The following is a 288,358-nucleotide window of genomic DNA, read 5'->3' on the forward strand; positions in this document are numbered from 1 at the left end:
GTGAGTGACAAAAATAAATCAGAACTACAGGGGGGGTTTAGGTAGAGGAGGCTCCGGGGACACTGCCAACTTGTGACGCCATTCCAAGGTAGGCCGGCCCATACTCCATTTCGAGCATACATCCTACAGTTTATAAATAACATTCACCAACAATATCGATGCCACTATTTGATGGGTCATAATCTACGCTTGCAGCAGGTGATTTTAATCCACAAATGATCCACTCATCCCTTTACTCCTGGATCCTGTTTAACTACAACGGTTATGTGGCAGTTCAAATGGACCTCCAACCCATCCCACAAACCTGTGTAATTGAGAGGTGTCCTGGATGAAAGTGATGCCTTGGACTCCCCATCTAACCCGTACCTGTATCTGTAGCTACCCACTTTGGGGTCTATATGATTAGTATGTGCCCAAAATTTTTAATCAACAGTGCTACATAACATATACCAGTACAACTACTTCATGAATGATGCATTATGTAAACATACCGATCTGCGGCGAGTCCGGTGCCTGGCACGCCTCCTCCCCCTCGGAACTTGATGTGTCCGGGGCAACCGTGGCCTCCTCAGCCCCCTCCTCCGCCATCTCCTCGACCACAACAACCTCCTCCTCCAACTCCTCCTCCACCTCCTCCTCCAACTCCTCCACCTCCTCCTCCAACTCCTCCACCTCCTCCTCCAACTCCTCCTCCACCTCCTCCTCCACCACCACCAGCACCTCCTCCTCCACCTCCTCCTCCGCCACCAACACCTCCTCCTCCGCCACAAACTCCTCTTCCACCTCCTCCTCCTCCACCTCCTCACGCACCACCTCCTCCTCCACCATTTGCTCCTCCTCCACTTCCTCCTCTTCCACCCTTGCCGCCACCTCCTCCTGGGGGTCTTGGGCCTCGTCCTGGGCCAGGCCTGCCTCCGCCTGTTCACGGGCCTGTCGGGCTCGGGCTCGTGCTGTGTGGTAGAAAAAAACATCATGGTCAATGTCGGCTCATTGGGGCACATTTATTCATCCATAACAAGACATACATGGAAGGGTGATAATGATGGCAAACGATGCAGGAAAGTAGCTCCTTACTGTTAATGGACTCCAAATTGTGACATTTAAATTATTATGTGATTGTTAGTCATTTGTTCACACATTACAACCCAGGCATTTATCAATGTGTAACACATATTAGATTGGGCACATTGTATGCATCAGAATCCTCAATGCTATGGCATGACATATAAAAGGCACATGACTGCATGTTAACCAGGAAGAAGCACACATAAGAGTCTATGGACTTTTAAACCCATGGACACCCACTTATCATGAGACACATTTTATTGCTTATATATGCTATGTTGTAAGTGCGAAATTTCATAGCTAAAATACTCACATTCAGCAATTTCGCCCCTTATTTGTGTGAGCAGCTGGGGCTGGCGCCTGCGGAGGTCCGACCACCGCCTCTCCAGCTGCCCGAGGGACCTCTGCACCCGAGTGCGGGCGTAAATTCGGCGCCCTGCCGCTCTGTACGCCCTCCGCTTATGGCGGTTTGTTATGAAGGGCCCCGCACGGCCCAGCCTTGTCTCCATGACGGAGACAAGAACCTTGAGCTCCTCATGCGTGAAGGGTTCTGCCCTTCGTGTCTCCGCCATGTTGACAATGGCATCTATCAACCAATCAGGTGGTGGCATTGGTTGATCACAGTTATTTGTGATAATAACTTTATTGTTCATTTTTACATTAACAGCGTCTCTGCGCCAACACAAATGGTGAAAAATTCGCATGCCTTCAAAACCGTAGTGTTGATGTATGCCAATGAACAAATCTGATATATATAAAACACAGTGTGTATGCCCTTAGCAAATCCAATAAGGCCGCGCTCCGCCAAGCAACGCGTGCTATAGCTTAGCAAGGCATAGCTGTAGTTAGCATTACTTACTCTATGCATATATGTGTATGCGTACATTTATGTGTAAAAGACACATACACACACTTGCAGGTATCCTGAAACCAGCATTATACACCAGCCCTGCCTGCCTGCCTGCCTGCCTGCCTGCATGCTCCTTGAAATGTTGAAACATGTGAATAAATTCCAACATCATATATAGATATATATCTATATATGCAAACAAATCATACATCAACACAGGAAATAATCACCAACACATGATAGAATAAATCAATGTACTCACCAGTCATCAGGGATAGTATCAACTACAATAATGAAGATATAACAAACACATAAGATCCCTTGTCCAAGGTATAATAATTAGCACCTATATTGAACTTCCCCCCAAACTAAGCACATATGATAAATATCTCCTATTTCTTTGCCATTAGGAGGGCAGGCTGGCTAATTTTCGTGTTGTAACACTGACAACTAACACACTGTACTTATTTGAAGGGGTGATTTGTACAATAATTGGTGTGTTGTGTCAACTCAATAACATGTACCTGAAGTATCTTTGCGCCACAGAGTCCCGCAGCTGGTATCCCCTCCGGCATTCAGGGGCGCGGGATGGGCGCATGGGCGGATCTTGCGGCTCAGATGGTACCTCCCACTCATCAAAGGGTATCTCACGCCGCACAGCAATGTTGTGGAAAAATATACACAGGCCCACGATCCTCGACACCATTTCAGGCGCATATTGTAAGTCACCACCAGTGCGGTGGAGCACTCTAAATCGACCTTTTAAAAGGCCAATTGAGCGCTCCACCACTTGCCTGGTGGCAACATGCGCCCGATTGAATGCCTCCTGTGGGCCCGGTGCTGGGTAGCTGTACGGCGTAAGTAGCCAGGGCGTACATGGGTAACCGGAGTCACCCAGAACCCACGCATCACGGCCTTCCAGCTCTTGGAGTCTATGCCATATCCCGGTTTGTCGGATGACATGAGAGTCATGGGCACTTCCGGGAAACTTCGAGTTGAAGGCGAGAATCTCCATGGATGGGCCACATACCACCATCACGTTCAGTGAGTGGAACAATTTGCGGTTCCTATATATCTTCTCACTTCGAGATGGAGGCACAAATGGTACATGGGTGCCATCCACAGCCCCTATCACATTAGGGAAGCCAGCAATTTGATGGAAGGCCTGCTGGCTTCTGCGCAGGGTCTCGGTGGCAAATGTCATGGCCATGAAGTGCCCCTTGCGCCTGAACATGGCCGACGTCACACGCCTCAGGATTCGGCAGAAGGCCGGCTGAGATATTCCAGCAAGTACTGCCACTACTTGTTGGAATGATCCTGAGGCGCAGAAATGCAACACCGCCAGCAGCTGTGTGTGAGGCGGAATTGCTGTCGTGATCCCGTGTAGAGGTTCCAGATCGCTCTGAATTAAGGTGAGCAGATCCAGAATGACATGTGGCGGTAACCGGTACCTAGTAAGTACCTCATCATCGGGCATAGCAAACAGAGTCACCCGTGTGCGATAGATTCTAGCACGTCCTGGCCTCCTTGGCCGACGAGTGGGGAGAGCCGCAAGTGCCCTTAGCCTCCTCTCCATGTAGCGCATAATAGCTTCTGCAACCTATAAAGAAATGAACATAAATACTGATGCACCTATGCACATAATGGCCATATCCCACTACAAATAGATTTGTAGCCTTCAATACGTACAATAGATGGCCGCCCCATGAAATCCCGCAGATCCATTTGACTCTCTAATGATGACACAATAATATGAACTCAATACACACCGTCCAAAACACACAGATAAAGGTGTCAGCATTTTTTGCCGACATCATGTACTATGACACATTTCATCTATTGCTGGGACATGTTGTCCTGCAATAGATGAACCCACACAGGTTTAAGCCCTGTGAGTGAAATAGTGAACATGTGACATGTTGCAATAATAATACACCACTTTGCTGGCCCAACAATCTGTAGTCAGTGAGGCAATAGTGCATACATTCATACACTTACATTGTTAATGGATATCATATCTACAAGGAGCATGGAAGAGCTTACCTTAGACCCTGACAAGTCCAGATCTGAAGACAAATGATTCTAGCAGGAAGACATTATTTATAGGGCTCTCACATGTGTGGTCTATAACAGTAGAGATGAGTATTGCATGACTTGTGGCCTGGATTCTCTAAGGGAATGGGCTACTTTTAGCTTGCACTAAAACGCCACAATACCACAGTAGTCATGAATGAATTGTCATGTCATGCTAGCAAATAGCATGTGTATTGAGCAATAGTCACAGGTGTATCAGAAGATTCTATGCAATGTTAGCATTGGTGACCAGTATTTCATGTCGAACTTTCGCCAGGTTTTACACAATGGAATTTCCGCCACCGTATGCGGCGCGAAAAACCAGCGACGTACGCTCACGCACGGAACGCAGCTGCCGCTGATGTCCGCCAAACAGATTACACAAACAGTATATAAAGGGGTATTAGAAGGTGACAATGTTGTTGCTAACATGGCTGGATCCCAACCAGAGGTGGACCCAGTGCTGCAGCAACTATTTGACCAGATGGACTCCAGCACCACCTATGTGCCACTGCACATGCGGGCAGTGGGTAATGAGGAGGCTGCTGGCCCTTCTCCAGCAGGGGAACCTGCACCTGACCATTCTACAGCAGGCCAACCTACACCTGGCCCTTCTGCAGCAGGCCAACCTGCAGCTGGCTCATATCCACCATCAGCAGAATTGTTTGGAACACAACAGGGGACTTCACAAGGTAGTACCATGGCCAGCACTTCAAGTGCAGCGACTGGTGCCAGGGGGCGTGGCCAGGGACGTGGCAAGGGGCGAGCCAGGGCAACAGCGGAACCACCCAAAAAAAATAAGGCATATGAAGCACAGGAGCTGGCCATCCTGGTTCCCCGAGCACGTGATTGGATAGAGTGTCCATCCGAGAGGCTGACACACACACGCAGATGGAAGATTTGGGAACAGATAACGGCAGAGATTAATGAAGTAGCGCCACAAGTTCGTGAGACGGACCATGTGAAGAAGAGGCAAGTTGTTTTGTGATACATGTGGCCAGTAATAGCCAAGTAATGATTGAATTGATGCTTAGATGCATTTAGCAAATGGCCCGTGAGGTTGTTACGATACACATACATTATTGCCATGTAATTTCATTGTGAGTTAGAGTACGGTGATTGTGAATGTGTATTGTAACGGTTGATATCATAGTTGCATGTAATATTATATATGGGACAATAATCACATGTTGTAATATGTAGCACAGAGCAATGGCTGCAACAGCTAACATTGGGAGTGACATGTATTAATATGTCAACTTACATTGCAGGTGGCAGGACTTCAAAACCAACCTGAAGAGGAAGCTGACCAAGCGGTGGGACCACAGCCAGACATCTGGGGCCGGCCCCATGCCATCAGGGCTAGAGCTCACCCCCCTGGAGGTGATGGCCGAGAGCTGCATATCAGTTGAGGAGATCCGGGGGGTGAGCACTATGGATAGCGAGGCCCCAGCTGAAGTGTTTGCGTCTTTTCTGGAAGGTAAATATTGGTCATGCCATAAACTTGTGCAAGTAATTATCGTAGAATGTCTCCTAATTGTGTTTATCTTTGCCCACAGACACCCCACCGCTTGGTGACGACTCTGTTCAGGAGGTGGAGGAGTCCGTGCCACCTGGCCCCAGAGGTAGGCCTGTGCAGCAGCAGGCATCGGGCCAAGCCGATTTGGCCGCCTTGGCCGAGGTGCTTGGGGACATCAACCAGCAGGGAGACTTGGCATCAGAACGGGTGCGTAGGACCGAGGAGATCCTGGCGAGCTTGGTCAGCACCCAGCAGTCCATGGCTGCGAGCATGCAGGCCATGGCTGCAAGTGCTCAGGTGCTGGCCGAGCAAGCCACCCGCCAAAATGATCTCCTCCTCCACCATAATGAGCTTATGGTGGAGCTGGTTACCAGCAACAGGGTCCTAATGGCATCCGTTTCTGGTGCATTACCAGCGGCAACACTCCCTGCTGGCAGGAGGGGTAGACCAGCCAACCCCTCCACATCATCTGCTCCACCTGCCCCAGCATCTGGCCGTCCCCGAAGAGCTGCTGCACAGGCCAAGGAGCCTACCAAGGCCAAACGTGGTCGGAAATGAACTTGTGGCTGCATTAATCTCTGCCGTTATGTGTTCCCAAATCTTCCATTGTGCTGTGTGTGTCAGCTTCTTGTGTCCAATCACGTGCTGAGGGGAACCAGCTGAGGCCTTGCTTCATATGTCCTTTGTGGTTCCCCTGTTGCCCTCTTTTGCCTGGCATTACTGTCAGCTGTACTTGAAGTGATGGCCATGGTACTATCTTGTGAAGTCCCCGGTTGTGTTCCAAATGATTCTGCTGATGGTGCATATGAGCCAGCTGCAGGTTGGCCTGCTGCAGAAGGGCCAGGTGTAGGGTGCCCTGCTGTTGAATGGTCAGGTGCAGCTTGCCCTGCTGTAGAAGGGCCAGCAGCCTCATCATTTCCCACTGGCTGCATGTGCAGTGGCACATAGGAGGTGCTGGAGTCCATCTGTGTGCAATTATATTTGTTTTGTATTATTATTTATTTTGCGGCATTCCTGCCATGTTGTTTATTGTTTGTATGTATTATTTTATGGTCATTGCATCACACTGCCATTGACTGTGACATGAATATAAATAAATGTGTTTACTTTACCCAAAATGTGTGGTTTCATGAGTACATGTCAAATACACATGTGTATTGCTAGTATTAATATTCTGTCATGTCCATTGTTAGCAGTTTGAAAGTGTCTGACAAGTACAGCATATGTGGGTGTTTAGTACGGGTTCCTTGAAGCAGCAATGGTTTCAATTAAAGCACTGACAAGCGGCCTATTAGTGAGTAATGAGTAAAGGAGTAGATTCTATTGGGTTCAGGTGTTAATGGTTGTAGTCATTAGGCGTACGTTCGCCTACCGCATGAACGAGTGGTGTCCGCAAAGCAATAGTACACTTGTGGACACCGCACATTTCTGCCCTTTTTTCATCGCGTGCATTCGGAGTGGTTTCCGAATGTACGCCCCCCAACATAAGTGTACTCCCCCGTGTCCGCCCATGTTTCCGCCCCGTTTTGCCCACTTTGAAACTACGCCCATGTGTCATTCCGCATGACGCCCATAATACGCCCCTATTTCCCGACTGATAGCGGCGAACAGTTTTGGACGGGATTTGGCCGAACTGGTACGGAGTCAATGCGTGGCACATGCGCGTAGCGTTCTCCACGCATGCGCAGACGTCATAAAGACGCGATCCGTAAGTACGCGGTAAAGTCCGCATCAATCAGAATAAGGGCCCAAGTTCCTGAACACCATGTGATGTGAATTCCACAAATCTTTTCATTACATATTCTAAAAGCAATAAGTGTATCTGCAAGTAAAAGCTCCAATTAATTAACAAAACCACAAACCTTCCATTTCTTTCCTTTTAGGTTAAGCTTTTCTCAAGGGAAAAGAAAATGAATGAATGTTAATCATAGAACCTTTAATTTATCTGTCAGTGAACAATATTCCACTATACTGTATAAGACACGCATGTACTAACAATATAGGGTACTTGTTTAGTTTCACGGCGCCCGATATATCGGATGCGATATCAGCCGATATATCGATGCGATCGGAATGCGATTTTTAACCTGTTCATAACCCCACTATCCACTACGCATGGAGTTCATTTTATATAGTGTGGCGAGCGCAGCAAGCCACCGTGCCCGAAGCGTGGTGAGCGGACGCGGATTACTGCGCTCGCCACACTATATAAAATCAACTCCATGCGTAGTGGATAGTGGGGTTATGAACAGGTAAAAAAATCGCATTGGATCGCATCGATATATCGGCCGATATCGGATCCGATACATTGGCCGATATCACATCCGATATATCGGGTGCTGTGAAACTAAATAAGTACCAAATATTGGGATGGGGCTAGCAGGTCACTATGATTGTGATGATGTAGACAGGAGAAAGCCATTGCCAGGGTCCTGACAAAGTTGCAATGATACTTTTATCTGTGTGGGAATATTAACTGTAACTGTTGGCATGTACTTAACTGGTCAAAGGCTATAAGCTGTCTTTTAACTGAGTGTTGTTGTGTGTGTGACTCATCAGCCACAATAACATCACATTTCTGAATCACCAAACTTAAGGGTTAGTCTGTTTAGACTACAGGTGCATGTTGTTTTTTTAGATCTATAAAAGGGTCTGAATATGCTCAAGACTGTCATTGTGTTGTTAGAACATCACAGTGCTGTATGGCTCTACAGTAGCCCATGAGACCTTATCATATGTACTCCTGTTTATCTTTGATCTTCGAGTCACTCTCAGATTTCAATTTATGCTCCCACTATATTTATTTATTTACAGTTTCTTATATAGCGCAGCAGATTCCGTTGCACTTTACAATAGTAGACAGTGATAAAACAAACTGGGTAACAACAGACAGACTTGGAGGTTAGAGGGCCCTGCTGCAAGCTTACTATCTATAGGGACACAAGGACAGGCATCAGTAATAGGATAGCAGTCCCACCAAGTTACAAGTCCAGAAGGGAAGCTATATAATACATAAGTGCCTCACAGGGTTATGAATGTGGAATTTAAATATGATAGGCTTGCCTGAAGAGGTGAGTTTTCAGGGGAATGCTTGAACATTTGTAGGTTAGTGTAGAGTCTTATTGTGCACAGAAGGGCATTCCATAGGGTGAGAGCAGCCCGATGAAAGTCCTGTAATAGTGAAAGTCCTGTAATATGCTAGTGATCCATGAAGAAGAGAGATGTAGATCTTGAGCAGAGCGGAGTGGTCGAGTTTGGAGATATTTGAGATAAGTAAAGCAGCGTGGTCCGCAGTAGGAATACGCGAGTCCCCCCTGCACAAAACCATGTGAAGGATTGCCCTCGCTGGCCATATGCAAGGTGATTGCCAGTGCCCCATAAAATGCAGGTGTTGCCTAGCCGCCAGGAGAGAGGGTCGCTGACATCATCAGTGTCCTCCTTCTCCCCACGGCCTTCATAGCAGTGAGCAGGCAATTGCTGGTGGGACTGCATTCCCTGCTCACTGAGGTCTGAACCGAGCATTATTTCTCTCTGAAATGCTTGACTTTTAATTTCTATTTTGGAGAAGGTCATACAGCTTCAACTGGGATTTGATGTAGAGTTTATCTAATAAAAGTCAGACTCCATTGCTTCTGTTTCTTACTTTTTTACTATTCCAAAAGTTTACGCAGTTGAAAATGGCATCAGTATTCCAGTTTCCAGGCTGCATGTATGCAGTAAGTGTCAAGCAAGCCGCTTCCATTTGTTACTTTCATATTCACAGTGACTTATTTTCCTAACTTTTGGAAAGGTGAGTTTAATCTAAGGGGGTGGGGGGGGTGGGGGGGTGGGGGGTGCAGGGTTACCAGGTGGTGGTGGTGGTGCATGAATCAACACATTGAGAAAATGCAGTGAGCTCTGTTACTGCACGTGACACATCCGTGCAGTGTATATATGCACTATATCGCTGAATGAGACCTCACTAGCCGGTTCCATGCTGTGGATTTCAGTATGGCCGCCGCAGATGCTCTGCTATTGCTGACAGTGGCAAGCGTGTATGCAATTGCTGATTCTCCTGCCGGGTTCTGTTGCCCGCAATGCCATGCTGGGTATGCAACTTTAATATAATTAATCATCTGCTAGTAAATGTGTGTGCTATAGCTCCTGAAACAGAACACTGATCGATTTTATTACATTTTAAATAAATAAAATCAACTCTTAGGGCAGTATTCAATGACCATAATCGCGATGTGCAGCGAATCCTGTTTAGGATTCGCTGCACAGTCGCCGTGTTCCGGAGGGCTGGAGCCTTCGCTGCCAGCCCTCGCTTACACACTATTCAACGCCGCAGGGGCTTGCTGTCCCTGACGGCGAATCTTAACCCCTGCGGCAAACGCCGCAGGGAGCTGGGGGATGGCGGCAGGCAGGGAGATGGAAGTCTCCCTGCCTGCCCCAGAATGTATGTGGGGGGTAGGAGAGCTCCCCGGGACCCAGGCAGCACAAGCTGCCCCCCGGGAGAGCTAGCAGGGGACCTGGTAGGAGCCGCTATCACTGCTCCCGATCGTGCATATGTAATGATCGGGAGCAGTGAATATATGAATATGTAATGAGCGGCTCTCGGCTCCCGGCCCCCTGCTGGCTGTTATGTGTAAAAAAATATATATATTTTTTAAATTAAATATATATTCATGTGCTGTAGGCGTAACTATATATTCAACCCACACAATAGCAAACACAATTAATTACTCACCTGTCTGGCAGCGGGCACACAGACATCTCAGCTCCGGGATCCAGATCACACTACCCAGCACTTCCTGCGTCTAGCAGGAAACTGCAAGTGGAACACACACTGCGCTCCAACTGCTCACTTCCGCATCCCGCTGTCAGTCCGGCGGCGTGTCAGGACTACCCCGCTGAGCTGGCTGTCATAGCGTCTTCCCTGGTCTGCGTACTCCATACCTTTCGAGGTTTGAGATTCCAGAGCGCAAGCCAGCGTCTGTGGTTTCCCGAGATTCGGCATCTGTGGAGTGTAAATTGGAGCAGTGTGCCCCGGGTATTGTTCTTGTCATGTGGTAACCAGCCCACAGTGTATGTTTTTATTGGTACGAGCAATTGCTCAAAATGGCTACAGTGCACATAGCTATCACATTAATGTTTGATTCAAGGCATGCTATCGGGTCTAAAGCTCACAGCAAACTATGCTTTTAAAGGTGAGCAGTTACACACCTGTCACTAATCATCTAGGGCAGGGGTGTCCAACCTTTTTGCGACGAGGGCCAGATTTGGTGAGGTGAAAATGTGTGGGGGCCGGCCATTCAGCCTGACATTCTTTAAATCATTAATCACATCAGAATGGTCCCCCACTCTGCCCCATTCACTTTATGTCCCCCAGCGTGCCCCCATTCACTGTATGTCCCCCAGCCTGCCCCTTCACTGTCTATTCCCCTGCCTGCCCCCATTCGCTGTATGTCCTCCACTATATACCATTATATACCACTGCCTGACCATCCTTCTCTGTATGTCCCCCAGCCTGCCCCTCCTTCACTATACAGAAAACAAAATGACAGGTGATACGTGGCGCACTGCAGCCTAAAATCACAATCCCTGAAGATACACCCTTACTTCAAAATACAAAATGGAAGAGAAATGGGATATAGACAAAAGGCACAATGGTATACTTCAAGTTAAATACTTTCAGACTTCTCCTTTATCGAAGTGAGGTCGTTTCAGAACTCACGTTGGTTAAGGTAGTGTCCCTCGCATCAAGGTTTCTTTGGTACAGTCTCAGGGAACCCCACTCTTCATTAATCAGTGAATGATTCTTTGTATATATTGGATCCGGAATATTTTCAAACGTGGTTTTAATAAAGGTGAAAAACACATATAGAGGTTTCTTTAAGGAAGGGCGTACCCCTACTCACGATGTGATCTGGGATTTTCAAACCTATAAAGGTTTCTTTATGCCTACTTGTAAATTCAACTAGATTGGAGAACTTTGAAAACTGGTATGTACTACTACTGGCCCAATACCTCCAGTATTCCAGTGTGCATAAAACGTAAAAGAAAACTCAATATAATAAGGTGCGACAAGTTATACACTTAATCAAATGGTTCAAGTACCATATAAACTTTTGCGCACCTTACTCACCCCTTTTAATAGGGGGCAAACGCCCGTAGCGGTTTCTTTATCCAAAAGGGGCTCAAGTGTGTGATGTTATCAGAATGGACCAAGACGCCAGGTTGGTAAATGGATGCCATCTTGATAAAGGTCATTCCGACCGAAACGCGTAGATGAATTTGTTGGAGGAGAGTGAACAGCCACACACTTTTTAAACAAACTTCCGGATGTATGTATTACTTTTTAACTTTTTTAAAAAATTGTATTGATGTTTTGGGAATTTTTGTATCTTGTGGCTTTACCCCACATGATTTGCCTTTGGGACCTGTAAAAAATTTTTGGTACTCTTTACTTAGATGGGCGCCAGCGATTGAAATCGCGGTCATCGCGGGTAAATCGGGATGCCCGCGATGCCCGCGATGCCCGCGATGACCGCGATTTTCCCATAGGGAACAATGTTAAAAAGGCTGATTGACCGCGATTTTACTGTTAAATGCCTCAATGGACCCGATTTGGCCATAGGAATCAATGTTAAATGGGCCACAGAGCCCATTAACCCTTAAATGTCCCCCCCAATTTTTAACGCCACCCCACGATCCACGCCAACCCGAAGCGTGGCGAGCGCAGCGAGCCCGCGAGGGGCGGCGGTACGCGTCCTCCGACCTTTTCATGCCCTACTATCCACTAGGGCGTGGAGTGAGAATAGAATAGTGTGGCGAGCGCAGCGAGCCACCGAGCCCGAAGCGTGGCGAGCGCAGCGAGCCCCGCGAGGGGACGCGGATACCTTCACAGGTAGACGCGTCCCCTCGCGGGCTTCACAGGTGTCGGCATGGCCACGGACACCTGTGAAGCCCGCGAGGGGACGCGTATAACTGTGAAGGTATCCGCGTCCCCTCGCGGGGCTCGCTGCGCTCGCCACGCTTCGGGCTCGGTGGCTCGCTGCGCTCGCCACACTATTATATTCTCACTCCACGCCCTAGTGGATAGTAGGGCATGAAAAGGTCGGAAGACGCGTACCGCCGCCCCTCGCGGGCTCGCTGCGCTCGCCACGCTTCGGGTTGGCGTGGATCGTGGGGTGGCGTTAAAAATTGGGGGGGACATTTAAGGGTTAATGGGCTCTGTGGCCCATTTAACATTGATTCCTATGGCCAAATCGGGTCCATTGAGCCATTTAACAGTAAAATCGGGTCCATCGCGCCTTTTAACATTGATTCCTATGGTAAATCGGGAGCATCGCGTCGCGGGCATCGCGGGTACATTTATGGCCGGCCGCGACGCGACCGACACGATTTCCATGTTTAACATGGGTTTCAATGGGAAATCGCGGGCATCGCGTCGGTCGCGTCGCGGCCATACATAAATGTACCCGCGATGCCCGCGACGGGCGCCCATCTAAGTAAAGAGTACCAAATTTTTTTCTTTGGATTAAAAACTTTGGGGATATACCTTTTTTACCAACCTTGGTGTCTTGGTCCATTCTGATAACATCACACACTTGAGCCCCTTTTGGATAAAGAAACCGCTACGGGCGTTTGCCCCCTATTAAAAGGGGTGAGTAAGGTGCGCAAAAGTTTATATGGTACTTGAACCATTTGATAAAGTGTATAACTTGTCGCACCTTATTATATTGAGTTTTCTTTTACGTTTTATGCACACTGGAATACTGGAGGTATCGGGCCAGTAGTGGTACATACCAGTTTTCAAAATTCTCCAATCTAGTTGAATTTACAAGGAGGAGACATAAAGAAACCTTTATAGGTTTGAAAATCCCAGATCACATCGTGAGTAGGGGTACGCCCTTCCTTAAAGAAACCTCTATATGTGTTTTTCACCTTTATTAAAACCACGTTTGAAAATATTCCGGATCCAATATATACAAAGAATCATTCACTGATTAATGAAGAGTGGGGTTCCCTGAGACTGTACCAAAGAAACCTTGATGCGAGGGACACTACCTTAACCAACGTGAGTTCTGAAACGACCTCACTTCGATAAAGGAGAAGTCTGAAAGTATTTAACTTGAAGTATACCATTGCGCCTTTTGTCTATATCCCATTTCTCTTCCATTTTGCCCCTCCTTCACTGTATGCCCCCCATTCACTCTGTCCCGCAGCTTGCCACATTCTCTGAATGTTCAGGTGTTGGGTGATGCACACTCACCCGAAACCCGCCAAACACATCTCACTGTGGCGGCCTGCACCTCCTCACTGCTGCAGACAGCAAGGTAAAGGCGCACTCAACGGGACCCCACCTTTAGTGTGCTGTGCATCCTGCATCTGATGCTCTGCCCGCTTCTGGCTGGAGGCTGCGGGCCACTTGAAATGATGGCACGGGCCGCAACTGGCCCCCCGGGCCGGACTTTGGACATGCCTGATCTAGGGAAATGGTCAACATAAGCTATAGCCCCACACACACGGGGGGATATATCGCTGAGAGATATATCGCTCACGATGAGCGATATATCGCTCAGTGTCCCGTTTGCATCAGCGACTTTTCTGCAGGTCCTAACACTATCGCTCAAAATGGCTGCAATACACATAGCTATTACATTAATACTGAACTAAATCTCCACTATTTATTAATATCAGTTAATTTAGTGAGTGCAGAGCCCCTACAATTTCTGTTTAAACAATGTGGTCAGAAGCCATAGGGCACCCCAAAACTAGGAAAGGTGAGTGCCGATGTATAGTGTTTATATGTTATATGTTTATATATATATATATACATACACACACACAGTACATATATACACACTGTGGTCAAAGTGGGAATTTGGAGGTGGGGGTATGGAAAATGTAAAGGGATTTAGGGCCTGATTCTTTTTTCAATAGCAAAAGCAAATTCTTTCTCTAACGGACAAAGGGCGAGATGTATCAAATGGAAAATGCGGTAAAACCCTGGTTTTACCGCATTTTCCAATGTATCAAAAATGATACCGCATTGAAGGGTACCTTTGGGTGGCGATACCCTATAGAAGCCTATGGGCTTCTTTTCGCCGCCGCGTCGCCGCAACCCCGCCGCCTCGCCGACCCCCCCTCTCCCCTTCCCTTGGGCTTACCTTCTTGCAGGTGCTCCTGGACCCCGGAAGGTAAGCCCTTCCTCCCCCTATCAACGTCCTTCCGGCTGCAGGGGGGAGGAGGAAGCGCCGGGGACAGCCCGCTTTGCCGTCCCCGGCGTGAAAGCAGCAGAAGCCGGCTGGGAGGTGACGGAGACCCCCCGCAGACCACAGTACAGGTATCGCGGGGGGCCTCCGTCACCGCATCGCGATGCCAGCAGCATATGTTAGTACATATGCGGCGGCATCGCGGCGGGGGGGGGCGCGAAGGGCGGCGATGTATTTTAATACATCCCGCCCATTACCATGTGCACTGAAGGTGGGGCATTTGTAACGTGCAGAGAGTTAGAGTTTGTTTCTGTGCAGGGTAAATACAGCATTGATGGTGTAATGGTTACCATTATTCCTCACAGCAATGGGTTTGATTCCCACCATGGCCCCAACTGTGTGGAGTTGGTATATTTTCCCTGTGCTTGCGTGGGTTTCCTCCCACAATCCAAAAATATACTGGTATGTTAATTGGCTCCCAACAAAATTAACCCTAGAATGTCTGTGTGTGCATGTACATGTGGTAGGTAATATAGATTGTAAGCTCCACTGATGCAGGGACTGATGAATGTTCAAATATTCTCTGTAAAGCGCTGCAGAATATTGGGCCTTATTCTGATCGGTGCGGCCGGATCCGAATATGCGGCCAGGACCGTGCGTGCGAAACCCCGCCTTCCATACGGATCGCCAACTCCGTCCGTACGCGGTAAGAAGCTGGCCGAACGGACCGCACGTGTATTTTTCATGGAATACGCCTCCTCCATCTCAGGGAACCTCCCCCATCATTCGATGGTTGCAGACCATCGAATGCAGGACCGAGTGCTCCACCAGCTCCCGCAACCTCAGACCACACGGACATTTTTCCGTGCAAAAGCAGGGATCTGGGCGGGCAGCTGACATCCGGCGATGTCATATGTCCGCCCCCTACATGTGCGTCACGGCCGCATTACCATACGTACGCCCAGCGTTTGCATGGGAACGCCCATGAAACGCGGGGCGTATGCATATAGTAATGAGCCCAAATAGCCCTTGACGCCCCTCTCCACCCCCTGTTCGGAGTTTTCACATTTCATGCGGGATTTTGCCGTACGCCCCGTTCGCACATGCGCAGACACAAAACATCGGCGGCACGAACGCACGCGTATATTACCGCACCAACCAGAATAAGGGCCATTATGTGTGCGCTATACAGTACATACCTCACAACATGACCCTCTCCAGGAGGGACATAATGCTCTGCTTCTGGACTTTTCTCTTAATTTAGGATTGCCATCACCTGTGGTGAAGCACCTTTCTTATTAGTTAACCTGTTCAAAAACAGGTGATGGCAATCATACATTAAGAGGAAAGTCCAGAAGCAGAGCATTTTGTCCCTCCTGGCATGGGTCATGTTGGGAGGTATGTAGTATAAGAATTTTTTTATAAATAATCTGTTAATAATAAATACTGGCTGCTTTATTTTTACACGGCAATATAGATATATAAGTACAAACCCCACCCAAATGTAACTCTCTCTGCACATTTTACATCTGCCCCACCTGCAGTGCACATGGTTTTGTCCATTAGAGAGAGAATATGCTTTTGTGAATTAACCAGATTCAGGCCCTTAGTGTTAACTTCAGGATGCGCTCATTTGGCATGTGCCAGAAAAGGGTGTGTGGCTACTCAAAATTGGGTGTGTCCTTAAGAGGGCAGGGGTTATTAAACTAGATCATTAAAAAACTAGTTTTGGGGACAATTTAGCAGGGAGAGGACGGTTAGTGTTAGATTGTGGGGTGGATGGGGGGGGGCAGACTTTTAGGGCTTGGTCTGCTGGTGGTGGGTTGCTAGAGTTAGTCTGTGGTATTGGTTAGGGTTAGGATGCAGGGGGAAGAGGACATGGTTAGCATTAGGCTGCAGATGTGGAGGGTTACGGTTATGCTACAGGGATGGGAGTGGTTAGTGTTAGGCTGAGGGAGGAGGAGGGTTAAGGTAAGGCAAGGTCCTTTAGCCTACTTCAATTTAGATCCTACTTGAATGCAGATTAAACCATTGTTAAAGCATAGCCCTCCTTTTCTTTCATCTTACTTCTTTTGTTCATCCTTTCTTCATGCCTGATGGCTGTACTACCTCCTATGTTCCCTGTCTCCTTGGAAAAGCTGCGGCAGGCAGGATCTGTAAGCGAGGCCAAAGACCAGTAGGAATCACCAGGAAGTGCTGGCATGGAGACATCTGCAGATTAAATTGACAGTGGCTGGAGATAGTGCCCTTACACCCACCAGATGGGGAAAGCCTTGGACTGCCATAGTGATCAGGACTCAGGAGAAAGAGTTGCCTCCTGTTTCCATTGCTGTAGTTGACATGTTGGGGGCTACAGTAGGCAATGTGCCATGGACACTTACCCCATCATAAAAGCCCCATCACTGCACATCCTTCACCACATCCCCCTCACTGTGCACCCCCTCACCACATCCCCCTCACTGTGCACCCCCTCACCACATCCCCCTCACTGTGCACCCCCTCACTACATCCCCCTCACTGTGATCCCCCTCAGTGTGCACCCCCTTACCACATCCCCCTCACTGTGCACCCCCTTACCACATCCCCCTCACTGTGCACCCCTCACCATATTCACATCACTGCACACCCCTCCATCACATTCCAATCACTGCGCACCCCCCTCATCAGATCCCCATCAAGGTGCACCCCTCATCACATCCCCATCACTGCTCACCCCCTCATTACATGCTCATCACTGCACAACTCCTCAGCACATTCCCATGATTCCACACTCCCTCACCACATCTCAATCACTGTACACACCCTCATCACATCCCCATTATCCCCATCGATGGCACCCCCTCATCACATCCCCATCAATGGCAATAGTGCAACTGGCCATCGATAGTTTTAAATTCTGCAATGGATGGCCATCGATATTTTTACCTATAGATGGTCATCCATTGTGTTCCACTGATTAACCTGTGGGCCAATCAAAACATGGAAGTGGGGCTTTATGCGTGTCAGAGCTATGCTCCATGTCCCGGCACTTTGCAAAAAAATAGCAAAACATTGGTTTTGCTGTGTCATCGATGGAGGGAAACCATCAATGGCAAAAGTATTCGACATCAGCCATAAACCATTGATGATTTAGAATCATCGATGGTTGAAGGCCATCCCTAGTTACAGGCAGCCAGTGGAGCATCGACATGGGTAACTGCAGTAGTGGCAGGTGCCGCTCACTGCAGAAATGGTTAGCATTAGCGGTTACCAGCAGACCTCGCATGCCCCTGCTCGTTTGTGCCCCCTTGATCTCGAACACCCGGAGGCTAATGACTCCATTGCCTCCGTGAGTTACGCCACTGCATATGCCTGTATTTTTGCCACCACTCCACTGTAACCACCCCCAAAAGGTCCCTGACTGCTAATCACTTTGCCTGTACAACCTCACTGCGAACAACATCATCTATGTACCTTGGCATATGGGCAGTGCAACTGTGACATACTGTAGGTACAGTCAGCCATTAATTGTTCATTTGAGTAAACAGCATTGAGTATATCTCTGAAACAAGCCAATTATTACTTACCATGGAGCTGTGTGAACAGCTATGAGGAGCAGACCTTTTACCCATCAATCACTTGTTACTAGAGCTGGGAGGTTAGAGATTGGTTTGAGCAGTGAACTTTAGAACCAGCTCTGGTCCATGATCTTGCATTCTCTTAGGTTTAGGATCCTCTAGAGCTGCAACTGCTTTGGACTGAAGGGGGAGGCTAAGACTTGTAGCTGTTGGTCCATAGTTTGATTACTTTTTTTATATCTTTAATAAAATAATTAGGCATAGCATATCTGTAAAAGTAATACATTTGTTCAATATAAAGTATCAATAATGCTCTCAGCTATCAATCCATAGATTAGGAACAAAAGTTCAGCCAAAATGTTTTACTTTTTTTCCTCAATTCCCTCTAGAATAAAAAGCTTGATTTTATTTCTCAGAAATGCAAAAGAAAAAAAGAAAAATCAAATTCCTCCGAGAAACTGGTAAGCAGGTTTCTTTTCTGTAAAAACAAATCATTCCTGTAACTGCCAATTGTGTTTTCATGTTTCCGCTACTCAGCACAAATTGAGGAATTTGGCAATGTGAATCCCAGCTATGTTACAGGCATTGTTTCTTTGTTTTTCACAAAGGATGGTGGTGATTTATTTAGCAATTGTCAACAATTCAAATATTTCAATAAAATGGTGTGAATGTTTTCCCCAAAAAGTATGGTTTAATAATTTGCTTTTCCTGTTAAAGGCTTTTCATGTAATGTAATCAAGGTAAAAGAAGTGCATGAATATTGTCACGGTCCGTGTGTGTCGCTTACCAGTCCGGGTGGTGCGGCGGGATTTGGTCCAGGTGCGTGGTCTCGGGCGTCTGAGCAGAACGCCAGGAGGACGCGGGCAGTCACCATTATGCGTGGGTGACGCTGCCTGCTCTGACTGGTTGTCTTGCGCTGGCGCGGAGTGCCCTGTCCCAGTTTCCGAAGCTGTCCCCTCACTCTGGATGCGGGCACCGGCGGAGCAGCAGCTGCAGTACTTCCCGCCGCCTGTGGGGACTTCACTGACGCAAGGCATACTACCTCTGCCGCAGCGTCTGCACAGCAGGCCCCATCTTGGTGAAGCCAGCCAATACAATCCAGGCTGAAGTCAGCAGCCTATCAGCGAATCCCAAGGGGGATAAAAGACTCATCTTTAAACCAAGCTGGCGCCAGTTCTTCGCTTGTCAATCCTTAGGAAACACCAGCGTCCTGAGCTCTCCTGACTACCTGTGCACTTTCAGCGTCTTGCTCCAAGTGCAATCAGTCTGGGTCATCTGTGCACTTCCTGCGTCTTGCTCCAAGTGCAATCAGTCCGGATCACCTGTGCACTTCCAGCGTCTGGCTCTATGTGCAATCAGCCTCTGATCATCTGTGCACCTCCAGCATACTGCTTCAAGGTGCAATCAAGCCTGCTTACCTGTGTACCTTCTGCCTGGGTGCAATCTGCAAGCCACCTCCTGTGCACCTTCCGTTTTGGTACAACCCCTGCTATCACCTGTGTACCTTCTGCCTGGGTGCAATCTGCAAGCAACCTCCTGTGCACCTTCCATTCAGGTACAATCCCTGCTATCACCTGTGTACCTCCTGCCTGGGTGCAATCTGCAAGCAACCTCCTGTGCACCTTCCGTTCAGGTACAACCCCTGCTATCACCTGTGTACCTCCTGTCTGGGTGCAATCTGCAAGCAACCTCCTGTGCACCTTCTGTTTGGGTACAACCTCTGCTATCACCTGTGTATCTTCAGTCCGGGTGCATTCTGCAAACAACCTCCTGTGCACCTTCCGTTTGGATACAATCACCACCAGTCTCCAGTGTACCTTCCGTCTGGCTGCAGCCTGTCACAGTCTCCTGCGCACCCCCTACTTGGGTGCTACCCACTGCAGTCACCTGTGTATCCTGGTCTTGCTATGACTGGCCCTGATTCCTGTTCATCATCTGGTCCTTCATCATCTACCCCGTTTTTAGTATGTTAACTCTTATGAGTAGGGTCCTCCTGCCTCACATACTCACCCTACCTCTTTACCTCACCTGTCCTCCTGTCCTGTTCTTCCCTTCCTCTACTTCATCTTCAGTCTCCTCGACAATTTTGACACCTACTTCTGAACTGATGCTGATTTTATTTCTACCAGCTATACCCCTATTTATACTGTATTTTTCAACACACCCTGTACTTTACCTTGTCATTTGTTTTTTGTTTGCTATGTACGGCGCTGCGGACACTTTGCGGCGCCTTATAAATAAACGTACTACTACTACCCCGTGTCTAACTTCTACACGTCAGTGTCCAGCAGCCCCGGGCTCCTCCCCGGTCCCATATGAGAAGGACTTATATCCATCCCGCTATCCTGTAAACTACCCCGGTACCTGGTCGTCTCCCAGGTCCACAGAATTCCCAGGTACTAACAAATATTATTGCAGGGATTCTCATGTTATACGTAAATCAGTTTGCCTACAGAGCCATTCATTTGTAAATGTGCCTAAGGGCCTTATTCTGATTAATTCGCTGTATTCTGTCTGTGCATGCACATTTATGCGGTCCTGTTCACACCTAACAGTGCGGGGGGGGGGGGGGCGGTGTTGAGGGGTTGCACCCATGGGAACACCAGTGAGATATTCTGTTTATTCAGTTTTAGGTGGCGACATGACATCCAAGATTAAATGGGAGAAAAAACATTCAGTTACATGGCCCAATACAGATGGTGACAGGTCTGAAGAGGATAGAATATTTGATTATCATCTGCATACAAATGATACTGAAATCCAAAAGAGCTGATTAGTTTGCCAAGAGATGTGGTATAGATTGAGAAATACAGAGGATCTAAGGCTGACTGAAGTGGATCCAATAAACTTGTGCAAATCTAAAAAAAATGCGTGAGGTGAGTGTAGGTAAGAGTCTCAAGACTTTCAGAATAGGAGTAACCACTACATGTTTGAACAATAAAGGAAAGATGCCAATAGAGAGAGAGAGATTACAGATTTAAGGTTTGAATGAGCACAGGAGACATCTTTACTTATTTGTGAGGGTATAGGATCAAGAGGAGAGGTAGCAGAGTAGGAGGGACAGAAAAGTTTAGAAACTTCATTTTCATTAGTGGGATCAAATGAAGAGAATATGCCAGAAGGTTCAGGTCACTACCTGAGGAGGAGCAATACTGTTTCATCTAAGCAGGGGCTGGCTGGCAAAGTTTAGCCTGGGGGGCATGCACAAAGGACAGGCCCATGAGTGGCCGTCCATCGTCCACCTCGCATCTACATATATACATGCACCGCTTCTCACATACATACAGCACCCCTATCATACATACATATACCGGCACTCTCATACATACAACATCACTTTCATACAAACAATCTCCGGCACTCTCATACATACATACGTACGTACGTACATACTCTGGCACTCTCATACATACATACTCTGGCACTCTCATACATACACCATCACTTTCATACATACATACATACTCCGGCATTCTCATACATACATACATACATACTCCGGCACTCTCATACATACATACATACATACTCCGGCACTCTCATACATACATACATACATACTCCGGCACTCTCATACATACATACATACATACATACTCCGGCACTCTCATACATACATACATACTCCGGCACTCTCATACATACATACATACATACTCCGGCACTCTCATACATACATACATACTCCGGCACTCTCATACATACATACTCCGGCACTCACATACATACATACATACATACTCCGGCACTCTCATACATACATACATACTCCGGCACTCTCATACATACATACATACATACATACATACATACTCTGGCACTCTCATACATACATACATACTCCGGCACTCTCATACATACATACATACTCCGGCACTCTCATACATACATACATACATATGTACGTACTCCGGCACTCACATACATACTTACTCCAGCATTCTCATACATACATACATACATACATACATACATACATACATAACATACATACTCCAGCACTCTCATACATACATACATACATACTCTGGCACTCTCATACATACATACATACATGCATACATACTCCGGCACTCTCATGCATACATACATACATACATACATACATAGATACATACTCCGGCACTCTCATGCATACATGCATACATACATACATACTCCGGCACTCTCATACATACATACATACTTACATACATACATACATACTCTGACACTCTCATACATACATACATACATACATACATACATACATACTCTGGCACTCTCATACATACTGTACATACTCTGGCACTCTCATACATACTGTACATACATACAATGCTGCTCTTATACATACATACATACATACATACACTGCTGCTCTCATACATACATACATACATACATACATACATACATACATACATATACTGCCTCTCATATCAATCCAATCATATATACATAAACACACCTCATTCAAATCCATACATATATATAACACCATCCCCCCTCCCCAATAATACAACAAAACGGCTCCATAAACAATTACAAACACCAACTACTCCCAATACAACATTAGTGCGGCTCCATACAAACGTATATACAAACACCCCCTTCCCTGCCCTCCGCAGTCTCACACACTCACTGACACCACCTTCCCATTCAGCCACTACTCCAGTGTGCAAGAAAGGGCTGAGTTACCGCTGGCGCTGGGCTGGCTGTCTGCTACCATCCGATATTCATGGTGCAATTTTACGTCCATGCATGCACTGTAATGCTGTATAAGTGACCCGGGCGGGCCGTGCACGCTCTGTAGCAGCCTCCTGCACTAGGCATGTCCTCAGTGCAGGAGGACGGCGGCCATGTTTCTGGAGACCAGAAACCAGACTGGTCAGCCGTGGCTGCAGCAGCAGCCTCAGAGCAAGCAAGGCGGCCCGCACACAAATCAATTGAGCGGCCCGGGGGGCACATGGCACCCTGCCCCCCGGCCCAGCCCGCCCCTGCATCTAAGATATTATTCATCTTGTCCTTGAGTAGGATGAAGTAAGATCATGTTCACCAATAGTGGCTGGTGGCTTAGGTAAGGGAGGGTTGAGAAGTGATTTAAATGGATTAAGAAGACATTTGGGGTTAGAAAATTGAGCACAGATGAAAGTTTATAAATATGTTTGATGGCAGTGTCTGTGATATTATGATAGGATTTTTAGAAAATCTTATATGTGAGGAAGTTTAATGAGTATGAGATTTACGCTATTTTTGTTCAACTTTTCGTGATAGTTTTGTTGGTGTCTTGTTAATTTAGAGTGCCATGGTTGGCATCTAGGCCTTTGATAGGTAGCTGGAGCCACTTCTTCAATGGCTATTTTAAGAGTTTGGTTCAGGTGTGATACAGCTATCTCAGAAGTAGTGAATGCAGAAATAGGTGAAAGCCGTTGTTGCAGAGAGAAGGAAAGGTCTTGAAAATTAAAATCATTAATATTTCTGTGGTTTTTAAAATTAATTAGGAACCTCGGTGACATTGAGTTTGAAGTAATGCAGGTGATAAGGGAAAGAAGTGTTAGTGAATTCAGAAACTTAGATTTGTCAATAAAAGATCAGAGCAGTGGCACACCTGATTAGCAGAGGAGTCTTTCCATTGGGAGAGGCTGAGAGAGAAGACTAGCGAGAGTAGTTTGGAGGCATGATTTCTGAAGCATTCGATAATCCAAGTCACTCCCTGGTTACTTAGATAAGCGGCGTCCTGCTCCGAGAACAGGGCAGGCACCTGACATCTGGTGATGTCAGCTGCCTGCCTCTGGAAGGCAGGAAGCCGCCCCTGTTCGCATGGGTATGCCCAGCATTTTCCTGGGTGCACCCAGCATTACTACATCTTCCGCATTGGTCCCCATTGACAATTCGCAACAGGGCGAACTGATTTGAATGATGGCCATTATGTCCACTGATACCACTTCTCCCTAGTTATGAATTGAATGACAAGAGGGCTATGCTGAACACTCTGACACCTACAACTATCGATTGCGACAGATGTAGGGTGTTGATGAGACAGCACAGTCCCTGGCTGTGGCGACCACATACTCTGGGCTGTGCAGGAGATCTTGCTTAAGTAGCAAGATCTTGTGCATGCCCAGTACAGCAGGATTTGGGTGAGTAATTTTATTTCTGTGCATGGTAAATACTGGCTGCTTTTCTTTTACACTGCAATTTAGATTTCAGTTTGAACCCACACCACCCAAATCAAGAAATCTCATTGTCAACTTCTTGTGCTACATTAGTAATTTTTTGCTCTGCTGAGTTACTGAATTCATATTCCATGGAATTTATAGTATATTAAGAGAGCTTGGATGATGCTCAATTAATTGTACTGTGTGGTTTTCTGGGGTAGAGCTGGGAACACTTAAGACCAAATTCCATCAGTGAAACATGCAAACTTTTGTGGTCAAATAAGGAAAGAGATGAATATTTCACATAACGGTTTTAAAGTTTTAGTCATCTCAAGAGTCAGCAAATTCATAAGTACATAATAATAATAATAATAATAATAATAATAATAATTGTCGGACTGGGGCCTTAAGGGCCCAGAGGGGAAATGCATCTGCCGGGGCCCACTGAAGGGCATGACCACCTAATTGGGCAACTGTGGTTCTAATCAGGAGAGGGGTGAACATAACACAAAGGCTAAAAGACCGAAAATCAAGCATATAACAAAATAACCACCACTTTTACCCAGGGCAGCCGAGAGGAATGCCGGGCCCCGGTAAAATGTTGGGGGCGTGGCCTAAGTGTGTGTGTTGTGGGAACCTCCCACACTTAGGCCACGCCCCCGAAATGTTTAGAATAGGGTGAAAGAAAACTCTAAAAACTGTAATCTCAGAAGCAGCACACACCTACAGCATGTGCTGTGCTGACAGCAGGCTCAGCATGACCTCTCACGCTGTCAGTGAGATGCTCATGCTGAGCCTGCTGTCAGCACAGCACATGCTGTAGAAGTGTGTGCTACTGTTGCTACCCGGGAGGGATGGAGGGTGAATGGAGGGGCCAGACCAGGGCCCCAGCGGGGCCCCTTCAGCAAGCGTGGGCCCGGGTAATTAGTACCCGCTCCCCCCCTCTCTCGGCTCCCCTGCTTTTACTCTAGTACATTTCATTTTTGCCACCTTTAGGCTAATGTTAATAATAATCAGTGGAAGCATTGGTAGAATGAATATTTATTATATCTGTCATTTATGTTTAATAAATATAATCCGTGCTCTTTTAGACTAATAATAATAGCTTGTGTCCACTTTAATCTAGTGATTAAACTTTACTTCTGTGCCCCTCAGTCACTGACTCACAGGTGGAGGCAGTGGTGAGCAATCGGTCAATGTTTTATGTCTGAATTTCAGTGGGTCTGGAAGTAACAAAGGGATGGCTTGACGCAAGCGTGTCACAGGCATGTTGCAAGGCAGCGGAGCTAACACAGGATGTTACAGGTATGTTCAGATTGGGAAACTTCACCTGCCATATAGCGGATTCAAGTTTGAATGTTGCGACAGATGGTGTATCAATGCCTGTGTGCTGGATGCTAATGCAGCATTGTCTTTGTTTTTCCACAGCAAACGTGACGTTTTGATGATGCCACAGATGATTAGTAAAGGATGCCCATTCAATGTGGCACTAAAATGTAGCTATGCAGTAGCACATTGGTTGCACCATTAAACAATGTTCCAGCCTCATATAAGCACAGAATGCACCTAGTATGATCATGGCCACAAAATCAGTGCAGCTTCAGAAAAAGGCACAGTCACTGGCTGCACTGTGCTCACGTCTGTCTATACATGCCCCTGTTACCTAACAGGAATACCTACTGAATGCATCCAGATTTCACCAGCGGTAACCATCAAGATGCATGCACAGTGTCATGCATATGCATCAGCGCCTTGCATCGACACTGCATCCACCTCTGTATCAAGCCCAGTATCTACTACTTCTGCCACCAGAAGTCTGCCAATGCACATTGACTGCTACTTCTGCAACTACCCAGTCTCTTCTACCACTGCCATTGGCTATGAGAGGCCTGTCTCTTAGCCAATGACATGCCAACCTACTAATTGGCTAATAGGCAGACCTCTCACAGCCAGTCAATGACCTGTTCCTATCGTAGCAAATGCTGATTTGCTGCAGGGATTGATGTGAAGGAACACATGTGGGTTCCTTCACTTTCAGGAGCATCACTCTATGTACAGTATGTACTTATAGCACTGTAATGTTTGGTGGGTCAGTATACAATTTTTACATTTCACCTTCTTGGGATGATACTGGAGAAGAGGACCGAATACTGCCAGGGATACCCACAAGGAGACCGACTGGTGCCAGGGATAAGTTGAGTATATACAGTGTATATATGTAATAAAGGTCTAAAACAATCGGATTGTGTGTACTGTGTTTATTTTAATATTGTCCTTTACAGAAGTACTATTGGTAGGCCCTTATTACCATTCATGTTGGCCAGATGTGTGGCAGGCTTGCAGGGACCTGTAGTTCAACTGTAAAGGACAGTTTTACTCTAAATCTACTCTTGACTGTTATCAACCTCGTACTCCCCCCCCCATGCACCCAACCCATACATAATAGACAGATAGGGGGTGTGGCTTAATATAAGGAGCATGTCCTAGTTATAAGGGGTGTGGTCTAGAAGCAAAACATTTACCTTACACCTCACTTTTGCAACATGCATGACCAGACATTGGTTACCACAGGAATGGTCATTGTCCTCCCACGCTTAAGTTGGTTGGCTGAAGGCTTAAACATAAAGGCCCACACAGTGACCTAGTATGCCTAGGTAATAATGCTAATATAACTTTTACACATCCCCTAGTATTGGACGCATGAAGGATACAATAGGTACTTGTTTCTGTCACAACTGAAGGGCTGGATGAAGTCGTGTGGTGTGTAGCAACCGGAGGCAGACCAGAGAAAGAAGGATTAAATCGTGCGGGTTTAATAATAGATTTCATAAATGGAAAACAATACACACTCGAATACGTTCTTTAAGTGGCAGTTAGTGGTAAATAATATTTGGGCCAGCACGGCACTTTGGAAGAAGAAAGTCAGTTTTGGGATAATGTCAGTTCAATGGGGCTGAGGACGGCAGGCTGGGGTTGAAGAATAAGAGGATCCGGAAAGAGAATGCATTTGATGGTAGATGAACTGGATCCTTGAAGACAGGAATATGATGAATGATAAATGATGAATGATGAATGGCTGGAAGAAGAAGACTTGTGAAGGGCAATGCCAGGAAGCTCAGGGATACAGGCAGAGGCCAGAATGCAGGCAGGACTGGCAGCAATGGGGTCCAGCAGTAACCAGCAGACCAGCAACAGGGCACAGAGAGCAAGGCACCAATGGAAACATTATACCGCACACCGTAATGCCATTGCACATTTAAGTGAACTTTGTAATACCCATTACACATAAAGCCAAATGCCGTAATGCCAATTACACATAAGGCCACACATGATGCCCATTACATACTATATAAAAAACCGTAATGCCCATTACATATTTGATACACTTACCTACATGATCATTGCCAGGGGCTTCATGCTCGATGCCAAGGGGGAAGGAAATTGCTCGTTGCCAAGGGGGAAGGAAATTGCTCATTGCCAAGGGGGACTAAAATATCTTGTTGCCATGGGGGACTGAAATTGATTGTTGCCATAGGGTACTGAAATTGCTCATTGACAAGGGGAGGGTGAAATCCTGCTTTGCCCCACTCCTACAGCCAGGCAGAGAGAGTGGTGTGCTGTCTGCCGCTATTTTATAGTCTCCCGCTGGATCCCGAGCCAACAGGAGCTCACACTCTAGCAGTCATTAATGCTGCTTCTGATTGGCTGCTGTGTCCTGACTCCTGCGACGTCCAGCCGTGGCTCATACAGCTGATATTGTGAGCCAATGCCGGGTAGCGCAGGAGTCAGGACACAGGAGACAGTGGGCGGGCGGCAGAGTTTGCAGTGCATGGCTCAGGCGCCCTGTGAACTTTTGGTGCCTTTAGCTCATGCTCCACTGGCTCCACCCTCGCTACGCCACTGACTGCTTCATACATCTATCCCCTGAGTGCTACACTCAGGTCGCTGAGTAGCCAGGGGGGCACAGAAGGCATTGTGACACACTTTGTGTGCGCCCCCCATTGTTCTGTCACACAAAGTCACCCCTCCTGTGTTCTGTCACACTGTCACTCGCCCCCATGTTCTGTCACACTGTCCCCCCGTGTTCTGTCACACTGTCACCCCCCACCCCATGTTCTGTCACACTGTCACCCACCCGGGTTCTTTCACTCCATTCACTCTGTGTTCTGACTGTCACTCTATTATACCTCACCCGTGTTCTGTCACTATTAAACCCTCTCCGTGTCCTGTCCCCCCATGTTCTTTCACTCTCACACCCTTCTCTGTGTTTTGTCACCCCCTCTGTGTTCTGTCAACCCCCCCATGTTCTGTCAACCCCCCTTGTAATCAATCACTCTATCACACACCTATCTGTGTTCTGTCAAAAAAAAAATATTCTGTCACCCCCCTCCCTCTGTGTTCTGTCAATCTCACACCCTTCTCTGTGTTCTGTCACAACCCCTCTCCACATCGCTGGAGTCAGATTGTAAACTTGCGAGCAGGACCCTCTTATATTTTGACTGTCTGTAAATACCCTGTTTGTTGTATCACTGTCTCCTTTGTAAAGCACAATGGAATATGCTGCGCTATATAAGAAACTGTTAATAAATAAAATAAATAAATCACTCAGAATGCTCAGTGGGTCACTATGGCCCTTATTCTGATTGATGCGGATATTCCCGCATTCTTACGGAGCGGTCCGCACGCCACGGTGTTCTGCCGCGTGCGGCCATCGTCCGTAGAAACGCCCACGGGTCCTCCGCATTCGGACGGACTCACTCTTTAAGAACAGGGCGTGTTTACGGACGACATACAAACCATGCGTGTGCGGGAGAATCACTCCGATTCTGCACGGTATTACAGAGTATTACAGAGTATGCACGGGAATACCGCATCCGAACGGGAGGCAAGCGGTGCTTCCGCACGTAAGCGGTGTATTTACGCCAAACAACCCACTATTATGTCTATTCTGCAATACATCACATGACCCACTTATTCAATTACCTATCCTCATACAAAAATGCCTGTTTGGAATTGGAATCAATTAGATGCCAATATATCCTTACAAGCATGCCTAACACATGCATTGCACACATTAACCCTTACAGCAATTGAAGTGCAATGGTTTCAATTAAAGCACTGACAAGCGTCCTATTAGTGAGTAATGAGTAAAGGAGTCGATTCTATTGGGTTCAGGTGTTAATGCTTGTAGTCATTAGGCGGTCCGTTCGCCTCCCGCAGGAACGAGTGGTGTCCGCAAAGCAATAGTGGCCTTTTGGACACCGCACATTTCTTCCCTTTTTGTTCGCGTGCATTCGGAGTGCTATCCGAATGTACGCCCCCCAACATAAGTGTACTCCCCCGTGTCCGCCCATGTTTCCGCCCCGTTTTGCCCACTTTGAAACTACGCCCATGTGTCATTCCGCATGACGCCCATAATACGCCCATATTTCCCGAATGATTGCGGGGACCAGTTTTGTACGGGATTTGCCCGAACAGGTACGGAGTCAAGGCGTGGCACATGCGCGTAGCGTTCTCCACGCATGCGCAGACGCCGTAAAGACGCGATCCGAAAGTATGCGGAAAAGTACGCATCAATCAGAATAAGGGCCAATGTGTGTAGAGCCCATTAGCCTCCTACTGGAACTCTAGCATCTGTCAGGGGAGCAGTGTACAGCGCTACCAGGAAGTGCTGGATTCCAGGACTGCTTATGTGCTGTGAGTCTGCAACTCCCTGGCAATGAGCATGCAACCCAATGGCAATAACCATAGAAACATCTGGCAATGAGCATGTAATCCCCTGGAAACAAGCAAAGAAACCACAGAAACTTTTTTGTACAGGGGGCGCAAAATTTCTAGTTACACCACTGGAGGCTTGATACTGTACTGTACCTACATACTTGCTGTTGGTAGGTGACTTGTCTATTATTCAGTAATGGAAAGTTTGCAGTTCATTCCTGAAAACGTGGATTTAATAGGCTTTTAACACCTGATTATTATATGCATGAGTAGAAGGTCTGACAGCTTTGGAAGGATTCTGTGAAATACTTACAGGGACAGAAATTAGAGCCCAATTAACAGTTGATCACTATTGTGCGAATTTGCAATCCGTTCAATTATTGAATGGCTGTGCACTGAGCCAAAATAGCGTACGTAATAGCCTAAATATCTCATTGTAATCACCTTGCAATTCTACAGACAGAAAGTTGGTGTTTGGGGGCAGACACCTGCTGTGTCAGAAAACCGCAGGCGTACCCAAGCATAAGAAGGGTGTGTGATGTCAGAGCCAGCCTCAACGTCCCACCCCCGACCTCTGTCACAGAGTTATGGAAGGGTCAGACTTAAGGGCCCCATACATCAGCAATTAATTGTGACAATTTTCAGATATGGAGATGATTGCCACAATTAATTTTAGATGTGTGGGCTTCCCTTTTGGCAATCACAATCAAAATCGCCAATCGATTGCTTAATCAGGTTTTTAAACATGTTTAATAATCTGGTATTATCTGCAGATCTTTTTTATATGTGTAGGCGTTCCCAATTCGTCTTCTTCATCTATTTACATTATGAACAGCTGAAATGACAATCGATTGGGCAATTTCCAGATATGAAGATGCAATCTTTAGATGGAAAAATCTGCGGATCACTGAAATAAATCTGTAATGTGTGGGCAAAGTCAGATAGATTGTAAAATCCATTTATCTGGCCAAAAAATCCCTGTATCTGGAAATCCATAAATTGTGATTGCTGATGTATGGGGCCCATTACATTTGGACAGACTGGGAAAATCATTGGATGGTGAGTGAACTGTGTATGGATGTGCGACAGGATACCGGATAGCGATATTTTCGCAAATCACTCACAGATTTAGACAGGGTGGATTTTCATTCTGCACCTGGAAATCCGTATCAGGTCAGTGCGGGCTCACTCCCTGCTCAATCCATCGGCGGCCCGCCGTTCACGGCTGACCGTCTTAGCGTGTTGTAGTTTGAGCCGCACGGAAGAACTAACATCTCCTGGCGACCGCAGGCGTATGAGAGGCAATCCATCTTTAACTACAGAGGTAGTATGAGCAAAAATTCTTTTGAGGGTCCCTCAGTATACTAAATACCTGAATAACCCTATGTCATTGGACACCTAGTGGCACGTTAATCTTTGTCATTCTACTACAAATGAACTAACACCTATTTGAAAGAACTCATTTAACGGGATAACACCCCATAGAGCTTTGTCTCTTCAGTGAATCAGACATTTGTTTGGAGCGGAGTCTGACCTACCGATGATAAATCTTGATCATTCCCCTATTTTATAAGGAGCTGAATTTATTACATTGTTGTCATTGTTTTTATGTGTATTTGATTTTTATATCTAGTAAAATATTTTCTATTAACTAAAAAATTTCTCAGGTGTGTGGCGCTCTCTATTTTTTCACCTGTATATACATATACATGAATATAGTTTTATCTCATTCATTTAATTATTGTGAAATATTCTCTCTCCTGGATTTTCATTCTGCCTGCTGGCGGTGGCTAACCAATCGCAGTAATCTGCAAATTTGCAGCTGAATCTGACCCAAAGTCTTGTTTCTGCATCATGGCTTCAGAAAGGTTAAATTATGATTACAATGTTACAAACTTTTCATTTTATGTAACTTATGATTAATCTCAGCCCTTTCTGTGTGTAAGCACACTTCCCATATCTGTCTAATGAGTGCAGGTCTATCAGAATCCACTGTTCACCGCATGACAATGTATTTGTTCGTCGGGAGGCTTGCCACCTAGCAACAGCTGGTGGGTTAGGGTGGCAAGCCTCCCGAATGCGCAGAAAGGTGAAGTGAAAAAATTTTTTCACTTACCTTTCCCCTGCTCTAGGGAGCGGGTCCGGGTGCCGGGCGCGTGCACGCGCCGGGCGCGCGCGCGCACGCTGGTCACGTGCACGCTCGCGCTCTCCTGAGCCCAGGATCCCGCCCCCTAGCTTTAGTTTTTTCTTCAGCGCGACAGAGATGGAGGACTCTGTGTCTGTCTCAGCAACAGACACACTGTACAAGTCCCCATCTGTCAGCAAGTGGGCAAAAATGCCCAGAAAGAGGAGGCAACAACTGTCTGAGGACAGTTCCTCCTCAGAAGATAATATTATTATTAAGAGAAAAAAGTGCACAGTCCCTGTCAGCTCTGAAGGGAGCAGGGACAGCTCCCAGTCTGAGAGGGAGACACCTGGTGGTCAGCAACAGTCTCCCTCAGTGTTTCCTCAGAAAAAGGTGAGGAAACACAACACAAAAAAGAAACATACAGACAATGTTTCTCACAGAGACGCCCGTACGGGGGAATACGTCTCTTTCCCGGGTATTGCCCGTAGCCGGAATACCCAAATGGTGCGTGACATACCACCATCTTCTGCCCACGGCCGGCAAAAACACACTGCCTCTGAACGGCAGCAATTGCTAACCCAGTCCCATAAGGGTTCTAGCAAGCAGCATGCGCTGCCTAAACCTCACGACTATAGTGAGACAGTAACCCCTCAGGTAGACTGGGAGTCAGAGGAGGTTACTAGAACGTCCGCATCCACTAAAAGGGGCGAGTACAGCGACCTGCAGATGGCCAGGGTACAATTGGCAGGCAGAACGCCACCCAATAAATTATACGCCTCTCATTGGGCACTTAATGAACGCTCAGAGGTTTATAATTTTGCCCAGTTAGCATTCAGAACTGCTCTGGTAAAAGAGGACGAAATGGTTCTAAGAAGCCATACGGGCATTCCAGATATACCAGCCCTATTTGCTCCCGAAATCGACCCGGCACTCAGCTCACTAATAGGGGAAAAAACCCAAAGTGACGCTAATGATAAGCTATTAAGGAAAATACAGCTGAAAGTGGCAGATGCAGCTGGTCCCCTCCTCTTTGTCCTCGATAAGGCAGAAAAAGAGGGAGAATGTGGGGGTTCTCTAGATTCCCTAATAGCATCTAAGAACGCCCTCCTTAAGGCCATTAGCAGAGCCACTTTAATGATTGGCCAAACTTTTGATTATATATCAAATACCCGCAGAGTACGCTGGCTCACAAAGGCGGGTTTAACTAACCTCGCACCTAAGCCCGTGGAGGTACCCAACCTGGCAGATGGAGACCTGTTCGGTCCAGACTTCATTAATGAGGTTAAGATAAGATACAAAGCCCGTAGATCCTTCTCAGATCTCAAAGGCCCCCAATCCTCCAGAAGACCCTTTTCCCAAGAGGGTCGAGCTGCGTCAGCCAGTGGTTCGGCCCGAGACTACAGTGGCGCCACCAGAGGATCGAGAGGAGGCTCCTACAGGACAAGACCCACGAGAGGTGGAACGTCCTACAACAGGAACCCCTCAAGGAGAGATACAGGTTATGGTAAGTCCCGTACACATAACCCCCCACCTTGGCCTCTCACAAGCTGTAACAGTTTGGAAAACAATATCCACAGACAAGTGGATTTTGAAAATTATAGAGAAAGGGCTATCCCTACCTCTTATCCATTTTCCGCGCCAAGCATTTCCCTGTACAAGGAACTGCAGCCCACTGCTAGACGAAGTGTTGTACATAGCACTTTCCCAGGGCAAGATAGAATTAGCAGACATAACCAAAAAAGGTTGGATCAGCCACCTTTTCCCTATAAGAAAAACAGATGGCACTTACAGACCCGTCCTGAATGTAAAAAACCTAAATCGCTTCATAAGAAGACGCACATTCAGGATGGAGGGCTTACCAGAAGTCCCATTCCTACTTTCCCAAAACGACTACTGTATCAAGGTAGACCTCAAAGAGGCCTTCCATTCGATACGGGTCTGCAAAAACCACAGAAGATTCCTAAGATTCTTCTGGAAGGACACACTATATCAATGGACGGTGATGGTCTTCGGGCTGTCGAACGCACCGTACACTTTTACTCGTCTGATGAAGGCGGTAGTGTCTCACCTCCGTCAGAAGGGCATCCGTTGCCTAATATATCTGGACGATCTACTTGTAGTTCACCCAGACAGAGAGACTCTCCTCTCACAACGGGATCTAACCACGACCCTTCTCCTAGATTTGGGCTTCGCCATAAACTACCCCAAATCAATCCTGGTCCCATGTCAGTCAATAATATTCCTGGGATTCCTAATAGACTCCACTTCCTTCTCGATATCAGTCCCACCAGAGAAATGGACGGAAGTACAGACAGTAATTTCTCGTACCCTCCATCGCCAGCTGTCGATGAGGGACTTAGCCAAACTCATAGGAAAAATGAGAGCTCTGGGTCCCGGATTTCTGCAAGTCCCTCTCCTATGCAGATTTTCCCAATTCCTCCTAGGGAACCTACTCAGGAAGGGTTTTTCCTGGAGAGAGAAAATCCAATTAACCCCCCCAGTTCGAACAGAAATAGAGAACTGGACAATTCTTCCCTTACCAACACCCAGACCTCTATTGGACCCAATACCAAACATAATAATTTCCTCAGACGCTTCCCTGACGGGTTGGGGGGCATGCACACAGAACAAAGCAATAAGGGGAGTTTGGTCCACCCAGGAAACCAGGTTCCACATAAATCTATTAGAGCTGAGGGCGGCCAAACTAGCACTACACTCCCTCATTCCTCCCCAATCTCAAGGGATTTCGGTACAGATCTGCTTAGACAACAGGACGGCAGTTTCGTACCTGAACAGGATGGGAGGCACCAAATCTCTCCATCTCTGTCTAGAAGCAGTAGAGATTTGGAATTGGGCAGTCCAGAGGAACATTCTCCTCACAGCCGTTTATATACCGGGGGAATTAAACGAACTGGCAGACTCTTTATCCAGGGACCATCTTTCTTTAGACAGAGTAACCCTCAGACCACAGGTTTTCCAGAACATTATCAAAACGTTCGGAATCCCGGGGATAGACCTGTTTGCGACCCCATCCAATGCACAAGTTCCTACCTTTGTCTCCAGGGTATGGACGAAGGGAGCATCACACATGGATGCTATGTCCTTCCCATGGACAGACCTTTCCCTTCCATATGCATTTCCCCCTCCAGCCTTACTGCTAAAAGTCCTACACAAGATCAGGATAGACAGAGTACCCCACATAATCCTGGTCTACCCAGTCTGGCCCTCCAGGATCTGGTTCCCTTTAGTCAATCAGTTGCGCAAGGGACCCAAGATCCCCCTAGGTCTCCCCAGAGAATGTTTTCAGGGGACCCCAGACCTCCTCCAGAAACTGCCACAATCCATGTGGATAGCGACATTACTCGGCTATTAGCAAACGCCAACTTATCTTCGGCATCAGTAACACTAATCAATGCCTCTCTGAGACCCAGAACTAGGGCCAGATACCGAGCTATCATTAACGAATACAGTACATGGGTAGCTACTCGGTCTCAAGCCCTCTCTTCCAATACCCTCAACTTAGCCTTAGACTTCTTAGCAGCTAAGTTCGAAGCTGGCTTGGCATCTACTACCATACGCTCTTACGGCTCGGCCTTAGCATTATTGGTCCCCGGTCTTACAGAGAACAAGCTCTACCTACGTCTTCTGAAGGGAGCTTTCCTCTCCAGACCATGTGGTCCCCGCTACTCTAGCACATGGGACACCAAACCATTTTTACAATTCCTAGCCTCCATAGGCCTTACATCGGATATGGGTATGTTATCCAGAAAGCTAGCATCCCTACTAGCCTTAGCCTTTGCTGCGAGAGGCGCTGAACTCAGCCTCATACACATGTCAGACCCATGGCTGACACAAACCCCATTAGGCTTTCACATAATCCTAAAGGGTCACACAAAAACCAGCTCTCTAAGCAACCCGCTGGTAGAGTTTGACATACTGAAAGACCATTCAGATGAGGACCTGTGTCTAGTTACATGCTTGACACATTACCTCCAAATGACATCCCCGATTCGAGGCGTCCATTCCCAGTTATTCATTACATGCCGGAAACCCTTCCGTCCTGCTAGACCATCTACTATCCGTGGATGGATAGTAGCCGCAATGAACCTGGCCGGAATAGACACATCAACCTTCAAATGTCATTCAATTAGGGGTGCAGCCGTAACTTCCGCTGCAGCCAAGGGCTTACCTCTGCAATCGATAATGCAAGCTGCCCGTTGGTCATCCAGCCATACGTTTGTAAAACACTACTGGAGACCCACTGATCCTCAAAGGATCGAGTTCATTAGAGCAACCACCAGGTATGTGGTAGTCTACCCACCAGCTGTTGCTAGGTGGCAAGCCTCCCGACGAACAAACAGTAGTTTGCAGGAATCTATGACCTGCAAACTTCCTTTGTTCTAGGGAATAGGATTGCCACCTAGCAACAGCTCCCACCCAACCCACCCTAGACCTTGCTAGGTCCGTTGGTTACTCTAACTCAATTCTATAATCCTGTAATTCTCTTCTGCCCTTCCAGGCGCACCAAAAGGCCAGAAGAAGCCGCAGGCACAACCAGCTAAGGAGAACAAGTAGATCCGTCTGGCTCATCCGCCCACAGTTTCAAGTCGACCACTTGGTCCTTCTCATTGGACTCTACCTTCTATAGACCATATTGCTGGTCCTAGTTAGTCCTTACTAGTTCTTGTTTCACTTACGTGATTATGTTCAGTAAAATCCTTCGTTGCACCTAATTCTCTTTGTCATTATTCCCTAATAGTTTGACTAAGGTGTTCCATCCAGATGTTCTAATTGGGATTGCCATCGGCGACCTTCCGAAAAAACTAAAGCTAGGGGGCGGGATCCTGGGCTCAGGAGAGCGCGAGCGTGCACGTGACCAGCGTGCGCGCGCGCGCCCGGCGCGTGCACGCGCCCGGCACCCGGACCCGCTCCCTAGAGCAGGGGAAAGGTAAGTGAAAAAATTTTTTCACTTCACCTTTCTGCGCATTCGGGAGGCTTGCCACCCTAACCCACCAGCTGTTGCTAGGTGGCAATCCTATTCCCTAGAACAAAGGAAGTTTGCAGGTCATAGATTCCTGCAAACTACTGTTGTGCAATGTGGCATGCTGCTGTATTGGCTGCTAGCACAGCTGTCTGGCTCAGTGACTGTAAAACCAGGTCAGCCAGTGTTGCGAGGAGATTGTCAGCAGGCGGTGCCATATTATAGAGCAATTTATGGCTCCTTTCTTGTGTGTTGTAAACAAAGCGACACACGCAGGGGAGGAGTCGGAGAACAGCACATCATCCCTATCCCGCTGCCTGCACTTCGCCTGCTGCTGCTGCTACTGGGATCTGTTCTGAAAGTGACTATTATTATTATTATTATAATAATTATATAGCTACCGGACCTGCTGCAGCCTTCAGACCACAGTACATACACTAATTGGGGTCCTTATAGGAAGCAGCAATAGAAGTGGGTGGAGGAAGGTATATTTACACTTTGCAGGTATAACAATTACTCCTAGCCATTTGCAAAGTAGCATTTGCACAGTAACAATGAGATGCATGGAGGCTGCAGGCAGACTTGTAAGGAGAGACAATTGTATTGGTGGGAATGTGTTAGGGGGAGCAGCAGGCGGCTGCTGAGGGACAGGTCAGGCACAGAGCTAGGTGTGTCTGCTCTACATGCATGCAAACTTTTATCAGAGGACTGGGAGGGGATGAGCCGCTGCCTCCCCGCTGTGGCTGCTGCTAATGCTCTTCTATCACAGACAGGAGCTGTTGCTGCTGCCGCCGCCGCTAAGTGCGATCCTTGTGTCTGAGGAAGGAAAGAGCTGTGTGGCCGGGCTCCTGCACGCAACATGCCGACTGCTTCCAGCCTGACAGCCGCGCTTCTGCTCATTCTGCTGGCAGCAGAGCCCTCGCCTGGCAGTGAGTATCGGGGCTACTGGAGGGCACACTCCGGGAATTGCATGAGTCCCACAGGCTAGGCATTGGCCATAAGCACCATTGATCACCGTAGCAGAGAGATAAAGTCCGTGCTGGCAGCAGAGGCACATCCTGATCCTAAGCATGTGCCTTGTCATGTATATGTTTGGGAAGGTGCAGTGTCAGCAGGCTCCATGATTGCTGCACCCACCCTGCCTTTCTGTCTCCGCACACTTGGGAAACAAGGACGTGCAGCCAGCAAGGAGTAGCTGTTATGTCCTCAGAAACAATATTGCAAAACAGCAATTTAGGGGCTTTTAGAGGTCATTGACTTGCTATGCTTTAACTTGCTTCCTCTGTTGCCACCCAAACATGTGACTTGATAACCCAGTGGGACAGAAACCAAGGTACATCTCATTTACCAATAGTTGGAGTTTTATTGCATGCAGGATGAAAGGAGAAGGTTTAATTACTTAGTTGTTGGTGATATGCTTAAAAAATGATATTTAAATGGGAATGACAACAATAGCAAACACCTATAGCAACTCTGTATTGCCGAACATTAGGGTCAGTCCATAACTGGAATGCTCAGTTCAGCACTGAAATCCCAAACTCTGACCTCTACCTAATGGTTGTGCCCCCTCCACCTCTGCTGCATCCTTATTTGGATTGGACAAAGGTCATTCTGGTTATCAAACATGAATTTGCAACGGTGAGCAATGTTTTGCAACTGTGCATAAACATTTATGTGCAGCCGCTTGGTGCGAACGACTACGGAGAATTGGTTATTCGCCAGCTGCTCACACACAGAACTGCAAGTGGAGGACATGGGGTGGTGGGCAGTCGTTGTGCCTATGGGAACGGACAGAGTTTCATGGGCGTTCCCATGAAAATGCTGGGCTTCCCATGGTAATTTGCCGATGGTGCGGGGGTGGGCATCTGACGTCACCAGATCTCAGCTGCCAGCCCTCTTCCCATACAGGGAGCCCCATAGATCCAAGACACCTGAGAGTGTCTTAGATCTGTGTGTACCGTAGAAATCATTCAATAGTCGGTGACCATTGAATGATTTCCTCCCCGCACACAAGCTGCAAACGCATGTTTATGCAAAACATCCATTCACATGCGTATGGGACATTCGCAGTGCAGGCAGCGTTTAAAGGACATGCAAATCTTTGTGTGTCAACCAGAATGACCTCCATAGTGAATAATAGTTACCTTTAACATTTTCAATCCCACATTTTTCCTTTTTAAGTAGCATGTTGAGTACCATTTTAAGTATGTATCATATTTTTTAGCTGTCTTCTTAAAAAATGTTATTGCCTTTCCAAAATCTCTCTGGAGAGCAGCCAAATGTGGTTTCCAGTCACACACTCAATGGTCTGCTTACAAAAGCTTCAACAGACAAGTGGAGATCTTGCCCATAGCTACCAGTCAGAGGTCATACTTTTCTAGGCTGTAATAGAGAAATGATGGCTAGAATCCAATGTGTGGCTATGGCCAACAACTCCACTTTCATTATTAAAAGTTTTAGGGAGCAATTTATCAAAGCTTGGAGTGAGAGAGAGGGATAGTGTAATTAAAAAAAAAAAAACACAATCTGTAAAATGGCAGGATTGGTTAATACCTTATCTCCTTCCAAGCTTTTATAAATCTCCCCAATAGAATTACATCCTGTATGTTTCAAAGCCTCTGCTTTCTCATCTTGCGTGACATGACTGTGGTTGCCATGGTAGTTACATAACATCATGGAATTCTAAATTTATAGCAGCCTAATGAAACATACCAACGAAAAATGGTAATTTCCAAGTTATATCATACAGCCTGCCAGATTTATGTTAGACACACTCGTTTTAAATGATTGATTTTTTTTTTTTTTTAAATGTGTTCATTGGCCAATAATATTGGTTATGTTTAATATTGGTTAATCTTTGTTTTTGGCTCCATTAGTCCTGTTGCCAGCCAAGGAAGCTGCACAGTTTCTGCGTAACAGACAAAAGAGGGAAAATAGTTTTTTTGAAGAGACGAAACAGGGACACCTAGAGAGGGAATGTGTGGAAGAAAAGTGCAGCAACGAGGAAGCTCGGGAAGTCTTTGAGAATAATCCGGAAACAGTAAGTACAGTATGGTTCATTATAATAATTGCATTAAGTGAATGCAGCATGGGTACTCTTTACCTAGAACGGCGCCCACGATTGAAATCGCGGGCATCGCGGGTAAAATCGCGGTAATCGCGGGCATCGCGGGTAAATCGCGGGTAAATCGCGGGTACATCAAAATCGGGTACCCGCGATTACCGCGATTTTCCCATAGAGAACAATGTTAAAAAGCCTGATTGACCGCGATTTTAGCGTTAAATGCCTCAATGCCCGCGATTTTCCCATAGGAATCAATGTTAAATGGGCTACAGAGCCCAAATAGCCCCAATTAACCCTTAAATGTCCCCCCAATTTTTGTACGCCACCCCACGATCCACGCCAACCCGAAGCGTGGCGAGCGCAGCGAGCCCGCGAGGGGCGGCGGTACGCGTCCTACGACCTTTTCATGCCCTACTATCCACGTCGGCGTGGAGTTGAGAATAGAATAGTGTGGCGAGCGCAGCGAGCCACCGAGCCCGAAGCGTGGCGAGCGGACGCGGATACCTTCACAGTTATACGCGTCCCCTCGCGGGCTTCACAGGTGTCCGCGTGGCCACGGACACCTGTGAAGCCCGCGAGGGGACGCGCTTACCTGTGAAGGTATCCGCGGGGCTCGCTGCGCTCGCCACGCTTCGGGCTCGGTGGCTCGCTGCGCTCGCCACACTATTCTATTCTCAACTCCACGCCGACGTGGATAGTAGGGCATGAAAAGGTCGTAGGACGCGTACCGCCGCCCCTCGCGGGCTCGCTGCGCTCGCCACGCTTCGGGTTGGCGTGGATCGTGGGGTGGCGTACAAAAATTGGGGGGACATTTAAGGGTTAATGGGCTCTGTGGCCCATTTAACATTGATTTCTATGGCCAAATCGGGTGGATTGAGGCATTTAACACTAAAATCGGGTCCATCGCGGCTTTTAACATTGCTTCCTATGGGAAATCGGGAGCATCGCGTCGCGGGCATCGCGGGTACATTTATGGCCGGCCGCGACGCGACCGACGCGATTTTTCAGGTTTAACATGGTTTTCAATGGGAAAATCGCGGGCATCGCGTCGGTCGCGTCGCGGGCAGGCATAAATGTACCCGCGATGCCCGCGACGGGCGCCGTTCTAGGTAAAGAGTACCGCAGCATGTTTACATGTGTACTGTTATATGTATTCTAATCACTGTGTCATTTACACTACTGGATTTCAAGTAGTATAAATAATACTTTGTTAAAAGGCAACAAAAATGTCATTCAAAAAGTGTCACCAACATTGTAACATGTAACTAGTGGTAGCAAATTATTTTATTCCTATCGGCAGATGTTGAAGGTTTCATAATATTTGCATTGACATACTTTGTGTTGTGACAGCACAGGCAGTGTAATGGTTAGCATTCCTGCCTCACAGCACTTAGGCCATGGGTTCTATTCCCACCACAGTCCTAAAGGTCTGTATATACTGTAATTTGAGGCTGCTGATATTGGCAGTCATGGGTGCGTGAGCTGCCGACATCGGCCTGTGAGTGGCGAATGACATTGTGTATGGGTGGAAGGGGGCATGCTGAATTGTGCAGCATGGCCCTCGCTACGATACAGTAGAAATAGACTGTTCTGAATAGTCTATTTGCATTGGAATCGCAAACCCCTTAACACTGTGCGATTTTGGCTAATACCCCATTCACACCAGAAATGCAGGGACAAACCCGGGAATTCAGTTCCCGGGACAAGCAGGGACATTCCCGGGTTTGGACCCATTCACACCAGAAATGTCCCTGCATTTTCTGGTGTGAGAAGGAGGCCGGCAGGAGGTGGGGAGGAGGTGGGCAGTCGGCGGGATGGCGGCGGAGGTGGGGAGGATACTCACCCCGGTTGCTGGTCCTCCGTGCAGGCCAGGGATCCACACAGGTGGCGGCGCAAATGACGGGACAGGCAGCGGCTGAAGATGACGCAGCTCTCCAGCGTCCTCACTGCCGCCGGAGAGCTGCGTCATCATCATCCACCGGCTGTCCCATCATTTGCGCCTGCCGCCTGATTTAATTGCCGTCGACAGGACACGGAGGACACGGCAACCCGGGTAAGTATACCCTGTACCTTTCACACCAGCCAGGTCCCCGGGTTGAACCCGGGAACAACCCTGGTACCTAGCCGGGTTGAAATTTGCCCGGGATTTTGTCCCAGTAACCTTTCACACCAGCGCTAGTACCGGGTTGTTCCCGGACTCAACCCGGGAATTTAGGCTGGTGTGAATGGGGTATAAGTTGCTGTAACTTAAAATCGCACTGTGTGTACACACCTAACTGTGTGGGGTTTGTATATTCTCAACCATGCTTCGGTTTCTCCCTCTGTGTGCTCTGGTTTCCTCCCACAATTAGTGGTAGCTTAATCCCAACAAAATTAACCAATAAATTACCAAATATTCTCTGTAAAGTTTTTTGGAAGATGTGTGCGGTATATAACTGCTAATAAATAATAATGCATAAGTAGTATTGATGCCATACATGCAGTACAACACATTACTACTCCAACTACCTTGTAAATGAATTACTACATGTATTAGCAATGAAGGTTAAATTAATAAGATGTCATGCTTCTGAATTAGTCCATTATGTTTTTAGTAGTGAAGCAGTTTTGCTATACTTTCTGTTATTGTTACTCAAAGTTATTAGTAGTGCTTAGCACTCGCTGTCATATAATTTACTGACTGGCTACATGTAGTCAAACAATTGTGTTTTGTTCCTATACTTAAAAATGGCCCCACCAGAGCACAATGCCAGAGGCTGTCTATACTAAGGTTACTTCTGACCTTTTCAATTAAAGCCACAGATGCGGCCTCTTCCCAGGGTAGAGGTGGAGAGTGGGGTCATCGCCATTAGATTTATTGATTTCTATAATTGTGTGTCCTTTTCAAATTGTTCATAAAGCAGTTATCTCAATGTATTCAAACACTTAGAACATTGGCAGCAAAATAAATAATATATGTAGTTAAATGGATTTCGGTTTTTAGCTTGTCTTTATTTTTTTCTTTTCTATGGCAATGTTAATGATTGTGGCCAAAGTTTTCAGAGTTTCTCACAAATGTAATTTATTGGTCTGTACATGCTATGACTCCTACTAAATATGTAGTCCAAAATGTAAAATTCTACAAAACCTCTTGAAAATGCTTAATTATTATTATTTTTTTTTTTAAGGGAGTCTTTCAGGTGACTGCCGAGGTCTAAAATTAAGGCCTAATTTACCCCATGATGGTTAGCTATCACCCATCCTGGTGTACTGTGGGGGGTAGAGTTAATATATATATATACTTTATGTACATTGTGCAACATCGCCAGCTGGGCAACCTAAAGCTAGTCTCTTTCACATGCCACAAGCATGATATCATACGTGCCAGTTGTATAACCCTTATTACATGCATATGGGCAGTATGAGTGGCGAGTCCCTTAGCGCCCAAACATGTATATTTCGCAGCATTACAAGGGGAGCAATATGTGTATTAGTCTAGGGCACCTTGAACCTCTAATCAGGGCCTCCTGGGATTTTTTTTGGCCTGGATTTTAATCCCTGGATTGGAGTCTCGAATCCCAGGATTAAAATGCTCATTTCAATCCCTTACCGTCAGGCAGCGCTCGGCTCAGGTGGTGCCCGGAAGAGATGCTGTGCGTCTGCGCAGTATGATGTTAGAGATCACGCTGCGCAGGCAATAACCAGCCATGTCTGTCAGTCCCCGCATGGAGTGTCTCTAGCCGCATGTCCCTTTCTTCTTCCACCTGTCTGCTGCTCGTCCGCCCTGCCCGCTGCATATGCCCACCTGGCAACCGGTAAGCCGCAAGGACGGCTTCTAAGCAGTCCTAGGGAGGCCAATCCCAGCCCATTTTCTTTTCAATCCCGGGATTGACAGTTTTTCAATCCCAAATCCCGGGATTGAAAAGAAAATGGGCTGGGATTGGCCTCCCTAGTTGACATTTTTATCACTGTAATTTTGTGCTCAGTTTGAAAAGGGGTCGGACTGCACCTGGCAAAATGACCCGGCACTCGAAATGCCGGGAAGTAAGTGAACATAAAGTCCTACACAGTCTACACTTCCATCTGAAGAGGTGGAATTGTGCATTCTCACAGAGGCAACTGTGGCCAGTACAAGCATTCATTTCTCAGGGGTCTTGTCATCACAACTCTGGAACTTGAATTCACACACTTTACTCTAATGTGGTAATTGCAAATGCAAATTTGTATTTTTGGTATTTGCAAGTCAGACACCTTAATTAACACATCATAAGCTACACAGCATCCTTCATTAATCCCTCCACATTTATAAAATGCTAAATGCATAAAGGGGAAGCAAGTAGCAAGAGTACTCGTCCTCCGACCTTTTCATACCCCCACTATCCACGTCGGCGTTGAGTTGATTTTATATAGTGTGACGAGCGCAGCGAGCCACCGAGTCTGAAGCCTGGCGAGCGGCCACGCATTACTTCACATGTATTCCACGTCCCCTCGCGGAGCTCGCTGCGCTCGCCACGCTTTGGGCTCGGTGGCTCGCTGCGCTCGCCGCACTATATAAAGTCGACTCCACGCCAACGTGGATAGTGAGGGTATGAAGAGGTCGGAGGACGCGTACTGCTGCGCTCGCCACGCTTTGGGTTGGCGTTGATAGTGGGGGTGGCGTGGGGGTGCGTTTAACATTGTAAGCACCTATTATGGTGCTTATACAATTATTTATCTTATAGGGGGCACATTTAACATTGAAAACACCCGTTTGGGTGCTTATACAATTTAAAATCTTATACCATTGTATATGCCATACAATTCGATGGTATACAATTTATAATTGTATAAAATCTGCTAACATTGTATCGCATAGCATCGCATACCATCATATGCCTTATGGTATGCGATGCGATGGGCGCCGTGCTAGTACACAAGTACTGAAAATAGCCATAAATAATCAAAAAGATATCGAGAAAGTACGCCAAGATACATTATTCAAGAAAATCCTCAGACTTTGTCATCCCTCAAATCACTCCACACTTAAAAAATATTTTTATAAGCTGAATAATTGCGGGCATCCTCATATACTATACACACCTAAAGCACATCTAGTCACTCTTGCACAACTTCTCAAAATAATTTTTTTAAATTCTCTTGAAGTTTTTGTGATTCGTATATACTTATTGAGATTTAAGTTTTACAATATATTGTATATACCACCTCTAAACACATTCACATATGTAGTAGTGTTCATTCTAGCACCCGCCATATTTGAAAACCCATGCAGTTCCTCTTCCCTGCCTGGGGTGTCGCTGTCTGCTGTGGTGTTTCTAGCACAGGTCTGGTTTGCATATCAGTGCTGATATACAGACCACACTGTGCTAGAACCTCTACAGCAGACAGCGACACCCCAGGCAGGGAAGAGGAACTGCATGGGTTTTCAAATATAGCGGGTGCTAGAATGAACACTAATGTACTAAAACTTAGAGAGAGATAAAGTACCAACAAGCCAGTTCCAAACTTTGGGGTTGATCCTATTAGATTCATTGAATTCGCAGGTGTGAATCAAGGAGTCAGTGTCCCTACTTTACATTATCCGAAATTCACAGAAAAGTGCTCCTTGCCCCATAGGGCGGCCAGCACTTTCGGGCTAAACCAGCCTGCAAAGGGTGCCATATCGGGTGCTGTTTCCTTTGTTTAAACGCCGTGGAAGCAAAACCTCTTGCACATCTTAATAGAATCAACTTCAGTGACTATAACAGGCAGAGAAGAGCTGATAGGTACATTCTCTTTCCACTTTGTCACTCTCCAAGGCATTTGTGATTTTTGTTGTAAGATAATGTGGAATGAGACCACCATATAAAGCCGCTGATTGCAGTGAGGTCAGATTGTTTGTGGTTACTTCTTTTTTTTTTTTTTTTACACTACTGCAATGGTCATATTTGTAATTTATGTATTTTTATGCTGGGAGAAAGAAGTGAGCCTACATTTTGGTTTTGGTCCTGTGTAGTCTGATTTCTAAATTCGGTACTTATGTAGTATCTGGGCGTCCGATTTAGAAATCGCATCGCATCGCATGCGACCAAATCGTATGCGATGCGATGGTCAAGATTTTTCCATAGGATTCAATGTTAAAATGGTCTGAGTCCATTTTAACATAGAATTCAATGGGAAAAAGGGGTCCTTTTCCTTTCCCCACTATCCAAGTGGGCATGGAGTTGGATATAAACCTGTAGTGAGCCACCGAGCCCGAAGCGTGGCGAGCGTAGTGAGCCCCGCGAGGGGACACAGAATACTTTTTAAGAAATATGCGTCCCCTCGCGGGGCTCGGTGGCTTGCTGCACTCGCCACACTATATAAAATCAACTCTATGCCCACTTGGATAGTGGGGAAATGAACAGGACCTTCTTAACATTGAATCCTATGCAAAATCGCATCGCATCTGATTGTATGCCTTAAGGTAAGGCATACAATCACAAAATCGGCAGCCCAGATACTACATAAGTACCCTAAATTCTAATTTAGAAGAATTGGCCATTGCTAGTGGTATGGAGTGTCTATTTCACATACAGGCGCTGATGTATTAAGCCTTAACAAGAGATAAATGCAAGGTTGATAACAAGAGATAAACATCCAGCCAATCAGCTCCTTAATGACTTTTTTCAAACACAGCCTGTAACATGGCAGTTAGCAGGTGATTGGCTGGGCATTTATCTCTCTTTATCACCCTTGCATTTATCTCTTGTTAAGGTCCCATGTAACTAGACTCGTGGCACTTTGGAGGTGGTGGGTCTTTGCTGTATTTCAGTTCAGCCATCTCCAGCATATGTTTAATACCCCATAGATGGGGTGACGGGTGCAGTGTGCTGAGCAAACCCGTTAAGCACCGATGTGTGCTAAGCAGTCTGTCATGGCCAGTGTTCTCAACTGAGAGAACACTGGCGATGACTAGATTTTTGTTGCATGTAGTATAAATCTAGCTAGACGATAGTGACACGCGGGACTGTGCATCGTTGTCGTCTGTACACACCGAACGATCTGTGCTTCATTTCTAAGCTATGAAAACAGTTTGCTTAGAAATGGGGCTGAAAATTTCCCCATGTATATGGATTATAAGAAAGATTGAAGTGAATGGCACAAGCCCAAAATTACGCTAGTCCGGTATCTAAATGATTACAGCAGACAGATGAAGGCTGTTTTTAAAAGCACTGCTACTTCAGCTTGTCTTTTCTTAGGGCCAGGTGTATCAAGCTTCAGAAGTGATAAAACGGAGAGTGATAAACAGCCAGCCAAACATCTGCTAACTGCCATGCTGCAGGCTGGGTTTGAAAGATGACAGGTAGGAGCTGATTGGCTGGTTGTTTATCACTCTCCACTTTATCACTTTTTGAAGCTTGATATATCTGGTCCTGTTTATGTGGCAACACTTCATAGGAAATTTTATTTTTTTTCTATTTGCACAGTTAGGAAATTATTTGAGTACTTCATGTTTATATCATTTTGGACTAATTTTGTTTCTGTCCACTCATAGGGGGGTATTTTTCCAAATCAAAATAAACACTAACCAATGAGCTCCTGGCTCACTTCTCCCTTCTCACTGCTTCAGACATCTACCCCACAGCCTGTAAAATTAGATTTATAGGCTGATTGGTTAATGCTCTACATGAAAAGGGGGGGGGGGGGGGGAGGATTGATTACCCGTGGTAAAGAGCAAATGTTTTTTATTTTCCACTTTATCTTCATGCTTTGATAAATGCTCATCGTAGCGGTGGAAATTTGCAGGGCAATATGCAACTCCGCTTCTTTTTTTCTCTACTGATCATGCTCATTATGGTCGGGTTTTGTTTTTTGAGTGAATTTTTGCAGATTTCAGCTTGCTACTCCCCAGGGCAAAATGATGGTATCCCCCTAACTGAGCTACATTTGGGCGCCCTCTAGTGATTGGCGGTCAAAAATATTTGTCTGGAGCAGTCCTCGAGAGCTACCAACAGTTAACATTTTCCAGGTCTCCTCACAGAATCACAAGTGAAGTATTTATCTCCGTACAGAAGTTGGGGAAGTTTACACTGCGCTCGGAGGAATGTGAACCCTTAGCAGCCTGCACTCATGTGGGGAACAGTCCAGGTCCCCCTAATAAGTAGTTTAAGTAGGGTGGTTGGGGGTAGAGTGCTGGCGCTCTGGGGTCTATGGTGGTTAGTTCAGTAATGTCTATGCTGAAGGTGAAACGGAAAGGCTGATAATGAAAAACTGGTAGCGATAACCGTTGGCTGGGTGTTCTGATGGGCACTGGGAGCGATAACAGTTGGCTGGGTGTTGTGGGTGGTGGTCAACGATCAGATGATTTGTAGATGATCAGTTATAGAGTATATAGTAACCTCTCCCACGATGTAGCTGGGTTGGGGGTTCACGGCATGGGTCCCTCACGTCAGGATACATTGACCACTATTGGAGGTACATGCATCCGGTCCTGACCCAGACGTGAGGGACCCATGCCGTGAACCTCCAACCCAGCTACATCGTGGGACAGGTTACTATATACTCTATAACTTATCATCTACAACTCATCTGATCGTTGACCACCACCCACAACACCCAGCCAACGGTTATCGCTCCCAGTGCTCATCAGAACACCCAGCCAACGGTTATCGCTCCCAGTGCTCATCAGAACACCCAGCCAACGGTCATTGCTACCAGTTTTTCATTATCAGCCTTTCCGTTTCACCTTCAGTATAGACATTACCGAACTAACCGGCATAGACCCCAGCGCCAGCACTCTACCCCCAACCACCCTACTGAAGTAATTAGCTCCACCTGTGGATCTTTTGAAATGTGTCAGTCAGTAATGAGTGCACCTGTGTACCTGCGATGTGAGCTGAAAAACGTGAATTGTTGGTAGCTCTTGAGGACTGGAGTTGACTACCCCTGGTCTGGACCATAGTGAGAGCGATTCCACATTAAGGGCCTCATTCAGATTCAGTCATTCGCCGGGCGGGGTTTGGTGGACTCGTAAGGCTGCGAATTTGCAGCCTTGTGAATCAACCAGAATAACCCCCTAAGATTGTAAAAATTGGGAAGGTGATTGGTTATCTAGTTTAAAAAAATAAAAATAAAATAAATTGTAAGCTGTGAGTAGATGTTTTTGTAGATTCTTTTCTTTTCTTTTTAGTGTATTATCGTACATATTTTGTCACAGAAATGACTTAGGGAATTGTCCATAAATTTATTTGCCAAAGGTGCAGTATTGCTTTTTATTTTAAATCTAGTCTCTGGATATGTTGCAAGTCATTCTGATATCTGCCGGTGGTAATGTTAAATGGCATTTAGGCATATATTATTTAGTCAAATTGATCAGGTGCAGCACTTTGCTGGTTTATGAGAGCTCATTTCCTGATCTGAGCAGGTCAGAATGACACTGATTTCATCTTGTGTCTGGGGACAACTGGGGCAGACTATAATCTTTCATCTCAAAAGAACAGTGACATGGCTAGCTTTGTCTTTCCCACAAAGGTTATAAAGCTATAATCCACTCACATGTAGTCTTTGCATGACCTATTTTGTGATGTGTGTGTGCATCTATCTATCTATCTATCTATCTATCTATCTATCTATCTATCTATCTATCTATCTATCTATCCATCTACACACACACATATGATCATTTCCTGTATGTGTCAGCTGATCTCCTTTCTGTCTTGTGCTGCTGTTTATACACCCTGTACATTTCGGAGCCTGTACAATGCTATTGATTTATTGTAGCTAATTAATGTTGTGCATAAGATAATTACTATTTTCTGCATTGGAATTGCTGGTCAATGCTGCTTCTGCTGACCTACTGTAGGATTTACATTACACAAGGTCTAACTATTTTATTTAGAATGTTATGCAGTAGCAGGCCTAGCAATCACTTATGCATTGTGCAGGATAATAATAATATTAGAGATTTTCACTCCAGTATAATTATATGTTGGACTATTTCTTCGTGCTGACACAATCTTTCTACTTATTTATTTTCAAATCCACTATGCGTTGCATGCATTTCTCATTAACAACTGCACGGAATGTAGTCTTTCTAAGCTGCTCCTTGCACACTCCTCATTTCTGTTCACACACACAATGTATCAGTCATGACTTCTGTACAGGGCCTGTCATTCACTTATTGGTCTTGGACAGCTCCGTTATTGGCTGTTACTTGCTCGGGGCACTAATCGGGCCTTTGAGATCTTGATACTAACCGCTCGGTTTACGTCCCGCAGATGTTTTCACTGCGGCTCAGCAGCTCTCAATTATATTGATCAAGGTTGGGATAAGGCTACAAATTAAATAGAAGGCGAGAAAAGATCTGTGCTGTCAGTCGGGATAGCCGCTGCGCAAGCTCCAACTTCCACTTATTCATTTGCATCTATTGTAAAGGAAATCTGACAAAGGGCAGCTTATGCGAGTACTGGAGGAACAGAAGGGGCCAGTACAATCATGACTTTCATCACAGCCATCGTTTAGGACAATAGCTGCACACAAGCTCTTAGTACCATGCTTAAACGTGAAATTTAAGTTGACATTATTCTTGACGGATTTACACTGTGCCAAGATTGTGCATAAGCCAGTGGTTCCCAAACTGTGTGCCTAGGCTCCCTGGGGTGCCTTGGGACACTTGCAGGGGTGCCTCGGGTTTGTCATCCAGGACCAATTCAAATTATTTATGATCAATTATTTCTGGCCAAAACCAGTGCTGGTGGCTGCTAATCATAAAATGTGTACAACCAGAACCAAATCCTGCCTTTTACCACATAACTCAACCTAAGAAGCACATATAAACACAATCTACTTAATTTGATATATATTTTTTTGGGCCTAGGGGTGCCGTGGAAAAATTCTGATACTCTAGGGTGCCATGATTAGAAAAAGATTGGGAACCCCTGGCATAAGCCATAAATATGTGACTACAGGTTGCTGCATTTTTTTTTGATAATTGATTATCGGAAGTAATAATTAACTTGGTGAGAACAATTGTGTATGTGTATAGCTAGCTGCCTTTATCAGACTGCAAATTACCCCATTGTTCCATTTAACACTGTTATTGTTTATTGTCAAGTATAATCTATGTATATTATGATGCGAAGCAGGTTTGATGGCAATGAGAAGTAGTGTCTGTACAGTATGTTAGGGGTGGCACATTGTAGTCTTGCAGGTATGGAGCCCAGATTCAGTTGTGACCCATGGTGCTATCTGGAAGGCATTTATTTGTTCACTTGGGGATTCTGTGCATGATTCATTCTTAATCCATAACCAAAGAAGAACTTTTAGGGTATTTGCTTTTTGACTAAACTGACTTCAGTTTTATGTCCATGTTTGTGTTCCTGTGATTATATTATAAACTCCACTAGGACAGAGCTGATGCTTAAAACGGTACAATTCTGCAGAATAGTTTGGTACCATATAGTTGTCAAAATAGGTGTAAAAACTGCCTAGCAAACCTTTTCATTCATCATAATGACCTGTAGGGGGAAATTTACTAACGGAAATTTGTAAAAAATAGGTGTATTTGTATCCAGAAATACACTTATTTTTGACATTTACTGTCCCGAAAATACGGCAATTCGTATTGATAGCACATCAATACGGATTGCCGTATTTTCGGGATAGTAAATGTCAAAAATAAGTGTTTTTCTGGATACAAATACACCTATTTTTTTTTACAAATTTCCTTTAGTAAATTTCACCCCGTAATGTTTACCTTTTATATAGGAAATATCTTTTTTATTTTTATATACATGTTTTTTTATTTGAATAATACGAAATTACAGCTATGATCTGTAACCAAATTTTGCTTTAAGAAGATTTCAACACCCTAAATCTTGTTCTTAATCCTCATCATCCTCCTCACCCTCTTGTTACTCCCAATTATTCAGCTGTATAGATATCTTAATGTTTTTCTCTGTGCTGTATCTTTGAATATATTGTTTTGTGTCCTACACTGTTTTACTTAAACAGCTTCATGGATACTTTAATACCGCTTTCACACTGCCAAAACATTTAAAAAAACTGTATTTTTAAATGGTATTTAAACCGGGTCTGAGCCTTCACATTGCAGTAGATTACCGTTTTAAATACCATTTAAGTACCATTCACATCAGTCAACCCGTTTAATCCCGTGAACACATTTCAAGGCAGAATGCAGGGGACAGCCTATCACAGGTCTGTAATCTGTTTTTTTTTTTTTTCTAAATACCGTTTCAGAGCCATTCTCACTGCATAAAAAACGGCTCTGAAACATGTAGGACTCTTTACACGTTTTGAAATACCAGTTATCTTTAACCGGTAAATCAACTCTAGCACTTTCCCACTGCAGCCCTAAACGTTTTGAAATGGGAAAAAAACGTCAATATACCATTTAACAAGTGCGGTGTGAAAGGGGTATTATAGCTGCATATAAATGAACAATAATAACATTCCTTCTGTGTGCATTACCGTACAATCTGCAATTTAAAAACCTGCATTATACTGCTAATCTAACTTTAAAATTGTGTCCAAAATGTACGTTTCAGACTTAAGCCGGGTACACACTAGGCGATATTTACTTAGCAATATAGATGATATCAATATTGTTAACGATATCGCAAACATATCTCTCCTCTTCAAGGGGCCAGATGTATCAAAAGTGATAAACAGCCAGCCAATTAGCTCCTACATGTCATTTTTCAAACCCAGCCTGTAACTTGATAGGAGTTGATTGGCTGGCTATTATCATTCTCCATTTTATCACTTTATTGAAAGTCCTTGTGTTTATTCTGGATTATAGGTCATATAACTGCACATACTGTATTAATATATACCCTGTAGAAATTGTACCAATATCTAACTCCTGTTGGAGAAAGTGCACTATATAAATTAAACTTACTTACTAAACAACTGCTTTGTTTTTTTTCCCATGTAGGACTATTTCTACCCCAGGTATTTAGGTAAGTGTCTTCTATGTTGGACATGTTTTTACCTATAAAAGTGATGTTCCATCTTAACCTGTGAATTCCTCCACTAGAAAGTCAAACCTAAAAATGTATTGTAATTCATTATGGTCTTATGCCTGGTACACACCAGGACGACTAGGGCCCGATCCCCTCAATCTAGATCCAATTCCGACCAATTGGATGTAGATTGTGTGCTGATTGGGCCCTTTTCTGTCCTGGTGTGGACCGATACCGATCAGATGCGCGGTCCCGCGGGTCGGTCGATCGTTATTCAGATCCTACCTGCTGCAGGTAGGATCTGAATAACGACCATACAGCCGGGTGCGGGTCGCCATCGGATCGGACCCGCTCACGGTGCACATCGTGAGCGGGTCGTGCCCCCCCACATCATCGTGAGCGGGTCTGCAGAAACACTGACGACCCGCTCACAATGTGCATCGTGAGCGGGTCGTCGTGGTGTGTACCCCACATTAGACCATACAGGAGTGGTGGGAAAATGGCTGTGCCCCATGAAACATGATGGCTGTTTATTTTACATAAGAATATGTGACTCTGGGGATTCCAATTCACCTGGTGTGTTCTATTTTTGTTTCACTAAACATGTGGGATTTGGAGATACTCCATAGGACCAGGATGAGCTTATTGATCTCTATGAATAAAAGGATAGTGTGTGCACAGGTCTTAGGGTAAGAAGGAACATAGGTGCAAAATTAAAAATAAATATGCCTGGGATGGGTCTGAATGGGTGAGGCGTTTAGCCATACTTCAGTTCTATACGCTGAGTAGCAGCATCTCTGTGAGGTAATGGCTGTGGTGCAGTGTCTGTGGAACAAGAGGTTGTTGTCAGGAATGGAGGAAGAATAGGAGGGTGTCTGGGAGGAGGTCAGAAGTGTGCTATGTCCTCTCATGGGGAAGAGGCTTATGAATGAGATTTCCAGCATAATGATTACTTGCTGGTGTTTTTGTTGTTAGGGAAAGCAGAGGGATTACAGTATACATAATTGTAATACTTTATCATGTGGGATGTTAATACTCTAGTGACAGGAGACAATTGAGGTGACCGTCATGAGAGGGAGAGAGTGCTGCTTGTGTGCCAGCAATAAGTTGCTTTTTTTCCCCTTTATTTTTCAAAGGGCTGCATAATTGTCTGGAAGATCCTGTCTTAGTTAATAATAATTAAATACACTTGTCTTCTATATCTAAAGTTACATGGTAAAACAGAACAAGTCACTGGATAACTAAGCAATAGATGCTTAGGGACCCATTTATCAATCAATCATATTGGCAGTGTGTTGTGAGCGTGATATTAGCATTTAAATAGCATTGAAATATGTGAAGTATACTGTTGAAATGTATGAATGAAAACACACAGGGGCAGTCCCTGCAATGTGCTTCACTCATGTGTCGGGATTAATGAGCATATACAATCCACCACTGCTGGGGAAGGTCCCTAGAGGAGCCATCTAAGGCAGGGCTGGGCAATTGCGGCCCTCCAGATGTTGATGAACTACACATCCCAGCATGCCTTGCATCAGTTTCAGCATGGCCACATAGCAAAACTAATGCAAAGCATCCTGGGATGTGTAGTTCATCAACATCTGGAGGGCCGCAATTGCCCAGCCCTGATCTAAGGTATAGCCCAAAGGCTACAAAGGGCATAGGCAGAACTCCGGTATACTAAGTATTAGAGCTTGGTAAATCTGGTAGCATTTCCTTCCTCATAGAAACCTTTAGTGGCTGCAGCTGATGTTGGAAATTGAGAAATTGCAGCAGATATCAAAGATATTCCAACTGTCAGAAAACAGAATTCTTATTGTCAAATTTACGATATTCTGACCTGTCAGAAACCAGAATAAAAACACCCCTAACACCGATATGAGGCGCTATCTAATGGTTGTGAGGGAGGAGCAGTGGTCATAGGGCGGGATGTACTAAACTGAAAATGTGGTACAAACACAGTTATTGGGGTTTTTACCTCATTTTGATATGCAGTAAAGCTTTGCCGCGTGGCTTAACCCCATAGAAGCTTATTGGCTTCCTTTCACATCCCCTGCCGCCATGCTCGACTTCCGCCGATCTGCACCACCACCCCCCCTCCTCCCTCTCCTCTGTCCAAGGAGCATTCTGCGGACCAGTGACCTCCTCCTCCCTGCACATCTTCTGGATGCAGGGAGGAGGAGGCGCCCTTTGCGATACTAATCGCATATGTTAATACATATGCGATTAGTATGATTGCGAAGTGTGGCGGGATGTACCGCAAGTGCTTGGTACATCCCACCCTAAATATTTGTAGCTACCCCCTGGGGGAAACCTCTGCTGCCTTGAAATGAAGGGAGTTTTCCATATGCTGCAATGGAATTCTTAAGCATCTTCAGATGCTTAAGAATTTTTTCACTTGAAAACCTACACCTGTAAAGTGACCAGTCCACTTTAACCCCCTGCCGCACACTGTAAAGTTATTGGCCGTGCAGTCTATTAAGGCATGGCAGTACTTTCCAACATTGTGGCAGGGCCCTGTTTGTCTCTGAGTGGTGGATTGGGCATCATAAGGAAACCTTGATCATGGAGAAAAGTTTCTATGCTTTTCATTCCATTTATTTTGACAATACTATTTCATAAATTACCTTTTAAGTATAGAATTTGTTTAGGAATGCTTCTACAGGAAGAAGAAACGTAAAAAGACACTAAGATTTGTACACTAGGTCCTGCAGAGTTCTAGCAATTGATATTTTTTTCTTTGATTTATTTCAAATATGATGAGAAATTTAAAAGATGTTTCAAGTGATATACCATATTTTTTGACCAGCGCCGAACTGGCCATCTGGCACTTCTGGCAAATGCCAGAGGGGCCGATTTTGGTAATCCAGGTAGGAAGCACCGCCTCCCGACCGGCGCACAGAGAGGATTCGCAGCTAGTCTGGCAGCTTTCTCTGTGCACCAATTGGGTCCAGGAGAGAGGGCAGAATCACATACAGCTATTCCCCATACTCCTGCACGCCGGGATCAGCAGCACACTCATCCCGGCCTGTATGTGCGCATGCCCGGCGTGTGTACGCGCATGTGCACAAATGGAAGGACCAATATGGCAGCCCTTTCCTATCTTTGACTACATGTCCCTATCCCATCAGTGCCCTCTTCCTATCATGAATCACTACACATGGCATGCAAGTTCAGATAAGACTGTAACAAAAAAGATCTTGTGGCCATACATGTACTGCGTAGGTAAATGCCCTTATTGTTAAATCCTAAATTTGTCTCGGTAGTATTGTGAGGAACATATACAAATACTACCTCTATGCAGGGGTAAATTTAGGGGTCAGGCCTCCCCTAGCACAACATTTTTTGCCGCCCCCCCCCCCCATTTTAACATATTCATTTTATATATATATATATATATATATATATATATATATATATATATATATATATATATATTCTCTAATATACAGCAGCAGAAGGAGAGCAGGTATCCTGGAGCAGGCCACATTATCTCCTTAGCCGGGCAGCAGCTTTCCACAAATTCAGGGGGGGCCCTGGGTCTGACTCTCACCCACATTTGAGTGCAGCGTTGAGCGGGGGGGTAGGGGGGCAACAACTTTGTCCGCGGGCAAGAGAGGAGTGGGGGGGAAGACTGTATCCTGAGGATGGAGTTTCAGGAGCAGAAGCGCCCTGTGTCTGGCCCCCCTGCACACCCAATGAAACAGCTGTGCATACTGTATTTCTATGGGCACCGGGCAGGGCGGCAGTGGCTCAGACCAGGCTCTGAGCCAGTGAACCGAGCGGAGCATCAGGACGCAGCCGTGGCAGGACCGCAGTCATTCATCTGCAGCGTGGGCGAATCCAAGCGGCCAGCGGTGAGTGACAAGCAGCACTGCCGCTGACATCGGCCCCGCTCATCACTCGATGCTGCCCTCTCCACTCAGCTGTGCTGCTGCCAACTCAGTAGTCACTCTGAAAAATGTGCTGCCCCTAGGCCTGTGCCTCACGGGCCTAGTGGCAAATCCAGGCCTGCCTCTATGACTCCAAAGTGACTGCAGATATAATCTGTACCTTACACCACGGGGTGAAGGGTTTCTTGTAGTACTTGTTTTGAAACCATGAACCATGAAAGTACAAACTTTCTATGTGAGTTTTATGCATTTCAAAAGTGAATAGTTCTACAGGTGACTGCCATTACTTTCACAGCAGGGAATGATGCTGTCCTGTTGCTTTATGTAGCCTCATTATAGACCTATGCTAACTGTTAAGTGTTGTATTGCAACTGCAAAAACAATGAAGCGTTGCCATAGCCATTTCAGCAAGAGCAATTAATGCTCCCTCTGCCTCCTAAGAACGGAGTCTTCTGGTATAGGTTAATAAGCTGACACTTTAGTTATACGAACTATTGTGGCACCAATGACCCTACTCTTGTGTATGCATCCCACATTTCTCCTAATAAATTCTCCATGTGGTCTGTCTCTCCTCATTTATATGCCGCCAGCCTCCCCTCCTAACATCGTCCCTTTGCTGCTGGGAGTAATCTCTTATTTCCTGTATATTATTTAGATTGGAAGTACATACTGTAGGTGTAAGGTGTGTACACACGGTGTTATAGGGCCTATGGCCACTTTTAGCTATGCGATGTCCCTTTAAAGTGCATGGAGCCTATTTTGACTACATGTGTTTTTGATTTTGACTTCTGTGCACAAGAAATTTTGACTATGCTGATTTGGTCTATGGCCCAATGCACTGCAGATGACATAGTCAAAATAGAATTGCCTGCACATTCTATTTTGCTGGCCGATACCGACTCCGTGGGCCCGCACATCATAATTGGCTATTCATCCTCCTCATACTTTTCAGAACACAAATGAAAGGCAGCAATGAGGAGAAACAGGGGAAGAAATTGAGGAATTACCAGGATGGAGCAACCGTAACAAAATACTTTTAGTGATTTTATTTATATTGTCCTTTCTTTCATAGAGAATCCTCTCCATCTATTGGCTAGGAGTTAGGTAGCAAGGGAATTTGCCTATCTGTAGTGGAACAGACTTGTGGTCAGTTGAGATTTTCAGGTCTGAATATTTTAATTGTGTATGGGGTGTGAGCTACATAGAATGGTTTTGACTTCCGGGGGCTGGGATCTGCATTTTCTTTATGAATTGCTGGACTGTAACTGAGTGTTTAATGTCTAGTAACAGAAGATCTATTTGATTATTCTGAAACCTACTGAGCAGATACATGCATTGTATTTTAGATCTTGAAATGACCACATAGAATTGAAGGCATAATGTAAAACCTCTCTTCTCCAGAATGCATACGGAGGTACCAGTTTCCAGAAAGGAGGGACCCCGGTTTCCCTACATGTGTGCACAGTAAGTCACTTTTTCTTGAAATACTACTACTGGTCTGCAATCATGTCTTCTGTTTGTAACCTGTTTATATAGTATCCTACAAAGCTTTCCCTAAGGTTATTTTTCGTCTCTGCTCCTTCCCTATAAAACAGTCATGTTACTATGGTGAACATTTTGTAACTGTGAAACAGAAAGTGATCCAATGGGTACAGTGTTTTGATAAGTAGACCTCTGACATCAGATATTGTTTATATTGGAATCCATTCAATATTGCAGTAGTAAAATCTAATTCAGCAAATATCTCACATTCCATACGGACCGCCAGTTCCTTCCTCCTTTTCCCGAAACTTGTTGCACAGCTGCAAGATAAGGCCTTCTGATTAGCACTTGTTGATTTGCAGATGACTGCATATGAGAAGAACCCCTGTTTTCTATATATTTTAGATACATTAAGTTATAAAGTGTATTGCACATTTTATTAACCCATTGACATCAGTCTATGCAATTGACATTGACAATTTTGGTTTTAGTAGTAAGGGGCATGTTAACACCTTGACCCCATAATCTAAATAAGGCATTATAGGCATAATTCAGGTTGGTTCGCTGCTTAGCGAGCACCTTAAGGCCAAACGATCGCACGGGATGTGTTCGCTAACATATCCCCTCGCATGCGGACGCTTGCAGGAGAAATCATTCAACGCCATTCAGTCACCAACCATCTAATGATTTCTCCTGCTTTCGGGAATAAGACCGTCTAAACCAGGCATGTCCAACGCTGGCCCTCCAGATGTTGTGAAACTACACATCCCAGCATGCTTTGCCACAGTTTTGCTATTAGAGAATACTAAAACTATTGCAAAGCATGCTGGGATGTGTAGTTTCACAACATCTGGAGGGCCAAAGTTGGACATGCCTGGTCTAAACTGACTTTTATTTCCACCGCAGAAGATGTGGCGGGCACTGACGTCATGTGAAGTCAGCTACCCGCCCTGAGCAGGCATCGGCCTGCCTGCATTCCCAGGGGTTCCCAGCGTTTTCATGGGGACATCTATCTTTAATATTTTTTTGGGTACTTGTTTCCTAGCACGGCCACCACGATTTCTATCGTGGTGGTCGTGTCGGAAAAAATCATGTCGGTCGCGTCGGGTGCATACCAAAACGCACACGACGCAATGTACCCGATTTCTCCATAGGCTTCAATGTTAAAATAATTTAACATTGAAGCCTATGGAGAAATCGGGTACATCGTGTCCAAAGGCTTCAATGTTAAATTTTTTTAACATTGAAACTGAGTCCATTTAACATAGTAAAAAATGGTAAAAGGGCCAATATGGGCCATTTCTCATTGGGTATGGCCCCGTCCTGTGTGTAAAAAATAATGGCCCCCCATTGTGGCCGCCACCCCCACGATTGACGCGAACCCGAAGCGTGTCGAGCGCAGCGAGCCCGCAAGGGGCGGCGGTGCGCGTCCTCCGACCTTTTCATTCCCCTACTATCCACGTCGGCGTGGAGTTGAGAATAGATTAGTGTGGCGAGCGCAGCAAGCCACCGAGCCCGAAGCATGGCGAGCGGACGCTGATACCTTCACAGATCCCAGCGTCCCCTCGCGGGGCTCGCCACGCTGCGCTCGCCACGCTTTGGGCTCGGTGGCTCGCTGCGCTCGCCACACTAATCTATTCTCAACTCCACGCCGACGTGGATAGTAGCTGCGCTCGCCTATGGGGAAATCGTGGGCGTCGCATCGTGTGCCTTAAAGTTAAGGCACACGACAAATCGGGTCCATCGCATAGGCTTCAATGTTAAATATTTTAACATTGCAACCTATGGGGAAATCGTGGGCATCGCGTCGCATCGTGTGCCTTAAAGTTAAGGCACACGATGCCCGCGATTGTGGCCGTGATAAGAAACAAGTACCTTTTTTTGTGCCAAAGACCAGACATAATTATCGCTAGCTTTCCATTGGTCTTTGAATGAACAGCTAGACATCCACAAACACTACTATGTTAAGTAGAATAGAGTGTGTTACATTTAAATCGGATTAAAGTCAGAAGCCTTTAATATGTATGTTGTCATTACATGGTGGATTGCTATGGTGCATTTGGGTTGGTTATATTGTCTTGCTCTCTCTCCTTTCCTTCTGTGTGTGTCTGACGCCATGTTCCAATATCAATATATAGGGGCTGATTCTGACTTTTGAAGAACCTGAGTACTACTATGCTGCACTGCAGGTGGGGCAGAATTCAAATTTGCTGAGTGATTTAGGGGCCAATATAATAGTTGGATGCGTCGGCTGTCACTAAATGGTGTCCAAGATAGCAATACTATTGTTGCTCCGTTGAGGCGTGCATGCAGGATGCATAAGATATCCCAGCAGTGGGATTGTCGGCGATCAAAAAGACTGGCACCGGCATCTAGATACAGAGAATCCCGACAAGGGCTCCATTAGGAACCTACCCTATTCCTCCCCCCTGTTGAAGCAGCCTAACCATAAGCTTCCTGACCCTAACCCCTGTATGCCGCATTCTAACCCGAAGTCATCCCACCAATGGCTAAACCTGATCCCTTCCCTGGCCGTACGCTAGCCTGCTCCGCATACTCAACGATTGTGATGTCGGCGGTTGATATTCTGGCATCAGCATGACAGAATATCATCCGCCAAGGGCATAGCTGCACTGTCTATTTTGGTATTTGATATTGCTTATATAAGCAAAATCGAAATTAAATCGACTGCTTTCGATTCGATCCTGATGCGCTGCCCAGTAAAAAAATATATTGTGCGAGCAAGACTATATAGTACAGATCAGTACTATACAGGCTAAATTAAATGTGTACACTGTGCCGTGCGATTCGATCGGGATGGAATACAAAGTACATTGCACCGCATGCACACCCCTTATGTTGTCCTATTTCAGGCATGCCAAAAGATTTTGTGCCAGACTTAACCCCTTGAGTGGTGGGTATTCCTGGAGCAGAACAAACCTACATTGGCAGGTTTGTCCTTGCCCCAGGAAAGCCCACCACTCAAGCTGCAGCCACTACCTTCTACAGGTAGTGCTCTGCAGCTAGAAGCAGCAGCACCAGCGGGCAGTCTGAAAAGTTCGGGCGGCGGGGAGTGCGTTCGGGGGCTCGTGTGTTCAGGTGTCCGTACACGCGAACGCCCGAGTGTTCCCACCAGCCGATTGATCTTGGGTTCCTGCCAGTTGGCCAACATACTGTATCATGGTATGCCCGAAAATTTTCCGGCATACCACCGAAGCATTTAAGAATGAAAAATTGCTGCAAGATTTGCATTTTCAGTGATAATGGGATTTCAGTACAAAGCTAGACTTTTATATTACTGTACTACTGAGCACTATTGTTTTAACATAGTTATTTTACGTATTTTCAGATTCATGATCCATATAAAGATTTAAATAAAATGCAACATACTGTATGACTAACATGTATCTGAGTGTTATGTGTATTGCAGTTGAATAACATTCTACTTTTAAGTGATTCTGCAAAACACTTCGGTATGACCACACTCTTATTCTTGGCTGCAGTGCAAACGGTTCATTGTTTCCCAGCAATGAAAACATTTCTGGTCCTCTGCCCAGTCAATTGTTCCTGGAGTACAATAAAAATAAGGTGGTCAGTTTATTCACAGCATGGTATTTAGCAGCGCTTGCAAGGACCATTGCATATGAGTTTATCAAAGCGTGTGGAGAGAGATAAAGTACTGGCCAATATTCTTCTGTTCTATTACACTCTTTGTTTGAAAAATGACAGAAGCTGAATGGTTGACAATTTGGTGTTGATTTACTAAGTCTTGGAGAGAGAGAGAAAGTTAGCGGAGATAAAATACCAGCCAATCAACCTTAATGCCATGTTACAGGATGGGTTTGAAAATTGACAGTGATAAGCTGGTTGGTTGGAACTTTCTTCATCAACTTTTGGTCTTTCCAAGGCCAGTTATCTCTAGCATTGGCTAGCAAACTTTTTGTCTTAAATTTTGTAGATAATTCGATCAACTACACTTGTATAAAACAGTTTTGTTTTAACTTTAAGAAAAAAGTCGTTTTTAAAAATAATTAAATCTTGCCCTCGGGAAATTGAACAAGTACAGAGCATTTTTATTATCCTTTTTTTTTTTTTTTTGGTTCTAACATGCTGGTATCTGTAGAATTCTTGGTTTTTGTTTATATTTCTCTGGCACGATAACGATTATATTTTTGTTGTCTGGCCTGAAGTCCACATGACCTAAACATAGATCTGATATTCACACAAAGGGCAGTATTTAATGCTCTCGATTCACCATTTTTTTTCCAGCAAATTGGGCTGTTTTCTCTCTCTGCGTTGAATCTTTTCACTGAAAATCTGATTCACTCTATTCAATGTTCAGTGAATGCCGGTCAGTTCTCCGTTTCATGCTCGCTGCAATTCGCTGGTGTATTTCAATGGGGTTTTCAGTGTGATTCGCCAAGAGTGTACCCAATGCTAGGATGGAAAACTGCTTTCAGCTTGATTTTCGCACTGATTCACCATTTTGCATTCAACATCTTTTTAAGGTGAACTGGAAAGTGTTCTTTTAAAATTGAGGGGCAGATTTATTAAGCTTGGAGAAGAGATAAACTGGAGATAAAGCGGAGAAAAGGTAAAAGGAGATAAAGCACCAGCCAATCAGCTGTGTTTGAAAAAGACAGTTGGGAGATGATTGGCTGGTGCTTTATCTCCTTTTACCTTTTCTCCGCTTTATCTCCAGTTTATTTCTTCTCCAAGGTTAATAAATCTGCCCCTAAGGATTTTTTTTTTTTTTTTTTGGTGTAAAAAAATCAGTAATTTTATTATGTGCAGGGGCATGCTATTTGGATTCATGTGCTAATATATATTATTTTTTTTTGTCACAGGGGCGGGGAGATGCTCATAAGATATTCAATGAGCCCAGTCCCGCTCATTACATATGCACGAGCAGGACAAGCGCAGCGCTGCATCCCCGGCCAGCTCTCCCAGGGCGGCAGCTGCTGCTGCCTGTGTCCCCCCCCAGCCCTCCTCCCCCACACATTCCAGCACAGGAAGGGAGGCTTCCATCTCCCTGCCTTCTGCCATCCCTGCGGCATTCGCCGGGGGGTTAAAATTTGCTGTCTGGGGCAGCGTGCACCTGACGCGTTGAATAGGGGGAGAAGGAGGGCTGGCAGCAAATTCTCCAGCCCTCCGGAACCCTGTGAATCCTAAACAGGATTCGCTGCACATAGAGCGAGAGAAGCATTGAAACCTAGCCTATGAGGTAAATTTGCTATCATTTGAGTTGAGCCGTTGCTGCATTCTCGGACGGAAAATGCATCTCGGTCATTTACAAAACATGGCAGAGTTTGCGCAAATAGACCTGAATATCACGGTAAAACACACATGTATGAATCAATGCACCATTGGCCAAACTTGACAAGACTTTCCATACACACCACTACAACACACCACTACAACACACCACTACAACACAAGATTGTACCAAGATTTGTTTCTGCAAACACTGTCAGAAATCAACTGCACATGCCTTTTAAAATAGAACAGCTTTTAGCCAGCATGTTTGGAGAAGCATGCTCTGATCAGTCTGATCCATGTGCTGCTTCTGTGCAAAAGTGAAAGAAAGGGTTAAATAAATATATATGGTACTTGTGTATTAGCAGGGCGCCCATTACGTAGTTTACATAGTGGTGTATTCAGAATACCAATACAGCACTATGCTGGCTACGTAAACTATGTAAGTGGCTCTGGAGCCCTAAAAATACACAATGCTTAATATCACCACAATCCACGTCATACCCCCAGTATCCACGTTGGCGTGGAGTTGATTTTATAAAGTGTGGCGAGCGCAGGGAGGGGATGCGGATAGGCGTCCCCTCGCAGGTCATGCTTCGGGCTTGGTGGCTCGCTGCGCCCGGCACACTTTAGAAAGTCAACTCCACGCTGATGTGGATAATGGGGGTATGACGTGGATAGTGGGGGTAAAATGTCCCACCAGTAAAATAAACAGACAGACCGATATTACAATAAATTCAAAACACAAATCATAAAAGTATTTTTTCAGTTTTCATTATTATACACTTGCAGCTTCCTCCTCTTTGATCAGAATCTCTAGGCCACCCCTATCTCCTCTATAGTAGGTTTCTAAAGTCTAGTTATGGCTATGAGCATTTCATTCAAATACATGATGCAGGACATCATTTATCATATATATTGTGGGTGTGTTTGTGTCTTTTTGTTGATTTTGTTTCATTCTTTTTTTTTCTCCCACAATTCTTCATTGCAGTGGGTTCGAAACTGTTTGGTTCACAGCATTCTAGAGCATTAGAATTTATTTCGGGGCACAACTAGGCCATGAGTTTCTAATGAGAAAGTCACAACAAAAATATTAAATTAGGTAAAATATGTTTGCCCGTTATGGATGGAATTCACTTCTGTTGTCCACATATTTTATTATTGGAAGCCACAAGCACTGGTTTTGCCCAGTTACAGTATAGTGGATTGAACTAATAGTCGACACCTGAAAATTGTCTACACACCAAAGGTCAACATTGCCAGAAGGTCGACACAAGCGTAAGGTCAACATGGTTGACGCTTAAAATGTCGACACAAGATGTTCTAGGTTTATGTGTTTGTCGACATAGGCACCATGTAAGTGTACCGCGTCCCCTCACTTGTCAATGCCGATCTATGGTATGATGACCATTTCCAGGTGTCGACCTAGTCACTGTCGACCCAGGGACCACATTTCTTTTGAGCATAAATAATTTAAAAAGGGTCCTAAACAAGCAGCCCTGGGTACACCTGAAAGTGCCCTGTGCCACACCAGATTGCCACTGCATGCATCTTTTATACACTTAAATGAGGGACCTGTACTAATCAGAGGGAATAATGCTATTGTGTGCAGCCACTATTGTGGCACATAGGCCTGAAGAACCTTGTCTGATGTTAGCATTTCCAACTAGCACTATTAAGCCACAACTCTACAGGATCGTAGGTGTACCTTTTATCTGTTTATAACCTTGACTTATACTTACCATAAATATTACAGTTTGGAAGCTGGATGTACTGTATTTTGAGTAATGTATGACTAAACCTATTTTTGGAAGTGTGCTTATTGTATGTATTTCTTTTATTTGTATGTCTTTTTCCTGCATATGTTTAGAACACAGGTTCTCAAAGTCAGTCCTCAGGATCCCCCACACAGTGCATGTTTTGCAGGTCTCCTCACAGAATCATGTGAAATAATTAGCTCCACCTGTGGATCATTTAAAATGTGTCAGTAAATAATGAGTACACCTGTGCACCTGCCGGGTGACCTGGAAAACGTGAACTGTGTGGGGTCCCGAGGACCAAGTTTGAGAACCACTGGCTTAGAATATAAATGCATCCAGTGTTAAACAGACCCTTCTCCACCAATGATTTCTTTAAAATGCCATCTATATCAGTTAACATTCATTTTTTTTTCTTTTAAATCTAGTCTTAATACATCCATTGTAGAAATGTATTGCTAGTAATTGCAGATTAGTTGTGATGTTGAACGTGGGTGTTCTTAATCCAAATAAAAACTTAATGATAAAAGGATTCTTTTAAATTTTTGATAGTAAAATCATCAAGGGCAGGCACTTAAACGAACATGAACAACCCCTTAATTTTCATGTAATTAAAACATGCTTATGATTGCATGCTTTGTCTCCAGACATCTGGATAATCTTCCTGAATCTTTGGACTAGCCTCTACATGCCCAGATTTACCTTGTTTATAAAATAAAATAATATTTACTTTTTCTTTTTTTTCCTTCTTTCTGTTAAACATTACATTGTAGCAATCTTGAAATTCCAGTCCTTTCAGCTGTAATACATCTTCATATGAGGTTATAGCTGCAAAGATAAAACAGGTCTTGCACTGGGAGGTCTGTACAGGATCGTTTCTGAAAGGCAACTTTTTCAAGGACATATATGTCCAGTCTGTATGGTTATAGTTATAGAACAATATTACTTTTATAAGGGGTCTACATATATGAGTATATAAGTGAATAGTGATACTTTAAAAAGGAAACCAAATACATATTTGGAGAGATTTTTTTTTCTTTTTAAATTGAATGTCAGAATGGCTTTGAATGGTTCCCCAATGCACGCTGCCACATTTCTTAGGAAGTCTGTTCCATGTTCAAAAAGATTTGCAGACTTCTATACAGTACGCTGTCCACTATTATCAAATGTTAAGATGTGGCTCCATATCTACAATTAAATATTGTATAATTAATTGAAAACTGCAAGATCATTATGGTTGTCATAAAAGTATGCAGTTGTCAAAAGCATTGTGGTTTAGATATATTTGCATGGTCTACATTTCATTTGACTCATTGTTCATAATGAAAGTCATTTGTTTATAATGTAGGTGAAAGTCATTAGGTATTTCTGATAATTGCACTGTTTTTATTTATTGTGTATTTTATTCTCTGGACACTGTGTCGGTGCACCGCATCCCCTCGCTTCGGGCATTATTATATCCTCCCTCCACGCCCTAGTGGATGGCAGGACATGACATACTGCCTGTCAGGTCAAAACAAGTTTAAACCCCATGTTGACCATTTCAATGTCAACCTAGTGACCGTATTCCTGTTTTTAGTACATTAAATGACCAGTTTACCATTGAAGAAACCGTTTTTTCTTCTATACAGATTTACGCGATCAATGTTCTTCTAAACCGTGTCACAGAGCAGGTTCCGTAAACTGTATAGACCTGCAGGGAGATTTCCGTTGTGACTGCAAGAAAGGATGGGAAGGGAAAACATGCAGCCTTGGTATGTAGATCATTATTGGTGACTTTTTTTTTAATGTTGATTTTTGTAAGATACTGGGCCAGATTCTCTAAGCTTCAAAAGTGATAAAATAGAGAGTGATAAACAGCCAGCCAATCAGCTCCTACCTGACATTTTTCAAACACAGCCTGTGACATGGCAGGTAGGAGCTGATTGGCTGGCTGATTATCACTCTCCATTTTATCACTTTTGAAGCTTAGAGAATCTGGCCCACTGGAGTTTGACATTCAGGCAGTAGTAAAGTATCTGTCTTCCTAGATTATGGTGTGCTTTGTCCAAGAAATACCACTAAGGATTTCATAACGTACTAGTAGAGGAGAGCAAAATAAAAGAAGTGCACAAATGAACAATCAAGTATATATACATTTTACTGCTCACGTACAGTACAAGACAAATGGTGTACAGCTAGTAGAATAGGGATGCGGTTAATTTCCCGGCGGTCGGGATCCCGGCGGTCGGAATCCCGACACTGGAATCCCGACCGCCGAAATCCCGAAACTTTCTCCCTCCGTGGGTGTCCACGACACCCATAGAGGGAGAATAAAATAGCGTGCCGAGCGTAGCGAGGCACCGGGCCCGCTGCGTGGCGAGCGCAGCGAGCCCGCAAGGGGGGGCGATCCATGTCCCCCCTTGTCGGGATTTCGGCGGTCGGGATTCCAGTGTCGGGATTCCGACCGCCGGGATCCCGACCGCCGGGAAATCATATCGGATCCAGTAGAATATATCCCAGTCAGGTCAAACAGCGGCTTAGTCAAGGTCATTCTGCAGGGACTTTGACCCTCTGACGAAGTCAAACTCAGTGACGAAACACGTTGAGGGTGGCTTATTCATGGAGACATCATTATCCGATCTTCTAGTGGTCCATAAATACACTGTGCCGAGTGCTGCACCCTGCAGACGGGCCCTGACTGAGGGCCGCTGACTGGGATATATGCTATTTAGCTAGCTAGCTGTACATTATTTATCTTGATGTATGCAAGCAGTTTTTATTAAGAAAAACTTACTTTAAGTAAAAAATACTTTATTGCTCATTTATTTACTTCTCTACTTTATCTCTCCTCGACATACAGATTTACACACAATACACTTGGGGGTGTGTTCAATGCCGCTGGCGAGTGGCGACAGCGAGCAGGGCTTCCTGCTTGCTGTCACCACTCACCCTGTCAGTATTCAACTCACCCCCCTCATACGCTAATTCCCCCTCGCTCCATTTTTTGAGCGAGGGGGGAATTAGCATATGCGGCTGCAGAAGCAGCAAGACTCGTGGCTAAATACAGTGGGATCGCTGCATTAGCCAAGGCTCTCGCTGTTTGGGGGAATCCTCGCCGTCCTGTGATGGTGAGGATTCTCCCTGAATGTTGAATAGGGCGAGAGGCTCGTGAGGGGGTTAAACAGCGAGGATCGCTGGTTTTCTGCGATCCTCACTGTTTAACCCCCTCGCCGGCTGCATTGAATACTACACTAAGTATTTGAAATCCGATGAGTACTGCCTCTTCCTTTGTTGGGTTAACCTGCCAAAGTAACCTGCACCTGCATCATCATTCGGAAGGCATTTCCCCCATCCCCCACAGCCTATTGTATGTACCTCCAGGATCCATTATTTATTTTTATATATATATATATATATATATATGTGTGTATGTATATATATGTATGTGTATGTGTATATGTGTGTATATGTGTATATATATATATATATATATATATATATATATATATATATAAAAACAATGTAGGAACGTGTGTATCTCAGACATTAGTAGATGGTGATGTGAAAAGTGATTGTACTTATGAAAACATTTGAAGATCATAATATTGTACTAAATAAATTCAAAATGGCTGTCCTCTCGTTGCATGTATGAAACACCCAGCACAGTGAGCTTTGTATTTTCTCTACCCTTCTGCAGACATTAATGAGTGTGCTTATCTGAATGGAGGCTGTTCCCACATCTGTGTTAACAAACCTGGGACATATTACTGTGATTGTCAGAGTGGCCACCGTCTCCTGGAAGACAACAGAACTTGTGGAGGTGAGAATTAACAGTATTCAAAGCTGATAAATTCTAGACCAGTTGTGCTGAAGTCAAATAAAATGTTGACATTTCTTACTAGCTGCTTATTACTATACAAAAACATACAGACATGTCCGCATACATCTATCCTTCGTGCACTACAAGTTGTGTTACGCAAAACGCTTGAGTGCTGTGTGACTCTGTAGTTCCCAGCATATATTTGTGCTACGTTTTCCGGTACTTGTGTATTATCACGGCGCCCGTTACGTAGTTAGCATAGTGTCCATGTCAGAATCAGCGCAGTGTTCCCGCTGCCAGCGTAGTCAGCATCCCTGGCAGTATCAGCATTGTGTTCCCGCAGCCAGCATAGTCAGCATCCCTGTCAGTATCAGCATCGTCAGTACATTCGCAGCTAGCCGGAGCTTACGTAGTTAGCGTACATAGGCGAATCTAGAATTATGGTAATGGGTGGTCCCAGATCAAGACATAATAGCAGGGGGACCTTTGCGCGGCGCAGCCGCGCGCCAAAAAGGGGCCATGGCCTCATGGGAAGGAGGCGTGGCATCACAAAAAGGGGTGTGGTATTACACTTTAGACCATACACAGTAATGCCCATTACACATTTTAGCAAACTCCGTAATACCCATTACACATAAAGCCACACGCCGTAATGCCAATTACACATAAGGCCACACACCATAATGCCCATTACACATTGTGCCACACATCATGATGCCCATTACATACTATATAACAAACCGTAATGCCATTACATATTTGCCACATAAGTGCTGCTTACCTACGTGCTCATTGCTAGTGGGTTCTTGCTTGATGCCACCATAGTACCCATTACACATGATGCCGTACACTATAGTACCCATTACACATGATGCCGCACACCATAGTAGCCATTACGCATGATGCCGTACACCGTAGTACCTATTACACATGATGCCGCGCACCATAGTACCCATTACACATGATGCTGCACACATAATGCCGCTTACACATGATGCTGCACACCGTAATGCCCCTTACACATTAAGCCACACATTATGCGTAATGCCCCCACATACCACCACTTGTAGCGTCCCTTAAGCAATGTCCCCAAAAGTGCCACTTACTGTAACTTTTTATATGAGCCTTCGCTGCTGCTGCAGGGAGAGATGGAGAGCGGTGCAGCTGCTTCTATGGGGAGAGGAGCAGAGCGCATAGCAGAGCACGCTCCCACTCCCCTCCTGGTGTCCCCTCTAGCCGAGTGGACATTTGAAATATTGTGCGCGCTGTTGTTGTGCGTGACGTCGGGGGAGCACGCCGGGCGCCGGCACCACATGATTAAAGGGGGGCGGGCTGAGGTGAAAGCGGGGAGAAGAATTGGAGCGGAAGCTGCAGGGGTGACAGTCATTGACAGCTGGGCAGAGAGCAGGAGGCTGCCCGGCTGTATTCAGAGCACTGCAGGTCACGGCTGTTTTGAAATAATATCCCTTTCACAACAGAAAATGCAGGGATTTACCCAAGAATATGGTCCCAGGATCATGCAGGGACATTCCCAGGCTGACCCCTTATACACCAGCCTAGTCCCTGCATTTTCTGGTGTGAGGGGGAGAGACAACCACTCCGCTCTCCCTACCCCCCCTTTAACCAACCAGCTATATCTTCGGAACCAACTGACCCATTTACATGAGTCCAGTATCATATTGAAGAACTTTTGAGTTGGCTTCGAATGATTTTGGTCCCGTGAAACTGGGCTGTTTGGTTTTAGAGAAATCTGCCCTCAAAGAACATAAACAGTCATGAAATTACATTTAAGAAATGAAAAAAAAAAAAAACGGTTTAACCTCAATATCCCTGGAACCAATTAACGCATATGGATCCAGCCTGGTATCAGATTGAAGGCCCAGCGATTTGGGTTCGACTGAGATCAACCTAGAGCTTCAGTGATGCCGAAGGGGGAACTGGCAGCCTTTGAACTGGGTGGGGGTCGGAATTAGCGGGTCCCATGTTATTCTATAGGGAAAACGTTCCAGCTTTGCCTGGCAGTATCTACGGTTCCCAGGGGGCTAGAGACACAGGGCTGGGCTCGTTGGAAAGCTCCATCCCTCAGCTACAAAATGGGTGTAATGGGTGGTCCTGTGCACCCCCGGACCACCCCCTAGATTCGCCTATGTTAGCGTAGTCAGTCAGCATTACGCAGTTAGTGTAGTCAGTCAGCGCTTATTACATTGTGTGGGAACCATTGACCATTTTAACCTGCCTGACATGACAGGTGTAAATGTGTTCCTGAACACCCCCACTATCCACGTCTGCCCAACGCGTGGCGAGCGGACGCGGTACGTGTCCTCCCAACCTGTTCATACCCCCACTATCCACGTCAGCATGGAGTTGATTTCATAAAGTCCGGGCGAGCGGACACGGATTACTTTGCAGGGCTCGCTACGCTCGCCACACTTTATAAGATCAACTTCACGCCAATGTGGATAGTAGGGTATGAACAGGTCAGAGGAGGATGCGTACCGCATTCCCTCGCGGGCTCTCTGCGCTCGCCACGCTTTGGGCTGATGTGGATAGTGGGGGTTTGAAATGGAGGCATTTGCCTGTATGCAATATGGAGCACTGGCCAATGCGTTCTTTACGAAATGCTGAGACGCTCCTCTCTGCCAGCACCCGCATGATCGCCTCTCCGCCGGCGTCCGTCAGCGCAGGGGAGAGGCGCTCACTAGGCTTGGCAGTGTTCCGGCGTCTGCCAGCGCACCCGACCCTGTGGACACTGGCAGCTTTACTCGTTACTTTACACTATGCTTGCTACGCTGCCTTACTACAACTACGCTGACTACGTAGCTCTGACTACGCCAACTACGTTGTGCGTGGCGGTGCTGAGATAATACACAAGTACCCTTTTTCCATTAAAATGTATCCTTTTAGTGAAGCGATTTGAATAGAATGGACAAGCAGGCTATGCTGATTAAAATGATCTGCGACATGCCTATACTGTGTGTCACCTGTATATAGGGGCCAGATGCACTAAGCTTCAAAAGTGATAAAATGGAGAGTGATAAACAACCAGCCAATCAGCTCCTACCTGCCATGTCACATGCTGTGTTTGAAAAATGTTAGGCAGGTGCTGATTGTTTGGTTGTTTATCACTCTCCATTTTATCACTTTTCCAGGCTTAGTACATCTCGCCCTATGAGAGTACTATAGCATAGCATTCCATATACAGGTACATCCATGGCTATTGATGTAGAATTCTATTGTTCTCACTGTTGCGGAGCAGAATTCTTTGCTTTATATGCGCTTCCCATTTACTGTGTTTTAATTGGGACATGTACATAAACCCTTTCTGGGTAAATGTGTTTGGCTAGAACAATCTACCACGACTACTTCATCCTAATATCTAATCGGGTCAGTCTTTTGCCTTTCTAGTTACGGTGCTGTATTACTGTTATATCGTGTCTTGCCATTTGTATATACAGGTACTACAGGATGGACGTCCACATTTCCATATTATTTCTCCTTTTGAGCAGCCAGTAAGTTGCTGCAATGAACAATCCTATTTGCAGTAACGAAAAGAGCTTTACTTAGCTTCCTTATTGCATTAATGTTTCTATGTCTTAGCCATTGGTGCCGCATATGGATGGGTAGTTGCTAAATCCAAGTGGGCTAAACGACCTTTCACACCCAGGGGGAGGAGCAGGGCCTTGCAATTTCACTAGCCATGCCACCACTGTTTGCCTTTAGCATCAAGGTGGCGAGTCACCGTTCCCGAAGCGTGGCAAGCGTCCGTTTGGGCCCCTTCTCCCCCTGTCCTGCCCTTCCCTGTCAAGTGACCGGTCCTTTAGCCCACTTGAAAACAGCCATAACCCATATGTGGATGTGGTTCAAATCATGTCTTCTTCTTGGTACTGTTCAGCATTTATTTGCATGTTCTGCTGTTACAATCTATCGATGATTTTTTTACTACTGCAATTTTGTGAATATGGTTATTGCTTTTGAGTTTTTTTTACTACTGCAATATTGTGAATATGGTTATTGCTTTTGAGTTTTCCCTGAGAACAGTTGTTTTAAATAATTGGAATAAACAATATATATTTTACTTCTATCTGTTTGGTGAAGGTAAATGAGACTTGGTTATGGCAATACCATCCTCCAGTCTCCAGGGTTTTTCAACTGCGGTGCTGCTGCATACTCCACATGTGTGCCATCTTCAGGACCCTCCCATCACTTTCTGAGGGAGCTAGGTATATCAGAAAGTCTCCCTACCATTACGATGCAGCGGCAGTGAGCAGTGACGCTCTGATCAGTCTCCTCCGTATAATCTCCCAAGACTAAAAGCTTTCCTGCTCACCGCACTGATGTACTCGCCCGCTATGCTGTAATGACAGGCAGTTTGTTTGATTCATTGTTAGGCTGGTTGTCACATTTGCCACTGGTGCCGATCCCTGGTGAGTATGCAGCCCTCTATCTGCGTGCCTGTGCTAAGGGGACCCTTCCTTTTTAGCTTATACTGGGCCCCACAAATTCTGATGGCAGCCTTGTAAAAACCTGGAGACTAATATTCACATATATTTGATTAAAAATTTGATAATACACCAACTAACCTCCGGCACTCCAGTGACCCACGTGGGGATGGCTGACTCTGGTGCCCTCCTCTGCACCAGATGACACTGTATATCATACACAACCAGATGAGGCGGCACTCTGGAGCCTTACTTGTGAATCAAAACGTGTTTAATAACAACAACTTTGTCAGGATAAACCGTGCAAAAAATCTAAATCTAAATAGTGTCTTACCCAATGCTGCAGGTTGGCACCATTGATAGATACCTATCGATAGTCACTGCTATTGTAAATGTTTGATCTATGATTACAAACTAAACTGTATCAACAACTTGCTGAAATTGCAAAACACATACTGTGAAGTAATTGGCAAACAATATGACTATATGCAACATGTGGTGCCTAAGCACCCACAGCCCATTGCCCCTTTCCTAAAGATACCCTTGAATTGCCATGGTGAGTGAGCCCTACCTTATAACTTCTAACAAGTTGGGACAAATATGCAGACAGGCAACAAAATGGGACTTTCCCATCTAAATCTGGAAAGTTGTGAAGTAGCGGATAAGTACAATAGCCTCCCATCAGAGGTGATAGAGGCTAAGACAATAGATCAAATTAAACATGCTTGGGAAAGGCATATGAATGTCCCTGAAAAGAACTAAGGTTCAAAACAGGTTAAGATTACATCGAAGGATAAAAAATTGAAGACTAGATGGTCCAAGTGGTTCTTATCTGCCGTCAAATTCTATGATTTTTATGTTATATTTAAAAAAAAAAATCAAAAACGTATTTTAGTGTACCATTATAACTAAGGGGTAAATGTACTAAAGGTACCCATACAATGGTGCTGTGTGATGTGATGTGCACTCCCATGGGCATCCCATCACACAGCACATAAAGTCTCTGCAGCCCGTGCTTTTTCAACTAGGTCCCAATCGCATCACATCGCATGGAAATTGCTTGCAATTTGATCGCATGCGATGCGATCTAGTTAAAAATGCACAAGAATGTTGTACCATGTATGGGCACCTTTAAGATGGAAGCTCTATTGAAAATGGGATGTTGCCCATAACCAATCAGATTCTATCTATTATCTTCTAGAATGTGCTAAATAAATAGACTCTGATTACTTGGTATGGGCAAAATCCCGTCTTTAATAGAACTCGCATGTTAAATTTACCCCTAAAAGTGCATTTTAAGTAGAAGGACATGCTTGACCATTCACCCATACACAAACGTTTTTGTTTTTTTCCAAATAATATTAAGTACTAAAGCTGCCCATACACACTGCTATGCGTGCTGTCCCGATGTGTGCTTTGAGGTGCGCGCTCCCGCGGCACCTCATCGCACAGTACAAAAAGTATGTGCTTGCACATACTTTTTGTACTTAGGTTTCATCGCATTGCATGCACAACGCCTGCACAGGCAATGCAATGCAATGTGATCCGTGCTAGTACAGCACGGAAAGCACGCCCTCATAGCAGCGTGTATGGGCTGCTTAAGGGCAGTATTCAATGAGAAAAATTCGCCTTGTTTTATGGCGAGTTTGTGCTATTTTCGCCTTGGACGGAGCATTTTGCTCTCCAAAAGCGAGCAACCCTATTCAATGTGAAATATTCGCCGTCTTTCTAAGTGATTTTCGCCGTCTCTCTCCGTGTAGCAATTCTCCATCTTTTCATGGAGAGCTGGAATGTGAACTTTTAAACTAAAAGGTTTTTTTTCTTAATTTTGGTGTAAAAAAATCAGGATTTTTTTTCTGTGAAGGGGCATGTTATTTTTATTCATGTGCTTATAGCACATGAATATATATTTAATTTAAAAAATATATGTTTTTTTAATTATTTTTTTTACACAGAGCAGCCAGCAGGGGGCCGGAGCTCTCGAGCCGCTCATTAGATATTCATATATTCACTGCATCCGATCATTACATATGCACGATCGGGTGCAGTGAATACTGGGTCCCCCGCTGGCTATAGGGGGGGGGGGGCAGCTTGTGCTGCCTGGGTCCCGGGGAGCCCACCTTCCCTCCACATATGTTCTGGGGCAGCCAGGGAGACTTTAATCTCCCTGGCTGCCACCGTCCCACGGCTCCCTGCCGCGGACGCTCGTCCGCTGCAGGGGTTAAGACTCGCCGCGAGTGGCGGCGAGTCTTAACCACATTGAATAGAGGGAGCAGGAGTGGCAGCGAGCCCTCCGGAACAGGGGGAGTGCATGGCGAGAGAAAAAATCTCTCGCCATGCACTGCAAATTTTTTTCATTGAATACTGCCCTAAGAAGGCTTTGTTCAATTGATTTTAAATGAAAATAGTTTTTTTTATATTGGGGTTAAATGTGCACTGTGGGACACCTTTTAAGCAAAGTCATTGGAATGCGTTAAATGCCTGCCTTCTTTATACAAAGGCATGTATTCAATGCCGCAGCGAGCGGCCGGCGAGGGGGTTAAACAGCGAGGATTGCTGAAAACCAGCGATTCTCGCTGTTTAACCCCCGCGCCGGCCGCTTGCTCTATTCAACGTTCTGGGGAAATCCTCGCCGTCACAGGACGGCGAGAATTCCCTAAAACAGTGAGACCCAGTGAGACCCGTTTTTAGCCGCGGGTCTCGCTGCTTCTGAAGCCACATCTGCCAATTCCCCCTCGCTCAAAAAACGGAGCGAGGGGGAATTGGCGGATGCGGAGGCTGCGTTGAATGCTGTCAGGGTGAGTGGTGACAGCGAGCAGGAAGCCCTGCTCGCTGTCACCACTCGCAAACAGCATTGAATACATACCAAAGAGTGATGGTGTGTACACTCGGTGAGATTCGCACTTTGATTCAATTTTAACGTATATTCAATTGATGTTGAAACAGCAGCCTTGCTGAACAGACTACAGTTTTCGACATTAATAGGTCATAAGGGTTTGCAACCTATTTAGTGCTATCTTTTCAGATGGATTGGTGGAATAGCCGCAAATCCACCTGCTTTTGATGGAAACACAGCCAAAATCGAAAGGTTTTGGCCATATTTCTGGCAATCTCAATACAACATGAAAAGATGTCGGATTGAGGCAGGGAGGACAGTGCCAGGTGAGCAGCAGCAGCTTACACGGCGCCGTCCTCCTGTCTGCTGCCTCCCGCTCCCTCTTGCCGCCTCCCATACCCACCCGCTGTGCTTACCTGTCCTGCTGCTGGGCCAGGTGAGAGCAGCTCTTCCGGCCCCGTCCTGCCTCCCGCCATCTCACGGGCGATCCTCCCACCACTGCACTCACACGGTCCCCGACATCCGGATTCTGCCGCTGCATTGAATAATGGATGCTGGATCCATTGGTCAAAAGAATTTCGGAATGGATCAGATATCCATTGAATATACCCACTGTCAAAATCGCATATCGGCACTAGAACCCGATGCGCGGCCTATTTCTACTACCTCAAATGGCTTCCCCTGCCGCAGCCTCCCTCCCAGCCGATGCCAGTACCCCGCCGGCCGCCAATATCGAATAGATTTCGGCAGCTGCCACATCGATCTGTGTCATACTTGCCTACCCTCCTGCATTTAGCGGGAGTCTCCCGCTTTGTCAATCATTCTCCCGGCCCCCCGCAAATCTCTTGGTTTCTCCCGGTTTTTCGGCCCCTTTACCCAAAAAACGAGATTGTGCATGCGCAAACGTGTCATTGCGGGGGCGGGGCCTAAATGCGCGACGCAGTGTCCGGGAACTGGACACACAAAAGAGTATGTCCCTGTTTCGCTGGTGAGAGAGCTGCCATCCGCCCAGGTTCCCTTCCCTGCTATACAGCGCGCAGCGTCAGCGGAGGGAGAACAGGACTTGAAAAAAAAAAAAAAAGTCCATACAAATGAATGGAAAGCCATTCATTGGCTAAGACCTCTCTCAATCAATCCGCGATTGGCTGAGACCTCTCTCAGTCAATCAGTGGCTGCCCATTCACTATGGGCTTTCCTTTTTTGAAGTCCTGTGTTCTCCCGCCGCTGGTGCTGCAGCGCACCCGGCAGGGTCTTCTCTCTTCTTCTGCCCGGATAAGTGGCGCACGCAGAGGCAGGTTGTTTCATGTCCTGCTGCGCAGCGGCGGGACCTGGCAGTGGCAGCAGCCACTCTGCACCATCGGGGGAGAAAGGCATTCTTCCTCCGTGTTGCAGTGCAGGAGGGGGTCAGCTGGCAGCTATGGGAGCCAAGGTGTAGAACTCCAGCAGCAGGTGGTACTCCCCAGCAGCCAGGAACAGTCAGCAGCAGAGGTGGGTGAGTGCAGATGTTAAAATGTGTATGTACTGAATGTATATGGGAGGAAGACCAGGGTCAGTGTTATATTCTTAGCAAAGTAACAGCATCAATAGTCACTGTTACTGTCATTAAACTTGTGTTTCTCTGTGATTAGCACCAGTCTTGGGGATAGATGTGTGTGTGTGTGTGTGTGTGTGTGTGTGTGTATATGTATATATATATATGTATGTATATATATATATACTCCTTGTATCCGGCGGCACTCAGGGACTGAACAACTTGTATTACCAAGTGAACATTTTACTTGGTATTAATGGTAATACAAGTTGTTCAGTCCCTGAGTGCCGCCGGATACAAGGAGCATATACAGTGACGACGATGCCGCAGAGGCATTGAAACGTTGCAAATAAAGTTTCCTTCCTGCATAAGAAATCGCTGGTGTGCTGCTCCCTGCTTTATCTACTGTACGTCTACCACTGAGCGGGCACCCAGTGTGGCAATCTTTATAGTGGCTGTGCCGGACCTCTGGATCTCATATGCTGTACACCGTGATGCCCATTATACATATGCCGTACACCGTGATGCCCATTATACATATGCCGCACACCGTGATGCCCATTATACATATGCCACATACCATGATGCCCAATATACAGTACATATGTGGCTGTCTCTGTGTCCCTGCTGTCAATTTCTCTGTGTTCCCACTCTCCCTGTCCCTTTGTCCTTGAATTTTGGCTCATACTGTGTGGCACAAGGTGTAAGGGCACTAGTACTAGATAGAATAAGGAGTCCTACTAGTCTGGTGTATAAGTGGTATGTTGTGTGGTACACTTCACTTAAAGACATGCCCCCTTTTCCAGTGGCCTTCGGCGAGCACAAAACTAAATCCTCTATTTTTCTCCATACCTCCACTTTAAAATTTCCACTTTGAGCACTGATATATTTAAGTGCCGAGGGGTCTGAATGGCTGCTTTCTGTAGGTGGTAGGGATTCATCAGTGAGGGTGGCACCACACATTTGTAATAAAGAGGTGCCTGATGGCAGTCCCTCTACGAGGGAGTAGCACTCAAGTGGCTGATTTAGGTCTCCAAATAGGAAAAGATACATTAACCAAGACCCGTCATGGGGGAGACAGAGTGAGGCCACAGTTGAATAGGCACAGCACCATGATAAATATCCTATTAACAGCATAGATACGTCCATATGTGTCACTAGACACGCCCTTTGAAACATGACACACCCCTTCAATGGTGCGCGACGCTGCTCTCGGTGCATTTAGCTAGCATCTAAAATCTCCCTCATTTTGCTTTTCAAAAGTAGGCAAGTATGATCTCTGTGGACACACCATAGGAGTGTGTTACACAATTTATGAAATGTAGTTTGGTCAATTTCTCATTATTAAAGAAATGAATGCATGGAATTGTACAGTAATCGTATATCCTAGTTAAATTCAGGCTTTTTTGATTAGTGGGCCAATGCAAGCAAATCTCAAAAATATTTTTTTAAAACCTTGCCCCCTCTCAAGACACGTTCACTTTTCCTTAAACTGTATTTTAATTATTTTATAAAAGCAAAAACTGTTTCACTACCTTGTCATTTATGTGTAGTATAAGATTCATAAATGGAAAGCAAATAAAATAAATAAATAATAAAACATCAATATGTGTGTTTTTTTGGGCAACAGTGCTGCTCGTTTTATATGTCAGTATAGTTAAACAAATGGATTTGCTGCTTTAAAATCTTCCAGTTGAATTGGCTGCATAATATTATTTGTCATTGGGGAGCAGGCTTGTGTATGGGAGAGAGGATTGAAGTCTGCATTGGTATAGGACTATGGTGGTGTTCTAAGCCAGCGTCTCTGTGATTTCTACACACAGCATTCCTACACTGTGCTGCTGCAAAGAAAAACAAGACTGGACATGTATCTATTCAACTTCTACATCCACAGCCCCGGCGTGATTCCCAGGAATTAGACCTTCGTTTTAAAACATCCCAGCTGCTTAGCGAGAAGATTAATTACATTCTGTTCTAGTGGTTTTCCAAAGTAATGTCTGCAATCTGCACATTTGTACTTGAAAACCTTATCCATCAGTTTACAGTCCTATCACTGAGCTGTATTTGAAAAGCATATTGTGGTTTTTAGTATTTACTGTTTTTATTTTATTTTTAACTTACATTAACTATAGTTTCTGATGTTGTAGAGGTAGAAACACATTTCTTATAATACTCCCCCCCCCCCCCCCCCCCCCAAAAAAAAAAAATTGAACCGGATTATTACGTGTAAAGCTGTGTTTTTTTTATCTCCTGGTTGCGAACTCTCCCAGAATATCCCAGAAACTTGTGAAATAGTGGGTGATCTCCTGGTTTCCATAGAGTGTCTGACAACCTCCCTGATGTCTGGCCAAAATGAGATCTGGTGGCCATAATGCAAATTGACAAAAGGTTCCGGCCATCATGTTGTGTGCCACCATGGGTTATGAAGTCCTGCTTGACCAGATTTTATGAAATTCCCCTCCGTATCTCCTGGAGAGGAATTTAGAAAAATTGTTTCATAAAATTTCAAATACATTTAAAAAAAAAAAAATCTTCTGTACAGTTTTCCTCAGATTTTGTGAAGCTACTTGGTTACTACAATACATTATTTCTTTTGCAGATATTGATGAATGTGCAGAATCACCAGACATCTGTGGAACCGCAAAATGCAAGAATATGCCAAGTACTTACACTTGCTTTTGTGAAGAGGGCTTTAGTTATGATGAATTAACGAAAAGTTGTGAAGGTATGTTTAAAACTGGTAAAAGGATGTGTCTATATTCAGAAACTTGGATATACGATTAACAATTTAGATAGAAAATCATACAGTGTGCAAGGTGTGAAAGTGAAGGGTCCTCTACATGAGGGAGATGGTGTCCCCCCCCCCCCCCCCCCCCCACACACACACACAATTGCGATTGAAGGAATATGTGCATTCTGGGAAATCTCAAGCCCAGGCTTTGATGTTCATCTTTATAGAGCTTTCTCACTTTGTAGTGTCTGTTAATAGTAAATATTTACACTGTAACCAGACTAATTTCTCCAAGAAACACCAGGTTAGGATATAGTAATGCGGGAAAAAGGTGGGTATTCTCGAGATTGTATGGCTCTGAGTAGAACGGGCGCCTAGTGAGGTGTTGTGTCAAGCTTCTCCCACTCAAGGGGGTGTCAGCCCCTTACAATAGGTATAGGAAAAAAAAGGGAAAAGTAATGTGGAGCGCTCAGGTAGATCAATTGGATAGTACAATATAACAATTTATTAAAATTTAAATATACATAAACAATATCAAAATAAAATAATAAAATCAATACATGTGTATTAATAATGAATAAAGACACAGGAGGTGTTTATAGGATGGTGATAGAGTTCTGCTGCTAATTGGTACTCCTATAAGCAACTTTGTGTTTGCTGTTTCCACTGGGTTTGGAGCCAAATAATAATGGCGTCAAATACCATGCCGGATAGTTGGATAACGCTGGAGGATGATCTGGTTCTCAAATTGGGAGATGTCCTCATGATTGTGCGATAAAATCACATACCATGCCGGATAGTTGGATACCGCTGGAGGAAGATCTGGTTCTCAAATGGGAGATGTCCTCACGATAGTGCGATCATTTTGGTAATTCACAAGGGGCTGATGTAAAAGTCCCAATTGTTGGTGGGAAATCCGGGTGGCTTCCAACAGTGTGTTCCCAGGGTGAACAGGGGAGGTTTGGAGTATTGAGCAGCAGAGTGTCCAGTTGCCTTCTGTGTCTAGTGGTTTAAATAAAGCAAGTGCTGCCTGACCTGTTTCGTCGTAGCCTTATGACTTTCTCAAAGGATATAGTAATGCACCTTCATGATACCATATTTATTTTATAAAATACATCAGTCTAATAAAACTAGTTTGTTTGCCAGGAAACTTTCTACAGCCCATTTGGGACCAGTTATGTATCAGCTACAGAACAGTAAACAGTAGATGACCTGCAATCCTTTGGAATGAATAGCATCACTCAGATTTTTACGGTCAGCTAATTATAAATTGTCATAAACTTTATATGTTGGGAGAATTGTTCCGGTGTTAACATGTCAGAAACTCTGGAACTGATAGCCACTAATACCACTTTCACACTTACAATTTTATCCCGGATTTTGCACATGAATGCGCATCGACCCGGGATTTAGCTCAGTATGAAAGGGTCTTGAAAGAATATCCTGGGATGAGCAATCCGGGATTTCTACCCAGGTCCTGACCTGGGTAGATTCCGGAATCAACCCGGGATGCGATCAGTGTGAATGGTCCTGTACCCGGGATCGGGTACACAGGACTTTAAAAAAGCTGCTGATATGAGCTTTCTTGGGCTCACAAATGTTGATCTTTTAGAGCCCTGGAATCCATTTCTAATGACATGCAAATGTATTTGCAGGGATTAGTGTGAATGGGGCTGTCCCGGGTCGATCCCAGGTCTTAGTGCAGTGTGAAAGGGTACATTCCCGGGTATGACCCGGCTCTGTAAGTGTGAAAGGGGTATAATAGAAACCTTCTTTCCCATTTATGGCTACATTTTATGACTTGGGGGTATTCAATTTGCCTGCAGTGCACCTGCAATTCCACAGCGATAACTTTTTCACTTAAAAACATTAAAAAGTGATGATTTTTTTTTTTTTATAACATATAACAATTTATAACACTTTGTAAATGTTTGAACGGATGACCAGGTGGCTTTCTTGTATAACTGCTGCATCATGCCATGCTTACCCATGTCCCTTTAGAATGAGCCACCGTGCACTGCAGAACTGTTCTTTAAAATGTTCTTCTGATGTATGGCTGATGTAAACTGTCCTGCTGCAGACATCTTGGATGCAGGACAAACTTTTGTGTGCACCTCAAACAACACGTTTTTCCACAAGGGAGCTGAGTGATAGACCTGACAACATATCCCGAGACAAGGAAGGAATAAGAATTCCCTCATTTAAATAAATATAGTTCCCAGAGCAACCCTATCTTGAGGGAGAAGCTGCCAAATCAGACACTACTTGCAGTAGACATGGCCCATTGTGAAGCCACTTTAAACTCTACAGAAAAAAGAAGCACAGAATGAAAATTTTTTGCAATGCCACCAATACCAAATTAAGATCCCAAGGTTCCTTTGGTGGTGTGAACATACCCGTAAACCCCTTAGCCCAGAGAATCATGGCTTCCACAGCGATGCTTTTGAAGCCAAATAAGCTAAGGGCTTATATGTTACAGGTGTTTCCTAATACATCTAGCCTCAATATATCACTCAGTGGGAGATGCCTCGCGTTTCATGTGCAGATAGAGCAGCCATGGCCACACCTAATATAGGCATGCCACATATCATTTTGCTAATGAGGCTCATTTAAATGGAAGAAAGGCACATAAAAAGATACTTGAACCATGGCATGGAATGACTGGAAGGGCTGTTTAACATGCAGGAAAGCTAGATGTACTGTAAGTGGACACGTATGTGTACACACAAACATACCGTATGTCTGTCCGGGCTAGTAGTGAGAACCATGGGACAGGTTGTGATGCAGGTTCACCATGTTATACAGCATTTGTTGAGGTTGAAGATTTATGTGTATGAAACATTATTCTGTGATACAAGGGAGCTGCGCAGTAAAGGTTTTAATGGGAGTGACAATTTCAACAAGAGAAGACTGGGAGTGTTCTACAGTGCTCACGATGGTGATGCTGCAGTAGCTGTGCTCGAATAGAAGACTTATGTAAGCCTTTCCAGCTCATCCTTCACATATGCCCCCATCTCTTCTTAATGCTCCGTCACCTACTTCCATCAGTAATATATTTTAATATTTCCCTCATGGCCTTCCAAGTGTCTCTCTGCCTCCTACCTCATTATGTATCATCTCGCTTTCCTATATGTACCACTGCCTCTTGCAGTCAAGAGGCAGTGGTACATGTGTCTAACCCCCTTCTCAGTGAGTGCTTTTGAGTGCTTTTGTCGCCTACCTTCCTATGTGCACATATAATCACGCCATCATATATGTACCTCTTCCCCTACCTCCAAATGTGTACCTCTTACTCCTGCCTGACCAAGTGTGTCCCTCCTCCCCCTCCACATGAGTGCCTTTGGCCTCCCTTCCCACTAGTGCCTTTGCCATCTACCATGTGCACCTATCATCTCCACTCCCTATCACTCTGCCCCATCACCAAGAATGCCCCTGTCCACTCAATTGTGCCTCTGACCCCACTCCCCATGAGTGCCTCAGCCTCCTACCTCCTCATGTGCACCTATCATTTCCAATCCCTATATGTACCACTGCCTCCTGGCTTTCCAGGCAAGCCTCAGCCCTTCTCTTTGCATGAGTGCCTATGCTCCGCCTCCCCACACGTGTCTCTGCCATCTACCTCCCTATATCGCCTATCCTCTCCACTTCCCATATGTACCTTTTGCCCCCTGTACTCATGAATGCCCCTGATCACTGCCTCTAAATGCGTATGTTTGTGGCGCCAACATGTCTCTTAAACAGTGTGTAACCATTATGCCAAGACGGAAAGCAAATATATGTTGTAGTCAGGGGTTAAAGTGAGGGGAAAGGGGAGGAACTGAGTTCCACCACCTCTAATGGTGAGGTGGAACATTTTAACCTCCACATTGGCCCAGAACAGTAATTCTAACAGAAAAGCATTCTAGTTTGCAGGGGAAAGCCTAAAACCCTACCACTGGCCCTAATGGGGGTAGGGGAGGGGGTTTAATCAGGTGGTATAGAGAAATTAGTTCCCCCACCTTAGCATGACCACTTTAAGCCCTGGTTGTAGTACGTGTAATTCAAAATCGTTCCTGTGCAAGGCTAGTATCTACTACTTATCTGTATTAATACCTTCTCTTCACTAAACAGATATTGATGAATGTAAAGAGAAGCGTTGTGAACAGACTTGCGTCAATTCTTATGGTAGCTATTCATGCCACTGTGACGGACGAGGAGGGGTGAAATTATCCAATGATATGAGCACCTGTGAGGTATAGCACATATGCCTAGTGCACTATATGGTACTGCATTAATATATGCATGAGATCAGTTTTTATATTACATATATTTTTATTTTTTTTGCCTGTAGGATATAATGCCATGTGTTCCTTTTGCAACAGAGAAAAGCATAAAATCTTTGTACCTTGGCAGGATGTTCAGCGGTATACCTGTGCTCATGCTACGTTTTAAGAGGAAGCAGCCCAGCAGGTGAGACGGTCACAGACTTGTCACATTTAGGGCCAGATGCATCAAGCTTCAAATAGTAATAAAATGGAGCGTGATAAACCACCAGCCAATCATCTCCTAGCTGTCATTTTTTCAAACCCAGCCTGTAACATGGCAGTTAGGAGCTGATTGGTTGTTTGTTCATCACTCTCCATTTTATCACTATTTGAAGCTTGATACATCTAGCTCCTAGTGAAAGGGGACTATTTCAATGTGGGGTATTCAATGCCACAGCGAGCGGCCGGCGAGGGGGTTAAACAGCGAGGATTGCTGAAAACCAGCGATCCTCGCTGTTTAACCCCCGCGCCGGCCGCTCGCACTTTTCAACGTACTGGGGAAATCCTCGCCGTCACAGGACGGCGAGAATTCCCCAAAACAGCGAGACCCGCGGCTGCTGCAGAAAACTCGCAGTTTTTAGCCGCGGGTCTCGCTGATTCTGGAGCCGCATCCGCCAATTCCCCCTCGCTCAAAAAACGGAGCGAGGGGGAATTGGCGGATGCGGAGCCTGTGTTGAATGCTGTCAGGGTGAGTGGTGACAGCGAGCAGGAAGCCCTGCTCGCTGTCACCACTCGCAAACAGCATTGAATACCTGCCAATGATTTAACCAACCCATTACCCTTTCTTCCTCATCTAGTGACATATACAAGGGTGATAATAACCATAACCTATATAATAGTCTATACATTTCTATCAAATGGTCATTGATAGAATGGAGAAAGCAAGGTTAAGATCAGGGAATCAAGGTTAATCCTTGAAAAACTATGCAGCTGGCTGTCTTTTAGTGGACAGTTGGTCATTTAAATGCTTTTAAAGTGAATCTAACAGTACATGCCTAATTTTCACAGCATTTTTAATACCTTGGGATTATCAGTCATGTTTCACTTATAGGGTGCAAGTAAAATGTAGCGAAGATACTGGTTGCCAAGTGATTTTGCCCAAAATATTTGGATGTAAAGTACAGAACCGTGTGGTCTAAGTGCGGATTTGAATATCCCCATAAAGTACAAATAACAGTTGCATGTTCTCTTGTTTAAGTTGGATTTGAGTTACACTGAATGAGATAACTGACATAGAAGAATATTGTGCACAGAAGGTTTTGCCAGAGAGCTTTTGGTCTACCATTTGGTCTATTCGAATTGTAACATATTAATTTAGTCTAAAAACTGCATCATGGTTAATACATCTCTCTATCCCCTTGGCTTCTGCTCACCTGGCCACTAGCCTTGTCTGGATTTTCTTTCTGAAAACACTGCTTGACATTTTCAGCTTTCTCCATTAGGGTGAGGGGAAATTTTGGCACAAATTTCTCCTTACTTTAAACTGGCCTTAAATTTGGCTTTAGAATTTCTTTTTTTGGCTCAGGTCCTGGAAACAATCCTGATGTCGTTCTCTGAAGAATTTCCCAACACACAGTATAATGACTTTAGTGGTTTTTATGATTTCTCACTCCTCATTGGCGCATGGCTTGTACGTACATCGCTCCTGGGCCTCTTACATTCTTAGCTTGACCTTTTTACAGTGCTTGGCAGACTTGCTTGTATAAACCTAGCTAATGTCATTTTGTTTATTAAGCCCACAACAAAGTAGTTGTTGTGTGTGAACATTAGCCATATAAAGTGCTACAATTATCTAGGTGCTAAACATTGTAGTTTTATTATTCCGTGTTTTTATCATTCCTTTTTTGTTTCATTTGTTTTAGAAAGCCAGCAGTATATGTGTTTCTGAAAACCAAACTAGAACACTTTAAAGTGGATAAGAATTTATCATTGCCCACACACTCACTCAATGCATTTTGAAGGTTTTCCATTATATATAGATGAATTTATATATGAACTGGCTGCAGAGTGCCGTTTTTACACACAAAATATAGGCATATTGCATATTATTTTAATCAGCAGAAGCTGCTTGTGAGTCCGTTTCACATTTGTGCAATAGACACATTTTAACGGAAAAAGTCACAAACAAGGATGCTCAGCACTACAGAGTCACATGGTGCTCACATTTTGTGTAACATGGCTTGTAGCGCATGAAGGTTAGATGTATATTAACACATATATAAATTGTGACCAGGGAGGCTTAAGGTGCCTGCAGCTCCCTGAAAACAATTCCTTGAAAGTCTGGTGTACTTTGGTTTTGACATTCTAAGGCAGGGGTGAGGAACCTTTTTTGTGCCAAGGGCCGTTTGTATGGGGAAAAAATCCTTCAGGGGCCATATGTAAAAATTTCTCTTACAAATTGTCCTGCTGCAGCCATTTGACGCTCTGGCGGCTGCCACTGAATAGGACTGACAGTCTCCAGCTGCTGTTAATTAAGAGAAATCTCGCAAGAACTACCTACTTCTTGTGATAATTCCCCTGTACTTGACTCCTGGCAACGGGTGGGAGGGCCACTCACACCGGCTACGGGGGCCGCATACGGCCCCAGGGCCTGAGGTTCCCCACCCCTGTTCTAAGGAATAGATGATTTCATGATGGGGTTGAGTTTGTAGCAAAACAAAAATAGCAAATAACTGAATCAGGAAAACCAGGTTGCGTGCAGGGGTTGGTAATACAGGTTGAGTATCCCGTATCCGAATTATTCCGAAAACCATACATTCCAGAAAGTGAACAAAATTATTATTATTTTTTGCTAAAAACTTACTGGGGACATTTGTAACAGCACTACTGAGGACATGATATGTAACTGCCATTATATATGTGCAAGACTATGATTGCTTGGCATTTAAATTTAGTGCCTGAGATTGCACACAAACTTTGTTTCATGGTTTGAAACCTTGTTTTGTGCACAAATAAAATATATTTGTGTTTATTTCATGTGTTTGATGTATATGTACAACATAAATGCAAGATACATCATTGAAATATTAAAATATTCCGTAATACAGAATTATCCGTTATCCAAAATTCTCCTGGTCCCGAGTATTTTGGATAAGGGATACTCAACCTGTACTTGTATTTTTTACATACTGGGTACTACTGGCTGATTTGACATGTAGCTCACAAATGGACAACTATTTTTACAGTTAATTTTAATATTTGAGTTAAGGCCTTGCCCCTTTCACAGCTACTGTAAATCTCTCTGCACTTTACATCTGTGCCACATGCAGTGCAGCATGGTGTTACAAGGGGATGTGGTTAACTTGCCAGCGGATGGGATGCCAGCAGTCACAATATAGACGCCAGCATCGCAACTTGCAGTAACGAGACTGGCGATGGCATCCCAAACTTAGGTATGCACACGGGTTAGGGTTAGGCCTGGGGAATTAGGAGAACGCTCCAGGGGTGCGGGGCAGGAAGGTTAGGCACTGGTGAGGAAGGTAAGTGTTAGGCTGCAGGGGGGCGGGGTTAGGGTGTGGGGAGGATTGGGTAGAAAGTAATTAGAAATACAGCCATCCGTATGCATTCAGTTATAAAGGTGCCCCTATATTTCTATGTTTAACAAGTTAAATATATTTCAACTTTGCAATTGGACTTAAAATTATATAGTTTAGATGTATATTTATGAGGATTATATTATTCATAGCACAATTCCACCAGAATGCTAGTGGAAAAAGGGGTTGGTAGGAGCGCGCCTCTAATTGGCATCTGGTACTGGGGTTGTCAGCCCCCATACAAAGTATTACTATAGGAAAAGAGCAGGTGTACCAGCGCCGGCTGTTAGTAGTGAATAAGTAAACTCAATATAAAATGAATAGACACACACATGTCACTGGCCATACACCTAAAGATCTATTGTCTAATCTGGCTAGTTGAAACAAAACATCTGGTAACATATGAGCAAATAACAATTTACCATTTGCTTCGACATGCCGGAAAAGTGACAGCCCATACACACTAGTGACTAGAAGATGTGTTCAGTGAAACATATTGTTAAACAATTTCCCTAGAACTTTCCAGTGTCCTGGACACTGGTATATTGCTCAGTCTGAATGCAAAGTATCATAACGATCACGGAAGCGCGCATTGTTTGTCGTTTGTTGCATACACACTGGCCAATATTTTGAACAACATAGCTCCATGTGTACGCACTTTCATTCAGACAAATTGGGTAGATCTAATGGATTTAACCAATTTGTTTGACCATTTTTTTTTCTGTGTTTCGAGGATTGGTAGCAAATTATCAATTGTCATTTACTCCCATGTATTATATTTATTCCCATATGTTACCAGATTCTCGCTCCAACCAGCAGATTAGTCAATAAAGCTTTTAAACTTTCTGCTCATTTTCCCACCGGCAGTGCAACATGGTAAAGCCAATGAGCATAATTTCTTGCTCCTTAGGAGCAAGAAAGCAATTAGGCCATGCATTTAATACTCTGAGGTACAATTGAGATGTAGGGGGATTATCCATACTAAAAACCATTGTTCAGACCGATATTGAAAGCTGCTGTTGAAACCAGAAACATATCCCTTAAAAAGTGACCATTATCAAAATACGTATTACTTACTTACACTTCAAGGCTAAAATGTAATGGTACAATAGTAGGTTTCAGGAAGGATACAAATGAATGGGCCTTTTTCAGAGTTGCACTGTCAGTGTGAGTGGCTGTGTTCCCAGATGCACAGGCATAGGCAGGGCCGCCAAGAGAAATCCTGGGCCCCGGTACAACAACTTCCTGGGGCCCCCACGGACGGAGATCCCCGCACAGTCTGCGGACCCGGTGTTACGCCACTGCTTCCAAGGTGGATACACATACAACAATTGACACTGTAATGTCTATTAGACATGTCACACACCCATTACATATTATACCACATGCCATAATGCTCATTACACTTTATGCCACACACCGTAATGCTCATTGCATATTAAGAAGTTAACATGCTCTGCCAGGGGTTAACATGCCTGCCCTGATTTACATGCTCTGCCAGGGGTTAACATGCTCTGCCAGGCGTTATATGCTCTTTGCAAAGGATTTACACATACCCTCCAACATGGCCCATTTCATTAGGTACAAAATGCTCTGTTCCTGGACTTCCCTGCCAGTGGCAATTACAGATGTGAGCCTGCAGCACAGTCCAATATTCAAAAGGGGGGGTCACATATACTGCCACCCCAAGCATCACTGTCCTGGACTCACTGGCAGTTGATGTGACTGCCCCTCTTTGAATTTTGGACTGTGCAGGAGTCCAACCTCTGTAACTGCCACTGGCAGGGAAGTCCAGGAACAGAGCATTTTGTACCTAATGGAATGGGTCATGTTGGGGGTACTTGCCACCAAATAAAAAAAAAACCTGTGTGTCCAGACCAGGGCCCCCCTGACAGGCCCGGGTAAATTGTACCTGCTCCCCCCCTCTCTCGGCACCCCTGGGCATAGGAGTCAGATGGAGACTCTACACCTGCCATAGGGCTGGTGCAAGATTTGACTGTGCGACCGATTGTGCTGTATAAGGACATACTAATTGGTATTACAGCGTGCGTGTGCACTACATGTGAGTGTCTTGTAGCTGCAGATGGGCACTGCTAACAGATGCCACTGTGTGCTTGTTAGCATGCCATTTAGAGGGGTGTGGATAATTACATAGACAGTGTCTAGATAAAGTCAATAGGTTGATATACAATAGGTCAACAGGGTCAAAAGGTTGATGTGAAAGATGTCGACATGAGTATTTCACTTTTTTTTTTGTGTCTATGCCAACAACTATTCACGTGAACCCTCAATTAGTGTGACACTTACCCTCGCATGGCCAGCATCTCTCGCCATGCTTCAGGCTTGAAGCTGTTATATTCTCCCTCTATGCCGACATGAATGGTGAAGTCGAACAAGCCAGTTAAAAAAACAAAAAAAACATGAAAAACTCCTATCTACCTTTGGGGTTAGACCTATTGACTGTGTCTAGAAACTGGGTCTATCAACCGGAGCCACGCTCAGTTATGGGGCCTACACATGGAATGATTTCGGGGCATTTTGTAAGTGATCTAGCATAATGTAACTAGATCGCTTGCGAAATGCCCCTACATTGCTCCGTGTGCAGGGGCAATAGCAATACGCGACCCCACGCTTCACTATCGCCCAGCGATGGATAAATCTTGTTACATCGCCGGTCAGGGCCTGTGCTCTCACCAGAGAACACTGCATCTAGCATCACTCAGATCGCTGAGCAAACTCTCCCCGTGTGGAGGCCCCATTATACACTACTGTTTTCTGTGCAGAATGATTTGTGGCTATGATTTTACTTACTTTCACAGCATTTCAAAAGACCACTGATTCCAATCCCTAAGCCCTATTATTTCCTTATATTTAAGTAATTTAGTTTACAGTAAAATATGTATAATAACAGACAAGCCCCCAGGCTGCAAGCTGTTCTAATCTACAGCCCAGGGCAGCGCATTCGCTTAGTCCATGGAGATCATGCCAAATCTCTTTTTAAAATCTGCTTAGATTATTTTATACATGGATAATTATTACAAAAACTATGATGTGACACTTTGTCATTTATTTCTCCTACAATTACTGATCTTGTTGGCAGCTGTAAAGCTAAGAACTCGCATTTGTTAGTGGAATTTACTCGTTTTGGGTAGTGAATAATTTTGCCCATCAAAGCCTTACTTAATGGTTTATTTCTTGGCATGTTGTAGACTTGTGGCAGAGTTTGAATTTCGAACTTTTGATCATGAAGGCGTCCTATTCTTTGCTGGAGGCCACCAAGGCAGTACATGGATTGTCCTAGCCCTGCGAAACGGAAAGCTTGAGCTACAGCTAAAGTACAATGGAATAGGGCGAGTGACGAGCAGTGGACCAACCATAAACCATGGGATTTGGCAGAACGTGAGTACTCCCCATTCATGCCCATTACATGTGCACCAGCCAGTGTTCAATGACAAACTATTTTATATTGGGACTGGTTTTCCTGTTTATGTAATCTCCTAATATTACAAAACGTCTTGTGTATCTCTCAGCCATGTTGTTTGTTCATATAACAATTGTATGTGATATAGACATATAATACATACAAAATAACACTAACAACTTAATTTAGGTAAACAGTTGCGGGTTTTATTAAAGTGCCCTGTACGATCGCTCTGCACACCACAGTGCACTCGTGATGCTGTGTGCTGAGCAGTTGTGCTGAGCTGATACACACATTTATATATAGCACACTATCGATAATCCGGTAGCCTCCGTTCCAGCAGCGTGCTAGATTATCCGGTGTTATTGGTGATATAAGCTGCAATGCGATTGCCCCCAGCACCTGGTCCTCCTCCTCACCCCCACCATCTCACTCTCCGCAGCCATCTCACACCCAGAAGCCATGTGTGGCACGAGTTCAAATTTGTGTATCTTTTGTGTATTTCTGTTTGCATTTATTATATGTATGTAAGATATATATTATTTCATGTTCTTTTTACCCAGAATATTTCTGTACAGTTATTGCAGCAGGACACAGCAGGGATAAAATACTCTTTAATTTTAATGTAAACATAGGAGGATTAGGCTAATGTTTACAGGGCATGGAGTCATGTCTAGTCTTCTGTTTGCCTACCACTCTGCATACATATACTCTGAATTGCACATTTTCAGCCAACCTGAATGAAGTAAGTTTTTAGTGAATGTTTCCACACCCCCATGGAGTCAAAGAGCAGTACCGGCTTTCCTGGAGTTAGGGAAAAATGCAAAATGTCTCCTTGATACTCCGTTTTCAGTGGCAATAAAAAGCATTTGATTATTTTTGTTACGTTAAAGTTCTATACTTAGAAACATATTAAGAAAAAAAGTTGCTTTCTAATATCTACATGATTTTGTTTATTATGTCTCTAATATCTACATGATTTTGAATTATTTTGACAATCTGAAGAATTCAATTCCACAAACTACAGAAAACATGTTGGCGAGCCTTCTAATAATTTCTCCTTCTGAGGGATGTAAAATACCAATGTTACTCCCCTAGTTATCGCAGAACATGTTGTATTATCCTTGACTCGAACAGGGTCTTCATTGCAGATGTCTGGTTGCTCTGGGATGCTGCACATAAGTGATGATGATTATTATTATTATTATTTATATGCCTCCACAAGGGTTCCCCATCGCCTAACAATACATAATTGAGCAAAAAGCAAATACAGGTTGAGTATCCCTTATCCAAATATCTGTTTTCCAAATCATTCCGAAAACCATACATTCCAGAAAGTGAAATATTTTTTTTTCTTGCTAAAAGCACTACTGGGGACATCTGTAACTGACGCAACTGGGGACATCTGTAACTGACGCAACTGGGGACATCTGTAACTGACGCTACTGGGGAAATCATATGCAAATGGCACTAATGGGGACATGATATGTCACTGGCACTACTGGGGACATGATATGTCACTGGCACTGCTGGGGACATCTGTAACTGGCACTACTGGGGACATGATCTGTAACTGGCACTACTGGGGACATGATCTGTAACTGGCACTACTGGGGACATGATCTGTAACTGGCACTACTGGGGACATGATCTGTAACTGGCACTGCTGGGGACATCTGTAACTGGCACTACTGGGGACATGACATGTAACTGGCACTGCTGGGTACATCTGTAACTGGCACTACTAAGAACATGATATGTAATTGGCACCAAATATGTACAGAATGATTGCTTGGCATTCACACTCATTACCTGAGATAGTACACAAGCTTTGTTTTTATGTTTTAAAACCTTGTTTTATGCACAAATTAAATATTTGTGTCTTTCATGTGTTTTTAATACATAAATGCAAGATACATCATTGTAATATAAACATATTCTGAAATACAGAACAATCCGTTATCCATGGTTCCTGTTGTTCAGTATGTTGGTCTTACTTCAAATGACTACATTATTACATTTTATTTTTCTTCCTTCCTCTGCAGATTTCTGTTGAGGAATTATATCGTAATTTGGTAATTAAAGTTAATAAAGATGCCGTCATGAAAATAGCAGTGTCCGGAGATCTGTTTACACTTGACAAAGGATTATACAAACTAAATTTGACAGTTGGCGGAATTCCCTTTAAAGGCAGTGAGCTCGTACAGCCAGTAAGTGCCGTCACAGATAGGCTGCTGTGTGTAGAAGTATGCTGCTGTCCCAAGTGCATGGCCAATGACATATTCACCTATTCCTCTCAGATCAACCCTCGTCTGGATGGCTGTATGAGAGGCTGGAACTGGCTAAACGGAGATGACACCTCGATACAAGAGACAGTGCGGGTGACAGAAAAGATGCAGTGTTTCGCCATTGCAGGCAGAGGCTCCTATTATCCAGGAAGAGGGTTTGCACTTTTCCACATTGATTATAGTAAGTGAGGATAAAGAAACTAACAACAGAATGGAGTTGGGAAAACATTTTTGTTGATATATGTGTGTTTTGTTCCTTTTACAATTGCCATGAAATGACTTACTGTACCATCTATACTCTTCTTACTTAAAGAACAAAAAGGTTCAAAGGCTGGCAATGAATCTTTCCTCTAAAAAGAAATGGTAGCCTTTTGCACTCTGGGTAGTCCTCCTATGATTGCCCATAGTGCATTTTTGGTGTGCTGCATTCTAATAATCTCCCCTCATTACAACAAGTGCTACTTTTTCTGGAAAAGTAGGGTTCTGAATGTTTTATTGTAATGTATTATCAAGAAGGGTTCTACTTGTCTAGCCAATGTATTAAAATGTCATTTTGGAAAAACGTGAGCCAACTTTGAGTTATCTGAGACTATGTATTAGCTAAAGCTTATGCAGTATGGCAAGAAGACGCCCTGTACTGAACACAGCTAAGCTGTCATATTCATATATTCATGGGACCTTTTTTTCTTTTTGTGTAGCGCATTTATCTAGTAAGGAGGCCTATGAGCCAAGCTGGACAGTAGATGTCCGTGCAGAGATAAATCCAGCAACAGATACCGGGGTGCTCTTTGCTCTGGTGTCAGAAGACAAGGTCCTCTTATCACTAGCTCTTGTTGATTATCATTCTACCACAAAAGTGAAACAGCAGGTAAGAACCCTTGCTCCTTCATCCAAGCTTCATGCACCACGTTAGTCTCAATTACTCCACACTCTTCATTTTTATTTTCTTGTTTGAGTGGTATAGATATTAATATATCATGCACAGATCAGAGATGAATAACACGCCCTGACAACTTATCAGTCTTGCTGATATTGGGGGTTATTCTGGTTCACTCGCAAAGGCAAATTCCTTCTCAAATGGACAAAACCGTGGGGCAGATGTAACTTGTGCAGAGAGAATTAGATTTGGGTGGGGCTTTACTTCAAAGTGAGATCTATATTGCAGTGTAAAAATAAAGCAGTCAGTATTTTCCCTGCACATAAACAAAATAACTCACCCAAATCTAATTCTCTCTGCACATGTTACATCTGCCCCACCTGCAGTGCACATGGTTTTGTCAATTTGAGAAGGAATGTGCCTTTGCGAGCAAACCAGAATAAGGTCCATTGTCAGGGCTTGTGCTTACCCATCGCAACCAATTAGCTTGTATCTCATTTTATAGCTCACAAGCTAGATAGGAATTTTGTACTGTATGATATTTTTTTTACGCAACTATGTTACGTGTACAGCTGAATGGTGTTATCTGTACCATTAAAGTATAACACACATTTTTCTAATAGGCACTTATGATAGATGTGGTTAGTATTGTATAGTCTGGCATCCAGAACATAAAAGCAGTCCACTCTAGCCTCATATTTAGCATTTTGAGACAGACAAAGTCCCATCATATTTTGAAGTGTAGATCAACAATCCTATTATTAGCGATTACAGACTTACACCACAATGTCAGCATGTTTCATCATGTCGACGGGTACCATGTCAACATCCTCACAATGTACATATCTGATATGAAACTAAATTATTATATCAAAAGCTGGACTGTAAACTTGTCTTTAGTGACCTGAGATCCCAGACCAGCCCACGTGGAGACTCACATCAGTCTTTCTGGCAAACGCCCCAGCTGACGATTTTCCATTTTCAATCCTGTTGTCACTTGTAAACTATGACTAGATGTCAACCTGTCTCTTTACTGTGAATTGCAGTGTAGTTCTCTGCATGCTAGCACTATAGCTACAGATGTTACATGCTGTTCTATAGATTTTACAAGATACTGTACGTGTACATTGCACATTACTCAGCAGTATTTATTGAATGGCGGCTCCCTAAAGTATTAGAATTGCTTTCACGGCACCCGTAGCCAGATGCTTCCTATTGAGAAATTTAGAAAAACAAATGAAGTAGGTTGTGTTAAAATGTCATAATTTTACAGTAAGTTTAATTACATAATGGGGGAAGATTCACATCTGTTTTTACACATAGGCAAAATCAGTGCTGGTGGGTGCCAATCAAAGACTATTTTGTTGACCATAAAAACATTTTACATCAGTCCTGGACCACCAACCTGAGACAGCCCTGCAAGTTCCCCAGGGTGCCACAGCACACAGAAACAAACACTGTAGGGCAGTGATTCCCAATGTTTCCCAAGGTCCCTGTACCACACCATACCTTCATTCATTCATCAATGTACTGTTATTCTTGGTGTCAGTTATTGTCTGATCTCTTGCTACACCCTGGTATTATTTATAGACTATTTACAACATTCATCTTTCCTAAGAATCCAAAATAATCTTGTGTAAGTAGCGAAATATTATTTGCCTTTCAAGTATCCATTTATTTCATAGAAAGAAGGAGGTTTGAAGAATAGCATAGCACACTTAGATTCTAAAATCCATTTTGTTCACGCAGTGAAAATGTGTTAATTGGATAAAACTGATTCATGAAATCTAGGTATGGATGAGGCTCTTCCGAAATAACCAATACACATATCCTGCCTAGTGTGTATTCTTTTCTGTCTGTTGCTGCTGTGTATATAGAGCAAGTTAGCTAAGGATACAGTGCTTCTTCATAGTGAGAGCTGACATGTCAAATGAATTCTCATCTGCAGTTCATCATCCTGTCTGTAGAAAGCACTGTAGTTTGCCGATTAGAAGTAAATGTCTGTGATAAAGAACATGTTGTGGAGATCTCTGTAAACAAAGACCAAATACTCCTTTCCTTTGATGGAACACTCCGACAATCAGAGTTGCAGGAATCGGAATTACAGACCATTTTTTCCACCTTAAATGACCACTTGCCACATGGAGTAAAGACCTATATAGGAGGATTACCAGGTACGTTTTTCTAGGGTATTAACTATTAGGATGAAGATAAAGCTGCCCATACACGTACCAATTACCCGGTACTTTTTGTGCTAAAATAGCATCGTTGTGCATATGTTGTGCATGGGATGCGATGCTATTTTAGCACAAAAAGTACCGGATAATTGGTACGTGTATGGGCAGCTTAAGTCCTTAACTGATCTTATTTCCCCTGCAATTTTAGTGGGTATATTGTAGAGTTGTGTCTACAAGGGGTTACATTTACCACTAAGGGGTGTGTTCAATCCAGCGTCACAACTGTTGACAGCCATGACCTGGTCCCATTCTCAGCTGGCTCGATGTCAGCGCTGAAAAGGGGGCGTAGCTGCGAGATGCGGCCGGGAGCTCGACAATTCCTGGCCATTCTCAGCAGAATGTGACCGACTGCTTGAAAAGTCAGGTACGTTCCACCGAGATCCCCGTTCAATGCTGTCGGGGAAGACAGCATTGAAGAGGGCCCCGCTGCTTTTTCCCCATTACGAATAGCGGCGGGAGATTTGAATACCGCCCTATGACCAGGTTTTGGTAGATTTTCATGTAAAATTATCCTTTCTTTAGTATATTGTAAGCTCAAAATGACTTTAATGGTAGATATTCTATAAGTTAAAATCATTTGGATCATTAATAAACATGGTGGGAAATGTGGTGTTAAAATGAAATTTAAATCAGAAGTCTGGTTGTTCAGCCCAGATTTGAAGAAATTTGTCACCTGTGTGTGTGACCCAACTGGACTCCTCCTCAGTCTGGATCCCAGTAGGCATAGTACTGAGTCAAAGAGCCTCAAAACATGGACTGTTGAGAGGACACATTTTAAGACTATCCATTGTTAAGTACAGGTGACTTTGAGGCAGATGTATTAAGCCTGGAGAAGAGATAAACTGGAGATAAAGTGGAGATAACTTGGAAGAGTTAACGCACCAGCCAATCAGCTGTGTTTGAAATATGACAGTTGGGATCTAATTGGCTGGTGCGTTATCTCCTTCCAATTTATCTCCAGTTTATCTCTTCACCAGGCTTAATACATCTGCCCCAGTATGAGTAACTCACTCAATTTGATTATACCATTGGTGAACTACACTCCAAAGAAAAACAAGATACTGCAGCATGCTGGTTTTCAGGTGTTCTGGGGAAAAAAGAACACCTGAAAACCAGCTTGCCGTTCTCCAGGCCAATTACAGTACTCACACTGAGCTTTAGGGTTCCATTTTACCCTAACAGTTTATATATTATTTTTCTATGTGTAAAGTGCTGTGAAATATATGTGTGTGCGCTATATAAAGAGGTTCACATTTCACAGCACTTTACAAATCGGAAAATAATATATAAACTCTGAAATTGTATTTTCCAGTTCAGATTAAAAAAAATCAGCCATATTGTTTAGCATTACTGCATGACAACACTGAGGTTTTGGGTTCCATATGGCCCTAATAGTGCATGTGTGTGTATATGTGTGTACCTGTTCTCTTTATATAGTGCGCACACACATTTCACAGCAGTCGGCTGAGAAAAATTGGATGTGTTTGACATCCCCCAAGGGTCCGATGTGCAGTTTGATCTCCCGGCTGCAGGGAAAAGGGTCACATGCGATGCATTGCATGTGAAAGGACCACATGCGATCCTGATGCCCAGGAAGGTCAGGGGGGGTCGGATGGCCATATACTGCTGCAATCCATCACAGTAGTGTATGGCCACCTTAAGATTATCAGTTTTCAGCCATGTGTTAGACCGTACTTTATCGTTGTGTTCATGATGTTGGTTTTCTTCACTGTATAGATGTGGGCATCACTCGCACCCCAGTGACAGCATTCTATCAGGGCTGCATGACCATCACTGTACAACAAAAGACCTTGGACTTGGATGAGGCTAAATCGAAGCACAGTGACATCACCTCCCACTCATGTCCTCCTGTTAGGTCAGGAAAATAGCCCCAGAAGACTTTTTTTTTTTTTAAACCCAAGTATTCTATTTTTTATATATATGTATAAATTATTTTGACTTTGCAGTATTGTGTGTGTATAGTTTCGTAAAACACTGAAATTACGTAAAACCTACTGATTTTTACATTGTGTCAAACAGTTTATGACCATAATACCCTGCCTTATTGGTTAAGGATTGTAATATATTGTAAATATTTAAAAACAAACAAAATGTTAATTACAAAAAAACGCGTGCGGCAAGTTTGTTTTCTAAATACAACTGAGTACTGTGGTAATATTCATGTTGTGGCAAAGATATGCAAAAACTGGAAAATGTGTTATATTTTTAATAACATACACTGCTTTTTTTAATTAACAATTTCAATAAATAAAAATTTCCAAAAAATATTCTAACAATATTTTATATATAATTGAAGCTGCTGTTCACTCACTCTAATACAGGAATGTGTCCATCAACTTTGCTGGAAATAGGATGATGACATGTAATTGGCACAGAGAACCTGTGTGATGAAAAAAAATACTAATAATAATTCCTTAAATACACTTAAATTCAGTGTTGCTGAAAAGAATGTGTTATATTTAGTGTCTTTAACATATGAAGCTGATGTAACCATTCCCTAATGCAGTTACACAGCCAGGGCTGCATGCCCAGGCTGAAATCTGCTGCCAGTCCAATGATTTACCAATGTTTAAACCGGCTCATCTCTTTACTGTACGCCGATGAATTCCGTGGAAAAATAGTTGTCATAGCTTTTCAATTTTAGCATTCATTTCTAATGACAATCTTGTATTGTTTTTGACATTGTATTATTTGAGCTCGGTGGCAGGGCATGGGCACATACTGTAAGGAATTTCTGTATTAGAAGAAACCTTTACCCTCGTCTTTTGTAAAGTGCCTAAGGACGTAGTTCCACATCACCTGCCATCACCTGCATGAGCATGTTAATAATATCTAGTTTTGTTAGTTCAGAAAAAGTACTCGTTCCTTAGTGCGCTGCCTGGAAGGTGTATATCAGGTGAAACCGACATGAGCATACCTGAAGATTGTGATCACTATGAGGAACCGCAGGATCGGTACTCCTGATGGCGTGCTACATGTGAAATATGTACATTATCTATGACCGTGTGTTCATCTCTGTACTCTTTGATAATCACCTCTGATTACAGTACTTCAGACATTTTGAAGGACAACAAATACATACACTGCAGAACACATACATATGTTTGTATAGAATTTAATTGCATAATGAACAAGCAGTCCCTTTAAGCTGTATTCCATTGCTGCAACTTCTACAGAAGGGCAGTTATATATCTGTCTGTCGTGCGTTCATTGCACGACCCTGCCTTCTAGTGATTATATGCTGCATCTAAATGGAAGAAATCCCAGCAATATGTACATTGTATTTACCTTTCCATGAAACCTCTTCTATAAAGGCAGTATTACTGAAGCAGCAAAGATAAGATACACTTGTGCATTGCTATGTTATTCTCTGCATTTACTGGAAAGATAAAGGGGCTTGCACGTGTGGCAATATTGCAGAGTGATCTGAGCAATGCTAGATCGCTCAGCAAGATTGCTAAGCGCACAGCTCTGCACAGTGATGTGTGCTGAGCGATCTGTCAGGGCTCTGGTGAGAACACTGGCGATCTGGCTAGATTTACCATGCATGCATGATCTGCATCACCCGGCGATAGCGACGCGTGGGGGCTGCATATCACTATGGCTATGGCCCCTACACACGGAGTTAATTATGTAGGGGCATTTTCTAATCAATCTAGTCCGATCGCTTACAAAATGACACAAAATTGCTTAGTGTATAGGCCCCATATAGTTTAAGGACTCCAAAATAGTAATGTACTGGGCACTATGATAGATGTTTTGTCTATTATGTCTGGATTTATCCTTAATCCATCACTACTTAATTTGCACATGATTCCATAAGCAGTTATTTAAGAAATGCATAGTAAAACACAAAGTAAGTAAGTTTAATTTATATAGCGCACTTTCTGCAACAGGACTCAAGGTGAGTATGTCCTAACCTTACACTTTGTATGATATATTTGTTTAAGTTAGGAAGGACAATGTATATTGGAAGGAATGCTAGTGTTTCCCTACTTCTCCAGAAAGCCCTTATTTCTAGTTTTCCTGCAGGTGTACATGCCAGTGGTCCTCACATCAAGGAGCATATGGGGGTGGCTTTTCTCCTGGTAAGAGGATGGTGGATACATGCTGTGAATTCGGATTAGAAGGGAGTCCATTCATTGAGTGGGATGGATTATGGACGTCATCAGTTAAGGAAATATCTGCAGAGGAAGTAGCTGGGTAGGAACCTGATGGCTGTAAAATAATAATTCTATATTAGTATGAACAGAAGTATATACTGTATGAACACCGCATAGTGTGAAGTAACACATGTCACGTCTCATAAGAACATACAGCTGCATACAAAATATAGGCTAATTGTGGTTGATGACACAAAATACATGTCCGTACCATACATCATGTCGTTCGTGCAAATGGACAAAGGCAAATTGGTGTTTGGTCAGCAAGATAGCAGCCAATATCCAATTCTGGCAAACCAGAAGTTAAACATTTGGTTCCTAGAAATGTCTACTTTTAGATGTGCTTTTTCCCTCCAAACGTTCAAATCTGTCATCTCCTCCCAATACTCCAACACCCATGGACTTGTCACCAACTTCAATACCATCCTCTGCTCCCACCCTTTCCTGTAGTCCCCGACAGGCCTTGATTTTGTCACTAACTTTTCTCCCATAACTCATCTAATAGTACAGATGTATCCAATTACTTTCAGCCTCCCTGCACATTAAACACACCTTCTAGTTATGCCGTGCCTTGGACTGACTCGGTATTGCTGAACATTTTTTTGTGTAGTAGTTTGTTTGGTACTTGTTTCCTAGCACGGCACCCCCGATGTCCATCTTACGGCATCTGATCGCATCGCATGCCATATAGCCGCATATGATGCATGCGATGCGATGCGTTTTTTAAATTGTACAAGCACCCTGATGGGTGCTTACAATGTTAAATGCACCCCCATGCCACCCCCACTATCGACGCAAAGGCGAAGAGCAAGTCAGAAGCATGGCGGTATGCGTCCTCCGACCTTTTCATACCCCTACTATCCCCGTTGGTGTGGAGTTGATTTTTGATAGTGTGGCGAGCCACCGAGCCCAAAGGGTGGCGAGCGGAGGCGTATTACTTTTACATGTATTCCGTGTCCGCTCGCCACAATTCGGGCTCGCCACACTATCTTAAATCAAGTCCACGCCGATGTGCATAGTGGGGGTATGAAAAGGTCGGAGGACGCGTGCCGTCACCCCTCGCTGCGCTCGCCACGCTTCGGGTTGCCGTTGATCCTGGGGGTGGCGTTGACTATGGGGGGGGGCTATATAACATTGTAAGGACCAATTGTGCTTGTACAATCAAAAATCATATACAATCACATCGTATGCCATTGTATGGCATACGATGCGATACGATATTTTATTGTACAACATCGCATCGCATCACATACCATCGTATACCTTATTTAGTATAATGGTATACGATGCGATGGGTGCCATGCTAGGAATCAAGTACCGTTTGTTTATAAGGCACAACAAAGTGTCCGCAGTGCCGTACATCGCAAACATAAAAACAAATTACAAGGTAACGTTCAGGGTGTGATGATAAAATACAGCATAAATAGGGGTATAGCTGGTAGAACTAAAATCAACATCAATTCTGAAGTAGGTGTAGAAATTGTTGAGGAGACTGAAGATGAAGTAGAGGAAGGGAAAAACAGGGCAGGAGCGCTGGTGAGGTAAAGAGGTATGGTGAGTACGTAAGGAAGGCTGACCCTACTCATAAGAGTTAACAGACTAAAGGGAGGTGGGGGAGCGAAGAACGGATGGAGGGGTATGGTAGGCAGGATAGGAGGAGTGAAAGAAGTTAGGAGGAGGGGGGATAGGCTAGTCAGAAGAAGTGGGTTTTGAGGGAGCACTTAAAGGAGATAAGGGAATCAGAAAGCCTGATGGGTGGCGGGAGGATGTTCCAGTGCAGTGGGGCAGCGTGAGAGAAGTCTTGGACACGGGAGTGGGAGGAGGTGATTAGGTGAGAGGTCAGGAGGCGGAGTGAAGAGGACGGGAGGGAGTGTGGATAGAGATTAGTAAAGAGAGGTAAGGAACGGTGGAGGAGGAGAGAGCCTTGTAGGTGGTGGTGAGGAGTTTAAAGAGAACTTGGAAAGGAATGGGGAGCCAGTGAAGAGATAGACAGAGGGGGAAGGCAGAGGTAGTGCGGCGAGAGAGGAAGATGAGCCTAGCAGCTGCGTTAAGAATGGATTGGAGAGGGGCGAGAGGTAGCCCGGAGAGAAGGTTTTTGCAGTAGTCAATGCGGGAGATGACAAGAGAGTGAATGAGAATTTTGGTCGCATCAGTGGAGAGGAAGGGTCTGATGCGCGAGATGAAAGCGGCAAGACTGTGAGCACGAATGTGGGGGGTGAAAGAGAGGGAGGAGTCAATGATGACACAGAGGCAACGCGTTTGGTCGGTGGAGGTGATCTCGGTTTCACCAATGCTGATGGAGATAGTGGGAGAAGAGGTGATGTTCGGGGGATGGAAGATTAGAAGTTCAGTTTTAGCCATGTTTCGTTTCAGGAAGCGTTGGGTCATCCAGGCTGAGATGGCCGTGAGGCATTCGGGGACCTTGGACAGGAGTGATGGGGATAGGTCAGGGGAGGAGAGATAGATTAGGGTATCATCAGCATATAGGTAGTAATGGAAGCCATAGGAGCTGATGAGGGTGCCCAGAAAGGTGGTGTAGAGGGAGAAGACCTCTCCAGCTGCATGGAGGCATCAGCGGGCTTGGTGACACTCTATATAACACCCCCTGTGCCAGAGGTGCAACCAGCTGCAAAGGGTGTGGTGCCGGCTCTTCCTCTGTGACAGGAGCTAGGTGCTGCAGGAGAATATCACACTGCAGCACCCGTGGGTGACACCAGGGACTTGCAGTGAGGTAAATGGTGGCGGATGCTCTGGTTAGTACCAAAGTCAAATTTTCACACAATGTATAAGCCAAAGGGTTCAGGTAGGCAATATATACAGGTGCAGAAGTATATACTGCTGGCAATTTAGTGCAGAGTTTTGACTATAAAAATGATTAGAATAATATAAAAAGGATGTTATTAATATATTCTTTGTATTTGTCATATGCTTTAGTCATAGCTTATACAAGAGTAGGACAGGAAAAGCTCTGCCTCGCCAGACCTCACTGCACATCAATGGCTGACACCTGCGTGTGGGCTGCCCTAGCCTTATAATGCCACTGCTGCTGCGTGTAGTACAGAGCAAGATGTGCAGTACAAGGACACATCTGTAGCTGGGATGCAATGCTTATGGTCACTATTATCTGAATGTCTGCAGCTCCATGCTGGTGTGGAATGATAAATCTCTGGGACATGTGCACATACAAATACTAACCTGTCATGTTCATATCCAGAGAGCTACAGGCTTTCTGCCTTTGTTATTCTATCCCCTATAACACCACTTCACTTACATAATATATGTGCAGCCTTTGGCTCCGCATGACATGTTGAACTACAAGTCCTAGCATGTGGGAAGTTAGAACATTTAGTACTACAATACCTGGAGATATACAAGCTGCCTATCTTTCTTTTGTAATAAGCAAGTGGTGTCATTGATGTACGAGGAGCAGAATGCACCACTTGGTTACTTTTGATTCCCTTTGTTGCACTGTAAATACTGATCTAGAATTTAGAATATCTACCATCCTCTTCTCTCTGTGGAAATCTATGGCAACAGACGTAGAAAAACCTGCTCACTTTCACTTATGTCTTTGCGCTTTCTTGTGAACAGGAACCACATGGGGTTATGTTGTAGGGAAATATTATTTTATAAACACTCAAAAGTGATACACTGACCTGCAGAGGAAGAGGGTACGATGCATAGGAAGGGAGGGAAGATGTCGGAGAGCAGAACCCAGTGTAGGTTAGGATTTGCTGTGCTGGATTGTATAGAATCTGCGGGGGAGGCAAATTAAAGTTGAGTTGTGAAATCGGTGCCTGAAAAATAAAATATTTACGTTAATTTCATGGCTTTAAAGGGGCAAAAACCTGTAAATGAAGATAAGTAGAGGCTGGATAAGAACTCTGATTAGCATTGGAAAGCTGGGTTAGAACACTTAAATGCCACGGCTATCTATCACTGAGAAATAGGCAATAACTCGGGGACTGATTCAGAGGTGGCTGGATGTAGAACATCATGTTTTACATCTACGCACCTGTCCCCATAGAGAGCCATGCACTTCTGACAGGAATTCCTGTAATGGGGAGTTGCAGGTGTTGGGGGCATGCAGATGCCAAGCTTTGCATTAAAAGACAGTTCCTCTGACATAGCGGTCAAATTCTGTTGAACAGTCTAAGAATCCATAGAGTCCAATGGTGTTGCAGATGCCCCACTGAAGGCCCAACTTTGTACATAGCCAGTGGGTGTAGAGGAATACAGCCTACCAGCTGCAGCATGAGCATAAGTTCACAGTAGCTGCATACATCTACAAGGCAATTCTCAAGTACAAGTTATGGCATTTCAGCTGGGAACTTCTTCAGTTAGTCCTGTTTGACACACTTTCTGTTGATCCATAGCTAATGAACAATCATTAAACATCTAGTCTATATTACTTTAGTACAGAATATAGGATATTTGGGTGGGGTGTGTTGAAACTGAAATTTAAATTGCAGTGTAAAAATAATGCAGCCATTATTTACCCTGCACAGAAACAAAATAACTCACAGAAATCTAACTGTGTGTGCAGAGCGAAGCGAGCCATGTGAGGGTACGCGTTAAGGTGCCCATACACGGTACAAATATTGTATACAATTTGGACTAGATCGCATAGGGTTTGCAATGTACTGAGATGGGATCTAGTACAAAAAGTATGTGCAGCACATACTTTTTGAGCTCTGCGATGAGATGTGCATCTTATCACACCCAACAATTGTACCGTGTATGGGCACCTTCACACTAATTGGGAGTCCATGTCAACAGGTGTCAATATTGACAAAAAATTGCGAAAAACTCATGTTCACCTTTTTAGGTGTTTTCCTTTTTTTTCATGTTGACCTTTTGACCCCATTGATCTATTGACTATGTAGACATTTTCTATCTAATAATCCACACCCTCACTCATTATCTGTTATCTATTTAAAAAAAATGCAAACTGAAAGACCTACTATGTCCTTAAAGGCTCCAAGAACAGCAGCGGTGACAATGCCAAGAAAGAGCCCAATGATATTAAGGACGGTACATGTCCACAGCAGCCGGTACAAATGAAGCACGTCTTGGCAGCTGCTTACACCTGCAAACTCATAATAACTGGTAGCATGGTCTGAGCTGCAAAAATAAAGCAAAATGCCTGTGTTACACATATCCTCCTTTTGGTAAATGTATGCAGCATTATACAGAGGGTGTCTGCCAGTGGTGTAAGTTCATCCCAGTTGCCCGGAGGCAAGGTTAGTATTGGTGCCCCCCAAATAGCTCATTCAGTAAGTTGTCTCTCCAGTAAGGTCATGGGATCTATTACAGGGTGTGACACTTGCAAACATTATGCTAGAAGGGGGAGTAAGCCACATTAGCAAATATCAACTGCTTTCAATTAACTGATTCAAACTCGAAGGGGAGTAGAAGTGCCCCCTTGGGAGCAGGAGCCCGGCGGCAGATGACTTCATTGCCTCCCAGAGTTCTGCCTCTGGTGTCTGCCTCTGCCCCAATTTACCTGCTGTAGGACACACTAAGGCCAGCTAGTAGTATTTTTCACTTTTATTTTATAAAAAAATTCCCTCTCTTCCCTAAATAAGTACCATAACTCATTGAGTATTTTATTGTGCTTGGTATACATTCATATGTAACACAACTGCTCACTGGCAGCTGCTGCAGTATTTCTTCTTTCTCTTACAAATTACGGTATGGCCTCTTTGATGAATACATCATCACTAAGTGCATCTTTCTAAAATATGGGGGGAAAAACAGTTGGACACTAGTCGGTATGTAATGCATCATATACACCACAACTATCCAATGCAGCAACAAGTGGTGAGTATCGTGGGCAAACAGTCACATTCAATGTTTGCATTATACCTGCTACACAACATTTTGAGATGTGTACTTCTTTTTAATAGCCCATGCACACTGGGTGATTTTAAGCTGAATGCAGCTCACTTTTTCCGTTTAACCTGCTGTCAGTGTGTACACGGTGATGAGCGCTGATGCGTGCTCCCGCATCTTTGCCGAACACTGCCGCTCATTGACTGGTTTTACCAGCTGATGAGCAGCGGGATGGATGGCTTTCCATAGCGTTCATCGTTGGGATAGGCGAAAATAGCTCAGTGTGTATGTACTGAGCGATTTTCAGCCCAGCAATTATCAGCATCATACACACTGGTCAAAAACATCCAGTGTGTATGCACCCATAGATCATATGATGGTGCTAAAAAGTTTGGTGACTGAGCACACCAAACACTGAAAGTTCCATTGTTTGCCTTCTGTTCTCCAAGATCCTTTATTATATCCTCTCATAAACAACCTAAAGAATAACAAAAAGCAGGAAAAGAGGATGCATACAGAACACACATATGCTAATAGCCTTTTCAGATAAATAGTATAAGCTTATATATATACTGTACCATATGTATTACCTGCTGTGCACAGTGATAGAAAAAATGGTTCGAAGTTAAAGCCACTTTAATATTGTTTGTATTTAATAAATAGTAATAACTGTTGGTACTTATGTAGTATCTGGGCGTCCGATTTTGTGATTGTATGCCTTACCTTAAGGCATACAATCAGATGCGATGCGATTCAATGCGATTTTGCATAGGATTCAATGTTAAGAAGGTCCTGTTCATTTCCCCACTATCCAAGTGGGCATAGAGTTGATTTTATATAGCGTGGCGAGCGCAGCGAGCCACCGAGCCCGAAGCATGGCGAACGAAATGAGCCCCGCGAGGGGACGCATATTTCTTAAAAAGTATTCTGTGTCCCCTCGCGGGGCAAGCTACGCTCGCCACGCTTCGGGCTCGGTGGCTCGCTACGCTCGCCACAGGTTTATATCCAACTCCATGCCCACTTGGATAGTGGGGAAAGGAAAAGGACTCCTTTTTCCCATTGAATTCTATGTTAAAATGGACTCAGACCATTTTAACATTGAATCCTATGGAAAAATCTTGACCATCGCATACGATTTGGTCGCATGAGATGCGATGCGATCCAATCCGATTTCTAAATCGGACGCCCAGATACTACATAAGTACCTAACTGTTTTATAGGTTTTTTTTCAGTGGGAAAAAAATAGCCTCAAAAACAAAAATGTGAATGCGCATTACAGCATAGAATCAACAAAAATATTGGCATCATACCTTTCGCAGTCGTAAAGGTCACAGCAATAACACGTGTGAGTCTTAACCCTCAGCTGACAGTGACTGTTTGCAGTAGAACAGGTTACCTGCAGAGCACAGACATACAAGACAATTTATTACAATATTTTACCTGAACATACTTTGGGCAGTCCTTAAATACATGGTTTCATTTCATACTTTAATTACATCTAATTATTGTCTTGACAGTTGGCAGAAATCACTTCAAGCATCTCTTAGAACCTCATCACCAGTTTACAAATTAGTCTGCAGCGCCATACATATGGCACACATTAGAACAATGGGTGCCTGACGGGATCCCGACAGTTATGATCCCGACAGTCAAAACACCGACACACGGGGGCCCGACGGCCACCGGCTATTCTCCCTCGTGGGGGTCCACGACCTCCATAGAGGGAGACTAGAATAGGTGGCAAGCGTAATGTAGCCACTCAGAAAGGGCTGGAAAGAGCAGAAGAGTGTGAACATTCAATATCATTAATTATGCGTGATCCCACGCATTTGTAACAACCCCCTCCCTTGTCCTGCATCATCAATGATGGCTGCATAATGGCCGTTGCTCCCTTCCAAGCAGGCATTGGCACTTGTTTGCAGGGGGCTTTACTGAGAAGCTAAAACAGAGCACAGGTAACAGTTAGCAGCACAATACACAATACAGCTGAGATGTAAGGAAGCAAAGGAGTTGTCTGCGTACTACCAGGGTCAGGCTGCCATTGGAAGAGATGAACGGTTATGAGTGAGAAGAGTTGCAGGTATAGACTGTCACTGAGTAGGAGAGAGCTGTAATTGCAACAGAAGAGAACCCTGCTCCAAAGAGCTCACAAACTAAATGGAGGGGGAGACAGACAGGTGTCATGAGGTACAAGCAAGTTAGCCTGAAGCCAGGAAGTGAGCATGGCTGGGATGGCCAAGACATGAGGCGGCAGGTACAGAGAGCAGCCATGGTTCCAGGCTATGAGGAAGGGTACGCTTTGATGAACATGCGTGTAACAAAGCAATTTGTCATTATGCAAATAGAGATGGATAAATAGTCCTAGACCAATGGGGCTGGAACCTTTCTACAATGTTTTATAATGGACATAAAACTCAGCCCCCTTACGATCCATTGTTGCCCACAGGAAAGTACTGTCACTGATGATGTGCTATTCATATGAGCCTTAATTTATTTATTTATTTATTAACAATTTCTTATATAGCGCACACAGATTCCGCAGCGCTTTACAAAGCATAATTAGGAGCAAAAACACATAACAAATTACAGTACAAGACAGTTTAGAACAAGTACATGGTTAATATGGATAGTCAGGGCCGGCGCCACCACTAGGCAAATCTAGGCATTTGCCTAGGGCGCCGGCCACTCGAGGGCGGCATTTTGTGCCGCCCGGGTACCTGTCCAACGACGCTGTGTATTTAAATCTGGCGGCGGAGGCAGCGGGGGTCCCTGCAGTCCATTAGAAATCACGAGCGCTATCCGCCGGGCTATGCGGAAGCGCTTCTAGTGTGAAAACTCTGGCAGCACGGCGCACGCTGATCTCAGCCAATCAGCGTGCTGCCAGTGTTTTCACACTAGAAGCGCTTCCGCATAGCCTGGCGGATAGCGCTCGTGATTTCTAATGGACTGCAGGGACCCCCGCTGCCTCCGCCGCCAGATTTAAATACACAGCACCGCAGGACAGGTACCCCCCCCCCCCCCCGGCACCGGGTGCCCGACCCCGACTCGCCTGGGGCGCTCCGGTGGATAGTTGCACCAGGGGACAGGACACTGAAGCAATTATCAGGGTGGCAGTGGTTTATATATTCTAAGAAAGGCACATGAGGAGAGAGGGCCCTTAATGAAAATAAGCTGTTGCTGTGTACACATCCCATCACACAGCACATAAAGTCTGTGCAGCCCATAAGCAGCCCATACACGCTGCGATGCGGGCTGTGCGTTCTGTGCTTTGAGGTGCGTGCTCCCGCGGCACCTCATCGCTTGCACATACTTTTTGTACTTGGTTTTCATCACATTGCATGCACAACACATGCACAGGCAATGCAATGCAATGTGATCCGTGCTTGTTAAGCACGGAACGCACGCCCGTATCGGGGCGTGTATGGGCAGCAATACTGTTAGTACTAAATCGCATTGTATCTAGTACAGAACGCACGGGGCTGTAGCACATTGTATGCTTGTTGTACTAGATGATGCAATGCAATCTAGTACTAAAAGCATTCATCGTTCCAAGTATGGGCACCTTTATACCTTGCTAATATTGTACCAATGGAACCATTGTGTGTTGGTTAACTTACTTCTGTCTGTTGTGTGTCATACGCAAGGCCGGATCCACTTTCATAAAACTTACACCTGCCAGTGTGCAGAGGTCTTGGTTCCTGAAAAAAAAGGCCTTATTATATTAGATCATATGGGCTATAAAGACCAGAAGGGTATGGGTCATCGGGTCGACACAACGAAGGTTGACATACATTAGGTCAACCACTAAAGGTCGACAGGGTTGGAAGGTCCACACAAGCATTAGGTCGAGAGTGGGAAGATCGAAAGTCAAAAGGCCGACATAAGTTTATTTTCCCAGAATTTCGATGTAACCGACATGGACACCATATCAGGGTCCCGCTGTGCTTGCCATTCTTCGGATACATTATTTTATATTCTCCCTCCATGCCCTAGTGGATGGTAGTGTATGAAATACCACTCATTGTCACATGTTGGCTCCAAAAATATGGGGGTAAAATACAAAGCCTTGGAGAGTGATAAAGTGGAGCAAGATAGACTAACAAAACAATCTGCTCCTGTCATTTTTCTATAACATGAAAGGAGCTGATTGGCTGGTGATTTATCGCTCCCCACTGTATCACTCTCTAAGGCTTTATTCACACCCCCCCATAGAAATTACCAGCCAATCAGCTCCTAACTGCCATGTTACAGGTTGTGTACCAAAGTAAAAGAAGAAAATTCCTGCGCAACGGACCTTTACCATTCAATACCAGTCGGACATCATACACTAACCACTTCTATATTTTAAAAGGTTTATTTTCCAAAATACATTTAGTTAATGACAATAATGCATTTTTAATAATGGGGTGTAGCCTAATACCGGTATACACATACATACAGACATACACAAATATAACATGTAAAAATCCTGTTTGGATAAATTAAAGAGAGCAATTCTCTAAAGTTCCAATTTCCTTAAGATCAGAGTTCACAAACCAGAGATAGGTTACCAAGGTTGTAAGATTATTTGCTATGTCCTGTAATGTGTTCCTAGCTTTAGTGCTTATAGTATGCACCTCCATCTTTATGCTTACAGGATGAGCTAAGCGCAGGTGTTGCACACAATATACAGTATTACAGGAAGATGTACTCTGCTTAGAGGAACAATGCAATCATTGGCTCATTTACAATATTCATGAAGAGGGAAAAGGGAACTGGGAAATCTGCACAGGTTGGTGCTATATCACCTGTATAGGCCCCAAATCAGACAATATCACAAATCAAATTAATATTTTCTAAGGGGGTGCAGCCAGAGACAGTAGATTATGCAATCAGAGAATATAGAAGATTGTCTTCTTGTTGGAGCACAGAGGTAAGTAGATTTTTTTAAAGTTTATTATATCTTTAAAACTGTCTAATATGTGAAATATTCTCGTGTTAGATCCAAAATAAACAAAAAGATGTTTAAAAAGACGGTGTGATTTATCGACCCTAATTAACTATGTCTGGTCCATAGCTGCAATGGAAAGGATCACCTATTACCTCCAGGATCGTCCCCATAAATTTGTTATTTTCTGGGGTCCTTGGCTCCTACATATGGTTCCCGTATCATCTCCTCTTGCTACATGTGTCCGTTCTTAGTGCGTTTCTATAGCTAGAATGGTTATTTCTGCTCTATCAGGCCACCCCTGCAGGCATGTACAAAGTCAGGCCCGGGGGCCAATTGTGGCCCGTGCTGTCATTTCAAGTGGCCCGCAGCCTCCAGCTGGAAGCGGACGGAGCATTAGATGTGGGAAGCACAGCACAGGACACTAAAGGTGTGGCCCCGCGAGCGCGCCTTTACCTTGCTGTCTGCTGCAGTGAGGAGGTGCCGGCCGCCACAATCAGATGTGTTTGGCGTCCTACCCCTGCTACTGCAATCGTATATCACCCTACTCCACAATCACAGTGACAGCAGTGTTTGGGGAGGGGGGAAGCAAGGGGGAAGCTTGCTCCCGTAACATGCAGGGCGGAGGAGGGCAGCAGTGGGAGCCCAAGCATCTCCTGTCCTTGCAGTGCCTGCTTTGCCTCTCCTTCCTCTGGCTCACACAAGGGGCTGGGAAACATACAGAGAAGGGAAGGGGCAGAGTGGGGGACATACAGTGAAGCAGGGTCAGGCTGGGGGACATACAGTGAATGGGGGAAGGCTGGGGGAAATACATTGAAGGGGCAGGCTGGGGGGCATAGAGTGAATGGGGGCAGAGTGGGGGACCATTCTGATGTGATTAATGATTCAAAGAATGTCAGGCTGAAAGGTCTCCCCCCCCACATTTACACTTCACCAAATCTGGCCCTCATCGCAAAAAGTTTGGACACCCCTGCCCTAGGGGTTTCATCTCTTTCTCACAGTGAGTTTTCCTTTATTATGTTTGTATTTTCAAATACCTGAAAATTGTATTTATCTATAGCCCATTATATATGCAAGGAACCTTGATATATTTGTAACTGTTCCTGTCCCTCTTCTCCCCTCTCTCTCCTCTTTCCCCCTTCATTCCTCTCATCCCTCCCTCCTCCTATCTGCCCCCTACCCCCCCCCCCGCTACCTTTTTAATTGTTGTAGCTTTAATATGAAAAAAAAAAAAGAGAATGGTATTTTTCTTGTACTTAATGTGACCATACTATGTACTGATTCTCTTGGAAAATAAAGAGTTAAAAAAAAAAAAAAAGACGGTGTGATTGTGTCTCATTTGTTACAAATTGAATGTGTTTCAGATATTGTTGTTTATCCACCAAATACTTAATACTTATGTATAACTTCAATAGATTTGCACATATAGTCAAACAATTTCTTCTTATTTAGGGGTTAGAGTAATCTCAAAATTACAAGTGTTATTTGTTTCATAACACGTGTATGTCCCATATCAGGTATAACCTTTCAAACATATTTATCTATATATCTTTCTATAGTGTGTAGGTTTAGAATCAGTTGTTACATATACAGTATTCATGCAATATCCACATAGTTTGTTACTATTGTGACAAATTGTCCTGTTTATTTTGAAACTTTTTATTTTCTGGGCACATAGGGTTCTAGTTCACTCTTAGAGGCAAATTCCTTCTCAGATTGACAAAACCATGTGCATTGCAGGGCGGCAGATGTAACAGGGGCAGATAGAATTAGATTTGGGTGAGTTATTTTGTTTCTGTGCAGGGAAAATACTGACTGCTTTATTTTTACACTGCAATATAGATCTCACTTTGAAGAAAATCCCCACCCAAATCTAATTCTCTCTGCACCTGTCACATCTGCCCCCTGCAGTGCACAGGGTTTTGTCCATTTGAGAAGGAATTTGCCTCTAAGAGTGAACTAGAATAAGGCCCATAGCCAGGTTTAGACCCTTCAAGTTTGAGTTTAGATAGGACATATAAAAGTACTAGTAAGCTAGCAGTAGCGCACGCAGGGGGGGGGGGGGGGGGTTTCTGAGTACCCAGAACCCCCCCCCCCCCAGGAATCTGAGGGTCCTAGTCTGAAAGCTGAGGGTCCCCTCTTTCCAATTTCCAAGGGTACAAGTATATTCCAAAAGCTGGGACTTTCTACCTTTGAGGGATACTAGCAGCTTGTCTCCACTGTTCCCAGAACCAGAGATATCAGCCTTCCAGCAGCTGGTTACTGCTCCAGCTCCACACACCTGGTATGTAGTTTTATATACTCGTTGGCAGATTGCTCTGCCTACTGAACTCTGATCCCCTAGTCCCTAATACCATTTGGTAGGTGGCATTCTCTGGTTTTTAATTCCATTAAAAGCTAAAAAATCTAGTTCCGGGAACTGGAGATATCTGCAGTCAAGCAAGCTGTCCTCACACCAGAAAATTATGAATAATAAGCCCACTCCATTATACACCCCTCCTCTGCATATTAAACATCCTCTACCACCCTGGAAGTTATGTATCAGGACCCCTTCATTCAGCCCAATGCCCCCTTCTCCCACCTCATCTCCCACCATCTGTACAGTAAAGGGGTAATAAGTGAAAATTACTGAGCCCTACATGCTGAACGGTTGATATAATATCCCCTACTACCCCCGGGACATCAAAGCTTCCACTCATAGCACCCCCCACCCCTACCACTGGAGAATAGGTAGGGGCCCCAATACATTGCTATGCCCAGGGGTCTACACTGCTGTTATGTATAAATAATATATATATATATATATAATTTATATACATTTGGTCTATCTATAATACTTTAACTGACGCGGCATATACTGGGTCACCTAAGTGTCCATCTCTGTGCTTTGCTCCACCCCTCTGGAAACCCCCTTCTGAAAATCCTGCGTTTGCCCCTGGCCAGCTAGAAGCAAAAACTTCGAAAGCTAGTCTGCTACCTTCTGTGTTTGTACATGTGTGAGAAAGAGATGTAGTTTCATTCTCTGCCAGCAGATGGGAGTGTTTTGGAGTCTCGCGGACACTAGACATATATATATATATATATATATATATATATATATATATATATATATAGCCAACAATGTCCCTGCACCCGCTCTCCACAATAGCTGCCGCGGTGCCGGTATAAGGAAAAATATAGAAGTTCAATAGATACCGCACCCGACGGACTTCTCACTTGAAAGAATTTCACGCTACAACTGCTATAGTCAGCAATGTTTCGGGACTTTTTATTTGTCCCGTCCTCAGGCTGTGCAATACATACAAATGAAATAGACATACATTACCTGTTAAGTACCTTCACATCTCGCGCCAAACGTTCGGCGTCCGCCTCCTACCTCCGTCAGCAGCTTCCTGGATGGGATCTCTCCACCCCTCCCGTCAGCGTGGCGGTGACGTCAGCGGGCGCCGGCGTCTGTTGCGAGGTGCGTTACAGTGTTTCTATGGGAACATATACACAAACAAATACAATGGTTAAAAAACATTCAAAGTGCGTACTGTGCAATTTAGTGGGCTACAGATGCTGTATTTATATAACTGTTGCCTCTGCAATAATAATTCGCTTATTGATATCCACATTATACAGAATCAATATATAGACTAAAGGTGCGATTTGTTATAATTATAAAAAGATATTGAGATTGAGCTGGTCATTTAATCCTTTTGGTTTAACAGTATCCAATGTGAAAATCCATTTGGATTCACATTTAAGCAACTTTAAATGTCTATCCCCTCCTCTGCCATCATCAGGAATATGGTCAATTGCCATATATCTGAAACTTGCCATAGGTCTGCCATAAGAGCTGCCATTAATGGCAAAGGAGGAGACCAGCCACTTGCTAAGCACTTTGCTGAGGCAAAGCATAGCTTGGCAAGTTTCAGATATATGGCAATTGACCATATTCCTGATGATGGCAGAGGAGGGGATAGACATTTAAAGTTGCTTAAATGTGAATCCAAATGGATTTTCACATTGGATACTGTTAAACCAAAAGGATTAAATGACCAGCTCAATCTCAATATCTTTTTATAATTATAACAAATCGCACCTTTAGTCTATATATTGATTCTGTATAATGTGGATATCAATAAGCGAATTATTATTGCAGAGGTAATAGTTATATAAATACAGCATCTGTAGTCCACTAAATTGCACAGTACGCACTTTGAATGTTTTTTAACCATTGTATTTGTTTGTGTATATGTTCCCATAGAAACACTGTAACGCACCTCGCAACAGACGCCGGCGCCCGCTGACGTCACCGCCACGCTGACGGGAGGGGTGGAGAGATCCCATCCAGGAAGCTGCTGACGGAGGTAGGAGGCGGACGCCGAACGTTTGGCGCGAGATGTGAAGGTACTTAACAGGTAATGTATGTCTATTTCATTTGTATGTATTGCACAGCCTGAGGACGGGACAAATAAAAAGTCCCGAAACGTTGCTGACTATGACAGTTGTAGCGTGAAATTCTTTCAAGTGAGAAGTCCGTCGGGTGCGGTATCTATTGAACTTCTATATATATATATATATATATATATATATATATATATATATATACAATCCAAAATAATGGCACTCCAGAGGCAATCCATCCGTTGCCATCCATCCATGGACACAGGATGGAACGCAAGCGTCGCCTGTTGCCTAGCAACGGCGCTGTAGTTGAGACCTGGTCTGATGACATCATTGGAACCCGACTTCCGGTTGGAGGTGCGTGCGCCCGGGCAATGGACGGCGGAGGGAGGAGAGACCTTCGGTCAGGTATTTATGTATGTTGTGTGTTGTGTGTCTCTTGTGTAGTTTCACGGCACCAGCAAGTAACGTAACTCCATGCCAACATGGATAGTTCATACCCCCACTATCCATGTTGGCATGGAGTTGATTTTAGATTGTGGCGAGCGTAGCAAGCCACCGAGCCCGCAGCGTGGGCGAGCGAAGCAAGCCCTGCAAGGGGACTCAGCCATGCTGGCGCCGTGAAACTACATAAGTACCATATATTATATATATATATATATATATATATATATATATATATATACAGTATATAGATGATAATACTCACGATCTCAAGATATTTTTCCAAATTATACTGTTTTTCATGTCAACAGTAACTCAACTTATAAAGGAAATGTTGTTGGATCAAGCTGAATTACTTTCTACACACATTACACAGCAGATATCTATAGTGCAGGGGTTCCCAAACTTTTTTGAATCACGGCACCATAGAGTATCAGAATTTTTTTCGTGGCACCCCATAAAAATATTAAATTAAGTGAACTGTGTTTATATGTCATCCTTAGGGTTAGTTATGTGGTAACAAACAGGATTCACTTCAGCTTGTCCACATATTTTGTTATGGGAAGCTACAAGCTGTGGTTTTGTCTACAATACTGATCAATATGAATTTGCAAGTGTCCCAAGACACCCCTGGGTGCCATGGCACACAGTTTGGGAATCACTGCTATAGTGTGTTAGGTTTCAAATTTTATATTCAATACTTATAACCCCTTATAATGAACTACTGCTATCAATATTTATTTGACTGATACTCCAAAATGGTTTATTGGGTGATTAATCAATCTATAATTATTTGTATAGCCATCAGGGGGGTACCCTGGGGACAAGTATCCCGGGCCCTGCTGGTCTTAAAGGAGGATAGTGCCCGGTCATGGCCCGCTGAATCACTCGTTGTTTGTCTGAATTCACACAGAGCCTGTGACCTGAGCACATCTACTGAAGGGTGCTTCATTGTGCCAAGGATCCACTTACCATCCCATTAAGGATTGTTTCCTCTTATGAAAGTAGCCTTTAGAAATTCTTGTGATCCGTAAACCCCTGATGAAGTCCCATTAAGGGACGAAATGCGTTGATTATTCTTCTGCTGTTATCAAGTATTCTGAAATGTCTCAATAATAACCATAAAGATCTGGATCAATTGTCATCATTGTGTGGAAAAAGAGACTTTTTAATAAACATTAGAAATTACATGGACTTTTTACTGTATGCTAAAGTGTATTAGCCTAAGGCTTAATTGATCTAATTGTGAAGATCAACACTAGTTGCGCCAACCCACAATTGTATTCTATATTTCCCCTTATCCCCCATCCAATAGGGGATCTTGTGAGTAAGGCAGCCCCCACATAATTACTTCAATTCCCATGTGCGATAGAAGAGTCAGAAATAAGTGTTTATATATTAATTAAACACTAAGAAACTTAAGCAATTTAACACTGATCTTGTAACGTTGAAGTGCACTTATTTTGTAATGAACAGAGAACGATATAAATCCTTATAATCCAACAAAGCAATCACAGCAAATGCCCAGCTAGATAAGAACGCAGACAGGTAGATTAATACTATCCATTTATCACACAACTTGCTTTGACCTTCTCCTCAGCCAAGGAAACCAAGGGGATGATACAATATGCTGCTGGAACTAAATGGAAATATCTGGAATCAAATTCATCTTTATGAATGTTTCGCTTTTTTGTGTGCAGACATGCAGGTTTACCTCTAGATATTGTTGTTATAACAGGTTTTCTTTTTACTAAAGCCAAATACACAGTACCAGATTAAAGGGGTATCCAATTACCAAGGATAAAACTTTGGGAGCAAAAAACTTACATTTTTTATTATTTTTCCTGATGTTTCGCTAATATCAGACTAGCAATCAGATTGCCCAATAAAAAGCATCTTTACTCCAGAAAACGCAGTTTCAGTGAAACTTGTGTGTTTTTGTATGCCACCATTTTCACTCGAAAATGGGTCTGCTTTTGGGGATTTTGCTTCACCTGTCGGAGGTAAGGACCGGATTAGTGGGCTACTCCTGTTATAAGTGGTTGTGTGTAATTGGGTATTGAGCAAAGTTTGCTTATCTAATAAATACTCCAATCCCAGAGAGAGATTATAGGATTGGTGTACACCCATAAACACGCACCCATGTGATCATGTGTGTAATATATGTGCTGGATGGATCCCCCGGGGATTGGCATAAGCCTTCACACACTCTGTAGAAAGTGTATGTGAAGGGGATGCAGTTTAAATCCCGGTGGTCGGGATCCCGGCGTTCAGAATCCTGACCGCCGAAATCCCGACAGTTTCTCCCTCCGTGGGTGTCCACGACACCCCTGGAGGGAGAATAAATTAGCGTGCCGAGCCTTGCGAGGCACCGGGCCCGCTGCGTGGCGAGCGCAGCGAGCCCGCAAGGGGGGGCGATCCACGTCCCCCCCTTGTCGGGATTTCGGCGGTCGGGATTCCGGCGTCGGGATTTTGAACGCCGGGATCCCGACCGCCGGGATTTCATACTGAATCCATGTGAAGACGTATGCTTATGTGCACTGCACACTGTCGATACTCAAGGCATTCATCCATCCATATATTATATACATGATAAAATGTTATGTGTTTAGTGAACCTCTCCCTGCACTAAGTGATCGGGGCTGCATCTGCCGCTGGTTGGGATATATTGGGCAGATGTATTAAGCCTTAACAAGAGATAAATGCAAGTGTGATAAGGAGAGATAAACATCCAGCCAATCACATCCTAACTGCCATGTTACAGACTGTGTTTGAAAAAAGTCAGTAAGGAGCTGATTGGCTGGACGTTTATCTCTCCTTATCACCCTTGCATTTATCTCTTGTTAAGGCTTAATACATCTGCCCCAATGTTATTGAACAGTCTCCAGCAAAACCTCCCACACGTAGATCTATTTTCTACATCAGTTGCATGAGAAAAATTGTTTAAAAGGAATTGCTAATGTCTACTTCCATAACGGCAGGGCAATGCATTACACTGCCAATTTTATGCTCAGTCACCTCCCATATATGGATTTTTCCACTATGAGAGTCTTAGAGGTAAATTTACTAAGGGGGTTATTCAGACCTGATTGCTGGGCCGCGAATTCAGAGGCTGGCCTATTATCAAACAACTGTGCATGCATACAGATCGTAGCACATGGCATCCAGCAACAAAATCCAATGTCTATTCTATTCTCAAGCCGTTCGTAAGTTGGCTGACAGGAAGCCAGCATTTGGGGGTAGTAACCCACCATTTTCTGGGAGTGTTAGGAAAAAAGCAAGCATGTCCAAGCGTTTTCAGGGAGGGTGTGCGACGTCAGCTCCGGCCTCGATCAGCCTGATTCTATAGCACGGACCAAGTAGGTCCTGGGTTACGCAAAGGCTGCGCACACTGGTGAAAGCATTAGATGTGAGGGAGTTGCAAATGGATGCGCAGTTAATCGCCGATCTGCAATATTTTCTCAAGCCGTTCACAGCCTTGCACAGGGCAGGATTTCACTCTGGCAGGATGGTTTCTATCTGATTGCTGCGCTCTGAATAACCCCTCAAAATGGGAGTTCTATTGAAGATGGAATGTTGCTCATAGCAACCAATGAGATATTATCTACCTTGTGAGGAAACCGCTATACGATATATATATAATTTACCCTTTACAGCCTGTAACATATCCCTGGACCTTTTACTTATTAATCTTAGAACTTTCTATATTCAGAGCAAATTGCTAAACCGCTTATTAATATGAAGCCTATGTGATCCGTTCCCCAAATGCCATACTGACTGTGGAATATTTTTACAGTGGCAATGCTTCTGGAGCCATATCCTAATGATCTAATGGCACCACTGAGTCATCTAACCCTACAGTATTGTTACGATACAAGAGGGATGAATTATATGAGAACCTTATGTCATAGCTGGCGAGGTCTTTGACTAATAACAGTCACCCATTGTTCCCTTAGAGCTAGACAGCTCACCGACGCTTAGGTGACTGCCTGGTAATCCTATACAGTATTTTCAAGAGTAATGGTCTAGACGTCTAGATGTGGATGGCAAGGCGACAGCCAAATACAGGCGATAATTGGGACCAGTACAATAGAAAACAATAGTTGATGATGCCAACCAGGATGATAGGAAGTCCCTGGTAGATGACGCTGATCAGGACAAAAGGATTCACTGGTAGGATGCCGCTAACCAGGATAAGATTAACTGGTAAGATGATGATGACCAGGACAACAGGATTCGCTGTTAGAATGACGCTGACCAGGACAACAGGTTTTACTGGTAGGATGATGATAACTAGGACATCAGTATTCACTGGTAAGGTGATGCTGACCAGGACAAGAGGATTCACCATAAAGACAGGATACTAGGGCTGGATCAAGAGCAGGAACACTCTGCCAAACAGAAGCTATAATGGGCAAGGCATGGCTGGGCTGACTGCTAGATAAAGGGGCATGAAGCTAATGAAAAGGATACCCTCAGCCAAGCCTCCAAGAATAACTACTTAGCCTCAGCTGGGGTGCAGCACATCTGCCCTGCTGAGGTATAGCTTCTGGGGGCAGGCCGCTGTTCACTTAGCAATGGTCGGGACCAGCGGTGCATATGTGCTGCTCTGTGAGCTGCTGCCCATGCCTGAGTCCCTCTTTCCCGTGAATAGATGCTGTGTACATGTGCACTGAATCTAAGCAGAGCAGTAAGTGACTCTGCTAAAGCAGTAGAGGACAAAGCAGTGACATGCAGTGGAGGACAAAAAGAGAGTAATATGGAGAGGGAGAAGCAGTGAGTACTAGAGAGAGGCAGAGCGTGACATAGAGTGGGGGTGGGTGAGAAGTAGAGGGTGATGGAGTAAACAGTTGGTTACATTAAGAAAGATAGGGTGATGTGGAGTGGCAGAGTATGATAGGAAGAAGCTGACAAGCAGAGGGTGACAGAGAGAGGCAGAAAAGGAAGTGAGAGGCAGTAATGCCCCTTTTTTAGACCGCACAAATTAAACGATATATTGCCGTTTCTTTACCTTTCAAAATGGTAATATGTGCGGTCTGAAAGGTCCAGAGTGAATTTACCGTTTTAAAATAAGCGGTATTTTAAAACAGTAAAAAAGCAGGGTCCTACACGTTTCAGACCCTTTTTTATTTTGCGGTCTGAACGGGTCTGAAACTGTACCCACTTAGCAGTGAGCACTATTGGTCCCCAGTGCCTGCATATTTAATGAGCTGTCAGCTAATTACATATGCGCATATGTAATTAGCAGCTAATTACATATCGCTGCCCCATAGGAAAGACTGTTTGGAAAAAACTGTCTTTGGTATGGGGGCAGCCATTTTCTGAAAGTCACTTTTTTATAAGCAGCAGGAGTCTGCACAGCCGGGATCCGCAAGGCATGAGATACCGTCTGCATGGTGGCTTCTAAAACACATTGGGGGGGGTGTGTTAACTGTAACACACTGCCGTGTTACAGGAAGGGGGGTTGCTGAAGACCGCATTGGCTTTGATCCTGTATTTGGAAAGTTACCAAAAACGGGTCAGCCCGTGTCAAAAAACAGCACTTAAACGGTAGGAGTGGAAAGTGGCAATACGAATGGAGCGGAGGGCCGAGCCTCTTACAGATTTTTAACAAAATATGAGCAAACAAGTTGGATGTGAGGAAAAGGGGAGGGCACTTCTGTATAAGCAAAGGGCGGCTGGAACCCTTAATCAGGCCATGCACCTGATTGGTATCACTTAACTGATTGAGCATCTGCCAGTATGTATTTCTGATGGAAGCAGTACACAGCAGCTGCTCCTACAGACACAGCTGCTGTGTGTACATATGCCAATGCTGCAGGAGGCATCTTGTGTAAATAGACGGCTCCTGCATGCTTATGTGATCTGCCCAAGGTTGCAGCATCGGATCATCTGCCAATACATTGCCCATCTGAGTACCCTAAGGTTACGCAGGAATGTCTGGTATTTTCATTCAGAAAGGGAAATCTGCGATGGAAGACGCAGACCTTGGCCTCGGCACTCCCAGAAAATAGGCAAGGTATCCACCTCTGATTTTGGAGAATACTACCGACAAATGTCAGCGGCTGCTTCTGAACTGTCAGCTATATGCCACAGGCAGAAATAGCCTATTGAGATGTAAAGAAACACTTAAGTTTGAAGCTGCCTAACATATGGGAGCATATACCCTGCACACACCTATGCCAGAAGGGATAACCTTGCTATATCAAACCCTATATTTAAAGGAGACAGACTGTGGTTGTTTGCGAAGCATTTTCTATAGGCACATCTTATATCAGTGGACAGAGGCACTTATTGAGTAAGAGGCAGTAATAACACAGTAATAACACAGATTTTCTATCATTGCCTTTGCCAGCAATAGAAAATTAGTTACCACTAAAAATATCACCAGAGCAGCTCTGTACTACCAAGAGCATGTTCTCTTACCACAACCAACCAGTCCTGGGGGTATGTGGTCAAGATCTTGCCAACAGTCAGAATACGGGCAGTGGAATCCCAATGGACAGAATCCGGACATCCTGCCAGTAAATACAGGGGTTGGGGCTAGGGTTAGGCTGTGGGGGTGGGTAAGATTAAGGCTAGGAATGGGGGTGGGATGGGTGGCGGGGGTTAGGATGTGGGAGAGGACGGTTAACTTAAGTTAGCAGGAAGGGGAGGTTAGGGTTAGACTGTGGGAAGAGGAGGTTAGGGTTAGACTGTGGGAGGGGGACGTTAAGGTTAGACTGCAGGAGGGGGAGGTTAGGGTTAGACTGTGGGAGGGGGGTTAGGGTTAGACTGTGGGAGGGGGAGATTAATGTTAGACTGTGGGAGGGGGAGGTTGAGGTTAGACTGTGGGAGGGGTGGGTTAGGGATAGGGTTATGGTTAAAATACATACTGGGATCCATCCTCATTCTGTCCATGGGGATTCCACTGCTTTTCTTTTGATTGTGGGAATGCAGACAACCTGAATTTGGACACAACCTGTGTTCAGCCCATCTCCACTTGTGTGAGACAGAATGCGTGTGTACTGGAAGTAGAACCTCAGAATAAGCTTTCATCCCCACCCCTTTCTCCCTTGTTAACTACTGTATACCCCTTTCCTTTATATTTAATATTGTATCCCTAGAACTACATTGGGTTTATATGATTATAACTGTTGAAACTCTGTAACTTTAACACATCTATACAATGGGAGTATAGTATAGTCTGATAACCCAACGTGAATTATTATGTTTTTGATATGAACCATCACTCTGTACTACTTCTGTTTAATGCTCAAATGTATGTAAATTTGTTTCCTTACCTAATAAATTCCGATTGCAAAAAAAAAAAAAAGAATAAAGCTCTCATTAAAATAAAGATATGAATATGTTTAAAAATATATACAGCAGGAAAATGAATAAAACCTGGCCACCCCAATATGAAGAAGAAAGGCCTAATTTATGCATTATCTCCTGCTATAAGAAGGACTCATGGGAGAGTTGTAAAGGATAAAAACAAGAGCAGTTTATCATACCCAGGGTTAAGCTTAAGTGGGAGAGTGGCTTGATATATAGGAAAAAATCCTTATTTTAGGATAAACTCTAAAATAAAATAGCCCAGTGTGAGAAAGATATTTTGGGCTAGTATATCTTTTCCTGTTACCACACAGCCTGGTTTTCAGATTCTGGGCCAGATGTCCTAAGGTTAAAAAAGTGATAAAATGGAGAGTGATAAACCACCAGCCAATCAGCTCTTACCTGCCATGTCACAGGCTGTGTTTAAAAAATGACCAGTAGGAGATTATTGGTTGGTGTTTTATCACTCTCCATGTTATCACTTTTCAAGGCTTATTACATCTCGTCCTCTGACTGGCAACTCTGGGTTAAAAGCTCTTTAATTAATATTGTGTAACACATTTTCATCAGAATACACTGCAGACTATAAACTCTTCATTCACCTCTAGGTTTTATCATTTCTTCTATTAACTGAGAACTGCAAATTTCCTTTGCTTTGGATTGTGCACAACAGAATCTTGGCTCTGAGTCTGGAACTATTAAATGTAACAGCCAGTCCCCTTTATGGCCTATGTTACCATTTGTAAAGACTTTCCAACTAGATACCTCCATCCTGTGGGACAAACCTGCTGTTAGCATTATATTAAGATAAATAAAGCTATGTTAAGCGACATCTGCTCCGTGTTTACTAAATTAGTTCACCATGTACCTAATAAACCATCCACTTAGTACATATTGTTTCTATTTTCTGTTACTCTGTACTTACTGCAATCAGAAACTGACGTTACAGTCTCAGTCTAGAAAACCTGGCTCCCAGGGCCGGATTTCCCATTAGGCCCGTGAGGCACAGGCCTCTGGGTGGCAACTGTTGGCGGCATGAAGGCATTCCCCTACCCTTGCGGGTCTTCCTCCTGCTATCTGTCCTACACGAACTGTGAGTAACCAGTCTGCCTGGCTCCTCCCGCTCATTGAGGGGCAGATGTATTTAGCCTGGAGAAAAGATAAACTGGAGATAAAGTGAAAGGAGATAAAGCACCAGCCAATCAACTCTCAATTGTCATTTTCAAACACAGTTTATTGGCTGGTGCTTTATTTCCTTTCACTTTATCTCCAGTTTATCTCTTTTACAGGCTTAATACATCTACCCCTGACAGCGGAACTCTTGATGCCCTACCATCAAGCGGTAGCAGCATCGCAGCGATACTGTTTGCCGTGCTTGGACCTAACTCAGCCAAAAATGTGCCATGGGGCAGTCTGACCCCTAAATTCGCCACTGAGTAGACACAGAGGCATCACCTCTGTGTCTGACACAGTCAAGGCCTAATGAAAAAGTTGTGTGGCCTTGTGGGACACCGTTTCCATCACTCCAGGGGTATGTCCATTTGATGGGTAACTCTGGAGATGTCTTCAGTTAAGTTACTTTGGTACTACCCCTATTGAAGGTGACACCTGGGTGCAAACACTCCTCCTACATTTGGGTAGTGATCCCACTGAGTAGGAAGCACCTTTGTTTTTTACGGCATTCCCATGCTTGTTGATATGTCTGCACAGGGATGGTATTGGGATCCCAGCTCTTGGGATGCCAGCAGTCAGAAGACCAACAGTGGCATCCCGATGATCAGGATCCTGATCCTTGTAGGTACTATGCTCCCCCCAAACCCTCCCTATTTCGCCTAACCCACAATCCCTGCAGCCTTACACTAATCACCTACCACAGACTAACCCCAACCCCCCTCCCCTGCAGCCTTATAAAGCTATTTTTTAAATATAAAGATATATGGGACATTTCTGAAACGCAAATGTAACTTTGGAGCTACAGGTGCACTTAAATATTTAGGTAACAAAGATTCTTTGTTTGGACAAGTTTGCTGAATTTGTTAATTTGCATAACCTCCTGGATGTAGGAGACTCATGATTTTTCGGGTAGTCCCCAGCAGCCTCAGTAGGGTAGATGGATCTCCTGCATCCCGTCCTATGGAAGCAGGCAGAATGAGGGTAAAATCAATGCAAATGTGGGGACCCTGCAAAGGCTAAGAGAGACATTGCTTCCTTTAGTCTGGAGAGGAAGATGAGCTGGGTAGCAACATGGAGGATTGGAGTGAAGAGGTGGCAGTCATGAAGGAAAGATAGGAGATTACTCCAATCTGAAGATGACCAGTCAGTGGATGAGGGTCTCAGTAGCATTCAGAGTAAAAAAAAGTCTGATCCTGGAAATTTGAATTTGAGATGGAAATGTCAGCTCTGTGAAAGATACTGAATGTATGATTTGATTTGAAGTAGAGGGAAGAGTCAAGGATAACTCCAAGACAGACTTGGGTTCTAAAGGAGATGGTTATGCCATCATTAGGCAATGAAATTTTGGTATGTGAGGTTATGTGGTGTGGGGGGGGGGTAAGATTTTTTTACACATGTTTAGTACAAGAGTCTGGTTTGATATCTAGGTAAAAACAGCAGAGACAATTGGATATACAAGTAAGGAGAGAGTGGGTGATGTCAAGGGGTGGAGAGGTATTATCATTGTAGATATAATATTGGAGGCCAAGAGCAGAGCCGGCCTTAGCCATAGGCAAACTAGGCAATTGCCTAGGGCATTTGGAATGCCTAGGGGCATCAGAAGCTTCTGCTGATTAAAATGATATGCAGCATGCCTATATTCTGTGTGTGAGTGAGGCTGTATCTGCATATGAAATAGTGTATTCATGGAAATCACTGTAACATAGCATTCCGTATGCAGGTACAGCCACAGTCGCACACAGAATATAGGCATGCCACATATCATTTTAATCATCGGAAGCTCCTTGTGTGTGCTGGTCATAACAATGCAAATAAGACGAATTTTCAGCAAAAAAGGCACCCAACGTTAGTAGAACTGGCCAGGAGCTGCATGGCCTATTGAGTCAAGATGTACATCTGTATCCAAGCAGAGGCAGAGGTCACAGTGTTAGCGGCTGTGCGAGTGCTGTCTATGGGTGGGTTGGTTGTGCAATAATGTTCAACATATGTGTAACAGGCATTATGTGTGTCATGTGTATGAAGTTGGCATAATGTGTAAGGGGCATTATGGTTATAAGGACATTAATAATGTGTGTCATGTGTAAGGGGCATTACTGTGTGGTATTATCAGGGGTGCCAAGAGAAAGGGGTAGGGGGTACAAATTACCCAGGCCAAAGTCTGATGGAAGGGCCCAGTGGGGGCCCCGGGCCCCCTCCCCTTAAGTGACAGCAGCAGCTGCAGCTCTTCTCCTCTGCCCAGCACACACTGCTTTGTGCTGAGTTGCAGTGTGGCCATGGAGGTGCTTAAAATACAATATTTTCTCAGTATTTTTTTCTAGAGGTATAATGTAAATAATGTGAGTAATGTACATGAGGTAAAGTGGTACTACTGTGTGATGTAACGTGAATAAGGGACACCATCGCATGATATAATGTGAATAAAGTTGCACTACTGTGTGGCATAATTTGAATTGGGGGTACTATTGTGTGACCATGCCCCTTCCCAGCAAGAACACACCGCTGCTTGGGCTGCACACCGAATGTGTGCACTGTTTCTATTTAAAATATTGCAGGTAGGAGCACCAAAATGATGACTGCTATGATGAGGATTGATGGTGCTGGGAAAGGGGAGCAGGGTCAGAGGCGGAACTAGTGGCAGTGCTTGGGGGCACCAGCCAAAAGCTTGCCTAGGGCCTCATTTAGGCTAGGGCCGGCTCTGGCCAAGAGTTGATAAGCTGACCTAAAGAGGGAAAATATAAGAGGTCCCAGAGAGAACCTCTGGGGACCCCAACTGTTGGTGGAAGGAGGGGAGGTGGTGTTATAAGAGGAGACAGAGAAGTAACAGTCAGAAAGGTAGGAGCACAGCCAGAGGAGGGGAAGTACCATGTAGACCAAATGATGCAGGAGGAGAGGGTGTCGAGATAGGAGAGTGAACAGAGAATGAACAGAGAATAGTGGACCTTGGATTTTAGTGCAGAGGAGAGGATGGAAACCATAATGAAATGTGCAATGCAGGGAGTGTGAGGAAAGAATGGCAGTAAGGTAGTTGTAGACAATATGCCACCTCTGAATGAGGCCCGCAGTTCACGTCTGCACTCTGTATCTGACCTCTCTAACCAAAATAGCACCCTGCCATTTAAAGACAAGGGAAGAGTCTAGTGTCTCTCACAGCACCATAAGCGCAGCATGGCTCTGATTTTGCCTATCAGACCCCTGAACAGGATTGTGCCAAGTGGCATCAGGTGGGGACCCTGTAAAAATTGATCCTGGGGCAGGGCCGCATCTTCCACAGAACACAGCCTACTTTCACTATGTTCATTTAGATTTACACTTCATCTCTGCTTCTCAGAGAAAATTAACACAATTGATGCTACAGATGAATGTCTTTAGATTCGAATATTAATGACATCAGTGGAATAATAGGAGGTGTGGAACAAGGTTGGGAGGATATGGATATAAAAACCTGCTGTCGGGAAGAAACAGATCATGGCTTGTGCTTTTTGCCAGCTATTGTTTCTATTATCTTTCTTTAACAGCAGTTGAAATTAATACAGAGAAAAGGCTTTTATTCAGAACGAATATTGGAGTCTAAACTAAAGTATTATTTAAGCTGAGTGATCCAGCAATTGTGCTAAAAATGTAACTTAAGAAAAATCAACTCTCTATGGGTGCAATGAACAACAGCACCTCTTGCTGGGGGAGTTCTATACTGCACACAGCTTAGGGCAGGCATGTCCAAAGTCCGGCCCAGGGGCCAATTGCGGCCCGTGCTGTCATTTCAAGTGGCCTGCAGGCTCCAGCCAGAAGTAGGTGGAGCATCAGATGCGGGACACACAGCACTAAAGGTGGGGCCCCGGCGAGGGTACTTTTACCTTGCTGTCTGCAGCAGTGAGGAGGTGCCGGCCACCACAGCGAGATGTTTGGTGTCTTTCAGGTGCGTATACATGCATCCAACCCCTGCAGCTACAATTGTATATCACCCTCCTCCGCAATCACAGCGACAGCAGTGTGTGGGGAGGGGGTGCAGCAAGGGGGAAGCTTGCTCCTGTAACATGCAGAGTGGAGGAGGGCGGCAGCGGGAGCCCAAGCATCTCCTGTCCTTGCAGTGCCTGCTTTGCCTCTCTGTCCTCAGGCTCACACAAGGGGCTGGGAAACATACATACATGCATACTGTATATGTTGTTCCCTACCACTAGGCGTAGGCTTTAGGGGAAAACAACAAAGCTCTTCCTGCAAGTTTCGATGGTGCCTCTGTTGGTGTTGCACTAAATGGTATTACATCATGTAAAGATTCTCAAAGTGGAATCTCAATCCTTGTACATTCACACACATGTTTGTACACCAAGGCAAGGGATGATACTAGAATTAGCATATAGTTGAAGACGGGACTACTGCCAGATGCGCTAAAGCAGTTGCAGCAGCTTGCAACCCTGACTCAGCCCCATAAAGAGGTTAAACTCGTCTAGAACAAAAATGATTATGCGTGGAACATTTAAGGCAACATTTTGTTGAAGGCAAATATTCCATGTAACTAATATGATTAATATGTAGATATTTTGGAAGATGAATAGCTGAAAACCGTTCCTACTGTGCAGGGACAGGCCTAGGTAAGAAAGACTTACCTTTCAAATAATTCTTTTTTTTTTTTTTACATCTTTGCTATAAAATTACCCTTTTTCTATTTAATTTATTATATGTTTATTCTGTGTGGTTTAATGTGAATTATAATCATTGCGTAAAACAGACAGGGCAAGCAGGGCATGTGCCCTGGGCACCAGTACATCGTCGGCACAGAGTTGGAGCTGTGAGCAGAGGAGCCCGGCATCCGACCACTAGCAGGGCAGGAGCTAGGACCCAGAGAAAGCTGCTGGCCTCACACACACCGGAGGCGAGAGAGAGCAAGCCAGGGGAAGTGGAGAACTGAAGGCTGTAGCTTGTCATCCTCATTGCCCATTACAATGTATGAGGGGTCCCCACGCTGTTTTTTTTTTTATTTTTTTTTATTTTAGCTCTCTTTCCTCTAACTTTTACTTACAGAAGCACTGCACAGATCTGACTAATTCTGTAAATTCGGGTACCAAAAGGTGGTCTATATACCATTCATATTTTGAGTTGAATTATCGTCCGATACAAAATGATAGTAAATTTCCATGTTGTCCACTGGTGCTTATGAAAAGTCCTGCCCAGTTTGGCCTATGGTCTATTGATTCATACAGATGGAGCACACGTCAGCCAGCCTGCCTGATCTCCAGATCTCCCTAGCTGGCGGACGACGGACAGGGATGCGCGAGTGGCTCACTCACTCGCGCGCATCCCCGTCTGCAAGGTGGCTGGGAGCGGGGACCAGGTGCTTCACTGCCCATCTCCGCTTCAGGAAGATCGTCAGGGAGTGGGGGCAGAGTGGGGAGAAGGGCAGGGAGCTGGTGACGGCTGCAGGGCTTCCGGGAGAATGGGGCGCACATGCGTCTCATGCCCGCATGCCTCATTCTGTGGGCTGGCGGGGGACGGCAATTGGCGATAGAATCCATCTGAATTTATGAGTTCTACCGTGAATTTCATTTGTAACTGAGCAAAAATTGGCCCATTTTGTAAATGTCTGATGTGGGATTCTTGCCTGAGAATGGGAGATTCCTAAACATTCGATCTTAGTAAATTTCCCCCTTTTCCTCCTTATTGCCAATTTGTTCTTCTAGTGTGTGTGCAACATTACAGTACAGGTCATAGATTATCACATGGTGCGCTAAACTGGAAACATACATTATCTAAAGATGAGCTATGCTTTATGACTCATTTATACTGCCGGTTTCCTTAGTTTGTGTTTGTTTTTTTTAGTTTTTTTTGCTCTTATGTAGGAGTTTGGCATTGTCTTTTTAGTGGACAGTGGAACATTTTCATTAGATATCAAAGAATGACTAATATTTTTCAGTGTGGGTAATATTTATTGTGTCTGAATAATGGGATTATTGTTAGTATCTGTGTGTGTGTGTGTGTGTGTGTGAGTGAGTGTGTGAACTGTTCTGTTTTGAGTTCCTTTTTATTTAAATGCAAACATGAATATCTGCAATCACAATGTACCTTCCACATGAGTTGTATTTGTTAACCCCTTCCTGACACAGCCAGTTTTTGCGTTCCTGACAGAGCCATTTTTTTCAAATCTGACATGTATCACTTAAGTGGGTATAACTTTTTTTTGCTTTTACTTATCCCAGTGATTTTGAGATTGTTTTCTCGTGACACATTGTACTTCAAATTAGTGGTAAATTTGGGTCGATACAGTCTGTGTTTTTTTGTGAAAAATACCAAAATGTCGTAAAAAATTGGAAAATTTAGCAATTTGCAAAATGTTAAATTTTCTGCTTGTGAGACAAATAATCATACCACTCAAAATAGTTAATAACTAACATAGACCATATGTCTACTTTATGTTTCCATCATTATTTCAACTTCCTTTTAATTTTTTTGGACACTAGGAGGCTTACAATATGAATAGCAAATTTTCAAATTTTCAAGAAAATTTCAAACACTGATTTTTTTAGGGACCAGTTCAGTTCTGATGTGACTTTGAGGGACTTGTATGTGAGACACCCCCATAAATGATGCCATTTCAAAAACTGCACCCCTCACAGTATTCAAAACAGCATTTTGGAAGTTTGTTAACCCTTTAGGTGTTTCACAGGAATTAAAACAAAGTGTAGGTGAAATTTCAAAATTTCATTTTTTTTGCGGTTTGCAATTTTAATACATTTTTCTAAGGAACACAGTAGATTTTGCTAGAGAAATGTGACTAAAAATTGATTCCCCCAATTCTTTTGTTTTCAAAAATATCCTATATGTGGCCCTAGTGTGCACGTTGACCAAACCACAGGCTTCATAATAGAAGGAGCACCTACTTGATTTTGGAGCCTCCTTTTTATGAGATTATTTTTTAGGCACCATGTAGGTTTCTAGGCACCATAAGATGCTAAAATTTAGGAACCCCCCCACAAGTGACCCCATTTTGCAAACTACACCCTTCAGGGAATTCATTTAGGGGTATAGTGTACATTTCAAACCCCCAGGGGTTTCACCAATTTTGATACAACTGGGCTGTGAAAATGAAAAAATTTAATTTTTCATTTTCACAGCTCAGTTGTATCAAAATTGGTAAAACCCCTGGGGGTTTGAAATGTACACTATACCCCCTGATGAATTCCCTGAAGGGTGTAGTTTGCAAAATGGGGTCACTTGTGGGGGGGTTCCACTGTATGGGTGCTTCAGGGGTCATTCAACCAGAATCTGTGCTGCAAAATCCAAATATCACTCCTTCCCTTCTGAGTCCTGCCATGCACCCAACTGGTATTTTTTGGTCACATGTGAGGCATTGCCATACTCGGGAGAAATTGGGGCACAGATTTTGGGGTGCTTTGTCTCCTTCATTCCTTGCGAAAATGAAAAATTTTGAGCCAGATCTGCATTTTTGTGTAAAAAAATGTAATTTTTTACACAAAAATGCAGTTCTGGCTCAAAATTTTTCATTTTCGCAAGGAATGAAGGAGACAAAGCACCCCAAAATCTGTGCCCCAATTTCTCCCGAGTACGGCAATGCCTCATATGTGACCAAAAAATACCATTTGGGTGCATGGCAGGACTCAGAAGGGAAGGAGTGATATTTGGTGGTGGAATGAATGGTGGGTGCTATGTCGCATTAGCAAGACCCCCGAAGCACCAATACAGTGGAACCCCCCCACATGTGACCCCATTTTGCTCACCAGCTTTGGGAGGGGGGCTGGCGCTGCGGCTGGTGGGGGGGTGGGAGGGGTGCTGGCGCTGCGGCAGCCGGGTGGGTGGGAGGGGGGGCTGCCGGGTGGGAGGGGGGGGGGGGGGGGCTGGCGATCGGTGGTGATCGGTGCTGTACTTAACAGCACCAATCACTGTATATATATATATATATATATGTGTGTGTGTATATATATATATGTGTATATATATATATATACACACATATATATGTATATATATATATATGTGTATATATATATATATATATATATACACATATATACACATATATATATATATATATAGTTCATCCCATTTCACTTATAATTCATATTTATGCTGCTGTGCTGCGGCTGGCGGGGGGGTGGGAGGGGGGCTGGCGCTGCGGCTGCTGGCTGGGTGGGAGGGAGGCTGCCGGGTGGGTGGGAGGGAGGCTGCCGGGTGGGTGGGAGGGTGGGCTGGTGATCGGTGCTGTACTTAACAGCACCGATCACCACCGATCTCTGTGTTACCGAGCGGCTTAGCCGCCGGTAACACAGAAAACGCTGCAATTGGCTGTTCACTTTTGAACAGCCAATCGCAGCGATCGCCGACCGGGGGGGCACCCCTGCCCCCCCTGGGCGGCGAGGGGGGATGTCTGCTGTCAGGGACAGCAGACATCTCCAAACTGTCACCGCGTCTATAGACGCGGTGACAGTTAGAAGTCATGACGTACATTTATGCCATGTGTCGGGAAGTACATCCCGACCATGACGTAAATGTACGTCAAATGTCGGGAAGGGGTTAATATCTAAAGGTGCCCACACACTAGAATGATTTTTGGGCCGATTGGCCGATTTTCGATAAATCGGCAAGATATATCATCCGATGTTTACCAATAATCGGTCGAAAATTGGCAGATTTTGGTCCGATGCGCGCTCCCGTGGATCTTTAGCTGAATCTGAAGATTTAACAAAAGATCCATAGGAATGCACACGGGATCTTAAGAAAAATCTTTGGTAAAGATGCGCGCTTGCCTGAAATCTTTTGTCCAGGATGGAAAAAAGGTTTTTAAGGCTAATTTATGCACACATCTTACAATCGCAGATCTTTCTAGTGTGTGGGCACCTTAAGGTATAAATTGAATAAAGCTTCTAAACTTCTAAAGCTCACTAAGGGCGGGATGCTCTAAACCAAAAATGCACTAAAAACCCCATTATCAGGGTTTTTAACCGTAATTTTGTAAGCAGTAAATCCCCTCCATCAGGACACCGCTGCAGAGGGAATTGGCAACAAAAGCCAAAGAGCTTCTCTCCGCAGCTCTGTGTAGGGGCATAGGCGAATCTAGGGGGTGGTCTGGGGGGTGCACCGGACCACCCATTAGCATTTTTTCCTCCTGGGAACCGGAGATACTGCCAGGCAAAGCTGGAACGTTTTCCCTATAGGATAACATGGGACCCGCTAATTCCGACCCCCACCCAGTTCAACTGCTGCCAGTTCCCCCTTCGGCATCACTGAATCTTGAGGTTGATCTCAGTCACACCCAAATCGCTGGGCATTCAATCTGATACCAGGCTGGATCCATATGGGTTAATTGGTTCCAGGGATATTGAGGTTAAACCGTTTTTTTTTTTTTTTTTTCATTTCTTAAATGTAATTTCATGACTGTTTATGTTCTTTGAGGGCAGATTTCTCTGGAACCAAACAGCCCAGTTTCACTGGACCAAAATCATTCGAACCCAACTCAAAAGTTCTTCAATATGATACTGGTCTCATGTAATTGGGTCAGTTGGTTCCGAAGATATAGCTGGTTGGTTAAAGGGGGGTAGAGAGAGGGGAGTGGTTGTCTCTCCCCCTCACACCAGAAAATGCAGGGACTAGGTTGGTGTATAAGGGGTCAGCCTGGGAATGTCCCTGCATGATCCTGGGACCATATTGTGAAAGGGGTATTATATCAAACAGCCGTGACCTGCAGTGCTCTTAATACAGTCGGGCAGCCCCCTGCTCTCTGCCCAGCTGTCAATGACTGTCACCCCTGCAGCTTCCGCTCCATTTCTTCTCCCCGCTTTCACCTCAGCCCGCCCTCACTTTAATCATGTGGTGCCGGCGCCCGGCGTGCTCCCCCGACGTCATGCACAACAACAGCGCGCACAATATTTCAAATGTCCACTCCCCTAGAGGGGACACCAGGAGGGGAGTGGGAGCGGGCTCTGTGCTGCGCTCTGCTCCTCTCCCCATAGTAGCAGCTGCACCTCTCTCCATCTCTCCCTGCAGCAGCAGCGAAGGCTCATATAAAAATGTACAGTAAGTGGCACTTTTGGGGACATTGCTTAAGGGACGCTACAAGTGGCGGTATGTGGGGGCATTACGCATAATGTGTGGCTTAATGTGTAAGGGGCATTACGGTGTGCAGCATCATGTGTAAGGGGCATTATGTGTGCAGCATCATGTGTAAGGGACATTATGTGTGCAGCATCATGTGTAATGGGTACTATGGTGCGCGGCATCATGTGTAATGGGTACTATGGTTTGGGGCATCATGTGTAATGGGTACTATGGTGTGCGGCATCGTGTGTAATGGGTACTATGGTGCCATCAAGCAAGAACCCCCTAGCAATGAGCACGTAGGTAAGCAGCACTTATGTGGCAAATATGTAATGGGCATTACGGTTTGTTATATAGTATGTAATGGGCATCGTGGGCATTATGGTGTGTGGCCTTATGTGTAATTGGCATTACGGCGTGTGGCTTTATGTGTAATGGGTATTACGGAATTTGCTAAAATGTGTAATGGGCATTACTGTGTATGGTCTAAAGTGTAATTCCACACCCCTTTTTGTGATGCCACGTCTCCTTCCCATGAGGCCACGCCCCCTTTTTGCCGCGCAAAGGTCCCCCTACTGTTAAGTCTAGATCTTAAACCACCCATTACCATAATTCTAGATTCTCCTATGTGTAGGGAATCTGTCACAAATCCCTCCCAGCATGCCCCGCCTACATCCTAAAAAGTGATAGACAGAATCTGATTTGTTGCTTTGTTGCTATGTGTTTTTTCATTTTTAGAAGCTTTAGTAAGTGTACCCCCAGTATTTACCTTCTTATCATAAAATAGATAATAGCCTGAGGTTCTCTGTGTAAGATTCAATACATATTTTAATGAGATTTGAGTCAAAGTGTTCTCAGGTTTAAAATAATTTGTTCAACACAAAACACTACATTGGTCATATGAGCTGTTACACATACATAACAATTGTGTTCAGTAATATGCTATTATGACCATTTATTTCCAATTACATGCTGCACAAACATACAGTTATACATTTGAAAAAGCACTTTTGTGGTTTGAGGTCAAACACGCAGCCCTCCGAGGCAAAATGAAAACTGTTCCAATTCATGAGAAGCAGTGCAGACAAGCAGTACTTTGGTTTTTGTACCTTTGCTGTTCTGTCCACAAAGAACAATGGGGGAATTGTACTTTACATGGGATGTTGCTATGGGCAACCCATAAAAATCTACTTCTTATTAATATTTAGCACCCTCTAGAATAGTGTTTTTCAACCACTGTGCAGTGGCACACTAATGTGCATTGAGCTGCTCTCAAGTGTGCCCCCAGATCTAGAAATGCCCAAACCAGTTGTAAGGATTCTGGGAGTATCCCCGGTACCCTAACTCCGTTGCCTCTGACTGGAATCGACGGACGTGTGCGGTGCTAGGCTTCACCTGGGCCCGTCTCGGCTGAAGGGCGAATTAGGTCCGCCCCACTCCGCTACAGGCAGGTCTTAGGAGATGACAACACGTCCGCCGAGGCCAGGAGAGAGCAAGGGGAACAAGCTAGCTAAATCCCTATGCCGGGGAACTCCCAGAAGCCCAAAGAAGTAATAAGGCTGAGCAGGTGACACTGACTGGCAACAGTGCACGTGAGATATAATACCATGAAATGGCAACAATGCTAATGAGATGTTATATAATGAAATGGCAACAATGCTAATGAGATGTTATATAATGAAATGGCAACAATGCTAATGAGATGTTATATAATGAAAATGGCAACAATGCTAATGAGATGTTATATAAAGAAATGGCAACAATGCCCAGAAGAAGATAACGTAAAATGGCAACAATGCTAATGAGATGTAATATAATGAAATGGCAATAATGCCCAGTGACACCGTGTGTCAAAACTGCATAAGGAGAAAGACAGGGTAACCCCTGACTTATCTGAGAAGATGACGGAGTCCCAGACAAGCACTTGCAGATCTCTTTGGCTGATGAGTGTACAGCGGGGCAGACAAGCTGAATCCCAGGCACAGCAGGACCAAACCAGGCAGGGCAGGACAGGCGTGGAACAACAGGAGGGCTTCCGACAGGAACCAGGACCAGGAACACAATCTGACATAGGCTGACAGAACGCTATAACCGGCGTCTGTCTGAGAGAGATGCCAGCTTATATTTTGAATTTGCCGCCCCCTGCGTGATGTCACATCCGGTCCGTCCTGCAGAGTCTTCCCCCTGCAGAGACGGCCGCGGCGGAAGTTCGGGGCGTTGCCTAGCAAGAAGATGGCCACTGCTGACGGATTAGGACGGCGGCGGTGCCTGGGACGGCGCCTAACACCAGTTTACAGCCACCACCAGTTCAACTGTTATTTACTGGTCTCTTCTTTTCATGTAAAGGGCCAATGTATTTGATTTTTGTTACCTGTGGGGACCAGTGTGATTGTTTTTTATATGGGGGCCAATATGTCTGTTTTTTCTCTGTGGGGGGCAATGTGTTTTGCCCTGTGGGAATCTCATGGTGAGCCTGGGCAATTTTAAAATCGTATTTAGTGTGCCCCAAGGTAAAAGGGTTGAAAATCATTGCTCTAGAAGATAGTAGACATGATCTGATTGGTTGTCCATAGTAACATCCCATGTGAAGTAGCATTCACATCTTAGTAAATTCCCCCCCAATGGTGCAAAGGTGAGAAATGCAATCAGCTTGCTAGGTAAGTAATCAGTGATATCACTTAGGTGCTTAATGACCAAATATTCCTTATACACTGTTCCTGAGTCAGATAGGCAGCCATGTATTAAACACCTCTTAAAATAGCCGCCTGTATTGTTTGCTAGTGGCAGGTGCACTTTAAAAGGTCTTTAACACCCTCACACACACACACACGCGCTCACACACACACACACACACACACACACACACACACCATCACTCACACACACACACACCCACACACACACACACACACCCTCACACACAAAAAAAAATCTTATTTAAAAACTTCAGAATACTCTAGACAAATTTTGTTTGAGGCATATTCTTATTTTCTAGTTAAGGAAAATTATATATATATGTATGAAGACAGCTATTACAAAGAACCAAATATCCGGGTCTGATCCGGGGAATTCTACACCTGTTCACACCACAGGCTGGACCCAGGTTATGCTGGGGTTTCCCTCTGCCCGCGCTTGTACATGACATTACTGTATCTCCAGGTGCTGGTGATCTAGCGCTCCATATTTATTTATGATCCAGGTGGTTACACCTTTCATACCGCTGGCTAATCTGGCAGCTACCGGGGTCAGATTTCTGGTTAACGTGACCGGGTAAACCCTTTCACATCAAATTTGTCAATAACACAGGTTATACATTTGTATCTAGTGCTATTTACTAACTATTTCATAATGATAGAGAATATTACCAACCATTTAATGCAGGCAAGCTTATTAACATTTTAGCTTTTAGAATTACACTGGATAGGAAAAAGTACAAATACTCACAATGTGACGAGCTGCAAACATGCCATCAACTATAGCGCTGCAGAACGCTGCTACCACTCCAAAACTGATAAACACGATGGAGGCTACTAGCTAGGGGAAGAGAAACATGTCATTGGTCAGAGGCGGCACTTATACACAGTCACAGTTACAGTTACTGAGATTATTTAGGGCCATATATATCAAGCTTCAAAATGATAACATGGAGAGTGATAAACAGCCAGCCAATCAGCTCCTACCTGCCATGTCACAGGCTGGGTTTGAAAAATAACAGGTAGGAGCTGATTGGCTGAATGTTTATCACTCTCCATGTTATCACTTTTGAAGCTTGATACATCTGGCCCTTAGCAACATATCTGCTAATAATTAAGTATTCCTTTTCAGATCTTCATTTTAGTGCTTTTCTTCCTGCTCCTCAGGGTATGTTTTCCACATCAGGAGGGCTGGTGTGACTAATTAAAAAGATTCAAAGTTTAGATGTGGGTATTTTCACAGTGCGCGGGTGCACCTAGGATAGGTTCTCTGGGGTGTTTCTCGGCACCCCAAAATGTATCTGTCCTAATTAAAAAGATTGATCGCATAGCACAAATGATGTAATGGTTAGCATTACTGCCTCACAGCGCTGAGGTCATGAGTTTGATTCCCACCATGGCCCCAACTGTGTGGAGTTTGTATATTCTCACCGTGCTTGCGTGGGTTTCCTCCAGGTACTCCGGTTTCCTCCCACAATCCAAAAATATACTGGTAGTTAATTGGCTGCCAACAAAATTAACCCTAGAATGTCTGTGTGTGTGTACATGTGGTAGGGAATATAGATTGTAAGCTCCACTGGAGCAGGGACTGATGTGATAAATATTCTCTGTAAAGCGCTGCATACATAATATATATATGTATATATATTATATATATAAAAGAAAGGAAATCAGCGTACCATTGAGTAGACTGTATAAAATAATTAGACTAAATAAATCAGCTAACATACATCAAGGAAAGGATAAAACGGCTTGACAACATGAAGTCACAGCATCATAAAGTATCACAGTGCGGGCATGCACGCAATGGCCGATGTTCACACAGCAGGGTGATTATGATCAGACTAGGCATGAGCTGCAGTTGTAATGCGCCAGGGTGATGCTGTGATCTTGATGAGGATCACAAAGAAATTAGGGAAAGTGACCATTTGGGAGGTGTTTAATAGGGAGTTTACGGGGAGTGGTTGGGAAAACACATGTGTGTGTCATGGCTACTTTCAGGGCATGTATCTAATGTCAGCTGTGTAAGCTTGTACACGGTGCCAGCACTGCTATTTCCCCGATGTGTCTCATTGTTGCAAATGTCGTGAATGAGTTGCGATGGCTCCAGTTGGCAGCTCTTTTCATCACTGGGTGGCAGCATCACGTGCTTACATTATCAGTTCTCTAGCGGATAAATTTGCAATTGCATTTGTGTATAAACATGAATTAGGCCCAAGGGGCGAGATTTATTGTGTTGACCGTTTTTCCGAAAATGCGATTTTTGCTCAAATCGCCCTGTATCGCCGTTTTTTAAAATCGCATTTTTTTCCAAAAATCGCATTTTTAATGAGGTGTGTATTCCGGCATGAAAAGTGCGAGAAAGTGCGATGTAGGGCGATTTTCGGGATGAAAAGTGCGATTTTTGTAGTCATGAAAAGGTGCGATTTTGTTAAAATGTGCGATTTTGTGTAAAAAAAAAATTGGCGTGAGGTCCCCCCTCCTGTACATAACCAGCCCCGGGCTCATTGAGCCGGACCTGGTTCCAAAAATACGGGGGACAAAAAGCGTAGGGGTCCCCCGTATTTCTGAAACCAGCCCCGGACTCTTGCACCGGTCCTGGTTCCAAAAATACGGGGGACAAAAAATCTGGGGGTCCCCCGTATTTTGAAACCAGCACCGGGCTCCAACAGCCCCCAGTGTCATGCCACAGCCGGGGGACACTTTTTACACAAGGTCCTCCGGCCGCACCATGAGCACCGTGGCTGGTCAGCCTTGGACGGGGTACCTGGAGGAGTGGGGACCCCCCCAATAAAGGGGTCCCCCCCAGGCTTCACCCGTCCAGGGCTGAAGCCCGGGGCTGTCACCGGCGTCCCTGGCCATTGGACGCCGGCCTGATATGGTTAAATTCTCATTCCTAACATTGCTTAATACAGGAGAACTGCAAGTGCCAGCAGACCTCCCCCGCAGGCTGGGACTTGGAGAACCACAAGTCCCAGCATGAGGGACATTAATGGGCCCGCTGGGACTAGTAGTCCACCTGTAAAAAGAATGTTAAAAGAAAACACACACACAGAAAAGTAAAACTTTATTACACACACATCCACACACACCTCACTTTTACACCGCTATACATTCCGATCCAGGATCCAGCGCTGGTCTCTCTGCAGCAGAGCCGGACAGCCCGCACTGACAGCGGGCTGAACCGGCTTTCTCCGATGCAGCTAACGGCTGGGACAGCGCGACAGAAGCTGTTAGGGACGCCGGTGACAGCCCCGGGCTTCAGCCCTGGACGAGTGAAGCCTGGGGGGGGACCCCTTTATTGGGGGGGGGGGTCCCACTCCTCCAGGTACCCCGTCCAAGGCTGACCAGCCACGGTGCTCATGGTGCGGCCGGGGGACCTTGTGTAAAAAGTGTCCCCCGGCTGTGGCATGACACTGGGGGCTGTTGGAGCCCGGTGCTGGTTTCAAAATACGGGGGACCCCCAGATTTTTTGTCCCCCGTATTTTTGGAACCAGAACCGGTGCAAGAGTCCGGGGCTGGTTTCAGAAATACGGGGGACCCCTACGCTTTTTGTCCCCCGTATTTTTGGAACCAGGTCCGGCTCAATGAGCCCGGGGCTGGTTATGTACTGGAGGGGGGACCTCACACCAATTTTTTTTTTTACTTTTACACATATTTTAACAAAGAACCATACACAGATCACAATGATCTGTGCATGGTTCTGACCAAATCGCCATGTTTCTGACCAAATCGCCAGTCAGGATCAGGTCTATTTTTTTTTGGAACTTTAGACCATTTTTTTTGGCGATTTCAAAATTCGCATCTCATTAAAAATGCGAATTGTATCTTTTTCAATGGGGAAAACATCTGGATGCGAATTCCGGAGTTAAAAAAAATCGCACTTTCAGAAAGTGCGATTTCGCGGCAAAAAGTGCGATTTATGCCGCAAATCGCCACCCAGTAAATAGTCGATTTGGGAAAAAAACGGCCGTTTTTGCGATATAAATCGCCAAAAACCCAACAACGATCTCTAATAAATGTCACCCATAGTGTCTACTGTGGTGGTGGAACTACTGTCACTGTATGGTAGGGTTACCAACTCATCCCTTTAATCAGGGACACATATTAATTACACAGGTTCTGTGGCAGTTTAAAACCAGGTGAAATGGAGTCTTGAGGTGTGGCAGTTTAAAACCAGGTGAAAGACAGCCACAGAACCTGTGTAATTAGTATGTGTCCCGGATTAAAGGGATGAGTTGGTCACCCTACTGTATGGGCAAGGTCCTAATGAATCAAGAAATTGGCTTATACTTAATATCCATTGCTTGTAATTCAGGGCCCAACAAAACCCGGGGGCTAGTCACCATGGCGACCAAATCTAGTCACCAGGAAGCAAAATCTGGTCACCATGGTGACTAGCACCCGAGTCTTGACCAGATTCTGCTTCCTGGCGACCAGATTGGCTAGGAAGCATATTGCGCCAGAGTGGTGGCACGCCTGGAAGAGCGGTGAACAACCCACCCAGTTCCGACTGTATCTGATATCTGAGCAGGTCCGTGCGCACCTATTTCAAACTCAAGCCATCTCAGGAGCCAATTGGAGCTTACAGATTGGCAGCCATTCAGGAGTGGCCTCGAGTTTTGAATTAGCCTTGCCACGGACCATACAGCCGGGCAAGTTGTCCACTGCTCTGCTGGCTGTTACTGTTACCATGCATGGTAACGCTGGGGAAAGAGAGGGAGGCAAGCAGAGGAGGGGTAATCCCCTGTGGCAACAAGCATGTACATGTAACCCCTGGCAAAGCATGCAACAACTTGCCAAGAGCATGCAACCCCTGCCAAAGGGCATGTTATTCCTAGCAGAGTATGCAACCCCTGGCAAATAGCATATTACCCCTGGCAGAGCAGGCAACCCTTGGAAAAGAGCATGCAACCCCTGGCATCAAGCAAAAAACCCTGGCATCAAGTAGGAAACTTATAGCAATGAGCAATTAGGTAAGTGGCACTTACATGGCATAATATGTAATAGGCATTGCGGTGTGTGGTATTATATGTAATGGGCATTACAGTGTGTGGCATAATGTGTGAATTGGTATTACAGTGTTTGGTATAACGTGTAATGGGCATTATGGCTCATGGTATTTGTAATGGGCATTATGGCTTGTGGTAAATGTAATGGGCATTATGGCATGTGGTATAATATATAATGTGATATAATATATAATATTATAGGTATTATGGCGTGTGGCATAATGTGTAATGGGCATTGTGGCATAATATGTAATGTGTGTGACGTGTAATAGGCATTACGGTGTAAATTTTTGGGGCGTGCCTTCAGTGCGCACTGTCCCTATTTTTAGTTTGTCTGGCTACTACACTGTAAGCCTGGCTCCTAGATTTTCCAAAAATTTGTCGAGCCCTGTTCTAATTTCAAGACAGATTAAAAATAGATATACAGTAGTAAGTATCTGACTGGTTACTGTCATTTAGTAAAAACATAGCAACCACAATTTTTATAGGGATCTGGGATCTGATTGGAATTTAACCCCTTATTATCAATGTCCTTGCTTTTACAGTGCTGTGGGTATACCTGGAAATATGCCTGGTACTGTATATAGGGCTGGATAGTCCCAAAAATATGGGACTGTCCCACGAAAATTGGGACAGTTGAGAGGTATGATCATGTGTATCATCTGCATAGCCATAGATCAACCCTAGGAGTCTCAGTTCCTCATCATTGCGTCGGTTCTGCGTATGAGATGTCTCTCCTGAGCAGTAGCTTCACTTCAGTAACCTAGAAATATGCAGATGGTTAAGCATTTGCCTACAAACATAAGTTAGTCCCTTTGTGAGAATAGTGCATGTGAAAACTGCACACACATGATACTTGATAATAATAGATTTTTTCATTAATACATTTTTTCAGTTTTAATTAAGTGCTTGTTCTTACTCTGGTATCAATTAAATTGTTTGCATAATAATGAAAATAATATGAACTCTTTTGCCTTGATTTATTTAGCAGCAAAATAAATAGTGCATGTTTTGTGCAGCTTGTTATCTTGTCTACCACCTTTTTGTCGCTCCTTATACATATAAGGTCGTAGTCTTGGACATGTCTCGGTGTAATTACAAAACAAAAAAAGACATTCCACTCTGCAAACATAACCATAAATGATTATTTGTGTGTAAGCTCAGTTTGTTCTTCTTTCTGTATTATTATTACATAATCTCAGTGTCGCAAGTAGAAATGATTTCTAAGTGGTACGCGCCAAAAGTGGGCATGGACATGTGTCATAAGGGGGCATGGTCATATGAAAGTAGACGAGTGGTTACATGACAACAGGGGCATGGCCACATTATGTCACGCACCATAATGGGTCTTACACATTATACCAGACTCTGTAATGCCCATTACACATTATGCCCCACACTGTAATGCCCATTACACGTGATGCCACACACCATGATACCCATTACATATAATGCCACATAAATATCACTTACCAATATACCATAGCTAGGAGTTTATTTCTCAATGCCAGGGGCTTCATGCTCGATGCCAAGGGGGTTTCATACTCATTGCCATGGGGATAACATGCTTGTTGCCAAGGGGGTTTCATGCTTATTGCCACAGGGGATTACATGCTCTGCCAAAGGCAGTTCATGCTCGTTGCCATGGGTGAGTGAGGCTCACGGTGACAGCCACTAGCCCGGCAGAATGGAAGTGATGTGACAGCGGTGGGTTGCCCGGCTGTCTTCTAAGCTATTCCACGCCAATAGGAGCCACTCCTGTCCTTGTGCTTCCCTCTTATATCCCTATAGATTGTAAGCTTGCAACAGGGCCCTTGTGCCTCCAAGTCTGTCTGTTGTTACCCAGTTTGTTCTATCACTGTCTACTATTGTAAAGCTGCACTATATAAGAAACTGTAAGTAAATAAATAAATAATAAATATATTAGCTACTGGGCCATGAGCTTCTATTGGCTGGTGATCCGGCACGATATTACAAATAGCCGTGGACCTGCTCAGAAGACAGCTGGGCAGCCGGATGCCGGACGCGGTCCCGACAGTCATTTACCCAACATCGGGATCCCAACTGTCAAAACTCCGACAGACGGTTGCCCGACGGCCACCGGCTATTCTCCCTTGTGGGGGTCCACGACCCCCATAGAGGGAGAATAGAATAGGTGTTCAGTGTAGCGAGCCACCGTGCCCGCAAGGGGCTTTGTTGCACTCGCCATGCTGTCTGTGTCCGGGCAGTCGGGATCCCGACGTTGGGCTAATGACTGTCAGGATCCCGACTGTCGGTATCCTATAACACACCCGGGCAGCCCACCGCTCTCTGCCTGGCTGTCACATCGCTTCCATTCGGTCAGGTGAGCCGGTGTGCAAAAGCAATGGCTGCGGTCGGGGGGAATTGGTACAGCGTACCTGCAATATATTTCATACAGGTACACCGTACCGCGCAGTACCCCCTTACTTGCACAACTACATGATCTGTTAAATGTACAGTGTCCAAAACAGGATCATATCAAGGTTTACAGACCGTCAGGGGGAAATTTACTAAGATGGGAATTCTATTTCACATGGGATGTTGCTATGGGCAACCAATCAGATACTTTCTATTATCTTCTAGAACAGGGCTGGGCAACACCGGCCCTCCAGATGTTAGTGAACTACACTCCCAGGATGCTTTGCATTAGTTTTGCTATTTGGCCATGCTAAAACTGATGCAAGGCATGCTGGGATGTGTAGTTCATCAACATCTGGAGGGCCGGTGTTGCCCAGCCCTGTTCTAAAAGGTGCTAAATAAAGTAGATTCTTATTGGTAGCCAAGAGCAACATCTCATTTGAAATAGAACTCCCATCTTGATCTTTGATACAGGAAGAAATAGTTGCCTGCTGTATTATACCCCTTTTATACCAAAACGGTGCGACCCGGCGTTTGGTCCCCCCTCCGGCACAGGTGGTTCCTGAGCCGCCGCTTTGAGGTGACATCATCTCCAAACGCCGATCGCCGGCGCCGGGACCCGGACTGCTGCGCTGGGGGCAAGCAAAGCACTTAAGTAATCTGCTGGGCTGCCCCCAGCCCCCGTGTACCCCCCCAGCCCTTGTCCGGGAGGTGAAGGGATGCCGCACACAGGCATCCATTCATCTCCTCCACTACCGCCGCTGCTGTCTGCAGAATATAGCAGATAGCAGCGCAGGCTGTCTGTGCCCCCCCCCCCCCCCCCGTCCAACCTGTGGACGCTGCGGTCCGCAGGTTGTACGTCCCCCATTGATGTAAATGGGATCTGGTTCGGATGACCCGGCGTACCCATTTGCACCGCCCTCTACCCAGGTCCTAGTCGTGTTCTACCCAGGTCAGGACCTGGGTAGAAGTCCCGTGTAAAGGGACAAGGCGTATCCCATTTACACCGTTGCTGACCCAGGTCTCACCCGCCGAAGACCCGGGGTTTTGCAGCGGTGTAAAAGGGGTATTACTGTGAGCCACCAGATACTGTAGCTCTTGACTATGCTGTAAATTACCTACTTTTTTGTCGGTGTCTATGAGTTCTTCTGAGTGGACGCTGTATAAACTGATAGTCCTGCCTCTATAAACTGCAATAATGTTTCTGTAATGTTAAACAATGTATTTCGCATTTTTTACCATATATTGTGTGCATTACAGATGTAAAACAATTGTGATCATATATTATCAATTTGCTTTTTTATTAGCCTGAGTTCAAGCAGCTAATAATATTCATATTTTTCAGGATTTTTTTTTAAAGCTGAACATAAAAATGTTGTTATCTGATGAGGGCAGCCCAAGGGATCCATTTCAGGTCAAGATATCCATTAAAAATGCAGACGCCACTTCCAGAATATCAGTATTGGAGTAATGTGACCTGTAATGCTTCCATTTACTGGTGCTATTCCGTGTTCACAAGCACATATTGTATTACTGCTGGCAATAAATGTTTATTTTAGCTTTTTTATTTGTTTTATTAGATTGTATCCTATTTGATGTTATGTTTACCTGTAATTGAGAAAGTATGTTTAAAAGTACAAAATAAATTAAATAAATTTAGATGATAAACACAACAAATAAATACAATACTGTATCTTTCTGTAATGTTGTTTCTAAAAACTATCCATCTTAAGGTGCGTACACACGTAAAGATTTTTCTGTATGATCTATCTGGTGGGAACAAAGGCCTGGAAATGTATGGGAGCAAATGACAATCAAAATTTGTTCCCAAACGCTTGAAAAATTTATCAAAGCATATATTTTTTTCTGCATATTTTTCCTGCATTTGGGTGGAAATTGTTGATTGTCCTATGTTCCCACACATTTCCAGGTTCCCACCTGAGAGATCGGACAGATAAATCTGTAGTTTAACTTTCTAAAACAAATAATTCTCTTGTTCTGTTTTGAAATCTTAGGACACCTGAAAACATGGGCCCTAACATATCACTTCTTCATTCCAATTTCTACAACCCAGAGCCTACTCTGGTGTCAAATATAAAATGCACAATAAATCTGATGGCCAGCGTAGAAATAGATCAACCTGCTGGCCAGTGTGTGGCAGACCTCCAACCTGGTGGCCATTGTCTTGCAGACCACCATCCTGGTGGCCATTGTCTTGCAAACCACCAACCTGGTGGCTTTTGTGTTGCAGACCACCAACCTGGTGGCCTGTGAGTGGCAGAGCAAGAAACGTTTGACCAGTGTGTGGCAGGCCTCCAACCTGGTGATTAGCTGTGTAGCAAACCTCCAACCTAATGGCTAATGTGTAGCAGACCTCCACTTTGGTGCCCAGAATAAAGTAGACCTCAATTTTATTTGACAGTGCATAGCATATTTCTCAGTTGGCCAGTGTATAGCAGACATCCAATTAAAAAAATATTATATAATTTTGTGGGCAATGTATAGCAAGGCTACATTTTGCAGGTCAGTGTATAGAAGATTTTCATTTAGAATCAATTAATAAACACAGATCTCTAGTCAGGTTTTAGACTAGTATATGAAACAGAACTTATAACTAGTCAACTAATAGTGACTAGCGTTTAAATCCCTTGTCCACCATCACTTGTCCATCAGTTATGACATAATCACTTGTCCACCATCACTTGTCCACCAGTTATGACATAATCACTTGTCCACCATCACTTGTCCACCAGTTATGACATAAGTGTGAGCCCCACTTCTACCACTTGCTAATAGTATGGAAAATAATTGGAGGCTCCAAGCTGCACGCTGTAAGAGTGTGGATCTGACAGTATACTCCATGTGGAATCCTGCCACACACGATTATCACACTAGTCTTTTCTTCCGTACACCGCCCAAAATGTGAGTTCTGTCAGATTTGAAATGCTTGTTGGATCTTGACATTCCAGATTGTTGTAATTTCCTAGTCACTAGTCACTAGCGCTTCTCAACTTTTGTTTTAATTTTGTTATGACACCTCTCCAATGTGACAATTTTTTCATGGTGCAATGAATAAAACCGTGCCATAACTAAAACCATACAAATGTTGGGCCTAATTCAGACACGGCAGTGAAGCGGGTAAACTAGCAGGTAAACGCTGCCCCGACGAATGCCCCCCCCCCCCCCCCACACGCACACACATCACCTCGGTAACATGCGAGGGGTTGTGTAAGTGAACACATTCCCTTGCATGCCGCCGTCCGTATGAACAATCGCTTTGGTCGCTTTGTTTTTCCTGCCGTTCGAAGGTGAAAGTCAGTCTGAACTGAATTATATCTTGGCTGCTGATCGCCAAATTGGGGTCGGGTGCTGATGTCATGTGACATCAGCCGCCCACCTTGAGCAGGCAACGCCACACCAACGGCCAGCATTTTTATGGGGATGCCCATAAAATGCTGGGCGTTCCCATGATGCCGCCCCCTGCCAGTGCGAACGCCTCAGTGAGTGTGATACTCACCGAAGGCATTTACGCGCATGTGCAGACCACCCACCATTGAAAACTGGGTCAAATTCGGTCTGAATCTGCCCCTTTGTATGTACATTTAAAACCAATGCAATGTTTCAATTTCTTAATGGTGGTGCTGGAAGAAAAACCCACCAACGCAAACCACAAACACCGTCAGCGCTATGTTATTACACTGTTTCAAGAACGTGTGCCCTGTAATTCAAGTCCCGACACTACCGCACTGCATACATAGTACAAGTTATAAATGAAGATAAATGAAGTGCTACAATTTTTACAAAATAGGTCACCAAGCATTTGAGTGTAAGCAAAGTATGAATCCTATACAGAGCAACACATGCAATGGCAGAGATGAGTTAGCCCTGAGCGTTCTATATAGCCACAGAAGAGATTTCTGGTATAACAACTGGGGTGCACCCAAGCATTTCAGCGCCAATGAAGAGGTGGCTCACCACATTAACCAAAAAGGACAGGCAATCTAGTCCTTACAGTTGAAGCAATTAAAGCCCTCTTGAAAGATGAAACATAATTGAAGTCACAGAAATTGCAGATTTCCTTTTTATACCAAAGTTTGGAACTAATCTGATAGCACAGAAAGGCCACAGAGTATACTGTACTTCATTAAAATAAAGCAAAATAGTGACTTCCAGTTGAACACAATACAGGTACAGAATACATAAATATAGCTGCATCAGCAGAGGACACTGGAATAAGCATGATAAGTAAAACCACATGATTTGGTTCCATCAAAGATGGTTTAAGTAAGAGAAGGAAACGCACATGAGGGAAGAGGGCCTTGCTCGTGAGAGCTTACATTTTAAAGAGGCGGGCAAAGTGTCTAATTTGGGAAATCACTCAACGAGAAGACAAATGACAATTATATCCAATAGCTACTCAGAGTTTTAGTCCCAGATATTTCTTAAGGTGCCCATACACGTTGCAATAAACAACGTGCAAAATGCGATGCGATCCGCCCGATGACACGTCGAATTACACGCTGTTATCATAAGGTGTATGGGCACCTTAAGGCATATATAAATATCAACACAGCAAGCACAATAACAAGATCCTTAACCTTTTGTTCCCCAAACAGTTGTTATCACAATACATAATTTTTGTTCTATAAAGGACCAAAATACTGTAGTGTCTACATTGATGAGGAGCTACCGATGGCTGGATGAGTACAAATTATTTTTTTGTGTGTTTTCTGACCTTTCCCAGCAAGAATGGACTAACAAAAAGAATTTGCAACAGTACCACCATCACTTTACAAACAATGTAATTTATGTGCATAGGAATTTCTAGTCCCCTTGGCTATTTATAACTATGATTATGGCAGTCAACATGTGACCCAAATAGCCAAATATTAGATAGAGTATACTTTTCACACGTACCCTAATGGAACCTCTCATCTCATGCCTCTGGACCCATACAGGACACATGAGCAGCTTCACCTTCCTTGGGATTTCACTAAAATGTTTTGTGCTGCAATTATAGTTTTACCGTGATTAAATATGTATCTGTATTGTGGATTATTTCCACCATCTCTGAATGTATTTTTGGGCATGACTGTGCTCAATGTGTTTCATAGAATCTGCAACCACAAACCCTTCAGGTGTAGAAGTCCTTAATATTCTAATGAAGCATATCCTACAGGTACCTGAAAGATCTCATAGTAGGACCAATTACACTGGGATTCTTTATTTTATTTCTTACTGTGAATACATAATAGTTGCCTGGTAAACTTGGTATACAAATGCTTCTTTAATTCCAATTGGATTGGTCATTCAGCTGTAAAAGGTTGGTTACAAAAGTAGCCCAATTACAAACAAATTGTGACCACTTACATTTAGTATAGTCTAAATATGAATCTGTCATGGGTCAATTTAATCTATTATATAATATTCTTCTAATAGCATATTAGGAAGGGAATATCAAACCTTTTAAAGTGAATGTGTGGAGGTGTGGCCTATAGATTTAAGCTATCATGTACTTATAACATTACTATAATATGATTGGTTGCTACAAGCTACACCTCCACTCCTCTTTAGAAGGTTTAACACATTTCCAGTCTACATTTAGAGGAACTACAGTAACTGGCGAAAATATATTTTACTTACCATTTGTTTTCTGTTCTCTACCAGATGTATTCCAATTATACCTAAGAAGGATCCAAAGCCCAGCTGGAGCCAGAAAATAAAATAAAATAACATGATATAGTATATATGATATAAACTATATACAGTACATAGCTTACACATAAAGAAGCAGCTCAGTTTAGATTACCTTTATATTAACTCAATTAATAATACAACTTTTACTATGTAATTATTTCTTTTGATATTTGCAAAAGGCCAGTGGTGGAAGTGGGCCGGTATGTGATGGCATGGCATACCGGCACTTCATTACCAGTTATCTGGAAGTGCCTTCTTTTACTTTTCTGAGGCAGGCCTATGCAGCAGGAGGTGGCGAGAGTGTCCATGCTCTCCCTGCATTGGCGCCACTTTCCTCCTCTCCCCACAGGGAGAGGAGGAAAGCGGGATCGGGTGGCTACTGCCCACAGCTGGATCCCTGCCAGGTAGGCCAGCCTTCCTCTTGCCACTGCTGTGGGCCCCGCCGGGCACCCATGTGTCCCTCTTTGGCCCTGCTGTCACTCTGTCTCGCTGCAACTCCAATGTTGTCCTTATCCTTGCCTCTCCCTGGCCCCACTCCCTGCCCTTTCCATTATTCTCGCTGCCCCTGACATCCCTGTCCATATGTCCCTACTGTCACTCTCCCTGCCATTCCTCCTCCATGCCATCCCTATCCCTGCTGTCACTCTCCCCATCTCTGCCATCCCTACCCCTGCCTTCCCTGTCCCTATGTCCCTGCTGTCACTCTCCATGCCATTCCTCTCCCTGCCATCCGTGTCCCTCCTGTCACTCTCCCCATCTCTGCCATCCCTACCCATGCGTCCCTGTCCTTATGTCCCTGCTGTCACTTTCCCCATCCCTCTTCCTTCCCCTTCGGTCCCTGTCCCTGCCGTCCCTCTCTCTGTCCCTGACATCCCTCTCTCGGTCCCCGCCGACCCTCTCTCGTTCCCTCTCCTGGTCCCCGTTGTCCCTCTCCATGTCCCCATTGTCACTCTGTGGGTCCCCACTGTCCCTCTGCTGGCCCCTGCTGTACCTCTCCCTGTGTCCATGTCATCCCTCTTCCTGCAATCCCACTCCTTGCCCTTCCTCTCACTGTTACTATGTACCTGCTTTCACTGACCCTGCTGTCACTTGCTCTGTCCCAACCACAGCTTCCTCCCCACTGCCGCAGAGCACAGCCTCCTTGGCACCACTGCCTATGGCCAAAGCCTCCTCTACACCGCTGCAACTGACAACAGCCTCCTCTCGACCACCGTTGCCACTGACCACATTCTTGTTGTCTGCCTATCACAGCCTACTCTTTCCCACTTGTATGCCTGTGTCATCACTCTCTCTGTCATCACTCTCTTTGTCCCTGCTTTTACTCTGCCTACCATCCATCCCTCTGTGTTTACCGTCCCTCCGTCTCTTTGTCACTCTCCTTGTCTCTCTGTCCCTGTTGTCACTCTTCCTGTTGTCCCTCCCTCTGTCTTTGCCGTCCCTCCCTCTGTTTCTGCCGCCACTCTCCCTGTCTTTCTATCCCTGCTGTCACTCCCTGTCCCTGCCGTCTCTGTCGTCCCTCTCCCACCCTGTCCTTGCCATCCCTCCCTGTCCCTGCCATCCCTCTCTCCGTGTCACTGCTGTCCCTCTCTATCCCTGTCCCTGCCATCTCTCCTTATCCTTGCCGTCTCTCACTCCCCCTGTCCTTGCCTTCTCTCACTCTCATTGTTCCAGCTGTCCCTCACTCTCCCTGTCTCTGCTGTCCCTCACTCTCCCTGTCCCTGCTGTCCCTCACTCTCCCTGTCTCTGCTGTCCCTCACTCTCCCTGTCTCTGCTGTCCCTCACTCTCCCTGTCTCTGCTATCCCTCACTCTCCTTTAAACTCTGTGTCTTCATGTCCCTGCCATCCCCTCACTGTCCCTGCTGTCCCCTTACTGTCCCTGCCATCCCCTCACTGTCCCTGCCATCCACTCACTGTCCCTGTTGTCCCCTCACTGTCTCTCTCTCCTGGCAACCACTCACTGTTTCCATGTCCCTACCATCCCCTCCCAGTCCCTGCTGTTCCCTCACTGTCTTTCTCTCCCTGCTTTCCCCTCACTGTCTCTCTCTCCCTGCCGTCCCATCACTGTCTCTCCCTACCATCCCCTAACTGTCTCTCTCCCTGCCATCCCCTCACTGCCCCTGCTGTCCCCTCATGCTCCCTGCCTTCCCCTCTTGGTTGCTGCTCTCCCCTAACTCTAAAGGTCTTTCTCTCCCTGATGTCCCATAACTCTCCCTGTCATCCCCTCACTCTCCCTGTCCCTGCCATCCCTCCCTCTCCCCGTCTCTCTGTTACTCTCCCCGTCTCTGCCCCTGCCGTCACTCTCCCCCATCTCTGTCCCTCTATATGTCCCAGCTGGCATTCTCTGTCCCTGGATTTGGCTCATACTGGGTGGCATAATGTAAATTTTGGCTAATTCCGTGGGAATTATGTATTATTCCTTATTACACTGAAGGACACGCCCCCATTTGCATGACCATGCCCCTTTCACATGGCCATGTCCCACTTCTTGGAGCATGCGTGCCAAAGGTGCCTGCGATAACTCATTTATTTTCTCCATGACCCCACTTCAAAATTTCCACTGCATAAGGAGATTTCAATCTCACGGCCTTGTATATCTTGTGTAATTAGGAACATATTGAATAGGGATCATTTCCCCTAATAAATGAATGCCAATAACCACAAAAGAGATTTCTCCAGTGCTTGCAGCCAAGAAAAATATTGCAGCCGTGTGATTAGCTGCAAATTCATTAGCAACTCACTCATCATCTAATGATTTTTCCAATGTGTGTAGTCTGTGCGTATCCCAGGATTTACTCGGCAGTGCGGTAGGAACAGGCTTGTTGGGTTTTACTGACAATGCCAGAAATGGGCCGGGTGACACTCGCAAACACTGGCTACCTGTCAACCAACCTGTGTAATAGTGGGTACACACAGTGCGACTTTGCTTGCGATTCGATCGCCATTGGGATCGAATCGAATGGTACACAAAATGCATTCAATGTGACTGTGTAATACAGATCTGTACTATATAGTCTTGCCTGCCAAGACTATTTTTCTTTTCGATTTACACTGCACTGGAGCGCGCATTGGGATCGAATCTGCACGAATATAGAAAAACCGTTCTATGCCTATTCGAAAATAGTGCATATCTCACTGTGTGTGCCCTCTATAAGGCTAGCAAATAGAAAGAGGCTGGATTTTTATACCAAGAGGGCCTCATGCATGCGTACTGCGAGCTTTATACATTCACAGTGATTTGATTATCGCCAGCCTGCGAATTCGCAGCCATACTATCAGGTCTGAATAGCCCCCTATTACAGCATCTAGCGGGATGAATACTTTCTGCACTTGCCTCTTTTTTTCTATTTCATTCAGCAATACAATACTTTTTAATCAAAGCCTGGCTATGGTGGCTTAGGTATCCTGATATCACCCTACCCCAAGGGCGTAACTACCATAGGTGCATGGGGTGCAGCTGCTATGGGGCCATGAGCTGAAGGGGGACCATCTTGAATATGTTTTACATACATTTATCACCATCAGTTGCTAAACAGGGGGCCTGTACAGAGTTTTGCTATGGGGCCTATGAATATCAAGTAACGCCCCTGCCCTACCCCGTATCTTTGCACCTTAACCTTCACAAACTACCCCTTTCAATGCTCTCTCCATCTCAGGCCATTAGATTGAGACTGACAATGTTATGCTTTCCGTGCCCCCTCTTTTCCTGCTCATACATTTCCATCTGTACAGTATATCCATATGTATTTCCCTTATCCCTGATTTATTTAACCAGCAAGAATTAATGGGCAAATGCCAAATTCACCCTTTTTTGAATTGGATAAATGGGCATGTCCATTTAATACCCATGGAAAAAAATATGCAATTGAATTCCCACCATAGACAAGTGATTATTTCCCTGCATCATGTTCATTTTTATTATTAAGAGGTTTTGGTTGGAAAAAAATATCACCTGCATTTTCTATTGTACTGAAAATAACTTTCTGTTTTTTTTTTTTTTAGAAAATGCAAGATAAATACAGATTACTACACGCAGTGCAAACAATTAAAAGGATTTCATTGTACATTTTACCATTAATATATATAGAGTAAATACTGCTAGTGCAACTATAATGCACTAGATTAATAATGGCAATTCACTGTAGAAATAACACCATAGTCTCAAGTCAAGGTGGGCCCCCAAGCAGTAGGGCCCACCAGGGGTTTCCTCTGTACCACTGTGAGCCAGTCCAACCATGATGACTACTCCTTAAGCACTGCTTTGCTTGTGCAGGAAACAAAGTTGTAATAATTTTAGTACATGGTAATGGTCAGCGGCACCATCATAAGTTCTGTGGCCTTTAAAAGCACTAGGCACAGGCGCAAATGGCAAGTCTATACGTACAATGCACAAGCAGATGCAAATGCGCTACATAAGAAACTGTCAATAAATAAATGTATGCTATTTTAAATGGCTTTTTAGGTCTAGATTTGTACTGACAGTAAGCAGAGATTGTGAATTGATCGTAATAATAATAATAATAATAATATTAATAAACACACTTAAGTACATATAGCAGCATACTTACAATTATCCCTGGGTAGTAACCTCCAACTGTTATGTTATCTGTCCTTGTGGTAGCAGATAGACCGATGGTCAGTATAAATACAGATACAACAAGCAAAGAGATAGTGAACCACAGAGACGTTCTTTTCCTCTTGGCAAAGTGATCTAAAATGATTGGAGTATTACATTATCACAGGCAAAATACACACAGCATATGCAGGAGAGATGTGTGTACATTTCTATATAGGAAATACCCACATTACATGTCCGCACTGAGAAAATTGTGTTCAGGAAGCACTTTGGGATCTGTACTGTATATACTTTATTACATTTAGTATACATCTAAATCTAAATCATACTTGCCTACCCTGCCAGAATGGCCGCAAGGCTCCACAAAATCGCCCCCCCCCCAGGCCCCCTGGGAAGGTGGACAATTCTCCCGTATGTTTCACAAAGCCCTTGAACTCCCTGGAGATGCTGAAACAAAGTCTGTAATTTGTGGGGATGGGACTAAAATACCACAAATCCCATAATTTCATGTAATTTTTGGCCTGCCCCCTGACGTGCAGCATTTGGTCTCCTCTCCGGGCTTCTCCCGGAGAGACAACTTTAAAAGTCGGTAAGTATGATCTAAAATAGTTGTCTCCAATATTGCTTATTATGACCATTTAATGGAGACAGAGGAGCATCAACAATTTTGTATTGAGTTTTTCTGTTTTACTATTACAAAAAAAAAAATCAAGAAAAAGATCTTACAGTAGATAACAAGATAAATCATTTGTAAGAGTAAAATGCATACAAAGGCCCATATGTATTTGGGTGTGAGAAAATGAGAGAGCTTGAGAGAGTTTTCCCATTTTTTAAAGCGGCGATCAATTACACCAGTGGTTCTCAACTTCTATCCTCAAGGGCCCCCAACAGTGCATGTTTTCCAGGTCACCCGACAGGTGCACTCATTATTAACTGGCACATTTTAAAAGATCACAGGTGGAGCTAATTATTTTACCTGTGATTCTGTGTGGAGAACTGGAAAACATGCACTGTTGGGGGTCCTTGAGGACCAAGGTTGAGAACCACTGATTTACACTGAAAAAACTGTTTGATTTTGCCATGTAACTTTTAAAAAATGTAAAAACTCTCCTAAAATCTCTCACTTTCTGATTTTCACACCCTATTTTATTTGGCCCAAAATTTCTTATTCCATTATGTTACATACAGCACTGAAATATTATGTCAAAATTTAGACTTTGCTTTAAAGGTAAGCACCTGATATAAAACATTTTCCTTTTACACCCTCATCTTCTAACTAGTGGGGAGCCGCCATCATGGGGGTATAGTGAATACTGGCGTGTAGGGAGCCAGCGCATGCAGGCTGAGGGAGTGCCTCAGTGTGATAGAATGCAGGTCGCAGGGCAAGAGAGCACGTCACGGTGATAGAACGCAGGGCGCAGGAGTTCATCAGTGTGATATAGCGCAGAGTAAGGGAGCATGTTGGTGTTACAGTATAGTGCGCAGGCTGCGGGGTAAAGGAGTGCGCCATTGGGAAAGAACGCAGTTTATGTTCCAACACAGGGGGGTTGATAGTGTTTGAGGCAGGGCCGGTGCAAGGCTTCTCAGCACCCTAGGCAAAACTTCAACCTACTCCCCCCCCACCCCCCCACCCCTGGGAAGGTGGCCAAGTCCCCTGCTTTTCCTGGAGGTCCTCTGCACCCACAACAGAGTACAAGGAGGAGGAGGCATGAATGTAGGAAGTATGACTCAAGGGAAAGTATAGAGGTGAGGTCTTAGAAGTTCCACAGTCACCGCCTGCATTAAATACTACAAGGATCCTCATAGATATCCTTGATTTTTTTATTTGCAGACTTGGTGGCGCCCCCTAAATCCCGGCGCCCTAGGCAGATGCCTAAAGCTGCCTAGTGGTAGAGCCGGCCCTGGTTTGAGGAGTGGGGGGGGCCCCCAGAGATATCAGTGTATTGGGCCACAAAAATTCTGTTGCTGGCCCTGGTTATATGTTCTTAAAAGCTGTATTACACCATGATATCCCCTTTCGGTTATACTGCATGAACCTTAACCTGTGAGCCAGAAGAAATAAATGAGGTTTGGTACCACAAGGATCCCATTCTGGAGAGCACTAGATACAGGTTTCTTCTAAAAAAATGTGTGAAAAGAGTTGGTAGATCTGGACTTTGAGACTTTGAGAGTTGGTAGCGAACTAGCTGATACACTTGGCTAAAAATAATTTTCATGGGACATAATAACACCTTTATGCAATAAAATTTTCTGCTCTATATAAGACACTGTTAATAAATAAATCCTATTACATTGGTCGAGCACATTTTGACAATTTGGATTCTCGCTACATAGTACATAACTTACTTTATTGCACATCCGCAGAGAAATTGATGTGCAATATAATACAATATAAATGAAATGTAAAAGCAGCATCAGGTCATCATTGCAACACTCAGCATAAGCCAAAGCTTACTCAGATTGGCATTGGAAACTGGTCACATGGGCCCAGGAATCCACTGCATCCACTGATGAAGACCGTGGGGTGAAACAGCTACAAGACAGAGACCCGCCCATATTTATAAAAAACCGACCCTGTCCCTCCCTGCTCGACCCCCCACATGCCGTAGTATGTCAATCATTTTGTGGATAAGGGGGTCTACGAACAATATTGTAGGGACTGTTCTGCACATGCACAAAATGGGACTTTGGCAAGTGCAGAACTTCAACAATCAGATTTGTACGTAAACCATCAGTTTTGTGCACAGATCTGTATTAGGCCCTCACGATACTATCAGCGATAAAGATGCACACCTTGGTTAAAAGTACATAAATGCAGGAATAGCTACCTGTAGTGTGTAAGTTGTGCCAGGCATTTTGTGCCATATGGTACAAAAAGTATGAGTTTATGAGGGCACATCTGTATTTGCATATATACATTATTTTTTTTTAAACACAACCAGTAAATTTGTTTCGCAGGAGGGTGGATAATGTTCATCCATGTTCCTGCTCTACCAGATAACCCTCTAATAGAGTTGCATAACAATGTATAATGCAACTGCACAGTCTGGAACCAGACATTATAGAATCGGTTGGGGTCAACTGGCACTGGAGGCCACTGGGAATTTCGCCTCTACCCCTATTGGCCAGTCCAACCATGATCCTAATGTCATCATTGATACATTGATAGTCTCAATTATAAGCTCAATTTCCTTACAGAAAAAACTCCCGTTTCCTACACTGCTAAATACAACACATATGAATAACCACATATAATCAGATACTATCTATTATCTTCTAAACGTTGCTAAATAAATAAGTACATTCTGATTGGTTGCCCATGTAAAATACAACACCCATTTAGTAAATAGCCCCCCCATGGTCTCAACCCGAGCATTCTGGTCACTGGTTGTGCAGAAGGCTCAAGTCAGTTATACCTACAAGAAGAGCTGTGGTCTACATAGAAGAAACAGTGTTTCTGGGAGTGCCAATATTGTATACAGTTCAAATTATGGGGATTCAGATTGCGCTCGCCACGCTTTGGGCTCGGTGGCTCGCTGTGCTCGCCACACTATATAAAATCAACTCCACGCCGACGTGGATAGTGGGCGTATGAAAAGGTCGGAGGACGCGTACCGCTGTGCTCGCAACGCTTCGGGTTGGCGTTGATGGTGGGGTGGCATTAACAATGAGGGGGCATTTGGCCTAATACACCTAATGGGGGGGCCTTGGGGGGCATTTAACATTGCCCCTAAAGGGAAATCGGGTCTCGGGGACCATTTAACATTGATTCCTATGGAAAAATCGCATTGATCGCATCGCATGAGATGCGATCTACGCGATTTTACCGCATAAATCGCGTCGGTCGCATTGCATTGCATGCCTTAAGTTAAGGCATGCAATTAACCATATCAGGGCGCCTGGAAAATACACAAGTACCCTAATTTTTCCCCTAATACTAGTAGTAAACAAGGGCAATATATAACGCACAGCTCTGAGATTTGGCCAATATATACATTTATGTAAACACTTCTTTTGATCACTGTAATATACATCTACATGTGTGGTAACTGTGCACCAGGACCTAAAACTGTAACTAGCAGGATTCAATTTATGTATAGTATCACAATAAATGTTAATGGCTGGATTTGTTGCTTCAAGTGATAATCTATGATCTGTAATACAGTATTAGGCTTAACATTCTGCGCAAAAGTATATTATAAAACAGATTTTCCCATATCAGATTATTAAAGCATACAGTATGTAACATGTGTGATTAGGGTTTTGGGTTTAACGCAGATTATTGGTAAGTGATACTTTGCAGTAACACTATAGTAGAGAAGTCTGTCTGCCATTGTGTGATCATTAAATAATTCAGGAGGTTTTAGGTGCCTGTATTCTCTTCTTGGGCAAGCAGAATGTTTTTTATTATTTAGCATTCCCTGCCGACCAAATAGGAAGTTATACACATAAACGCTTCTGCCTGCTTTCAACTGATGACTTACGTTAGAAAACTATTGTATCCTAAATCTGCTTTTACCGAGCGTTTGAATAAATAAGCAGCTCTTCTAAGACCTTAATAAGTCTGGAAAAAGTAGTAATATATACTGTACATAACATATTTATGTTTTAATTAAGCATAGTTATACCATATATCTCACCGCAATTTGTTGAAATAAAAACTATTTATAATACAAGTTCACAGTTTTAGAAGTTAATTAGAACCACGTTTTAAAATAACAATGCTGATATGTCACTGTGGTTACGAGACGTATTCTGAAGTGTTAACAAGATGAATTCTAAGTAGTTTTTTTTACTTGCATGAATGCAATAATTGTATTGCGTGTGGAGCTGTTTGAGGAGATCTACTATTTATTTAATGTTTGGGATTAAATAGATTAAAAGTTTATTTAATAAATATAATTACTACAAAAGTAATGTTGGGCTTGTCTATTGTATAGAAATGTATTTAATGTTGAGGCCTGTAGCAGTGAGTTAAGCCTACGAAGTTAAGGTGCTCACACACGGATAGATATTGGGGCAGATGTATTAAGCTTTAACAAGAGATAAATGCAAGTGTGATAAGGAGAGATAAACGTCCAGCCAATCACATCCTAACTGCCTTTTTTCAAACACAGCCTGTAACATGGCAGTTAGCAGGTGATTGGCTGGACGTTTATCTCCTTATCACACTTGCAGTTATCTCTTGTTAAGGCTTAATACATCTGCCCCTTTGTGTCCAATCCAATGTCTATTCAATTTACCTTAAAATCCAGAACACCCCCATCATGCCCACACACAGAACACTTGAATACACAATCAAAGGGTTAGATGGGTTGTTTAACGAACCATCTAGCCCTGCAAATCATATACCACATCATTGCCACATCGTTCATCACACATATACATGGAACAATGTGGCCAAATCCTGTACGACGGGTCCTTCATCTTTCCACCTGCTGCAGACTCGATGAACGATCCGCAGGCACCCACATTGTATCGTGATCATGCACACACAGTGAGATTCTACTCATTCCGATTGGTCAGAAATATAGTTTAAAAAAACCTTACCGTGTGTGGTATCTTTAGTGTGGATGCTTTATTGCAATGCTGTATAGGTTGAGGGAAGCAAGGCCTAGACTGTTCCCTCATTAATAGACTTTCCATATTTAATGTACCTATACTTTCTTTCATAAAATGCTCCAACTTTCCATGCCAAGAGTAACTAAGCATAGGACACAAGCAGCATCAGATGTGAGAGCAGCAAGAATAGGTATGAAAGAGCCAGGCTGTTTGCCAATGATCCTCCTGTTTGTAGGGCAGTCCCAATTTTGGGGCACCGCCCCACTCATTAGGGCTTTGTACCGAATGAAAGGACAGTTTGGAAGTAATAGTAGGTACACATGGTACACGATTTTGCTTGCGGTTCAATCCCGATTCGATTGGGATTGAATCGCGACCGAATACAGCGGCAAGCAAAACGCATTTGATTTGGACTACTGTATATAGTACAGATCTGTAATATATAGTCTTGCCTTACACTACACGGAAACATGCATCGAAATCGGATCTGCATCAAATTCTGCTAATTAAATCTCACCGTGTATACGCACTATAGGTCTTGCTTCACACTGATCTGCTCATGAAAGAGATGTTAATCACACGTAATATTAGTGTACACAGCAGTGTCTGTTTGTTGGAGATGGGAACAGGGCCGGCTCTACCACTAGGCAGCTGCCTAGGGCGCCGGGTTCTGGGGGGCGCCACCAAGTCTGCAAATCAAAAAATCAAGGACGTCTATGAGGATCCTTGTTGTACTTAATGCAGGTGGCGGCTGTGGAACTTCTAAGACCTCACCTCTATACTTTCTCTTGAGTCATACCTCCTATATTGCTGCCCCCTCCTCCTTGTACTCTGTTGTGGGGGGGTTGAAGTTTTGCCTAGGGTGCTGAGATACCTTGCACCGGCTCTGGATGGGAAGAGTTGGAATCCTGCATAAGCTGCTGCTGTTTATTGTATAGCAGTCTCTAGAATTTATTCTGTAATGTACAATGGGCACGTTGTTGGACATTATAATTTGTTCCATTGCCTTTTTGTTATGGTTTAACTTGTGCTACAACTTCTTCTCCTTATTATTATTATTACATTTTATGGTACTCTTTACCTAGAAGGGCGCCCGCGATTGGAATCGCGGGCGTCGGGAGTAAAAAATCGCGGTCATCGCGGGCATCGCGGGTAAATCGCGGGTACATAAAAAACGGGTGCCCGCGATGACCGCGATTTTCCCATAGGGAGCAATGTTAAAAAAGAAGATTGACCGCGATTTCACTGTAAAATGCCTCAATGCCCGCGATTTTCCCATAGGAATCAATGTTAAATGGGCTACAGAGCCCAAATAGGCACAATTAACCCTTAAATGTCCCCCCAAATTTTTAACGCCACCCCACGATCCACGCCAACCCGAAGCGTGGCGAGCGCAGCGAGCCCGTGAGGGGCGGCGGTACGCGTCCTCCGACCTTTTCATGCCCTACTATCCACGTCGGCGTGGAGTTGAGAATAGAATAGTGTGGCGAGCGCAGCGAGCCACCGAGGCCCGAAGCGTGGCGAGCGCAGCGAGCCCCGCGAGGGGACGCGGATACCTTCACAGGTAAACGCGTCCCTTCGCGGACTTCACAGGTGTCCGCGTCGCCACGGACACCTGTGAAGCCCGCGAGGGGACGCGTATAACTGTGAAGGTATCCGCGTCCGCTCGCCACGCTTCGGGCCTCGGTGGCTTGCTGCGCTCGCCACACTATTCTATTCTCAACTCCACGCCGACGTGGATAGTAGGGCATGAAAGGGTCGGAGGACGCGTACCGCCGCCCCTCGCGGGCTCGCTGCGCTCGCCACGCTTCGGGTTGGCGTGGATCGTGGGGTGGCGTTAAAAATTTGGGGGGACATTTAAGGGTTAATTGTGGCTATTTGGGCTCTGTAGCCCATTTAACATTGATTCCTATGGCCAAATCGCGGCCATTGAAGCATTGAATGTAAAATCGCGGTCAGCACTAAATTTAACATTGAACCCTATGGGAAATCGCGGTGATCGCGGGCATCGCGTCGCGGCCGTTAATGTACTGCCCGTGATGCCCGCGATCACCGCGATGGGCGCCCTTCTAGGTAAAGAGTACCCATTTTATTTATAAGGTGCCACAAGTGGTTCGCAGCACTTACAGGGTACACAGAACTAAACATAACTAAAGAACAAAAGCAGATCACAGGTAACAATGAGCAGCACAATTCTCAGTACACAACATAGATGGGATGTAGGGAAGCAGAGGAGCAGTGACATGTTGTCAGTGGTAGAAATGAATGAACACAAGTGAGAAGAGATGCAGGAATAGATGGTAAGTGAGCAAGAGAGCTGTAATTGAAATGCAAGAAGAAGGCTGTGAGAACAGGAGGGAGGAGGACCCTGTTCCAAGGAGCTTACAGTCTAGTATCTGCAGTATGTTAAGAAAGTTGAAAATAAACTCAATAAACCAGTTTTAAGGCCACTGTTTGCAAAAATCGAAATTGTTTATATAAGATATATAGAAATTAAACATCTATTATCTACCCCATATTTTCTGCATGTTTTTTTTTTTCTAAAAAAGATTACCATTCCTACAGTGTGCGGTGGGGAGAGGCAGGTGAGGCACAGCCTTTTCTGTCATACTAGTGCATATGCCAGCGCTTTGAATTGATAAAGTATTTCAAAAATACAAATAATTTATAAAAAAAAAATCTTATTTTTATTATTCTAATCCTTTTTATAGTCAAAACGATGAAGCAAAAAGTCTATGGCAGGTGAGGCAGTGCCTCACCTGGCTACCTTTTCTGCACATCTCTTATCAAAACTCAGTGAATCTCCAACAGTGTATACTGCTGCACATGTGTATAATGCTGGTATGTACCCCATGGCTCATATATTGTGTGCATACTGTATCTGGCTCTGGTACTTGCCAAATCCATTTACCTCACCGCAAGAACAGTAAAAATTGACAGGATCATGACCTACCTACCTATTGTACATACCTACTGTATGCACAACTGTGGTGTTTCTGTCACAGCTCCAGAGTTCCAACAATAGATACTTTGGTAACACTGAGCAAAGCAACTTTCGACCTGGACAACTGGTGCATAATGAGCTATCATTTCTATATTAACATGCTCATTACCATCAAATTCACTTTGCAATGAGCTAAAACCTACAAAGATATATTATAGGCGTAAAGGAGACATGTCCTGAGCAGACAATGACAAAGTAATAAAAATACAGAAGAATTACTACTGAAACCAATGAAAGAGGAGAATAAATAACAGAGTATGGATTAAACTTACCTGTGGCTTCAGCTGATGCTGTGGGAGCAGATGCTGGCTGCATCCTGCAATAGATGATGACTGATCACATAAACAGTAGCCTTCTCTGTCTCTGTGTTACAAGATATACTTTCTAGACTACAAACCAACAGTGGTGCTCAGCGCAAAGTCACTGCCTGCCACTGAGTGCTGCCTGTGTGCCTATCTCAATGTGACCTCCTGGGGAGACAGGTGTGATATGTGACTGCTGAGCCTGATGATTGCTTCTCCTATAACCTCTCTTACTGCTCTCACAGTTTTCTCTACGTTATTTTACATTTCTTGTTATTCTTTAGGTTTCATTTTTACAAATTACATTTTGTATCTTTCAAGTGCTTTTTAGAAGCTGTGCTGACACAGATATCTGATCAATTATGCTGGGCCTATTCTAGCCAGGGTATTAGCATCTATGGTCTCTGTAGATATTACTGCTATGCTATTTGACAGTATTTTCTTTATTACTGTAATCCCTACTTGCCAATAGACTGTCGCATCATACACAGTCATATGGTCGGCCACTAATGGTCGAGAGGATCACAAGGTCAACAGGGTCTAATGTAGGGTACACACCAGGACGACCCGCTCACGATGCACATCGTGAGCGGGTCGTCAGTGTCTCGTCCGACCCGCTCACGGTGACGCGGGGGGGCACGACCCGCTCACGATGTGCACCGTGAGCGGGTCCGATCCGATGGCGACCCTCACCCGGCTGTATGGTCGTCATTGAGATCCTACCTGCAGCAGGTAGGATCTCAATAACGTCCGACCGACCCGCGGGACCGCGCATCGGATCGGTATCGGTCCACACCAGGTCAGAAAAGGGCCCAATCAGCACACAATCTACATCCAATTGATCGGAATTGGATCTAGATTGTGGGGATCGGGCCCTAGTCGTCCTGGTGTGTACCCAGCATAAAGGTTGATAGGTAAAAAGTTGACATGGTTATATGGTCGACGTGCAAAAGGTCGACATGGTTATATGGTCAACATGGTCAAAAGGTCAACAGGTAAAAGGTCGACATGTAAAAGGTCGACATGGTCTAAAGGTCAACATGGTAAAAGGTCAACATGAGTTTTTACTGTTTTTAGGGTGTCTATGTTGACACTATTTTTCGGTCGCCATGCTTCAGACACTATTTTATTCTTCATCCATGCCCTACACATGCCAGGATGCTTCGCATTAGTTTTGCTATCTGGCCATGCTGAAACAGATGCAAGGCATGCTGGGATGTGTAGTTCATTAACATCTGGAGGGCCGGTGTTGTCCAGCCCTGCCCTAGTGGATGGTAGGGCATGAAATACCGCCTGTCCACACATGTTGGCTGAAAATTTAGTAAAAAAGGCATGTCAACCTTTTTCATGTCGACCTTTTGTCCATGTCAACCTATTGCCTGTCGACCTTTAAACCCTGTCAACCTTTTCTGTATCGATCTTTAGACCCTGTTGACCTATTGTGTGGTGTCCTTTAAACCCTGTCGACCTTTTGACCCTGTCGACCTTTTGACTGACGCCCATATGACCATATCATGAGTCAGTCTATGATCAGTCCGTATACCTTTTAGCTTTGCCCCTTTTCGAAACACCGCAATCATCAGCATTCATTTCTGCAGCCGAGCGTGATAAAGGGGATCTGGGGTGCATGCGGCACTCGCTCACCTTTCCAAGGAGTGCCACATGATTTTTTGGAGCCTCCCGATCATTCCAGGCTGGTAGCCAAGTATGCTGTAGTCATAGCATGTTTTGGTGACCAACTGCGCCAGTCTTCCCCACCTGGTCAGTCCGACTCTATCACATTGCTATTGCATGAATGTTAAACATAAAACATGCTTCCAAGGGCAGTATTCAATGAGGCCAATTCGCCATGTTTCACGGCGAATTTGTGCTATTTTCACGTCGGAAGGTGATTTTTTGTGTCAGAGAGTGAATCACCCTATTCAACGTCCACTTTTAGTCGTCTGCGAACAGTGAATGACGGACAATTCGCTGTCTGATAGTCTCCACAATTCGCTGTGGTTTTTCAATGTGATTCGCCGTGAGTGTATTCAATGAGAAGATGGCGAATTGCTTTCTAAGTGATTTTCACTGTGTGTCACCGTGTAGCAATAGCCATCTTTTGGTGAACTGGAATGTGAACTTTTAAAATAAAGGGTTTTTTTTTTTTATTTGGTGTAAAAAAATCAGGAATTTTATTATGTGAAGGGGCATGCTATTTTTATTCATGTGCTTACAGCAGATGAATATATATTTAATTTAAAACAATTTTTTTTTACACATAACAGCCAGCAGGGGGCCAGGAGCCGAGAGCCGCTCATTACATATTCATATATTCACTGCTCCTGATCATTACATATGCACGATCGGGAGCAGTGCTAGCGGCTCCCTACGCGGTCCCCTGCTAGCTCTCCCGGGGGGCAACTTGTGCTGCCTGTGACCCGGGGAGCCCTCCTCCCCCTCCACATACATTCTGGGGCAGGCAGGGAGACTTCCATCTCCCTGCTTGCCATCGTCCCCCGGCTTCCTGCGGCAACCGCCGCAGGGGTTAAGAATCGCCGTCAGGGGCAGCGAGCCCCTGCGGCATTGAACACTGGGACAGCGAGGGCTGGCAACGAATGCTCCAGCCCTCCGGAACAAGGCGACAGTGCAGCTAATCCTAAACAGGATTCGCTGCACATGCCGATAAATGTCATTAAATACTGCCCCAAGATTAAAGATCACATGCACTCTGGGTTTTAAGCTGTTTGTTAAGCTGACCAACTACACCAAAGCCTTCCCAATCTGGTCAGTACAGTAGGACTGACCACATGAGGATGACTTTGGTGTAGTTGTTTATATGATATATTTTGAGTGCAGAGCTTCTGTGTTTTCTTTTTTAAACATTGTGGCCACATAACACTTGCACCCCACATATAGCAGTGTGGAGTGCAGTGGATCAGTACAATATTTTTATACAAAGACTAGTTACCAGCCCACCAAAATGACAGAACAACATAATAGTAATGTCAGAGCAAGTAGCTGTGTGCGCTCACTTGGAGCAATACTTACTAACGACTGTCAGTGTGCAAAACCCTTGTATCCCTCAATAGAGGTGAGAAGCAATTTTAGTCATTTATTATTTAGGATAAATTTACACACACATTTACACACTTTGTTCTTCGGGAGGCTTGACACCTAGCAACAGCAGGTGGGTTAGGCAGCAAGCCTCCCGAAAATGCTGAGGGAGAGAAAGTGAAAAATGTTTCACTTACCTCTCCCTATACAGCTACAGCGCCGCTGGGGGCGTGCGCAGCGTCACGTCCAAGCGCTGGTCAAATTTTTTCTGTCAGCAGACATGGAGGACTGACCACTGGCGTAATTTGCGCAAGGCAGCCCCCGCCACTGCTTGGGGGAGCGGGGGCTGCGTGGGCGCCGGGCCGCAGGCTCCTGCCCGGCGCTCTGAGCTGCCTGCTGTGCGAAGTGCGGTGCAGCGCTGCTGTCGCGCCGACACAGCACGGGCGCCGCCATAACAGTCTGACAGAATCACAGTCAGACTGTCACGTGACGCGGCTGTCCAATGGGGAGGGTAGGCGGGCGGGCTGCGTTGAAATGAGAGGGCGGGGGGCGTGGCCTGGCACGGAGAGTGACAGGCAATGACTGCTGGGTACCCCCTGCCTCAGCTTTTCTATGCGTGTGACGTGATGACGTCACACGCTGGAGAGGCCACGCTGGAGAGGAGCCGGGAAGCTGAGCAGAGGCAGTGAGGCACGCAGCACGCTTCCAAGTCTCACTCTCAGCTTATAACAAGCGGATTTGTGCTTGTTATCTTCGTGTCGGTGCTCCTGTAACCTGCTGCTGCTGCCGCCCTGATTCTGTCCCCAAACACTCACCACACTGCTAGCTCCCTGCACCTCCAAGGAATGGGCAAGCCAGGTGAGTGTTGTATAGTGGGGGAGTGAGGGGGCTGTGTTTTATCTACTGTAATGTTGTACTTTCATTACTGTGGTGCTGTGTGTGTACTGGGGGAGTGGGGTCTGTAATATGATGTGAATCTGTACTTTAGTGTGTGTGGGGGCTGTTTATCATGTGGAATGGGCTGTGTATAATGTAATATGGGGGGGGCTGTGTATAATGTAATATAGGGTGGGCTGTGTATAATGTAATATGGGGTGGGCTGTGTATAATGTAATATAGGGTGGGCTGTGTATAATGCAATATAGGGTGGGCTGTGTATAATGTAATATGGGGTGGGCTGTGTATAATGTAATATGGGGTGGGCTGTGTATAATGTAATATGGGGTGGGCTGTGTATAATGTAATATGGGGTGGGCTGTGTATAATGTAATATGGGGTGGGCTGTGTATAATGTAATATGGGGTGGGCTGTGTATAATGTAATATGGGGGGGCTGTGTATAATGTAATACGGGGTGGCCTGTGTATAATGTAATACGGGGTGGGCTGTGTATAATGTAATACGGGATGGCCTGTGTATAATGTAATACGGGGTGGCCTGTGTATAATGTAATACGGGGTGGGCTGTGTATAATGTAATACGGGGTGGGCTGTGTATAATGTAATACGGGGTGGGCTGTGTATAATGTAATACGGGGTGGGCTGTGTATAATGTAATACGGGGTGGGCTGTGTATAATGTAATACGGGGTGGGCTGTGTATAATGTAATACGGGGTGGGCTGTGTATAATGTAATACGGGGTGGGCTGTGTATAATGTAATACGGGGTGGGCTGTGTATAATGTAATATGGGGTGGGCTGTGTATAATGTAATACGGGGTGGCCTGTGTATTATGTAATACGGGGAGGGCTGTGTATAATGTAATATAGGGGGGCTGTGGGGCGGGAAGCTTCTGGCCCGGCCCCACAGGAAGCTTCCGGCCCGGCCAGTCTTTTTCAAGGGACATGGGTAGCCACAGAGAGGTAATGTGTATGGGGCATTATGGGGGGGGGGGGGAGGGGGCGCCTAAAAATATTTTGGCTTGGGGGAGCATGATTTATAGTTACGCCACTGGGACTGACTCTGACTCTGAATGAGTCTCCTCAGGAGGGAGAAGGGTCACCCTACACCTCAGGGAGCCCCATTCCACACAGGAAAAGTCTCAAGAAGACAGATAAACGTAAGTCTTCTGATAAGGGGACCTGTTCAGGTGATAAACCCCTCTTTCCTGGCATTGCCCGTAGCAGGCAACCTGATAGTGCTCGGAGCAAGCACACCACTCCTGTCCGTAGCAGGCAGCCTGAAGGTACCCGTTCTCAGTATAAAGGGTCACCTGTAAAACAGTCACATCACTCCCATAAAGGGTCACCTGTGAAACAGTCACATCACTCCCATAAAGGGTCACCTGTGAAACAGTCACATCACTCCCATAGGGAGCGTAACTCCCCTCCCTCAGTAGACTGGGAGTCAGAAGAAGTAACCAGAACATCAGCTTCTTCAAAACGGGGGGAATATAGTGACATTCAAATGGCTAGAGTGGCTCTTGCAGCTAAGACCCCTCCACCTAAGCTATATGCTACCCACTGGGCGCTAAAACAGAATTCTGAGGTACAGAAGTTTGCTCAGCTAGCATTCAGAGCAGCACTGATTAAAGAAGATGAGTTAGTGTTGCGCTCTCATATAGGGTTACCAGATGTACCCGCACTATTTGCGCCTGGTATAGACCCAGCACTAATGTCCATAGTGGGTGAAAAAAGACAGAATGACACCACTGACCGTACCTTAAAAAAGATACAATATAAAATTGCAGACGCAGATGGGCCGCTGCTATATGTGCTAGATAAGGCAGAGAGGGAAGGAGAATCTAGCGTCTCCCTAGATGCACTGGTAGCATCTAAAATGGCTCTTCTGAAAGCTATTAGCAGAGCAACACTGATTATAGGCCAGACCTTTAACCATATTACCAATACCCGCAGATCAAGATGGCTCACTACAGCAGGTCTGGCAGACTTGGCCCCTAAGTCACTAGAATTCCCCAATCTAGATAACGCTGACCTTTTCGGGCCCCAATTTATAGAAGAGGTAAAAATACGCCATAAGGCAAGGAAATCCTTTTCTGACCTCAAAAAAGGGAGTGAACACTTCAAGAGGCCCTTTCCCCAAGGGGGTCGGACTTCGAGACCCGCAGGTCCGTCCCGAGAATTTTAGGGCACGAGAAGAACCCACACTGGAGGTTTCAGTAACAGATCCGGTGATAACCCCAGAACATCGACAGGAAATAATTGGAACAGCTCCAAAAAAGGCCAAAATTACGGTAAGTGTAACCACACACCCCACATTTCACAAAACTCTGGGCCAGTCCTATGCGGAATGAGAAAACATTTCCTCAGACAAATGGTTGTTAAAAAACAATTCGACTTGGCCTGAACCTCCCTCTAATTTGGTTCCCATACCAGTTTCGTCGCATTCCTTGTTCAAGGAATTGCAGCCCTCGACTAAACGAGGTTTTGACACTAGCCCTGAGCCAGGGGAAAATAGAACCAGCAAACCCAGCAATTTCAGGCTGGACAAGCCACTTGTTCCCTATAGCAAAACAAGACAGCTCTGTAAGACCTGTTTTAAATGTCAAAGGCCTAAACAGATACCTAAAAACCAAAAGGTTTCGTATGGAAGGCATATCAGACATTCCATATATCCTGACAAGGGACTGCTTCTGCATAAAGATAGACCTGAAGGAGGCTTTCCATTCTATATCGGTCCATCCCAACCACAGGCGATTTCTCAGATTCGTCTGGAAGGACAGTATGGGGGAAATTTACCAATATGAAAAACCTAGTTTTTCGTATTGGTATTTTCCCTACGACTGCATACGACTGTTTAAGTCGTATGCAAAGTCGTGTTCCGGAGGGGGATTTACAAAGCAGTCATATACGACTGCTTTGTAACCCACCGATGTCGTAGGAATTCGTATTAGCGGCCGTATATACGGCCGCTAATACGAATTATTTCTAGTAGTCTGCACGGATCAGTCAGATCCGTGCAGGCTGCAATGTGTAAAAAAAAAATAGAAAAATAAATAAATAAAAAAAAAAACGGTGTGGGGTCCCCCCCACAGCCGAAACCAGCACCAGGCTGACAGAGCCTGGAGCCGGTAATTAAAAATCAGGGAACCCGACAAATAGGGGTTCCCCGATTTTTAACAACCAGCCCCAGGCTCCTGCTCTGGGGCTGGTTCCCAAAATACGGGGGACAAAATGACTAGGGGTCCCCCGTATTTTAAGAACCAGCCCCAGGCAAAACCAGCCAGCAGGCTAATGCCACAGCCGGGGGGAGACTTTTTATGCAAGTCCCCCCGGCCAAAGCATTAACACTACCGACCAGTCAGCCTGGCCAGGGGCCCTGGGGGAGTGGGGACCCCCCCAATAAAGGGGTCCCCCCCCTCCAGGACTTACCTGACCAGGCTGAAGCCTGGTGCTGTCCTCGATGCCCCTGGGCGGTGGGCATCGAGCTGATGGTATGGTGTAAAAAATAGAATAAAAACCATTGTCTTTTACTGGTGAACTATGAGTCCCAGCAAGCCTCCCCCGCAAGCTGGGACTTGGAGAACCACAAGTCCCAGCCTGCGGGGCATTAAAGGGCCCGCTGGGTCTTGTAGTGCCACAGTAAAAGAAAGAGTTAAATAAACACACTGACACACGTGAAAAATAAAAGTTTAATACATACATAACACATACATACTGATACTTACCTTTCTTGATCCCGTAGGTAGCCCTGGTCCTGATGTCCTGTGTCGTCCATGTCGGCTGTCTGCGTCGTCCTCCAGGTCCATGTCGACGGTCCGTGTCGTCCTCCAGGTCCATGGCGGGGTCCGGGTCCGAAGAAATCCATGTTGGAGCTGTGGAAGGAAATCCTACTCACCTGTTCCTGCGCTGAAGAAGTCTTCTCTTGATCCGACGTAATCCAGGTAATCTTCAAAGCTGTCGCCGGTCCCCGCTGTCTGCGCTGTCTCTGCATCGCGCTGAGGAGAGATGCTGAAGTTTCATATTCGGCGCCTCTCCTCAGACTGAATTCTATTGGCCGCCTAGCGGGCCAATCAGGAGCCGAGAAAGTCGGCTCCTGATTGGCCCGCTAGGCGGCCAATAGAATTCAGTCTGAGGAGAGGCGCCGAATATGAAACTTCAGCATCTCTCCTCAGCGCGATGCAGAGACAGCGCAGACAGCGGGGACCGGCGACAGCTTTGAAGATTACCTGGATTACGTCGGATCAAGAGAAGACTTCTTCAGCGCAGGAACAGGTGAGTAGGATTTCCTTCCACAGCTCCAACATGGATTTCTTCGGACCCGGACCCCGCCATGGACCTGGAGGACGACACGGACCGTCGACATGGACCTGGAGGACGACGCAGACAGCCGACATGGACGACACAGGACATCAGGACCAGGGCTACCTACGGGATCAAGAAAGGTAAGTATCAGTATGTATGTGTTATGTATGTATTAAACTTTTATTTTTCACGTGTGTCAGTGTGTTTATTTAACTCTTTCTTTTACTGTGGCACTACAAGACCCAGCGGGCCCTTTAATGCCCCGCAGGCTGGGACTTGTGGTTCTCCAAGTCCCAGCTTGCGGGGGAGGCTTGCTGGGACTCATAGTTCACCAGTAAAAGACAATGGTTTTTATTCTATTTTTTACACCATACCATCAGCTCGATGCCCACCGCCCAGGGGCATCGAGGACAGCACCAGGCTTCAGCCTGGTCAGGTAAGTCCTGGAGGGGGGGGACCCCTTTATTGGGGGGGTCCCCACTCCCCCAGGGCCCCTGGCCAGGCTGACTGGTCGGTAGTGTTAATGCTTTGGCCGGGGGGACTTGCATAAAAAGTCTCCCCCCGGCTGTGGCATTAGCCTGCTGGCTGGTTTTGCCTGGGGCTGGTTCTTAAAATACGGGGGACCCCTAGTCATTTTGTCCCCCGTATTTTGGGAACCAGCCCCAGAGCAGGAGCCTGGGGCTGGTTGTTAAAAATCAGGGAACCCCTATTTGTCGGGTTCCCTGATTTTTAATTACCGGCTCCAGGCTCTGTCAGCCTGGTGCTGGTTTCGGCTGTGGGGGGGACCCCACGCTGTTTTTTTTTTTATTTATTTAATTTTTCTATTTTTTTACACTGTAAAACGAATTTTAGTGACCCTAAAGCCACTCCGTAGCGCTGGTCGTACTATATCTACAGTACCCAAAAGTAATTTTTATGTGTGTTTTTCCTCCAAGGATGGAAATATTCTCACCATACACAATGCATATACATATAAAGAAAGTGTAACTGTTTCTTAGAACAGAAGTAGTAGTCAATCAATTATCAATTTATTAATTTATTTATTTAACTGGGCAGATTAATTGCAGCTTCTTCGTACAGGGAGTGTCAATCCCTTAGATAGTGCAAGAATGTAAAAAATAAGTGGCAGACACACAAGCAGTGTCTGTCACTTTAAGAAGCGCAAATCTGCTCAGTAATTAAATGACAAACCAATGATGGTAAAGATTAAACAATATTTTTTATTATTTTTAAAATAACATAAAAAACAATAATAATAATAATTCATAATATATCATAATCCCCCCCTTCACAGTACATGTGCACAAAAGACAGCAGACAAACAAAACAAACAACAAGAAACATATAATATAGGCTAAAATAGCTGAGAATGCCGTTTGTTGAAGTCACTTATATTGTGGCAATGGGAGGCAAATAATTGAGGATTTTTGTGCAAATTAGCAAGAGGCTTATATGGTGCTTGATATAGTTACCAGTCCTGTGTAGTCGATATGCGCTGTTTTAATACAGTTGTAGAACTCAGGTCAGTCTCTCCAGTTTACCAGAGATATACTCCGGAAATAGCAGCGTTGGGGGACCTCTCCTGCTGGAACCAGCCAGCGGGGTGGGTATTTGTAATCCAAATGGAGTAGCGCTTCTGCAAAGTAACATAAGGACCAGTAGATGATGTTGTGGGCTCAAAAACGCGTTTCTCCGCCTGTCACTGGAATCGGCGGCTTCCTCAGTCTGAGCCCAAAACTTCCACACGTGTATTTTTATAGTAGCGCTGTTCGCGCCTTTCATTATACCCGTACTTCCGGGTTTGCACTCCAAGCCTCACTTTCATTCACATGTATTTATAGGCTCCCGCGGCCATTTTGTCTCTTGCGTTCCAAGCCTCATTTGTGCTCCGGGATCCAGCTTATTATTTGCCTACAAATACGTGCCTCATTTAAATATATCCTGAACGAATTTCATATTTTAAATTTTAGCCACAGTCAAAATCCATAGCGCCCATCAAGAGTCCACCATGCCTCAATCTTATACTGATTTTTTCGTGTATGTATTTGCCTCATTATTTATTTCGTTTAATAATGCCACAGCAATTATCATATCCATTCGGCATCCTTAAAGGGACATACTCACATAAAACACATAACATCAGTAGATCCCCCCAAAAAAAACCTATTACATAAATAAATAAATTATAATAATATTAAAGTAATATTAAATAATATATTACAATCAAAAATTCCTAATAATCATTGAAAATTAAAAATTAAAAAACACCTGCATATATATATAGTGGTCATAGAAAAAATTCTCATAAAGAAATAGTGATAGAGTGACTATTTAAGGTATACTTAGGTTTATGTACCAATATTTGCATATTAGTAACTATTTTAGGTACATTTGGGTTTATGTATCAATATTTGCATATTAGAACAGCGATGTGTCCATCAGAAGGAGTGTATTTTTCCTTTTTTCATTTTTCATAGGACAATATACATACAATCGACTTATAAGCTAAGGGACTAAATAAGAGAGACCTGTATACACGTAGAAATACATATATGTGTGTATACACAATCCAAACAATAAGTACATTGATAGCATCAATAATATTAAATAATAAAAAATAAAAATAATAATAGTAATTATAATAAACCATAATACTATTAACAATAATAATAAAAGTGATTAATGAACCCCCATATATATATACACACACACCCACATTTATTTAAACTCATTTATCCATATATTTCATTTTGATCAATTCTTCATTCGATCGTCTAATGGTGTGTCCTATAGTCGGTTTTATTTTAATTAAATTAATATATACCCCTTCCTTCCCCATACCCCTACCCCACCAATAATTGCCTCAAAATATGTGCATAAGTAATGACAATGCTATAATGAGGAGTACATTGACCTCCCACCCCTGAATCCTATTTATATATCGCCGTCATCTATACTATTGTTTTGCCCTTTGCTAAATAATACCAACTCGACCTTATACCAACTCAGTGAATAAAATTAAAATTGAGTATACTTCAAAATATAAGTGTATACTATTATAATTCATGGGAAAACCTCATATATAGGGACCAGCATGTATTTCCAATATGTATCCATGAGTCATGAAACGCATATTCACATAACCCATGACACATAGTTAAATTGACCCACCCACCCTAACCACAACAGACCCTTCAACCAATAACTTTCTTCCGACGGCATAAGGCCCACATTGTGGATCTAAATGCCGTTCAGCTCTATTGTATCGTTTAATCCCGTTGGATTCAGGGTTTTCAAACAAAAGATCCAATATGCCTCCCTCCTGCATAGGTGAACATATCTATCCCCTCCTCTGGGTGTACTTTTGATATGTTCAATCCCTATCATGTGGACCCCCTTCATGGTTCCTTTTTGGCAGCCGGCCATATGCCTATATAGGCTATTGGTCCTGCTCATTTTCATAATATTCCTTTTGTGTTCCATGAATCTGATGTGAAGGTTTCTGATGGTGCGGCCAACGTACTGCAGGCCGCACCCACAAGTTAAAAGGTAAATTATATATTTTGTCTTACAATTAACAAAAGTTTTTATGGGGAAAATTTCACCAGAGACAAATGATGAAAAACTGGTATATTTTTTCTCTAGATTTATGCAGGAACTGCATGTCCCACCCACCCCCCCCTCCCCACATCTGTGGTAACCCTCCGGTTTTGGTGGGAGCCAGGTTGTTCCTACCTTATCCTGTTTTTCTTTCTTCTTTTTAAAAAAACTAGGGGCCAGTTTCTCTTTTAAATTGCGTGCTCTCCTAAATACCACTGTATTTTCAAAATCAATTTCTTTATTCAGAATTTCATCTGATTTTAGCAAAAAAAGGTTCTTTTTAAGTATCTTTTTTATCTCGAGTGCTTTGATATTATATTGCGTAACAAATACCGCCTTCTTCTCCCTAGTGTTCTTTTGTTTCCCTTCTCTGATCTCACATGTATCCACATCAGGGCCCAGTAATTTAGCTCTTTCCATCTTGTCTACTGACTCCATGGACTCCTGCAGTAGTTTGGGGGGGTAGCCCTGCTCAAGGAAAGACTGACGGATATTCTCACTTTGTCTTTTGAATGCCCCAGTTGTTGAGCAATTTCGCTTTATCCGCATGAATTGACTCTTTGGTATATTTGTTTTCCACTTTTTATAGTGGTTACTCTGAAAATTGAGGTACCTATTTTGGTCTACACTTTTAATATAGGTCTCCGTTTGTACCTTATCGTCCTCTATCGTAAGGGCGATATCCAGGAAATTCACACTACTGGGATGAAAATTGCTAGTAAACTTTATTCCGTAACCGTTATTATTAAGACTATTAGTGAACTGTGTAACTGAATCTAAATCCCCATCCCAAACAAAAAACAAATCATCTATGTATCTGCCATAAAGGACCAAATTCGCCCCAAGCTCCGCCCCCCACACATGATGTTCCTCAAACTGTCCCATAAACAGATTTGCGAAGCTTGGGGCGAATCTGGTCCCCATAGCTGTGCCCATTAACTGTAAATAATAATGTGAATCAAAAATAAAATAATTGTGAGTCAAAATAAACCTAATGGAGTGTGTAATAAAATCCACCAGGTCGTCCGAGACCGCGGGGTCTTTTGACAGATAGTATTCAACGGCTTTAATGCCCAACTCATGATCAATATTTGAGTATAGCGCCTCCACGTCGCTAGTTATAAAGTAATAACTATCTTTCCATTGTAGATTTTTAATCATTTTCAAAAAATGTGTAGTATCTTTAATATACGATTGCAATTCTTGAACATATTTTTGTAGATAGCTATCCACAAAAAAAGAAAGATTATTTGTCATAGAACCTATTCCTGCGATAATCGGACGACCTGGTGGATTCACCAGTGTTTTATGGATTTTAGGGAGAAAATAAAAAGTGGGTGTGATGGGGTATGGTGCAGAAAGAAAACCATATGTTTCCCTGGATATCGCCCCCACTGACAGACCATCGTCAAGAAGATGGCTCAATTCATGTAGATAAAGATTCGTTGGATTATCATAGAGTTTGGCATAGTATTTAACATCAGTTAATTGCCTATAAGCCTCCTTTAGATACTCGTCAGTCTCCATAAGCACGACTCCCCCCCCCTTGTCTGCCTGTTTTATAGTGACACTAGGGTCTTCAATTATTAATTTTAGGGCTAATCTCTCTTTTTTTGTTAAATTGTCTTTCAATGGAGTTTTGTCAGATTTAGCACAAAGTACCCTAAATTGCTCCATAGTGACTTTATAAAAACTCTCAACATAAGGGCCTCGAAACTGCAAGGGATAAAAATCTGATTTTTTCTTGAAAATCTTTTTATCAGGAAATTTTTCTGTTATATCAAAGATTGGAATAGTGGAGTTACCCTTTTCATTCTCTGACAATAAAGAGTCCAGGATATTGACCATTGCTTGGTCTTCCTGTTCCAATTGTACAACATTCGTACTCTCACATGGTCCTTTTTGATTATTTTTTAACGCAAAATACCTTTTTTGACTTAAATTTCTCACAAAACGATTCAAATCTACAAAAAGTTCGAATAAATTGGGCTTGTTGGCTGGAGCGAAGTTAAGTCCCCTCTCTAATAACCTGATTTCCTCATCATTTAAGATTTTTTTAGAGAGGTTGAAGATCCCCTTCCCTTTTACCTTCTTTTTAAGGAGCTTTCTTGATAATTTACATCCTCCCCGTTTGCCCCTAGTTCTTCCTCTCTTGATCTTTTTATTGACCTGGGGTTCTCTTGTTGGTATCTCGGGTGATTGGTCCTGGGGGGCTCTCCTAAAAAAACCCTCTCTCCATAATTAGGGGAATTTATTTGGCTACTCCCTATTCTCTCATTTCTATAGCCTGATCCTTCCCTATTCACATAAGGTTTTCTGTTTTGTCTATACCCCTGTCTAGGGCCCTCTGGTGTCCCATATCCCTCGAGTGGTGAAAATCGGTTGTGGGTGTCTATTTGATACCTCTCCTCTTTTTGTTGTTGTTCTCTACGTTGAGGCCGAGGATAAACAAATTGTCTCCCCCTTTGTTCTAAACTATTCCCATATGGGCGATAGTTGGTATTATCTCTTTGATGATACTTTTTATCATAACCGGTCTCCCAATTTCTTCCTCCTCTGTTCCTGTTATAAGTATGGACTGTCCCTGTTGCATAGTCAGACCTATCCCTATCTAGTTTAGTGTTTTTTCTTTGTATAAGGGATTTTTCAAACTCCTCTACATTTTTATTTACCTGTTGGTCCCTTTTTGGAAAATCCAAATCGACTGCATGCACTTTTAGTTTTTCATGAACTTTCTCGATTTCTTGTTGAATTTCCTTTACTTTGTCCTCTCTATATCTAACAAGTAATCTCATTAGATTTTTTGAACAGTTGTCCAAAATCCCCTCCCACTCCTCTGAGAACTTTTTATCTTCTTTGAAGGTTGAGGTTTTTAGAATCCTCAACCCCCTTGGGATCAGGTTCTGGTCCAGATACTTTTGTAGCAGAACCTGGTCCCACCAATGCCTAGTCTCGTCCATGCAAAGATTCTCTAGTTTATTAAATAGACCATGCATACCATCAATACTTTCAACTGGCTGTATTTGTTGAATTTTTGTTGGATCTTTTAAGTACATGGTTCTTCTTTCCAACCTCTCACTTATACATTTTAAATTAGACATAATTGGGGCTATAGATATAACTTGACTATGCTGCTACTTAGACACAAAAATGTACCAAGACTACCAAACGAATTTTAGTGACCCTAAAGCCACTCCGTAGCGCTGGTCGTACTATATCTACAGTACCCAAAAGTAATTTTTATGTGTGTTTTTCCTCCAAGGATGGAAATATTCTCACCATACACAATGCATATACATATAAAGAAAGTGTAACTGTTTCTTAGAACAGAAGTAGTAGTCAATCAATTATCAATTTATTAATTTATTTATTTAACTGGGCAGATTAATTGCAGCTTCTTCGTACAGGGAGTGTCAATCCCTTAGATAGTGCAAGAATGTAAAAAATAAGTGGCAGACACACAAGCAGTGTCTGTCACTTTAAGAAGCGCAAATCTGCTCAGTAATTAAATGACAAACCAATGATGGTAAAGATTAAACAATATTTTTTATTATTTTTAAAATAACATAAAAAACAATAATAATAATAATTCATAATATATCATAATCCCCCCCTTCACAGTACATGTGCACAAAAGACAGCAGACAAACAAAACAAACAACAAGAAACATATAATATAGGCTAAAATAGCTGAGAATGCCGTTTGTTGAAGTCACTTATATTGTGGCAATGGGAGGCAAATAATTGAGGATTTTTGTGCAAATTAGCAAGAGGCTTATATGGTGCTTGATATAGTTACCAGTCCTGTGTAGTCGATATGCGCTGTTTTAATACAGTTGTAGAACTCAGGTCAGTCTCTCCAGTTTACCAGAGATATACTCCGGAAATAGCAGCGTTGGGGGACCTCTCCTGCTGGAACCAGCCAGCGGGGTGGGTATTTGTAATCCAAATGGAGTAGCGCTTCTGCAAAGTAACATAAGGACCAGTAGATGATGTTGTGGGCTCAAAAACGCGTTTCTCCGCCTGTCACTGGAATCGGCGGCTTCCTCAGTCTGAGCCCAAAACTTCCACACGTGTATTTTTATAGTAGCGCTGTTCGCGCCTTTCATTATACCCGTACTTCCGGGTTTGCACTCCAAGCCTCACTTTCATTCACATGTATTTATAGGCTCCCGCGGCCATTTTGTCTCTTGCGTTCCAAGCCTCATTTGTGCTCCGGGATCCAGCTTATTATTTGCCTACAAATACGTGCCTCATTTAAATATATCCTGAACGAATTTCATATTTTAAATTTTAGCCACAGTCAAAATCCATAGCGCCCATCAAGAGTCCACCATGCCTCAATCTTATACTGATTTTTTCGTGTATGTATTTGCCTCATTATTTATTTCGTTTAATAATGCCACAGCAATTATCATATCCATTCGGCATCCTTAAAGGGACATACTCACATAAAACACATAACATCAGTAGATCCCCCCAAAAAAAACCTATTACATAAATAAATAAATTATAATAATATTAAAGTAATATTAAATAATATATTACAATCAAAAATTCCTAATAATCATTGAAAATTAAAAATTAAAAAACACCTGCATATATATATAGTGGTCATAGAAAAAATTCTCATAAAGAAATAGTGATAGAGTGACTATTTAAGGTATACTTAGGTTTATGTACCAATATTTGCATATTAGTAACTATTTTAGGTACATTTGGGTTTATGTATCAATATTTGCATATTAGAACAGCGATGTGTCCATCAGAAGGAGTGTATTTTTCCTTTTTTCATTTTTCATAGGACAATATACATACAATCGACTTATAAGCTAAGGGACTAAATAAGAGAGACCTGTATACACGTAGAAATACATATATGTGTGTATACACAATCCAAACAATAAGTACATTGATAGCATCAATAATATTAAATAATAAAAAATAAAAATAATAATAGTAATTATAATAAACCATAATACTATTAACAATAATAATAAAAGTGATTAATGAACCCCCATATATATATACACACACACCCACATTTATTTAAACTCATTTATCCATATATTTCATTTTGATCAATTCTTCATTCGATCGTCTAATGGTGTGTCCTATAGTCGGTTTTATTTTAATTAAATTAATATATACCCCTTCCTTCCCCATACCCCTACCCCACCAATAATTGCCTCAAAATATGTGCATAAGTAATGACAATGCTATAATGAGGAGTACATTGACCTCCCACCCCTGAATCCTATTTATATATCGCCGTCATCTATACTATTGTTTTGCCCTTTGCTAAATAATACCAACTCGACCTTATACCAACTCAGTGAATAAAATTAAAATTGAGTATACTTCAAAATATAAGTGTATACTATTATAATTCATGGGAAAACCTCATATATAGGGACCAGCATGTATTTCCAATATGTATCCATGAGTCATGAAACGCATATTCACATAACCCATGACACATAGTTAAATTGACCCACCCACCCTAACCACAACAGACCCTATAAAACAGGCAGACAAGGGGGGGGGAGTCGTGCTTATGGAGACTGACGAGTATCTAAAGGAGGCTTATAGGCAATTAACTGATGTTAAATACTATGCCAAACTCTATGATAATCCAACGAATCTTTATCTACATGAATTGAGCCATCTTCTTGACGATGGTCTGTCAGTGGGGGCGATATCCAGGGAAACATATGGTTTTCTTTCTGCACCATACCCCATCACACCCACTTTTTATTTTCTCCCTAAAATCCATAAAACACTGGTGAATCCACCAGGTCGTCCGATTATCGCAGGAATAGGTTCTATGACAAATAATCTTTCTTTTTTTGTGGATAGCTATCTACAAAAATATGTTCAAGAATTGCAATCGTATATTAAAGATACTACACATTTTTTGAAAATGATTAAAAATCTACAATGGAAAGATAGTTATTACTTTATAACTAGCGACGTGGAGGCGCTATACTCAAATATTGATCATGAGTTGGGCATTAAAGCCGTTGAATACTATCTGTCAAAAGACCCCGCGGTCTCGGACGACCTGGTGGATTTTATTACACACTCCATTAGGTTTATTTTGACTCACAATTATTTTATTTTTGATTCACATTATTATTTACAGTTAATGGGCACAGCTATGGGGACCAGATTCGCCCCAAGCTTCGCAAATCTGTTTATGGGACAGTTTGAGGAACATCATGTGTGGGGGGCGGAGCTTGGGGCGAATTTGGTCCTTTATGGCAGATACATAGATGATTTGTTTTTTGTTTGGGATGGGGATTTAGATTCAGTTACACAGTTCACTAATAGTCTTAATAATAACGGTTACGGAATAAAGTTTACTAGCAATTTTCATCCCAGTAGTGTGAATTTCCTGGATATCGCCCTTACGATAGAGGACGATAAGGTACAAACGGAGACCTATATTAAAAGTGTAGACCAAAATAGGTACCTCAATTTTCAGAGTAACCACTATAAAAAGTGGAAAACAAATATACCAAAGAGTCAATTCATGCGGATAAAGCGAAATTGCTCAACAACTGGGGCATTCAAAAGACAAAGTGAGAATATCCGTCAGTCTTTCCTTGAGCAGGGCTACCCCCCCAAACTACTGCAGGAGTCCATGGAGTCAGTAGACAAGATGGAAAGAGCTAAATTACTGGGCCCTGATGTGGATACATGTGAGATCAGAGAAGGGAAACAGAAGAACACTAGGGAGAAGAAGGCGGTATTTGTTACGCAATATAATATCAAAGCACTCGAGATAAAAAAGATACTTAAAAAGAACCTTTTTTTGCTAAAATCAGATGAAATTCTGAATAAAGAAATTGATTTTGAAAATACAGTGGTATTTAGGAGAGCACGCAATTTAAAAGAGAAACTGGCCCCTGGTTTTTTTAAAAAGAAGAAAGAAAAACAGGATAAGGTAGGAACAACCTGGCTCCCACCAAAACCGGAGGGTTACCACAGATGTGGGGAGGGGGGGGTGGGTGGGACATGCAGTTCCTGCATAAATCTAGAGAAAAAATATACCAGTTTTTCATCATTTGTCTCTGGTGAAATTTTCCCCATAAAAACTTTTGTTAATTGTAAGACAAAATATATAATTTACCTTTTAACTTGTGGGTGCGGCCTGCAGTACGTTGGCCGCACCATCAGAAACCTTCACATCAGATTCATGGAACACAAAAGGAATATTATGAAAATGAGCAGGACCAATAGCCTATATAGGCATATGGCCGGCTGCCAAAAAGGAACCATGAAGGGGGTCCACATGATAGGGATTGAACATATCAAAAGTACACCCAGAGGAGGGGATAGATATGTTCACCTATGCAGGAGGGAGGCATATTGGATCTTTTGTTTGAAAACCCTGAATCCAACGGGATTAAACGATACAATAGAGCTGAACGGCATTTAGATCCACAATGTGGGCCTTATGCCGTCGGAAGAAAGTTATTGGTTGAAGGGTCTGTTGTGGTTAGGGTGGGTGGGTCAATTTAACTATGTGTCATGGGTTATGTGAATATGCGTTTCATGACTCATGGATACATATTGGAAATACATGCTGGTCCCTATATATGAGGTTTTCCCATGAATTATAATAGTATACACTTATATTTTGAAGTATACTCAATTTTAATTTTATTCACTGAGTTGGTATAAGGTCGAGTTGGTATTATTTAGCAAAGGGCAAAACAATAGTATAGATGACGGCGATATATAAATAGGATTCAGGGGTGGGAGGTCAATGTACTCCTCATTATAGCATTGTCATTACTTATGCACATATTTTGAGGCAATTATTGGTGGGGTAGGGGTATGGGGAAGGAAGGGGTATATATTAATTTAATTAAAATAAAACCGACTATAGGACACACCATTAGACGATCGAATGAAGAATTGATCAAAATGAAATATATGGATAAATGAGTTTAAATAAATGTGGGTGTGTGTGTATATATATATGGGGGTTCATTAATCACTTTTATTATTATTGTTAATAGTATTATGGTTTATTATAATTACTATTATTATTTTTATTTTTTATTATTTAATATTATTGATGCTATCAATGTACTTATTGTTTGGATTGTGTATACACACATATATGTATTTCTACGTGTATACAGGTCTCTCTTATTTAGTCCCTTAGCTTATAAGTCGATTGTATGTATATTGTCCTATGAAAAATGAAAAAAGGAAAAATACACTCCTTCTGATGGACACATCGCTGTTCTAATATGCAAATATTGATACATAAACCCAAATGTACCTAAAATAGTTACTAATATGCAAATATTGGTACATAAACCTAAGTATACCTTAAATAGTCACTCTATCACTATTTCTTTATGAGAATTTTTTCTATGACCACTATATATATATGCAGGTGTTTTTTAATTTTTAATTTTCAATGATTATTAGGAATTTTTGATTGTAATATATTATTTAATATTACTTTAATATTATTATAATTTATTTATTTATGTAATAGGTTTTTTTGGGGGGGATCTACTGATGTTATGTGTTTTATGTGAGTATGTCCCTTTAAGGATGCCGAATGGATATGATAATTGCTGTGGCATTATTAAACGAAATAAATAATGAGGCAAATACATACACGAAAAAATCAGTATAAGATTGAGGCATGGTGGACTCTTGATGGGCGCTATGGATTTTGACTGTGGCTAAAATTTAAAATATGAAATTCGTTCAGGATATATTTAAATGAGGCACGTATTTGTAGGCAAATAATAAGCTGGATCCCGGAGCACAAATGAGGCTTGGAACGCAAGAGACAAAATGGCCGCGGGAGCCTATAAATACATGTGAATGAAAGTGAGGCTTGGAGTGCAAACCCGGAAGTACGGGTATAATGAAAGGCGCGAACAGCGCTACTATAAAAATACACGTGTGGAAGTTTTGGGCTCAGACTGAGGAAGCCGCCGATTCCAGTGACAGGCGGAGAAACGCGTTTTTGAGCCCACAACATCATCTACTGGTCCTTATGTTACTTTGCAGAAGCGCTACTCCATTTGGATTACAAATACCCACCCCGCTGGCTGGTTCCAGCAGGAGAGGTCCCCCAACGCTGCTATTTCCGGAGTATATCTCTGGTAAACTGGAGAGACTGACCTGAGTTCTACAACTGTATTAAAACAGCGCATATCGACTACACAGGACTGGTAACTATATCAAGCACCATATAAGCCTCTTGCTAATTTGCACAAAAATCCTCAATTATTTGCCTCCCATTGCCACAATATAAGTGACTTCAACAAACGGCATTCTCAGCTATTTTAGCCTATATTATATGTTTCTTGTTGTTTGTTTTGTTTGTCTGCTGTCTTTTGTGCACATGTACTGTGAAGGGGGGGATTATGATATATTATGAATTATTATTATTATTGTTTTTTATGTTATTTTAAAAATAATAAAAAATATTGTTTAATCTTTACCATCATTGGTTTGTCATTTAATTACTGAGCAGATTTGCGCTTCTTAAAGTGACAGACACTGCTTGTGTGTCTGCCACTTATTTTTTACATTTTTACACTGTAGCCTGCACGGATCTGACTGATCCGTGCAGGCTAAAACGCAAATACGACATGAAAATGGTGTTCTATTTTCCTGTCGTATTTGCGTGGGTGTTTTACACCACTAAGCAGCCGTATTATCAGTACGGCTGCTTAGTAAATCAGAAACCACCATTCTTTGAATGGTGATTTCTGTCGTATTCTATCGATGGTGTAGACATTCGTATTTGTAACTACAAATACGAATGTTCCATCTTTAGGACTACGAATTGTTGTATTTTTGGGATTGTAAATCCCGAAAATACAAATTCGTAAAAAAAAGGTGTATTTCTCCCTACGAATACACCTTTTTTCTACGAATCCATTTTGGTAAATGTCCCCCTATATATCAGTGGACTGTCATGGTATTTGGCCTCTCATGTGCACCCTACACATTTACACGGGTCATGAAGGCTGTTATATCCCACCTAATGCCCAGCATTCTGTGCATTGTCTACCTAGACGACATATTACTGATGCACCAGGACATCAATACCTTGATAAATCACAGGGACATAACTTTATCTCTCCTGTCCACCTTGGGCTTCACTATAAACACCCAGAAGTCCATCCTCAATCCCACCAAAACGATAACTTTTTTGGGGTTCAACCTGGATACCCATTCTTTCTCCCTGGCAGTCTCACCAGAGAAACGTCAGAGACACAGACTTATATCCACAATACATTAAAGAAACGCAGACTATCCCTACGAAATTTAGCTGCAATCATTGGGAAGATAATCGCCATGTCCCCGGGGTTTCGCCATGTTCCCCTGATGTGCAGAGAGATGCAGGGTCTCCTCAGGTCCCTATTACAGGCACATTATACATGGACAGATACGATATTCCTGTCCAGGAAAGCAAAGACAGAGCTGTCCCACTGGAACACTCTTCCTATCCCTCCTCCTCGTCCTCTGATAGATCCCCCACCGTCTATGACAATTACTACAGACGCATCCCTAACGGGTTGGGGAGGCTTCTCACAAGACAAAGCAGTCCGGGGAGTCTGGTCAGCAGAAGAAGACCAGATGTTTATAAACATCCTGGAGCTTCGGGCAGTGAAACTGGCCATGAAAGCTCTAGTTCCCAATCACATGACGAACACCTGCATACAGCTGTGCCTAGACAATACGACAGCGGTGTCGTACATAAACAGAATGGGCGGCACAAAAAGGGAGTCTGGAGGATGGATGCGATGTCCTTTCCATGGACAGACCTTCCTCACCCTTACGCCTTCCCACCTCCAGCCCTACTCCTGAAAGTCCTTCAGAAGATCAGGGAAGACTGGGTACCCCATATAGTCTTGGTATATCCTGTTTGGCCATCCAGAGTGTGGTTTCCCCTAGTCAGCCAACTACGAATAGGCCCCAAGATTCCCCTGGGGCTATCCAAGAAATGCTTCTAGGGAACTACAGACATACTGGAGACCCTTCCCCAATGCATGTGGATGGCAATATTACTGGGTTGCTAACCGACCTAGCCCTAGCATCACCCACAAGGGCACTAATTAATGCATCCTTAAGACCACGCACTAGATCCAGATACTGTGCAATTATTAAAGAATTTGATCTCTGGAGAGGCCAACGTACCTTAATAACTCGGGGCTCACCCCTCCACTTAGCCCTAGATTTCTTGGCATCTAAATACCAGTCAGGGCTAGCCTCAGCCACCATAAGGTCATATGGCTCAGCTTTGGCCATTTTGGTTCCTAACCTAACAAGTAACAAACTTTACCTCTGACTACTAAGAGGTATCCACCTTTCCAGACCACTCACACCAAAATATTCTAATACCTGGGACATTGAGCCATTCTTAACTTTCTGGTCTTCCCAGGATACAACTGACGACATCAGCTTACTCTCCCGTAAATTAGCATCCCTACTAGCCCTGGCTATAGCAGCAAGAGGGGCCGAGCTTACCCTCATACACATCGAAGATCCATGGTTGTCATGAACTCCAACAGGATTCCATATCATCCTGAAGGGGCATACAAAAACCTCTTCCTTTAATACCCCAATAGTGGAATTTGACGTCATCAAAGATTCCACCGACCCCAATATTTGTGTATCATCATGTCTAGAATCGTAACTTGCCTTAACGGCACCCGTTAGAGAAAACATCTCTCAGCTATTCATCACCTGTAGGAAACCCTTCCATCCCGCTAGACCAGGGGTGGGCAACTATTTTGGCTGGGGGGCCGCTTATCAAAACCAGAAACTATTTGAGGGCCGCACACATAATATCTTGTATATACAATATAAAAAAAAAAATATATATATATATACATACATACATACACACATATATATACATACATACATACATACACACACACACACCCACTGTGTGGGTGTGTGTGTGTATGTACATACATACACACACACACACACACACACACAAACACTGTTTGTGTGTGTGTGTGTGTGTATATATATATATATATATATATATATATATAAACACTAATACACATAAAATAATTGCCTGTTCCTCATAGATGTGCGTGGCAAAAATCATACTGCGCCCGCCCTGCACAGATTCAGGGAGCCTGGCAGATTCAGGGAGCCTGGACGCGGAGAAACCTTACTACTGCTTGGCGTCTGGGAGGGTACGCGGCCGGTGACACTCTGTCTGTTACAGCTGAGCTGCCGCCGTTAATGTCCTTCTGTGCCTGCCGCGCACAGCATTTCTGGGAGCGTGGGAGGGGACGCGGTGACGCGGCCGCGTCACCCAATGGCCAATGGCCGGGGGGGCGGCTGCAGCGTCATCACGTCCCCTACCACGTTCCCAGTAATACTAAGCGCGACAGGCACAGAAGGACATTAACGCGGCATCGATGGCATTAAAAAGTAAATGACAAGCGGCTATAGTCGGGCCGCTTGTCATATTAATATGTGTCAGAGTGGCGGGCCAGACCTAAGCGGCTCGCGGGCCGCATCCGGCCCGCGGGCCGCCTGTTGCCCACCACTGCGCTAGACCCTCTACCATCAGAGGGTGGATAGTAGCTTCTATGAGACAAGCGGGTATAGATACTGACCAATTCAAAAGCCATTCCCTGCGGGGAGCCGCTGCCACTAGAGCAGCTGCTAAAGGCATTCCTCTGCAATCGATCATGCGAGCAGCAAAATGGTCCTCTGCCCGTACCTTTGCAAAGAACTATTGGAGACCAACCGATCTTCAAAAGATCGAATTTCTCAGAGCAACCACCAGGTATGTGGTAGTCTGCCCACCTGCTGTTGCTAGGTGGCAAGCCTCCCGAAGAACAAAACACTGGTTTTCAGGAATCTATGACCTGCAAACCGGATTTGTTCTAAGGAACAGGATTGCCACCTAGCAACAGCTCCCACTCGCCCACCCTTGGTTTGCACCAAATGTCACTAGGTCTGGCGCTTCCTCTTATAAATTAGTTGGATATTAAAATGTTCCCTTCTTTCTTCCCATAAGGAGCACCGAGGGACCAAAAGAAGCCTCAAGCAGCAGTCGGCAGTTAATCTTCACGCTTCACCAGTTTCTTACCTGTTTCAAGTTCAGTCTTAAGGAATTCAATCCTCCTGGAAGAAGGATCTAGTTAGCCCGGTTACTCAGAAGGGCTTCCGTTTTTCAGTTTAATAAACCTTTTTCTGGTTTCAAGGCATTACTCGTTTGTGTCGTTCCTTACCTAGGTATTTGCCAAGAATAGACCAATTGGAAGGTCATAATACCTTCTCGTATTCTTGGAAGACAGGTTGCCACCAATAAGCTTCCGAAAAAATCTGACCAGCGCTTGGCTGTATAGGGAGAGGTAAGTGAAAAAATTTTCACTTTCTCTCCCTCAGCATTTTCGGGAGGCTTGCTGCCTAACCCACCTGCTGTTGCTAGGTGGCAATCCTGTTCACTAGAACAAATCCGGTTTGCAGGTCATAGATTCCTGCAAACCAGTGTTAACATATAGATAGATAGACAGACAGACAGACAGATAGATAGATAACCTTTTTATAAAAAATACCATTTTGTTTTGATAAGGGCGTTGGATTAGGTCAGTAATCTTTTAATAGGACTATTTTCCCCCATGATAGTAACCATAAAGGTTCACTTACAATTTTTTTTTGCTCTAGTATAGAAATATCTAGAATGTGAGACGTAAGATGCGAATAATAGTATTTTGTCTATTTATTTAATACGTCCTAATTTACAGAAACTACAGTATAAAAATGTTCAAATATACAGGTATTATACTTTCTGCGTAGCTTCTGGTTCTAGGCACAAGGCAAAAGCAACATTAACAGAAACAAGAGCATAAGCCAGTGATAGGGAATGCCGTGCCACTTCTTTTCAAAGAAATTGAATGTAGTATATTATCAATATTAACGCCCCACTTCCTCCAAATGATTTCCTCCTCATTGCACTTGAACTTGTTTCCTGTAATCTTTTAGTAATGTGTATGGATGGCTGGGCTGCAAAAGGTGAACAAGGCTCCAATGTCACACTCTAGTATCTGGACTAAAGCAGTGTGCTGGAACTAAAAGGGGCCCAGTGATGGGAAGCCAATATATTGGGCAGAACACTCGACCAGGAGAAGATTGGGCTTCATACAACACTTTCATGTTTTAATATGTTGAATTTGCACATTCCCAATGTCACTTTTCTCAGTGTAAATCAGAATCAATTGCAGGAAAGTGCAACCTGTAATACATCATTTCATTTATATAATGTCTCCTTATATTCACAATCAATGTTAACTCTCAGGGGTAAATTAACTAAGATGGGAGTTCTATTGACGATGGGATGTTACTCATAGCAACCAATCAGATTCTACTTCTTATATATTTAGTACCTTCTATAAAATTATAGAATCTGATTGGTTGCTATGGACAACATCTCATCTTCAATAGAACTCCCATCTTAGAAAAGTTACCCCTAACTGAGGCAAGGGCCAGATTCATAATAGGCTGTTGAGACTGTAGCTCCATGCACCCAGAGCCGGCGCCACCATTGGGCAGCTTTAGCCAATTGACTATGGGTGCTGGCCACTGGAGGGCGGCATTCGACACTGACAATGTATATGCTGAATTGAATTGAACTCTGCCTCTTTAAAAGGTGAGGAGAATGCATGATGCAGCCATCAGGCACCCACGTGTGAGCAGCCCAGCCACTGGCACTCAGGGACAGACACCAATTGAAGTAAGTAAGCAGCACTGCAAGTGAAACCCCTCGCCTCCTCCACGGTCGCACACAGCAGAACTGTGCTAAATAACCGCATCCCACCTCCCCCCTCCCACAGGGGTTGTTTTGACTTTCCAGAACATTACATACAACCCCCCCCCCCCCCCCCTCCTCCCGCAACTCCTAGACTTCCTGGACATAACAACCCCCCCACCCCCCCAAAAAAAGAGAGAGAGAGGATTTGTGTGAGCTGCTGCCACCACCAGTTTCACTGCTGCTTCTTTCCTTGCAGCTGGGTGCTAGGATCCGCATAGTAATGGCAGCCAAAAGCACTGTTTTGTGCAGCTAACTCAGTCTCATGTTACTGACCAGTGGTGGTCTAGGCAGGGGGACAGCAATAAAGCCGTCCAGAGGCAGAACTACCATTGGTGCAGCAGGTGCATTGCACCAGGGCGCCTGAGGATTAAGGGGCCCGCTGCTGCCGCCCACTGGTGCGCGGCATATTGTGAACTAGGGTTGGAATGGAGGAGGGGGCCCAAATTGAATTTTGCCCCTGGGCCAACCACTCACAAGTTCCGCCACTGAAGCCGTCTATGAGCTGAGTGTGATCATACAGTACTTGACAGCTGGGAAGGGTCTTGTGTCTGGCTCTATGCTGTTAGCATCAGGATACTGCACAGTGCACAATGCTGTGTCCTGTTCATCAGACAGCATTCGCACGAGGCCACCACATACAGTTGTGCTCATAAGTTTACATACCCTATCAGTATTTGTGATTTTCTGGCCATTTCTCAGATAATATTAATGATAGCTCCCAAACTTTTCTGTCACTCATGATTAGTGGTTGGATGAAGCCATTTATTGTCAAACAACTGTGTTTACTCTTTTTAAATCATTATGACAACAGAAATTACCCAAATGACCCTGATTAAAAGTTTACATACCCTGGAGATTTTGGCCTGATAACATGCACACAAGTTGACACAATTGGGTTTGAATGGCTACTAAAGGTAACCAACCTCACCTGTGATCTGTTTGCTTGTAATCAGTGTGTGTGTATAAAAGGCCAGTGATATCCGCACCTGTACACATTCTATATCTACAATATATGCACGCATACGACCCAAGCTCTATCCTGACACAGATCTCTCAGGACTCCACAAATGGGCTTCACAAACTTCGACTTTAGACCCCGAGACTATTTTATCTACTTCCTGCTACACCTTAAGCTGATCCCCGCTAGTTCATATTAGGAAATGTCCTATAAAATCCTTCATAGCGCATACATCTCCCCTAAACATTGTCACTTGATGGGAACAGCTACCACCTCTGCCTGCCCAAAATGTCACTCTTGTGACGCTTATTTATACCATTGTTTTTGGACTTGCCCCCATATCCAAACTTTTTGGAGCTCCCTACATACATATGCCACCTCCTCTAAATTGAAACTTTCCTTTCAACTTACTAATTCTTGGGCACTATTTGGATATGTTGCAGATCAATCTTCTGTCCCCAAATATGATAAAAAAAACTTCTTGTGATTCTCTCAGCAGTCAGTAGGAAAGCCATCCTACAGCAGTGGATACACCCTTCGGCCCCTCCCTAGAAATGGCGACCTCTAGATTACTTTTCTTATTCACCATGGACTGGCTGGAGGCATTGCTTCATAAAGAATCTATGTCCTCAGTCCTGTTTAAATGTTGGGACAGATATATTCACACCTTGCCCCTTAGGACTAAAATGGCGATTCGAGCATGCTTCCACTCTACCTTATGGTATAATCTACAACCTCTCCAAGATAAGACTCCTATCATACTCTGACTATTCATTTACATACCACCCTCTCCTTTCTATCTTTTTCCTTATATTATTTTTCTTTTTCTCCCTCTCTCTTTTCTCTTTCCTCTTCTCTCATCTCTTGCTGGATGGCTGGATTGGTCCATGGATGGGTTGATGGTTTGGGCTTAGGAACGGGCTTTATTTATACTGTACTTTATTTCATTTATTCATTTTTTTAAGTATAAATAGCTCTTTTTCTTTTCGTTATATTCTGATGCCTCCTTTAGGGTTGTTCCGTGGCACCCCCTTGTTTTTGTGTAGGTGACATCATCAATCCTGTGCTAGTAACTCCAACATTACTATTTAGATACTGAGGCTACTTTGCCATGTATATCTTGTTGCTGTTTGTTTGGAAAATTTGAAAATTGTGGATTGCTCCTCACTTAATTCAGATGTTTTATATCTTTTTCACTTGTACACATTGTGATATATGAAGATCAATAAAACATATTTATAAAAAAAATAAAAAAAAAAGTCAGTGAATTTCTGGTCTCCTGAAAGACACTTGCATCTTTCATCCAGTGCTACATTGACATGTCTGGATTCTGAGTCATAGGGAAAGCAAAACAATTGTCAAAGGATCTGCAGGAAAAGGTAATTGAACTATATAAAACAGGAAAGGTATACAAAAAGATATCCAAGCAATTGAGAATGCCAATCGGCAGTGTTCAAACTCTAATTAAGAAGTGGAAAATGATGGATTCTGTGGAAATCAAATCATGTTCAGGTAGACCAACAAAAATTTCAGCCACAACTGAAAACAGGAAAATAGTTTGGGATGCAAAGAAAAATCCACAAATAACTTCAGCTGAAATACAGGACTCTCTGAAAACAAGTGGTGTAGTTGTTTCTAGATTCACAATAAGGAGGCATTTGAAGAAAAATGGGCTGCATGGCGACAATGATCCAAAACATAAGGCCAAGTCGACCTGTCAGTGGCTACAGCAGAATAAAGTGAAGGTTCTGGAGTGGCCATCTCAGTCTTCTGACCCCAATATCATTGAGACACTCTGGGGAGATCTCAAACGTGTAGTTCATGCAAGACAGCCCAAGAATTTATAGGAACTGGAGGCTTTTTGCCAATAAGCTTTACCACCAGCCGGAAATACGTAATGGGTGGAAGTGAGATGCGTTCCACTTACCGGAAACTGGCGCATAGCCTCCTATCTTAGAATTATGAATGTCTATTTTTAAACACACACGTTCTATGATCAATTGGATAATTGACCAATAATGCAAATGTGTATTTCCTGTTTGTGGGTATATAAACCCAGACCCACTTACCAAGTGCCATACCTTTGAGAAAGTCGTAAGGCTACGACAAAACATGTTAGGCAGTGAACTGATCATTACAGAAAGCCTTTCTAAAAGCGAGCCTTAACAGCATATGCAGCTGTAGTTAGAAATGGACACTACTACTACAACTACTACTACCCTGATCATCTCAACCAGTTTCAGGGAAATCCTTCTAGAAAAACAGAAAATAAGTAATTGTTAAGGGGCCCATACACGGTCCGTTAAATGGATCCGTTTGGGTCTTAATTAGCACGCTTCGCATCGGATCGCATGCCTAGTGCATGCGGTGTGCATGCAATGCGATCCGATGCGAAGTTTAGCTAGTACAAAAAGTATGTGCAGCACATACTTTTTTGTACCGTACTATGTGATGTGCGGGAGCGCGCATCGCATAGTACAAAATGGGCGGTCTGGGAACAGACCGTCTATGGGCACCTTAAGACCTTATTCTTACTAGAGGAATGTCAATATGTATGAGCTGCAGCTTTATTAGAGGTGAATAACATTTTATGTGAATCACATGTCAGTAGAACAGTTTGTTTCGCATATGAGAGAATTATTTACACTGTAGAATGAGTTTGTTTGAGGTAGGGTTTTTAAAACTAAAGGGAAAATTCTGATGATTTTCTAGTAATATGAGAAAACCATTGCATCCAATTGTAAAAGTGAATTGTTTTCTTAACAGTTTTGAAAATGTCACTTATCTGTACTACTGTGATGTCCCTGCTTTGTCTTACCATTTGTTTATCACAAAGGACACAGACCACATTATATGGCTCAGACTAAGGGTCTCGTTAGTCTCTTTTACATCCTGTATATATCAAAATGGTTGTTTTCAAACATTCTGCCATAGCTGTCACTGAAAATTGCTTGAATTCAATTCGGAAGCTTTTGTGGCTGTAATTCAATTATATGGCTCAGTGCTGAGTATCATTCCTGAATACACTTTAGGCTGGAAAAGATTCAGATCAATAACATGTGCCTTTATCTCTGGTCCTGACTGGAAATATATATCATCTAGGTTACTAAATCCATATATTTATAGATCTTGCTAGGCCTTTGTTAATGGTGGTCTATAACTGCTGTCATTTCCTAATAGAAGATATTGTGATCTTTTTTTTTGTGAGACCTCTATACTGTGGGACAATACACTAGCAGAGACACTAATCTAGACACTATTAAATTGAGACACAGGCACAATTTACTGTCTGGCTTGCTCTCTCATTTAAAACCCTAATCTTTAAAATGGGTATTAATTTGTCCCGTTATGATGTGGTTCTAAACCTTTCTTGACGTGTTAACATTGAAAGAATGTGCTGCTAGTGAACTCTACAGTACATGTCCATATTTTTAAGTATTATTCAGTTTGGTTAGGGCGGTGCAAAGTTTCTCGGCACCCTAGGCAAAACATCAGCTTACTGCTCCTACCACCCATACACCAGTACAGACTTTCTAAAACGTGTGGTGTAAACATTTGCATTATGTTCAGCAAGGATGCCTCTCTCAGAGTCATCCTTCAGTTTTGATGTACCCCCACATTCTAGAGTCCCTAGGCAGATGACTAAAGTTGTCTAATGGTTGAGATGGCCCTAAGTGTGGTTACTTGTAATTGGCTGGATAGTTAAAAGGAGTTGACTGGGTCCATAGGTCTGATATGTTTGTCAGTTCAATGTTGAGTTTTGTCAGTGTTTATGTTTACCATTTGATTGATTGAGAAAGGACACTATTTTATTTTCACATTTGGTCAATGACAGATCAAGAAGAACAACATATTTTGTCATGTTAAAATGGTGAATAAGGGCAGGGGTGAATTGGGGTCTAAAAGTGGCCCTGCAAAAATTTCCTGATGTGGCCTTAAGTAGGCGGCACCAAATCAAATGTAGGCGGAGCCAACTCCACATTTTGCAGTATTACTAAAGCCTTATACCTGGAGCCATCTGTGCACTGCAGCCCTGTTATGCAGTAAACAGGGTAATTTGTTAGCTATGGAATTCGTTCCCACCGGATCCTATGCAGGTGTCACTCTGTGCAGGAGCTCTCCTTCTTCACAGCATACAGAGGGCGATCCCCTTGTTTTATATACTCTGGTCGTCCATATGGGCATCTATAGTCAGTCCCAACTAACAATGACATCACCATTCCTTCTTCAATGTTACATAGGGCCTTATTCTAGTTCACTCTTTCTGACAAAATCCTTCTTAGATGGACAAAACCATGTGCACTGCAGGGGGGCAGATGTAACTTGTGCAGAGAGAATTAGATTTGGTTGAGTTATATTGTTTCTGTGCAGGGTAAATACTGACTGCTTTATTTCTACACTACAATATAGATCTCACTTTGGAGTAAAACCCCACCCAAATCCTAATTATATCTGCACAAGTAACATCTGCCCCACCTGCAGCGCACATGGTTTTGTCCATCTAAGAAGGATTTTGTCAGAAAGAGTGAACTAGAATAAGGCCCATAGTTACAGGCTGAATAAAGACTTACATCCATCAAGTTCAACCTTTGGTTAGAGGGTATGGTCTATTTGTTATAGCACTACATATAAATTGTGTATTCTCATTTAATTTTGAACAATTACTGATTATTGGTTGTACCCCTGGATGTGTTTAACCAATAGATGTTTGTCCAACCTTATATTAAATGTACTTATTGTGTCTACTGACACCACCTCTCCATGAAAAGAGTTCCATAGTTTAACTGCCCTGGCCGTCAAAAAGGTTTTCTGTCTAAGGGTACAAAATCTTCTTTCCTCTAATCCAGTGGTTCCCAACCTTTTTTCTCCCCTGTACCCCTTGATTAGGCTTTTCATTGATGAGTACCCCCTCCTCTCAATTTAAAATATAGACAGTACTTATGAGTGGAGTGGAAGTGAGCGGTATGCGTATCCTTATGCATGTCCTTATATGAAGGAGTAGCGGACAGGAATCGTGCCCTTCCATATCTGGCCGCTGGTTGTGTATTGTCTCCAGGGTTCCCACTTACACCTGTAGGATTAATGCCGTTGCTTCTTCCACCCGTGTCAGTGCAGGGCAGATGATCGCTGATGTCTGAGGGCAGCATGGGTAGCTCCCATTGGATTGCTGGTCAGGCAAAAGCACAATGAGATGCTGATGACGCTTAAGACAGAATCATAAGTGCCCCAACATGGTTCTTCTCCATAGCAATGGGACTTCTTCTTCTGCCATCAACATACTTTTTTTCATCTTCCGCCATTACCAATATTATTTTCAAGTACCCCTAACTGGTCTTCAGAGTACCCCCAGGGGTACTAGTACCCCAGGTTGGAAACCACTGCTCTAATCTAAACGCATGCCCATTCCTAAAGTCCTTCCTCAAAACAAACCCCCCCTGCCTGCTTACATCCTGCTTTCAAGCCACCTCCCACTTGCTTGCACCTCATGTAATCTGTCTGTCGCCCCTTCCTACTAGATTGTAAGCTTCTCAGAGCAGGGCCCTCTTCCCAGAGGCGCAGCTAGGGCAGAGCTGGTGGAGCATGGGCTCTGGGCGCCGAAATGTCACCGGGTGCCGGAGCCCTTCACTTTGCCGCCGGCTCCCCGCCCTGCTCGTCCGTTCCCCCAGCAGTGGCATATCTATGCTGCCTGCAGGGTGGTAAACCTAAAGTGGTGTGATAATCCTTTTAGTCATTTGTCTATCTGTCTCAATTGTTTTTTAGTTGGTGTTTTAATTCTAAACAAATATATTAAGATATCGCCAGTCCATTTAACTATTACATAGCCTATATTGAGCACTGCATACTGGTTAAAATGGGTGAAAACATAGTTGCTGATACACCTAATCTGATGTGCTGAATGGACTGGCGATATCTTAATATATTTGTTTAGAATTAAAACACCAACTAAAAAACAATTGAGACAGATAGACAAATGACTAAAAGGATTAACACAACACTTTAGGTTTACCACCAGTTGAGGCAAAGCTCGAGGTGGACAGGATTACTACATCCCATTTGGCCCAAGTGGGTGGAGTTTATGCACAGACCTTCGAGGTCACGGTAGGTGAATTGAATACCATCCACCCTCCTATAATTAATCCGGTCCCAGAATCAATCCGGAATTATAGTAATTTATTGAATAATCCCACTTCTCCTTAGACCACTTTAATCTAGAAAAGACCTGTCATTTAAGGAAGCCCCCTGAAGGGATAATAATAATTCCAGGAATCAAAAAACCTCTGAAGGGATAACAATCTATCCAGGAATCAAAAAACCTGAGGTGAGACACCCTATGAAGAGTTCTATTATGCACATTAGTGTATACTCTCCATCGTTCTTTCCTTTCGCTTGCTCACATTCTGATCCCAAATATTGTTTTTATTGATAGACTTTAGACAGTGCGAAGACACTCTCCTTATATCAATCTTGTAAAGATTTTTATAAAAACTTTTTTGGTATGTATACCCCATACCCACTTTTAAATATGTTAGCTTGGTGTTTTTGTATAAACACTTACATTGTATTTTGTTTTATTTGTACCACTTGTAGCTATACCCCTGACGAAGTCCTGTGCAACGAAACGCGTTGGTTTTATGAATAAAGGAACACTTATCCTAATAGGAGTCTCCTTCTTATTTTGGGAAACAGATGAAAGAACTACTTAATTTCTGATAAGATTACCAGTGAAATGGATTGATTGTGATTTGGCTAGGTGGTACTCATTATAGCGCACTCCAATAACCCCCTTTTGTATCTTTGTACACCCCTGGTTCTCACTAATAGGAGAACCTTATCGGAGGAGCTGCTGTTTCTATTAAGATTAGCGCACTACAGAGGTTAACCCATTGAACGTACAGGGTGTGTTGATAAAATACAGCATAAATAGGGGTATAGCTGGTAGAATTAAAATCAGCATCAGTTCTGAAGTAGGTGTCGAAATTGTCGAGGAGACTGAAGATGAAGTAGAGGAAGGGAAGAACGGGACAGGAGCACAGGTGAGGTAAAGAGGTAGGGTGAGTACGTGAGGAAGGAGGGCCCTACTCATAAGAGTTAACAGACTAAAAGGAGGTGGACGAACGAAAAACAATAGGATAAGTAGGAACAGATGGAGGGGTAGGGTAGGCAGGAGGGTAGGAGGAGTGAAAGAGGTTAGGAGGAGGAGGGATAGGCTAGTCGGAAGAAGTGGGTTTTGAGGGAGCGCTTGAAGGAGGTAAGGGAATCAGAAAGCCTGATGGGTGGCGGGAGGTTGTTCCAGTGGAGGGGGGCAGCGCGAGAGAAGTCTTGGACACGGGAGTGGGAGGAGGTGATTAGGTGAGAGGTCAGGCGGCAGAGCGAAGAGGACGGGAGGGAGTGTGGATATAGATCAGTGAAGAGAGACCAGGCAAGAGATGCGTGACCAGGCACTTTTGTGTCGGGCCTTTGATGTCAGCACTGATCACTTTCAGCCTGTCTGTCACAACTGAAGGGCTGGATGAAGTCGTGTGGTGTGTAGCAACCGGAGGCGGACCAGAGGAGGAAGGATTAAATCGTGCAGGTTTAATAATAGAATTCATCAATGGAAACAATACACACTTGAATACTTTCTTTAAGTGGCAGTTAGTGGTAAATAATACTTGAGCCAGCAAGGCACTTTTAGAAGAAGAAAGTTCATTTGAATAATGACAGTTCAATAGCATAGGACGACAGGCAGGGGTCTTGACGAATAAGAGGATCCGGAAAGAGAATGTACTTGATGGTAAATTAAGGATCCTTGAAGACTGGAAGAAGATGAATGATGAAATGAAGATTGCAGAATTGCTTGGAAGCAGGAGACTTGAAGAGCTAGGCCAGGAAGCTCAGGGATACAGGCAGAGGCCAGACTGTGGAGAGAACTGGCAGCGATGGGGTTAAGCAGTAACCTAGACCAGCACAGAGCACGAGCAAGGCACCAAGGTCAGGAGAGGTGAGTCAGAGAGCCGGAGTCAGCTGGGAGCTGTGAACGCCTCGGGAGACTCTTTGTACTGACACTGAACAGCCCTAGGCAGATCCCCTATATCCCAAGAGGGCGGCTGCCATTGGCTGTCAGGTCAGTATGGGCGGAAACCTCAGACCTGGGCCAATCTGCTATTTGCCCTTAACCAAGATGGCGGCGCCGGCCTCCCGGCGCCATTACAGCACACACTGCTACACCTGCGCTGCCTGCTGCCCACCAGACTGCCGCTGCCCGCTGCCGCTGACCCGGAGACCACTACACGCTAGCCGACGGCGGGCGCGAACGGGTGAGTAATATGCCCGCCGCGCACCGCCGCAGCTGCGTGTGACACTGTCTCAATCAAAGATTAGTGAGAGCCTCAGAATTATTTAGAATTGCACAGATACCAAGAACTCTTTTATGGTTCAGAAATTGCGTATGGATCCATTTGCCATTCCCTGGCAATTAAGCAAGGGGTGTCTTCTTTTACTGCTTGGGTAGCGCATTTTTCCTCACAGTCCACTGCAAATTCTCAGTCAAGAGGGAGGGGGGGGGGCACTAAAAAAAAAAAAAAATCACGATAGATTATATATAAGAGAGAGAGAGAGAGAAAGAACACATACATATTTCAGAACTCAGCTATAGAAGGGTCATCAACTGCGTTCAATTGACTGATTCAAAGCAGGGGAGGAAAGGTGCCTCCCAGAGTTTCGGAACTGCCTTGGGGCCAGATGCAGCAAGCTTCAAAAAGTGATAAAATGGAGAGTGATAAACAACCAGCCAATCAGCTCTTAACTGCCAAGTTACAGATTGTGTTTGAAAAATGTCAGAAAGTAGCTGGTTGGCTGGTTGTTTATCACTCTCCATTGTATCACTTTTTGAAGCTTAGTGCATCTGGCCCTTAGTCTGTACTGCTCTAGTACATCCAGGACTAGTCCAAAGCAGTGGCGTAACTATAAAATTTATGGTGCCCCCCCCCCCCCCCCCAAAAAAAAAGAAAATGTCCAGGTACCATACACTCCAAAACACACTCCCTCCACCCCACACACATTATAAGCAGCTAGGTGGGGGGTCAGAGAAGCAACACAGAAAATGGCATGCAGGAGGGGACATAGGAGCCTTGTAACAATGATGGGGTCACTATCACTGATGCTGAGCCATGCAAGGTGGATTGGGGCCACAGATGCCAGGCTGTGAGGGGGTGAGGGCACAGATGTCGGGTGGAGTGCTGGAGCAGCCAGACATTGGTGGGAATGTGGGAGCACAAGGGGGGGTGGATGCCACAAATGCCGGCTGCATGGGTTGGAAAGCGGGAGGGGGAGACACTTGTTGATGGGGCAGACAGGCTTTATAGTGCTTCTCACCTGTCTCCTTCATCCCTCCATACACTGTTGCGCTGATGCCGGGATCCCGCCTCCTTCTGATCCATAACCTGCTTGCCCAGCCATTCACTGTGCTGCAGGGCAGGCTGCTGTGTGATAGATGATTGGACAGCTGTCCTGTTTTTCTATACAGTCTGCGTGTGTCAATCCCGGCAGCAGGGAAGTGGGGGTGGAGCGGTCACTGCACTGACTGCACTGTGACCCGCCCTGCACAGTAGACAGCAACTTGGCGGCGCTCCCGCAGACCCCGGCGGTGCTGGATCCCTAAAGCCACGAGGGGTATGCGGCAGTACTGATCCTAGCTCCCCCTTGTCACGGGCAAGCGGCACACCTTGTTAATAATTGACATGGTCTCTCACTCCCCCAAGCAGCGGCGGGGGCTGCCTTACACTAGATACGCCACTGGTCCAAAGGGTTTTTTATATAAGCAAGTGGTAAGTACCTTTATTAAAACAGGAACAGTCCCTATGGTTATGGTATATTAGATCTACAGTGTCTAGTTTTACAATCATATGGTCGCCCACTAATGGTAGACAGTCAAAAGGTTGTCAGGGTCCACGGTTGACAGGGTCCAAAGGTCGACAGGGTCAAAAGGTTGACATGGAAAATGTTGATATGAGTTTTTCATTTTTTTTTCCGCTATGCTCGCCATGCTTTGGGCTCGGTACCTCACTGCGCTCAGAACACTATTATATTCTCCCTCCACACCGTAGTGGATGGTAGGGTATGAAATACCTCCTGTCGGCACATGTCGGCAGGAATTTTGTTTAAAAATGCATGTTGACCTTTTTCATGTTGACCATTTCAATGTTGACCTCTTTACCATGTCGATTTACCATGTTAATCAATTGTAATTTTCCAGGAGTGTTAGCTATTTAGATTTAAATAAAACTAATCGGAGTTAGTTTCGAACAAATTGTTTTCTACAAATAACTGCTAATATCACTGCACCCTATATGCAAATGTGAATCAGCCTATATTCTACTGCTACCTAACAGTGAGCTGATTAAACAATAAATGTAACTTCTCTTTTAGAAAATTGTTCAATATTGAAATTTCAGTGTGTGGTACCCTCTAGTGGCTTGTTTATTACATAGCATTAACTCCTCATCACTCTCAAAGATTCTTGAAATAGATCTTAAATCAAGAACTGTACGATGTCAACATGGTCAATATTAAATATTATGACACTTTCACCATTGGGGAAATTAAGTAATTGCTTGAAACATTTACTAGACAAAGGTGAGCCGAGTCGAGGACCCCCTAAGCCTCTGGACCCCATAGCAATGACACCCCTTGCACCCCTACGCACAATAAATATGAAATCTAATTAGGAATGCCAATTTGCAATTCCCATGGTAAAGTTGCGTGACTTTTCTACAAAAAGCAAAAGGGGTGCACACAAAAAAACCCCATAAATTTCCACTGAAAAAGCAAAGCAACTTTGAAATTTAATTGCAATTCCAATTCATTGTGCAAGTTTGTGTTGTGAGAATTATTCACAGGATCTAAATCACACTTAATATTGGATTGACCCCATGATGACAAAAATGGCTATAAAAATCTATCTATCTATCTTTCTATCTATTTCTTATAGGGGACATCTCCTGCTGGTTTGGTACAGTATATTTGGGACAGTGAAAAGTCCTGCATTTGTTTTTCCTATTCATTTTATGGATTTGGAGTGTGTAGTGTCTAATCTGGTGCACCTGGTCTCTTTATTTTTGGTGCACTGGTCATGTACAGGTGCAAGGTCATTCAAACAGCTGGACGAGAGTATGGGAAGCCAAGACACCATGTATGTGCATCAGCTGTGCAGGGGCATGGAAGGAGAATTCACAGCTCAGACTCTTAAAATCAACTATCACAGTTGGTTTACATATATATTTTCAACTGCAGGGAATCTCACAACTTTTTTGCAAGTTATAAAACACATAGTTTGCCAGCAAAGACAAAAAAACATTTAAAGGATGATCAAAGTGCAATTCACAATAGATATGCATCAGCTAGACTCTAAGGTCCTTATTCAGATCTGATCGCAGTACAAATTTGTTCTCAAAATGGACAAAGTCATGTGCACTGCAGGTGGGGCAGATGTAACATGGGCAGAGAGAGTTAGATTTGGTTGGGATGTGTTGAAACTGAAATCTAAATTGCAGTGTAAAAATAAGACAGCCAGTATTTACCCTGCACAGAAACAAAATAACTTATACAAATCTAACTCTCTCTATACATGTTACATCTGCCTCACCTGCAGTGCACATGGTTTTGCCCATTTTGAGAAAAAATGTGTACTGCTATCAGATCTGAATAAGGGCCTAAAACAGCTATCAAATTATATTTGCATTGTAAGTGCTAAGCCGATCCTACAGCTCAGTTCATACTTGCCTACCTGACCCTCTCCATGAGGGAGACATGCTTGCAGTGGCGGAACTACCGTGGGTGCAGGGGATGCAGCTGCTATGGGGCCCGGCGGCTGGGGGGGCCCGATGGAGAGCAAGCAGTCCCCTGCACCCTCGTAGTTTCATTATTTTATTATAAAACTCCCCCAGGCTCTATAATAAGAGCTGCGCGCCGTGCAGTAGGAGGCTGGACTGGAGCCAGGCAAGGAGAGGCAGGCAGCGACCAGCGTGCGGAAGGAGCCGGACCGGAAAGGGGGGATGACGTCACAGTGTAGGAGAAGCGAGAAGGCAGCCGAACAGGGAGAGTGATGCGCAGTGCGCGAGCCAGCGCTACCAGCGCGCTCTCCCTGCATTTGCTAAACTGCAGCTGCTGCCAGGTGACGCTGTGCCTGACAAGCTATAAGGCTGTCAGCGGCGCCGGAACGGGGTTAGAGTGAAGTGCGGCTCCTTACTCCTCCCCCCGCTCCCCTGTATAAGGTACTCTGGCTTCCTCATTCCTCACACCTCCCCCTCCTCCCCAGCATCCAGGGTCCCTCACTCCCAGCTCCCCTGTATCAGGTCCTCAGTCCTCTCACCTCCCTCTCCTCCTCAGCATCCAGGCTCACCATGAGATCTAGGCTGTATGCCCCCATCCAAGTGTCCATCTACTGTACACTTACATATATATATATATATATATATATATATTATATATATATAAATATATATATATATATATATATATCTAGTGTGTGTGTGTGTGTGTGTGTGTATATATATATATATATATATATATATATATACACACAGTGCTCGAAGTGGGGCGGCATACACCGGTATCACACCTCGAGCACTGCTTTTTTTTTTTTATTCCAGCAGGCAGCCATTACCAAAGAGGAGCACCCGGCAGCCATGGTGGGACACGCAGGTGGCGTATGATTGGCGCCGTGAAGTGCAGCAGCACCCTTCAGCTGACCCCTTGTTGATGGACAGGCGGAGGAGATCTGAGGTGAGGCTGGCAGTGGGCACGGAGAAAACCGGCGGGGAGGAAGTGAGGCTGGCCGCGTGGAGCCGGGAAGGAGAGCGCGGAGAGAGAGGGGCCTGGCAGCGGCGAGGTGTGTGCCGCAAAGGGAGTCCCAAAAAGCACAGGGAGAGACAGCCGGTGGGAGCACAGCGGGCGGCAGGAACCAAACCCCCCCTTCATCCAGCCTGCAGCAGCAAGGACCGGGGGAGGCCACTGAGTGCGGCAACGCTGAGGCGCCCGCACTAGTGTGCCCCCGGAGAGGACCAGACAGACGGCCCACGTGGGAAGGCAGCAGTCGTCACAGCAGGGAACAGCATCCAGCTGCGGGATCCGCAGTAGAAGCACGCGACGGGCAGGAGCCTGCAACGTGATCCAGCTTACAGGTACACTGCTCACCTGACACTCTGCTCACCAGGACTATACCCTCACTGCACACACTGCTCACAGGCCTGTACATTGCTGCTCACCAGGCCTGTACACTGCTGCTCACCAGGCCTATACCCTCATTGCCAGATCCCACCCGGGCGCACACTCTCTATCAAGGGTGCAGATACTTGGCCCCTGCGCCGAATGTGAGAGAGCAGCCTCCCCAGTTACCCACTATTTCTCCTCTCCAGTCTCCGACTATTCCTCCTCTCTCCCATCTCCGACTATTCCTCCTCTATCCCATCTCCCAATATTCCTACTCTCTCCTGCTCTCCCATCTCCCACTATTCTTCCTCTTTCCTGTTTCCCGCTTTTCCTCCTCTCCCTTCTCCCACTATCCCTCTTATCCTGTCTCCCACTATTCCTCCTCTCCAGTCTCCTGCTATTCCTACTCTCTCCTGCTCTCCCATCTCCCATTATTCCTCCTCTCCTGTCTCCCATTATTCCTCCTCTCCTGTCTCCCACTATTCCTCCTCTCTCCCATCTCCCACTATTCCTCCTCTCTCCCATCTTCCACTATTCCTCCTCTCTCCCATCTTCCACTATTCCTCCTCTCTCCCATCTTCCACTATTCCTCCTCCTCTCCCATCTCTCACTATTCCTCCTCCCATCTCCCATTATTCCTCCTCCTCTCCCGTCTCCTGCTATTCCTACTCTCTCCTGCTCTCGTGTCTCCCAGTATTCTTCCTCTCTCCTGTTTCTTATTATCCCTCCTCTCCAGTCTCCCACTATTCCTCCTCTCCAGTCTCCTGCTATTCCTCCTCTCCCCTCTCCCATTATTCCTTCTTTCCTGTCTCCCACTATTCCTCCTCTTCTCCTATCTCCCACTATTCCTCCTCTTCTCCTATCTTCCACTATTCCTGCTCTCCCGTTTCCCTCTATTCCTCCTCTCCCATCTCCCTCTATTCCTCCTCCTCTCCCTTCTCCGCTATTCCTACTCTCTTTCCCTCACATAATTTCCCCACTCCAGCTCACTTCCCACAATCCACAACCCCCTCCTCCACAGAGCTTCTGCGAACTTTCTCTCCCCTCAGAGTTCAAAACCCCTCAACCATATCTGTGGCACAACCTTCCTCGCTGTAATTGCCAGTGTATATGCACCTTTAGGGAAGGGATGGCAGAATATTGTCTACAGTGCGTGTATATATATATATATATATATATATATATGAGATAGAAGGGAGTTCAGAGTGCGCCTCAAATTACAATCACAAATAATACTTCAATGAGTTACAATAAAATGTTTTTAAAAAAACAACTTTTATTCAAAAGTGTCTTCTGCAAGATGTCGGTAGCCCAACGCGTTTCGTCAAAAACTTGACTTCCTCAGGGGCATTATAGCAGATTTGTACAGACAGATTTCACACTGTGAATCATAATAAAATCAGTGTGATTTTACACATACATCAAATTAATACAATACAAAAATGTTTATATATATAAAACGAGAAGAGCATGATGAAGGGAAGGAGAAAAAAATCAAGGACGAGGAGGATGAAGGAGAGGTCATTAAATAAGAATAATTTTTCTTAGGAGAGGTCTAATCAATATGACCACCAATACATAAACTGTAGTGCATAGAAAAAGGACCTTATTCAGGAAAAAAGGTGATTAAAACCAGTAGTGTTGCCATTCAATAATTAATGGAGGAAAAAGAAAGAATAAGAACCCAGTGAGGAGTAATTAATTTGGATTATTAATCATACCGAAAGCAAATTTCGTGGATAGGATTCTTGCAATTAAGGGACCAGATTTCCCAAATGAAGAATCAACTCGCAATCCTAAGCAGAAAAATGATAGCCTTGCTGTAAAAGTGCATTGTAAACCTCAATTTTGACCGAGACAGGTGTTGGTAATTACATACCCCTGATGATCAGGTATAGCAATAAATACTGGCTGTTCAGTGTATTCCAAGTCAGGTGAGTTGGTTTTAGGGGGAATTGATTACCCCAAGTTTCCACAAAACAGGGTAACAGGAAAATCAGGCTATAAAATGAAAAACATATTGTCCCCTTTCAATACATGCATAGAAGATTTTCAAATATGTGACAGTATTCGAATTCATAATGATAGCAGGCACTTACCAAGCAGGAGCTAAACCGGATGTGGATACCAGGATTCCAAAGTGCTGAATGAAATCCTGAACTCCTCTCAGGTTATTTATGGGGCTAGCATGATTACATCACTTCCTGTGTGTGCAATTATCCTAAGTCTCAAAAAATGCATTTTTTGAGACTTAGGATAATTGCACACACAGGAAGTGATGTAATCATGCTAGCCCCATAAATAACCTGAGAGGAGTTCAGGATTTCATTCAGCACTTTGGAATCCTGGTATCCACATCCGGTTTAGCTCCTGCTTGGTAAGTGCCTGCTATCATTATGAATTCGAATACTGTCACATATTTGAAAATCTTCTATGCATGTATTGAAAGGGGACAATATGTTTTTCATTTTATAGCCTGATTTTCCTGTTACCCTGTTTTGTGGAAACTTGGGGTAATCAATTCCCCCTAAAACCAACTCACCTAACTTGGAATACACTGAACAGCCAGTATTTATTGCTATACCTGATCATCAGGGGTATGTAATTACCAACACCTGTCTCGGTCAAAATTGAGGTTTACAATGCACTTTTACAGCAAGGCTATCATTTTTCTGCTTAGGATTGCGAGTTGATTCTTCATTTGGGAAATCTGGTCCCTTAATTGCAAGAATCCTATCCACGAAATTTGCTTTCGGTATGATTAATAATCCAAATTAATTACTCCTCACTGGGTTCTTATTCTTTCTTTTTCCTCCATTAATTATTGAATGGCAACACTACTGGTTTTAATCACCTTTTTTCCTGAATAAGGTTCTTTTTTCTATGCACTACAGTTTATGTATTGGTGGTCATATTGATTAGACCTCTCCTAAGAAAAATTATTCTTATTTAATGACCTCTCCTTCATCCTCCTCGTCCTTGATTTTTTTCTCCTTCCCTTCATCATGCTCTTCTCGTTTTATATATATAAACATTTTTGTATTGTATTAATTTGATGTATGTGTAAAATCACACTGATTTTATTATGATTCACAGTGTGAAATCTGTCTGTACAAATCTGCTATAATGCCCCTGAGGAAGTCAAGTTTTTGACGAAACGCGTTGGGCTACCGACATCTTGCAGAAGACACTTTTGAATAAAAGTTGTTTTTTTAAAAACATTTTATTGTAACTCATTGAAGTATTATTTGTGATTGTAATTTGAGGCGCACTCTGAACTCCCTTCTATCTCATTTCTATTACTTTGGTTCCTGTCTAACAGAGGATCCCTCAGAGTTGCTGCCACTAGCAAACGTTAGCGCGGTCTGGGTACCTTTTTCTTTACTATCCATTTCCTGTTAGTTTACCCCTGACTGCTGCTACCTGTACAAATGCCACTTTTTAAAGATAGATCAAAAAGATCTTACAATGTGAAGAGCATCTTCGCTGATGAGGATTTAGGATTGGACGCTGAGGATGACGGAGAGGACTATTATGGTTACTTAAATGCCTTGGAAAAATTGGCCACAAAGGAATTGAAAGGCTATTATGATATAGTAACACTGGAAAAATATATTGAAGTGGGAAGAATCCCTAGAGGTTTGAGACTCCAAAAGATGCCCACCTATGGAAGTGATAATCCATCATTTTTAAAAATATGGAATTCCATTCTAGATGAGTGTTCGGCTAAATTAATGACATCTTTAGTAAACGAGAGGAAAAAGGAACTTGTTTCATTGGAGAGCGAAATGGGCAAAATAGAGGGCCTTTTATCTAAGTTTGATGAAAGTGAGGATTTCAAACGTGATATAACAGACCTCCAATCCAAACTAGATCTCCTGGAAAAAGACATAATCCAGAGAAAACAAAAAAAGTTTTCAAGAGACAAAAAAGATTATGTAAATGGCCACATCCATATATGGCCCAACGAAATTAAAAATTCGGATCTGCCCTTCAGAAAAACCCGACATGATACCAACAATATACCTGTATGGGATAAACCGAGACGCAATTCCTACAGATCAAATGATAGGGAGTATAATTCCTACAGGTTAAATGATAGGGAAAACAACACGTACCGCCCTCGGTACAACCATCAAAACCAATATAATGATCAAAGACACCACTACCAAATGAGACCAAGAAGACAAGATTATAGAGATCATGAAGACAATAGAAATGATCGTAATTACAATAGATTCCAGAGAGGGAGAATACCCCCTCACAATGATCGCCTTCATCCTAATCGTAGAGATGGTTTCAGATCCCCCTCCCCACGCAGAAATCAGCACCAACATTTTTTAGAGGAAGGACGGGATACAGATCCCCCCCATCGCACAGTAAGAGAGGAACTTCATGTGAGACTCGATTCCCCACATGGTCTAAAACGCAGACTGAACGGAGATATCGAGGATCCAGAGGAGGAAAAAAACTCCCCCAAAAAGAAAAAAAATCTACCAATCCCACTGTCACAGGGACAGGAGTCATCAATCTCTCAACGAAAGAATTATCTCCAACAGAGAATGCGGTATTAAACAAAGGCCTCAAGTTCGCACCAGACAGTCACCTTAATCATTTTGACCTCTTCATCGACCTGAATAAGTACATCAGAAATCTCACTGTCCAGAGGCACTTTTTGAAAAATCCTTCCAAACCCATCAATACATCAGAAGATAAACCACTAGTAGCCCCCACATCACGCTTTTATCCAGTGGAATCAAGAGGCAGCCACCTCGATATATTTTTCGAAGCAGTTAGAGATGACTTCAGATCCATCCAGCTTAAAAAACATTTCCCGAAGAACCTGAATGTCCAAGAAAGTAAGGCGGTTAAATCATTGGGGAAAGAAAACAACATGATCATAAAATCAGCCGACAAAGGCGGAGCAGTGGTACTGCAAGACAAAGCCAGTTATCTCTCTGAAGCTGAAAAAATTCTTAATGATGACACCACATATATGAAATTACCATCCAACCCAACGATTGAATTCCAAAAGGATTTGGTCAATCTTCTATCCTCTGGCCTCCAAAAAGGTGTCATATGTCAGGAGGAGTTCGAGTATATGAACGTGAAACACCCGATTCTCCCGGTATTTTACCACATTCCAAAAGTTCATAAAGACCCAAGACATCCACCTGGACGCCCAATAATAGCAGGTGTCAACTCTTTAACCTCGAACTTATCGCACTACTTGGACTTGAAACTGCAGCCATATGTTCTACTTAATGAGTCTCACCTAAATGATAGTTCTTCAGTCCTATGTCTTCTAAAAGGAAAAATTTGGTCAAGAGATCACTGTTGGTTAACCATTGATGTACAAGAGTTATATTCCTCAATACCACATGACAAAGGACTACAGTCCATAGACAAAATTCTACATGATGACCCCAAGAATTTCGACTCTGAAATTGCATTCCTCCTCAACAGTATTGAATATATACTGAAACATAATTTTTTCGAGTTCAATGGCGAATATTTCCTTCAACAACAGGGGACAGCCATGGGGACAAAATTTGCCCCAGCGTATGCGAATCTACACATGAAGGCTTGGGAAGAACGTTACATCTATGGTTCTAGGTTCGAAAATAACATCATTATGTATAAAAGATATATAGATGACCTGCTATTCATTTGGCACGGTGATGAATCCAGCATCCTTGAGTTTATCACATACATCCATGATAATGACCTCAATCTAAAATTTACATATAAAATCCACTCAACAAAAATGGATTTCCTCGATCTTGAACTGGAGGGGAAACCAGATGAGGAAATTATTACTTGAACACACTTTAAAACTGTCGATGCTAATAGTTTTATACCTTCTACAAGTTGCCACTACCCAGCCTGGAAGAATAGTGTTCCGTACGCACAATTCTTGAGGATCAAACGGAATTGCAGTGAGGAAAGTGAATATTGGTCCCAATCACAGCTCCTTGTAGATCGGTTCCTAGAAAGGGGGTACAAAACTGAATTTATAGAAGAAGCAAGGAAAAAAGCCTCACTGAAAGAAAGGAATGGTTTACTCATAAAAAACGACAGAGCCAAAAAAGATCTAAAGTGTAGACCTTTCGTCACCCAATTCAATTGCGAGAACCGGATCATCAAGAATATTCTAGAGAAACATTGGGGCACTCTACTCCGGGACCCAGTACTGGGGCAACATCTTCCCCCAAGACCTCATGTGGTATATCGCAAAGCCAAAAATCTTAAATCCATTCTGGCACCCAGTAAACTAAAACCGACCCCCGATCCAAATCCCCCAATTTCGCATTTTCTAAGCAAAAAACCAGGCACCACCCCCTGTAATAAGTGTATCTGCTGCCAATATCTGGATAAAGTCCAATTTCATCATACCCAGAACAATGGCAAAACATACAACATCAAAGAAGCTGTCACTTGTAATTCAGATCATGTGGTCTATATGATTACATGTAGCTGTAATTTAAATTATATAGGAAAGACCATCAGGCAAGCGAAGATACGCATTCAGGAACATGTAAGGAATATCAGGAATAAGATGAAGGTCCATAGTCTACCCCGCCATTATTTGGACAAACACAATGCAACCGTGACCAGAGACAACTTCAAATTCACCATTCTTGAAAGGGTACCTCTGAACCCCAGGGGAGGCAATAGAGACCACGAGCTGATTAAAAAAGAGAGCTATTGGATATATACCTTGAATTCCTTAGCCCCCAAAGGTCTCAATGAAGGTGTGGACATTGTGGCCTTTTTATAAACCCCATTAGATGCAGACAGTATCTTCATGCATATTATTAGGGTATGATACACCCCCCTACTCTTATTCTTTATATGTTAATTCTTATCTCTATTTTCTTAATTAATTGCAACTGCAACACTGGGGTCTCTATAGGCACAGTCATAATAATATGTTAACCCATTATGTCATGTATACACTCTTTTGGGTACAAAATTTATACGTTATTTCGTTAACAATATTTAAATTGTCTTGGACGATTTTTTTTTTTTTAGTTTTTTTTTTTTCTAGTTTTTTTATGTAGTTATGATTAATTATTCTCTAGATGATACCCAATACTTGTTCAAAAATAACTGTCTTTGACGATCTTGACTCTTTTTGATGTAAATGTGACAGTAATCGATCTCTAGATGATATCTTATATATTTATAATTTTTTGATATCTATATGATATCTTATACATATAATAATTCTTTATACTCCAATTTTTTTCTATAAAAATTTTTTTTTTTACACTACACATTCCCCTTCACGGGTTATTACATATAGGTTCATTAAGGAACCCCTTAGGGAACACTAATTTAAATTTAAGCTACCATCGATTGTATATACCCACATATGTATAGGTCATTATAAGTGGGAAGCACATATATATTTATTCACACGGACACTATTATTGGATTTAATAGCGGCCTTAGCAGTGGTCAGCACTATTTTGATTATTATTTTTTCAAGTTATGGAACGCTATGCGCGTCACACTGAGCTATAAGCGTAACCTTTAGAAGGTATGGAACGCAAGATGCGCTCCACGGAGCCGGAAGTATACACTGTAATGCGATGGAACGCCATTTGCGTTTCACCCAGCCGGAAACAGTTGTCTGGAGTGTATTTTTTTTTTCTAATTATTTATTTATTTATTTATTTATTTTCATTTAATTTTTTTTTTTTTTTTAATTTATTTATTTATTTATTTTCATTTTATTTATTTTTTTATTTATTATTTATTTATGTATTTTATTTATTTTTTTTTTTTTTTCACGGTTTCACACTCCTGATATAAATATAAGTAGGAGGTTCATGTCTCCAATTAAGTTCCACACCTCAAAGGGTGGCTTTTTAGCATTTTTTGAGACTTAGGATAATTGCACACACAGGAAGTGATGTAATCATGCTAGCCCCATAAATAACCTGAGAGGAGTTCAGGATTTCATTCAGCACTTTGGAATCCTGGTATCCACATCCGGTTTAGCTCCTGCTTGGTAAGTGCCTGCTATCATTATGAATTCGAATACTGTCACATATTTGAAAATCTTCTATGCATGTATTGAAAGGGGACAATATGTTTTTCATTTTATAGCCTGATTTTCCTGTTACCCTGTTTTGTGGAAACTTGGGGTAATCAATTCCCCCTAAAACCAACTCACCTGACTTGGAATACACTGAACAGCCAGTATTTATTGCTATACCTGATCATCAGGGGTATGTAATTACCAACACCTGTCTCGGTCAAAATTGAGGTTTACAATGCACTTTTACAGCAAGGCTATCATTTTTCTGCTTAGGATTGCGAGTTGATTCTTCATTTGGGAAATCTGGTCCCTTAATTGCAAGAATCCTATCCACGAAATTTGCTTTCGGTATGATTAATAATCCAAATTAATTACTCCTCACTGGGTTCTTATTCTTTCTTTTTCCTCCATTAATTATTGAATGGCAACACTACTGGTTTTAATCACCTTTTTTCCTGAATAAGGTCCTTTTTCTATGCACTACAGTTTATGTATTGGTGGTCATATTGATTAGACCTCTCCTAAGAAAAATTATTCTTATTTAATGACCTCTCCTTCATCCTCCTCGTCCTTGATTTTTTTCTCCTTCCCTTCATCATGCTCTTCTCGTTTAATATATATAAACATTTTTGTATTGTATTAATTTGATGTATGTGTAAAATCACACTGATTTTATTATGATTCACAGTGTGAAATCTGTCTGTACAAATCTGCTATAATGCCCCTGAGGAAGTCAAGTTTTTGACGAAACGCATTGGAATACCGACATCTTGCAGAAGACACTTTTGAATAAAAGTTGTTTTTTTTAAAACATTTTATTGTAACTCATTGAAGTATTATTTGTGATTGTAATTTGAGGCGCACTCTGAACTCCCTTCTATCTCATTTCTATTACTTTGGTTCCTGTCTAACAGAGGATCCCTCAGAGTTGCTGCCACTAGCAAACGTTAGCGCGGTCTGGGTACCTTTTTCTTTAATATATATATATATATAAAATATGTGTGTGTGTGTGTGCACATATATACATCTATATTTGTCAATTTGGAGAGGCACAAAGTAATTCCCCCTGACAATGAGCTTGTAAACCGCCATGGCCACTAGATGGTAATCCCCCTGTGCAATGAGTTTGTAAACCCCCTTCCCCCTTTGGCAGAGATCATGAAGCCCCTGGAAAGAAGCATGTGACTCTTGGCAAGGAGAAATATTCCCTGTCATCGAGCAATTAACCCCTGGCAACGAGCATGTATACTCCTGGCAACAAGCATGAAGATAAGCAGAACGTATGTGGCATAATATGTAATAGGCATTACAGTGTGTGGTATAATATGTAATGGACATAACGGTGTGTAGTAGGCATTATGGTGTCTGGTATAATGTGTAATAATCATTATGGTTTGCAGCATAATATGTTAAGGGCATCGCGATGGCGGCATAATGTGTGATGGGCATTACAGTGTGACACATAATGTGTAATGGGCATTTCAAGGGGGGCCCCATTATAAATTTTGCTATGGGGCCCACAAAGTTCTAGTTACGCCTCTGCATGCTTGGTTCCTAGACTTCCCCAGGGCCAGATTAACAATGGGCCTGATGGAGCTACAGCCCATTTGTAGATGAGGACTGGGGCTTTCCAATGAGTCCAGCCCCGCGTAGCTAGCCCCCGGAGATACTGCAGAGCAAAGCTGGAATGTTTTCCCCATAGGATAACATGGGACCCGCTAATTCCGACCCTCACCCAGTTCCGACGGCTGCCAGTTCCCCCCCTGGCATCACAGACGCTTCAAACCCAAATCTCTGGGCCTTCAATCTGATATCAGGCTGGTTCATATGGGTTAATTGGTTCCAGAGATATTGCGGGTAAACAGATTTTTTTATTTCTAAAAAGTAATTTCATGGCTGTTCATGCTCTTGGAGGGCAGATTTCTCTGGAACCAAATGGCTCAGTTTCATGGGACTTATATAAGGGGGTTACTATAGTGTTGCCTAATTTGTATAATGTATGTTATGTGGTAAACTTAGGTGACCACATAAAGACAGGGTTGCTGACTTTTAGATACTCCTCTCTGGGAGAAGCCCGGAGATGAGACTTTCAGCAGCCATTCGGGTGCTTGAGCTTGATGTCATTAAGCCCCGCCCCCAGGAGGTTAAATAGCCTAATTCACGTTTCCTCGTGGAGGGGGCGGGGCTAAAATGATGCGATAGAGACATTTAGCTCTGCCCCCTCCTCTGAGACCTGCGGATTGCAGCATTTAAATGGCGCGAATCCAGGAGGGTTGCCCACCTTTCCGGGGGGCGGGAGGGGGACCCGATTTTTGGGAGACTCCCTGCCATACCAGGAGGGCAGGCAACCCTGCATAAAGGCCTTTATTCAGATCTGATCGCAGCACAAATTTGTTTGGAAAATGGGCAAAACCATGTGCACTACAGGTGGGGCAGATGTAACATGTGTAAAGAGAGTTAGATTTGTGTGAGCTATTTTGTTTCTGTGCAGGGTAAATACTGGTTGCATTATTTTTACACTGCAATTTAGATTTCAGTTTAAACACACACCACCCAAATTTAACTCTCTCTGCACATGTTACCCACCTGCAGTGCACATGGTTTTGCCCATTTTCCAAACAAATTTGTACTGCGATCAGATCTGAATAAGGGACTAAAGGTGCTGAAATGTTGTCTACCAAGTTTTGGCTTTCAGTATTTTTTATGACTGGAATGCCGCCTCACTCTGCAAGTATCTTAGGACATCAGCGTCCTGCGGATGCACCTTTGGAGGGCACCCGGCAATTTATCTCTCTGCATCCTGTAAGTGTCGGAATAATCAATCCATATGTTTCTGGACAGACTACTGTATCTTGGATGCAGTGGCGGAACTGCCGGATGCAATGGAGTCATCTGGCGCCGGGCGTCTGCTCCAGAGGGGGCACATATCCTCCATTGCCTCCAGCTCTGCTGTGCACACACCCCACACAGGTTGCCCTTTCCTCCCTCCTGGAGAAGAGGAGCAGGAGGGACCTGTCTGCTGTGCCGGCTATTACCTCTGATGTGGGGGAGCACACAGTACTCTGCAGTGCACTCCTGGGTAAAACATCCCAGGAGGCACTGCAGTGGGGTCAGAGGAGCATGTGCTGAGCTCTGATTGGAGGAGAGCCCAGCACATGCTCCTCTGTGCTCTGGGGATGAACAGCAGCAGGAGACTGCCCAGCCCACGGCACACACACAACTTCCAATCCAGCTTCCAGCAGCCAGCCCAGCACCCGGGCACAGGAGCACCACACTGTGAGCAGCTACCACTCCCCTATCACTTCCCCTGCCTATGGCTCACACAGGTCAGATTACACATTAATGGAGTTTATAAAATGCAGGGTAGGAGCAGGGAGTGGGTTGCAGCCAGAAACGTATAACCTGCTACCTAGAGATGGGTCGTTCGCGAACGAACCGGATCTTTTGAACGGATCCTATTCAAGAGCGAGTGAGCCGCCGATCCCAAAAAAGGTGATCCGTTTCAGTTTCGTTTTCCATTACAATGCATTTTCTTGATCTCAGTGCTGCCACCTGTGGCAGCTGAGATGTACTACCTCTGGAGACTGAGTACAGTGCTGTGACTACAAGTGATAGAAAAATTAGCTGCTGCTGCCAGGGATGGCCATCGGTGCAGACACCATCGATGGTTGCCATCGATGGCGATTCTGCACCCAGCCATCGATCAGTATTTTTACTTGGTCATGTATATTCCCCTTTTTATTTTTGAAAGTGAGTCGAGGAGCCATCTAAAAGATCCGTATCTTTCCAGTGGGATATCCCGCGGATCCCGGCTCAGCTTAATGATCCGTTTTGCCCATCTCTACAGTGCTACCCTTCTGCAGCCTTAGCCTAACCTATCCGCTAGCCTTTCCCCTCCTGCAGCCTCACCCTTTTCTCCCCTCCCACAGCCTTACCCTATTCTCTCTTCCAACACCTCCATCATGCAGCCTTACCCTATCCTCTCCCCTAACCTTAACCTCCCCTCCTGCAGCCTTAAGGACATACACATGGGGTGATTTCAGCTCCTTTTGGATCGGACTGAATCCCTTAGGAAAGGAGCACAGATTGCTCCATGTGTTTGCCCTGCAGCGATGCTTGGTCCTGCGTGTCGCTATCGCCTGAAAGGAAAGCCAGTGCTTGCACTATCTGACCTAGATCGTGTGGGGCTTTGCCTATAAAAACAATAAGCAAAACCCTGCTCTGCACGGCTGCTCAGCACAGCTCTTATATTGTTTTATACCAAAGCCAGCTAGCCAAATTATTAATATTGCTCGCTCTATCTATCTACAGGACAGGGGGCATCAAAATTTATCTTGCCTCCGGGCGATTGGGACAAACTTACGCCACTGCTTGGATGGCACCTAGGCAAGTAATCTCTACCACAAGAAGCGGAGTGCCAGCCTTCTCCTTGTATGTATGTATGTATGTATGTATGTATATATTTATATATACACTAATGGGCATATCTGCAATATTTGTATATCTCCAGGCTCCTTGATAAAGGTCCATTTTCTTTAGGACCGAAACGTCGGGGCTATGGTGAAGTCAGGATTTACTTGACATGTTATGTTGAAAATAAAACTACCTTTATTTTTATCAAAAAGTATCATTCTTTGATAAAGTGGAGAGTGCTTGCGTCTCTTTGAGAGAACCCTAGCTACATATTGGAGGACGGATTCCTGTCTGGACTCCTTCGCATGCACCCCACAGCTGATCTATCACCCCCAGTGTGAGTGCGGTCTTTCTCTGGAGTATATATTTATATATATATATAATTAGTTGAAAGTATTTAAACAAATAGAGACACACCCATGAGCAGACCACCCAACCAGAACACTGGTCACACGCCCCACATAATTAGGTGCTGGCTATAATTGCGCGTAATAGGCCCTTGATAATTTTCAGCTCCAGGCCCATTTCGACCTTAATCTGGCATTGTACATGCAGATTTATCTTCAGATCTGGCTGGTTGGAACAAAAGCATGGTTATAGATGAGAGCAAATGACAGTTGACCATTTGCTTGGAAATGCTGGGAAACTGACAAACTGTCACTCATCCACAGCCATGTTTTTGTTCCAACCAGCCAGATCTGAAGATAAATATTACTAGTGTATTGGCACCTTAAGTGTAATAAGTTACTGAGGAGCGCCCTGCACATAATGTACGGCTACTGATCAAGGTAATGAACACTTTTGTATAAATTACATTGCATTGGCATTGGCCGGGGAGATGTGACCATGGTCAGTTCTCTAGGCCTTGTCTATTATACAGTGCACAGACCTCTAGGGTGACATCTTATACCCACAGTAATGTACAGTAGGGGGATATTACACCTTGTTACACACAATCTCATTACACTTTGTAAGTAACAGGATTTGTGTTCAGCATTAGCAGCGTCTATGGTGTTGCGGTATCAGTACCATGCGGCTAATTCGGAGTCAGAGTCTCTGAATAAAATTTTGCAGCTGTAAAACAGTTAACAAAATCAGCACAATTGCTGGCGTACGCAAATTAGCAACACTTGCCGGATGTGTGTCGGTGTGTACCAGCAGTGCATGCGCCAGGGTTGTGTCACACAAACACACACGCACACGCACGTTCTGTTATTTTACAGGGGTTTATTGGGGTACATTGGTTATACTGTACATAGATAGTTAGTGATATCTATAGATAGATAGATAGATAGATAGATAATCTATCTATAACTATGTACAATATTTACAAATTATATACATATATACATGCAGGTACAGTGCAACACATCTTCACAAAGAACTTCTTCTTCCATCCGGTTCTTGTGAAGAATTAGTGTGCAATACTGTCCTTCTCACCACCGACCAGCAGTAGTAAAGAAATATATATACATCCTGACTATCCAGGTTACAAAAAGCATCAAAATGATAATGTCATCAGGGTCATAATCGTCCCGTTCTGCATTCCTGGTGCCAGGTGCCACTGTGCCACTCCCTGTGCCAACACTATCTCCTCCGCTGTTATCGCGTTCCACATCAGATGCCTCCGGCTCCTCCCCCTCATATATGGGGGTCAGTACAGGTTTAAACCTAAGGAGCATGTGCCTTCTGCTGAACGCTGGCCGTGAGGAAATTATCTTCCATAAGATGTATCCCTGATCTTCAATGGAGAACTCGCCGTCACTATCACAGACGTCAGCATTCTGGGCTCTCGCAGGTGCAGCGCAGTACACATCATCATCATCACCACAGTATTTACTGAGACCGCAACCCATCTTCACAGTGAACTTGAGCAATGATCACCAAGCCAGAGAGAAATGAGCACCAAGCCAAACAGCACAGACTGTGAGACCAGTAATGCCATGTGACATCATTGCTCTGTGACATCATCACTCTGTGAAGCCTCAGAGCTACTCACATTTGCACAGGTGGCAAAATGCTTTTTGATGGTTCAGAAATTGCCTATAGATCTGCGGGTGGATAGTTTGCAGACTTGTATTGGGTGGGATATCTTTTTGTTTGGGCAGCGGCTATTTACTTAGAGTCATCTGCAACTTCTTAAATTAGCAATCCATGCTGAATTAGGCCCTATATCCCACATAGCAATGACCCAAACATTATGCCCCACAAAGTATTGCCCTGCACATTATGCCCGGCAAAGTAATGCCCACACAGTATTGCTCCACATAATTACATACCTCCCAACATGACCCATTCCAGAGGGACACAATGCTCTGTACATGGGCTCCTTGCTAGTGACAATTGTAGTGGTGGGGCTGTAGCGCAGTCCATAATACAAATAGGGGAGCCACGCCAACTGCCACCCCAAGCACTGCCAAACATCACCAGCCGGCACTCACTGCCAGCTGATGCAGCTCCCCTATTTGAATTTTGGACTGTGCCACATCCTTGCCTCTGCAACCAGGGGCGGATTCAGGATAAAATGACAGGGGGGCACCATGATAAAAGAGGGTTAGGGTTAGGGTGGGGGAGGGGCGGTGTTAGTGGTGCCAGTGTACATGCTAAGAGAGCGGCAGAGAGAGGGTGGGAATGGGATTAAAAATAGTAGTTGTGCGCACGCCGAAAAGGGTTATGGCCACACAACACAGCACAGCGTGTCCTTGAGTGTAATGTACCACACCATATACAACTTCTACACATTATGCAACAAAATACTAGACCCCATTATACTTGCCCCTCACACATGATGCCAAATGGATTGAGCCAAAATTCAAATAATGCCACATGGATTGAGCCAAAATTCACATAATGCAACACGGATTGAGCCAGAATTCACATAATGCCACACAGATTAACAATACGCTTCATAAACAGGGACATTGTCCATTACACGTTAAGTTACATGCCATTATGTCCATTATGTATTATGCCAAACACCATAATGCCTATTAAAAATTATGCTACATAAGTGCTGCTTATCAACATGCTCATTGCCAAGGGTTCCATGCTCATTGCCAGATGTGCCATGCTCGTTGCCATGTGGGATTGCATGCTCATTGCCAAGGGGGAATACATGCTTGTGGTAAATGGGGGACAGCTGCCGCCAGGCAGAAGTGATAGCCACAGTGGCAGAGCCTGGTTGTATTCAGAGCACTGCAGGTCCCTGCTATTTGAAATAATACCCCTATCACACCAGAAAATGCATTCCCAGGTTGGCCCCTTTTACACCAGCCTAGTCCCTGCTTTTTCTGGTGTGAGGGGGAGAGAACCCCCCCCCCCCTTTAACCAGGTATCTCATTTAACTGGCTATATCTTCTAAACCAACTTGTCCCATTTACATGGGACAAGTATCATATTGAAGAACTTTTGAGTGTGCTTTGAATGATTTTGGTCCAATGAAACTGGAACGTTTGGTTCCAGAGTAATCTGCCCTCAAAGAACATGAACAGCCATGAAATTACATTTCAAAAATAATAAAAATCGGTTTACACGCAATATCTCTGGAACCGATTGACCGATATGGACCAGCCTGGTATCATATTGAAGGACACTTTTGTTGGTAAGCTGCTCAATCAGAGGTGTGTCACTCAGGTGCCAAAAGGGAGGGGCAATTCTGTCTAGGAAAAAACATTTGGTATCCCAATTCCACACTGAGTGAAACATAACTACATATTAATCAGATAACACAGAGATTTTGGTTGCGTATATCTGCAGATATAGGGCTAAGCCCCCAGGCTGTACGTCAAGGCATCTCTTTCACTGGGGGTCCCTAATACTGGGTATGGGTCTGGGGTGTGGGCCCCCATCATGCCGACACAGGCTGAGTACTCCAGGGCAGCACACAAATGAAAATTAGTAGGGGTTAATAAGAAGCACATAGGTGCTATGTAGGGAAGTGAAGGTGTGATTAAAATACAAAATATATACAATGTGATAGGAAAAAATAAGTGTTAATAAAGTGTTAGGGTGTGCTAACCTGGAGCAGACCAGCCATATCAACATGAGGGGGACCACACTCCCAAACCCATCCCATTAGCAGTAACATATACTGTATGTCTGGGCTTAATAGCCCAGTATAAGGTCACATGATAATGGCATATAACATCTGAGAGCCAGCTTACCTGGAGCTACCCCTGGCTTCTCCAATGGTGTTGTGCAGTTGACCCATCTATGCCTCTCAACTGCACAACACTTTTGTTGGTAAGCTGCTCAATCAGAGGTGTGTCATTTAGGTGCCAAAATGGAGGGGCAATGCTGTCTAGAAAAAAACATTTGGTATCCCAATTGCACACTGAGTGAATCATAACTACATATTAATCAGATAACCTGTGTGCAATTGGGATACCAAATGTTTTTTCCTATCATATTGAAGGCCCAGCTATTTGGAATTGAATGAGAACCACAAGCTTCTGTGATGCCAGGGCGGGAACTGGTAGCCGTCGGAACCGGGTGGGGGTCGGAATTGACGGGTCCCATATTATCCTATGGGGAAAAAACGTTACAGATTTGCCAGGCAATATCTCCGGTTCCCAGGGGGCTAGAGACACGGGGCTGGGCTCGTTGGAAAGCCCTGGCCCTCAGCTACAAAATGAAATGACAGGGGGCATGTGCCTGGGTGAGACCCCCCCCCCCCCCGAATCTGCCACTGCCTGAATGGGACAGGGCAGGGAACGTTTGGTAAAATTAGGCTGCAGTTGCAGAATAAATTATACTGCAACTGCAGTGTAATGGTCGCAACATGGCATACACCTTATCCAGCATTTGCATTGCTAAGGATCACATATGCTAAGCAGCTACCAGCACTTTAGCATATACGATCCATACTGAATTGAGGACAATGGGGGTTATTTAGACAGCTATTCGGCAATTTCTGCACTTCTGCTCATGTGCCCTGACAACAGTTTAAGTTGCAATGGAGGGCGGTGAAAGGGGCATCAACAGGGGCAGTAATGCATGATGTGGCATTGCAGGGGCCATACACAGTGTTTTCTGGGAGCGACCTGGAAAACGCAGGCATATCCAGGCCACGGTGACTACTTAGCGTCACACTTAGCGGCTGCGACCCAAAACGTGGCCTGCCTGCGTCTGGCTCCACAGCTAGGGTGCACAGCCAGGGAGCTGCTAGTCCTGTCTAGCAAAGTGCTCACACAATAGCAATGTGCCAACAAATTTTGGTACTTCTTTACTTTCACAGCGCCAGCATGGCGCCGCGCGTCAGAGTCCCCTTGCGGGGCTCGCTTCGCTAGCCCACGCTGCGGGCTCGGAGGCTCGCTACGCTCGCCACGCTATTTCAAATCAACTCCATGCCAACATGGATAGTGGAGGTATGAACTATCCATGTTGGCATGGCGTTAACTTCGTTTATTTTACATAGTTTGTGGCGAGCGTAACCCGGAAGTAGCGCGGCGCCATGCTGGCGCCGTGAAAGTAAAGAAGTACCCAAATTTTTGCAAGCACATTGTGGGGAGGGACCCGGCAAACAGGACAGCCTTGACTGTGCTTGATCAGACATAGGCCCTTATTATGATCGGTGCGGCCGGATCCGAATATGCGGCCAGCACCGTGCGTCCTAAACCCCGCCTTCCATACGGATCGCCAACTCCGTCCGTACGCGGTAAGAAGCTGTCCGAACGGACCGCACGTGTATTTCTCATGAATACACCTCCTCCATCTCAGGGAACCTCCCCCATCATTTGATGGTCGCAGAACATCGAATGCAGGGCCGAGTGGTCCGCCAGCTCCCGCAACCTTAGACCACATGGGCATTTCTCCGTGCAAAAGCAGGGATCTGGGCGGGCAGCTGACATCCGGCAATGTCATATGTCCGCCCCCTACACGTGCGTCACGGCCGCATTACCATACGTACGCCCAGCGTTTGCATGGGAACGCCCATGAAACGCGGGGTGTAAACATATGGTAATGAGCCCAAACAGCCCTTCACACCCCTCTCCACCCCCTGTTCGTAGTGTACACATTTCATGCGGAATGTGGCCGTGCGTCCGGCTCGCACATGCGCAGAGACGCCTCTGCACATGCGCAGACACAAAACATCGGCGGCACGAACGCACGCGGATATTACCGCACCAACCAGAATAAGGGCCATAGTTCAGTTTCTGCCAGCTCCATAAATCCAACCCTTACACAAATATTTCAAATAATTTTTTAGACTTGCCTTAACTGCACTCATACTTAAAAGTTTAGGGGCCGAATGTAATAGGGAGAATCAGAAAGTGGGAGAGTTTTTCCATTTTTCTAAAACGGCAATCAGTGACATGGAAAAATCTGCCTGGTTTTGCAGTCTAAATGATTGCTGCTTTAAATAAAGGGAAAACTCTCCCAAAATCTCTCCATTTCTGATTCTCACACCCTATTACATTGGGCCCCAGTGATCATAAAATATTTAATTATCTTAAAACATGGGCTATAACATGTATATTTGCATTTATTTCCAATTGTGGATTCATTCTTTTTTTTTTGTTTAAACTATAAGTAGTGAAACATACATGGTGGGTGATTCAGACCCGCTCAGTGCAGGCCCAATTCACTTCCCCGGCCCATGTTTGCGCATGCGTGAATGTGCACATGTGCAAACCCCCAGAGGGTGCTCCTTCAGTGAGTTTCACCTGGGTGTTCGCTCAGTAGTGGGTGGGAAGGGGTTGGGCATGTGGCAGACGGAAGGGAATGTGTTGCATGTGTGCGCCCATAGAAACAATGGGCTTTCCCCCTATGAGCGCAGTTATGCCCTTGCCTGCTTGGGGTGGGCGGCTGACTTTTCTTTAGGACCAGTGATGGTGAGTGACCATCAAATGATTTCCCTTACTTGCGTCCGCATGCGAGCGGATGTGTAAGCGAACGCATCTGCATGCTAGTGAGGGGATTCGGGAAGTGGGAGGGGTTGACGTTCGCCGGGGCAGCGTTTAACTGCTCGCTTGGCAGTTAATATATGCAGGTCTGAATCAGGACCTTGATGTCATCTCACTGCTGCAGCAATTTTCTTTTCTTCAAGGTTTTGTATTACGGCTCATACACCAGCTACTACGTTACAACCAGCTCTGTGCTGTGATCGCGGCCTGTGAGTAGAAATACCTAAGGAAGCTATGCACAGTTGGTACAACGTTTGCAGGAACACAACAGCTGACATTTTGCAGCAGTCTCATTATACTGGACAGACAAGTGATGAATGCTGTCAGGACACGAAAGCCTAATAATCCTCAGTGCTGTAGTATCTGCATCTCATCAGAATTCGAAATAGTCATGTGCTACCCTCCAAGGTGTTTTTCTGCAGCAGATTGTTGGACACATTGCAGCAAAGACTGCCACAGCACTGTATAATTACCTTATTAGGGAGAAAGGCACTTGCCAACTGTAACATTTGTATTTGGAGCAAAACTATGATATTATAATATACATATTTGTAACATTAATCATGTATTGTTTTACTGGGCAGCTTCACTGAACGGAAGGTAATGTTAGTGCTTTGGTTTGCAACTGTTTAATTGTCCTATTTCACTTTAAAAACAATAAATTCCTGTATAATAACAGAGCCTCCTCTTCTTCTAAATCGCCTACTACTCGTTCAGATGGGTACCAAAAATAGACAAGAAAATGGTATATGGTGCAATACCACTTTTATTCACAGAAACATAACATAATAAAAGTGGAACGACAGAGAAAAAAATGGCGAATTACCAAGATGGATGGAGAGCATGAAATGAGTCAGATCTCGTAAGCCCTTAAACAATGGAGGTAAACCCGGGATGCACCATACAAGTCCAAATTTTGTCCAAGGTCCCACATGTATACCAGAGCTCCAAACGGGTTTTCGACCATGCCCGTGGTCTTTTTCAAGGATAATGACACTGGTATCATGATGAGGGGTTATATACCCACACTGTCCAATCAAATAACAACATTTTCATAATAGACATATCCTATAACCAATCATATTATGCACAAATAAAATTCCCCATGTTTATCCACGGCGTTCCCGCCGTTTTGTGTTTCTGGACCATGGGACAACTTCTTCCCCAGCCGCGTGTACAGCTACCTCCCTTCCGGCTTCCGACGGAAGTGAGTCCTGCCGATGTCTGCGATTTCACTTCAGACTCGCGGGAGGATCAGTCAGTGCGCCTGCTTCTGGTTAGTATTAAGTGGGTTTCACAGATGTAAGTCCCCAGACCTTCAGGGTAATTCATTTCTAGTCCTCACAATATCGGACACATCTTATCCAGTTGTCTTCATGTGTATCATCATCCGATCCCGGCAGTTTCAATGGGATTTGGATATAACTTAATCAATTTTTTCCCCTCCATGGTATTCCTCTGTTCCCAATACAAGAACGGGATCCCTCTCCAGGACTGGACCAATAATAAAGATGGAATATAACAATAAGTTACATGTGCAGCGTAATATGAAACACATTATAATCAACACACGCAATGAAAGAGATATATAAACAATAGAACATGATAAAAAGGTTTAAAATATACAGTATATCTATTAATAGATGGGGATATAAAAAAAGGAGTTTATAAAAACCATTTCACCTCAAAGTCCAAATTTAGGGGATGTGGTCATTTGGTCTACAGCATTATGGTCGACAGTCATTAGGTCGACACCATTAGGTCGACATGGGAAAAGGTGGACATGGGTCTCTAGGTCGACATGGGAAAAGGTTGTCATGGTTCTAGGTAGAAAGGTCATTAGTTTGACAGGTCATTAGTTTGACATTGTCTAGGTCGACAGTAAAGCCCCGTACACACGAGGGAGATATATTGCTCAGCCATATATTGCTCAGTTTCTCCTTTTCATCAGCGACCAGAGATGGTCGCTGATGAAAGGGAACCTCTGCCGGGGGAGCAGCAGAGGTAATCAGCTGGTCGCAGGAGCTTGCTCCTGCGACCAGCGATTAGAACGGGGCTGAAAATGGGAGCACATAAATTGCCGGGGCACACTCCCATCACTGGCAATATGGTCGCCTGCGAACATATTTCCAGCGATTTCAGCCCCTATCGCCCCCGTGTGTACACAGCTTACCATGGCGACATGGTTTTTTTTCACTGTTGTTCGAGCCGACATGTGCCGACAGGCGGTATTTCATGCCCTACCATCCACTAGGGCGTGGTGGAGAATAAAATAGTGTGCTGAGCGCAGCAAGGCACCGTGCTCGTCGCATTGCACGCGCAGTGAGCGATGCGGTGCACTTTAAACTGTGTCCATGTCGACTGTGTTGACATTCAGGTAAAAAACCTGTGAAAAAACCCATGTCAACCTTTTGACTGTCGACCTAGACAATGTCGAATTAATGACCTTTCGACCTTTTCCCATGTCGACCTTTTCCCATGTCAACCTTTTCCCATGTCCAGCTAATGGTGTTGACCTAATGACTGTCGACCATAATGCTGTAGACCAAATGATCCCAACCCCAAATTTAGGCCTCCCCCAGGGTTAGGGTGTTAAAATCATAAAAACTTCTCATCTCTTTGGTAGTACAAGTTGGCAGATGTAAAAAATGGCGCTGTTCCTTTGCATCTACAAGGTGTATGCTGCAGGTTTAGAAGTCCACTTACACCAGGCATGTCCAACGTTGGCCCTCCAGATGTTGTGAAACTACACATCCCAGCATGATTTGCAATAGTTTTAGCATTCTCTAATAGAAAAATGGTGGCAAAGCATGCTGGGATGTGTAGTTTCACAACATCTGGAGGGCCAACGTTGGACATGCCTGACTTACACCATGGTTGCCTACCTGACCCTCTCCAAAATGCTCTGTACCTGGACTTCCCTGGTAATGTAGGATTGCCATCACCTGTGGTGAAACGCCTTTCTTATCAATTACCAAGCTCCCTACAGGTGCTGGCAATCCTACATTACCAGGGAAGTCCAGGAACACAGCATTTTCTCCCTGAAAGAGAGGGTCGGCTAGGCAACCCTGACTTACACCTATAAATGTTATATTCGCTAAATATAATAGTAAAATGTATTTTTATTATCTTGTTTATGCAGGAAGGTAATAGAGCAATTGGTACTTGTGGAGTATCACGGCTCCCACGACCTTCATCGTATCCTGATTGTATGCTAAAAATCGCATCGCATCGCATGCGATGTGATGCGATGCGATGTGATGTGATGCGATCGCACCCGATTTTGCACTGAAATGCATCAGAATGCATTGAAATGTGTATTAAACTTGTGAAATGCCCCCAAATGCCATTTTTCATAGTGCACCACCCCCACTATCAACGTCAACCCGAAGCGTGGCGAGCGCAGCGAGCCCGCGAGGGGCGGCGGTACGCGTCCTACGACCTTTTCATACCCCCACTATCCACGTCGGCGTGGAGTTGAGAATAGAATAGTGTGGCGAGCGCAGCGAGCCACCGAGCCCGAAGCGTGGCGAGCGCAGCGAGCCCCGTGAGGGGACGCGGATACCTTCACTGCTATACGCGTCCCCTCGCGGGCTTCACAGGTATCCGCGTCCGCTCGCCACGCTTCGGGCTTGGTGGCTCGCTGTGCTCGCCACACTATGAAAAATGACATTTGGGGGCATTTCACTAGTTTAATACACATTTCAAAGCATTCTGATGCATTTCAGTGCAAAATCGGGCGCCATCGCATCGCATCGGATGCCATCGTATGGCATCCGATGCGATCGCATACGATTTTTTAGCAAAAATGCTAAAAAAAAACGGTTAAAAATCGTATCGCATCGTATGCCATCGTATGCCACTACATATGGCATACGATGCCATACGATGGGGATGCGATGGCATACGATTTTTGAGCAAAAATGCTCAAAAATTGGTAAAAATCGTATCGCATCGCATGCCATCGTATGCCACTACATATGGCATACGATGCCATACGATGGGATGATACTCCACAAGTACCGAGCAATTGGTTGAGGGAGGCAGCAAAAGATGGAAACGCAGAAAATTAAAACGAGTTGGACAGCAACAAGTTATGCCTGGTACACACCAGGACGACTAGTTCCCGATCCCCTCAATCTAGATCCAATTCCGACCAATTGGATGTAGATTGTAGGTAGATTGGGCCCTTTTTTCCCTGTTCTGGTCCGATCCCGATCCGATGCGCGGCCCCGCGGGTCGGTCTGTCGTTATTCAGATCCTACCTGCTGCAGGTTAAATCTGAAGAATGACCATACAGCCGGGTGCGGGTCACCATTGGATCTGACCCGCTCACGGTGCACATCGTGAGCGGGTCGTGCCCCCGCGTCACCGTGAGCGGGTCGGACGAGACACTGATGACCCGCTCACGATGTGTCTTAAAAATTGCAAGGCAATCAGCGGCATGCCACAAATTTAAGGTGTCTGACGTTTCGGGGATTGAATACCCCTTCGATTCCATTACAGCGTCTTATATAGCGCAGCAGATTCCGTTACAGCGTCTTATATAGCGCAGCAGATTCCGTTACAGCGTCTTATATAGCGCAGAAGATTCCGTTAGGGTCTTATATAGCGCAGCAGATTCTGTTACAGTGTCTTATATAGCGCAGCAGGTTCCGTTACAGTGTCTTATATAGCGCAGCAGATTCTGTTACAGTTGCTTATATAGCGCAGCAGATTCCATTACAGTGTCTTATATAGCGTAGCAGATTCTGTTACAGTGTCTTATATAGCGCAGCAGGTTCCGTTACAACGTCTTATATAGCGCAGCGTATTCCGTTACAGTGTCTTATATAGCACAGCAGATTCCGTTACAGTGTCTTATATAGCGCAGCATATTCCTTTACAGTGTCTTATATAGCGCAGCAGATTCTGCCACACATGTTAGCCACGCCCCCAATTCATTACCGGGGGGGGGGGGGGGGAATATGACCTTGCTCCGGGCACCATGGCACCTAGCTACACCGCTGTCTGTGAGTAAAAGCAGTGGCGTAGCCAGTGTAAGGCAGCCCCCGCTGCTGCTTGGGGGAGCGGGGGCTACGTGGGCGCCGGCACCCGCCCGGCGCACTGAGTGACAAAGAAAATCAGTATTGTGAGAGGAGTCACATTCCAAAACATACATATGCGGCTGCTGGTGTGCCGTCTGCCGCTGCAGCACATCGAGCCGCCCCCTGCTCCCTCCCTGTCACTTAGCGCCCGCTGACTGCTGGACTACGGGCGCTGTGTCGGGGGAAGCCTGGCCACGTGAGGAGATGAAGTAGAGAGACTCCCCCGGCCATTTTGCCTCCGGCTCCCGCCCGCTGCACAGCTCTGTCCTGCCCTCACTGACAGCTCTGGCCGGAGCTGCGGCTGTCTTCAGGGGCTGGTCTGTCCCTCCACATCCCGGGGTGCCTCTTTCATGCTCCTCCTCCTCCCTTCATATGCCCACAACTGGCGATTGTACATAGCAGCGTGGTACTTTATAGGGAGGAGAGGTCACCGCTGCCCCCAACTCCCTTAACTCTCCCTGACCCCAAGGCAGCAAGACTTCTGTTCTGCATGGGAAGAACAGTGCTGCTTCCAATGTAATCCTGGATTAACAACCAACAACTGTAAGTTATAATAATGGATGATAATGTGTGGGGTTGGGGGGGGGGGTGTGATGTGGGTGTGTCTGGCATCCTGTAAATACTGTAAACGGGGGAGAATTTTGGAAAGTGGAGTGGGTGGTTGAAAGCAACAAGCATATAAGGGGTGGGCTGATAGTATGCTGATTATATGAAGTATATTAGGGGTACATATGAGTTTATAATACAGCATATGTCTATGTCCCTTCACAATAGTACATATGTCTGTCCATCTATGCCCCCTCCTGCCCATCCATTTATGTCCACCCCTATACGTCCATCTATGCCTCTGCTGGATCCTTCCACCGGGCGGTGACATGGAGAGCGTCCGGCTCCCAGTAATGCCGCTGCTGGAGCCCCTGTGCCAGGTGCGCAAGTAGGGTGCACCCAGTCCTCATCCTCGCCGCCACTGGAGACCTGCCGGGCATCACCACTGGACCCCTGGTAGGTCTGCATTCCTGTGTCCCCGCGGTCCCAGTCCCTGCGACCCCCTGGTCCCTGTCTCCCCAAATTTTGGCTCAATCTTTGTGGCATGACTTGAGTTTTGGCTCAGTCTGGGTGGCATAATGTGAATTTTGGCTCAGTCCGGGTGGCATATTGTGAATTTTTGGTCTTTCAGTGTGGCTTGATGTGAGTTTTGGCTCAGTCCGGGTGGCATGAAAAGCATGTGCTGCACGTACTTTTTGAACTAGATCACATCACATCTAGTTCAAAATCCATGTATTGGCACCTAAGTGTAAATGTTTGCTCCATCCGGGTGGTATAATATGATTTTCCATATGGAAATGCAATGGAGTAATTTGCTATCAGGTCTCCCCCCTGCTGCCAGATCCTCGCCACATGTAGTGTGCCCGGCTGTCTCTCCCCTGCTGCTGCCAGATCAGCGGCATCACGCGGGGGATGCGGCCTGCACTCAGGTGTCACGTCAGCAGGGTGACGCCAAATTGCCACACTCACACCTGCGTCTAACGTCTGCATGTTCCTGCCGGCAAACAGCGGCTCTTCAGGACAAGTTGTGTGTCCTGAAGACGTACGCAGGCCCGAAACACCACTGACAATAAACACTTGAATTTCATGTTTCTTATCAAGACCCAGAGTGACGCCTTTCTATTGCTACACTGATGCCTGTTTGTTGTTTTTTTTTACCAAAAATGGGAGAGGGGTGGGGGCGCCACTTATTTTTTGGCAGGGGGGAGCAAAATTTCTAGTTACGCCACTGAGGAGAAGATTACAGTACTCTTAAGAAATACCAAAGACATTGCTGGGAACTGCAGGGGATTCCAGGCTGGGAAGAGGAAGAGGTGCTGGAATTTTACAGCACTCCCTCAAGATCAGTGTAACACCGGTGAGTTTTATTTATTTATCTCACATAATTCTACCCAAAATTATTATTAATATTGTTGTGAGGAATCCAGTGGATCATGTTGCTGTTCTATATTCTTTTTAATGTGGTTTATTTATTTTGGCTTTATTTTCTGATTATCAGTAAGGATTAACGTTCATGCCTGAAAGTAGAAAGTATAAGGTGTGCCAAAATGAAAAGGAGACTTTTTCTGTAGCAGCGTTGTATCTAATCACAGTGGGTTAATGTGCTTGCCTATAGATGGCCTCGCATTTTTACCAGTTGCGCATATATTTGCTGGGGCGACGGGTTTCTCTGGATTTCTCTTGTGCAGGGCAGTGTTTATCCAAGTGATGGAAAGTAATAATCTAAATTTATCCGTTAATGCAAAGGTGTATTCATTTAGTAAAAGATTTTTAGAGAGTTTACTCGCATATATATACACTGATTAGTGGAGCAATTGCAGAAATATTGCGCCCGATTGTTTTCTTTTTATGTTTTTTATTTATCCAAGTGAGCAGGTCTGAATTGGGCCCTAAGTCTCTACTGCGCATGCTCAGAACTCCCAAAAATGTTCAGCAATTCCAGCAGCGCTGCTGCCTTCATCGTGAGATTAGGGAGGGACAAGTATTAAAAAATGGCTGCAGTGTGGGTAGTGTGGGCTTCTCTGAGACTCAAAGGCCCATGTGAGTGGGGGCTAGGCATTGATACTGTGTATACTGCATTATCAGTATATTGCTGCTTTGGAATTTGGTCTATACCACATGAACTTCCAGGCATTGTTTTACCCTTTGTTAAAGTGAATGGGGGTGCCTAGCTTTTGTTGTATTTAGGATATATTTTATTCCCTAGAGAGTCTCTTCTTTACATTATGGGGGTAGATCTTTTCTATTTCAAATTAGATGTACTGTAAGGGTGTAGAAGGAGTGTATAATACTCTGAAGGATGCTGGGAAATTAGTATAGCTAAAAGTTATATGAGCTGTCTAAAAGAAATCCCTGTGCTGGACTTTTGCTGTTTTTCCCACTTAATAAAATGACTACAGAAAGTTGCCCAATTATTATACCACAGGTGTCTGTAACTCAGCAGGGAAGAGATCACCTTACAGGGAACCCATATATTATTCTTGTACAGAATCTCTCTACTGCCTTTAATAAATGATGCTTTCAAATTAGTATAACTATCATAAATGGCTACAGTATGTTATAATGTACTTTCAAATGTCTGCTCTTCTTATAAGTATATGAATATGAGTTTAGGGTATTTGCCAGGAACATTCTAATTATAGCATAAAGGGGTTTTCCACTTTATTTAAGAACTTTACTAAATCCCCTCCCTCGCTTAGACATAGTACAGTGCTTTAGTTAAGGTACCTCCCCTCAGATCCTCACCATTTGCTCTAGAGCTTTAGATCTATCAGAGTGGCACCGAAGGTGATCAGTAGAGGTCAATGTTTATTTGTGTAACAGGGCTCTGCCAAATAGTGCATGGAGCGTATTTTAGCCAGTCTGAACTGGACTGTAGCTACAACATACTGCAAACCTCCCAACTGTCCCAATTTTCATAAGACAGTCCTGCTTTTTTTTAGGGGGGGGGGGGCGGTCTGTCCCACTGCCCTACCCATGGGCAGTGTCCTGAGGTGGGGGGCAGTTATGAATCCCCCGGCACACAGCATCTCTTCATGAAAGACAGAGGGGCTGTGAGTTGCTGGCCATGGCCATGAGCATGGGAGGCTTGTGGAAGCATCATTCCCATTGAGCCATCCCCCATTTTGATAAGGACACACCCCTCCTGTGGCACATGGGGTTCCGATGCCCACATCAGGTATGATGGGAGGTATAATACAGTAGCCTCCACAGTGTAACATATTTCCACCATTTGCCCCACCTGCAGTATACATGGTTTTTGTCCATTTGAGAAGGAATTTGCCTTTGCAAGTGAACCAGAATAAGGGCCAAGCTGTAGGAAAAAAGAAAATGCAGGAGCACACTCTAAGTACTGAGAATACTGATAATCAAAGCAATGATAATAATTTCTATTATTTAAAATGGAGTAAAATGGCAGTTGAGTGGTGGGTTTTGCTGGGGCAGGACAAAGCTACCAAGGCAGGTTTGTCCTGCCCCAGCAAAACCAACCACAGAGCAGTGCGCCACCCCCCCATCACTCCCCCCTCATCTCAATTTTACGCCAGAGCTTCCGGGCCCTGTCGCTGCCCCAGCCACCATTCACAACAGGTGGCAGGCTCCGGGATGTTCGGGAGGACTCAGGCTACTGAACTCCCGAGTGCCCCCAAGCCACGCCTAACATCCCAAGCCTGCCGCCTGCTCCCTGCAACTAATGGCGGCAGGGGAGTTCCAGCGTACAATCACCGGAGCAGAGAGGGGAGGGGGAGCGGCGGGAGGGGAGAGGAGGTGGGGGGTGCCCAGACAGGTGATGCACCAGTGGTGCACAGCTGCAGGCACCACTGTCACAAACCCTGATATTGGTGGTATGCCCAGAAATTTTCCGGGACAGCCCGCTGCGGCATACCACTCAAGTGGTTAATAGATGTTTGGACAAAGATGCAGTGACCTCATCAGGTTGGTAATTATCATCCCTAAAACTGACAGCTTATGTAATAAAGGGATAATGCTGCTGGTCACCTCTATGGGGGGAATTGAAGTGTTTTGTGTACCGGCGGCCAATTTAGGTGTTTCTCAATTTGGCCCTGCACAGCCATTACTATTATATTGTTCCGTCATTTTGACAGGCTGGTAACTAGTATTATATAAATGTATCCAGGTCTTATCTATCATAGTGCCCATTCTAATATGTAGACAGCAAATGAAAGGACCCATATTAATGAAAACCACCTAAGGGCATTTGGGTGGGGTGCTAGTACTGGTAGGATTAGTCTCTTCCTTCAAGTGTACATACATAATTACAGAGTGAAGAGGGAGTGGGTTCTGGACTAAACATCTTAATTTTTTTTTTTTTTTTTTTTTTGTAAAACTGTTTTATTGAAATGTTTTTTCCAGTACATTTACAGTTATAGTCACATGGCATTCAAACTTAACACATGAGTTGAGTATTTATACAATTCGTGAATACAAAGAAGATACTACCTCCATCGAGGTGATTTCCAACTCAGTGAGCAATAATAAACGTCTAATTGTAATGGGCTCAGTTTTAATCTACATAGATGTTATAGTCGAGGCACCTCAAGAAGATATCATATTTATAAACTGCTTCTGTGTTTACTACAACAAAGTAGATCTATAGGGAGATCAAGTGTACTATATAATACCATGTAGCCATCTTGCATCAGAAAACATTATTTTGTAATAGGGAAAGATATGGGGAAGGGGTCAAACGGGGATAGGAATAGGGAGAACAGACCGGGGAGGGGGAGGGTAGGCAATCGGTGTTCGGCTATGTTCTTTTTGTAAGAACAGAGAGTTACTTATCATTGAATATGATTGAGTTACTTGCATTTCTTTAAATTTCTTTGAATATGGGTGGAGATATTGAAATCGCTAATTATATGGGTATCCTAAGGAGGAGATAGTTTTTTGTATAGGTACCATGGAGTGGACTCAAAAAGTTTGAAAATAAACATCTGGGTCTCTGGTTCTAAACATGCTATGTAATCTTCCCATTTCCTAGCAAATTTATATATTCCGGAGTCTATGTCTGGTAGAGTCGCTTTTCTTTCAAAGTACAAGATTTTTAGTACCGCATTTTTAACTGTCTGTATAGAGGGGGACGACTTTTTGATCCAATGGATTAGTATCTGTTTCTTGGCAATGGCAAGAATTGTGATGACAACTGATTTTATTTTCTTCTTTTTCGGGCCGAGGTCCCACGGACTCAAATCTAGGAACAGACATGCTAATGGGTGTTTTTTATTTTTTAACTGGAAGGTTTTATTTATGAATTCTACTACCTTATGCCAAAATTTGGCGATCTTGTTGCATAACCAAAAGCAATGTGTCAAATCTGCGTTTAGCATTTTGCATTTGATGCAACAACCTGTGTCCTGAGGATCTATGTGTGCTCTTTGGTTGGGGGCCATGTAGGCTCTGTGTAGGAACTTTAGGTGTGATTCTTGAAGCGAAGCAGAGAATAGTGATTTAAAAATAATTGAAATATCTTTAATAAGGTTGTCTAGTTGATTTAGTTGCGGTAGCTCTCTTATCCATGCTGTAATAGTTCTTGACCACTGTTTTTCCTTTACGGAGGGTTTTAAAGTGTGATAAAAATATTTTAATCTGTATGAGGTAGTTTTGGTGAGTGTCATTAAGGAACGTATAGGATCCTTGTCGTTGGCGTTTGTTGTTGATATAAGAAGAGATTGAACGTAATGTCTGGTTTGTAAGTACATGAAAAAGTCGTGTTTATGTAGGGCAAATTTTAATTGAAGTTCTGTAAATGAAAGGAGGTGATTTCCTCCAGGATCAAAAACATCTCGGATGGCAGATATTCCTCTGTCTCTCCAGAATAGATATTGTGTATTTTCTAGGCCCGGGGGGAAGTTAGGGTTGCCCCAAAGCGTGATATATTTTGATTTTTCGGGGTTGATATTTAGATTTTTGTGAGATAGGCGCCATGCACGATACGTATATTTAAATAGTAAGTTTTCTCTGATTCCAACTGGGATTTTCCTTAGAGGACAATGTAGGAGGGCAGCTAGTGAAAAAGGGTGAACGGTGTCTGATTCTAATCTATAATTAGTGTAAATGGATCTCTCCCAAATCCAATCCGTTATGTACCTGAACATAGCAGCTCTACTAACCATGGCGGGGTCTGGTATACCCATACCACCTTCTTCTTTTAGGAGTTTCAGTTTAGAGTAGGGTATCCTAGGTCTCTTGCCGGCCCATAGGAATTTTGTAAAGCTACGTTGTACTGTGTGTGTGTCTTTTTTAGTGAGGGGGAAAGGGAGAGTAAGTAGGAGGTAAGATAGCTTTGGGAAGGCAATTCCCTTGATCACCTCTGCTCTTCCCATAAGTGAAAGGGGGAGTGAAATCCAGCTATCTAGTAGTTTATCTATTTTCTTGAGGATGGGGTTATAGTTTAAGGAGTATAGTGAATGGAGAGAGGTAGGGATTTGTATTCCAAGATATTTTATGCTCTGACGAGCAAGTGGAAAGCGCTTAAGAGTCGGGTGGGAAGCAAATTCTGAAAAATCTCCAGTTAATGGGAGTATTTCGGATTTGGTGATATTAATTCTATAGCCCGCAAAGGACCCAAAGGTTTCAATTTCTGAGATTATACTAGGTATGGATGAGATAGGGTCAGAGATGAACAAAAGCATGTCATCTGCATATAAAGAGAGTTTGACCATGGTTTTGTTAAATCTGATACCTGTAAAGTTTGTCATATTCCGTAGGGAAACTGCTAGGGGTTCAAGCGCTAATGCGAAAAGTAAGGGGGATAAAGGACAACCCTGTCTGGTCCCTGACTCTATTGTAAAAGGTGAGGATAGTATTCCATTGCCCCATACCTGAGTGAGAGGGGTTTGGTATAGCCTGTGGATAAGGTCCACAAATCCAGTAGGTGCTCCAAATCTGTGTAACGTTTCTAGAAGGTGGTCCCAAATCACAAGATCAAACGCCTTCTCCGCATCAAGCGAGAGAAGGACGTTTGTCTCCTTAACTTTAAAGCTGTTTAGTCCTTGAATTATTGCGAACACCTTCCGAAGGTTGCTAACAGACTGGCGGCCTCTGATAAATCCTGTTTGGTCCTTTCTGACTATATCTGGTACAATACATGACAATCTATCTGATATGATTTTGGTAAAGATTTTATAGTCAATGTTTAGTAATGAGATAGGGCGATAGGAGCCAGGGAGTTCCGGGTTTCTGCCTGGTTTGGGGATGACTTTTATTACCGCAGAATTGAAATAACTGGGAAGTGGTTTTCCTTTTAAGAATGCATTGTAAAGTTTGGCAAGGGGGTCTATAATTTTAGGGGAGAGTGTTTTATAGAATTCATTCGAATAACCATCGGGTCCTGGCGCCTTTCCGAATTTTAAGCCTTTTATGGTCCTTGATACTTCTTCTACTTGTATAGGAGCAAGTAGTGCCGTACTCTGAAGATTGTTAATCTGAGGTAAAGTAATTTTTGCCCAAAATTTGTCTTTATTAGTTTGATTTATTTTAGGGGAAGTGTATAGATTAGTGTAGAAACTTTTAAGTATGTCTACTATCTGGGTCGAGTCCCTGACAGGAGCTCCTTTGGTGTCTAACAAGGATTTAATGACAACCTTCGGATGTCGTCCCTTCAGGAGTCTTGAAAGGAGCCTACCTGATTTGTTACCATAGCGATAAATATTATATTCCTTTGAAAAGGAATATTTCGATTCGAGCTGAGATAGCAGTGAATCAAATTTTGTTTTTTGACTAAGGTACTCCTGTCTGAGGCTCGGGGTGGGAGAGGCTACATATTTTTGGTAGGCTTGTGAGAGAGTGGCCTGTGTTTTTAGGTAGTCCGCGTTTAATTCACGGTCTCTTCTTTTACTGTATGAAATCAAATGTCCCCTGATTACTGCCTTAGCCGTTTGCCAATATAGAGAGGGCTTGTCTATAAGAGTTTGTTCGTTGTGTGTGTGATAATCGGACCAAGCAGCATCTAGTGCGTCTCTAAATGACCTGGAGTTACTAAGATGGGAGGGGAAGTGCCATGAACGATTTTGATTAGTTTCTGTAGTAATCATCAATTTAACCCAACAAAGCGCGTGGTCCGATAAACAAATGTCTTCTATTTTTGAGTCTGCAATTTTTGGGAACAGGGAGGTAGATGTTAGGAGGTAATCAATTCTCGAGAGAGTTTGATGGGCTGAGGATAAGCAGGTAAAGCTCTTGTCAATGGGGTAATAAGCTCTCCAGATATCTGTCAGAGCTAATCTAGAACAAATAGAAGGTATATCTATTTTAGGGGTCTGGTAATGTCTTGTGGGTGGGGAGCTTCGGTCTAAAATTGGTGAAGAAACCATATTAAAGTCGCCTCCTAATACAATTGGGACATCAGAGTAGTTAAGAATTTTACTAATGAGTTGGCTATAAAATAATTTAGAATAGTTATTGGGAGCATATATGTTACATAATAACAGCCTGGAGCCCTCAATTATAGTATCTGTGATCGCGTATCTGCCTTGCAGATCTTCGGTAGTATTATTCACTGAAAAAGATAGAGAATTTCTAATTAGAGTGACTACACCTCTAGATTTGGTTGAGTAGAAAGCTGAGGATAAAACTGACCATCCTAAAATGTTTAATTTAACAATTTCTTTTGGCATAAGATGCGATTCCTGTATAAAGGCAATGTCTACCTTTTCTTTACGAAGATATAATAAGATTTTTTTCCTTTTTGCAGGAGATCCAATGCCACCCACATTCCATGTCCCTATTTTTATACTAGACATGACTTAATACAAGTGAGCCTTATCAATTTCTCTGTTATGCTAGAAAAGACAATATTGATCTTCATATTACCGTGCACCAAACAGTGGTTCCGTAGGCTTTTAGGGGGGGGGGGAAGGACACACGAGGAAAGAATGGGGAGGAAGGAAAGGGGAAAAGAACAAGGTCGCATTGCTGCGAAACCATTTCCAAATTTTTAACGAAAGCATGTTAACAAAAAGACATGCAGGTAACAACATTTGTGGAGCATACCTATAGACTATAAAGTTGTTTTTAGACTATGTAGTAGCTTCGATTCTCCCCGGGCCATCTCCCACTGCAACATGTTTCATCTCTGTTTATCAATAGGTTATGGAGAGATTATATATTGAAACAAGAGGGCCGGTGGGAGGGTCGGAGCCAAAAAGACTGGTCTAACACTGTACAGCATAAATCAGAAAACATTTAACTAGGAATGTCTATATCTGAGAAAAAAAAAAAAAAAAAAAACCCAAAGAATTACTATGTAATGAGCAGAATAACTAGCAGGAACAGTAATTATTAGTAGAGTTCACTTTTAGAGAAACCGAGAATTTCTCCAAGCATAATGCATAATACATCCTTTAAGAGGGTATAATATACTAAGAAACCTTCATCTGGGTGACTGGGAGGAGTCATCTTCTTCTTCCATTGCAGACTCTGTTAAGAAAGCCTCAGCGTCTGCTACCGTGCTAAAGTCCTTAAAAGATGATCCGTCATGAATTCTCAGTCGAGCTGGATATAAAAGAGCAAACTTTCTTTTGTCTTTGTAAAGTCTCGAGCAGAGTGGGGAGAATTCTCTTCTAGCACGTGCCACTTCCGCGGAGAAGTCCTGAAAGATGGTTAGACGAGAGCCCTCGTATTGAAGATCTTTTTGTTTTCTTGAAGCTGCCTATATTGATTCTTTATGGATGAAGTTGAGACATTTAAAAATGACCACTCTGGGTTTACTGTTAGGTGCTTGTCTGGGGGGGCCGATTCTATGGGCTCTTTCAATAATTAGTCCAGTGCATTCTTCTTTAATATGTAATTGCTCTAGTAACGAATTATGCAAGAAAGCAAGGAGGTCGGGGCCTTTGAGTGACTCGGGGATACCCAGGATTCTAAGGTTTGATCTTCTTGATCGGTTCTCTAGATCGTCAAGTTTAGATTGGAGGAGGTAGTTAGATTTCTGTAGTGAGTCCACTTTCTGTTTGAGATCACCAACATCTTGAAAGGTCTCTCCCAATCTTTGTTCGTTAGTTGACACTGACTTGGATATCTGCTTCATTTGGGATTTAAGGTCTTTGACCACTTGCTGCATCTTGGTTGCATGTGTTTCCAAGATTGGTTCAATAGTCTCTTTGATTGCGTCTCTCACTGCTCTGACTACGTCGGAATATGTGACTGGCTGAGAGTCAATGTTACTTGGAGTGTCACGGGTTGCTTCGCTCGTTTGTTGAGCAGGATTGAGAGGATCATCTTGCGTTTGGGAGTCATGTGAAGTGGCTGACTTAGAAGTCATCTTTGAATCTGTGGCACTTTTTTCAGCCCTTTTTTCAGGTCTCGATTTTTGAGCTTTTAGGGACATTGATGTGGAGATAAATTTGTCCATTTAATTGTTGACAAAGGGTGTATATGGGGCTCACTTCTCTACTCTCCTTTTTTTTTCCTTTTTTTTTTTCTTTCCCCCTCTCTTCTCCCCTCCCCCCTTCCTCTCCTTTCTTTCTTTCTCCTTCTCCTTTTCCTTCCTTATTTAGTTTATCTGTACAAATGTTTTGCTCTTGAGTGGTTATATGGTGTAAAGGGACCTTTGAATTATATGGACTGAGAGATGAGGTTTCAGTTTATTCTCCTCAGTGGATCAGCAAGTTAAATGAAGACGTCTAATTTGTGCTCCAGCATAATGCGTTCCCGCGTTGTCTAAGTTAGAGGATTTTTATTTTCTCATGCTTTAGTTGTTGCATTTTCAAGAAAGGAGGGCGGTAGTGCCACAAGTCTCTATAGTATGTTATTGTAGATGTAACTGGGCTTGACCTGCAATGCCCTGTATTCTCGGTGTAATAGAGGCTATGTAGTCCTTAGTAATATTACTTATTACCCCTTTGTTGTCCTTTTGGAAGGGTCTGTTGGGGGAGTCTGGATGTTATATTTACAAGACTGTAAGGTAGGGCAGGCGGAGGGAGGATTAACAGCTCAGTGGGGCAGATTGTTTGGACTTACTGCGTATCCAAAATGGCGCTGAGTCTCCTTCATTAAGGTGCCAAGGCGTTCTCCTCTGCAGCGTGGCTGTTTTCAGGGGTCGCTGACACAGATGGATTAAGCAGGAGACCCCGGATTGCCTTCCGCAGGGCGAGCTTTTTGTGGAGAGGCTTTTCTTTTTTGGGTGCGCGCTCATCCGGTGACTAACTGCCGTCTGAAATTTAGACCGCGGCTTCCGTGAATCGTGCAGGCCGCGATCACGATCTCTCGCCGTTAATGTATTCGGCACCGGCTGGGAGCGCTACTCACGCCGGAGGGTGTTCGCCAGTGGTCTCCTTGGACTGCGTGTGGAGAGAAGCTGGTATAGCGTTGGGAAATCTCTGCTTGTATCGGAGTTCTCCGGGAGCTCACAGAGGATGCGACCGCTCACCTCCGCTGCCAGGCCACGCCCCCCAACAGGTGTGGAATTTAACGTGACCTTCTGGTGCCCTCGCCCACCCACTTCTGGAGACAGCATAAGGCTACTGTAATGTGTTCTCTGTACTAACCAATCATCTCTGTCCTCTCTCATTCATCTTAATTTTAAATGTAAAACATATGAGGTGCCACTGCTACAATGAGACTTGTAGTGCCACTCAGGAAAATATAAATACGAATACTGATAATCCAGGCAATTATAATAATCGCTATCAAATAACATGGAGTAAAATTGAAGTTCTTATACATATACATGGCTAGACGCACAGAACATACATTTCACAAGGTATGGGATAGATGGCTAGACTCCCCACATGCTAATACATCTTGACTGCCTGTTCTTACATAATTGATTGTATTGATGTTACTGCTCTAAGATGGGTCTTCCAACTCACAGACCGCGGAACACCCACATGTATTATTCATATGTTCATACATATGCTGTATCATGTTATGATATGTAATTCTACTCTAGTCATAAGGAGGCCTTGTTCCCAATGACACTGTACCAGATTTGTTATGCCAATTTGTCTTTATTTATGTTTTTAAAGCTTTATGTTTTGCATGAAAAATCAATAAAAAATTATTGAATCTAAAATAAAAAAATTGAGGTTCTTAGTACATTTGTCCAAAAATGCGTTCCCAACTACCACAGCACCCTAAAATCCCTAATACTGACATATTCTATACATTTATCCAGGTATTATCTATAATAGTGCCCATTCTTAGGCAAGTATTCAATGCTTGCTCTGGGGAGCTGCAGCGAATCCTGTGTAGGATTCGCTGCACTTTCTCCCCAATTCTCCCTGTAGGGAGATTCGCCGAGCAGCCGCCCGTTCTCCCTATTCAACGCCTCAGGGGCTCTCTGCCCCTGGCGGCGAATTTTAACCCCCACGCGAATGCCGCCGGGGAGCTGGGGGGCGGCTGCAGGCAGGGAGATGGAAGCCTCCCTGCCTGCGCCAGACACTGCGGGGGTGAAGGAGGGCTGTGGGGGACAGAGGGAGAGCCCCCAGAGCTGGCAGGGGGCTGTGTTAGGGAGCCGCTACACACTGGTCCCGATCGTGCATGTGTAATGATCGGGACGAGTGTGCAGTGAATATATGAATATTAATGAGCGGCTCCCGGCTCGGCCCCCTGCTGGTGAATGTGTAAAAAAAAATATATATATATATTGTTTAAAAATTTTTTTTTTTTTTAAATATATTCATGTGCTGCAAGCACATGAATAAAAATAGCATGCCCCTTCACAGAAAAAAAATCTGATTTTTTGACACCAAAATAAAAATAAAAAATGCTTTATTTTCAAAGATCACATTCCAGTTCTCCAGAAAAAGATGACGAATGTAAAATGGAGAATCCGGGGAAAATCACTGGAGAAAGAAGTTCTCCACTTCAGCATTGAATACACTCTCAGCGAATTCCACTAAAAACCCCATTGAAAACCACTGGCGAATCGCGGAGAATCACAAACAGAGAATCGCCAGACATTTGCTCTTCATTTGCAGAGAATTGTGTCCATTGAATAGGGCAAATTGTTTTTCCAGTGAGAAAATTCCCTGTAAACCCGGGGAATTGACTGATTCCCCAGAAAATATGGAGAATCAAAGGCATTGAATACTGGCCTTAGGGTTACTCTGATGGTCATTGCTGTGACTGTGACAAGTCTTCATGGTGATTGGATGCTGAGTTTTTAAATGCATTCATTGAATCCAAGATGCCCACAATGTTGCAGCAGCTATGACTTTTGCATCCACCTCTGAATCAGACTCTGAATTCAAGACAGTGTTATTCAATAGCCTCTTTCCTTTTAACAATCAAAATAGTTTTCACAAAACCAACGGTGGTAATGGTGCTCAGCTCAGTCTTAAATTTAGTGAACTCCAAAGTCCATCATATGGAATCCAGTTTATCTTTGCACTGATACTGGTCTTCACGACTCTCCCTTCTGTGTGGATGTTCTATATAAAGGCAGAAACAACAGAAAACATATCCCTTATCCAAAATGCTCGGGACCAGAAGAATTTTGGATAACGGATTATTCTCTCTTTCAGAACATTTTTATATTTCAATGACCATCGAATGATGGACTGAGCGGTCAGGCAGCACTGAGTGCTCCAGACCACTCGGGTATTTTTTTCTATGAAAGCAGGGACATGGGCGGGCAGCTGATATCCGGCTATGTCAGCTGTCCGCTCTCCACACGTGCATCACGGCTGCATTACCATACGTACGCCCAGCGTTTTCATGGGAACACCCATGAAACGCGGGGTGTACGCATATTGTAATGAGCCAAAACACCCCTTCACGCCCCTCTCCACCCCCTGCTCGGATGGGTCCGACCGATCATTTTCTGCACGGAATTCACACCGTGTTCGGACGTGTGAGGCTTTCACACATGCGCAGAAACGCCTCTGCACATGCGCAAACACCAAACATCGGCTGTCCGAACGCACACGCAGTGGACCGACTCAATCAGAATAAGGCCCTATGTGAACTGCAGGTGCGGCAGATGTAACATGTGCAGAGACAGTTACATTTGGGTGGGGTATGTTTAAACTCAAATCTAAATTGCAGTGTAAAAATAATGCAGCCAGTATTTACCCTGCACAGAAATAAAATAACTCCCCCAAATCTAACTCTCTCTATACATGTTACATCTGCCCCACCTGCAGTGCACATGGTTTTGCCCATTTTGAGAACAAATTTGTACTGCGATCAGATCTGAATAAGGTCTCAAAACATGAAACACAGTTTGTGTACTATCTTAGATACGGAATTTAAATGCCAAGCAATCATTTCCTTGCACATATTTAGTGCCAGTTACATATCATGTCTCCAGTAGTGCTGCTACAGATGTCCCAGTAGTTGTTACACCTCATGTCCTCAGTAGTGCCAGTTACATATCATGTCCTCAGTAGTGCTGTTACAGATGTCCCAGTAGTGCCAGTTATACCACATGTCCTCAGTAGTGCCAGTTACATATCATGTCCTCAGTAGTGCCCGTTACATATCATGTCCTCAGTAGTGCTGTTACAGATGTCCCAGTAGTGCCAGTTATACCTCATGTCCTCAGTAGTGCCAGTTACATATCATGTCCTCAGTAGTGCCCGTTACATATCATGTCCTCAGTAGTGCTGTTACAGATGTCCCCAGTAGTCCCCAGTAGTCCCCAGTAGTGCTTTTAGCAACAACAACAAAATTAATAATAATCACTTTCTAGAATGTATGGTTTTTGGAATTATTTGGATAATGGATATTTGAATAAGGGATACTCAACCTTCTACAGGGTATTGCAATATTTGTGTGTAGGTCAAAATAAGGGAAAGTGCAAAACTCCTACTCCAAACTGGAATAAGGGGCCTAATTCAGACCTGATCACAGGACAAATTTGTTCTCAAAATGGGCAAAACCATTTGTACTGCAGGTGGGGCAGATGAGTTAGATTTGGGTGAGTTATTTTGTTTCTGTGCAGGGTAAATACTGACTGCTTTATTTTTACACTGCAATTTAGATTTTATTTTGAACACACCCCACTCAAATCTAACTCTCTGCACATGTTACATCTGCCACACCTGCAGTGCACATGGTTTTGTTCATTTTTAGAAAATATTTGCCTGTGATCAAGTCTGAATTAGGCCCAAGCTGCATACTCCACTCCCAATTAGGATAGTGTTGCTGTACATGTAAAGGTTTCTATATCTTGCCAGTATGTCACTACATGAAGAAATAACTTGGATAAGTCACCATCATATGTAATATGCAGAAGATCAAGATCAATCAAACCTTACACGCACAGCTAACAGCAGGTACATGCATGTAGTGGGTTTATTTTGTGATCCTGATAAGTACAATCCCTCACTGAGGGACACTCTCTTACTTCCCCCCAATATTGAGGTTTGGGGCATGCAAGTAAAGAATAGCCATTTCAGTTTGATTAAAACACATTTTGACAAACATACAAGTGTCTGTGCAGAGACAAACTGGATTCCACATGATGGACTTTGGCATTCACTATATTTAGGACTGAGCTGAGCGGCATTACCACCGCTTGTGTTGTGCTACAGTATCTGTTTGAGCGTTTGGTGGTCCTTATTTCTGTGGTGAGGCAGAATAGGCCTTGGTACTTTTTTCTTATTTTCATTGTAACCAAAATAGTTTTAACCAGAAAGGAAGACTGACTATCTCAGCAATACATTATATATGTACACCCTAATTCTAAACATAATAAGAGGTGCTACCATGCTGGGACTTGTAGTTCAGAATAATTATACTTAACTCTGCAATACATAGTTGATTTGGTACTTGTTTCCTATCTGGGCGCCCGTCGCGGGCATCGCGGGTACATTTATGCCTGCCCGCGACGCGACCGACGCGATGCCCGCGATTTTCCCATTGAAAACCATGTTAAACCTGAAAAATCGCGTCGGTCGCGTCGCGGCCGGCCATAAATGTACCCGCGATGCCCGCGACGCGATGCTCACGATTTCCCATAGGAATCAATGTTAAAAGCCGCGATGGACCCGATTTTACTGTTAAATGCCTCAATCCACCCGATTTGGCCATAGGAATCAATGTTAAATGGGCCACAGAGCCCATTAACCCTTAAATGTCCCCCCAAATTTTTGACGCCACCCCACGATTGACGCCAACCCGAAGCGTGGCGAGCGCAGCGAGCCCGCGAGGGGCGGCGGTACGCGTCCTCCGACCTTTTCATGCCCTACTATCCACTAGGGCGTGGTGTGAGAATATAATAGTGTGGCGAGCGCAGCGAGCCACCGAGCCCGAAGCGTGGCGAGCGCAGCGAGCCCCGCGAGGGGACGCGGATACCTTCACAATTATGCGCGTCCCCTCGCGGCCTTCACAGTGAAGGTATCTGCGTCCCCTCGCGGGGCTCGCTGCGCTCGCCACGCTTCGGGCTCGGTGGCTCGCTGCGCTCGCCACACTATTATATTCTCACACCACGCCCTAGTGGATAGTAGGGCATGAAAAGGTCGGAGGACGCGTACCGCCGCCCCTCGCGGGCTCGCTGCGCTCGCCACGCTTCGGGTTGCCGTGGATCGTGGGGTGGCGTCAAAAATTGGGGGGGACATTTAAGGGTTAATTGGGCCTAATTCAGGGTTAATATGGCCAAATCGGGTCAATTGAGCCATTTAACAGTGAAATCGCGGTCAATCAGCCTTTTTAACATTGTTCCCTATGGGAAAATCGCGGTGATCGCGGTCATCGCGGGCATCGCGACCATCCAATTTTACCCGCGATGCCCGCGATGACCGCGATCACCGCGATTTTTACCCCCGATCACCGCGATTTTGATCGTGGGCGCCCAGATAGGAAACAAGTACCGTTGATTTAACGTGCTTAGTTTTGGGGCATCATATTGTAACACTTAGTACTTTTAAGTACCTATTTATTTTTTACTAATGTAACACTTTTTAATAAATTACTCACTTGCAAGAACAGTGTTATCGTTGTTTGTATATAATATTTTACCTTAGGTACACAGCTAATCAAGGAAGCGAGGTTGTCTGTTTATCTATATCCATATCTGATCATTTTTAGGATTACTACCATGAAGAAGAAAATAAACCATAACAAATGTTCTATGATGGTTCAGTGTTTTATCTATGTGTCCTTATCGTTACATCTATGGAGATTACACAGGTTTACTTGTCACCCTAGTTAGCTCACCGCCTGTCCCCTTTCACTCTCTTTTTGAAACAGGACTTCTGTCTTTAGCTGTTACCCATAACATGACAACAAGAACAGGTGCACTGCTTAGGATGGTGCCATTGCCCCAACCTCCATAACCCTCCACCAACCCCACCTTTCTTGCCTTACGGAGCAACCACATGCTCAGTCTAAATGGAGCAACCATTCAAAAAATGACTTGCTGAGGTGTCACTGGATCAAGTGGAGTTCCTCGCTACTAACAGGTGCTCTTTGCCTGCAGTGCATAAAAAGTGATGGGAGCCCAGGGGATGGTGCTGCTTATCAGGACAGAGGCTGAGGCTACAGGAGTGGATTGCAGGGCCATGAAGTGTGTAGGGGTTGGCATTGGGCAACCTGAAGACTGCAGTAGTGGTTTGCTCTCTGATGCTGAAGATCTTGAGAGTGCAAGTGACAGCTCCGATAAATCTTTGTGTGGAGGGGATGATGGAGGCTACAGTAGTCCATCTGGGGACAACAGGGGAAAAAGGAAGAGGAAAAGTAGACTATCTGGAGTCAGCAAACAGAGACAAGCTGCCAATGCCCGGGAAAGAGACAGAACACACAGCGTGAACACAGCTTTCACTGCTCTCAGGACACTAATCCCTACAGAGCCTGCAGACCGCAAACTGTCCAAAATAGAAACCCTAAGGCTGGCTTCTAGTTACATTTCACATCTAGCAAACATTTTGCTGCTGGGGGAGGACTGCATGGATGGACAGCCATGTCTACAATACAGAGCCTCTGTGGCCAGTGCAGCACCTAGACCCATCTGTACCTTCTGCCTCAGCAATCAGAGGAAGATGGTAAGTGACACTCTAATAAAGACTGTGTGTATCAGCATGTACAATATCTGTTGGCTTTTATTGTCTGATAAAAGCAAAATACATTTGACACTAATTTAGATTACATTTGAAAATGTTTCTATTTTTAATAACTGAAATATTTTAATGACTACAAAGGTTAAAAAAGCTGCTTACAGTATATTACTGATTACTTTCCGTAGTCTTATTTGTAATGTATAGTGGGTAATATTCATTATGATACTACCTTCAGTAGTCTTATTTGTAATTTCTAGTAATATTCATATTTATATTTTTTAAATAAATAAATGTATATAAAAACAAGAGTTACAGAGTTAATCTTAAATGGGTAAAAAGCCAAAAAGAATCTGCGCTAATTAGCTGGGTGCTAAACCCCAAGGCTAATTAAATATGATAAATTAATACAATTAACTCCTTGGCCCTTCACTACGTGTATTCATTGCAACATGGCTGAATTTGTCATATTACAAAGTATGAGAAAGCCATGCTTTACTGTATCTTACAATATTTAGGTCTGCTTGGTAGATGCGGCCTGTTACAGTTGAAATTTCACCCAATGGACTAAACTACACAAGTGGTTGTCGTCACCTGGCGATTAATCACCTCCCACTAGCCACAAATCAACATATTGTCTATGGATTCCATCTAGACAAGATGTCTAACCGCCAAGTAGCTGACTATTGGCGCAATTCCATACTGTCACAATTTAATAGCACTGTGTAAACTTCAAGTAATTAACCGCCACAGGGCAGGAATTTCTTTTTTAGTTCGTTAATGAGCTTTCGGAGACATTACTATCAGGGGATTGATCAAGGAAAATAGCACAAAATCTGCCCTTTTTCTAGTTCATTCATCTCATTAGATTTTTCTTATCACAAACATTAAAAATCACCCAACTACTTTTGCGTTTTGGTTTATGTAATCAATAAGAAGAGATAAAAGCACATCAGCTACAAATCATGGATATGGCACATGGTGTGTATGCCATGCTTGTGCAGTTCTACAACCAAAAGGGCTTTTTAAAGATGAGAAAATGATTGTTAGTGTTGCAGAGTGACATACATTACATACATACAGTACTCACAGTGTTTTTCCTATAACTGTTTAATGATTAAATACTGTAGTTTAATTGGCTGGATTCTGGAAACCCCAAAGTAGGTAGGTAACCATTTAGGACACAGAATTATGAAACTCTGCCATTGTTTTCTATCAGTAAAGTTGACCTGTGCACAACGTGACCTTATGAAGCATGAATTCTAATACAGTATCTCTGTGTTTTCTTTACAGCACAGGGAAGGGGAGAAGCACTTGTCTATTTAAGGTGTATGTGGCCATTAACTCAGATGAGCAGCTTGCACAATACTTGCACTGAATATAGACCTGTTCTAAATATATCCTCTTGACTCTCTTTTGTTTACATTGAACTTATGTAATGCAGTTTACACACTATACTGTATTTCTAAACAACAACAACCGCAGCAGCAAAAAACCATCATGATGTGCACTTTATTTTGTACTGGAACACTTTATTTAAGTTACTTTGCAGCTGAAATGTAACTCAGAATGGAAAGTTGCACCTGGTGTCGTTGCTATTTTCTCCCCAAGAAATGCTAAACCCAAGCATGATACAGACGGTGGTTAAACCAACGACACATGATGAAACCTGATCATGGACACGCAACGCTTCCATCAGAGTGTGTTGTCATAACACACTTTCACCTGTGCTTTTCACCACTAGCTTTCTCCCCTGGCTTACTAGCCTTATTGCTGAATAACCATTACTATGTATGGAAAGGGTGTACGACTGGCCCTTTAAGGGCTCTAAATTCGATAGGATTAAAGCGGAACACATTTGAAACATGTATTTTGTAGCTAAAATAGAGGGCCAGATGCACCAAGCTTCAAAAGTGATAAAATGGAGAGTGATAAACGGCCAGCCAATCAGCTCCTACCTGCCATGTCACAGTCTGTGTTTGAAAAATGTCAGACAAGAGCCGATTGGCTGGCTGTTTATCACTCTCCATTTTATCACTTTTGAAGCTTAGTGCATCAGGCCCACTATTGGTTAAAAACAATATTAGAATGACACATGCCAATTACTTTTTTACTGCCTAGAAAATGGGTAAAAACCCAATGTCATATTGGGTATGGGTCATAAGGTCGACCAATATAAGGTAAACATGCATTGGGTCAACCACAGAAGGTCAAAATGGCTTTTAATGACACATGACATGGCTAAGATCGACAGGGTTGGAAAGTCGACACAAGGATTACGTTGACAATGACTAGGTCGACAGTCAAAAGGTTGACATGAGTTTTCCCATTTTTGGGGGGGCGCCAATGATGACAGTTCTAACTCCCATCTGGCTATTATTGAATGATTACCTCTGTGTCAATAACATCCTACCTTACTAGCAAAATGGTAAGGGACTCTCGCCTTATCCGAACCTACTGCTCCCTGCATTTTCAGTTCTTCCTGTAAGTGATATCTGCAGTTAAAAAAAGCATCATATTTTTGCTTGTTAATGCTATAAAATAAATTATTGTAATTTCCCTTCCCACAGGCGCACATTTAACCTACCGAAGCCATTGCATGTCATGTACTTGGGCTGTGTGAGGTGGAAAGCTCAAATGGGATGCAGACTGTGTACATCATATATAATAAAAGGCACAAATTGCTCCTCACCTCTATGGGGGAATTCAAGGGTTGTGCATGCCAACAGCCACTAGATGTCACCTGGCGAAGCAGTTCAAGTATTGCACTGTTCGGCCACACACAACCGCTGAGGCTGATATTACTGTTATGTTGACAGGCTAGTAACTTGTTTATATTGAGAGCTAAAGGAAATAATTTTTTTGCCCCTAGTGCTAAACTTTCTAGTTACACCTCTTATTCAATGCACATGCAGTTTGCATCTATTTTATTGTTTACATTACTTATACTGTACTTTATATAATCTGGAATATAAATGTCCCAAATGCAGTTACTTAGATATATATCAAAACACGTTAATTATTTTGGACTTTGTGTATATCACAAAAATTAACAAATATTTATTTAACTTTACCCGAAAACAATACTTTTGTCTCATTCTGAATTAATTAAGATGAGTTATATAGCTGGAAAATCAATTCTGATTTATAATACCTCTGTCTTTCTTAAACCCCATACACACTAGGCGACGGACTCCACCGCTGATATTATTAATGATATCAGCGGTAAGCCCGGACTAATGATATTGTGCATACTCAATGAACGATCACAGTAACCAATATCGTCAGAGAAGTCATCTTTAACGTGCTGACCGAATGCTTTGTTGATGATATAGTCAGCATTGAGTATACTGTATGACATTGTCATGCTGCACAGATGATGGGGGGGTGTTACTGAGCATACACACTAAACAATTTTTCATAAGATATCACTTAGAAGGGCCAAAATGAGTGGTATCTTTTAAAAAAGAATCTAGTGTTTGTATGTGGCTAATGGCTATAGACTCGAATACATTCAGTCATGAAAGTGCTGATAACCCCTCTGCCAATGTAGTACAGTATGTTTCCCCTTTATGATTACTGTTATTTTAACAGGTTGTTTTGGTAACTTCTGCCAGCATTTTACACGTGCATGGCACTGCTATGAACAAATAAGCCCTAGCTGCCTTCTATCATTTCCCCTTATGAAGTACTAGAAATATGTTATTTATCTCTATATATTATGTAATACAGATCCAGCCTAGATTCTAGAAGCTTGAAGACACATTGCTGTACAAATATATAGAGGCAAAGAACAAATAAAGTCACAAAAGTGCGTCTTATTGGCTGGCAGATCTACGCACACAGCTATTTTGTGGGATGAACCAATATTCCAAATAAATATTTTATAATGTGACTAGTCCTTCATTAATTGATAGTCTGCAATGACTTTTAGTGCTGGGACCCAACAGTACTACTATAATTATATAGCAATTACAGTTCTGATGCTCTTTCTAATGATTAAAAAAGAAGTAAGAGCGGGTGGTCAGTGCACAGCTTTTCTTTAAATCAAATTACATGTTGTCCATTCAGTCTAAATGCTTGTAATGATGGGTATACATATATGTCTATCCTGGACACACCAGAAAATGTAAAGACAATTGGGTAATTATACATAGTATGGTATTTATTGCAGACATCTAAAGGATTTGTATATTTATTAACCTGTTTTACATGAATAAACAGGATTACCAAAATGAACAGGTAGATAGCACTTATATCAGATATTTACATATATAATGCTTGTCATCATTACCTCTTCAGAGTAATAGCAATGTTAATGTTAATACAGTATTACTTTAAAGTGGAACTGTCACCATGCAAGTACAATTCAACAGAACATTAATCACTAACAAAACACTAGGTTAACCCAAAAATGTATGAACATGTATTAGTTCTCTTTCACCAGTGGCATTACATAATCAGACACTTTAGCAGTATTGCAAGTAAGGGACCTGTTAGTTGTAAGCATTATGTGCAGGATTTAATATTTAATTGCAAACATCTATGTCCGATCTGGCTGGTTGGAACAAAAAAGTGGTAATAATGAAAGCAATTGACAGTTGACCATTTGCTTCGAAATACTGACAGAAACTGTCATTCGGATATTACCAGGATTTTGTCCCAACCAGCCAGATCGGATAGTAAATCTGTAGATGTTTGGCCAATGTGTCAAAACCTTTTGTTTATTTTCTGTATTTCTAACAACAGTGAGATGTAAAAGGTGTCAGCAAGCGTGACTATGCTTTTAACAAATATAACAAACTGTTCATTTTAATGAGCTAATGGGGCCAACACACGTAACAATTTATGGGCATTTTCTAAGCGATCTCACTAGATCGTTTCGAAAATGCCCCTACATCGCTGTATGTGTAGGGGAATAGCAATAACGGTGCACGGCCCCCACATTGCTAGCGCCCAGCGATTAATATCCAGCATAATGGATATTCATTTCTTAAGCACTACTCAGCACACAGCGCTGACACATCGCTGTGTGCTGAGCGATCTAGCATCACTCAGAATGCTCAGCAAATTGCTGTTTGAGTGTAGGCCCCATAAGGCAGTGTTATGTAGAGGTGACAGGTCCACTTTAACGCACTTTATTATACGTATAACAATTTGATTACCTCAAAATATATGTGTGATTGTATAGTCTTCAATGTACTGTATTTAATGAAACAATGTCATTTTGGTAAAATATTCATTACATCTGTCCAGTGTACACAATTGTGAGTGTAAAGGTGGCCATACACACGCAGATTTATCTGCAGATCTGTCTGGTTGGAACAAAAACATGATTATGGATGAGAGCAAATGACAGTTGACCATTTGCTTGGAAATGCTGAAAAACTGACAAACTGTCACTCATCCATAACCATGTTTTTGTTCCAACCAGCCAGATCTGAAGATAAATCTTACTAGTGTATGGGCACCTTAAGCTTTGTACTCCGTGTGCTTGATCATATTAAGGAAAAGTGGAGTTTCTTGTATTTGGATTCATCATGACAGTCAATGGCTGTTTACGTCCTTTTAGTCATTCTGTGCTTGGTATGTATGAATAATGTGATGGCTGTAACAAGAAACACAAAATGAGCTGCTGTTATCCAGAGCACAGAAAAGACTAATTTACGGCCAGATGCACTAAGCTTCAGAAGTGATCAAATGTAGAGTGATAAACAACCAACCAATCAGCTCCTGACTGACATTTTTCAAACACAGCCTGTGACATAGAAGTTAGGAGCTGATTGGCTGGTTGTTTATCACTCTCCATTTTATCACTTTTGAAGCTTAGTGCATCTGGCCCTTATTAGTAACAAAGTATACTCATTGCCAGTCCCTCTAATGTTTACAGTATAAAAAACAGATACTAATAGTACATTATGTACTTAATAGCATTTACCCTCAATAAAATGTTTGCCATGTTTACTAAAAGGTGCTAGAATCATCTAAAGGTTTTTGCTTTACATGACAAATGTAATGTACAGTATGTGACTCTTATCTCATGGAAAGGAAACTAACCTGTATTTTTCTAGATTCAGTGTACATAACTTATGATAAAGTTGTAATTATCCTAGAACACTTTTTAATTTCATTTGAAAGCTATGTCATATACGTGTGAACAACATAGACTATATTTTGTGATATTTTCATGTTGAACTTCTATCATATTTATATGAAATAAATGTTATTTTAGTAAATAAAAATGTAAACAAAATGTACTTATTGTACAGGTTATTTTTTTTAATCTTATTAACCTTTCCCCACAGAGATACTTTCCCTATAACAATACATAAAAACTCTTAAACACAACTAATTTTTAATTCGACAAAAACTTGCACATAAGTAACTGAGCATAACAAGTGCTGCAATACATATAAATCAACCAAATCCTAAGGTTAATGTCAGTATTTGTGGATAGCACCTTGGCACTTACTACATGATGTGTGTGCCCATCATACACACCTGCTGTTGCTGGCAGCGATGGAGTAGGAGGCATCCTGCATTCCGCAGAATGGCCTTGCATGCACAGATGAGGACAGCATGGACAGCAGCGACATTGAGCATACACATTTTGACATTTTGACCTGTTGGAATCATTCAAAAAATTGTTTAGTGTGTACCCAGCTTTACACTGCATGTTGTGTGTAGACAAGTGGATTGTGTAAGTACTGAGAGCTTTGGAACAAAGGGCCTGATTCAGAGTTGATCGCCGATCAGTGAATTTGCAGTTCGCAGATTGGCCAGAGCTCTACTGACAGTAAGCCGGCATTTGGGGGATGGTAACTTGTTATTTTAGTGTTCGGCAGGCATGCAAAGGCATTTTTGTGGAGTGTCTGTGATGTTAGCATCAACAGACTTAAGGTCCCCAAACACAAGTACGATATGGCCATTTTTCACACATATCGTAAGTCATTTACTTCCGATCACGATCCTATGTGTGGTCCTGTGCGCATCAGATCGGATGTGGAGATTGTCATGGCTGTCACAAAGATGCATCGTATCCTAGGCCAGTGAATAGCATCACATATGATATAGTTGCTGAGGTATCCCATGCATGGCTGCATGTGATACCTTGCATTAGTGTGGGCACCTTTACATACATTTGCACAGACTGGAAAAAAATCACATGATAATCTACTCACAGTCATATACAACTTTGAACATATAATCAGGTGTGAATCAGACCCAAACAATGCAATTTTGCACTTATTTGTCACTAGCATAACTACCACTCACTTAGTTTAGTTTACAAATAGAATAAAATAAATAATTGGTTGCTATAGGTTACAGCTGTCTTGTGCAGTACCAATCAGCACCTGACATTTTTTAAACATAGCATGTAAGGCAGAAGCTGATTGCTTATTAAATTCTCACAATGTTATTATTATTATTATTATTATTATTATTATTATTATTATTATTATCATCATTTATTTATATGGAGCCACAAGTGTTCTGCAGCACCTGACAATACACACATGAGCAAAAAAAACAAGAAAATTGTGATTTACAGTACAAATGCAAATTAGGACAAGTACATTTTTTAAATAAAACAGTCGCTGTGGCGGACACTGATGCAATTATAACAGTGGCAGAGATATATACTTAGAAAAGCACATGAGGAGAGAGGGCCCTGCTCGTTAGAGCTTACATTCTAAATGGAGGGGACAGACAAACTGGGGTGACACAGCAGTGATAGAAGTGAGCATATACAGAAGGTTAGGATGAGAAACGGTTAGATTTAATGAAGAAATGGGTATTGAGAGCCTATTTAAAGTTTTGTAGGTAAGGTGGCAAGTCTGATTGGGAGGGGTACAAAATTCCAGATATGGAGCACAGCGGGAAAAAGCTTGGAGGCGGGAATGGGAGAAAGTCACCAGTTGGCAGGAGAGGCGACGTGCATTTGCGGAGCAGAGAAGGCAGGTGGCAGTGTAAAGAGAGATTAGGTTAGATATGTAGGAGAATGGGTGATGGCTTTGTAAGTGAGTGTGAGAAGCTTGAATTGTATTCTGAAGGGAAAGGGGAGCCAGTGTAGGGCTTGTAAGAGAGGGGAGGTGGACATAGTGGGGGGAATTTACTAAGATGGGAATTCTATTTCACATGGGATGTTACTATGAGCAAATAATCAGAATCTACTTCTTAATTATTTAGCACCCTAGAAGATAAGAGATAGTGGGGGAAATTTACTAAGATGTGAGTTGTATTTCACATGGGATGTTGCTAAGGGCAACCAATCAGAAATGACTTCTTATTTTTTTAGCACCTTCTAGAAGATAATAGACAGTATCTGATTGGCTGCCTATAGCAACATCCCATGCGAAATACAACTCCCATCTTAGTAAATTTCCCCCAGTATCTGATTGGTTGCCCATAGCCACATCCCATCTGTATGCCACTTTATAGGTCATTGGTACGGCCTCATCTGGAATACTGTGTCCAGTTCTGGAGACCATATCTTCAGAAGGATATAAATACATTAGAGACTGTACAAAGAAGGGCAACTTAAATAGTGCATGGCCTACATCACAAAACTTACCTGGAAAGACTAAAAGATCTTAACATGTATAGTTTGGAGCAGAGAAGGGAAAGGGGGGACATGATAGAAATCTTCAAATATATCAAGGGTTTTAACAAGGTACAGGTGGGAAATTTTCTTCAAAGGACAAGAAGTAGTAGAACAGTAGGAGATGCACTGAAACTGGAGGGATGTAGGTTCAGGGGAAATGTTAGAAAGAATTACTTCACAGAAAGGGTAGTGGATAAGTGGAATAGCCTCCCATCAGAGGTGGTAGAGGCTAAGACAGTAGAACAATTTAAACATGCTTGGGATAGGCATATTGATATCCTTACAAAGAAATAAGGATAAAAAAGGGTTGAGATTACCTGAAGGGTAAAAAAAGGGGCAGACTAGATGGGCCAAATGGTTCTTATCTGCCGTCAAATTCTATGTTTCTATGAATTCTGAACTCCCATTTTAGTAAATTTCCCACAGTATGTTTGAAAAGGAGGTGGCAGTATTGAGGATAGATTGGAGTGGAGAGAGGTATTTTACAGGGAGGCTAGAAAGTAGGAAATGACAGTAGTCCAATCTGGATATGACTAGTGAGTGAATGAGGATCTTTGTAGCATCCTGGGTGATATAGGGTCTGATTCTGGAAAAAAAATTGAGGTGGAAACAACAGTTATCTCTCTCTGAGCTCTAGAAATACCCAACTTATTGGTTGCTTGTTGATTTAAACGGTGCAACCACCAATTCTCTACAAAGCATAGTGGGAAGTGTGCCAAAAATCGTTTTTTGTTTTTTTTCTGGGATAGGGAGTTATAATTCTTAAGGTTTTAAATTCATGCTTAGTAGCCTTTAACTAGCCAATACAATTTATGTAACATGTACAGAATCCACTAAGCGGTGAATTTAATTAAATGATGGATTCAATTGATCTCACGAACATTGCTTTAATATAGTTTTACTGCAATTGTTTCCTTCCCCTAACAGCAAGTATGGAACCAAAAATAATTGTTCTTTGTAACAAAAGAACAAAAAGGAAGCCAGTGTTGTTTTTGCCAGAAAATGTGGCATATGCAATTAATGCAATTACAGAAAAGTATATTTCACACTAGTTAAAAGCCAGTCAAAATAATGGCTTCTGCAATGCACTTTCGCTTTGAGCTGTGACAGTTTTCCCTTTACCTTTGAGTTGTGACAGTTTTTAGTCCACAAGCTCTCCACCCCACTCCAGTCCATATCTGCTCCTGCCTCCAATCTCTGTCTTCACAGCTCCCTCTCTCCATTTCAGCAAGTTTGAAACAGATCAGTGTTCCTGCAAAAATTGCTTTTGCTTTCTGTTATGACATCTTTTAGCACACAAAGGAGTAATTTGGTCCTTTGAGTGCCCTTTAGTGGTCACTGGCGGTACTTCACCTAATAGGGGTTGGGATGAGGAGTAATTAGCCATATATATATATATAGAGAGAGAGAGAGAGAGAGAGAGAGTAGACGGTAGCAAGCAAGCAGCAGCACTCGACAGGGTTTTCAAAAGTATCAAAACAGTGGATTTATTGCTCCAACGTTTCGGGGCTACAAACTGCCCCTTTGTCAAGGTGTACATCCACAGGAGTTGGATGCATTCTTTACTCAATCAGATTTTTTAAACCACACATTCGTGGAAGAAACCCCTGTGGTTGAGCAGTTTGCATCAAGCTGTTATCGGCAGAAATTTGGGCTTTTTGAAGTCCTACACCTCTGCAGGACAGAGGTTATATCAAAACTGACATGGTCAGTAACCCTTTATATTCACCCTTGTTGGAAGAATCCTATCTTTATGGTACAATTCAGATTGGATCCCCATTTATCCCTGATGAAGTCCTAAGGGATGAAACGCGTTGGTTTTCGTATCCAAAGAAGTTTGCACATCTTGAAGTTGGATCTGTTGTCATTCACTTGAACAAAGTGTATTTGAATCTGTTATCTGCATTGAATTTTGTACAAACTCATTTTTATTGATACTTTGTCGTCATAAAGAAAATTGGAATAAATACATATTTTATGTACCAATGTATGATCATTAATGTACAAAAGTGGAGAAATAGACAGAGCACACATCTATCTATTCTTCCTTCCATATATATATATATATATATATATATATATATATATATATATATATATATATATATATATAGTCTGGTGTGGCGGCACTCGTGGGTCCTGGTACAGCAATAAAACTCCAAACTGTGGGTTCGTGTTCAATGTTTCAGTCGTAAAGACTTTTATCAAGAACAAAATTGCATTATATATTATATATAATACATGAAGTTATGTTTCACTCTTAAACTGGGGATACACATGCAAATAAAATGTCTGTCAGACCAACATACTTTTTATCTGGCAGGCTGACATCTTACAGGTAAAAATTAGAGGTAAGAGTAAAGGAGCTGGGAGGGAATGGGATCAAGGAGTATATAGAGGGGTTGGTGCAGAAAAAAGACAATTCCCTCCTCGGTGGAGGGAGAGGACAGAGGGCAATGACATAGTTAGCATGGGAATATTATACACTGGCCATACAATGGGATATATGTGGCACCCCACTGCAGTGGTGTCCCCCCTTTGAATCAACCCCAGCGCTGTTTAAACAGACCCTGTTGTCTACTGATTGGGTCAGAAAGGGTTAACCAAGGGACCCAGCTAGTGCCCCAGCTCCCTTACACATGAGAGGAGCCTGTCACGCTCCTGATTGGGTGCACCAGCGGCGCCAAAGGGGAGGTCAGAGGTGAGCAGCGCAACAGGAAGGGTGAGGAGAAAGGCCAGCGCGTTGCAGGAACGAGAAGTGTGCCTGACCTGATTTTGCAGAGCAGTGCACTGCTAGCCCAGGGGAGACGCTGACCAGCACGAAGGACCCGGCGGCAACGGGGCCTGGTGATTGACAGCCGGCGCGTTTGTGCAGGACAGCGGGAGCCGCGTCGGGTTGCCTGCAGAGTGCCAGGGACGGACGGCGGCCATTGAAGAGAGCCCTCCACTACGGGCATCTGGGCCACAACGCAGAGTGCAAGGCCAGAACCCCTGAGACAGCCGTTTAGGGTGAAGAGGTTTCAGCATACCCAGCGGCAGGGATAGTGACCAGGGGAGCTGGAAACTGCAGCCGAGTGCACACGTAACTTATGTTTCCCCCATCACTGGCCTGTATACCTGCCGCCCTCATTGTGCTTCCCCTCAACGTCCCCCTTCCCTCCACCTCCACTTGTACTGCGGGCTATCACCAGTGGAGTGCCCAGCAGCCCCCACATTGTTAAGCAGGGGATCACCCCTGCCCAGACTCCTGTCATTAATCTGCTTCGCCCACCAGCGATGGGACAGGGTCTGTCCAAACCCTACAGACTCCCTTCTTCCTGTGCAGCCGGCTTCTCGCATCAGCCGGCTTCTCGCATTTAAAACAGGGGGTTACCCTAAGGTATGAGAACCTGCTTGTCCCTCTACCCAGAGGACCGTTTTTGTAATTTGCCTTGTGGTGATTATAAATGAGTTAGTGTGCACACTAAGCTAGGGCTTAATCCTTTACTTGTGAGGATCTTCCTTCGCGGGACCATTTCTGAGTCAGTGACTTTTGCTTAAGGCAGAGACTAGCGCCATCTGGCGGACATTTCAAGTGACTGTCATTTTGCATGTACTGGTATAGTGTTTTCGTGACATAATTTATTTTCTCTTTGCAAATGTCTTTTCTCTTTTGTATTATTATTATGATGTTGTTATATTTGCCACCGTCCTCTCTTTAAAGTCTGTTGGTAAAGTCTGCTATTACCGCTGCAGTTTAGCCATTGATACATACTGAAGTGGTCATTGATTATTTAAATGTTTTAAAGTGATTGTTTATACATTGAGTCTTTTGCGATATTTGCACCTGTGTGTATATGCATTGCAGTGACCGGTCCAAGTATCCTGTTTAAATAAATCTTTATCGCTGCTAGACGGTGTTACTCCTTTGTGGACCTCTCTTGGGGTGCTTCATCTCCTGCCATAGGATCTCCTCAACCGAAAGGGCCGTGAAGACCGCAGAAGCTGTTACCATCCCCAGACTCAGGTGCCATCTTTTACCGGTTCGTTACAGGGGCATTGTCACATATATATATATATATATATATATATATATATATATACCACAGAATATGGCACCTGATATCGCGCTCCTCTCCTGGGGTGGAGGCATTTCCTCATTCCTTCCTTGGAAGAGGGCTTGGAGAGCCAGGCAGCAGAAAATGGCCATGGACCCAGCAGCACTGGCTGCTAGTTCACAGTACACTAGATACAGACTATCCCTGGAACAATCTATTCCTGTTAATGTGTGCATCAGAAGAAGCATTGCAGCACTGCACTGTTGGTCATAATATATATAGCTGTACAGGGAAATAAAAATGACAGTATTACAATAAGGGTCTGTATCTGTGACTGCATTTATTTAGTGCATTAATTAGAAATGTTGCTAAATTAATTCATGACCGCCTAATAGACAGAGCTTGTGATCTGAAGTATTTTAAAACATATGATTGACAGGAGCAGGGGTGCTACTATTTTCTACCCCTTTCTAGGACCAAATGTTCTCACTTCATTGAACAGTATTTATCTGAAATGCTTTCATGATAGCTGACCCCTGTTGACTTAGATTTGCTGTTACACATTTCTAATCCTTATGCGTTATGCATGGAATTGCTTTGTCGAGGACAGGGAATTAAGTCAACAATAGTCCATTATTTTCTAAATATGATGTTGGCTTAGACATGTTATAGTAATGAAAGTGGAGAACAATCCTGAAATCCTTTCTACGGGTGGCTCATTGCTGACAAGTGTACACGTCATGCCTTGTAGCTGAGTCCAAATGTACTGAATGATGACTGTACTGCGGCTGCCTCTCACTTGTAACAGATATAATACAACTTCAGCACTGTTTAATTAAAAAAACACATCATTTATCAAAGTAATACATGTAAATTGTGAATAAAATAAAATGACACTAATTTAAAATACAATTGTATGCAGGCAAATGGTTTCATTAACTTTAATTCACATAGAGATTTTCAGGTATATTGCATACTTGCCTACTTTTGAAAACTAGTTTCAGGGAGATTTTAGCTGCTAGAAGAATGTGCCGTGCCACCAAGAGGGTGTGTCTTTTTCACCTATGGGCATAACTATTGCCATTAAGGGGTGTGGCCTACAATGGCAGAAGAAAACTCTGACACAGGGAATGAGCCAACATTCACATTCTGACACAGGGAATGAGCCCACAATTCACTTTCTGACGCACAGGGAATGTGACCGAAATTCACATTCTGACACAGGGAATGTGCGACGAAATTCACATTTTGACACATGGAATGAGCAAAAAAATCACATTCTGACACTGACAATGGGGAATTCTGTTATGCGGGGGTCATAGGCGAATCTAAGGGGTGGTCCCGGGGTGCACCGGACCACCCATTAGACTGCCCGGCACCTGTACCTTTAAGTGATTAATTTAACACCACCGCTGGATAATTTTGTCCGCAGGACCCGGGAGAGCTGCGCGCATGCCCGACTGCACGCAGCTCCTCCCATGGTCCTTTGCGAAGCTTGCGTGCCATGTAGTCGGGCGGCGCCGTCTCCCGCCCTGGCTTCCTCCTCCTCCGTCCTCGCCGCCCGGCTCCCTCCTCCTGTGTCTGCTGCGGCTGGGCTAGCACGCACACGTGTGTTTGTGTGGCGCAGCAGCCCAGCGCACAACAATAATACTGCTCCCCGGCTCAGCTCCTGCCCCTGGTGGGTCACACAGTGCTGGTAAGTTCAGCAGTGAGAAACAGACTCACTGCTGCAGACAGTGCCTGGCTTTGCTTTATATTCTTGACCAGCGCTCTGCCCAGTGCCATCCCAATGGCTTTTATTTATAAAAAAAATGGCTGTAATCTTTCCCAGTGCCCTGCCCATTGCCATGTACTACAGGGCCTGTAGGGCACCTGGCAGGGCACTGGGAAAGATTACAGCATGTTTTTTTTTAAATAAAAGCCATTGCTGGCCCAGCAAAGGCTTTTATTATATAAAAAAAAAAAAAGCTGAAATCTTTCCCAGTGCCCAGCAATGGCTTTTATTTAAAAAAAAAAAAAAAAAAGCTGTAATCTTTCTCAGTGCCCTGCCCAGTGCCCTACAGGCCCTGTAGGGCACTGGGAAAGATTACAGCTTTTTTTAAATAAAAGCCATTGCTGGCCCAGCAATGAATTTTATTATAAAAAAAAAAAGCTGAAATCTTTCCAAGTGCCCTGCCCAGTGCCCAGCAATGGCTTGTATTAAAAAAGGGCACTGGGCAGGGCACTGAGAAAGCTTACAGCGTTTAAAAAAATAAATAAAAGCCATTGCTGGGCATGGCCCCTGCCCAGTGCCAATCCAGCCCAGAAATGGCTTTTATTTATCACCTTTTATATCACCTTTGATAAAGCTACAGGTTGCAGTGAAACGCGTTAAGTGCCTGTTTCCAGCCCAAAAAAACACTGTGTGTGGATCATTTAACATTGCGGACCACTGTTCCTGTTGCCATCACCAGGATCCCTATCCTTCCATAATTGGCGGACACCGAGCACAGGACCCCCAGGTGACCCATACCACCATCTGTCTCCTGTGTCAGTGGGTCAGCAATTGTGTTAGGAAGCCTTTTTCCAAATCAGCATATTGTCATCATATTGGCGGACACCGCTCCAAGGATTCCTCTGGTGAATCCTACACCAGCTATTCACCCCAATAAGAGGACCTACTATCCAGTGAGCGGAAGCCTCATTCACCCTCCTACGGTCGCTGCCAGTGCCGCATCCATCGAGTGGACAATACTTTCATACAATTGCAAAGGAGGATTCGATAATGTGCACTAATTTTGAGTATTCAAGTGGCAACACACTCCCATGTTCCTTCCACACTAATCAATTCCATACAGTGGCCTGGAACTTGTTTACATTGTTATGTCATTTTTATTTTTAACTTTTAACCATTGTATTTTTATATTGTGTCATCAGGTATTTTTTATATCAGTAAAGATTAACACACAAATCCAATCATCTGGTATTATTGTTTTTTAATAATAGCGCTGCTCTATTTGCCTTGTGCTTGTTTTGCTTAGTGTTTTTTGGTGGGGACTGACTACCCCCACATTTGAGCAGCTGCTCCACTAGAGACCCAGTCCTTGTCAGAGTGCCTGACCATTCCTAGTGAAAAAAAAAAAGCCACACCCTTTTTTAGACCACGCCCCCTAAAAATTTATTGCACGGCTTTGCCGCGCGCAGATTCATTCCCTGCAATCTAGGACCACCCATTACCATATTTCTAGATTCCACTATGGCGGGGGTGTCTTCACAAGTGCAAGTTCATCCCAGTTTCTGCATGCGATGGGGAGCACAAAACTCCATAACAGGCAGCATCTGGGATGAACTTAATAAAAGCATATACAAAAGAAAAAAAAACTGTGGACTGTATATAAACTCATCCCCCCCACATGCAGGGCATATACCCGCATTATAATATTACTGTGCTTTGCAGCTGTCAGGATCCCCATTGTTGGGTCCAGCTTGAAGCCTCCCGCTGATACTTCACTGTGACTGCTGCCCCTGATCTTCCTGCCGCAGGCTCCTCAGTTGCTGTGCGCGGGCGACATCATGGCGTCACCCGCACACTGCATCACTGGGAACGCTAAAGCCTCGCAATCTACCTTTTTGCCAGCACTGCAGTATACACACCACTATGATAAACTACACACAGCCCTCCCCACACCCATATTACAGCCAGTATACATCACCATATTACATCACCATATTACACACAGTGCCCCCATATTACATTCTGTAATCACACCTTTTATATTATATTATACACCCCCCCCAATCATATCACAGCCAGTACACATACACACCACTGTATTATATTACACAAAGCCACACCCACATTATATACACACCCCACTCCCCCACATTATATACACCTCCCACATTATATACCCCCCCCCCCCCCACACACACACACACACACACACACAGTGCCAGATTAAGGTGTAAATGGGCCTGGAGCTGAAAATTATCAAGGGCCTATTATGCACAATTATAGGGGTTGTGGCCAGCACCTAATAATGTGGGTGGTGTGACCAGTGTTCTGGTTGGGTGGTCTGCTCATGGGTGTGTCTCTGTTTGTGTAAATACTTTCAACTAATTACATATATATATATATATATATATATATAGACTCGGATAGAAGATGCGGCACACCATTCACGTACAAACGATTCTTTTAATGCAATGTTTCAATGCCTAGTATGCCATACTAGGCATTGAAACGTTGCATTAAAAGAATCGTTTGTACGTGAATGGTGTGCCGCATTTTCTATCCGAGTCTACCTACTTCCACATGCAGGCACCCATGCAGTATTCCACGTAGTAGGCTGTGCCGGACACCCTGGATCGCTATATATATATATATATATATATATATATATATATATATATATATATATTACAAATTCCGACACTCAGGATACAGAGAGATATATTGCCGGGTGCCCTCCAAAGGTGCATCCGCAGGACGCTGATGTCCTAAGATACTTGCAGAGTGAGGCGGCATTCCAGTCACAAAAAATTACTGAAAGCCAAAACTTATTCAGATATGATCGCAGTACAACTTTGTTTGGAAAATGGGAAAAACCATGTGCACAGCAGGTGGGGCAGATGTAACATGTGCAGAGAGAGATACGTTTGGGTGGTGTGTGTTGAAACTGAAATCTAAAGTGCAGTGTAAAAATAATGCAGCCAGTATTCATATGCATGTAATTTATCTGTGACTGCAGTGCTATTTTCATACTAAATATTTATTTTTATTCATTTTTATATAGTTTCTATGTTTTAGCTCATGGAAAGCTGGAAAATAGGTACCTTTTGCAGAGGCGGCCCCAGCCAATTTGATGCTCTAGTTGAGATTTTGGCTAGTGCCTATGCCTATGGCTGCCTCTGACCTTGTGTTATGGTTTCTAAAGGTGCCCAATGTATTGGACTATCCTTTATACAGCATACACTGTTACAATAAAGTAGGATATCCTATTAGCTGCGGTGGTTTGGCCAGGGCTATCCTACTAGCTCCGATGACGGCATCCTTTCCCCCCCGATAATCGCTGTTACTGAGCATTATGATTTGCGTGATTGAGGCACTTGAAGCATAATCCCTAAATTTATGCCCTATCATATGTGTTTTCGCACATGTGTGATCGTGGGGCCGTTTTCATGCCAATAAAAATGGCCACTAATTGGGTACCCATGATTCATTGTGGTAACCAATTAGTGGCCATTTTTATTGGCCAAAGCAATATGATGCAATAACTAGTGAGCGACACAGGGAAGTGTGAATGCCATTAAGATCATCATGCTGCCATGCCAATTGCACTTGCCAGTTGGAGCGCACCTCGGGAATATCATAATTCTGATCCTGATTCTGCTGTATGTGAGTTGAAGTACCGCAAGTGACCACTAGAGGCCACTCAACGGACCAAATTACTCCTTTGTGTGCTAAAAGATGTCATAACAGAAAGTGAAAGCTATTTTTGAAGGACACTGGTCTGCTTCAAACATGATAGACATAGAAAGAGGGAGCTGTGAAGAGAGAGATTGGAGATAGGGGCAGAAAGGACTATACAGACTGCATCTGGCTTCACACAGTGGCAGATTTTACCTGGGGGGGGCTGCAGCCCTGCAGCCCATGGGTAAAAATCGCCACTGCTCATTGGGTTTTAATGAATAGACAGTAACGTCATCCTCTTCATTTACACCGCAGGAGATTAGTTATAGGTTACACTTGATGGACTATTGTCTTTATTTAACCTCACATACTATGTTACATCCCGCACCGTGCAAGCCGGGTGCCGGACGGGGTCCCGACAGTCGGGATTCCGACAGTCATTTACCCGACGTCGGGATCCCGACTGTCAAAACACCGACAGCCGGGTTCTCGACGGCCACAGGCTATTCTCCCTTGTGGTGGTCCACGACCCCCATAGAGGGAGAATAGAATAGGTAGCGAGCCACCTTGCCTGCAAGGGGATTTGTTGCGCTTGTCATGCTGTCTGAGTCTGGCCAGTCGGGATCCCGATGTCAGGCTAATGACTGTCGGGATCCCGACTGTTGGAACCATATGCCACACCCGTGCAAGCCTGCAAATTGCTTAGCATGGCTTGTGAAAATATTGCAGGCCTGCAATCCACCATCGAATGATTATTGCACTGTGTGCAGTTTGTGTGTAGCCCAGGACCTATTGGGAGGCTGTAATACAGACAGGCTGTTTGCGGCCGGGGGTGAGGTCACACGGCTTCCCCTAAAATACCTGGGCACACCTGTGTTGTTTCCTGACACTCCCGATAAATGGACGGTTACCACCCACAAACGCCATCACCTTCAATATGGCCAGACTTTAGAAAGAGTAGCAGGCTTTTATCACAGGATGGCCTCGCGCATAATCGACAATCCCCCGGCCTGCGAATTCGCAGCCGTGCGTTCAGATCCGAATTAGGCCCAAAGTGTGGGGCATTACTGTGTAAGGCATAATAGATCTGATTCAGACCTGATCGCTGTTGTGTCGCTGCCCAGTTAGAGTTTAATCCCACCCAATAATTGCATATCTCCAGGAGGGACAAAATGCTCTGTTTCTGGGCTTCCTTGCCAGTGGCAGAGGCAGAGGCAAGGATGTGGCACAGTCCAAAATTCAAATAGGGGAGCTGCACCAGCTGACAGTGAGTCCCGGCTGGTGATGTTTGGCAGTGCTTGCGGTGGCAGTTGGTGTGGCTCCCCTACTTGTATTATGGACTGCACTACAGCCCCACCACTACAACTGTCACTAGCAAGGAGTCCATGTACAGAGCATTGTGTCCCTCTGGAATGGGTCATGTTGGGAGGTATGTAATTGTGTGGAGTAATACTGTGTGGGCATAATGTGTGTGGGCATTACTATGCCAGGCAAAATGTGTGGGCATAATGTGCGGGGCAATACTTTGTGGGGCATCGTTTTGGGGTCATTGCTATGTGGTATATAGGGCCTAATTCAGCATGGATTGCTAATTTGAGAAGTTGCAGATGACTGTAAGTAAATAGCCGCTGCCCAGACAAAAAGATATCCCGCCCAATGCAAGTCTGCAAACTATCCACCCGCAGATCTATAGGCAATTTCTGAACCATCAAAAAGCATTTTGCCACCTGTGCAAATGTGAGTAGCTCTGAGGCTTCACAGAGTGATGATGTCACAGAGCAATGATGTCACATGGCATTACTGGTCTCACAGTCTGTGCTGTTTGGCTTGGTGCTCATTTCTCTCTGGCTTGGTGATCATTGCTCAAGTTCACTGTGAAGATGGGTTGCGGTCTCAGTAAATGCTGTGGTGACGACGATGATGTGTACTGCGCTGCACCTGCGAGAGCCCAAAATGCCGACGTCTGCGATAGTGACGGCGAGTTCTCCATTGAAGATCAGGGATACATCTTATGGAAGATAATTTCCTCACGGCCAGCGTTCAGCAGAAGGCACATGCTCCTTAGGTTTAAACCTGTACTGACCCCCATATATGAGGGGGAGGAGCCGGAGGCATCTGATGTGGAACGCAATGACAGCGGAGGAGATAGTGTTGGCACAGGGAGTGGCACAGTGGCACCTGGCACCAGGCATGCAGAACGGGATGATTATGACCCTGATGACATTATCATTTTGATGCTTTTTGTAACCTGGATAGTCAGGATGTATATATATTTCTTTACTACTGCTGGTCGGTGGTGAGAAGGACAGAGTATTGCACACTAATTCTTCACAAGAACCGGATGGAAGAAGAAGTTCTTTGTGGGGATGTGTTGCACTGTACCTTCATGTATATATGTATATATGTATATAATTTGTAAATATTGTACATAGTTATAGATAGATCTATCTATCTATCTATCTATCTATCTATAGATATCACTAACTATCTATGTACAGTATAACCAATAAACCCCTGTAAAATAACAGAACGTGCGTGTGTGTTTGTGTGACACAACCCTGGCGCATGCACTGCTGGTGCACACCTACACACATCCGGCAAGTGTTGCTAATTTGCGTACGCCAGCAATTGTGCTGATTTTGTTAACTGTTTTACAGCTGCAAAATTTTATTCAGAGACTCTGACTCCGAATTAGCCACACTGATACCGCAACACCATAAGACGCTGCTAATGCTGAACACAAATCCTGTTACTGATATTGTGTGTAACAAGGTGTAATATCCCCCTACTGTACATGACTGTGGGTATAAGATGTCACCCTAGAGGTCTGTGCCCTGTATAATAGACAAGGCCTAGAGAACTGACCATGGTCACATCTCCCCGGCCATTGCTAATATCTATATAATTTATACAAAAGTGTATACAAAAGTGTTCATTACCTTGATCAGTAGCCATACATTATGTGCAGGGCGCTCCTCAGTAACTTATAACACTACACTAGTAAGATTTATCTTCAGATCTGGCTGGTTGGAACAAAAACATAGCTGTGGATGAGTGACAGTTTGTCAGTTTCCCAGCATTTCCAAGCAAATGGTTGACTGTCATGTGCTCTCATCCATAACCATGTTTTTGTTCCAACCAGCCAGATCTGAAGATAAATCTGCATGTGCCTAAATGGGCCTGGAGCTGAAAATGAACAAGGGCCTATTACGCGCAATTATAGGGGTTGTGGCCAGCACCTAATAATGTGGGGTGTGTGACCAGTGTTCTGGTTGGGTGGTCTGCTCATGGGTGTGTCTCTGTTTGTGTAAATACTTTCAACTAATTTTATATACAGTACTCCCGGGTACTGGCAATATAGCAATGTAGAGGGGGTGGCGGCACTCGCAAAGAATCACACAAGGCAGGGTTAATACCAACGTTTCGTGGCTATCGATGCCACTTTATGTTCTTGGCACCTTGATAAAGTGGCATCGATAGCCACGAAACGTTGGTATTAACCCTGCCTTGTGTGATTCTTTGCGAGTGCCGCCACCCCCTCTACATTGCTATATATATATATAAAGGTTGAGTATCCCGTATCCAAAATGCTCGGGACCAGGAGATTTTTGGATAACGGATTATTCCGTATTTCGGAATATTTTAATATTTCAATGATGTATTTTGAAGTATCTTGCATTTATGCTGTTTAAACACATAAATTAAACACAAATATATTTTATTACCACATAAAATACACACAAAGATATTTTATTTGTTCAAAAAACAAGGTTTCAAAACATGAAACAAAATTTGTGTACTATCTTAGATATTGAATTTGAATGCCAAGCAATCATTGTCTTGCACATATATAGTGCCAGTTACATATCATGTCCCCAGTGATGCTGTTACAAATGTCCCCAGTGAGTTTTTAGCAAAAAAAAAAATTTTTTCTCACTTTCTGAAAAGTATGGTTTTCGGAATAATTCGGATAACGGATATTCGGATACGGGATACTCAACCTGTATATATATTTATATACACATACATACATACAAAGAGAAGGCCGGCACTCCGCTTCTTGTGGTAGAGATTACTTGCCTAGGTGCCATCCAAGGTACGGTAGTCTGTCCGGAAACATATGGATTGATTACAAATTCCGACACTTACAGGATGCAGAGAGATATATTGTTGGCTGCCCTCCAAAGGTGCATCCGCAGGACGCTGATGTCCTCAGATACTTGCAGAGTGAGGCGGCATTCCAGTCACAAAAAATTACTGAAAGCCAAAACTTGGTAGACAACATTTCAGCACCTTTTGGTCCTTATTCAGATCTGATCGCAGTACAAATTTGTTTGGAAAATGGGAAAACCATGTGCACTGCAGGTGGGGCAGATGTAACATGTGCAGAGAGATTTAAATTTGGGTGGGGTGTGTTAAAATTGAAATCTAAATTGCAGTGTAAAAATAATACAGCCAGTATTTACCCTGCACAGCAGAGCCGGCCCTAGCCTAAATGACGCCCTAGGCAAGATTTTGGTTGGTGCCCCCTAGCACCACCACTAGTTCCGCCTCTGACCCTGCTCCCCTTTCCAAGCACCATCAACCCTCATAGCAGTCATCATTTTGGTGCTCCTACCCGCAATATTTTAAATAGAAACAGTGCACACATTTGGTGCGCAGCCCAAACAGGGGTGTGTTCTTGCTGGGAAGGGGCATGGCCACACAATAGTACCCCAATTCAAATTATGCCACACAGTAGTGCAACTTTATTCACATTATATCATGCGATTGTGTCCCTTATTCACATTACATCACACAGTAGTACCACTTTACCTTATGTACATTACTCCTCACATTATACCCTTATAAAAAATATTGTATTTTAAGCACCTCCATGGCCACACTGCAACCCAGCACAAAGCAGTGTGAGAAGAGCTGCAACTGCTGCTGTCACTTAAGGGGAGGGGGCCCGGGGCCCCCACTGGGCCCTCCCATCAGACTTTGGCCTGGGTAATTTGTACCCCCTACCCCTTTCTCTCGGCACCCCTGATAATAACACACAGTAATGCCCCTTACATGACACACATTATTAATGTCCTTATAACCAAAAATGCCCCTTACACATTATGCCAACCTTTATTAATGCCCTTCATACACATTATGACACACACAATGCCCCTTACACATATGTTGCACATTATTAATGCCCTTATACACATGACACACATAATGCCTGTTACACATGTCACACATTATTAATGCATTTATACATGACACACATGATGCCCCTTACACATATGCCGAACACTATTGCACAACCAACCCACCAGCAGACAGCACTCACACAGCTGCTAACACTGTGACCTCTGCCTCTGCTTGAATACAGATGTTTCCTCATACATCTTGTCTCAATAGTTCATGCAGCTCCTGGCCAGTTCTGCTAACGTTGGATGCCTTTTTTGCTGAAAATTCATCTTATTTGCATTGTTATGATCAGCACACACAAGGAGATTCCGGTGATTAAAATGATATTCAGCATGCCTATATTCTGGGTGCGACTGTGGCTGTACCTGCATATGGAATGCTATGTTACAGTGATTTCCATGAATACACTATTTCTTATGCAGATACAGCCTCACTCACACACAGAATATAGGCATGCTGCATATCATTTTAATCAGCAGAAGCTGATGATGCCCCTAGGCATTCCAAATGCCCTAGGCAATTGCCTAGTTTGCCTATGCCTAAGGCCGGCCCTGCTGCACAGAAACAAAATAACTCACACAAATCTAACTCTCTATACACGTTACATCTGCCCCACCTGCAGTGCACATGGTTTTGCCCATTTTCCAAACAAATTTGTACTGCGATCAGATCTGAATAAAGGCCTTTATGCAAGGTTTCCTGCCCTCCTGGAATGGGCAGGAGTCTCCCAAAAATCTCCCAAAATCAGGTCCCCCTCCCGGCCCCCCAGAAAGGTGGGCAACCCTCCCGGATTTGCGGCATTTAAATGCGCGGGTCCCAGAGGAGGGGGCGGAGCTAAATGTCACAATCACATCATTTTAGCCCCGCCCCCTCCACGGAGAAACGTGAATTAGGCTTAATGACATCAAGCTCAAGCCCCCGAACGGCTGTTGTTAGTCTCATCTCCGGGCTTCTCTCGGAGAGGAGCAGGCCCGGCGACAGGGTTGGTCAAGGGGTACAAGTGTGATGGGCCCCGGCAAACTGAAGGGCCCCAGAGCCCGGCCGCGGCCCGTCTGTAAGCTGTATTACCTTTCATGCAGCCCGTCTAGTTTGTGTGCCACCACCTGTCTGTTTGTGGACGCTGAATCTCAGCTCCACGGTGACCGTGCAGCAGGGGGACACTGCAGCGGGAGCAGTCCGGGAGGGAGGGGTTACAGGTTGTTGTCCCCCACAGGACTCGAGACGCAGCAGCCGGCGTGTGGCACACAGAGCAGTGCCATGCACCGGGTGCTGCGTCTCGAGTCCTGCGTGTGTCTGTGTGCTGACTGCGCCGCCCGCAGCCGCTCAGCAATCCGATTCCTAACGTGAGTCGGCTGCCTGCCGTCCCATCTGCCCTGTGCATGGACGGCAGGGGGACAACAACCTGTAACCCATCCCCCCTCGCGGACTGCTCCCGCTGCATTGTCCCCGTGCTGCGCAGTCACCGCGACGCTGACTGCACATACAGTAGCGCCTGATAGCAGAGGCACGCCACGAATAGCTGGTGGTCTCCAGCTATTTCAAGGAAAGGAAGCAAGGGTTGGAGAACATTGCGCTCTGCTCTCCCGAGTCCTCCCTTCAGTGATCAGAACAGAAGCAGCTGCAGTGAGTAGCGGTGAGTGAGCACTACAGGGGGCATTATGAATAGAAGTGGCACTACCAGGGGGCATTAAGGAAATATGTGGCACTACAGGGGTCTCTGTGGATAAAAGCAGCACTACAGGGAAAATTAAGGAAATAAGCAGCACTACAGAGAGCACAGTATGTTTCCACCCTGGCAGGGCTGGCAACAGAAATCTTGGGGCCCTGTACACTGATATATCTGGGGCCCCCCCGCCCGCCCACCTCCCCACCTATACTTTGAGAATCCAGGGCCCTTTGTTTCAGCAGCATTGTCTGCGGTAATTCACAATGCTAACCTTTGTTTTGAACCCTTGCTATATCTGATTCTTCTTTTAAGGCAACCCCAATAAACTTAACGACCTATGACCAGCAATGTTACTTACTGTACACTTCAATTCTCTTCTCCGAACGTCCCATAACTCCTGCTGTGGCGAGAAGGCCAGGCACAGGAGCAGATGACATGGGGTAACAAGCATGTGAATCTTGACATCAAGCTAGAAACCCCTTACAATGAGCATGTAACTACTGGCAAAAAGCATGTAGGCAAGCGTGGTGCGTGGCATAATATGTTATTGGCATTACAGCATGTGGTATAATATGTTTTTTTAATTAAGTAATTTTTATTGATTTTGACGAAAAAACAAACAAAACATTACATTATAGACAGTGGTGCTACAAATGGTGCTTATAGCAAACATGGCGTATCTGTAAGCATATACATTAGGGAGAACCATAGAAGTATTTATACATAGTCATGCACATATGTATAAGAATATGTCGGGTATTACCCCTCCAGAGCAAGGATAGTGACACCAACACCCGGAGGCGCCATCCGGGTGTTCACGACCAGCAATTTGAAAGAAAATATATGTGGAATAGCATATCTCTCTAATAATCATTGAGCACCATCAGGTTATCATACTAAACAGACATCAATCAAAAACACCACTGTCCAAACTAAATTAACCCACTATCTAAAATATACTACCCAAAGCAAAACCCCCCAAAGGACCAAAAACAAAACCTCCCCAAAACCCCCCCACCCTGTATGACCTAACCCCAACTAAGGTATACCTGGATCCCAAACAGCCCCCCCCCCCCCCAACTAACTATACTAACCATCACTAAGAGGAGATAAATTATGCCCCTTTCAGACCGCACTTTAAAAACGGTATATTGCCGTTTTTTTACCGTTTTAAAACGGTAATGTGTGCGGTCTGAAAGGTGCAGGACCACTTAACCGGTTAGAAAAAAACGTTTTTTCTAACCGGTTAAAATGCAGGGTCCTACCCGTTTCAGAACCGGTATTTTAGGCTCAAAATCGGTTCTGAAACGGTATTTAGGACCCAGCCAATGAGCTGGGTCCTAAATTCAGCACAGTGAATACTTAATGAGCGCTCATTAAGTATTCACAGCACTGGAGGCCCCCCCCCGCGCGTGTCGACGCCCCCCACGCGTGTCGACGCCCCCCGCGCGTGTCGACACCCCCCGTGTCGACTTACCCCATGTTGACTTACCCCGTGCCGGTATCTCCGTTGTGGTTCCCGGCACTGCAGCTCAGTATGCTCGGAAAGCACTTATGAAAAAAGTGTCTTTCAGAAAATGGCTGCCCCCATACGAAAGACAGTTTTTTTAAACAGGGTTTCCTATGGGGCAGCCATTTTCTGGAAGACACTTTTTTCATAAGTGCTTTCCGAGCATACTGAGCTGCAGTGCCGGGATCCACAACGGAGGTACCGGCACGGGGTAAGTCGACACGGGGGGGGGCGCCGACACGCGAGGGGGGGTGGGGGGGCGTCGACACACGCGGGGGGCGTCGACATGCGCGGGGGGCGTCGACATGCTCTCGGTCGACACGCGCGAGGGGGGGGGAGCTGCACGGAGGGGAGGGCTGAAGGCTGCACTGGCTTTGACCCTGTATTTGGAAAGTTTCCAAAAACGGGTCTGCCAGTGTCAAAAAATCGGCACTTAAACGGTAATATATCGTTTAAGTGCTGCGGTGTGAAAGGGGTTTTATCTGGCAGACCCGTTTTTGGAAACGTTTCCAAATACAGGGTCAAAGCCAGTTATGCGGTCTGAAATCAGCATAAGTGGCTTTCAGCTATATTAGCTAAACTAGCCTAAAAACCTAATTCACCCCTTTCTCCCACCCCTTACACTACAGTATCTATCTAAACCCCCCCCCCCCCATATAATGGACGGATAATAAGCGGATGGACTAACTAGGGCAATGGCTCGGTAATAGTTATAAAGTAGAATCATCTGTGGGGAACCTGTCCCTCCCACCAATAGTAGGATATTTTAATAACTAGCATAGGAATAACTGTACAATAAAAAGCCAGAACGCCAGTCCGACCAAGCCCTCCCCCATAGCAGAACCAAATAATTAACAGTCCCTCTATCACATATATCAAATTACATACCAAATAAACTGTAACATTAGAAGTAGGGCAATAGCCCAGTGGACGTTACACACATATAGCCAGGATATATCCACAATAATACAATATAAAAATTAAATGCAGTAGAGAATACAACAGAAATGAAAAAAACACAAGGAAAAATCAGAATAGGCATCATAAACTATAATGACATATATGACATTAATCCGGCCAATTCTCAGTCAGCTGAAAAAACACAATTATATCTGTATCCCCATCCCCAGGTTTTCTAGGAGAAACCGAAAAACAGCTAGAATATTTAAACATCAAAGTCCCGAATCTAGTCTTTTCCATCAGCAGCAGAGAAGGGTTTCTGAGGTGGAACATAACTACCACATCTCCAGAATTTTGATAGGTAGTGGGAAAACAACCACGATATTGAGAGATCAAGTTCCAGGATCTAGATACATATCCAGTCTCTCGCGGATACTCAGGAGTGTGACCTGAAAAATTAGGGAATGAAGTAAAGGGTCGCACATCTGCAGATAGGAAAAGTGGTGGCGGGTTAAGTTGGATCGCAGTAGCATCAAGGCATATAGGATCAGGTTTCCAAGGACCCTCAGAGTCAAATATATCCTGCAAAGAGAGCTTATCCAGAGTAGTAGCATTAGTAGCTTTTAGAGGGGCCGCAGCCTCTGCAGGGTTTTCAGAAGGATAGTAACAAGAAGATTCAACTTCGCCCACAGGTGTAGTAATCAAGGAGACCAAAGTGTATTCAGACAGGGCTGTTGTTTGGTTTACAGGATCAAATATTGGGTGTAAATCCAGGGTTGTTCCATCTCTGCACTGTCCACTCAAGCAACATGCTGGAGCAACATGCATAGACGCAGTGTCAAACATATCGAGAAGCTTCTGGGTCGAGGCAGTAATGGCACTGAGTATTTGTTGTAAGTTGCTCTCAATTGCTGAAGAGACATAACCCATTGTAGGATTATCAGCACTACAAGCAAACCAGAATTTCAACCAAATAGCAGGCCAGCAGTGAGATGGCAGTGGCTAGCACACTACCAGTGCCCACTTATGCACAAAACAGGATATTATAAAATGCTATTTCAAAGCACTTCATGTACAGTTCAGTGTAATGAGGAACAGGCAGCACCTGGCTGGCAGGAGGACTGTGGTGACTCTGTAAAAGGCAGTACCTTGTATGCCAGGATGGGCACAGTTTCTTTCCCACTGCAGCACTGTGTAGGTGTGCCGGCCGAAATCTGAGACTGGCACCCACTGAAGCAGCCCCTCACTGACCAAGATGGCCGCGGCTCCTCTCCTACCTCAGCACCACTCGGCTGATGCTTACCGTCTGGGTGATGTTATGCGGGCCGGGATGTGTTATGCGGCAGTGCAGGAGATCACCGCTGGCGGGTGTCAGACGGAGCAGTGTGGGAGCCCAAGCCAGGAGCTTAGATGATCGGCGCCCCGGCAGGCGGAAGCAGCGGCAAGATGGCGCCGACACCAGGCCCCCGCTCTGCAGCTGTGTCGTGGCGGGCCAGATATCTCCGCAGCGGGCAGCTTAATTATGTGTGCGGAGTGACTGGGGTGTACTAGGAGATCTCCCCCACTACTAGAGGCGGCCAGGTACTGATGGGAATAGACAGGATGGGCAGTCAGGATGATTGAAGAGGGGAGCAGTTGGAGAAAGCTTCTCCTCAGATGTCCGCCGAAGCCACGCCCCTCATGTGGTATAATATGTAATGGAATTCCCTCCAATGAGGAGGGAATTCTCTTCTCTCCACATCTCCTCCTCTATTTACTACTCCTTGATCTAAATCACCCCAACCTCCTCTGCTTTCGCAAACAATTTAAAAAGTTTGACCTCCTCCCTCCTTGTTTCTCCCATTTTTAATAAGTGTTCGTCTACCTCCATTACTAAATGCCCTAAAAAAGCTTCAGTGCCTTGTCTACATAACTTTTCTTTCATATTACTCTGACTCCCATCGCTTCAACACCTCAAACTGTATCACTGGTCGGTAGGGTGAATGCTTTGGGAGACTTGTATAAAAAGTCTCCCCCCGGCTGTGGCATTACCCTGCTGGCTGGTTTGGCCTGGGGCTGGTTCTTAAAATACGGGGGACCCCTACTCATTTTGTCCCCCGAATTTTGGGAACCAGCCCCGGACCTGGAGCCTGGGGCTGGTTTTAAAAAATCGTGTTTCCTATTTTTTTATTACCAGCCCCGGCTCTTTCAGCCTGGTGCTGGTTACAGCCGTGTGGGGGGACCCCACGCCGTTTTTTATTTATTTATTTTCTAATTTTTTTTACATATTGCAGCCTGCACGGAACTGACTGATCCGTGCAGACTGCCTGTACGAATTCGTATTAGCGTCCATATATCCGGCCGCTAATACGAAGGGTTACGCCATCGGAGGGTTACAAAGCAGTCGTATTTGACTGCTTTGTAAATTCCCCTCTGGAACACGACTTTGCATATGGCTGAAACAGCCGTATGCAGTCGTATTCATTCGTATTAAGAATATGAAATTTCGTATTCGTATTCTTAGTAAATTTCCCCTGGAATGTCAGAGGACTTAACAACAAAGTAAAGAGGTCCCTGGTATGGAATTACTGTAAAAATCTAGACGCAGACATTATGGGCCAAATGTAATAGGGTGTGAGTTTCAGAAAGTGAGAGATTTTGGGAGAGTTTTCCCATGTTTTTTAAAGCAGCAATCAATTACATGGCAAAATCAACCTGGTTTTGCAGTACACAGTGCAGGGAGAGTCCGGCACACACAGCCGGCACATAACCCGCACAAGCCCGCTCCACGCATGAGATTTAACCACTGTGTAATATAGAAGGGAGATTCAGGCTTAAAAGCCGGCGCGTCAAGACCCTGACCCACATACCTAATTACTACAGTGGACTCATAAACCTTATGTGATAAAGGAGGTTATTCTGGTTGCGTATATTTCCGAATAATTTCGAGGCGGTCCGCACGCCACTCTGTGCGGACATCGTACGAAGAAATGCCCACCGGTCCTCCGCATTCGGACGGACTCACTCTTTAAGAAGAGGGCGTGTTTACGGACGACATCCAAACCTTTGCGTGTGCGGTGGACACACACATATTCTGCACGGTTTTACAGCGTATGCACGGTCTTACCGCGTCAGAACGGATGGGAACCTGCCCGTACGCACCGATGCAGTGTTTTCCGCAAAACTCACCACTATTATCTGAACACCGAAATCTGTAACATGACCCACTTATGCAATTAGGCAACCTCATTAAAAAGGGATTGTTTTTAATGGTCATCTATTATTTCTATGCAAAAATGCAGCATATATTTGTGTGTTTAGTAATGGTCCATTTAAGCTGCAATGGTTCCAATTGAAGCAATGACAAGAGTGTAATTAATGAGTAATGAATCAAGGAGTGGATTGTATTGTGTTCAGCTGACATTGGTTGAGGTGCGCCCGTACTGATTGGGCGTTCCGAATGCCTAGCGCATGACCGAGTGTTGTCCGCAAAGCAATACTTGCTTATGAAGACCGCATGTTTCCTGCCTTTTTGTTCGTGTGCATTCGGTGTGCTGTCCGAATGTACGCGTACCATAATTAGTGCACTCCCTCGTGTACGCCCATGTTTACGCCCAGTTTAGCCCACTTTGAAACTACGCCTCTGTGTACTTCCGAATGACGCCCATAATACGCCCATATTTCACGAGTGAATGCGGTGCACATTTCTGTACGGTATTAGTGAGAACAAGTACGGAGACCTTGCGTGGCACATGCGCATAGCGTTGCCCACGCATGCGCAGACGGCTAAAAAACGCCATCCGAAAGAGTTCGGGAAAGTACGCACAGACCAGAATAAGGCCCAAAGTGAGATCGCCATTGCACTTTAATTTATAAAGCCCGCTGACAGCCTGCTTAAATGTGCTCAGAAATCGAGCGGCTGATACTGTGAATACACACTGACATATAAGCCAGCCAGCAGCAGATCTACTCTTACAACGGGCTATATTAGTGAAGTGACAAATAAACATACATTATAGTTAAGCAGATCCTGCACCAATGTAATTAATTATATAGAAAGTGCCAGCAAATATTCGGCAAAGTAAGCCGGCTTGTTAACACAAAGTGGTATTTCTGTCTACAATTAAACAGCTAAACCGTTCTCTAATTATCCTAATCTCATTGGTGGATGTGGTCCTGGTTATACCTAAGCACATAAATATTAACACATCACACCAATGAAGCAGTGATAAACTGTCACCCAACATAAAATCCGTTATCAGAAAAGATCATTGCGCTTAAAAGATATGCAACAGTGTAACTGATATTGCTAAACTTATTTGCAACAGTAGCAAGTGCCTCTGAATGCTTCTCAGACACTTGGCAACTAGCTAAGGCTACACATAAAGCCAGCCTTTTACAGTAACAGAGAGTTACACAATATATAAAGGGCTTACAGGGACAACTTATCCCTAATAAATGTGTGGTAGCGGTCCTTATAAGTTTTAAATCTTATTATTGCTTTCTTTCATTTCCTACTATATTTTAATATTTCACCAATTTTATGCAATAATATTAAAAGTTATATTTTATGACTCCATAATCTGACTTTCAGTGCACCCACTTACTCTTCTTTTTGTGTGTTTGGTCATTATCAAGTGTTGAGTGGCACCTCCCTCACTAAAAATAAAAAATCATTGGAAAAAACTAGAAAGTTTTCCGTGAAAACGGTCATTGAAGTGGAGATAGAAAAGTCAAAGTGTAAAAAAAAAGAAGACTGGTGTGGGTATCATCCCTTTTCTTTTGGGAATTATAAGAATTATAAGATGTCTCGCTATGCTCTATAAAAATCCCATGGCCAGGATATCCATAAATGGGTTTATGTCTGCCCCCTTTCCATTATATAGAGGTACCCGTCAAGGTTGCCCCCTTTCTCCACTGATATTTGTGGTTGCCATGGAACCCCTCGCCTGCCTATTAAGAACAAGACAGGGCGGACCTGATATGAGGGAATCCAAAAAGCACAATTTAATTTTACTGTACGCTGACTATTGTTAGTGGGTTTATCTAATCCGGACGAGGATCTGTCAATGGTAACAGATACATAGAATTTGAAACATAGAAACATAGAATTTGACGGCAGATAAGAACCATTTGGCCCATCTAGTCTGCCCCTTTTTTACCCTTCAGGTAAACTCAACCCTTTTTAATCCTTATTTCTTTGTAAGGATATTCATATGCCTATCCCAAGCATGTTTAAATTGTTCTACTGTCTTAGCCTCTACCACCTCTGATGGGAGGCTATTCCACTTATCCACTACCCTTTCTGTGAAGTAATTCTTTCTAACATTTCCCCTGAACCTACCTCCCTCCAGTTTCAGTGCATGTCCTCGTGTTTTATTACTTGTTTTCCTTTGAAGAAAATTTCCCACCTGTACTATGTTAAAACCCTTGATATATTTGAAGATTTCTATCATGTCCCCCCTTTCCCTTCTCTGCTCCAAACTATACATGTTAAGATCTTTTAGTCTATCCAGGTAAGTTTTGTGATGTAGGCCATGAACCATTTTAGTTGCCCTTCTTTGTACACTCTCCAATGTATTTATATCCTTCTGAAGATATGGCCTCCAGAACTGGACACAGTATTCCAGATGAGGTCGTACCAATGACCTATAAAGTGGCATTATTACGTCTTTTTTTCTGCTACTGATTCCTCTCCCTATGCAACCAAGCATCTGACTAGCCTTCCTCATTGCTTTGTTACATTGCCTCCCTGCCTTTAAGTCACTTGAAATAGTGACTCCTAGATCTCTTTCCTCCTCAGTAGTTTCCATTATAGTACCCTTAATACTATATTGAGCCTTTGGGTTTTTGAGTCCCAAGTGCATAATTTTGAATTTTTTTTGCATTTTTGCATTTTTTTTGCATTTAATGAGTTTGGGGGCTTCTCAGGCCTTACTGTAAATTGGGACAAATCTCATCTTTTGAGGCTGGGTAGGGATTCAATGGAGGAAGTGGGGCCTCAGACCATAATAACTAAAGTTGATAGATTTAAGTATTTGGCAATATATGTTTCTGAATTTGCTGGGGATTATGTTCAGGATAATATTACCCAGGCTATCAAGAATTTGAGAGCTAAGTGTAGGAGCTGGTCTAAACTCCCCTTTCATTAATAGGCCGAATTAACTTGATTAAAATGGTAACCCTCCCGAAATATTTATATATATTCCAACAGTCTCCTATTTATATAAAGGACGAGATATTTAGGTTAATTAACAGCATTATTACCTCCTTTATCTGGGGCAATAAACGGTCCAGAGTTAAAATATCTATGTTGTGGAGGGGAAGAGAAAGTGGAGGGTTGGCCCTGCCTAATTTTAAAATGTATTATTTGGCTGCTCAAGCAGTCCACCTTTGCACATGGGTTAATGTGGGAGAACTGACTAGGCTGGTAGCTGCCTCAGGGATGGGGCTTACCCCTCTACAAATATTACTAGCAAACAAAAATAGTAAGGATTCTCCACCCATTATAAACCAAGCAATAAGGGTCAGGCGAGGGATTAGCAGGATAACAAGTATGAGGGTGTTGATCCAAATACTTCTATCTTTTCTTTGGAGTGTATGAAACAAATTAAGAAACACCAGGGCGAGAACATATGGGCATATTATGGAGTAAGCTCCTTGGGACAACTATATCAAGACCGCATACTAAAGCCTTTTGATCAATTACAGAGAGAATATAATATTCCGAGAACAATGTTTTATAGGTTCTTGCAGTTAAGGTATGCCCTTGCTGAGTACAGCAGGGGAAAAGATGGTTTCTTGGTGGAATCATCTATTAAGATTTTCATCAGGAAATTATCCCCTAGGAAGCATTTATCAAAGATGTATAGATATTTGACCTCCATTGTGGTTGGTGATGGACTTGCGCAACTTTTAGCTGCTTCATGTCTTGTTTTCGGAATGGACAGATAGAAGTTGCAGACAGCGGAGATTGGCAGCTTACCCCCTCTGCTAGCAGACAACTGCAAGACCTCTATGGGACTGTTATTCAAAAGGACACCCTAAAAAACATCAAACTCCTGGATGTGGAGAAGCAGGACCGATACTCAAAAGACTGTGCAGTATTTTCTATTGCAAATGTTGTGGAGCTCCTCTTCACTGGCGACGTGAACACCTGCAAATACAACCGTCCATTAATGAGGGCACATCTCGTACAGTGCCTAGAGGATGGAGAGTTCACCCCTTTTCCAAAAATTGGGAAAAGAAGACGCAGAGAAGAGTATGGATATAATAATCGAGTGAGACTCAATCCGGCTTTTACTAACAGCATCGAAGAAAGTGAAAAAGTGAGACCACCTCCAAAAACCTGTAAAAGAAGATACGTCATTATGTAAGGACGTAATAAACGGAGGTAGCTTATTAGCAGTTATTAGCTGCAGCTTCACATCAAATCTCACGTGGCTTCCTATTATAGAACTGAGCAGAAGTAAAAACTGGGGATTAGGGCTACTGGCGACACCCCAAAAACAAAAACGACACATGGCAGCCACCTCATGGGTGTGTTGGAAGAGCTGCTAAGCTGCTGATTATTATTAAAATGTTGTCAGTTACATTCAACTCATTCCATCCCTACCAAGGTTTACCGGATAAAAACTCCAACAACTCAGTTTACACTGTAACACGCATTAAGATTCGGCTACCTGCCAATTTCATGCTGCTTTAAACAGAGACAGTCCCTCAAGTGGAACCAATTATCCTGGATATAGGAGTCCTTAAATGTCCCACAAGGGTATTATATTATTCTAATTTATTTTATTTTATTTCCAAAACATTTTTCTGTGTGTCTTCATATTTAATATATGTATGTTTTTAATCATATTATACATTTTTAATTTCAAAGAAACCGTCTTTTTATTTGCGAAACAAGCCATCGCTGGTTAATCTCTTGTTTACTTTGTTCATTTATCAGGGATTGACAATCCCTGTACCAGCCGCTGTTAGCAGCGCACCTTATTACCATATTTATTTCTCCTATGAGGCACTTATGTATTATATAGCTTCCCTTACGGATTTGCAACTTGGTAGGACTGCTATGCTATTATTGTCGCCTGTCCTTGTGTTTCCCTCCTATTTTTCTATAGACTGTAATTTTGCAGCAGGTCCCTCTTACCCCCAAGTCTGTCTGTTGTTACCCAGTTTATTCTATCACTGTCTACAATTGTAAGAAACGGTAAATAAAATAAAATAATACCAGTTAATCCCATAACATGAGGTTATTTGAATGTATAGCCAATACTTCAAAAACACTGCCTGTATATTAAGGTTGTCAGCTGTGTCCAGTTCTGGAGGCCATATCTCCAGAAGGATTTAAATACATTAGAGACTGTACTAAAATGATGCATGGCCTACATCACAAAACTTACCAGGAATGGCTAAAAGATCTTAATATGTATAGTTTAGAGCAGAGAGGGGAAAGGGAGGACATGCTAGAAACTTTCGAATACTGTATATAAAAGGTTTTAACAAGGTACAGGTGGGAGACATTCTTCACAGAAAGATGAGCAACAGAACACGAGGACATGCACTGAAACTAGAGGGAGGAAGATTCAGGGGAAATTTGAGGAAAATTTACTTCACAGAAAGGGTAGTGGATAAGTGGAATAGCCTCCCATCAGAGGTGGTAGAGGCAAATACAGTAGAGCAGTTTAAACATGCTTGGGATAGGCATATTGGTATTCTCACAAAGAAATAAGGATCAAATGTGCCAGTGAAACATCTGGAGTGGGGCGTGGACAGCACGATTGCATCCTCGCGGCCACACCTCCCACGTGCAATTCCGGTATTTCAGGCATTGCACAGCAGAGAGGGGGGGGGGGGAGGGGGGGGGAGGCAACCCTGGTGTAAACATATCTATACTTTTCACCAATCTCACTATCCAGGGATATGGCCCAGCAGATAACCCGGCTGTGGAGCTGTAGTCCATTTGCTAAATTATGTTTTTTATCAAATAAAAATATAGTATTTTCATGATTTAGTGTTTTAATGATTTTATTCCGTTTTTTAAGTATATAATGATTTTCTATCGATAACCGGACGTACCCAGATCTTAATTGATATATTTTTGAAAGAACTCTTCCTTAAACTAGTGTTTAAAAGTAGGCAAGTGTGAGCAGCCAAAGTCTCTGAGGGCAGCACAGCCTCTCCAGAGGCACAGTAGTGTGGCACCTTGCCACAAAGCCATACCACAATAGTGATGTGAATGTGGGACTATTTAAATAATAATAGTAATAATTAAAATTACATGTCTGATTGTGTTTCTCCGAAACACTGTTATCAGCGAGTAAAATTACGGGCGAGATTAAATAGAGTGTTTTTAGTAAAGTTTAAAATCGCACCTTATCGCATTTTTCAAAATCGCATAATGTGATGTGAATTCTCAGCACAAAAAAACAATATGGTGCAATATAGTGCAATTTTTAGTCAAGAAAATGTTCGAATGGTAATGTGCGTTTTTGTGTAAAAAAAAATAAAGAAAAAAAAATGGTGTGGCTCCCTCCTCCTGAGCATTACCAGCCTGTCTCAAAGAGCTGGTCTTGGTTTAATCAAAAAATCCAAAAAATCAAAGGGCAAACCGACTAGGGCAGAGGTCGGCTACATTCGTCCCACGAGACGCTCAGGTCTGGCCCGCCGCACTGACCTCACACAACAAACAATTATACCAAACAATGACCACTCTAATGGATACTGCAGCCTATGACCTCCACCTGGGATAACCCAATCCCACACACAAACTCCAGAAAAAATTGGGTGTTGTCACTGGCGCTGCATCCCCTACATGTATTTCGATTCACCAATAAGCTGAGGTGAATTTAAGGGATCCTCCTGTGTCTAGACGGGGAACCTATGCTGCTAACTGACCTTAACTCAAAGCCCTATGTGCATATAGAAGTTTCTTTGTACTTGGAACTCGATGGTCTTCCTCCTATTCAACTTCCAATTTCAAAAACAGTACCATCAGCAACCGCGCATCTGCCAGATCAATACTGACCTTATCAGTGGCGTAGCTACGTTTTGGGCGCCCCCCCGCCCATACCCACCCCCCACCGCCGCGCCGTCGCCTATGCTAACCCCCTCCCCCGCAGTCTTACCTATCGCGCTGGTCCCGGCGGCTCCGTCCGTTCATCTGCTGAGGACCACCACAAAATGGCCGCCCCCGTACAGCAGACAGTTTCAGAGAACTGTTTGCTATATGGGGGCGGCCATTTTGTTGTGGTCCTCATCAGAAGAACGGAGCCGCCGGGACCAGCAAGATACGTAAGTCTGCGGGGGATTGGGGGGGGGGGGGGTAACTGTAGCACCGCAGCCCCCGGCGCCCCCACATGCACAGCGCCCCCCACGGTGGCGGGGGCTGCGGTGCTATAGTTACGCCCCTGGACCTTATATCAATATCCTATTTGCACATAAAGGTATCTTTGACAATTTCCTCTGTACCACAACTTCACTTTGTACAACAGTGAAGTTGTGGTACAGAGGAAATTGTCAAAGATACTTTTATGTGCAAATAGGGTATAGATATAAGGTCAGTATCAATCTAGCAGACGCAGTGACCTCTATTACTATGACAAGCGGCCCGACTAGCATTGGCCGCGTGTCATTTAACTGTCAGATGCAGGGCTAAAAGAAGCAGTGCCGCCGCTAATGTCTGCCTGCACCAGCCGCGCACAGCATCACTGGGAGTATGGGAGGGGACGCGGCAGCCGCCTCCCCGCCATTGGTTGGTGTGACCGTGTCCCCTCCCACACTCCTAGCAATGCTGTGCAGGGTGGGTGCAGTCAGGTTTTGGCGGGCGCATGTAAGTCTGGGTACAATCAAGCACAAATGGCCATTTTCTAGAAAGGGATTCTGCATGACGTGATTCCTGGCAGAAATATTGGAGGACCAGTGTAGGCAGAAAGGCATTGAAGCTGACAAGTCTGCATCTTGGAAAGGGCTGTGATCTACTGTAGTACAGAACAGAAGCACTCAATCCATAGTTGCCTACCCTCCTGCATTCTGCAGGAGACTCCGTGAAATAACAGCAATCTCCCTCTCTCCCTCATTAGTCTAGAAATCTAGCTCACCTAGCCTATATTACACTGTTACATTTCTTTGGGGAAAAGGAATGAGCGATACATTTACATTGCATCTTCTGCACAATTTCCCAACAGTTTATCAAGAACAGTAAAGGGGCCCATACACGGTCCGTTAAACGGATCCGTTTGGGTCTTAATTAGCATGCATCGCATCGGATCGCATGCCTAGTGCATGCGGTGTGCATGCAATGCCATCCGATGCGATGTATAGCTAGTACAAAAAGTATGTGCAGCACATACTTTTTTGTACCGTACTATGTGATGCGCGGGAGCGCGCATCGCATAGTACAAAACGGACGGTCCGGGAACGGACCGTCTATGGGCGCCATAACTCTTACTAACTGCTTTAGGGCTCATCTACATTTGGATAGAAGTCATTTTAAGTTACACACCCACGCTTCTAGTTGCCACATTCACAATCTCTTTGAACAATCTCTCCATATATGGAACTAGACACGCCCCTTGGGTGGAGTATGACACGCCCCTTCAATGAGGCGCTTTGCAAAATTCTATTAGCAACTATAATCTCCATGAAACTAGTTTTCAAAAGTAGGCAAGTATGACTCAATCACTGCAGCTGTAAATAGGAGGCAGGGAAACAAATCCACAGCAAGAGAGACACAAGAAAGTATTTGGAAGGAGAATTAAAAAGCATTTTGGTGCATGGGATGAAACCATCCATGGAAACTGCAGCAGAGGAAACGACAGAATAAAGCCAGGAGAGAAAAGGTACCCATAGGGTTCTTGTATTAGGCTTTCATTGGCAGGTTGACCTCATTTTGTGTGTCTGTATACATATACAGGTCGAGTATCCCGTATCCGAATATCCATTATCTGAATTATTCCGAAATACGGACATTCCAGAAAGTGAAAAAAAAAAAAATTTTATGCTAAAAACTCACTGGGGACATATGTAACAGCATCACTGGGGACATGATATGTAACTGGCACTATATATGTGCAAGACAATGATTGCTTGGCATTCAAATTCAGTGCTGAGATAGTACACACATTTTATTTCACGTTTTGAAACCTTGTTTTTTGAACAA

General features: G+C 44.0%; 3 protein-coding genes, 2 long non-coding RNA genes and 1 pseudogene across 5 annotated transcripts; 4 read left to right on the forward strand and 2 right to left on the reverse strand.

Moving 5' to 3' along the window:
• The first annotated feature begins 32,765 nt into the window (after positions 1–32,765).
• Positions 32,766–36,966, forward strand: LOC146059035 (uncharacterized). The gene is made up of 2 exons (XM_083171186.1): positions 32,766–33,754; positions 36,770–36,966. The coding sequence occupies exons 1-2, from the start codon at positions 32,977–32,979 to the stop codon at positions 36,823–36,825; spliced, it is 834 nt and encodes a 277-aa protein (XP_083027312.1). The 5' UTR covers positions 32,766–32,976; the 3' UTR covers positions 36,826–36,966.
• Positions 36,967–37,497: 531 nt separating this feature from the next.
• On the forward strand, positions 37,498–99,867 carry GAS6 (growth arrest specific 6). Its single transcript, XM_083168498.1, has 16 exons — positions 37,498–37,592; positions 38,001–38,160; positions 40,108–40,271; positions 53,188–53,212; positions 58,510–58,572; positions 67,235–67,357; positions 69,283–69,405; positions 80,811–80,936; positions 85,053–85,174; positions 85,273–85,391; positions 91,989–92,178; positions 94,246–94,410; positions 94,501–94,669; positions 95,187–95,356; positions 97,314–97,539; positions 99,340–99,867. Exons 2-16 carry the CDS (start codon positions 38,091–38,093, stop codon positions 99,489–99,491), a joined length of 2,007 nt encoding a protein of 668 aa, XP_083024624.1. The 5' UTR covers positions 37,498–37,592; positions 38,001–38,090; the 3' UTR covers positions 99,492–99,867.
• Positions 99,850–165,207, reverse strand: TMEM255B (transmembrane protein 255B). Its single transcript, XM_083168499.1, has 9 exons — positions 165,108–165,207; positions 156,262–156,404; positions 151,643–151,705; positions 139,360–139,449; positions 111,239–111,319; positions 108,932–109,017; positions 106,751–106,910; positions 105,443–105,583; positions 99,850–101,841 (listed from the first exon to the last, which is right to left on the reverse strand). Exons 1-9 carry the CDS (start codon positions 165,148–165,150, stop codon positions 101,680–101,682), a joined length of 969 nt encoding a protein of 322 aa, XP_083024625.1. The 5' UTR covers positions 165,151–165,207; the 3' UTR covers positions 99,850–101,679.
• A 41,966-nt stretch (positions 165,208–207,173) lies between these two features.
• Positions 207,174–208,158, reverse strand: LOC146059036 (uncharacterized). Its single transcript, XR_014470113.1, has 3 exons — positions 208,061–208,158; positions 207,683–207,962; positions 207,174–207,342 (listed from the first exon to the last, which is right to left on the reverse strand). It is a non-coding gene; the product is annotated as an uncharacterized LOC146059036 (long non-coding RNA).
• A 5,725-nt stretch (positions 208,159–213,883) lies between these two features.
• Positions 213,884–214,740, forward strand: LOC146059037 (uncharacterized). Its single transcript, XR_014470114.1, has 3 exons — positions 213,884–213,981; positions 214,080–214,359; positions 214,700–214,740. It is a non-coding gene; the product is annotated as an uncharacterized LOC146059037 (long non-coding RNA).
• Positions 214,741–243,029: 28,289 nt separating this feature from the next.
• Positions 243,030–250,245, forward strand: LOC146058507 (basic helix-loop-helix transcription factor scleraxis-like; annotated as a pseudogene).
• Positions 250,246–288,358: the final 38,113 nt, after the last annotated feature.

Source organism: Crinia signifera, chromosome 2, assembly GCF_055691185.1.
Source record: "Crinia signifera chromosome 2, ASM5569118v1, whole genome shotgun sequence".
NCBI classification, from domain to species: Eukaryota; Metazoa; Chordata; class Amphibia; order Anura; family Myobatrachidae; genus Crinia; species Crinia signifera.

Bases quoted from the DNA above. Each gene is read 5' to 3' on its own strand.
- GAS6 (XM_083168498.1), top strand. From the start codon at position 38,091: ATGCCGACTGCTTCCAGCCTGACAGCCGCGCTTCTGCTCATTCTGCTG. The intron at 58,573-67,234 runs GTAAGTCACTTT...TCTTCTATACAG, and splicing joins TTTCCCTACATGTGTGCACA to ATTTACGCGATCAATGTTCT. The intron at 85,175-85,272 runs GTATAGCACATA...TTTTGCCTGTAG, and splicing joins ATGATATGAGCACCTGTGAG to GATATAATGCCATGTGTTCC.
- LOC146059035 (XM_083171186.1), top strand. From the start codon at position 32,977: ATGGCCAGGGTACAATTGGCAGGCAGAACGCCACCCAATAAATTATAC. The intron at 33,755-36,769 runs GTAAGTCCCGTA...CTGCCCTTCCAG, and splicing joins AAGGAGAGATACAGGTTATG to GCGCACCAAAAGGCCAGAAG.
- TMEM255B (XM_083168499.1), bottom strand. From the start codon at position 165,150: ATGCAGCCAGCATCTGCTCCCACAGCATCAGCTGAAGCCACAG. The intron at 151,706-156,261 runs GTAAGTATGCTG...TTCTGGCTCCAG, and splicing joins GTTACTACCCAGGGATAATT to CTGGGCTTTGGATCCTTCTT. The intron at 106,911-108,931 runs GTATGATGCCAA...TTATTTTTGCAG, and splicing joins GACCTTTACGACTGCGAAAG to CTCAGACCATGCTACCAGTT.